We start from the raw sequence: 287,079 nt of genomic DNA, 5'->3' as shown, positions 1-287,079 counted from the left end.
CTGTGAGTCAGATCAATAGCACAAACAAACACAACTATCAAATAGCACATATACAAGCATATACAATACGTGCACACACAAAGGGTCATGGACAGAGTCTCACACATGAACCCCCTAGCACACAGGCAGGTCCATAGCCAAGGGCAGATTTCCAGCTCCTCTCACCTGGGCTCGTCATTGGTGAGTTCAGACACCTTCTGCTCCAAATTGTGGCCCATCTCTTCAGGTTTCCTTCAGGAGACCTAATATCCAGACACACGGAAGAAATATCTGGGGACTTGACACTTCTACAGACTTTCATTTTCCTTATCTGACTCCAGAGAAATGAGTCAACAAATGACGCTTAACTACTAATGAGAGACTACATCCAAGTCCCCAAGCTTGTGGCTAATTTCTGACTGCCCTTTGGGAGCTGTGTGTCCAAGAGTAAGAGAGACTGGAGTCCTAGGGGACAGTGTCCCTGATTCCAGTCATGCCCTGGACTGCTTTGTTCTTGGGCATTGCTCCAGCTGGGAAGAAAGATTTTACAACTTTCTATTTTGAAATTATTTTAAAGATATAGAAAAATTGTAATAACGATATTAAAAATCCCTGGGCAATCTTCAGCCAATTCCCTAATGGTAACATTCTGCTATGTTTACCTTCTCTGTGTTGATATGTATATATGTATGTATGTTTGTATGTATATTACAGGCTGTAGATTTATAGCTGATATACCAGTGCATATTATCAGAAGGCATATGATAATGTTTCTAGTAGCTAGTGTTTTTATCCTTTTTTAACAAATTTTCAAAAATAATTTATTGTTGAAAGCATTATATTTGTCCCCTTTGTTCCACCATTAACGTTTCTAGCCTGCCTCCACTCCCCACCCCAGACCTACACCATACTATTATGTGGATCCATTGATAATGCATACATGAATACAAGCTCTTTGATGAATCTCTTCCTCATTGTCGTTTTCATTTGCATTGCTCTAATGAACAGTAACATTGAGCCTTTTCCACACGTCTCTTGGACATTTGCATATTCTCTTTGGAGAAGTGTTTATTAGGGTCTTCTGCCCATTTTTCAATTGGATTGTTTGTCTTCCTTTTGTTGAGTTGCACGAGTACGTTATATATTTTGGAAATTAACCCCCTATTAGATGTATCATTAGCAAATATGTTCTCCCATACAGTGGGAACCCTTTTCATTTTGATGCTAGTTTCCTTCGTTGTGGAAAAGCTTTTTATTTTGATGTAGTCTCATTTGTTTACTTTTTCCTTATTTCTTTTGCCCTAGGCCAGTGGTCACCAAACTGTGGCTCTCAAGCCACATGCGGCTCTTTGGCCCCTTCAGTGTGGCTCTTTTACAAAATACCGACTTCTGTGCATGGGCCACGAAGTTTCAATCGCACTGTACGTGTGCACCCACACGTGGTATTTTGTGAAAGAGCCACACTCAAGGGGCCAAAGAGCCACATGTGGTTTGCAAGCCGCAGTTTGCCAACCACGGCCCTAGGCTATATACCTGTGAAATTTCTGCTATAAGAAATGTATGAGATTTTGCTGCCTATGTGTTTTTTTAGGATTTTTATGGTTTCATTACTCACATTTAAGTCTTTTATCCAGTTTGAGTTTATTTTTATGTATAGTGTAAGTTGGTGATCTAGTTTCTTTTCTTTCTTTCTTTTTTTTCTTTCATGCATCTCTCCAATTTTGCCAACACTATTTTTTTTAATTTTGTTTTATTGTTTAAAGTATTACAAAGAGTATTAAATATATCTCCTTTCCCCCCCCCCTTGACATTCCCCTGACCTCCCCTACCCCACAGTGTCTTGTGTCCATTGGTTATGCTTATATGCACGCATAAAAATCCTTTGGTTGATCTCTTACCCGCCCCCCAACACTATTTATTGAAGAGATTGTCTTGACTCCATTGAATGCTCTTTTCTCCATTGCCAAATTTTAATTGAGTATAACAACTTGAGTAAGTTTCTGGGGTTTCTGTTCTGTTCTATATCTGTATACCTGTACTTGTGCCAGTACCAGGCTGATTTGATTACAGAGTCTTTGTAATATAACTTGGTATCTGGTATTGTGATCTCTCCAACTTTGTTCTTCTTTCTCAAGTTTGCTGCAGCTATTCATGGTCTTTTTGGAGTGTTTGTTCTAGATCTGCGAAATATGCCGTTGGTGTTTTAATAAGTATTGCATTGAATTTATAGATTGCTTTGGGTAGATTGGACATTTTAATGATGTTAATTCTATGAATCTATGTATACAATATATTCTTCCACTTGTTTATATGTTTTTCTATATCTTTTTGCATTGCTTTGTAGTTTTCCAAGGACAAGTCTTTTACCTCCTTGGTTAAGTTTTATTAATAAATTCTTACCTTTTTTCTTGCAATGGTAATGAGATTGTTTTTTAGTTTCTCTTTCTGATAGATCATTATTGGTGTATAAAAATGCTATGGATTTCTGGGTGTTAATTTTTTATCCTGCTACATTGCCTAATTAATTTATTAAATCTAGTAGTTTTTTTCATGGACTGTTTACAGTTTTCTATGTGCAATACTGTGTTGTCTGTAAATAATGAGAATTATACTTCCTCCCTTTCAATTTGGATGACTTTTATATTTTCCTCTTGTTTGATCACTGTCCTAGCACTTCTAGTACTATGTATAATAATAAAAATGTAATATGCTAATTAGACCAGATGACCTTCCGGACAACCTTCCAGATGAGGGAAGCCCGGGTCCCGGGAGCCAGAGGGAAGCTGGTGTTGGAAGCAGGGGGCCGGAAGGCCTACTCTTGCATGAATTTCATGCATCAGGCCTCTAGTGTTGAATAAGAGTGGTAAAAGTGTAAATCCCCTCTTGATCCTGTTCTTACTGGAAATGGTTTTAGTTTTTGCCCATTGAGTACAATTTTGGCTGTAGGCTGGTCATATATGGCCTTTATTATGTTCAGGTATGATCCCTCTATCCCACTCTGCTGAGAGTTTTTGTCAAAAATGGGTGTTGGACTTGGTCAAGTGCTTTTTCTGCCTCTATTGATATGGTCATGTGATTTTTGTCTTTCAGTTTGTTTATGTGATATATCAGTTTTACTAATTTGTGAATACTGTGCCTGCCTTGCATCCCGGGGATAAATCCTACTTGGTCATGGTGTATGATCTTTCTAACATATTGCTGGATCTGATTTGCTAATATTTTATTGTGATTTTTAGCAGATATGTTCACCAGGAATACTGGCCTATAATTTTTTTTCTTTGTAGTGTCTTTATCTGGTTTTGGAATTGGGATAATGCTGGCCTCATAAAAAGAGGTTGGAAGTGTTCCTTCCTCTTGAATGTTTTGGAGTAGTTCAAAGACAAAATGTTAGTAGTTCTTCTTGGAATGTTTGGTAAAACTCCCCTGTGACGCCATCATTGGTGATTCTTATGTGAGAAAATTATTGCACATGTGAAGGCTAAATGGTGATTTTCAAATTCTATAATTTCTTCTTTATTAGTTGTGGTATCCTAAAAAAGGAAATTATTCTTATCCAACACCTGTTAGTTTTTTATTTATTCATTTATATTATTATGTATTTGTTGATTCATATTCTCTAAGTTATAGTCCATTACTGTTGTTATTCATTTTATAGCGTTGGGTGAGTTCATTGCTTTCAAGGATTCTAAATGGTCACAGAGAAGCCAACTGGGAAATATATATAAAAGAAACACAGGAAGGAAAAACTGGAAACTAAGACCTAAAAGCATGTTTGCCCATAGCAGGTGGGTCAGAGCAGGACAGAAAGTATGAGGATGGGAACAGTATAGACGATGACATATAACATATAAATTGCAATCTATTTATACATTTAAAACCCAGGAGTTTGAATTGATAGCTCCAATTCTAGTTTGACACCATAGAGTCCATTCCAGCCTCTCCTTTTCCATGTACAGAGCTCCTTTCCCAGAGTGAGGGTCACTTCCTTTTCCTCAATGGTTGCTTATGTGCTGAATTGTTGGATACATGGTGACTTGATTCAGAACCTTGAACTGTTAATGCCATGCAATGTACAACTTAAGACATTGTTTTCAGTGTTTTATTTTTAATTGAAAGATAAATATAAATTCTGGACTCAACAATATCTTAGGGTATTTATTTAATTTTCCCTGTTACTCTAATTTTGGAGTTTGAAAAATACTTAAGTACATTTGATTTGTTTTATTCTACTTTGCGTTATTAAACACCTTTAATATTTATGTTTTACTTGCAAAAGTAGCATAGTCCAGACTACACAAATAATTTTACTCATCTCCTCATTTCTTCTGCCACAACTCCTGTCGGTAAACAATTTCATCAGTTTGTAATTCATTCTTCCTGTGCTTCTTTCTGCTCAAATAGGCAGACACATGTATATGTTATTCCCCTTTGTTTTTACATAAGAAGTAGCATGCTATACTCTTTCACACATTGCTTTTTTCATCCAGCAATATATTCTAATATTTCTCCACATTGACTTATAGATATCTTTGTTCTTATTTCCTCACAGTTGAAAAATACTCAGTTGATGTTTTATAGTTTTCTTTAATGGTCATGAAATGAGATATTGTTGATATGTGTCCTAAATGCCACTGTATTGTATACCTCAAATACCTAAGTAGAAAGTAAAAAGTGATGTCTGCATACAGCACAGAAAAGAATTATAAAACAATAATAATAATGTATGATTAATATGTTAATAGAGTGAAAATGGAACTGAATATATGTATTTACTTAAAACAGAGGAAGACAAGAAGAGTATATGTGAAACAGATGAATCAAATAGAAAATATAGTAATAAGGAAAATATAAATTCTAATGTATTATAATTATAGTAGATGTCCATAGACAGTATATCCATAAATATAATAATTTTTGTTTTACATAAAATGAACATTATCCAGCATTACATATTGAACAATGCACACCTCACAGATATAAGGACAAAGAAATGTTCAAATTGATGGAAAAGAAATACCATTTAAACACCAACCAGGAGAAAGCTGCATCCTGACTATACTATACTATACTACATTTACTATACTACACTACACTACGCTATGCTGTGCTATGCTATGCTACAATACACTACACTACACTATACCATGCCATAGCACGCCACGCAACACTACACTACACTATACTATACTACACTCTACTATGCCATGCCATGCCATGCCATACCATACCATACTATGCTATGCTATACTATACTATACTGTACTGTACAATACTATACTATAGTATGCCATGCCATACCATACCTTAACATACCATACCTTAACATACCATACCATACCATACCATACCATATGATACTATACTATACTTTACTATTCTATGCTATAGTAGTATCTATATATCTAGCTGTATGTCTATCTGTATATGTATCGCCCTCTATACAGATATAACATATTTATATTAATATCAGAAGTAGATGAGGTATTAAGGTAGAGAACCCATTGCAACAAACTCTTCCTAATTATAAAACTAGTGGTGTGCTCTTAAATGCATTCCTAAAAAGTCTCTTTTTCTAACAGCCTTGCTTTGTAGCACATACCAATTTTCATAGTGTAATTATTCTTATCATGGCTGATTGCAGTCGGCCAACATTAGGAAGAGATGTGCACAATCAGCCAGAAGCCAACAAAAGACAGCATTTAAAAAATCAGGTAATAAAAAGGGAAGATTACCAGGAGCAGATCATGATGCTTAATAAGTGGCTATTTGATAACATAAAATTTTAAAAAATGCATTAGCAAAAAGTGACATATCTCAAAACAGAATGAGACAAAACCACGTTATAATCGTACAACATGTTTTGCATAAGATTATGTGTGTATATATATATATATATATATATATATATATATATATATATATATATTATAAGAGATGATAGGCATGTGAAAAAATATTTATTTCGAATAAAGAATTATTAAAAATCCAAGTAGCAAACTTAACATAGATGACAGATTAAAAACACTGTACATATGACAGAAAGTATATTCTATAAAAGTTATATGCAGATGTCAACCATACAATAATTTTAGGAGATCTGTCTTACTGTGCTCCTGACTGCAACAGGAGGATCTAGTGATTGCTGCTTAAAGAACTTAACCCTATTGACACACATTTCTAAGGCCTGTTTTATATCTCTGTTCCTCAGGCTGTAGATGAAGGGGTTCAGCATGGGGGTAACTACCATGTACATGACCGAAGCAATTATGTCTTTGGAACCCCATGATGAGGAGGAAAAGTAAACACCAGCAAGTGTCCCGTAGTATAAAGACACCACAGAGAGATGGGAGCCACAGGTAGAAAAGGCTTTAAACAGTCTCTTAGTGGAGGGCACCCTCAGGATGGTGATCCCTATACGAATATAGGAGCACAAAATAACACCAAAACACAAAAACAAAATCGTTGCTCCCTCGGTGAATATGACCAGCTCATTGAGGAAGGTGTCTGAACAGCTCAGCTTCAGGAGTGCAGCGAGGTCACAGAAGTAGTGGATGATGGCATTGTCAGCACAGAAAGACAGTCGGACCAAGAGGAGGGTGTACAACAGGGATTGGCCACAGGAGAGAACCCAGGAGCCAGCCACCAGCATTACACACAGCCCCTCCCTCATGATGGTGGTGTAGTACAGAGGCTGACAGATGGCTACATACCTGTCATATGCCATCACAGCCAGAAGAAAATTGTCAAGAGTACTAAAAAGTATGAAAAAATACAACTGAGAAATGCATCCCACATAGGAGATGGATTGTTGCTGAGTCTGCATGTTCATGAGCATCTTAGGGACAGTGACAGAGGAGAGAGAAATGTCAGAGAAGGCCAAGTGGCTGAGGAAGAAGTACATGGGCGTGTGCAGGCGCGAGTCCAGCCTGATGAGCAGGATGATGAGCAGGTTGCCCAGCACCGTGGTCAGGTATATGCCCAGGAACAGGGTGAAGAACACGCCCTGCTGCCCTGGCGGGATGGGGAGCCCCAAGAGGAGGAACTGGGACACGCTGCTCTGGTTCTCAGGCCTCATGCTGCTCTTCTGTCTGCTGGGGATTAAAAAAGTTTCGGAATCTCAGGAACCTAGAAAGAAGACCAAAACCATCACATCTCATACTGTCATTCTCTGGGAAAACAATTAATTTTAAAATACTTTCATATTAATATCACACACTTGTGGATGTATGCATCTTCCCTCTATTCCAGTCTGGCTCCAGGAAAACATTGAACCCCAAAGTAATCATCAAGACCTCATCACATATAAGTAAGAGGGGTTCACTGTTCATTCAAATACTACTATTAACATTAAGACTGAGTTGAGACCTCTACTAAGGACTGAAAGGCAGCAGTGAACAAGAAAAGCAAGGTGCCCACTTCTATGAGTTTATATCTTGATGAACATGGAGGGATTATTTCTACACCAGCCAGAGCCTAACCATAATGAATCACTGTGGCAGGAATAGAAGGTGAGCCCCTGCAAACCAGTGTCAGTTGTTTCTGCCTGAAAGTAATGTGAGACTCCAGTGCCGAGTGGGTGTTGTTGGAGCATTGTCAGACCTCCTGTGAACCTGCCGGCTCCCAGTGACCCTCAGCTGTAAACTCAGGAACACTCTGGAAATGGGTGGCTATTGAAAGCCACTGGATGCCAGAATATCTCCAAAACCAGAATAGTTCACAAAATATCTATATATATAAAAGGCTGCTATGCTGAGTGTCTTTCTGACCATGTGATTGGTCTCTTTGATGCACACTGACCACCAGAGGGCAGACTCTCAATACAGGAGCTGCTGTGATGTGCACTGGCCATTTCCAAAGAAATGGCTCCAGGGACCTGGCACCAACAAAGCAAAACTTGGCTTTCCCCAAGTGGGATACAGGCCCTGCCACCACCCCAGAGTGACAGCCCACCAAATTGCAGCCAAAGCTGCTGAGACCCAAGGTGCAAATTGCGGCCCACAGCCCAGCCCAGTCCAGATGAGCCCGGAAATGGTGGCTGTGGGCACTGGGTAATGATGTCACATAGCAACACCCGGCTTAATGATATCACGTAGCAACACCCGGCTTCTTCTTCCCAGGGACTAGCCTCCTTGGAGTTTCTTCAGCACAGGAGCACAACTTGCTTTATAGCCAGGTGGAAACATTTTACACTTTAACCAAATGTCTGTGAAGCTTTTTTAGGTGCCTCATCTCATTTGATCAGCACAGAAGTCCTGGAGTAGGTAGATAGGAGACTCGGTAGAATCCTATTTTCTTTTCATTAGCTGGATAATGGGGATTTAGAAAGTTTAGAAACTTGACCCAACTAAAAAGAAGTAAGAAATGGTAGAACTTTAAAATGACTTCAGGTTGGAGGAAAGTTAAGGGAGGGTGGGGATAAGGGGGAGAGATGAACCAAAGTACTTATATGCAAGCATATAGGCCTAACCAATGGACACAGACAACAGGGGGATGAGGGCATGAGTGGGGGGGGATAGGGGGTAATGTGGGGATAAGGACACATATGTAATAACTTAATCAAGAAATAAATAATAAAATAAGTAAATAAATAAAATGACTTTAGGTTTTCTCTCTGCACAGAATATAGTCAAACACTGCAGCAGTTATATATTTTATTCTTTGTTCTCCCTGCGTGATATCTACACTAATAAAAGAGAAAAATGGTAATTGGCGTACGGCGATACTGTTTTCATTGGCTAATCAGGGCTATATGCAAATTAACTGCCAATTAAGATTGGCAGTTAACTGCCAACAAGATGGCGGCTAATTTGCATATGTAGGCACAATGCAGGGAGGCGAAAGGGAAAGCAGGAAGAAGCCCCCTGCCACTGACAGTGATCGGAAACCCAGGGGGGAGCTAAGAGCTGGGGGGCAGGGCAAAGGCGGCCCCAGGGCCGCCTTTGCCCTGCCCCCCAGCCATGATTGGAGAATCAGGTGCCTTTTCCGCCCTGGCCAGTGATAGCAGGAAGTAGGGGTGGAGCCAGCGATGGGAGCTGGGCACGGTCGAAGCTGGCAGTCCCAGGAGCTAGGGGTCCCTTGCCTGGGCCTAAAGCGAAGCCCACGATCACGGGGCCGCTGCAGCTGCGGGTCCCCGCTGCCCGGGCCGGACGCCTAGGCCAGAGGCGTTAGGCCTGGGCAGGGGCAGAGCCTGCAACCGCGGGGAGCTGGGGGTCCCCTGACCAGGCCTGACACCTCTGCCGGAGGCCTCAGGCCTGGTCAAGGGGCCAATCTGGTGATTGGTGATCGGAGGGTGATGAGGGTCAACTCCTCTGGCCGAGGCATCAGGCCTGGGTGGGGGGCGGAGCCGGGGGTTGGGGGGATATGATGGTCCCCTTGCCCAGGCCTGAAGCCTGGGTCAGAGGCGTCAGGCTTGGGGGGGGGGGGGGGGTGGAGCAAGTGATCAGAGGGAGATGGGGGTCCCCTGCCCAGGCATGATTCCTGGGCCAGAGGCCTCAGGCCTGGGCGGGGGCCAGAGCCAGTGATCGGGGGGAGATGGGGGTCCCCTGTCCAAGCCTGACACCTCTGGCGGAGGCGTCAGGCCTGGGCAAGGGGCCGATCAGGCGATCGGAGGGTGATGGGGGTCTACGCCTCTGGCCGAGGCATCAGGCCTGGACAAGGGGCAGAGCCAGCAATCGGAGGGGTCTGGGGGTCCCCTGCCCAGGCCTGACACCTGGGCCAGAGGCATCGGGCCTGGGCTGGGGGCAGAACCAGTGATGGGGGGAAATGAGGGTCCCCTGCCCAGGCCTGACGCCTCTGTCAGAGGCGTCAGGCCTGGGCAAGGGGCCGATCCTGCGATTGGAGGGTGATGGGGGTCAACACCTGAGGGCTCCCAGTATGTGAGAGGGGGCAGGCTGGGCTGAGGGACACTCCCCCCCCACCCCCCCGCACACCCAGTACACAAATTTCGTGCACCGGGCCCCTAGTACAATAATAATCTGCTTCCTGTTGATATTTATTGCTGTGTTGCTTACAATTACCTGAAAGAGAAGTTGAGGTGCTTCACTGGTCTGGAAAAAGTTTAGCTAAATAGAAAGCAGGTCTAATTAAGCAAGTTTATATATAAATATAAAGCTCTCGCTGGCGCCTATAGCACACCTGTGTTTCTATCTGTCATTGCTGATCATGATTTGGGTTGACACATCTATTATAGAGAAAGGGCAAATAGCAATATTAAAATATTTCTTCTAATTAATTTCCTTTCAATGTGCACAAATTCGTGCACCAGGCCTCTAGTCTTTCATAATAATGCTGAACATTTAGATGAATATTTGGGTACCAGGCTAAGGACTTTACCTACATTTCCCAATTAAATTAACACATCAGCCTTACATTCCCAGATTTTAAAACCTCTTAACAGCTGCTCTAAGAATTTGTATTCTTTGACCTATTTTAGTTTTTAAGAAATAGAAACATAAATGACACAAATTCTGTAGGCACACCGTAGTACAGCAGGGACAGAATGGTACACAAATACACATTGTGTATATCAGTATCTATTACATATGTGATATGTGATGTTTATAACTTGATATATATGTATTACCATTTTCTATAAATTAAAAATCGCCAACTGTTTGACACTTCATGGGGTTCAGTCTAATATGTCTGTGTGATCAGAAACCATGCTCTTAACTGTTACACAGGGAAACTTCCCTTTTCTTGCTTAGGAGCGAAGCACAATACATTATTTTAGAGCTGTGAGGACCCAGAGTTGTCCAAAATTTTTTATTCCCTTTACTAGATATTTATAGTCCTTCATATTTATTTACTTTCCAACTGACAAAGAATTCTCAAATACATTAAGGTCTACTTATGCAATAACTATTTACTAAGAGTGTCTGCAAGATTCACAAAACTTGATTCATTCTTTCCATTTTATAGACGTGAAAGTGAGACAGATGTTTTATATAACTTCCCCAAGGTCTCATCACTATTTAATTCTAATTCTACCCAATACCTTCCACATATCATGATGCCTGGATTTTATGCTTACTTTTTTGTTTGTTTGCTTCCCTGGAATGTTTAGTAAAAATAAAGAAAGGTTGGAAAATTCTGAGCAACTCAATCACACTCAGGTACATAAAAATGATAGCAGATCCATTTCAAGGAACAGGGTGTTGCTTAGAATTTGAGTATCTTAGGTAATGGTGCCCCAGAAGGAGGACACTTCAGGAAATTCTTGAGTCATGGATACAGATCACACACACACACACACACACACACACACACACACACACACACACACACACTGCTGATTGCAGAATGTAAGTCACTCCTGACCAAATTTCGATCCTAAAGGAAGAATAGCCAATATGTGGCTCACCTCATAAACACCCATATGCATACATACAAGTCAGAATTAACACAAAGCGGACATACACACATACAATAATATACCTCTCACCCCCAAACACACTCACAATGCACATCAACACACCTGCTTCATGATGCACCTGGTGAACACTCAACTCACCACATATACATAACTCAAACACTACACACACTTCACCAAAAACACACAAGACCACAAACAATTCAAAAATTTTACAAGACAACCACACCACAATACATATGCACACCCAGCCACACTCGCTACAACAAACAGTATACACTCTCCTATTAATGAGAGTGTGTTAATGAGCTTCCCACTTTCTGACTTTCCCCTTGCTGGGGGAGGGCAGTCAGCATGGGGCAGTTAAGTCTATTCAGTCACAGGCACAGTCATTAAACCACCACCAACACCCATGCATATGGTCTCACACACACATGGTCACATACACACAGAGAAAATCCAATAACATAACTTCCAGCTCTCGTACACAAAAGTGTCACCCACAGGCACTGCTCACATGTGCACCTCAACACACTGCTGAGCAGAGGTCTGAGCTCCCTCTGAGCTGACATTGGTTCCTTATGAAGTCGGGCATCTCCTTGTCCAGGAACAGAGACCACAGTCTCACTCCCGGTGTTCAGCTGTGATACCAGTGTTTATGATCACAGACATGAATCAGGAGTCCTTAATCACACACCAGGAGACTGAGAACTTGGTCTGCAAACACTAAAACAAGACTGTGAGTCAGATCCATAACACATACATACAACTATCAAATAGCACATATACAAGCATACACAATACATGCACACACACAGGGTCATGGACACAGAGTCTCACACATGAACCCCCTAGCACACAGGCAGGTCCATAGCCAAGGGCAGATTTCCAGCTCCTCTCACCTGGGCTCCTCATTGGTGAGTTCAGACACCTTCTGCTGCAGATTATCGCCCATCTCCTCAGGTTTTCTTCAGGAGACCTAACATCAGGCACACAGAGGAAATACCTGGGGCCTTTGCACTTCTACAGACTTTCCTTTTCCTTATCCAACTCCAAGGAAATGAGTCAACAAATGGCACTTAACTGCTAATGAGAGACTGCAGCCAAGTCCCCAAGCTTGTGGTTGATTTCTGACTGCCCTTTGGGAGCTGTGTGTCCAAGAGCCAGAGGGACTGGAGTCCTAGGGGACAGTGTCCCTGATTCCAATCATGCCCTGGACTGCTTTGTTCTTGGGCATTGTTCCTGCTGGGAAGAAAGATTTTTCAACTTTCTATTTTGAAATGGTTTTAAAGATATATAAAAGTTGTAATAATGATATTAAGAATTCCTGGTCAATCTTCAGCCAATTCCCCAATGGTTAACATTCTACCTTCTGTGTGTGTATATTTATATATGTATGTATGTATGTTTGTGTGTATATTTCAGGCTTAGATTTATAGCTGATATACCAGTGCATATTATCAGAAGGCATATGATAATGTTTCCAGTAGCTAGTGTTTTTATCCTTTTTTAACAAATTTTCAAAAAAAAATTTATTATTAAAAGTATTACATATGTCCCTTTTTCCCCCATTAACCCTTCTAGCCTGCCCCACTCCCTATCCTAGACCTTCACCAGACTAATATCTGGGTCCATTTCTTATGAATGCATGCATACATGTTCTTTGGTGGATCTCTTTCCACCCACCCACCCATGCCTGTCTTCCCTCTGAGATTGGACAGTATGTTCCATGCTTCTATGTCACTGGGTCTATTTTGTTCATCAGCTTATTTTGTTTTAGATTCCACATTTAAGTGAGATCATGTGATACTTGTCTTTCTCTGACTTGCTTTTTGCTTAGTGTTATACTCTGCAGGTCCCTTCGTGCTGTCTCAAAGGGTAAAAGATCCTCCTTTTTTCAGCTGCATAGTATTCCATGGTGTAAATGTACCACAGCTTTTTTATCCACTCATCTACTGGTGGGCACTTGGGCTATTTCTGGATCTTAGCTATTGTTAATTGCACTGCTATGCATATATTCTTTCTGATTGGTGTTTTGGGTTTCTTAGGATATATTCCTAGAAGTGGAATTGCGGGGTCAAATGGTAGTTCCATATTTAATTTTTAAGGAAACTCCATACTATTTTACATACCGGCTGTGCCGATCTGCATTCCCACTAGCAGTGTATTTGGGTTCCCTATTATCCACATCCTCACCAGCACTTCTCATTTGTTGATATGTTGATGGTAGCCATTCCGATAGGTATAAAGTGATACCTTATTGTATTTTAATTTGCATCTCATCTCTCTGATGATCAGTTACTTTGAGCATTTCTTCATATGTCTCTTGGCTATCTGTGTGTCCTCTTTGGAAAAGTGTCTGTTTAGGTCTTTCACCCATTTTTAATTGAATTTTTTGTCTTCCTTTTGTTTAATTGTATGAGTTCCTTATATTTTTTGGATATTAATCCTTTATCAGATGTATCATTGGCAAATATGTTCTCCCATACAGTAGGCTCCCTTTTCATTATGTTTATGGTTTCTTTTGCTGTTAGAAGCTTTTTATTTTGATGTAGTTCAATTTATTTAGTTTCCCTTTTGTTTCTCTTGCCCTAGGAGATGTATCTACAAACATAATGCTGCAAGAGATACCTGAGAGTTTGCTGCCTATGGTTTCTTCTAATATTTCTATGGTTTCACGACTTATATTTAAGTACTCTATACATTTTGAGTTTACTCTTGTGCATGGTGTAAGTTATTGGTTCTTTCTTTTTTGTGTTTTATTTTGCATGTATCTGTCCAATTTCCCAGCACCATTTATTTAAATTCACCATACCTAAGATTTGGAAACAGCCTAAGTGCCCATCAGCAGATGAGTGGATTAAAAAAAACTGTGGTACATCTACACAATGGAATACTATGCTGTGGTAAAAAGAAGGAATTCTTGCCATTTGCAACAGCTTGGATGGACCTGGAGAGCATTGTGCTAAGTGAAATAAGCCAGTGAGAGAAAGATAAATACCACATGATCTCACTCATTTGTGGAATATAGTGAACAACATAGACTGATGAACATGGACAGATCCAGAGACAGAGAAGCAGCAATCAGACTGTCAAACCTCAGAGGGAAAGTAGGGGAGTTGGGGGTAAGGGGAAGAGATCAACCAAAGGACTTGTATCCATGCATACAAACCCAACCAATAGACACAGACAATAGGGGGATGAGAGCATGAGTGGTGGGGTGAGGTTTGGGAATTAATGGGGAGATGAAGACACATATGTAATACCTTAACCAATAAAGAAATTAAAGATTAACAAAAAGACTATCTTTACTCCATTTTATGCTCTTGCCTCCTTTTATTACTTCCTCCTTTCCAAGTTGGATGCCTTTTATTTTTTCTTCTTGTCTGATTGCTGTGGCTATTAAAACTCCAGTACTATGTTGAATAAGAGTGGTGAAAGCGGACATCCCTGTCTTCTTCCTGTCCTTAGGGGAAATGGTTTTACTTTTTGCCCATGGAGTATAATTTTGGCTATAAGTTGGTCATATGTGGCCTTAATTATGTTGAGGTATGATACCTCTATTCTCACTTTGCTGAGTTTCTTTTAATCTTTATTGGTGAAAGTATTACATATATCCCCATTTTTCCCCTAAGGACCCGTTCTAGTTTGCCCCCCGCCCTCCACTCCAGGCCTTCACCATGCTGAGTTTTTATTAAAAACTGGAGGCCCGGTGCACAAAAATTTGTGCACTCGGGGGTGGGGGGGTGGTCCCTCAGCCTGGCCTGCACCCATTTGCAGTCCAGGACCCCTTGGGGGATGTCCACCTGTTGACTTAGGCCCGATCCCTGGGGGATCAGGCTTGCAGTCAGACATCCTTCTGGCAGCCAGGGAGCCCTCGGGGGATGTCTGACTAAAGGCTTAGGCCCCCAAGGGATCGGGCCTAAACTGTTAGTTGGACATTCTTAGTGCTGCCACAGAGGTGGGAGAGGCTCCTGCCACCACCTCTGCACTGGCCAGCCATGAGCCAGCTTCTGGCTGAGTGGCACTACTCCTCAGTCTGACCTAAACCCTAGAGATTAGTACTTCATTTTATAACTTTTTCTCAGTTTATAGGCAGAAGCAAACTCAGACCACACAGTCGGGTATGCAAGAAATGTTGCTTTCTTTATTGTTTAGTAACCAAACCTAACTTCAACTTCAGCCTCCATTCTGCCAACTGGAAAAACAAAAACAAAATATTATTTAACTTAGGTTCCCCACCCCCTTCTCTGGATTTGTACTTCCATGTCAGACAGTTTATATCTCAGGCAGAGGTGCCAAAGAACCAAGCAGGGTCAAGGACATTTGGACCTCAGTCTTCTGTCTGGTCTGGCCCCCACCCAGCTGCCCTTGACCCTCACCTCAGAGCTCAAGTCCATGTTGATCCCTGGTATATTCTCCTCATCTGGGCCTGGAGGCCTCTTGAGTCCAATTCACTCTCTCCCTCCATCCCTGCCACCTTCTCTCTCTCACACAAAGAGGTATTGGGCTTTCTGGGGTGAGGTCCTCTGACACCTCCTCAGCCCTGTTGCATGGACACCATCTTGGTGCCTGGGTCACGGCCACACGCTGTGTGGCTGCTCTCAGACCCTCTGTCTCCTGCTGCCTTAGGGAGTGACTCAGTGGGAGGGGAGGGTCAGAGTTCTTTTTACATGGCCGCCAACAAACACTCAGTGTTACTTCCCTCTAGCTCTCCTTCTCCTCCTCACCCAAGTCCAGGCACGTCTATGTGCAGGGCAGGAGAGGGTGGGAGGCAGGGGTGTCTTTGACCCAGCACACAGGCTTCCAGATCCACTGCTCCCCCAGGAGATCTTCCACGCTCTGGACCTCGACACCCAGAACCTGTCCCCTCTCAGCTGCAGGTCTTTCCTCGCAGTGGTCAAGTCTACTTAGAGCAGTAGTTCTCAACCTTGGCTGCACATTAGAATCACCTGGGGATCTTTTTAAAATCCTGATTTCTGGACCTCATCCTCCAGAAATTCTGTTCCTTTGTTACTAATGTGGTGGCCTCACCCCATAACAAAGAAACAGAATTTCTGGAGGATGAGGCCCAGAAATCAGGATTTTAAAAAGATTCCCAGGTGATTCTAATGTGCAGCCAAGGTTGATAACCACTAGTTTAGAGGCTTGAAGTCAAGAAGTGCCTCTTTGTTCTCTGCTTTCTGGAGGTGGTCAGCGTGGAACATTCCTGCCCTGGATTGGGGAGGGGTCTCTGGGTGTTAAGAATACCAGGAGGGGGAGCACAGACTCCTCTAAGAGCTCCGAGAGGGAAAAGGCAGCGCCCCCTCACCTCTAAGCCCAGGACGTTTCTTTAGAAGCAGAAGCCTCATCCCATGCAAGGTCCTGTTCTGGCTGCCTCAGTTTCTCAGAGACAACGAATTTGATGAACTTCAAATTTGTTCTTTCTTGCATTTTTCATTTTTCATTAGCTGCTAAATCGCCCCTGTGGCTGCAAACCTGTTGTGCCTGACTCAGCCAGCAGGGGCCTATGGGAGCTGTGCAGGGACAGGGGAAGGAGGAGGGGGGTCAGTGGGAGGGTCAGTGGTGCCCGCCGGGCTGTCTTAGAGGATGTGGCTTAGGTTAGGACCTGTCCTTTGGCGACTTCAGGAGGGGAGGCTGTGTCCTCCGCTCATCACTTTGACTCAGGGGCGGAAGTTCTCCTTGCTCTCTGGCCTTATAACTCAGTGGATCATAGTGGGATGCAGCTGGCAGGTGGCTTCTGCGGGTGCACACAGCCACCGGCCTGCGGCCCGGCCTGATGGAGGCCAGGCGGGTGGTGGATCGTTGCGGTCTGTCACGGGAAGGCCGGACAGAGGCCAGGAGGGCCAGCTCATCGCTGCTACACCTCCCGGCCGCCCCGGTACACCTGCTGCCCCAGGTCGCAGATAGCAGGCCCGGATGGTGGTGGGGCAGGTGGGATGGCACTGTCCTGCCCTGCTTGTGGTATGCATTTTAGCCGCCATCTTTATTGGAGGTTAATTTGCATATCATGCTGATTAGCCAATGGGAGGCATAGAGAATGTACGGTCAATTACCATGTTTGTCTATTATTATAGGATGGGTGTTGGATTTTGTCAAATGCTTTTTCTGCATCTACTGATATGATCATGTGATTTTTGTCTTTCAGTTTGTTTATGTGCTGACATTTACTGATTTGCGAATATTTTACCAGCCTTGCATCCCTGGAATAAATCCCACTTGGTCATGGTGTATGATCTTTTTAATATGTTGCTGGATCCAATTTGCCAGTATTTTTTTGAGGATTTTAGCATCTATGTCACCCGGGATATTTTCCTGTATTTTCTTTTTTTGTTGTGTCTTTATCTGGTTTTGAAATTAGGATAATGCTGGATTCATAAAAAGTTATCCTTGATCAGTTAGCTGAGGTAGTATGTACTTGGTTTTCTATTGTAAACTGGCCATTTTTTTTTTTTTAGTTACTATTTTAACCTTATATTTAACTAGAGGCCTGATGCATGATATTTGTGCACTGGGAGTGGGAGTGTCCCTCAGCCCAGCCTGCACCCTCTCCAATCTGGACTGCTGGCTCCCAACTGCTCGCCTGCCTGCCAGCCTGATCACCCCCTAACCACTCCCATGCCAGCCTGACCAATGCCTAACTGCTCTCCTGCTGGCCCAATTGCCCCCAACTGCCCTCCACTGCTGGCTTGGTCACCCCCAACTGCCCTCCCCTGCCAGCCTGGTTACCCCCAACTGCCCTCCCCTGCTTGCCCAATCGCCCTCAACTGCCCTCCCCTGCTAGTCTGATCGCCCACAACTGCCCTCCCCTGCCAGCCATCTTGTGGCAGACATCTTGGGCTGACATAGGAGTGGCCATCTTGTGTGAGGGTGTGACAGTCAATTTGCATATTACCTCTTTATTATATAGGATAGGTATCAGTTAGGTACATATTTTGATACTATGTAACCATAACTTTTTGCTCATTAAAATTTCACCAACTATATTTAACATCCATTGGTGATTTTCATGAGAAAATGATTACAGATGTGGTGGCCAAATAGTGACTCTTCCAATTCTATCATTTCTTATATATTTATTAGTTGTATTCTCCTATAAGAAGGAATTTGCCCATATTCCACCCTCATTTATTTTAATTAATTAATTTATTTATTTGGAAAATGGTGACCAGCAGGAAGGTAGGGAGGGAGAGAGTGTGAGAGCACAAGGAAGTGATAGAGGAGTGTGTGGACGCGTGTGGTGTGTGTGTATGAGCTAGGGACAGTTAGATTCTGCAGGTCTTCTAAGGGGCTGCTAAACCAGGCAATCTTAGGCGGTGGAGTCCCACTCCCTGCGCGGACACTCCTGGGCTGCCAGCACGGGCACAGCGACCATGCCATCTTGGGAAACAGAGCTGCTTGAGACTACGATCCTGGCCTCAGCACCACCCAGTCTGATCTCAGACACATACCAGGACCCTGCAGCCACTGGGGACAGAGACCTGTGACCACAGCTACAGACCTGCTGACACCAAAAGTTCAGAAATCCCCGCGGCAGATCCGTGAGTAACAGAGCCCATCCCCCCTTCCCGCAGGCTTGCGGGCAGCGCTAGAGTAACTAACTGATAGACCCACCCCTTGCCCGGGCCTCAGCACTCCAGGAACTTTAGTCTGGAAGTGCATGAGCACCTTGGAACTGATCCTACGTGCACTGCCAGCTTCTGAGCCCTGGGCTGGAAGCAAACGCGAGAACCCCAGGAACTGAGCCTAGGCGCACTGCCGGCTTCTGAGCCCTGGGCTGGGAGCAAACGCGCAAACCCCAGGAACTGAGCCTAGGCACACTGCCGGCTTCTGAGCCCTGGGCTGGGAGCAATCGCGCGAACACCGGGAATTTGTCCCACATATCACAGGCCCAGGGACCCTGATTCTCTGGGCAGGTGTCAGCACCAAGCACCAGTGACTTGACTGTGTTTCTTTTCACCTGCGCCTGAGATCCTGATTTCCTGTGCATTCATACTAAGAGCCAGTGACTCCAATTCCTGGTGCAAGGGCACACAGGGACCCTGATTCTCAAGGCAGGGTCGCGGGAAGCAACAGAGACTCTGATACTGGATTCTGGGAAACTCTGACTCCTGGCACACACTAGGGGGCTCTGGTTTTCAACATGCTTCAGGGGAGTCTCTGTTTCAGCACGGTGCAGGTAGGGTCCCTGATTCTAAGGGCGCATACAAGGCCACATTGAGCGCTGACAACACTGACTCTGAGCGAGCCTGGTTCCCACCAACCCACAACAACCACACATCTTAGTGTCAGAGCTCTTCAGTGACACTAGGGTGGTGGGAGGCTCCCACTGCACACGGCCCAGGCCCACGCAACTCGACGTTTGAATCATTGGGAGATAATCAGAATGAAGAGACGAAACAACACCCAGAGAAAAGACAATGAGGAGTCACCAAGAAAGGACATTAATGAAGTTGAAGCATGCAACATGACAGAAAAAGAATTCAGAATAATGGTTGTACAATTCATTCACCGGATGGATGAGAAAATCAACAACCTATGCAAGAATCAGGAAGAAATGGAAAGTGATATAGCTACAATCAAAAACACCATGGAAAGTTTCAACATCAGACTAGAAGAAGCAGAGGACCGAATTAGTGAATTAGAAGATAAGGCAGAGAAACAAGCTCAATCTGAACAGCAACTGGAGAAAAGAATTAAAAAGCAGGAGGAGAGCCTAAGGGAGCTTCGGGACAACATGAAACGAAGTAACATACACATAATAGGGCTGCAAGAAGGACAAGAAGAGCAACAAGGATTAGAAAATCTATTTGAAGAAATAATGTCAGAAAACTTCCCAGATATGGGGAAGAAAAAAGTTACACAAGTACAGAGAGTCCCAGGCAAGATGAACCCCAAAAGACCCACACCAAGACACGTCATAATAACGATGGCAAATGTACAAGACAAAGGCAGAATCTTAAAGGCTGCAAGAGAGAAACAGAGAGTTACCTACAAAGGATCCCCCATCAGATTATCAAATGATTTCTCAACAGAAACACATCAGGCCAGAAGAGAATGGACAGAAATTTACAAAGTGATGCAAAGCAAAGGACTGAATCCAAGAATACTCTATCCAGCAAGGCTATCATTCAAAATTGAAGGGGAAATAAGAAGCTTCACACACAAAAAAAGGCTAAGGGAGTTTATCACCACCAAGCCAGCATTGCAAGAAATGCTAAAGGGACTGGTGTAAAAAGAAGAACTAAAAAGCCCAGAAAGAAAACAGCCACACACAAAAAATAGAAATGGCTACAAACAAGTACCTTTCAATAATAACTTTAAACCTAAATGGACTAAATGGTCCAATCAAAAGACATCGAGTGGCTGAATGGATAAAAAAACATAACCCATATATTTGCTGTCTACAAGAGACCCACCTCATTAGAAGGGACTCACACAGACTGAAAGTGAAGGGATGGAAAAATATCTTTCAGGCAAATGGAAATGAAAAAAAAGCTGGGGTAGCAATACTTATATCAGACAAAATAGACCTCAAAGTGAAGGCCATAACAAGAGGTAAGAAAAGCCACTTCATAATACTAAAGGGATCAATACAACAAGAGGATATAACCCTGATGAACATATATGCACCCAATGCAGGAGCACCCACATACATAAGAAAACTCCTGGAAGATATCAGGGGAGAGATTGACAACAATACAATCATAGTAGGGGACTTTAATACACCACTGACATCACTGGATAAATCCGCTAGACAAAAATTCAGCAAAGAAACAGCAATCCTAAATGACTCACTAGATCAGATGGACTTAATTGACATCTTCAGAACACTTCACCCCAAAGCCACAAAATATACGTTCATCTCAAGTGCTCATGGGACATCTTCAAAAATAGACCACATATTGGGTAACAAACAAAGTCTCCCCAAATTCAAGAAGATTGAAATCATACCAAGCATCTTCTCAGACCACAAGGCCATAATATTAGAAATAAACTACAACAAAAACAACTCAAAATACTCAAACACTTGGAAGCTGAATAGCACGTTATTAAATATTGGTTGGGTTACCAATGAGATCAAAGAAGAAATTAAAAACATCCTGAAAACTAATGACAATGAAAACACAACAATCCAAAACCTTTGGGACGCAATGAAAGCAGTCCTGAGAGGGAAGTTTATAGCTCTACAGGCCTATCTCAACAAACAAGAAAAAATGGTAGTAAATCATCTAAATCTACAGCTCGAAGAATTAGAAAGAGAGCAACAAGAAAAGCCCAGAGTGAGCAGAAGGAAGGAGATAATAATGATTAGAGCAGAAATAAATGACATAGAGACCAAAAAAACAATACAGAAAATCAATGAAACAAAGAGCTGGTACTTTGAAAGGATAAACAAGATTGACAAACCTCTAGCCAGGCTCACCAAGAAGCAAAGAGAAAGGACCCAAATCAACAAAATCAGAAATGATAGAGGCGAAATAACAACAGATCCCACAGAAATACAAATGATTGTTAATAAATACTATGGACAACTCTACTCCAACAAATTAGACAACCTGGAGGAAATGGACATATTCCTAGAAAAATACAAGATTCCAAAACTTAATCAGGAAGAATCTAAAAATCTCAACAGGCCAATAACTATGGAAGAAATTGAAGCAGTCATCAAAAAGCTTCCAGCAAACAAAAGCCCAGGACCAGACAGCTTCACAGGGGAGTTTTACCAAACATTCAAGGAAGAACTAAAACCTATCCTCCTCAGACTACTACAAAAAATCCAAGAAGAAGGAACACTTCCAAGCTCATTCTATGAAGCCAGCATCACCCTAATACCAAAACCAGGTAAAGACAACACAATGAAAGAGAATTACAGGCCAATATCCCTCATGAACATAGATGCCAAAATCCTCAACAAAATCTTAGCAAATCGGATCCAGCAGTACATCAGAAAGATCATACACCACGACCAAGTAGGATTTATCCCAGGGATGCAAGGATGGTACAATATCCGCAAATCAATAAACGTGATACATCACATAAACAAATTGAAAGAAAAAAACCACATAGTCATATCAATTGATGCAAAAAAAGCATTTCACAAAATTCAACACCCATTTTTGATAAAAACTCTCAGCAAGGTGGGAATTGAAGGATCATACCTCACCATAATAAAAGCCATATATGACAAACCCACAGCCAACATCATACTCAATGGACAAAAACTAACACCATTTCCCCTAAGAGCAGGAACAAGACAGGGATGCCCACTCTCACCACTCCTGTTCGACATAGTACTGGAAGTATTAGCCATTGCAATTAGACAAGAAGAAGAAATAAAAGGCATCCAAATTGGAAAAGTAGAAGTAAAACTGTCCTTATTTGCAGATGACATGATATTATACTTAAAAACCCCTAAAGACTCCATCAATAAACTATTAGACTTAATAAAAGAATTCGGCAATGTAGCAGGATACAATATTAACGCAAAGAAATCTATGGCATTTCTATACACCAATAGTGAATGTGCAGAAAGAGAGACTAAAAAAGCAATCCCATTTACCATTGCACCAAAAAAATTAAGCTACCTAGGAATAAACTTAACTAAAGAGGTAAAAGACCTCTTCTCAGAAAACTACAGGACGTTGAAAAAAGAGATAGAGGAAGACATAAAGAGATGGAAGAGCATACCATGTTCTTGGATTGGTAGAATCAACATCATTAAAATGTCCATACTGCCCAAAGCAATCTATAAATTCAACGCACTTCCCATTAAAATACCAATGGCATATTTCACAGACCTAGAACGTACTCTCCAAAAATTCATCTGGAATAAAAAACGACCCCGAATAGCTGCAGCGATCCTGAGAAAGAACAAAGTAGGTGGGATCTCAATACCAGATATTACAAAGCCACTGTTCTCAAAACTGCCTGGTACTGGCACAAGAACAGACATATAGATCAATGGAATAGAATAGAGAGCCCAGAAGTCAGCCCCATCCAATACGCTCAATTAATATTTGACAAAGGAGGCAAGAACATACAATGGAGTCAAGATAGTCTCTTCAATAAATGGTGTTGGGAAAATTGGACAGATACATGCAAGAAAATGAAACTAGACCACCAACTTACACCATACACAAAAATAAACTCAAAATGGATAAAGGACTTAAATATACGACGGGAAACCATACAAATACTAGAAAAATCCAAAGGCAACAAAATCTCAGACATATGCCGAAGCAATTTCTTCACCAATACAGCTCCTAGGGCATTGGAAACTAAAGAGAAAATAAACAAATGGGACTACATCAAAATAAAAAGCTTCTGCACAGCAAAAGAAACCATCAACAAAACAACGAGAAAACCCACTGTGTGGGAAAACATATTTGCCAATGTCATATCTGATAAGGGCCTAATCTCCAAAATTTATAGGGAACTCATACAACTTAACAAAAGGAAGATAAACAATCCAATCAAAAAATAGGCAAAGGATCTAAGTAGACACCTTTCAAAGAGGACATTCAGAAAGCCAAGAGACATATGAAAACATGCTCAAAGTCACTAATCATCCGAGAGATGCAAATCAAAACAACAATGAGGTACCATCTCACACCTGTCAGACTGGCTATCATCAACAAATCAACAAACGACAAGTGCTGGAGAGGATGTGGAGAAAAAGGAACACTTGTGCACTGCTGGTGGGGATGCAGACTGGTGCAGCCACTATGGAAGACAGTATGGAGTTTCCTCAAAAAACTACAAATGGAACTCCCATTTGACCCTGTGATCCCACTTCTAGGAATATATCCCAGGAAACCAGAAACACCAATCAGAAAGGATATATGCACCCCTATGTTCATAGCAGCACAATTCACCATAGCTAAGATCTGGAAACAGCCTAAGTGCCCATCTGTAGATGAATGGATTAGAAAACTGTGGTACATCTACACAATGGAATACTATGCTGCTGTAAAAAAGAAGGAACTCTTACCATTTGCAACAGCATGGATGGAACTGGAGAGCATTATGCTGAGTGAAATAAGCCAGTCAATGAAGGAAAAATACCACATGATGTCACTCATTTCTGGATAATAAAGACCATTATAAACTTATGAATAAAAATAGAATCAGAGGCAGAGCTGCTTCGAACAGACTGTCAAACTACAGCAGGAAGGCCGGGGAGGGTGGGAGGGCAGGAGGGGGGTGGGTAAGAGATCAACCAAAGGACTTGTATGCATGCATATAAGTATAACCAATGGACATAAGACACTGGGGGTAGGGGAGGCCAGGGGATTGTCATGGGCGGGGGGGGGAAAAAAAGGAGACATATGTAATACTTTTTGTAATACTTTAAGCAATAAAAAAAATAAAAAATAAAAAAAAAAGAAATGTGGCAAAGACCGTTTATGAAACTCTAAGGCAGTGGTTCTCAACCCTCCTAATGCCGCGGCCCTTTAATACAGTTCCTCATGTTGTGGTGACCCCCAACCATAAAATTATTTTCGTTGCTACTTCATAACTGTAATTTTGCTACTGTTATGAATTGTAATGTAAATATCTGATATGCAGGATGTATTTTCATTGTTACAAATTGAACATAATTAAAGCATAGTGATTAATCACAAAAAATTTATTTATTTATATCATTATGGACTTGTGTATTCTTATTCTCTAAGTTTAAATCCATTACTGTAGTTATTCATTTTGAAGCCTTAGGTGTGTTTATTGCCTGCAAGGATTCTAAATGATCTCAGAGAAGCCAACTGGAAGTATATATAAAAGAAACATAAGGAATAGAAACTAGAAACTAGGAAACTAAAGGAAAGTTTACTCACAGGAGGTGGGTCTGGATGGGACAGAAAGAATGGGAAATGGGAACAGTATAGATGTTGACATATAAGCTATAAGTTGCAATCCATTTATACATTTTAAATCCATAATTTCGAATTGATGTCTCTAATTCTAGTTTGGCACCATAGAGTTCTTTGCAGCATCTCCTTGGACAGAGCTCCTTTCCCCCAGAGTGAGAGGGACTACTTTTTCCTCAATGTTTATTTATTTGCTGAATCTTTGAATACATGGTGAGTTGTTACAGAATCTTGAACTCACACCACTGTCAGTGACACTAAATACAGCTTAAAACTTTATTTCAAGTGTCGTTGTTTTTTACTTGTTAGAGTATATAGACAAAATTTCGGGTTCTAAAATTAACTTAGTTACTTATTTCATTTCCCCCTTTAGTCTAATTATGGTATTCATTTGAAATACAGATAAGTCCATTTGTTTTGTTTTATTCTTTGTTTTTCTTTTATTTTATTCTTTGTTTTTATTTTGTTAAAACTTATCTGAAGATACTTTCCATTGATTTTTAGAGAAATATAGTTAAGTTCATTTGTTTTGTTTTATTCTGTGTGTGTGAGTGAGTGAGTGTGTGTGTGTGTGTGTGTGTGTGTGTGTGTGTTTATTGACTAAGGTATTACATATGTGTTTTTATCCCCTCATTTACTCCTCTCCCACATTGATGCCCTCACCCCCCTGATGTCTGTGTCCATTGGTTATGCTTATTTGCATGCATAAAAGGCCTTTGGTTGATCTCTCCCCCTTACCTTTACCCTCCTCTACCTTCCCTCTGAGGTTTGAGCATCTGATCGATGTTTTTGTTCTGTTAATCCTCACCCAAAGATATTTTTCTATTGATTTTTAGAGAGAGTGGAAGGGAGAGAGAGAGACAGAGAAAAACATCAATATGACAGTGACTCATCAATATGACAGTGACTCATCAACTCCTGCATGTACCCCAAACAGGGCTGGGGATCAAGCCTGCAACTGAGGTACGTTCCCTTGACTGGAATTGAACCTGAGATCCTTCAGGCTGAAGGCTGACACTCTCTCCACTAAGCCAAACTGACTAGGGCTTTTTTGTTTTCTTCTATTTTGCTTTATTCACCACCTCTTCTGTTTATATTTCAATGGCAAAAGACAGTATAGTCAAAAGTATACAAATAACTGTCCTCATCTTCCCATGTCTTCTGCCTCACCTCCTGTAGGTAAAATGCTCATTAATTTCTGTTGTATTGAATTTATTGGGGTGACATTGGTTAATAAAACAATACAGGTTGTAAATGTACAATTCAGTAAAACATCATCTGCATACTGCATGGTGAGTTCTCCACCCAAAGTCATGTCCTGTTTCATCCCCATTTATCCCCCTTGTTCACTTCCACCGTCTACCACCCCTTTCCCTCTATCACATATTGTTGTTTGTGTCTATCTGTCATATATATAACATATTGTATTACATTTGTAAATATATATATGTCTATATATATATATATGCTTTATCCTTCACCTGTTCATCCAGCCCCAGTAACCACCTCCCCTCTGATAGCTGTCAGTCTATTCTGTGTATCTAAGCTTCTGTTTCTATTTGTTGAAAAATATTATTTGTCCATTAGACTCCACATATAAGTGCGATCATATTGTGTTTGCCTTTCTCTGACTGGCTCATTTCACTTAGCACAATAATTTTCAAATCCACCCATGCTGTTGCAAAAGATAACATTTTCTTCCTTTTTACAGCTGCCTAGTATTCCATTGTATGAATGTGGCACAGTTTTTTTTATTCACTTATCTATTGATGGGCACTTGGGCTGTTCCCAGATCTTAACTACTGTTTTATTCTTCCTTTGTTTCTTTTTACTCAAATAGGCAGACATATGTGTGTTCTCTCTCCCCTTTATTTTCACTTAAAATTGGAATCTTGTAAATGCTCTTTTACACATTACTATTTTCCCAGTTATCCTGATATTTCTTCATACTGATTCATAGACATTTTTGTGCTAATTTTTTTTCATAATTGCCAAACACTCGATTGCATTGATGTTCTATAGAGTTTTTATAGGTGTCCTAGAATGAGATACAGGTGATGAGTTTTCTAAATGCCACTGAACTGTACATATACAAAAACTAACATAATAAATTTCATATTTTGTATTTAAATTATACTTAAAAATTGAAGAGATAGTAAAAATAATCTCTATATACAATACATAAAAGAATTATAAAATAATTATATATGAACAAAATGTAAATAGAGGGGGAATGATATAACAAAAATATTTAATTAATCAAAAAGGAGGAAGACATGAGAGAATAAATGTGAAACAGATATATTAAATAAAAATCATAGAGAAAGATAAATATCCCATGATCTCACTCATTTGTGGATTATAATGAACAACATAAACTGATGAATAAAAACTGATCCAGAGACAGAGAAGCATCGATCAGATGGTCAAACCTCAGAGGAAAGATAGGGGAGAGTCGGGGTAAGGGAGAGAGATCAACCAAAGGACTTGTATGCATGCATATAAGCATAACTAATGGACGAAGACAATAGGGATGAGGGTGAGGGCATGATTTGGGGGGGGGGCTATAAGGGGGATAAGGATACATATGTAATACCTTAATCAATAAAGAAGAAAACAATATAGTAATATGGACCATAGCCGTTTTGGCTCTGTGGATAGAGCGTCGGCCTGTGGACTGAAGGGTCCCAGGTTCCATTCCAGTCAAGGGCACATGCTCAGGTTGCAGGCTCAATCCCCAGTAGGGGGCGTGCAGGAGGCAGCCAATCAATGATTCTCTCATCATTGATGTTTCTATCGCTCTCTCTTTTTCCCTTCCTCTCTGAAATCAATAAAAATATATTTAAAAAATAAACTGCAGAGCTTAAAAAAAACAATAAAAACATAGTAATATGGAAAATATAATTACAAGATAAGAAAATATAAATGTAAATATATTATGATTACATTAAATGTTAATAGATACAATTTTCCTGAAATATAATAATAAACTCAAGGCTGAGGAAAAAGACATGTATTGTGTGAGATGGTGGTTTACACTGAGAGCTATAGAGAAGTGTGCTTGTATTTCCTATAAAAATATTGTGGATGATGTTTACCAGATTACATGATACTCTCTATATGAAATTCAAAATGAAATCTGTCTGGTTTCAGTGCCAGGAATAGTTATTATCCTCATTTTTCAGATGAAGAAACTGAGGCTCATAGAGGTTAAGTAACCTATTAAAAGCAACTAACTGGCGAGGCCAGCATTCTAATAAATATCTCCTTCCCTCAACTCTAACCCTCAAAACACTGCTCTGCGCCTAAACTCTGAAAACATTCATTTTCCAAAGCCCCTTCGCTGTATATGACAGTAGCCTTTGCCTGACTGTGTGCTTTAAACATACATAAATCAGCCTAATCCGACTTAGAAAGGGTCTAATCCACGTGCCTGCCCAGACACTGGGCACACATACGCACCATTGATCCACCCTCACTGAATCCCCTGAACACTGCAACCTCCATGTATTGACCTATGACCTGCCCGATTCCAGAATACACCTCAGTCCTCATCAGAATCCCCAAACATAAAAATATTCCCCCACATAAATGTCTGCACACCCTTGCTAACCAACCCGTAGTTGGGGAAACTGAAGCACGCCCTTGAGATGTTAAGAGGTTAAGAAGCTCTGAGACTAGCCCCAACATCTAAACAGGAAGCCTCCGGGGTCCCCTTTCCCCTTTGGAGTCAGCTCTAACTGTGATTCCCTGTCCGCTTTCTCTGCCCAGAGAGATCACAGAGAAACTCCCCTGAGAGAACTCACAGCACAACTCCCTCCCCTAACAGGAGCCCCCGAGGCCAGCAGAATGGAGCTCAAACTCCTGAGAAGCTGACTGAGTGAAGAGTCCTTGCCATTGAATGAGGGCATCTCTGCCTTCTGAGATGTGGAGCTGGGAAAAGCAGCCACATGCTTCGGACCAGACGTTAGGAAAGAAATGGGGGGTTGAGGCCAGCGAATGGAACTGTTTTATCCCTTTAGAGTAGTCCACCAGCTCCTCCCTCCTTTCCTGTTTCTCTCTGGGTTAATCAGCTCAGGATTTCATGGGAGAAACATAAGGGAGCTGAGCTTCGGCTGAGAACAGATTCGGAGCTGATTGGCAGAGGTGGTGCAGATCAGCTTCTGGACCGGGAAGGAAAGAAAAGCATCTGGATATGGAGGTGAGCTTCAGGAAGCTGGTGATGCAGTATTCACTTTGGTGCTTATTCTTCCCTCCCTGAAAATTTCAAATATTTCATGGATTAAGAAGTCATAGGGTGCAACTAAAGCCTCCATCTGGCTTTAGGTTTTAAGTCCATCCAGTTGGATCTCTAGGCCGTCTACGCTGTACCTTTCGGTGGAAGCAAAACCCCATCAGTATATAAAAAAACAACTAAAAACTATTGTATTCTCAGCCTCATCCACTCACCAGTGCTTTTAGAACTGTTCTTTCTGATTCTCAGATCCAAGACCTTCTTCCCTTTTTCCTAGTCATCAGCATGGGTGATCCTCACATCTATAATCAGAGCACTCAACTTCATTAATTAACCCAAATCTCTGCTCATTTTTTGCATTCCCCAGGCAGCCCTTTCACAATTGACTCATTTGTGAACTGACCTGGGTTTGACAAACTGATTTTCAGACAGGGAGTCTCCCTCACTAGTCATAAAACATCAGGCATCAGCTTGTGGACAGGTGACCCCTCCCCCCCCATTTTATGTAGTGAGTCCAGGACACTGTCCAGTGCACGACCATAACTCCATACACTAGACACACCCCATGCATGGCCAATTTTTTCCACCTGGTTTTGGCCAGTTAATCATGGATATTCAAGTTTTCAAATTCCACCATCTGTACAACACAGAAACATAGGTCACTTCTCTTACAACTACAGACACAGATTCTGAACATGGGAGTAGAAAGCTTGTCAGTCAAGGTGGATGGAAGGGTAGTTCATGGGGAAATGACCACAGTGAGGAAAACAACATAGACACCAAAAAACAAGGAGGTGGATCATCAGGTTTACAAGCATGAGCTTCAGAGTGAGTCCCGCTTTGGGTTCAAGTTTGATTGCTACTCACTTCCTTAGTGATCTTGAGCAAAGCACTTTACCTCTGTAACCTCTGTAAGCCTCTGTCTCCTGATAGCAACACATGCCTCATAATCCCTCATCATGGATTTAGTGAGATGTAATAAATTTTCAATAAATATTGGTCATTATTATTAACTTTAATTACTGATGCACTCAAATCATTCAGTGCACAAACAAATATTCCTTATATAAAATCTGCAAAATCATGAAATTAGTCTGACGATTTGGCAGTGAGGGATATGATATTTTAAGCATGTAATATCATTGATTTTGAGAACATCAGGAATCGTAGAGAAGGAAGGTGATGCTGGGACTGATGAGGATCAACAGTTTCTCCTGAGTGTTTCCAATATGCTTCTCTCTCTCTAAGTGCTTTATTTTTTTATTTTTTTATATATTTTATTGATTTTTTACAGAGAGGAAGGGAGAGAGATAGAGAGTTAGAAATATCGATGAGAGAGAAACATCGATCAGCTGCCTCCTGCACATCTCCTACTGTGGATGTGCCCGCAACCAAGGTACATGCCCTTGACCAGAATCAAACCTGGGACCTTTCAGTCCGCAGGCTGACGCTCTATCCACTGAGCCAAACCGGTTTTGGCATCTCTAAGTGCTTTAAATGCATTATCTCAGTAGGTTCTTGTGAGAATGTGGATATGTGTCCAGTATCACACAGGAAGAAACTGAGGTCTAAAGATGTTTAGTGTCTTACAACTAAACTGTAATCATTTTCTTTTTGCTTTGTTTTACTCTCTCAGCAACTTTCAAATATGTAATTAGTATTATTAACTATCATTTCATTGTTAATAAAATTACAGCCTTTAATTGTTAAATGAGTTAATATATTAATATATCAGTGTTAAATGAATTAATATATTATTATATATTATATGAGGTGTTTTGGGGTTTTTTTATATTTTATTGATTTTTTACAGAGGGTAAGGGAGCAGGATAGAGTTAGAAACATAGATGAGAGAGAAACGTCGATCAGCTGCCTCCTGCACACCCCCTACTGGGGATGTGCCCACACCAAGGTACATGCCCTTAGCCAGAATTGAACCTAGGACCATTCAGTCCACAGGCCGACGCTCTATCCACTCAGCCAAACCGGTTAGGGCTGTAGGAGGTGTTTTTAAATGCATGAAAATTTCAGTGTAATATGCTCCATTCAAAGTGTGTGAAAGAATATGCTATCCCTAAATAAATTATTTTAAACACTTTGGTGATAAGAGTATGTTCCCTGTAGAGATTTTTATGGTAACCAAGAATATATAAATAACTAATGTCTCAAAATATTGGAAATTCCCTATGTAATATGTCCATTCACAAGGTATGGATGAATATGCTGACTCTAAAAAATTGACTTAAAACACTTTGCTGATACCAGATCTCTCATTGCAGAGTTTTTGTGGTAGCAAGAAACAGAGACCATTTTGATGTCCATCCAGGTAGCTAGAAATGACTGGGGAAAAAAACCATATATACTGTAGCTTAAAAATTAACATGTTTCTCATTGATAGTTTTAGATACATATATGAAAGATGAACTTTAAAACATGACTTGAATACTCAACAATTGATGCCCATCCTGTATAAATGTGATTTAGGACAGGAGGTTAAAGAAAGGAAAAACAATTCACAAAAAAGGGGAGACTTACACAGACTGATGATGATAGATTGTCATGAGTTACGGAGGCTGAACCTCTCACTCTATAACCAGAGGAGGAAAAAAAAAATCAACACTTTATTGAACTGGGCTCACCATTCCCCTTAGATTTGCCCTGTAGGTAATTTTGGCAAACCCTTGTTTTTCCCAAGACACACCTAAATTTGCTTTGATAGAGGACCGAGTGTCCTGAGACTTTTCTATCTAAAACACCTCCATCGACATTCCCCATCCATCTCCATTCCTTTAAATACTGCTTTATTTTCTTCACAGATTTTATCCCTACTTTATGTTACATCCTGTATTTTGTTTGTTGATCATCTATCTTTCCAACTAGAACATGAACTACACAAAGGCAAGGACTTGTTTTTACTGCTATGTCCCCACAAGGGAAGAATAGGAATGAATGAACTTGAATCTGAGAGGTCCATCTCTGACGGTTTCTAAAGGAAAACTCTTATTCTTTCCCTCCAGCTTTCTGTATAAAGACTTTGTGATGCTGATGGGCTTGGAAAGGAAGGACCACATCAAGAACTATGAGGTTGACAAGCTGTCCCTGCACAGCAGCTAATTGTGATTAAATAGAGGAAGCAAAGACTTTTCTGGGTTCTCAAGATTTGGGTTATGGAATCGGAGCATGTTAAATAACAAAACGTCTTGTACATAACTAGACCCAAGCCAATGGAAAGAGTCAACCAAACCAGCAGTGTCTCTGAGTTCATCCTCCTGGGACTTTCCTCCAGGCCCGAAGACCAGAAGCCGCTCTTTATTCTGTTCCTCATCATATACCTCATCACTCTAACAGGGAACTTACTCATCATTTTGGCCATCCACTCTGACCCCCAACTCCAGACCCCCATGTATTTCTTTTTGACTTTCCTGTCTTTCACTGACATTTGCTTCGCAACAACCATTGTCCCCAGGATGCTAGTTAACTTCCTATCAGAGAAGACCATCTCTTATGCTGGGTGTCTAACTCAGATGTATTTTATCTATGCTTTGGGCAACACCGACAGCTTCCTCCTAGCAGTCATGGCCTTTGACCGTTATGTGGCCATCTGTGACCCCTTCCACTATGTCACCACCATGAGCCATCACCGCTGTGTTCTGCTGGTGGCCTTTTCCTGCTCATTTACGCACATGCACTCTCTCCTACACACACTTCTGCTGAATCATCTCATCTTCTGTGACTCCAATGTTATCCACCACTTCCTCTGTGACCTTAGTCCCCTGATGAAATTGTCCTGCTCCTCCACATTTATCAATGAAATTGTGATAATGACAGAGGGACCTATTGTTTTGGTGACCCCTTTTCTATTCATTACTTTCTCTTACATGCGAATCCTCATCACAGTGCTCAAAATCCCCTCAGCAGCTGGGAAACACAAAGCCTTCTCCACTTGTGGTTCTCACCTCACCGCAGTAACACTCTTTTATGGAAGCATCTTTTATGTCTACTTACAGCCCCTCTCCACCTACACTGTCCAGGACCACATAGCAACAATTGTCTACACAGTTTTGACCTCCATGCTAAATCCTTTTATCTACAGCCTGAGAAACAAAGACCTGAAACAAGGCCTGAGGAAGGTCCAGGACCACATAGCAACAATTGTCTACACAGTTTTGACCTCCATGCTAAATCCTTTTATCTACAGCCTGAGAAACAAAGACCTGAAACAGGGCCTGAGGAAGCTGATGGGCAAGAGGAAAGCCCAGGCAGCTCCCTCCTGACAAGCCCACTGGAATCTGCTCCCCTTGGATCTGGCTTCTATTGGCTCTTGATGAACAGTCACACTGTTGGAGGTTAGCACCCTTAACCCATGTGAGACGGGGCTAATGTGGGCACTTACATCCATTGATGACAGCCCCACCAATTGGCCCTGCCTCTGCTCATATGATACCCTTCCTCGCTATTCCTCCACTTCCCTACAAAGTAGATTCTTCACTTTCTCATCTTCCAAATACTGTTATATTTCTTTTTCTCCAAATATTTCCTAAACAAATTTCTTTCTTTTCATTAAGTCATCCTCCAAAGCTCTTCACATTTCAATATATTGCTGAAAATCATTAGTTAATGTATAGCTTTGCAAATACTTGTAGAGAGAAAGAAAGGAGAGAGGAAAGAGGAGGAGGTAAAAGGTTTCATTTTAGATAATTTTATCATTTTGAGGATTTTTATAATGCTTTATTGTACTTTTTCTAAAAACGTTTATCTTTCTGTCTAGGGAAACCTCTCACACCATCATTTTTCTGTCTATCCTTACTTTATCATATTGCTATGGCTTTATTTCTTTTAAATTTTCTCTCATATTTTTTACCATACAATTTAAAAATGCTAATGGCCAGGAATGACAAGAATTAAGAGTGATAACATTATCAATTTCACAGTGGGGAGGTTAGAACCATTCTTCCATCTATCCTAAAGCTAATGTTTAAAAATATGTGATTTAATATTTTATTCCAGAAACTCCCACCCTTAGAAATCTAACATATTGAAATATTATCACAAATGTATATTGAATATATGTATCCTATATAATAAAAGGCTAATGTGCAAATAGACCGAATGGTGGAAAGACTGGTCACTATGAAGCACACTGACCACCAGGGGGCAGACGCTCAATGCAGGAGCTGCTCCCGGTGGTCAGTGCGCTCCCACAGGAGGAGCGTCACTCAGCCAGAAGCCAGGCTCATGGCTGGCGAGCACAGTGATGGTGGTCGGAGCCTCTCCCACCTCTGAGCAGTGCGGAGCGGGCCTAAGCCAGCAGTTGGACATCCCCTGAGGGGTCCCGGACTGTGAGAGGGCACAGGCCAGACTGAGGGACCTACCCTTCCCCCACCCAATGCACGACATTCGTGCATTGGGACTCTAGTAGGACAAGAAAAAGAGATGCTCAGTAATTAGAAGTTTGCCCTGCACTATAAATAGGTCAATTTTAAAAGGACTAACCACAAAAGAAAAATTATTCAATTGCCTTTTATAAAAATCTAAAACTTCTGCTAGTCAAAAGACCCCTTAAGAAAGTGAAAAGATAAAAATATTTACAGTACATATATCTGCTAAAGGACATATTCAGAATATATATAAAGAGCTCATGCAAATCAATAAGCAAAAGCATACAACTCATTTTTTTTAAATGGGCAAAAAACGTAAACAGACATTTTACAAAAGAAGAAACTCAAATGGCCAAGATCCAGTTTGAACAGGGACTTGACATCATTACTGATCAGAAAGAGGCAAATTAAAGCCACAATGCCGTACCGCTGAACATTCAATAGCATGGCTACAATTTAAGACAATACAAAATTTTGGTAGGAGTTGGAACAACTCAAAGTCTTCTATATTGGTGGTGGAAATGTAAAATTATAGAATAACTTTGGATAACATTTTGGCAATTCCTAATAAAATGAAACATGCAACTACCTTACTTCTTTTTTTTTTAAGTGTTCAAAAAAATTGTAGCAGCTTTATTCACAATAAGCCAAACTAAAAACAACCCAAGTGTTGAACAGGAAACAGATAAATAAATCATCAGTATAAAGCCATACACTTAATATTTAAATCATCTCACTATATTTAAATTATTATTCAATGTTAAAAGAAGTGGATGACCTTGACATGATGAGCAAAGACTCTGGGGAGTATTCTGCAGTGATGCGCAATATAGATTAATGTCAGGCAAACATGACTTCATCTGAATATAAAGGAATATATTTGAGAATTTGGGGAGATGCAGAGGTGGGCATGAGAGAGTCATAATGCTCTGTATCACCGCACAAAAATTAACTTCACCTCACAGAGTTTCTCCTTGTCTTGTGAATCCTGTTGACTTGAGTCCAGGATAACATTTGCATGTGCAGATTGGAGATATTTCTGCTCAGACTTCTATTTAAATTCCTCTAAATTTGACCGTGCATATTCCTAAAGGGAAAAGGGCTGGATAGTGGCTTTACCTATGGGGCTAAATTAAGACTGACCATACGTGATGCCTCACTCCCTCCTGATAGGGATACCCAAGTCCCATCATTCTTTGCCTTTCTACTCCTTCCTAGAAATGGATAAAAGAACTAGCTCTAGAGAACCTAATCCTGCTGCATGCCTATAGAGGGCAGTATAGCTGTACCAGAAATGTCTAGAGAAGCCCAGTCTATGTTAAGCAGGTAGTAATTGGAAAAAGTGAGAGAACCAGGGCAGTTGAAAAGAGATCACATAATGGGAAATAATGACAAGGAAGGGAGTTGCCATTCTTAAGAAACTACCTCAATGCTAGAGAATAATATTCTGAGCTGTTTCTTTCTTTCATCGCGGTGCTGAGTCATGGCCAATACAGGAAGATGCCCCAGGATCCATTTTCCCCTGAGAAGGAGAACTGGGCCGAAGCCAGACTACAACAATTTCCTGAAAACACATCAGAGTTCCTTGATGACCTGCCTAGATAATATTAGATTAGGATATCATTTCAGTCACATTTTGTTGTTATACTTATCATGCTGATTCTCTGTATCCCTAAGAGGATTCCTGCCTTTGAACCTCACTGGATATACCATGACTGTCAGCTAACACCTGCTACATTATGTTTCTGTAAACCAGGACAACACCTGGTTAAAGCAAGTCTCTGGGTATGAGGGAGGCACATTGCTGTTCTCTGCTCAGTATGTTGGAATCTAAAATTTGCTCTTTTGACTACACCAGATATGGATATGAATGGAAAACTATACTAGCAAGCATTCAAGGAATCATAGTGATGTCCAAGAAGGCAATATTGGCACAATATGGTTGTCACTCTAGAACTTCCCCCAACAAATGATTACGGGAAGCCTTTGAGATAATTGAACGTAACTGCAACTACCAAGTGAATATGCTCACCTGGCAGTATCTTGAAGAACACAATACTTTTTTGTGCATGTAGTTACTTGAATTAGGCGCATGTCATAAATACTCATGGCAACAATACTTGTGGTCACATAACTTTGACCTAGAGAACTAAAAGGAACTAAGAGTGTTGGGAGCTTGAATCAAAAAGAAAGTACTTTCCTAAAGAATTACCATTATATTCTAAATGATCACTAGAGGGAGTCCTCTTCCAGGAAACTGGCAAAACTTAGTGTTTGACACAGAAATAGGATGAAGCTGTTGAATAGAGTGCCAGCGGTTCTCAACCTGTGGGTCGCGAACAATGAAAATACATCCTGCCTATCAGATACTTACATTACGATTCATAACAGTAGCAAAATTACAGTTATGAAGTAGCAACGAAAATAATTTTATGGTTGGGGGTCACCACAACATGAGGAACTGTATTAAAGAGTCGCAGCATTAGGAAGGTTGAGAACTACTGTAATAGACCATGCGTTTACTAAACTGACTCAGCATCTTGCTTGTCATTGAGTCTGAGAGAGAACACACACCCTCACCCAGGAAGAAACAATTGCCATGTTGATAGCAATAGGGTCTAATGTATTTAAACAGTGATGGCCAGTTAGGTTCAAGTAAGAGGAGGCTCATTTGTGGGAATATTATGATCAGCCTAAACTACGTCAAGATGTTACTGGTAAGCATGATATTTACTGATAATCTCTTACAGCCACCGTGCCCAAAAAGTAGAAAGGACTTTTGACTTTCTGTGATATAACTGGTAGAGTTTGAACAGGTTAAGGATCAACCTTAGATCATGCCCCTGGGAGACAAATGGGCAGTGTGCCACAAATGATACCTAAATCTTGAGTTAATGTAAAACTTGTTTCTTGGGGGGTGGAGTAGCGTATGCCCCCAGACCAGATGGAACCTAGAGTTTACTGAGCAATGACCTTCAGTAATTACACCAGTTGTGGGAAATGTGTGGCTGTTGAGAAAATGATATTTTTGCAGGGAAGGTTAGGAAATTGTCAAGGTTATAACTAATGTGGACATGTTATACATTATTTAATCTATCTGCCACAACTATATGGAATAGTAAGAAATTTTTACACTGAGTTATGAAAATAGGTATAAAATGGTTGCCAGAGTTAAAAGATATTTTGGGAAATCAAATTAGAACTTACAATTGATGTAATACTCATGGAGACTTATTGGCCAGCGAGAAAAGTAAATTTAGTTTTAGAAAAGTGATATGTATAACTGAATGCCTTTGTTAAAGCCTATAAAAATTCAAATGATAGTAGAAAAGAAGAGGGAGGGAAACAGTCCAACTGAAAAAGATGTATCAGAAATGTGAGGGAATAAAATCACGGTTCAATGTGATTATCGGGAGGTATTCTAACTCCTAATTGGATGATAGATGTCTTAATGTTGCAGATTTTTTTAAATGTCTATTTTTGTACATCAAATATTGTATATATTACTATATCAAGAATTTTTGCATTGTTTCTTTTTCTTTTTTCTTTTTTTTTTTTAATATATTTTATTGATTTTTTACAGAGAGGAAGGGAGAGAGAGAGAGAGCTAGAAACATCGATGAGAGAGAAACATCGATCAGCTGCCTCCTGCACACCCCCCACCGGGGATATGCCCGCAACCAAGGTACATGCCCTTGACCGGAATCGAACCTGGGACCCTTCAGTCCGCAGGCCGACGCTCTATCCACTGAGCCAAACCGGTTTCGGCTGTTTCTTTTTCTAATTTTATTTTTTGTTTTTCACTTAGAATTGACATACAATATTATGTTAGTTTTATGTGTATAACACAGTAATTTATGTGACTTATGAAGTGATCACTCCAATAAATCTGGTACCCACCTGACACCATACATAGTTATTACAATATTATTAACTATACTAGAGGCCCTGTGCACGAAATTCAGCCCAGCATGCACCCTCTCTAATCTGGGACCCCTCGGGGGATGTCGCAGGGACTGGGCCTAAACCGGCAGTCAGACATCCCTCTCACAATCCGGGACTGCTGGCTCCTAATCACTCACCTGCCTGCCTGTCGGATTGCCCCTAACTACTCTTCCTGCCAGCCTGATAGCCCCCTAACTGCTCCCCTGCTGGCCTGATTGACACCTAACTGCTCCCCTGCCAGCATGATTGTCCCCAACTGCCTTCCCCTGCAGGGCTGAGGGGACTGGGGAACTCTGGCTGGCTGAGGCAGGGCTGAGGGGACTTGGCACCGCCATCTTGTGGCTGTGCACTGCCATCTTGTGAGGGCATGGCAGTCAATTAGCATATTCCCTCTTTATTAGATAGGATATTCCCAGGATTATTCTGTACCTGCCAACTTGTACTTCTTAATCCCTTCACCTTTTTCACCCATCCCCCCAACTCCCTCTCCTATTGGGTAACTGTCAAAGTAATTATTTTTTTAAATGTCTAAGGAATATATGGCAAAGAAATATTGACAACTGTCAGACGTAAACTGAATGGAAAGAATTAACAGATGAACTGTAATCATTTCTTCATTCTCTGGGAAGCCTGAGGATTTGACTCTTGGTTCCACATCTTTTAACAGTAATTCAAAGAACATATCTGTGTATACCTGACCTAAGATATATTAGGATCCTGCTGTTTAGTGAACCAGAGTGTGTGCCTGTTTGTCAAGATTGCCTATTGGGTAACGAGTAATTAACAAAAGTCAGCTGTACATAAATATAGGAGCTAGAAATACATCCCTGAGAAGACTGCATGATCATCAAGACATAAAAGTCAAAGGGACCCCAGGTCTGGTGCAATTCTTGACCTAAGTAAAGATTAACATTAAGGTGAGCCAGGCCAACAGAGCTGGACACCTGCATATATTATGGGCTCCGTTAGGGTCACTTGGACTAAATTGGATCTTGGCAAGATGCCCCTTAGGCTTCCACTAAGGAGAACTTTAGGAGAACTTGCTCTGTTTCTTGTAATGACCTTGCTGAAAAGGCTTTTCTTTGTATTGCACAGTAATCTCTTCATGAAAACCCACAAGAGATATTTTTTCCCTAATCACAGAGCCAGATTTGGTAGTGTGTCTCCTAAATAAGAGAGTTCTCTTATCTCTTGGATACTGAGAACTATATCAATGATCTTCTCACCTTCTTCCCTTGACTATTAGGGAGCTCAGAGTTAAATGAGCTGCTAACCAAGTTATCAGAACTTCCTACTGATTTTGTGCACTTGCCTCACACTTACCATCATCATCTTCCTAACACCTCTTTTTTTGCTTCTTGTTTGTCACCTATTTTTTTTTATATTGTATCTATCTTTCTAAACAACCCCATTATTTTTAGAAGAGAATAAAGTAGAAAAAATAAGAAAGAGAAGGAAGGAGAGAGCAAACATGGAAGGAAGGTGGAGTGAAGTGAAGAAACCCATCCAGCAAAACACTTGACTAGTTGTTTCTGTGTGAATCTGCAGTATCCAGAGGATAAGGTTCAGGAATCTAAAATGTAGATTAATGGAAAGTCTAGTCTCTCTCCCGAGCATGCCCCCTTTCCTTTAATACGTACAGAAATTCTTGAGGACCCTTTTCGGCATTGAATGGGCAAGTCCTACATTTTTCTCCTTGATCTAAGAGCCAGAGATGCTCGCTGGAGGATAAATGACTTCACTTCAGCTAACAGAAGCCAGTAGCTGGAAGGAGCTGCTAGGCCACTATTGCAGCTTGGAACATTTCTAAGAGCTTCCCCAAGAGATAAACCACATAAAGCATTGTTCTCACTCCATACTGAAGATCTAACACTAAGGAGCCCTGACATCAGCATCCCGTGAACCCAAATAACCTGATGCTATCTCATACAGCAACACACAACTCCAATTTACCTTCATGACTGTCCCTGGACAAGTGTGTCCGCGGGCACACACACATAGACACACACCAACCCATACCTTTCCGTTGCCTAAAAACTGTTGTCTCCCCATATTAACCTATCCCATCCACACCAAAAAATAATAACAAGTCGCCACTATTGACATCCCCCTCTTCCAAAATACTCACCATTGTTTCTCAACCCTTAGTCACCTACTAATGGGAAAGCTGAGTCACACCTATTAGATGTGACCACCATTCAGAGGAGGCTCTCGGAATATTCTCAACACCAAGTAGGAAGGACCTCACATTCTCCATTCCCTTTGGCTATGCTTTGCTTTTTAAACTTGGAGAAGGCAAAGAGCAGAGTTTCCTGGGGGGACAGCATGGAGAGAGAATACCCTTTTCCCTCAGAGCACAAGGAACTCCAAGGAGGCCTGATGAACAGAGATTAAGCCATTACAGGATTGGAGAGGTCTTGGGACATGTAAGTCCTGAGCTCAGTGACTCTGGGTAACTCTGTCTTCTGAAATGATGAGTCAGTGTGGGGCTAAGGACCAGAGGTAGGGAATGAGAAAGGAACTTGAAAGTGCTGGGGACCTGTTATCCCTGTCGTCCATACATGCTGCCCTCCTTGTTTGAGGTGAGGGGGAATATAAGGAGGCTGGAGCCTTTAGCTGAAGTGTGGGTTCTGAATAAATTTTGCAGATGTGGCATGGAAAAGGCTTCTGCATCTGGAAAGACTGCAGTGGAGAGAAAACATCTGGATGTCGGAAGCAACCGGGACTAAATAACTCCACCTTCACAGTCCACACCTGCTGGGTGTACCTTCCTCAGGCCTGCCATCTGAGAACAGTGAGTGTTCATGAATCAAACCTTGTCAAAACTCATTTTGAGTGTTTTGATAAGATATCAATGAATCAGGAAAGGGGTATCCATGTATTATTGTCAGAATTCACTGAACAAAATTGAGGGTTATCTGTGTGTACAAAAAGGAATGGGTGGTCACTATGACTCAGCCTCTGGTTCTCACATGTTTGATTAACCTACGTGCAGACTGGGCAGACTTCCAAGGTTTAACCATGACTGGCTACTTACTTTACTCAAATATTTTTCTCTGTTTCACAATACAAATAGCTAACTTTGGGGGGTGAGGGTGCCGACCACCTGCCAGGCATGGTGCTTCTACATCCATTGAGTCCTCCCGATAACTCTATGAGTTGGGTACTCCCATTGTCCCCACTTGACTGATGGAGAAACTGTGTCACAGAGAGGTTAAGTAACTTGCCCTAGACCACTTACGTGATAAGGACAGGGCCCATGCTCTTGGTCTCCATGCAGTGACACCTCTATAACAGCCAAAGCATTTTCCCTCTTCAGGGAGAAGCCAAGAGGCCTGGATTCCAGTCTTCGTTCTAACAATAAAATGTCATGATAATTTAGGTCCTTCCTTCCACCAGTCCTCAAGTTTCCTCTTCTTTAAAATGAAGGGGTTAAACTACATGGTCTCTAAGAATTTCTCCAGCTCAGAGTTTCTATGAGTCATTTTCAAGTTTAAGCAATAAGAAACCAGAGGCACCTTCCGGGAGAGAAGGAAGGATCCTGCCATTCCAGGCTGGTCTCCGCCCCACCCACAGTGAATTAAATGAAATATTGCTCTTTAGATGGCAGCTTGAGGTCCACTGTGTTTCTTCCTTACATCTGCTCAGAATCCTAAGTGACTATCCAGGCATTCTTTCATCCTGCAAATATTTATCAAGGGACTATTCTGTTCCAGGCACCGTTCCAGGGAGGGTGGTGTAACCAAGAACCAGACACAGTCCTCATACTTGGGCAGCTCAGAGTCTAGTGGGGAAGACAATGTTGTCAGTATTAAGATTAAGTTCCATGTTGCGTGTGCAAGAGCATTGCCTAACCCAGAATTGGTGGAAGAATGGTCAGTCGGCTTCTGAAAGGATGTGATAGCTATTCGGAGCCTAAATGATTTGTCACCTAGGCTGACAGGAGAATGGGCATTTCAGGCAAATGCAATATTAAGTCCCTAAGGCAAGAAGAAGCAAGAAATGTCTTACAACTAGAACATGGAATGCAAAAGGGGAGGGAGGCAGACAAGATGAGGCCAGTGGCCCAGCAGAAGCCCATCAGGGCAAGCTCATTGGGCCATAGGAAGGAGCTGGCCTTTAGTCTGTAGGTTATGAGAGGCTTATGCAGCAGAAAAGTGACTGTTAGGGGTTGAATTGTGTCCCCCAAAATAGATATTTTAGAGTCCCATTTCCCAGTATCTCAGAATGTGACCTCATTTGGAGATAGGATCTTCATGGGGGTAATCAAGTTAAAATGAGGTCATTAGGGTGAGTTCTAATCCAACATGACTGGTGTCCTCATAAAAAGGGGACATTTGAACACAGAAACCTACATGAATACTGGAAGAGGTTGTGAAGGGACACAGGGAGCAGACCACCAAGGTGGTCTACAAGGCAAGGAGAGAGGCGTGGATGAGACCCTTACCTCACAGCCCTCAGAAAGAACCAACCCTGACAGTACCTTAATTGTGGACTTCTACCCTTCAGACTTGCGAGATAATAAATTTTTGTTAATGTCCCTCAATTTGTGGTACTTTGTTACCTACCAAACTAATACAGTGACTTCTTCTAATTTGCATTTTTGAACAATTGAGCTGTCTATAGTATAGAGAACACATTGAAAGGGGACAAGAATGGCTACAAGGAGGCTGTTTTGAAGGAGGAGATGATAAAGGTCTTCATGAGGGCAGTGATGGCAAAGAAAGAGAGAACAGCAGGCTGGGAGAGGTTGTAGAGGTAAAATCTCCAGGATATCGTCATAGGTTGAGAAATGGGAGGAAATGAGGAATCAAGGGCAGGGCCTGGTCCATGTCTGTAGTTCAGATAAACATGTGGCCAGAGTAAAGGCTAGTCATCCACTCCATCCCGAACCACAGGCATGAGTTCTATAATACAGGCAACTTAGGGACACACAGAAGAGTAACCACATTCAGCTTGCAACCAGTTCTGACTTTTATCTTGAGGTTCCGCCTAGCTTAATGCATGTGAGTTCGTTTTCTCCACAAATATTTATTGACCACTCACAATGTGCCAGACACTCTGCTGACCTCTGAGGATATAATGGTGAGGTAAAGGAAACAGGATGGCTGCGTAATATGTCAAGAAGACCAATATTGATTACATAAATAAATGACTCATTACAGACTGTGGTCTGAAGGAAGGAAAGAGTTCTAAGACAGCATAAAACAGGGTGACTTGGTCCAGGAAAGTATTGGCTGAGCTGAATGAGATCCAAAGGACAATAGAGAAGAAAAGCATGTAGGGCAAGGACCATCAGGAGCCAGTACAGGGAGGAGACTGACACATTTGAGGACCTGGATGAAGCCCCTGAGGCAAATAAGCCTGAGGGGAGGCTGGAGAGGAGTAGGGATTCAACAAGTACTGAAGAGGGACTTTGTGCTGGCTTAAGCAATGTCCTCCTAAAATTCATACTCACCGGAACCTTAGAATGGGCCCTTACTTGCCAATAGGGTCTTTATAGAAATAATCAAGTTAAGCTGAGGCCATACTGGATTTAAATGGGTTCTAATCCAATGACTGGAAACCTTATAAGAAGAGGGAAATTTGGGCATATGGAGAGGAGAATGCCACATGAAGACACAGACACAGAGGGAAGACAGAGAAAAGGCAGCCATATGAAGACGGAGGCAGAGATTGAAGTGATGCATCTACAAGCTAAGATCAGGAACAGAATTACTCATATTTTTACTCTCAGTGAGTATTTAATACAATGATATTGGATAATCATGAGAGCATAAATCCCCAGTGATTAGGAGTGTTTTAGAAATATGTTCATATATAATATAGCTTTTTGCCGGCTGTTAATGAAAATTTTGGCTGAAAGGATGATCATAAACACCATGTGCCTAAGTCAGCAGGCATCTTATTTACCCGATCCACTTAATTGTTTGTTTCTTTTTGTTTATGTGTTTTGGTTACAAGGGTAGTAGAGAGATGAGCCTCAACCTGACATATCTAAATAAGTATTTATAGGGAACTAGAAGAAAATGCATCCCTGAGGTCCACCTGGTATTCTTTCTGAAAGGAAATCCACTCTGATGAATTTCCACTCTGATGCAGGTTAAACTTTTTTATTATTCAACCTTTTGGGGATTGTGGAAGAGAAGATAGAATCATGGACCGTTTAAAGGAATCCTAGAAGAGAGCAATAATAACTTGTGGAATTGGAAATTCTAGGATTTTCTGTATCCATTGGTGTATGCAGGCTCATGGAGACAGACAACCAAACCAGCAGTGTCTCCAAGTTCACCCTCCTGGGACTCTCCTCCAGCCCGAGGACAAAAAGCTACATTTTTCCCTTTTCTTCATCATGTACATAGTCATCGTGGTGGGGAACTTGCTCATCATCCTGGCCAGCAGCTCCAGACATCCATGTGTTTTTCCTTTAGCATCTTATCTTCATTTACGTTTGCTACACAACCATTGTTCCCAAGATGCTGATGAACTTTCTGTCAAAGAAAAATTCCTATGCTGAGTGTATGATACAGATGTATTTTTCTTATCTTTTGCCAACACAGAATGTATTTTAATAAACATTGCCTTTAAATTATTAGAAGTATGTATATACATTTTTGAGACACCCTATATATTTCCATCTTGTACATATACCCACCAGCCAAGGCCACCTTATTAGGGCCCCAGAATGACCCAAGGTCTTTGCACCATTCCTCATTCCCACCTCCCATTCTCTTTTCCTATTCATTCCTTCCAAGAACAGTGAAAACTAATATTTTTCATTAATTTTTCTTGACCAAATTTCTCCTTTTTCAATAAATTTGAGTTCCCAGTATCCTTACGTATTTTTAAGAAACAGCTGCAATCAAGTTGTTCAATTTGCAGCAATTTCAATGTCTCTGAAATTACATGTGTGTCTGTGTGTGAAAGTGCCTATTGTAATCTCTAGAGCAATCATAAACACAGAGGCGTAGCTAAACAGTCACTAGAAGAAATAAAATAGAATACTAAAAAAATAATCAACCTACCCAAAAAGAGGCTGGAAAGAACAGAGAAGAAAAATCAGATGGGAGAAATGGAAAACAAACACCAAAATGGAATGGTAGCTTTAAACCCCAAACTATCAATAATTATATTAAATGTAATTATTCTAACTGCCTCTTTAGCAGAGATTTTAAAAAGATTGTCAGCCAGATTTTAAAAAGAATTACATGCTTTTTACAAGAAATATGCTTTAAACATAAAGATAGAGGAAGGCATAGGGACGGTAGCCACTGCAAATATGCAGTTCTTCTCTACTTCATCGTGGAACACCACTAGTCTACAGGTGAACATTTGAGAAACAGTGGTGTGGAACACACTGGAACATGGGAGGTAGTTCACAGACTCTGTGATCTGAGGTTGAGATTTTACTTTGGTCCTGGAGCATATTGGGAGGGTGCTACCTCAGCTCACCTTGAAGCGATGTCTAATGGCATTCTTTTCTAGGCACAAGTCCTCATTAGGTCCATTTACTATGCTTAATGTGTTAAATATTTTATGTTTATTATTCCATTTAATTTCCACCAGAATCCTGCAAGATCGGTGCTAACATTATTCCCATTTTACATGAGGACTCTGAGATATAGTTAAATTCTATAGCTTGCTACAAACACAGTTAGTAGAATTATGGAGTTGGGATTTGAAATATCTGTCTGACCCAAAACCTTTCCCTCAATATGTTGATTGCCAACTCAAAATGGAACTCATCTATGTGTAATTAGCAATAAACACCAGCCATAGTTAAAGCACCAACCAGAGAATAATATTGATACTTAATGTTAATAAAGTTTAACTAAAGGAAAACATTATTCAGGGGAAATTGCCCAAAGGACACTCAGAGCCCACCCATACTTTCTCAAACCTCGAAATCCCACATATATCAACCCAGGTCACTGGAGACCTGAGCACCAGACAGCATTATTTTTGCCTACAAACTGTTGTTTATGTGAATTTTTATGCACCAAAGATTGCCAAAAGCCTAACTTGAAGCTGGTTTAAAAGAAATCCAGGCAATATGTCTGTTCTTAGAACACAGATGTTAATATTTCACCTAAGTCACCCATTTGTTTTTTCTTTGTTCACTGTGAACTCAGTGACTGACCAACTCAGATTTGGAGCCACAAGGGCCATTATAGTCTGCACTTTCACAGTCATTTCTGGCTCAATGCTATGTCTCCACCCTTGTTTATTCCCTCTTTTTTTTATTGTCTAACATAATGTTCAGTTTATTTTATCTTGTATTTTGTATTTTATTTCAAGCTTTCTTAAACTCTCCAGAAATAAGACTTAGTTAAATATAAATAATTTTAAATCAGAGAAGGAAATCCATCAAAATTTAGAAACAATGGTTATCCCTAGAGAATGGAAGTATATGATTTTTAAATTTTGCTTCTTCATAAAGGGTCCCCGCTCTCTGACCATAAACATTGTTTCTTTTATAAATACAAAAATATATTTTTTGATTAAAAACTATAAAATTCTATCTAATATTATTTGTTTAGGATATTGGTAAAAGTGCAGTCCATTAGTGGAAGTTGAAGGTGAAGACAGAGACATTTTCAAGGAGGGGGACTGTGGTAGTTAACTTCATGTATCTACTTGGCTGGGCCATGGTGCCCAGATATTCGGTTGAACATTGTTCTGGATTATCTATGAAGGTCTTTTTTGGATGAGATTAACATTTAAATCAGTGAACTTTTTTTTTTATTATTATTATTAGTTAAGGTATTACAAATGTGTCCTCATCCCCCCCATTAACCCCCAACCTCCCCCACACACACAAACTCATGCTCCCATCCCCCTGTTGTCCATGTCCATTGGTTTGGCTTATATACATGTATACAAGTCCTTCGGTTGATCTCTTCCCCTTACCCCCGCCCTCCCCTACTTTCCTTCTGGGGATTGATAGCCTGATTGCTGTTTCTCAGTCTTTGAGTCTGTCCCTTTTCATCAGTCTATGTTGTTCTCTATAATCCACAAATGAGTGAGATCATGTGGTATTTATCTTTCTCTGACTGGCTTATTTCACTTAGCATAATGCTCTCCAGTTCCATCCATGCTGTTGCAAAAGGCAAGAGTTCCTTCTTTTTTACTGCAGCATAATATTCCATTGTGTATATGTACCACAGTTTTCTAATCCAATCATCTGCTGATGGGCACTTAGGCTGTTTCCAAATCTTAGCTATGGTGAATTGTGCTGCTATGAACATAGGGGTGCATATATCCTTTCTGATTGGCGTTTCTGGTTTCTTGGGATATATTCCTAGTAGTGGGATCACTGGGTCAAATGGGAGTTCCATTTTTAGTCTTCTGAGGTAGCTCCATACTGTTCTCCACAGTGGCTGCACCAGTCTGCATTCCCACCAGCAGTGCAGAAGGGTTCCTTTTTCTCCACATCCTCTCCAACACTTGTTGTTTGTTGATTTGTTGATGATAGCCATTCTGACAGGTGTGAGATGATAACGCATTGTCGTTTTGATTTGCATCTCTCGTATAAGTAGTGACTTTGAGCAGGTTTTCATATGTCTTTCGGCCTTCTGTATGTCCTCTTTCGAAAAGTGTCTATCTAGGTCCGTTGCCCATTTTTTTATTGGATTGTTTATCTTCCTTTTGTTAAGTTTCATGAGATCCCTGTAAGTGTTGGAAATTAAACCCTTATCGGTGGTATCATTGGCAAATATGTTCTCCCATGTAGTGGGTCTTCTTGTTGTTTTGTTGATGGTTTCCTTTGCTGTGCAAAAGCTTTTTATTTTGATGTAGTCCCATTTGTTTATTTTCTCTTTAGTTTCCATTGCCCTAGGAGCATTATCAGAGAAGAAATTTCTTCGGCATATGTTTGCGATTTCGCTGCCTGTGGATTCCTCTAGTATTTTTATGGTTTCCCGTCTTACGTTTAAGTCTTTTATCCATTTTGAGTTTTTTTTGTGTATGGTGTGAGTTGGTGATCTAGTTTCATCCTTTTGCATGTATCTGTCCAATTTTCCCAACACCATTTATTGAAAAGACTGTCTTGACTCCATTGTATGCTCTTGCCTCCTTTGTCGAATATTAATTGGGCATAGTGGTTTGGGTCAATTTCTGGGGTCTCTATTCTATTCCATTGATCTATATGTCTGTTCTTGTGCCAGTACCAAGCTGTTTTAAGAACAGTGGCTTTGTAATACAGTTTGATATCTGGTATTGAGATCCCACCTACTTTGTTCTTTCTCAGGATTGCTGCAGCTATTCGGGGTCTTTTTTTATTCCAGATGAATTTTTGGAACGTTCGTTCTAGATCTGTGAAATATGCTGTTGGTAATTTAATGGGGATTGCATTGAATCTATAAATTGCTTTGGGTAGTATGGACATTTTGATGATGTTGATTCTACCAATCCATGAACACGGTATATTCTTCCATCTGTTTATGTCTTCCTCTATCTCTTTTTTCAGTGTCCTGTAGTTTTCAGCATATAAGTCTTTTACCTCCTTAGTTAAGTTTATTCCTAGGTATTTTAATTTTTTTGGTGCAATGGTAAATGGGATTGCTTCTGTAGTTTCACTTTCTATAAGTTCTCAGTGAACTTTTAATAACACAGATTGTCCTCCTTGATGTGAGAGGGCCCCATCCAATCTGTTGAACATCTTAATAGAAAAAAGACTAACCTCCCCAAAGCAAGAAGGAATTGTGTCAGCAGACTACTTTTAGACTGGAACTGACAACCGTTTCCCCAGTCTCCAGCCTGCCAGCCTACCTTGTGGATTTTGGATTTACCAAGCTTCCATAATCATGAGTCAATTCCTTAAAAATTTTTAAAAATCACTCTTAAAGTTGGTTATATAGTTGGTTCAGTTTCTCTGGAGAACTCTGCCTAATACAGAGGTATACCATGTTAGTGGATCAGAAGACTCAATATTGTTGAGATTTCAGTTACCTGTTAGTTGATCCATTGCCAGAGTCAGTAATTTTTTTCTTTAAGTAGATACATATAAATAGTTTAGGCTTTATAGGTCCTATGGTTTCTGTCAAACTAGTCACCTGTGCCACTGTAGTGCAAAGGCAACCATAGACAACACAGAAACAGATGAGCATGACTGTGTCCCAGTAAAACTTTTATGAACACTGAAATTTGAATTTCATATGATTTTTATGTTACAAAATAGTCTCCTTTTGATTTTTTCAACCTTATAAAAAATGTAAAAACCATTATAAGCTTGCAGACTATACAAAAAATAGGGATGGGCAAGATTTGGGCGATGGGTCATAGTTTGCTGACCCCAATATATTGGTTCAATGCAATTTCAATCAAAATCCTATCACACTAGAACTGTAAGAATGTACATCTTAAATGTATGTAATTTTTATTTGTCAAAAATAGATAAATAAAATATCAAAAGCCAAAAATATATATATTTAATTCTACCAACCTTTTTTGTAGAAATTGGAAAACTTATCCTAAAATTTATATGGAAATGCCAAAGAATCTAGAAAAATCAAAATAAATGTGTGAGGGGAAAGAGGACTTACACTACCCAATTTCAAGACATACTAAACTCTAAGAATCAAGAGAGTTTACTATTGATTTTATAGGTCAATGAAACAGAATAGAATATTTCAGAAATATATCCACACATATATGGTCAATTGATTTTTTATGAAACTGCCAAGGCAATTTAATAGAGAAAGCATAGTTTTTTTTCAACAATTGGTGCTAGAACAATTGGCTATCAATATGATTTTAAAAAAGAAAGACTTCAATCCTTAACTCACCCCATTTTAAAAAATTAATTCAAAATAGATCATAGACTTACATTTAAGAGCTAAAGCTATAAAACTTCTAGGAGAAAATATAGAGAAAATGTTTGTAATCTTGGACTAAGCAAATATTTCTTTTTAATAAGAATTAAAAAGCACAAACCATAATAGAAAAAAATGATAAATTCAGCTTTATCAAAATATAAAACTTCTGCTATTTGAAAGACTCTGTTTAGAAAATGCAAAGACAGCTACAGACTGGGAGAACATGTTTGCAAAAATACATATCTGCTAAGGACTTGTATCCAAATAGATTAAAAAAAAATCTCAAATTAATAATAAGACAAACAACCCAATTAAATAATGGGCAAAAGATCTGAACAGACAAAAGTCAGACAGATGGCAAATAAGCATATGAAAAGATGTTCAACATCATTAGTCATTAGAGAAATGCAGATTAAAACCACAATGAGATACCATTCCACATCCACTAAAATACCAAGTGCTAGTGAGGGGAGTGTCTGGAAATCTTACCCATTGCAAAATGGAATAACCACTTTCCATTTTGGCAGTTGTTTAAAATGCTTTGACAGTTTCTTAAAACATTTAACCGTACAACCAAGCAATCCCACTCCTAGGTATTTATCCAAGAGAAATAAAAATATATGTTTACGCAAAGAACTGTGGCGCAATGGTGATAGCAGCTTTATTCATAGTAGCCAAAAAATTGGAGATAGTCTAGCAAGTGATGAATGGATGAGCAAAGGGTGATATATTCATACATGGAATATTACTCAGTAATTAAAAGGAATGAGCTACTGATATGTGCAGCAACTTGGATGACTCTCAAAAGCAGTAGGCAAAGTGAAAGAAGCCAAATAAAATAACACAAAAGACTACATAATATATGATTCTGTTTATATGACATTCAGGAATAGGAAACAGGAAATCAGTGTTTGCCTGGAGCTAAGAGTGGGAAAAAGGTAGTGACTACAAAGGGGCAAGAGCGGAATTTTCAGGGTTATGGAAATATCTTGGCTGTGATTGTTGCATAACAGTATACATTTGTCAAAAGTCATCGAATGGGATATTAAACATGGATCAATTGTATTGTACATAAATTATACTTTAAGAAATAAAATACTTTGTAGAAAACAAAGGTAGTTATATTTTAGACTTTGGGCTAGGGAAATGGTATTTTAAAATAAGATAAAAATGTATTGACAAGAAAATATTGATAAAGGTGGTTCAGCATTAAAGCCATAACCTGCAATGGTCTAAAGGGTTCCACATGAACTGGCCCTCTGACTTCTCTGGCCTCATGTCCTGCCTCTTTCTGCTCATTCAGTTTCATGTTCCTCAAACACACCAGACACACTTTGCCTTAGAGCTTTCACCAACCCCATCTTACACTCATTCACTGACTTCAGCAGAAAGGAAGTCACTAGAGATGACCATTCAAAACCCACCCTCCAACTTGGTGCTTCAATTCTAGGTGTCATTCCAGACCAGACCCATGATGACCCTGCACCTCTCATTGGGAAGTGTTGGGGGGGGAGGTAGCCTGAGAAAGGATCTCTGTTTCTGCAGTACTTGGAGTTTGTGACAGCCAAAGGCTATGGTTCCAATTAAGAGAGTGATCCACTGAGAGACCATGCTTAATTCCTGATCACCGCTCACTAATTAGGAGAAGCCAAACTTTTAACTAGAGATGTCACTTAATTAAACCATAAAGAACTTTCCTGAGTGGCTAATTAGTGCCAAAGCCGTGTAGCCAGAAAATTCTCAAATGGTGTTTCCCTGGGGCCTCGTTAACAAGATCAGAGAATAGACCAGGCCCCACAGAGGCAGCTCCAAGAGCACTGAAACTTTTCTTAAAGTATTTCACATTCAAAGCCTTCTGGCTTCCTCGAGGGGTTTAATCACCAACACTATTATCAAAAGCATCTTCCCAGTCTGTGTCCTGCCTGACTCCCCGGCCTCATTTCTCAGCCTGACATCATTCTTCCATTCCCAGAATAATGAATAGTTTTCATCACTTATGCTACCACTATTTAATTGTCTGGAGTGCTAACTTGGGAGTGATTCAAAACCCAATCCCAGTGAGAATTAGTGCTCTGTGATGGATTAGCCATGTTTGCCGTGGATGCGGAATGGGAGAGATTGTAGCATGCCCGCTAAGGGTTCACCATCCATGCTCTCTCCCAAATCCCAATGCATATGCGTCCCCCACACACTTAACACTTCTCTACACCTCCGTGTTTTCCTATGTGATTGTAATATCCTTACCTCTTCTCCACTTAATTAATGCCTAGCTGTCATCCTTAAAGCCCGACTTCTCCTCTATTGATTTAGCATTTTTCCTTATCTTGGGTCCCAGTGAGATTAACAACTCTCTCCATTGTGCTTTTAACATCAGCTTGTTGTGGCAAGTATTGCATGAGCTGAGCAATTGGGGTGGCATGCAAGAATAACTTCTAAAGAGAAATATTCTTGTCACAAAAAGGACTGGTAGTGTTGCTCTAGTGGGCAAAGGAAAATAGAAAGAATAGAGACATTTTCAGGGGGGAATAGGAAGACAAAAATAGAACCTGTAAGAATGGCCAAAAATTGAGAGGCCCTCCTCCTTACAGATACCGATGAGGGCTCAGCTACATAATAGCCCAGGATGTTGCAAGCAGAGTGAGTAATCAGTGAAGAGAAGAGCATAATCACATATAAGGAGCAGTTCTGCACTAACAGGAACCATAAAAGGAAAAGGGAAATTATCCCAGGTGGAAGCACAAAATGCAGGAAGAAATGACATGCAGTGATGGATAAATCCAAATGAATATTGCCCATTTAAATTAATAGTAAAGATGTCTTGTGAGATTTAAAATGCATGTTGAATTAAATACATTAAAACTATAACTCATAAGGCAAGAGGGAAGGAAAGGAGTTAAAGTGTTCTGGGGTTCTTGCATTTACCAGGATATGGTTTTTTAAAAAAATAACCTAATATAAATTGGACATTAATAAGTAAAGGATGTATGTGTAATATGCACTAAGAGAATAGTTTAAAATCTGTAAATAACAAACTACTAGAAGGGCAAAAATTGAATACTAAAAAATAACTACCCCAAAAGAAGACAGGAAAAGAGAGAACAGCAGGACAAATAGGAAATATGTAGCAAGATGGTAGAATTCTGATTCCAGTAGTGGCAAATCAGCTTGTCTCAGACTGACCCTCCTATGTTAATAATTGTAAATTATTGGGAAGGAAACATGGAGGGAAAATATCTGTTTGAAGGCTTTGGACAGTAAGCAAAGGCAGGTAGAAAATGGAGATAAATTAACTTTACAAGCAGGGACCACACTGAGTGGGATTCCTACTGGATTAGCTTTTCTTCTGCCGGTGTTCTACAGATTGCATAAAGCAGAGGGGCTGACACTCAAGCAAAAGCCAATAAGTCAGTATTGAGAATGATAGAAGAGGGCTACCTCTGCATGTCCTCCAGACATTAAAAGCATAATGAAGGAATAGTATGGACAATTTTATGCTGATAAATACAACAACTTATGAACAAATGCCTTGAAAGTCACAAATGATAAAGACAAACTCAAGATGAAAAGGAAAAGCTAAATAATTTAATGTCTCTTTTAAAAATTAAGTTCATAATTTAAAACCTTTCCCAAGCAAAACCCCCAAGCCTAGATGGCTTCATTGATAAGTTCTATCAAACATTTAAAAATGATTTAATACCAATCTGACATAAACTCTTTCTGAGAATAAAGTCTATAAAGTTTAGAAAAACATGGGAGAGTATCTTTTTTCACTTTGCAGTAAGCAAAATATCCTGGATAAAGAAAACTAAACAAAACACTAACCATAAAGGGGAGATGATAAATTGGATTTTATCAAGATGTTTTAAATTATGTTCTTTAAAAATTACATTTTATAAAATGAAAGAACAAACCACCAATGAGTAGAAAATATTTGCAATATCTATGACTTATAATGATAACAACAAGACAAACAACCTAATTTGTTTGGCAAAAAATTTGGACCCATCATAAAAGGAGATATGCAAATGATCAACAATCCTCAACATCAATCATCGTGAGGAAAATGAAAGTTAAAACTACGGTGCGATTCCACTTAATCTCCACCAGGAGAATGGCTAAAATTAAAAAAATGTATAATAATCAAATGTTGTCCAAGGATGAAGGACAACCAAAACTCTCATACCTTGCTGATGGGAGTGCAACATGGTATTTGGAGAACTATTTAGCAGTTTCTTGTAAAGTTAAGTATACACTTACCATATGATCCAGATATTCTACTCCAAATATTTATCTAAGAGAAATGAAGACATATATCCAGAAATGACTTATATCAAATGTTCATAATAGTTGTATTCATAGTAGCCAAAGCTAGAAATAATCCAAATGTCCATCAGCAAGTAAAAGGATAAACAAATGTCTGTATATTTACAGAATAGAAAGCTACCCAGATTAAAAAGGAACAAACTATTGATAAACACAAAACCATGGGTAATCTGACAAGACATTACATTGAGCAGAGGAAGCCGGAAACAAAATGTACAAATTATGTGATGCCATTCATATGCAGTTCGAGAATAAGATTTTCACAATAAATACAAATATTGAATCATTATGTTGTACACCTGAAACTAATATAATGTTGTACATCAAATTATATCTCAATTTTTAAAAATGGGAATACATGAAGGGGGTGGAGGAACAAGCTAATCTATGGTGTTAGAAGTCAGAATAGTAATTACAGGTGATTCTCTATCCCTGATCTTCCACTAGCAAGGTTATGCCCACAGGTACTCCTATACTTTGCGAACTTTTACACTGCTTACCATCACTTCAATGTTGAGATGCCCTACTTTCTCAGCAATTATAAATGTCCATACCAGCTAATGCATAAGGTACAACTGCCATTCTGAATGGCACATACAGTTCATCTATATTTATAAATCAGGGTATGTAAAAGTATTTCATTGGAGACACTTAATTGAGGAACTTATATCCATATTTTTTCAAACCAGCAGAGAACTCACCTCTGATCTCTTGTCTGGCTGCAATAGAAGGATGGTCAGATTTAGACCAAGGAGAAGAAGGTTCCTCAACAATGATGATAAATGGTCACCCATAGAGGCCACAAAGCCAGGTTATTCAATAAACCCCCAGATACATTGCCTGATGGGTCACTGAGCTTTTCAAAGGCTTTTGGAATTACTTGAGACTTAGAAGAAATAATGTATTGTCTGAAATCCTATATAATAAAAGCCTAGGTAGCATCATGCCCTTGCGCAACACCCTCACGTGACATTGTCACAAGATGGCCTCCACAAGATGGCTGGCAGGGGAGGGCAGTTGGGGGCAATTGGGCCAGCAGGGGAAGGCAGCTGGGGACGATCGGGCCAGCAGGGTAAGGCAGTTGGGGGTGATTGGGCCAGCAGGGGAGCAGTTAGGCGTCAATCAGGCTGGCAGCAGAGCAGTTAGGGGCAATCAGGCAGGCAGGCAGGTGAGCGGTTAGGAGCCAGCAGTCCCATATTGTGAGAGGGATGTCCGACTGCCGGTTTAAGGCCGATCCTGGGATCAGGCCTAAACCGGAAGTTGGACATCCCCTGAGGGGTCCCATTTTGGAGAGGGTGCAAGCCAGGCTGAGGGATACCCCCCATGCACGAATTTCATGCACCAGGCCTCTAGTTCTAAAATAAATTGATAAAATTAAAATTATAAATGTTTAGTGAAATGCCTACAAAATGCAATGTGTTAACTAGTCAACTAATACCCGCCTTGACATATATGTAAATTATATGAAGTGGGGCATGTGGATGCATTTTAATATGTTTGGTATTATATAGGATGAGTTATCCAAAAACAGATTTTCCTTAACCAGATGAAGGCCAGAAAATCATTGCCCTGATTACATGCCATATTGTAACTTTTCTGGTACATCTAATAAATGCCTCTTCCTTTTTTGTGGACAAGGAGATCACTTCTTTCATTTCTGAACCACAAGGAAAGTCAGTCTATGTGGTCCTGGGAACCAGGAGTGCAAGCTCTTAAAGAGAAACCCCTGAATGACCACTAGGCAAGACCTGGGCAGCTGGCACTTGTCAGAGCCTTTCCCTGCATGAGCCCCTGAGCCTGGGGCACACTTGGAGTCACTCCATTTCTTCTTATTCTGCTGCCCTGCATGCCTTCCCAAGATCTGTGGCAGAAACCAACAGTGTCTTGGGTCACACTACCTGGGATTCTTCCATCAAGCTATTTCCCTCAACCCAGCATCCCAGATCCAGGAAAATTCATAGAGCATAAGTCATTTGAACATGTGCCAACTGGAGTTTTTGTGACTGCTGACCTTCAGAATGGAAAGAACATGAGTTGAGGGGGCACCACGACCCAAGCCATGGTCTGCATAGGAAAGACTGCTTAGCACAGGTTGGACACAGCACTTGGCTGTGGGTTCTGACATTTACAAGTTTTATGACCTTACAGAAATCTCTTCTTCCTGAGCTTCCAACATCTCATCTGCAAAATGCAAGAAGAATTCCAATTTAGGTATATTTTACCACAATTTAAAAAGTATGCCAGACTCCTACTCCACCCTATAGGGTAAGTGGGGAGGAGGTGGAAACTAGGCTCTGTCCTGAGTCCCTCTCATTAAGAAAAGAACTGAGGATGAAGACAAGAACAGGCCCTTGGATGTCCCTATGGTGGCAATGGGGGAGCTTGGGGTTGGAGCTTCACTGATGTGGCTAGAGGGGAGCCAGAAAAGGGAAGTCAGAAGCAGATGGGGAGATAAATGGGAACAGCTTTTTCGACTTCAGGGAACCACTTCTCACTGAACATCATCGTGGTTTGCGGAGTGCAGGTCACAGATCAGAGGAAAGACAGCAAGCCTGGAAAAAGTGAGTCATGGAAGAGGAAAGAAGGTGTCACTCACCTAAAGAGGAAAAGAATGACCAGAAGACAGCACATTACAGTGAAGAAGTCTCCCTGCGAAGCTCCCTACAGATTCATCTGGAAGTGTATTAACATCAACCATGCACACCATATCACCACACCCTCCACCCTCCATTCCCCCATCCCTGCTGGGACCCCAGCTTCTGGGGTCTTGAGTGGGGCACATGGTGGAAATTGGCCACATGTTGGACTTTCTCTGCTCTCTCCTACCACTTTGTGTAACCAAAGGACTCTGGGCAAGTCACCTAATTTTTCAGCACCTCCACTTTCTCCTTTGTGAAGCAGCAAAAGCTACTCATAGGGCTGTTCATATGAGTTCATGAAGTAGGCAGATAAAGCACAGCCCACAGAGTAGGCTCTTAATAAATGCATGTCCCCTATCCCTTATTTAATGGTGCATGTCAGTTATGTGAACTCATTTTCTATTTCCATCAGGTCAGAGAGCACGAGAAGACACAGCAGGGGATTTTGAATGGAGAACAGGAACCATTTCCCATAATAAATGTGTATATAAGATGACATGTTAAATAGAGCCCTTGTTATAAGGGTTAAAACCTGCCAAATAGGCAGCTTTATTCATAACTAGGGGCCCAGTCCATGAATTCATGCACCTTGAAAGGAACTGTGGGCCACAAGGCTGCAGTAGGCCCATCTTCCACGCCCCTGCCCAGCACCTCCAACCGCAGCCCAGTCCCCTGTCTGCTGGCAGCCCTGCTCCTGCTGCCGCTGCTCCCACACACTGATGGAGCCGACCCCACTCACACCCACTTTCGGTGTGGAGCAATTGGGGCCGGCGCCAGCAGTGGGTGCGAGCAGCGGCTGTTGCCCCAATCACCCCTCAGGAGCAGGGGGAGGTGGAGAAGCTCTCAGGGGCAATCAGGGCCAGCAGCCGCTGCTCCCACCTATTGATGGCACTGAGTGATCAAGACCGGTGCCAGGCACTGGTAGCGGGTGCAAGTGGCGGCTCTAGCATCTGCAGCGGATGCAAGCGCCAGGCAGGATGGTGGCTCATGGGAGCAAAGAATTTTCAGTAACCACCAGAGGCTCACCCTGATGACAGCGACTGGTACCCTGCCTTGGTCTGGCACCCCTGCTCACCTGCTCCACCATCCCGCTGTGGCCAACACCCACCATGTTCTGCACACCCCCCCTGGTGGTCAGCGCATGTCATAGTGACCAGTTGTTCGGTTGTTCCGGTTGTTCTGCATCTATTTGCATATTATTAGTACTAGAGGCCCGGTGCATGAAATTCATGCACTGGTGGGGGAGGGGGGCGTGCCCCTCAGCCCAGCCTGCACTCTCTCCAATCTGGGACCCCTCGGGGGATGTCTGACTGCTGATTTAGGGATCGGACCGAAACCAGCAGTCAGCCATCCCTCTCACAATCCGGGACTGCTGGTTCCCAACCATTCACCTGCCTGCCTGCCTGCCTGCCTGATTGTCCCTAACTGCTACTGCCTGCCAGCCTAATCACCCTAACTGCCCTCCCCTGCTGGCCTAATCGCCCACAACTGCCCTCCCCTGCTGGTCATCTTGTGGCTGTGGGCGCCTCCATTTTGAGGGCATGGCAGTCAATTAGCATATTCCCTCCTTATTGGCTGTAGGCACCGCCATCTTTGAGGGCGGGACAGTCAATTAGCATATTCCCTCCTTGTTGGCTGTGGGTGCCACCATCTTTGTAACGGCATGGAGGTCAATTAGCACATTCCTCTTTATTAATAGGATATAGGATAGTTAAACAATGGGGGGGAACCGCAAATGCCCATTGACTATTGACTAGATAAGTCAGTTATGGTGTACATGAAATATTTACTCAGCAATGAAGACAAATTGCTCATACACACAGCAATATGTTGAGCAAAAGAAGTCAGACACATAATAGGGTGTACTGTGTTTCTATTCAAATGAAATTCAAAACCAGGTAAAACTAACCAACCATGATAGCAGTCGGGATAATGGTTATATTTTGGAGGTTTTTGACAGGGAAGAGATACAAAAAAAGCCTTCTAGAGTGCTGGAAATGTTCTATGTCTTGATTTCTTTGGTGGTTACTTGAGTTTATACTTATGTAAAAATACATGCACGATGTTGTATGTTGTCCTCCAAGGACATTTACAGGTTTTATGACCTCATAGAAATGTCTTCTTCCTGAGCTTCTGTGGCAGGGGGATCTGCCACAGAAGTCTGCAGCAGTGTCCTGCCACATAGTCCTGAAACTCAAAGTATCACACCTGAAGTTGTACATATGGTTCAAAAGCTCTTTCAGCAAAAGTATAGAGATTGAGAACAAAAAACATATTCGACCTAGGCTGGGAGGAAATCAAACATGATTAACGGGTAAGATAGTGAGAGTGTTTCGCTATAATTCCCTTAATAGTGCCCTATAAAGCCATCTTTGATGTTTTAATATTCCTTACTGTCATTCATGTAAATTTTAGTTTAAAGGCCATTTCTATAGAAAAGCATGTGTACGTAGAAAAGTGGGTTGTAAGAATGCCTAACATGTTGACACTTTTTTCTCAAACATTGTTAGTAGAGTGGTCTGTGTGTCTACAGAGTGGACTACAGTCCTGGCATCCCTGCTGTTCTGTACTTCCACAATTTAACTTCTGAAGTTCTTTGCTTACAATTATTTTGAGCTGTTGCCAGGTTATCTGTGATGCTGCTGTCATGGTGTTCTTTGTGGTTTTAGGGCATGGGCCCACAGAAGCAAAACAGAACTAAAAACCCAGATCTGCTGAATTAGGCTACCCATGTTTCCCAGCCCCATGAACATCCTTCTCACATGCGGAGAATTTCCCCCAAGGAGCAAGCCAGAAAACTCACTTCCCCACCTCTCTTGGGGCTGGAGTGCAGGCATGTGAGCTAGGCTCTGCCAATCAGGCGCAAAATAGAAATGACTTCAATTCCAAGTAGAGAAAAATAGGGAAGCAGGCATCGCGCAGAACCATTTTCTGGCCAGGGTGGCTATAGAGGCAGCCAGCTTTCAGGGGCAGCAAGAACAGCGGAGGTGCCATCATGCCTGTGTGTGGTGGCAGCTGTAGTCATCTCCCTGGAGCAATAGCAGCTGTTCCTGGGCATGAAGTCTCTGCGCATAATCCTCTGGTCCTGCCAGTGTGTCCAGGAGCTATGCAACATCCTATAATAAATTCCTTCCTGCTTCAATGGGCAGAGGGATGTTCTGTTGTTTGTGCTTACAGCCCTAAAGGAGTCATGACATACTGTGTCAGCCAACCTTCTCCAGAGAAACAGAACCAACAGAGCGTGTGTGTGTGTGTGTGTGTGTGTGTGTGTGTGTGTGTGTGTATGTGCATATGCATATGTGACTTTACTTTTAGGATTGGCTCACTTAATCGTCAGGGTTGGCAACTCTGAAATCCATAGGGCAGGTCAGCAGGCTGAACACTCAGGTAGAGTTGGTGCTGTAGTCTTGAAGCAGAATTTCTTCTCTGAAGCCTTCAGTTTTTGTTCTTCAGGGTTTTTCAGCTTATTAGATAAGGCTGACTCGAGTTATAAATGATAATCACCTTTTCCTAAAGTCAACTGATTATAGATGTTAACCATGCATGTCTGAAAAATACATTCATAGCCACAACTAGATTAGGTTTTGATTAAATAACTGTAGCCCAGCCAAGATGAAGCAATGCTAATCATCACACCACCAAATCTAAATTCCAGGAATGGGCATTGATATTACGAGCATGAAGATCTTTCACGCTGAAGAAGCCTTCCTGGTGCATTTGACCTAAGTTTCCACTTGCAAAAAATTCATACACAGTTGTCCATACAAAACGAAGTCCATTCAATCTAGGCAGCTGCATTTAAGAGGAGACTGTTGCTGAAATCCATCCCATCCCACAGCCCTTTGCCTGGCCCCCACTGCTACCATCTCTCAGCTGGACCTTGGCCACAGCCTCCTCACTGTTCTGCTGGCTTCCAGTTCTTCCTGCTCTGCTATGTCGTCCAGCTTTCTAAAACACTGGTCTGATTGTGTCTCTGCTGTTGAAATTTCCGCCCAGAGCCATCGTAGTTCTCTGTCACCTACGCCCAAGGTTTGGCTGTCCAAGTCAGCAGCCATTAAGGTTTGGTTGCAAGCAACAGGCTCCAACTCTGACCCATCTCAGTGCAAGAGGGATTCAAAGAGCAGCCTAGAGGACGGAAGGAAAAGCTGAAGTCTTGAGGTCAGGAATCCAGGCTTCCCTGGTGATCTTGGGAGCAGGAATGAATGGACAGGCTCTTCTGACAGGGGATCAGTCAGAGTCCGTCATCTCAACCTCCATGCAACTCCCTCCACTGAAGGCCAGTGTAGCAGGAGAGGGTGTTTGATTGGCCAGGACTGATTCATAGGCCCACCCTTTGGCCAGGAGAGGGCCACTGATGGAGTCACCAAGACTGAAATTAACAAGAGGGGTGGGTTCTCAGGCAAAGTAAAGGTATTAGCAGAAGAGGGGAAATAGATATGGGCAAGTAAGATGAGACACAAGCACTTCATGCCCATTTTCCAGCACGTAAGGGACCCTTCCAGATCAGAGCAACTGTGGGAGCAGGAAAGGACTGCATTCTCTGCATTCAACAGGGTCAGGGGGAATGGAGGCAGCTCCAGCCAACAAAAGAGAAACAAAGGCTTTCTGGACCCTAGGACAGGAGGCCCAGCCCCAGGGACCCTCAGCTTGGACCCTATTCCTCCCGTTGTTTCAGGGCTATTGTTCTCCTCCAGGATCCCTAAAGCCCAGAGTACACAGCATGAAGGACCTTTCTCAGCCTTTTATTTATGCTTCTGACCTCTCCTCTCTTTGCTGGCTAAGGGGGTCTATGTGGCTGTGGAAAGGGTATATGTGCTCAGGGGTCAAGCAGTGGAGGGCAGAGCCGAGTGAGTTAGAAGGGAAATCGCACTTATTTATCGTCTGCCCAGCTCCCACTGGAATGTGAGCTCCGTGCCGGCAGAAGCCTTGTCTGTCTTCATCGCTCAGTAGCCTGTGACAATAACTGGCATGTAGTAAGCAGTTAAGAAAATAAATATTTGTGATCGAACAAATAGCACGCAAGTAATTGGGAGGCTGCACCCCACCTTCTGCCTTTAACCCTGAGCCAGACAGAGGAGATTACGCCTGGAACTGAGTCAAACCAGGAAGCAAGAAGAAGCTGCATGGCTGTCCCAACCTGGCTCTGGCCCCTGTGGGGGGGCATGTCACGTGACCTCCCTGAGTCCCAGTTTCCTCCGTTTTGAAAGGGGGATTTTTATACCATCTCCTTTATGAGGATTAAGTGTGTACAACTGTAAGCACTCTCCTCCCCAGCTGCCCTTCATCTCTGTTGTACGATCTGTAAGGGAGGAGGCTTTTCATCAGACGGTGGGAGCTGGGGAGTTGAGTGTTTTTAGGAGAACAGCCTGGAGGAGTGATGCCTAACTCATGGGGTAAATGAAGCATCAATGGTGGGAGATCTAGGCAGTGATATGCCCCAGGGATCCCAGGGGGAAGTCCCATGCTGCAACCTCAAGCACATCTGGCTAGTGGCTAGGAGAAAGGTCATTTCAGTGTTGCCTCTGCTTTTGGGGATGGGATCAGAAGAGATGCATAACAGGCAATTGGAAAAAGAATTTTATTCATTTCATGAGGAACAGCTGCCATGAGTCAAGACCTGGATGGAGACAGAGCTCTGGTAGCTTCTGACCAGTGGCCTGGAAAAAGCCTACCTGTTCTTTCTATATCCTCAGACCAGAGTCTAAGTTGGGGCCCCCAAAAGAACACCCACCTCTTTGCCCCCTCCGTACAGGCACAGATTCAGGCAATGCATTCTTGTTAACATTAGATTCTCCTGCTCTGTAGATATCTCCCTGAACAGGAAAATTAACATTCTAGAGTCTAGAATCTAGACATTGAGACCAAGACTGATCTGACATACCAACCAGTATTTTGGATCAGCAACCAGGAACATTTTGAATCGCCAATCAGAAGTCTAGAATGCAAAGTAAGAACCCTCTAACTTTCTGCATTATTTCATCAGGAACTCTGAATTTTAGAATGCCTATATTCCAAATCAACCATAAATCTGGCAACCAGGAACCCAGTTTTCTGGCATGCCAATGAGAACCACTTCTAACATTCTGGATGCTTAACCAGGAATTCGGTATTCTAGAATGACAAACAAGACCACAACATTCAACATAACGGGTGAAAGACACAAAATTCTACATTTCAACCCCGATATTCTCGATGCCAAACTAGAAACCCAATGTTTAAGATGGTCCACCTTGGCCCCAGCACTCTGGAAAGGCGAGCAAAAAGCCCTCTCCTCCAGAATTCTGCTGCCCTCAGAGCTCTGTGGATGGCCGCTCCACACCAGGCTCATCATCCTGGAGAGGATCAGGTACATGGAAGGAAACATAGGGACACGTCTTGGTGTTGAGGCAAACCAGCTTCTTCAGTGTGGCCGTCTTAACAATGTTGAAGCCCATCTCACCACCAAATGTGCTTGACTTCCAGTACTCGGGAGAACAGATGGCATTCCCTAAGAGGCCCTTGAGGGAAAAGGGAGCCCCAATTTCTATCATACTCTCCCCAAAGATGGAGTTTGGATGGCACTTTTCAAGAAGCAGTCCCGGGTAGAACTCCAAGGCATCAATGTCTCCATATAGCTCCTCCAATTCAGCTGCCATCTCCTTCTCTCCTGCAAGGGGAAGAAGCTGGAGTCAGAATCACTGTTCTATCAACTGAGATTAATCTGGGGAGGAAACCTAGGTCCACCTTTCTCTGGGGAAAATAAGGGACTTCAGAAAAACAGCTTGAGCAATTGAGCACATGCCCTAAACTCTGGCATTCTAGGTTGTCGAACAGGAACCCAGGTGTCAGGCATGCCAATGAGAACGACTTTTAACATTCTGGATGGTTAACCAGGAATTCAGTATTCTAGAATGACAAATGGTGACTGACCCTTCTCCAGGACTGCATCTAGGAAAGGAATTTGCTACTTACGGAGTCAAGGTTCTACCACCAAACAGCACGTGACCCTGAGCAACTCATCTCACTTCTCTGTGCCCTAATTTCCTGATCATTACAATAGGGAGAAGCTACCCATCTTGTTTCCTTCACAGGCAGGTTTTAAGGCCTTATCCTGGTCTAAGAGCCTGCATTCTGCTGGAGTTCAGAGACATAATGTAGCTAGTACAACCTCACACAGAGATTGAGTGATAGAGCTATTTCTGCCTCTCTGGACTGTCACAGGAGACAGACATTGAACTTTCCTACCTGTTTCCTCAAATCCACCCTCCCATAAGGCACTAGTACACAGCTATGGGTAGGTCATGTTACACTCTTGTCAAAACCCTTCAGTGGCTTCCCATTGTCTGTGACAAAGGTTTCCAAACCTGGCTGCCCAGCAGCTGGGGATCAGCAATAGCAATAACACACACACACACACACACACACACACACACACACACACGCACACAGTCTTGGGGACCATCCAGGCCTACTGAATCAGAATCTCTGGAATAGATATCCAGAGTTCAGTATTTTTAATCAGTTTTATAAGTGATTCTTAGGTAGCTGGTCTATAAATGGGTATTTAAGATCAACTAGACAGAATAAAACCCAAAATCTTTAGCACAAAATCCAAGATTCTATACAATTTGGCCCTAACCTCCTATCACTACCTCTACCCCACTCCCACATAAGCTCCTTGTCCAGCCACAACTATGACTATTCTCCATAGTAGACTTGTTTTTTATGACCTCTGTGCTTTTGTACTCTCTGTTCCTTTACCTCGAATGCTGTTCCCTCTATTCTTTACCCAGAATATCCCTATTTATCCTTCAAACCCAGCTCAAAAGCTACCTTCTCTCCCCTAGACAGGTATTTACCATCCCACACCCCTGTAATCCCAGTCACAGTCCTGGCCACATGTATTGGCCCATTCTGCTTCCTCAATGTCTCCTACACTTCAGTGCAAGTTAATTGAGGGCATGGACCATATCCAGGAAGCAGCTTCTCACCTGTGAACTCCTGGAAAGAGGTGTAGGGCTTCATGCCAAACCTCTTGCGGTACTCATTGAAAGGCTGCAGCCGCTGCTCTCGAGATTCCTTGATGACATCCATGGCCACATGCAGGATGTGGTGGTCTATGTTCCTACCCCCACCAATCTGCCAAGAGACAAACACAGCCGTGGTCTGAGAGCCTGGCCACATTGCCCTGGAAAAGAACTGCAGGTCAGGAGTGCTTCCTGAGCTGGGACAGAAAGTATGGCTCAACCTAGCCCTCACCATGCCAGGAACCTGATGCTAGGTCTGCCAATGCCATGCTTTCTCAAGGACCCCCGGGGAGTCTACAATAGGGATAAGCTACCCATCCTCCCCATCTCTAACTGTGGAATGAGCCAGGAGGACCATTGTAGTAACTCACCAGCCACACTATTCCCCAACCATCTCAATTTAGGTGGGAAACCCCAACATCCTATTAAGGAAGGTTCTGTTCGGGTAGAACAAGTATAATAGGATGGGAATGAGGAAACACATATTTGGGTGAAATCATACAAGTTGGAGCAAAGCTAGCAGAGGCTGGTGGTGATCTCAGCTTGACCATTTACAAACTGTGGGGCTGTTGTGGTTGAATTGTGCTCCTCCAAAAAGATATGTTGAAGTCCTAACCCCCAGAACTGATGAATGTGACCTTACGTGGAAATAGATGTAATTAGAGGTCATACTCTAGTGGGGTGGGCCCTAATCCAACATTTGATGTCCTGATCAAAAGAAAAACCAGAGGCACCGGTAGAACACCATGTTGAAGCAATGCTTCTACAAACCAAAGAACGCCAAGAATTGCTGGAAACTGCCAGGAGCGGGGAGAAAGGCATGGAACAGGTTCTCCCTTGGAACCTTCAGAGAGAACATGGCTTGGCTGACACCTTGATTTTGGACTTTTAGCCTCCTGAATAGTAAAGAATAAATTTCTGCTGTTTAAAGCCACCTCGTTTGTGGTCCTTTTGCAGCTCCAGGAAACTAACACAGGGACCTTAGGCAAGTCCCCAAGTCTCAGTTCCCTCCTATGCAAAAATGGGAAAGGTAAGAGCATGCACCTGATATGCTTGTGAAATAAGCCAGATAAAGTATGCAAAGCAGTTAGCACAGTGTTGGTCACATGCTGACCCCAAGATGGCAGCCATGTGTGGTGATTATCAGGGGAAGACCTGTTTTATCACTTCTCACACTCTCTTTATATTTTTTATTTTTTTAAATATATTTCTTTATTGATTTCAGAGAGGAAGGAAGAGGGAGAGAGAGACAGAAACATCAGTGATGAGAGAGAATCATTGATCGGCTGCCTCCTGCTTGCCCCCTACTGGGGATTGCGAGCCCGCAATCCAGGTATGTGCCCTTGGCCAGAACCGAACTTGGGACCCTTCAGTCCGCAGGCCGACGCTCTATCCACTGAGCCAAACAGGCTAGGGCTCTCATACTCTCTTTAATATCCTGGGAGTCAACACACTTCATTGCCCTTCTGCCTTGTGCCAGAAAACAACAGGGCTTTCACATGCATTATCATGGTCATGCCTTAAAATTTCTTCAGAAACCATGCAGCCACACACAAAAGCTATTGTCTCTGAAGAGAGGCCATAATGCAGCCAGCAGCTGCCCGCTGATGGCAGCATATGCTAATTTCAGTCAAACTGCCAGGAGGAAACTTAAATCCATACGGTGCCACAACTTCATGATACATCTTAAGGACAAGGATTAGAGACAAACAGGATGAGGGGAGCTAAGATAAATGACCTGGGAGCTTCCAAGTGTGGACACAAGGAGATTGAGGAGGGAGTTGGTTAGGAATTCCAGGGCAAAAGGCTGTATTCATTTGTTAGGGAAGCCATAACAAAGTACCACCAACTGGACAACCTAAACAACAGAAACTTATTTCCTCACAATTCTGGAGGCTACAAGTCCAACATCAAGGTGTCAGCAGGGTTGATTTCATTCTGAGGCTCATAGATGGCCATCATTTCTCTATGTCTTCCCTCTGTGCATGTCTATATCCTAATCTCTTCTTATCAGAATACCGATCAGACCAGGGCCCACCCAATGACCCCCATTTAATCTTAATTTCTTTAATCTTTAAAGACCCTGTCTCCAAATACAATCACTGGGGGTTAGGACAGAGATATTGGGGTGGGGGAGGGGGAAGGACTTTCACCATGTGAATTGGTAGAGAGGACATTCAACCCATAACAGAGGCCTATGATGTAATAAAGACCTGGTAGGTGCAGGCACCTTCACATATATGACCATACCCCGAATGTCCTCCTGGTCCTCAAATTGCCATGCCTTCTGACTTCAGGGCCTTTGCCATGCTGTCCCCTCCATCTGGAATGCAATCATCCCTGCCATTCCCTGGGCAATCCCTGTGCAGCGATCTCTGCTCAAACAACACTTCCTCGTCCACAGTCCCCAAGTCTGGCTCAGGAGCCCCTCTCCAAGGTCCCAATGCACTGTGGGCTTTGTGGAGTTTTGTGGACCATGGTTTCTAACATGCTCTTTTTTAAAAATTCACACCAGAGAAGCATCTGGTACAGGGTCTAACATGCAATAGTGCTGAAATGATGTCAGCCGTCATACGACTACTGTTCCTTTCTAAGGTATAAGCACCAAAAGGACAAGGATCCAACAACCACACTGATCTTGGTCACCACCATGTCCCCAGCAGCTGGAGCAATGCCTGGCATCGCCAAACGGACAAAAGGATAAGAGAATGAATGAAGGCATGCTCACCGCCACTCTGCAGGAGTGGCACTGTCCCCATTCTGCAGAAAAGAAAACTGGGATTTGGACCCAGGTCTGCTGGACCCCAGAGCCCACCCACCCTCACCACGGCTCCTCCAAGGCTTACCCGGCCAGCGCTCTGGCGAGAGAAGGCGTCCACCAGGGCCTCCACCCCATGGTCCACCAGCATGGAGGTGTTGAACAGGAACTGCTCATAGCTGTAGTCCTGGGAGCCCACCGTGAAGGAGTCGGGCATGAGCGGGTGCCAGTGGTAGAGATGGTTGAACTCCAAGGCGATGCGGTTCTGGTACTGGAACTGGACGCTGAACAGCAGCTCCGGGTCGAACTTGAGCTTCAGGAAGTAGCCGCTCAGCTGCTGCACGTACTCCTCGATGACGATCTTGATGGTCTCCCCTGGGAGCAGGGTCAGCAGAGCACACGATATAGTCCCGCTTGGGAAGCAGGCCAGTTCATAAACAGGGTTGCTTAGTGCTTCTTTAATGCTGTTGTTGTTGTTTTGCTTTATTTGGCTACATACACTTGTCTTTGGGGTAGGGGGTGTGAAAATGGAACTGCCTGTCTCGGGCAGCTCCTACCTTCCTAGGGGAAGTTATGGCCCAGCTAACCAGGACATGCAAAGAAAGTGTCTGAGAACTGGTTCTGTGACTCCTAGGTGACCATTTCCCTCCCTCCCCCCCAGCCCATTTAAAGAAGTTGAAGCCTGGCTGTGGTGGCTCAGTGGATTGAGCATTGTCCCATGGACCAAGCAGTCCTGGGTTCAATTCCTAGTCAGGGCACATGCCCAGGTTGAGGGCTCGATCCCCAGTAGGGGGCCTGCAGGAGGCAGCCGACCAGTGATTCTTTCTCATCATTGATGTTTCTAACTCTCTCTCCCTCTCCCTTTCTCTCTGAAATCAATAAAAATATATTTAAAAGAGAAAAAAAGAAGTTGGAGAGGCCACAAAAGATGGGAAAGTGGAGGCCAACTTAGTGAGGGCTCTCAGAGTGTGTAAGGGGAGTGGGGAGGGGGATTGGAAGAAACACCCCTAAAAGCAGCTGTAGCAGTAAGGGTGACACTGAGGACAGAAGGTGAATCTAGTCCCAAATATATTTCTTACATGTTCTTACACATCAGAATTCTGATGCAGAGGTTTTCCTCTGCTCCCTTAGAAACCAGCTACAAAGCAAAGAGCAAGGGAAGAAACAAATTGGACATTCCATACCAAAATGAAAACTGGTCACCTAGCTATGAAAAGAAACAGGTATTTTTGCCCAATCAGCCATTAGACAAATGGGCTTTTAGCAAATTGATTGGACCCTCTGGATTTGCAATCAGCTTACCTGGGTCCAAATCCTGGCCTCCCCATTTCTAGCCACTTGTGCTTGGGCCCTGTTACCTGATCTCTCTGAACTTGACTTTCCTTACCTGTGAAATGTGTATTATAATAATATCAGTACAATAATGGTCATAGGGTTGTTGGGAGGAGTAGAGAATGAAAGCATCTAAACTGCTTGGCACAGGGCCTGGCATCACAGGGAGTGTCAATACATGCAGGTGAGGAGCAGCAGCACCAAGTATAGGTGTGAGGGGAGAATGCCCTCCCCAAACTCGCACATTCACAAAAGATCAGACTAAGGCTTGCTTCCCCTCCCCACTCAGGAACGAGCTGCCCCTGTGAAGTGGTGGAAATAGCATAAACCTTGGTGGCAGCCAGACCTGGTTCAAGTCTTCTGCTGAGTGGTCTTGGAGAATTCACTTGCCCTCTCTGAATCTTAATTTTCATAGGAAGAGTAATCATATCTGGTGCATAAGGCATTTGGGGAGGGTTAAATGAAGCACTGAATATATAGCTTTATCACCTTTGGTCACAGCTCTATCACCAGTGAGATGCTGGGCAGCCTCCAGCCACAGACTTGCCCTCTCTGGTCAAGGTCTCTGCAATGCTAGAACTTCAGAACCAGCCCTTCTTCTTCTTTAGTCTGTATCTATTCCTGTTGCCTGGCTCTTCCAGGCTCCAGTGAATCAGGCACTATAATTGGGACCAGCCCTCCCCAGGAGTGACCAGAGGTGAGGGAAGGGGCTTACTGGTGACTCAGAGTAAATAAGATCTGGATGGGGTGTCAGAGGCCAAACTCCCAGGCAGGAAGCCATCTGACATTTTAGGCTGTAGACTCGTCCCCTTAGGAGACACAAAAATATCCTGTCCCTGAGTCATCTAGAAGCTACCAAACTCCAGGAAGACAGACACATGCAGGGCAGGAAACAAGAGGCTTTCTGAAGGCCAGAGAGTTGGGGTTTGCCCTGCACATGCCAGGGATGTCAATCTGTGCAGTACACTGGGAAACTGAGGCTTGGGATGAGTAATGAAATTGGCTGCGAGTCACCCAGCTAATATCAACCATCACAGCCGTTTTCTGAAGGCCTACTATGTGTTGAGTGCTTTCTCATTCCTCATCTCAACAAGTCCTTACAATCATCATTATCCCGTGTCCACATTTGGAAACTGAGGCTCACGAAGGGGAATGGGCCTGCTCTGAGTCTCATAGATAGTAAGCCCCCCACCCCCTGCTTCTCAGAATGGAGGGCATGACCTTTCAGGACAGGGCTGGTTCGGAGTCCTCACCTATGAGGATGAGGCGGGCCGTCTGGAAGAGCTGTTCATCTCCCCAGGTGGGGTGCTCAGCCTTCAGCAGGTCACACACACGGTTGTGTTCGCGCAGCCAGAGCGTGGCATAAAGCATGAGCCCGGGAAGCAGTCCAAACACCTCCTGGCCCACAGCCATCCGGCTCTTGGGCGGAATGCCCTTTGGGTAGTGCATCAACACAGGCGCCTCTTCCACCGATGGCGGGTACATCTCTCCGCCCAGCATCTGCAGGATGGGGCCACCTGGCAACCTGGGGACGGGGCAGGGCGCCTGCACCTACCACATCTGACTCCCTCCCGCTCCTGCTTACAGCTGCGTATCACACAGGGTACCTTCCCACCCTCCCTAACCAAGGCTTGTTGATTCCACTGCCTAAATCTCTCTTAAAATGGGTCCCTTTCTCCCTATCCCCATTACCACCAGCAGCTTCCAACCCACCCTGGCTCCTCTCAACGTGGCTCCTTACTCTTCCTCCTGCCCCCAAGCAGTCTGTTCTCAGCATTGTAGCCTGAGAACATATCTTGTATCACACCCTGGCTTAAACCCTTTCCAAGTTCTCTCTCTGTTCTTGGGAAAAACATCAGAAATCCTTAACACAGCCCCACAGATGTCTCCATCCCCATCCCCATCCCCATTCCGACCCCCATCATTTAGATGCCCAGGAGTTCCTTCCTTATTTCACTCCCTTCAAGTCACTCAGGCTGCTTCCCTCCCCCGCCACAACCCCCCACTCCTTGGCACATGCTACCCAGGAAGGCCCTTTCCCTTCTTAACCTCCCAAACTCCTCCTCAAACATCATGCAACTCTTGGTTTATGTGTAATTCCCAGGAAAGACTTCCCCATCCTGTGACCTCTCGTGGCTTCTCCCTGGTGGCAGTTATCACAAGTGTAACCGGTTATATGGCAGTTTCTTTATTCGTTCAATAAATATACACCGAGGACCTACTATGTGCCAGGGGCTGTTTTTAGCCCTAAAGATTCAGCCCTGGACATTTATTTTGGGTTTTCATTTGTTTAGACGTTCATGCGTAGCTGTGGAGGACTAGAAACGTGGCTGGTGTGAATGAAGATGTGAATGTGAATTGTTTATTTTGCTTAATTTCTATTTAAATTTTGAAGCAGATACTTCAGCTATTGGAAAATCTTTAAGTGCACTTAGGGCAGCCAAAATCGGTTTGGCTCAGTGGATAGAGCGTTGGCCTGCGGAATGAAGGGTCCCGGGTTCGGTTCCGGTCAAGGGCATGTACCTGGGTTGCGGGCACATCCCCAGTGGGAGATGTGCAGGAGGCAGTTGATCGATGTTTCTCTCTCATCGATGTTTCTAACTCTCTATCCCTCTCCCTTCCTCTCTGTAAAAAATCAATAAAATATATTTTTAAAAAAAAACTGGGGCAAATGAATCTACTGTAAATTTCAACTCTAAGTTTTATGAAATCTAAATACAGATCAGATATCCCCAATGAAAATTTGGCAGCCAAATTAAGATGTGCTATAAGTATAAAATATAGATCAGATTTCTAAGATCTAGCATTAAAAAAAGACTGTGAGATATTTTGTTAATAATTTTGGTATTGATTACATTTAGAAATGATAACATTCTGGATATATATGGGTTAAATGAAATATATTATTACGATCAATTCCATGTTTCTTTTTCTCTCTTTTAATATGGCCACTAGGAAAGTTTTAATTGTATCTGTGGTTCACATCATATTTCTATTGGAAAGTGCTAAAACTTTTCAGACAAAGTGACTTTGTGGAACAAGCATCCTAGTGTTATGTCTGTGACCTCTGATTGGCTGTGAGTTCCCGGAGGGTAGGGCCCCAAATTGTCATGGTCACTGCTCCCTAACCTGTGCCAGGAACCTCATAGAGCCCAATTAATATGGTGGGAAAAGTAAATGAACAAAGGTAAACTGAAAATGCCCATCTCCTATCGAGCCCTAAAATCTATCTCCCAGGAAACACGAGGGGCCATTTCTGTTCTTTGTCTGCATCTTAGGCCTGGCACCTTCTCCAGGGTCTATTGTCTCTCCTCCTCTCACACACCTCCAGCTCCTGAAGCTGGCCCTCTCAGAACACCACCCAAGTCCCCAACAGCCCTTCCCGAAGCTCCATCCCCATGACCATAGCTACCTGGTACTTGAGTTTCCCATCCTTAAAGAGCCGCAGCTGATACTGACGGTCCAGATTGTCCCCATAAATGTGGCCAAGGTCTACCTGAGGACAGAGAGGGGGCCCAATCAGATCCTCAGGTAGTTCTGCCCCACCAGTGACAACAGCACATGCCAAATTAGGCCCAGAGAAGCCCTAAGCCCCTCCTAGGTACTTACCCCATGGCCCAAGGCCTTGGTGAAGCCAGCACCCATCTTGCCAGAAGTTTTGAAGAACTGGTGGGTGAAGTGTTGGGCGAAGAAGGCAAACATGAGGTTGGCACCTTGGGGGTCAGGTATGAACTTCTTCCTGAGCAGGAAGCGACGGCTCAGGAGCTGGGGATCTGGCAGCTGCTGCTTTCCTGGTTGGGGAGGTGGAAAAGAGCAGTCGCTGCCACCTCCCTGCACCTCCCCTAGGGCCTCGGGGCTCACCAGACCAAGTTGGTCCATGCAGGAAGCCCAGAGCAGCCTCTAAGGGCCACCTCCCTCCCACCAGATGGCCCCTTGCACTTTCTCTAACAAAAGGCCCTAGAAGTATATCTGGGTGAAGTGGCAGGATATCTGGAATTTAATAAGATTGGCAAATGGTGCGCAAGTCTTAAAACTGGAAGATGGATACATAGATCATTTTCCTTTCCTCTCAACTTTTATGTGTGTTGGTAACTTTGAAAAAGTTAACCAAGGAGAAAGAAGAAAGAAAAAACACAAAGAAACTAAAGAACTTGGACTCCCCAGCCCTGGAACAGGGTAGCCTGGCTATGACATTCACAAACCGTGTGAACACAGATAAGTCATATCATCCCCCTGAGCTTCAACTTCCTCATCTCTAAAATAGGACAAATGAAACTTTTTTTTATGCAGCGGGTTGGAGAAGTGCGTGAAGTAATGTAAGCATGACAGAGAACTGGTGAGGTGAGATCTTTTAAATCAAGGGTCAGCGAACTTTTTCTGTAAAAGTCAAGATAGCCAATACGTGAGGCTTTGCCAACATATGGTCTCTGTCCCATCTACTCAGCTTCACTATTGTAGCAAGAAACCAGCCATACACTATACTTAATGAGTGTGACTGTGTTCCAGTAAAGCTTTATTTACAAAACGGAGATTGGGCCGGGTTTGGCCTGCAGACTGGAGTTTGCCAACCTATTTTAAACGATGCCAGTCTTTCTATGTCTGGGGTAAAGACAACAGTCGCCTTGAAGCAGGTGTCTGTCATGGTGAGAATAAGTGTTAAGGGACCTTCCATAATTACGTCAATGTCAGATAAGTCAGTACCCAATGCATTTGCAGAAAAGAGTAACTAAATGTTTGTGTTTTGGTAAAGGCATCCTTTCATGTCACCTCATGTGAGGCCCAGGGTTGACAGTTAAAGACCAGTAGACTAGCTCTTTGAATGGAAATGGCTGACTAGTTTCCAGGAAAGGGTATCTAGCACCCCGAAGGGAACTCCCCAAAAGGGAACTTGGACAGGTCCCAGCAAAGTGTTGGCAGGGTCCAGAGCTCTGCGAGACGCAGCTATTCTGGCAGAATGGCTGTGCTCTGGGAAGAGTAGCTACACCTGAGTGTAAGCCATCAGCATAGCGCCCTTGAGGCCCACGTAAGGACACCTGTATGTTTGCCTGTTTGAACCGGGGAAGCACACAGCGCTGGGCCTGCACACCACCCAGGATCGGGGCTCCACAGCGACACCATGTGGTGGGAACTGGAGTGATGGCAGTGGCAGACTGATGCCTCTGCTCCTCTCTGTCCTTGAAGCTGGAGTGATGGCTCTGAACTGGGTAAACTCTCAGGTGTTTAGACAGTCGAGAAAGACCCCTGCCAGTGAGACCGAGTGGGGTTTGGGCAACTAAAGAAAGACAGTCTGAACTTCTATGTACACTGCACTAATGCAGCATGTAAAGCAGTGAGGGCGAACCTTTTGAGCTCGGCGTGTCAACATTTTGAAAAACCCTAACTTAACTCTGGTGCCGTGTCACATATAGACATTTTTTGATATTTGCAACCATAGTAAAACAAAGACTTATATTTTTGATATTTATTTTATATAGTTAAATGCCATTTAACAAAGAAAAATCAACCAAAAGAATGAGTTCGCGTGTCAGAGGTTCGCCATCACTGATGTAAAGCTGTTTACATTAGTGAAGAACCAACTAAAGAGCACACTATTACCTCCCTCCCACACTGTAACTTTTAAGTCACTCCCATCCCAGCAGGATCCCACCCATTCAGTAGACAAGGTTCAGGCAAAGAGGCAACCTGGAAACACGAAACACTGGTCTGACTTTGCCACTGACTCTCTGGTGACCTCAGGCAAGAACCTCTACCACCCTTTCCTGTCCTGGGCCCTAGTTCTGAATATGTCATGTGCCTTGCCTTGGTCCACCTATCTGTGACATCGCTTTTTCCTCGAGAGGAGAACTGAGCATCTCCTGTGATTCCCCAGCCCCCTAGCCCCACCTCCATTACCTTTGGTCCCCATGGGTGTGGGGCAGTCTTGGGGCACGGAGGGCAGAACACGAGTATAATAGGTCAAGTTGGAGAAGGCCTCCCAGCTGATGTAGTCATGTGCTACGTTGTAGGTGGGGGGGCTGGGAATAAGGTTGGAACGCGCTGTAAAGGGCAAAGATGATGGTGACAAGGGAGTTCCCACCCCCAGGCATACACCCCCTTCCCAGCTTTCTCTTGGGTTGGACTTGTTTTATCTGGCATCTCAGAGTCTCCCCACCCACTGCCCTTATCAGATGCCAAGAGTTCCAAGAACTGGCAGGATTTCTTGCTCCTCCAGATTAGGGGGACATTGTCCCCACCCACCTGTGAGTACCAGGCGCATGAGCATGTCACGGATGAAGGTGGCATTGATAAACTCCCAGAACCAGCGCCCGTGTGTCAGCAGGAAGTGGGTGAAAGAGGGGCTGGGCCGCAATGAATTCCGGAGCCAGGTCCACAGATCAGCTGCAAGGGCAGTGGGAGCCATTCAGTCCTGCCCTCCAGGCAGGACCAGAAGTAGCCAGGGTGGGAGATGGGAACTGGGAACCAGGGCCAGGATGGGACAGGGCAGAACATCTGGGGTGGAGGTAAGGATGGGAGTGATGACACATGACAAAGCCAGAACCTGGTGTGAGGACGGGACAGGGCCAGGGAGTGAGGGTGGGGCTGGGCAGTGAGGACTGGCCACAGACACCAGACCAGGGAGTGAAGACTGAGGTCAGGGAGAGTCAGGGATCAAAGCCAGGCAAGGAAAGAGACGGGCCATGGCCAGAGGTGAGGGCAGGAAGTGGAGTCTCAGAGGATAAGCCTAGGGAAGCAGGAAGGGCCCAAGATAGAAGGAGTTGGGGCTGCAGGCCCAGCTCACGGATGGTGCAGTTGGGGCCAGAATAGCCCGTGCGGGTGCAGTCACACTGGTAGCGGTCAAGGCCAAAGCGGACACAGATGCCCTGGTGCTGGCATGGGTAGTAGCAACAGGGGTTCACTGTGGGTGAGAAACAGAGATCAGAGACCACCCTTGGGTGACCTCTCATTGGGGCCAAAGGCATGGACTCAGATGGCAGTTCTGTCCTAACTCACTAGACTTCAATGTTCCCCTAAGGACCTTCTCTGTCCCACAGCTATGAGCAAAACCCGAGCCCTGCTGCCTCTAGGCCCTGCTCTGATCTCCAGTGTGGCCTCATCAGGGTCCCCAGGGGAAGTCCCCCCTTCCCTCCCTGCTGCCACCAATGGGGGGGTAGGGGGGGCGGTGCAGGGGAAGAGTCCAGGCCCCAGGCTGTAGCATCAAAGGCTAGGAAACAGCTGATAAGACCCTGAAGCCTCATGCCTCTAGAACATTCACTTCCTGCCAAGTCAGGGCCCAGCCCTCAGGGCAGGGTTTGCAGCATTGGGGAAAGGGACGAGGATGGGGGTCTCTCTCAAACCAGCTCCCAACCTCTGGGCACCGGGACACTAGGAAGATGAGATTGCCCACCAGCCCCCTATTTTTGCAGAAGGGAAGGAAGAGCAGGTATCCTGATGTCCACTTGCAGATGGGGAAACTGAGGCCCAGATAGAGGGAAACCCAGGAGGGTCACCTAGCAAGTCATACCAGGCCAACTGCCATCCCTTCACTTCCAGCCCACCTCACAGACTCAGCGATCAAGTCCAAGGAAAGAGGTTTCCCAGAACCCTGAAGAGAGTATGGGTTTGAGAGGACTTCAGCTGTCTCAGCTCCCATTCCTGACGGGGGCAGGGAGCAGAGAGAGGAGGTGGGTCTGCCCTCTAGGATCTTGAGGTAGGTCAGGGACCAAGGGAACAGGAGGCAGGTGGCTGGAAAAATCTGCTGAGAGAGTGAGCAGCACTTTGGCATCAGCCCCCTGACTCCTGGAGAAACCCCCATCAGGAAGTCCCTCCTTGAGTCTAACACGGGCCTCGCCGAGCACAGCCCCCTGGCCCAATCTTCACTGGCTCCGTGATTCTACAAGAGCGAAGTCAGAGCTCCTTAGAGCTCACTCAGTGCTCATTCACTGCAGAGCAAGGGAAACCGAGGCTCAGAGAGAGGTAGAGAGGGCCCTCCTACAGACCCAGGGTCCTGCTCCTGGCAGGGGCTCCTTCCCCAGCCTCCCCCAGGAAACACCAGGCTCCCCTCGGCAAAAATGCAGTACTTCCTCATCTGGACCCAGAGCCAATGTTATGGGGAACTTCTCTTCTTTATGAAACTGATTGTAGGGGGTCAAGAGGCAAGAGAAGGCTGGGAAGTCATCTCAGGGTGCTGTGATCAGAGGGCATGACCCCTTCTCACTTCACAGCCTGAGGCCCGGGCAGCAGGGTCTTCCCCCCCCACCTCTGAGAGGGGCCCCAGCACCACCACCAACCCCTTCCATCACACACACACACAAGCAAGCAAGAAGCAAATCATAAAAATCATGCAAATAATTTTGCTTAAACCCTGGCAACTCCCCACCACCCCCACAATGGCATCTTTGTGACCCCTGCAGGGGTGTAGGAAGGAGGGGCCAATGGAAAGGAAAGAAGGCTGGACAAAAGGCCTTATCAGGTTGACACAGGCAGACCGGCAGCAGCCAGGACCCAGGGCAAGGACCTGGCAGGACCCAGCCTCCCCCTCCCACAACCACAGGCCCAGAAATGCCAAGGAGGCTCAGGGATCTGGAACTCTCCTCATTGATCCCTCCCGCTCAGGGCACTGCTCGCCTGCCTAATTCCCCTGCCCCGGAACCCCACTGCCCACCTCCCAACCTGGACACACAAGGCCCTCACACCACCCTGCAGCCCAGTCTCCCCATCCCTCCCACAGCATGGATCTCAAAAGGATCTCAAGAGGTCCTTACAGCCCATTCTATGGGGTCCTGACCCTTAGTCCCAAAGCCGAAAGCTCTTCTTCCTTTGCCAGACTGCTGCTCCTCCCTGAAAATTCCCTCCAAGTCTACCTGACCCTCCCGACTGAGCCCACACCTTGCCCCCAGCAGTCAGCCTCCCGTGAATATCCACACGGAACTCCTCCCGCTGTCCCTCAGCCGGGCTCCAGGCTCCAAGTCAGCCTGCTCTTCTCCACCATAAGCCCACACTCTGCCCCGACTTTCTCCTCCAGGCACACAGCTGGCGCTCAACCCCGGTCCTGGAGAGATCCAGCCACACAAGGGATCCAGATGTGGTGGCCAGAGCGCAACAAGCGTTTGTGGAATTAATAAAATGAAGCTAAGAAACAGGCCACCTCAAGTTCGCCCAAAGAGACCTCTCATCTTCCCAGCCCTGGGCCGCTGGCTCGGAATCTAGCTTGAAAACTTCCTGCATAGCCCCAGAGTCCTGCCCTGGCAGGAGCAGAAATGCCTCTCCTGCCAGGAGAGGCCTCGTGCCGAACCCACGCTCCTCCCCTCAAGGCTGGCTGTCCAACTTTCCCTCCCTCCTCCTCTGCAATCTTTCCACAAACACCAGCTGCCCCAGGGTAGGAAAAGTTCTCCCCAGCCAGGACGGCAGCTGCTGTTGGGGCTCAGGGTGGGCAGAGCCTTGCGTAGTCACCATTCAAGTTTCTCTGCTCAGCACTCCCTGGGAGGGGTCTGTGAGGCCTTTCTATGGCGCAGATGAGGAATGCGAGGCTCCAGAGGCAGGAGCTTGCCCAAGCCCCACTGCTTCAAGGTCACAGAGCCCCTTTCTCTCCCCCCTTCCTTGTCCTCCAGGTTTCCAGGCCTGGATTTGGGGAAGGGTTCGGGAGGGAGAGTCACTTTGATCAGAATGATCCCAGGGGAGGTAGGTTTGTCACCCTTCCTTTGAGGTGGACCTGAAAATCCTAAATGAATGAAACCAGAACTCCTGAGAGCTCACCATCCCCTGCCACAACCAGAGCTAAAGAAGGCGTTCCTTCAGTCTAACTTAAAGCCCACATGCTTTCACGCCAGCCCAGTTCCGGGCTCAGTGGAGGACACCTTGTGTAATAAACCACCAAGAAAGAGAACTGGGGAGATGCAGGCACCGAGTCTTGAGTTCCCACAGCCAGCACAGGGCCAGGCACCAAGTAGGTGCTGGGGAAAGATGTGCCAGACAGTAGATGTTCTTTGCTGGCTCTACGTCCTTGGTCAAGTCCTTTCCATCCTCTGGACCTCATTTTTCTGTGTATCCCAAGAAGGGGATGGAACTGACCAGCTCTGAAGAGACCTCCCTTTACATCCCCCCTTCTTTTCTGGTTTGGGTGGAGAAGTCTCTCCCTCTCCATTGATGTGATTCCTCTCTCTCTGGCCCGGTCCCATCAGCAGACAACCTTGCAACTTGCCCTCCCTGAGTCTTCAAGCCTTCCCAGAGGTGGGCTTGGTCAGCAGGCCCATACGGCACACGTTCCCACGGACAAGGACTGTCCAGGAGAGCCTGGGCTCAGAACCGTCTGAGGATTCAGGCATGGAAGTGTCCCCTTGCCTAGGAATCAGGGCTCTAGACACAGCGGGGAACACCAAGTCCTCCAGGATGCAAGGCGCCAGGCAGCGAGAGGCTGGAATGAAATCCCCTAAGAATAATATTTAGAGAAACTCCAGGGGCTTGGCAGCCACCGAGGGGAAAAAAGGACCTACTAGCCAGACCTGGGCTCCAGCCCCTACAAGGTGGCAGCCAGAGGCAGGCACCACCACATTAGGCTCGACAGCTGCTCCCACAGCTGGAGGAGGACAACTGGAGAGGAAGCCCCATCCCCGCCCACAGACCCGGCTGGTGCTGCAGATAGCAGGCGCCTGCGTGAGCAGCAGGGAGGCCTTGGGATAGGCTGGGTTCCCACGCCATATGTCAGGGTTAGACCTCGGGGCCCTCTGCCTGACACCGAGGCCGTGCCCTCTCCCTAACCAAGGAGAGAGCACTAAGCCAAGTCCAGGAGCTGGAGACAATGAACTTGAGCATTAAGGATCCCCTGGCACTGCCTGCCCCCTCTGTGCTGGACTCCACCTGCTACCACACAAGAGGCAGAAGCAGCATTCTCCCTGACACCTGCCCCCCGGTCCATCTGCAGCCCTCATCTTATGGGCCTTTTGCTGCTCCTCTGGGGGAAAACACAGGCTTTGGATTCCCATGCCAGATGCCCAGGCACCTAGGACCTCAATTCATTCATAGACATGGAAGTACAGCCCAAACCTCTGCCCTCTGCCCAGCTCGTCATCCATTCTCTCCTTGACCCTTGCAGCAGCCTCCTTAATGGTTCCCCACCTCCAGTCTCACCCTCCAACTCATCCATCCAACCCACTCCCCCAATTATGCTCACGGCCAAGGCCTGGTGCTCAAAGGCCTCTGGTAGCCAGGCCTTCCACTGCTCCCTATGCTCCCATCTGCTTCCCACGGTTCAGACCTGTGGCTTAGCTCCTGCACAGCCACCAGAGAGACCCTCACAGAGCTTCACAGTAGAGTCTCACGGTATTTCCCCCCACTCGCCCCCTCCTCAAGGTCTAGGTCACCCATTTCAGCCTCCAAGAAGCCTCCCTCAGTTCCTCACACTTGAGAGGTGACTGCTCCCTCCCCTGAGCCCCTTGGATGCAGTCTGTTAGCATTTCTGTCTCCCCCAACAGACGGTGAGCTTCTCCCAGCTCTGTGTCTCAGGCTCCAGTCACAGACCAGCAGAAAGCAAACCTTCGGGAATATTTGTGGAATGAAAAAAAAAAAAAAAAAACATTCTGTTTAAACATATAATGATATAAAGATAAGTAGAAAAGGCAAAAAAAAAAAAAAAAAAAAAAACACAACGAAACGACGTCGACCATGGCTCACTGGGCCTCAATGAACAGGCGTGGGAAGCCAGGCAGACCAGCCTGGTTACCCCAGGGGTTCTGCATGGAGCAGAGGGGGCCTCAGATGGAGCCCTGGGCTGATCCAGGAGCCGAAAGATTGGGCACTGGGCGGCCTGGTCACCCGGCTCTGCTTCCGGAGACTCAGACAAATGAGCATGCCGCTCTGGGCCTCAGAGCCCCTTCTGTAGACGGGGACTGTCACATCTCCAGGGCCACTGTGAGCACCCACCGCCGGGCTTTGCAAACTATAAAGGGCTGGCCACATGCCTCTTCCTCCTGTTCTTCCCACAAACTAGTCCTTCACTCTTGCCTGGAACCCCCTCCATCCTCTCCCTGGCTTCCCCAGATGCCACCCCCTCAAGGAAACCTGGTCTGATCCCCAGTCCATAAATACCTTTCCTCTCTCCTCTGAGCACCGCGCCCCTGCAGCATCAGGGCAGAGAGCTCAGGCCCCGCGCCCATCCTCTGTTCCCCCCATTTTATAAATGGGAAATGGAGATCCGGAGAGGGCAGATCTCATCGTGGGGGAGGGGAGGAAATGATGCCCGGGCCTTGCACATGTGTGAACACGCACGTGCACAGAAGCAGTAAGTGGGGGAGGGGCGCCGAGGGAGGAGCTGAATTCCTGCGCCTGGACCCGTGCGCTGCAGGGTGGTGGCCAGGGGTGGAGGGTTTTATGGGATCTGACCTTCCCCATCCTCTTTGGGTTGATGACAGGGTAAAGATCTGTGGAAAGACCTTGCAAGGAGCCTAGCAGTCAAACCCTGAGCCCAGGAGCGCTGTGAGCTTGGGGGGGTTGTGGCACCTATCAGAGCCTCGGTTTCCTCCTCTGCCCCGTGGGGACCTCATGGGAGAAGATCTGAACCTCCACGGAGGAACCCAGCTCTGTCCATGCCTTTCCAGCCCCCTCTGCCCAGAAGGAGTGGTGTGGCCAGGTCCTCACGGGGGCTAGCCATCGGATGGATCCCCCGAAAGTTGGAGGCTGGAGAGAGGGAACTAGCCAGCCCGCTCGCCTCTTTCCCCGGGCAGTTGCGCTGCTTCCTCCGAGAGAGTCCCCCACAGGAAGCAGCGGTGTTGTTGGGCAGCTGGGGACCCAGAACACACAGGTGAGGGGGCTGGAGCGGAGCCAGTCCTCCCAAAGCCGGCGCGAGATTCCGCCCCTTCCCCCCAAACGAACCCTGCAGCACCCTCCCCTCCCCGCCCCTCCCCGGCCCTCCCCGCAGCCCAGGCCATACTCCCCGGGGGTGTTCAGAGCCCCATCCCATCCATCAACAGACTGAGCCCCCTCCACACCCTCCTCCTGGCGCCAAGAGCAGAAAGGGGAAGCCGACCGGCTGGCGCGGAAAGGAGGAAGAGGGGCCAGGCCAGGGACACAGAGGGTGGGGGACTGCCTACCCGGAGAGGGCTCCGCGGCGCCCGCGGGCAGCAGCAGCAGGAGCAGTGGGAACCAGGACGAAAGACTCCATCCTGCAGGGAGAGAGAGGTGAAGGGCTGAGCCTGGCATTCAAGGCTCCGCCAGGAGGCAGAGGGGATTCCTGGGGCACCAGGCGGGACTCACGGTTCATGGTGCAGCGGAGCGAGCTACAAGCTGCCGGAACCTCGCGTGCCCCTAATTCCGCGGGAGCTCTGGCCGGCCTGGCCCGCCCCTCCCTACCCATTCCCTTGGCTCCACCCCTCCAGCCGGCTGTCACCTCGGCCACCACCCACTTACTTCCTCTACTCCCGGCCCCAGCCAAAATTATTAATAAATCAATAACTTATTCATTATTCCATGATTGCCATCGAGGCGATTTTTCACCTGATGCGCTTGAGCTTGTCAAAGCCCGGTGGTGCCAGAATTGTGTCCATTTGGTAGCTAGGAAACCGAGGCCCAGCGCCAATGTGAGATGCGGAGGTCACCCAAGGCTTAGGGGCAGAGCTGAGTACCTGAGGCTGGAAGCTGCAGGTCTGGACCTTCTCTGCTGCCCAGAGAAGAAAGGGGGCTGGAAAGGAGGAGTCCAGCCTGGCCTCCTCACACGGATCCAACAAGAAAGTCTGGGCTCTGCCCTCTGAAGCCACATGTCTCTGCCTGCGCCTCTGCCACCAGAAATGAAGAGCAGAGGCCCCGGGTCCAGGAGACCTGGGTTTGCTGGCTGTGTTGCCCTGGACCAGGTACTTACTCTCAATCTCTGGTCCTCAGCGTTCTCCTCTGTAAAATGGGGATAAGAACCATCCCAGAGGGTGGTTGTAAGATTCAATGGGATAATGCACACACATTATCCTGGGGCAGGAGTTTTTTGTGGGGTGTGTGTGTGTGTGCATTATCCACGCACATAGTAGGTGCTCAATTACCAGGAGGCATAGTTTTCAACGATCTAACTCATATTCTAGGGCTGGCCAGGGTCGATGCTCTAGCTCAGTGGTTCTCAACCTTCCTAATGCCGCGACCCTTTAATACAGTTCCTCATGTTATGGTGACCCCCAATTTCATTGTTACAAATTGAACATAATTAAAGCATAGTGATTAATCACAAAAACAATATGTAATTATATATGTGTTTTCCGATGGTCTTAGGCGACCCCTCTGAAAGGGTCATTCGACCCCCAAAGGGGTCGCAACCCACAGGTTGAGAACCGCTGCTCTAGCTAGTCTCACATCTGCCTGCTGACTTTACAGAATCCCAGCATCCAGCTCTCCTTGTAGCCGGAGAAACTGATCGTAGCAGGGGCCAGGGATCACCGAGGTCACTCCGAGTCTCCTGGTCGGGTTTTCTCCCTGCGTTTCCCCAGCACACCCAGCCAGCTGTGGGCCTTGCAATGGGGAAGGCCTGGTGGGAGGGCTCAGAGGCCCTGTGCTTGCTCCCAGGCATCCTCAGGTGTGGGGTGGGAACCATAACAGGTGGAGAAGTGAAAGCTGCTGGGAAGCCCTGTCTCCATCCCCACCCGAGCTGTTCCCATGCTCCACTGGGACACACGCGGGCAGCCCCAGGGAGAAAGGGCAAGTCAGGGCAGAGTGGGGAGGGAGCGGGCCAGGTGGAGGGCCCTGGGGTACTGGGACAGGCTGCAGCCTTCCCTCCAACATCAGATCCAGAGTCCCTGGTAGCGACCCACACGGTGGGCGGGGGGGGGGGGGGGGGGGGGGTAAGGGATGGATTATCCAACCCCCTCACCTGTGTGTTCTGGGCCCCCAACTTCCCAACAGCACCGCTGTTTCCTGTGGGGGCCTCTTTCAGAGGAAACAGTGCAAATACCTGGGGAAAGAGGCAAGCAGGTTGGCTAGTTCCCTCTTCCCTCTTGGGGTGAAGATTCAGTAGTCTAGCTACCCAAAGAAGAGGGAACTTTCTGGTGATGAAGAAAGGAGAGAAGAGCTTGAATGAGGCCCCCTCTTTCACTCCCAGGTCCTTCCTTCCTTCCTTCCTTCAGGCCCCGGGCCCAGCAATTGCCATGCCTGTACCTCCTGCCGACTCCTTCATGCCAAGTCACCCACAAACACGTGTGTGGTCCTGGCACTGGGAGAAAGAGCCTTAGACTGCGAATCAGGAGAATATCAGTTCTCAGGCCTCAGCTCTTCCATGATTTGACCCTGGCGTGGGGTGGGAACAAGAGGCCTCTGGTTCCCCATTTGAACAAAAGAAAGGTCAAATCAGATGGTGTCTAAGAACAGGTCCAGCATGGAGGGACCAAGCCCTCACTGTGGCCAGGCTCTGTGACCAGCCCTGGAAATCTCCCAACAGAGGCAGCGAAGGGGAGGCCAGAGAGAGGTGCAGGCAGGAGGCCAGTGCGGTCCTCCGGGGACAGGACAGACCCAGAGGGTGGAGTGGGGGAGAGGAAGATGAGGGAAATGGTGGCAGAGAAGTACCTGGGCTGGGTGACCGATGGGCCCTAGGGCTTCAGGGGAGAGGTCTTTAGGCAGACACTGGGTCTCTGGCCTGTCCTGGTGACAACCCCAGGGAAGGACCCAGGGAAGGGGCGCAGGCTGGGGTGTGTGGTGTTCCCATGTGGACCTGTGTTTGGTCCATCTCAGCAGCAGGGTCCGGCAGGCAGCTGGATCCAGAGGAGAGGTCTGGACTAGCCCTTGTCCCAGCCCTGGGGAAGGGCACAGCACAGGGTCACCTGTCCTTTAGCATCCGGGGAGTTTTCCTAATCTTCAGGATGGTGAACTTCCACTCCGCTCCACTCCCGTGTTCCAGGGAAACCTCCTCTGCCAGGGCCCCTCCTTTTTCTGGGCTGTCCCTGCTCCAAGCAGGTAGCACACCGGGTCACATGTCCTCCTCTTTCCCTTACGAAGCTGCAGGCATCCCGGTGACTGTTGCACCTCCAGCGCCAAGCACAAGCTGTGGCACATAGAAGACATGCGGCCGGTGCTGGTTGAGTGAAGGAATGAATGGGTGTCTGTATGAGAGACTGAATACGTGGAAACATATAGACCTTCTCTGAGTGAGTGAGGGTCCAGGGCCAGTCTCAGCAAGGTGACCGCCAGCCCATCCATCTGCTGTGACCACCACCAGCAGTGGCAGTGCCCTGCCTCAGTTTCCCTGCCTTCCCCAGCTGGGTCCACTGACCAGCACCCCCAACACTCACAGTTCTACTCTAGACCTTGAGACCCTCCCCCAGCAAAGAGAACAAGGACACCCCCCTCCTTCCCTCTTCCCTAAACCCCATTGGTGACATGGAGTGAAGTTTCTCCCTCCGCAAACTCCCACCTGCAGCTCCACCGCAACGCATGCCCTCCTGGCAACCCTACCAGAGGCTCTGGGGAGAGCCTGAATTTAGTGCCCCTGGAGAGGTCTCCCCCCCTCCTGGGTCCTACCCACTATTTGGAAATCCAGAGCTGACTCTTACCTGAATCACTCAGGGACCAGCCCCACCCAGCCCCACCTCTGGAGGCAGCTTCACAAGCAGGCAAGAAACTGCCTGGAATCAACCCAGCAGCTTCAGCTCCCAGCCCTCCTATTCCTGACCAGCCCTCAGTGCAACCTTAGGCAACCAACTTCCCCTTTGGGGTCTCAGTTTCCCCTCTATAAAATGGAGTTAATTCCATTCTTGCAAGAGTTAGTGTGAGGATGAAAAGGGTGGTCCATGGGAGCACACGCGGGCTCCAGTAGGCGCTCAATGCTCATTTTTCACCTGCTCTCCCTCCATTCCCTACCTGAGCAGGAAAGTTTTGTGCAACATTCTCTTCCTCCTCCTCTTCACCTGCTCTGTGCCAGCCTAGGGTTGGGCATGGGTGGTAAGAATAGTAATTGCTACTATTTCTTGACCACCTACTATGTGCCAGGTAGAATGCTGTGTATTTTACATGCAGTATCACATGACATTACTCAGCAGCCCTAAGGCATATTTTCACCTCCAATTTACAGAGAAAGAACCCGAAGTCCAGAGAGTTTAAGGGACTGGCCCAAGGTGGCACCACTAATCCCTGCTTTCTGAATACTAGGTACCAAGCACCTGAGTCCCAGCACAGCCAGCCAGCATTTGGAGGAGACAGAAATGCACCTTTAAGGCGATTGGTCAGCTGGGTGTGAGGAGTGGGGGTCCAAATAAACAACATAGTTCAGCTGAGAAGCTAAGAACTGAGAGTCACAAAATATTTTTACATCCCTCTCTCATTGAAATCCTCACAGCAGCTCCAAGAGGAAGGTACCGTTATCCCCATTGTGCAAAAAAGGAAACTGAGGCTCAAAGATCACCCTAGAGTCTAGGGAGTAGACGTTGCCTGTGGTGAGGAGGAAGAAGAGGAGGAGTCAGACCCGCGGCTGGAACCCTTGCTGTGTGGTAGGCATTGTGCGAAGAGGCGTGGGTGCATCGTGTCCTCTGTAACTCACAACAGCTCCAGGAGGCAGGCCTTCTTGCCCTCGTTATTGCAAACAGAAAAGCTGACTTGCTAAAGGCCACAGGCTAATAGGAGAGAGATGGGATCTGAGTCCTGGTCTGTTTGATGTCACCCTCCATCCCTGGCTCTGGATCCCAAGCCCTGAATGTTTAAAAAAACAAACACCCGAATCCTGGTGGAGGCTGGCCAAGAAGGCAGATCAACAAGCAGGAGTTTGGTGAGTGGAGAGTCCCCGAGCTCATCTGGGGAGTTTCCACTGCAGGGTCCCCTGTCCTACAGACTTCACCGCTAGGCAGCTGGCGCCATCTGATCAACACAGGATGGCCGCATGCTCACGCCACTGGCTTCCTCCCCAGCCTGCCCCCACAGGCAGCCTAATCTGAAGAGCATCAGTCATCAGCTCCGGGATCCGGGAGACCAACCGCCTGTGACGGATTAACCAGAGGAGCCTGGGAAAGAGCCATTGTCTTGCTAAGGGACAGCAGTTGCTGTGGAGGTTGCTGGGGCTGTAACATGTCAGTCCCCATGTCCCCCTCCTCCTCCACCACAGCTGAAGAAAGAGGAACGGTTTCCCTCCTACCTCTGCTCAGAACCATCAGTAGCTCCCACTGCCTGAGACCTTAGCCCAGCCTTCAAGACTCATCATTCCCTAAGCAGCAGGAGGTCACAGAAGGAGCCCTGTATGGAGACCCAGAAGGCCTGGTTTCTAGTAACGTGACCCCCTGAGCTCATTCTATGACCTTGGGCAAGTCACTCGCCCTCTTGAACCTCAGTTTCCCTGCTTGTTAAATAAGCCCATTTCCTTAGATCGGGAGCAGAGGTTTCAGACTCAGGCGAGCTGGATTTGGAGCCTGGCTTCAGTATTCTAACTGGATGACTTGGAGCCAGCCATATATATGTCATCCCTGAGCCTCCATTCCCTCGTCCAAAAATAAGGACAGTAATAGTGTCTATTTCCTGGGAGCAGTGTTGGGATAAAATCACTTAGCTCAATGCCTGGCACGTAGAAGGCACTCAGTAAATGAGCAGTATTGGTGGAATTATTGTTATTACTACTAATTATATAATTAATCAAATGCTGTCAGTGTGGTCCTAAATGGGAAGGGGGGGTGCTTGTACTAGATATGTAAAAAGAATTTAAGAGAGAGTGGTTGCAGGCAAGGGGTTGCTAGCCTACAGTACCAGGAATGCATCTCACCACACATAACGAAGTCCCAAACATGGAAACTTAAACAAAAGAAAAGGGTGGAGCGATTCTTCTTCTCCGATGACAAGTCCAAGGTGAGCAGCCCAGGCTGCTGCTGCTGCCTGAGAATGTATCAGGAGCCCACGCTCTCTCCACCCCTCTGTTCCATACCCTCAGAGGTGGTCCCAGCAGAGCCCCTCTGACATCCCCTTCACCAGAACTGTGTCATGTGACCTCGCTTGGCTGCAGAGGGGCTTGGGAAATCGAGTTTTTGGATGTGGCAGGAAGGCACAGGATGTTGGAAATGGAGACTGAGCCAGACTCCAGAGTCTCCTGTGTGGTCTGTGTTTCTGATGTGTGGTTTCTCCGGAGAATCCAGGAGCAGGTACGCGCTGCAGACTCCAGAGGTGGGCAGACCTTCTTTGTCCCAGAACGGGGTCTGAGAATTGCAGGACCACAGCGGGTCAGAGCCAGGAGCTCCCTAGAAGGTCCAACCCACCTGCCTCTGGTGGCAGACTTGGAGACTCAGAGCAAGGCAGGGACTTGTCCAAACAGGCCAGGTATCTTTCCTCTGTCCCAAGGCCTCCTGTAAAATGACCAACCTCAGAATAAGTCACATGAGACACAGACGTGCCCCAATGCCAGGAGACATCTCATCCTTTGAAAATTCACACCCAGCAAACTGAACATGTAATGGGCAATAATTCGAGCTTCTAAAGAACTCTTCGGTTCTCAGGCATGAGCCTGAAAAGTCCATTTTCTTGAGCCTTTCAAATACTAGTAGAGCTGGACTGACTCATCGTTCGCCTGGAATGTGTGTTCCTGCTTTAACGCCTCACTAATATCTTACCGTCATTCGGTGCCGCCAGTACAGTTTCCAAAAACATTCTCACTTGTGTTATTATCTTTTGATCCACGTGACAATCTTTTGACGTAGGTGTGTTTAGCCCCTGAGTAAGTCAGGATTATTTCTATTACAAGTGACAGATACCTGTTTCCAACTGATTTTAGCAAAAGAAGGGGAAATGTTGGCTCCCAAGCTGGAAATCTAGAGACAGGTATGGCTGCATCCAGGTGTCAGTCTCTCGCTCTAGCTCTAACTCTAGCTCTTCCTCCTTCACTCCTTCTCTCTCATCTTTTTGTTCCCCCTCTAGTTAGCTTCACTCACAGGGGTGCTCCCCAAGGACTCTTCCCTGGTGCCCCAATCCCAAATGAAAGGAAAATGCCCCTTTACTTGGCACTTCCGATTGCTCTGGCTTAGCTCACGTGCCTCCCTGAACCAAATGCCTGATTCTGACTGGCCAGTCCTAGATTGTGTGCCCACGTGAACTGCAAATGGGAGAGGGATGTTCCCCCAATGAAAACTGGGTGCTATTATCAAAAGAAGAAGGAAGGGACGAGGGACAGCCAGAAGCAACTGATGTCCACCAGTACTCTGTTTCTCCCTGTGACGGACAAGGAAGCCAGGCTCAGCAAGGTGCGGTGGCTTTGCCTGCAGCCCCTGGGCTGGTAGGAAGGGGAGCTGTCTTGCCTTTGGTGAGGAGCCTGGATGGAGAGAAGGACCATGTGGGAGCGAGCCCTCCAGCCTGCCTGGAGCCCAGCAGGCATCAGAACGTCCCCAGAGGGAGGCAGGAGGGTTTGGAGGGATGCTGGACTCCTAGCTGCTTCTCCTCCGCATTTCTGGTATTGCCTCGAGCAGGAAAAGATGTTCAGGTTTGTTGAACAACCAAAGCACGCCAGATACTGCTGGGTACTAGACAGGCATACTCACTCCAACCGTGCTTCTCAGAGATGGATGGAAGCTGAGACTCAGAAAGGTAAAGCCACTTGTCCAAGCCATGCAGTTTCAACTGGCAGGGAGGACTCAAGCACCAGTGCTGTTTCGCTGAATGACTTCTCCGTGGGGCACTACTGACATTTCGTGTAGGGTTGCCCCACACAGGGCAGGAAGTTTAGCTGGCTACGAGTACACTCAGTCATGGCAACAGCCAAGAACTGCCCAGGCTGCCTGGGAATGTATCAGGAGCCCACTCAGTTTTTTTTGTTTAAAAAAAGGGTTTTTTTAACAAAACTTTATTTTTATTAAAGGCAAATTTTTTAGATATTTGCAATGAAAACAGCCAGCAGGTCTCAAGAGAAAGGTTCTACATGTCATAATGGGAAGAAGTACAGCAACACTATTTTAACACCTTTCATAACAGACATTCAATACCTTTATTGTGGAGGAAAAGATGAGCACAATGTAACATTTGCAAAAGCACTCCTCTGAAAAGGCCAGTTTGGTCCTTGGAGGTCAACCTCCCAAGGCAGCCGTGGGCAAACTACGGCCCGCGGGCCGGATCCGACCCGTTTGAAATGAATAAAACTAAAAAAAAAAAAAAAAAAAAAAAAAAAAGACCATACCCTTTTATGTAATGATGTTTATTTTGAATTTATATTAGTTCACACAAACACTCCATCCATGCTTTTGTTCCGGCCCTCCGGTCCGGTTTAAGAACCCACTGTGGCCCTCGAGTCAAAAAGTTTGCCCACCCCTGTTCCAAGGCATTCCCATTACACAGGCAGGAAGCAGAGCAAGCCCTCGAGAAAAAAAGCAAAAATGCCAAATCTTCTCCAACCACAATTACTTTTAATCTACGAAACAGGATTCTCTACAAGGCAGGCCGTTTCAGAGGGCGGCATGTACCAGGGGCATGCTCTGCCGTCCGGGACTGCAATCAGAGGGAAGCGGGCCTGCTATTTTCCCAGAATTGAAGAAGTACCATCATTAAGACAGGGGGGAGAAGGGCTTGTACCCACCCATCAGGGACAGGGCAGGGGGGAGCGCGGTCTCACAGCTGGAGAACCTGGGGACGCTGCTGGGGGAGCCAAGATGCGCTCTAGCAGGCGCGTGATCCCTCTTCCCCGAACACTGCTGTTTGGGCCTGAAAGCTTCACCCCAGAAGGGGAGTCACCAATGGGCGTGTTTGATCTTGGTTCCTGATTAGAATAGTTGAAATGAGAGAATCCTGAGCTCTCAAACCTTAGCTTCTGGTACTGCCCTGCATCTAATATGACCATTTTGGGTGTCACCCTGTTGCTGGCCTCGTCATCCTGCAAGGGCACGTGGGCCCCTGTGAGCTGGATTCCAAAGAGCGTGGCCAGAGAATTGCTGATGCCGTACGCAATTTTCTTGCAAACAGCTAAAGCGCAGAAGAGAATGTCATTTTCCTTGTGCCACTTGCACCTTGTGTTGCTAGAATAATCCCCCATGGCCACGTCGAGGAGGCTCCGAACCCAGGTCTTGGAGGGCTCCTTGAGGAACTTTTGCTGGTAGATCCCCACTACAAGATCCTTGACAGTGAGAAGTTCCAGATTTTGCCTGATTTCCGACCCCTTCTCCATGTGCTTCAGGCACCAGTTGACTCTGGCTCGATCGTCAGACTTGATGTAGATAGGTGGCCACTTCCCTGGGTTCGGATGAATGAGCCTATAAAGGTTTTGTAGCACAGTTGCTTGGTCACATCCAAATTCAAAGTTTGAAATAGGAATCTTGTGACTCGAATCACTTGCAGCCTGACAATGTGATTCCAAACCCCACCCCTGCAGGAGGCCACTTCTGCCTCTGGACAGGGCCCACCACAGCACACTGACCAAGTCTGGTCCCTTTCAGCAGACCCAGGGCGCGACACAGAGACCGCTTAATAAATATGTGACCAAGGAATGGAAGGAGGGAAGGAAGAAAGGGAAGGAGGGAGGGAAGGGAGGAAGGAAGGAAAGAAGGAAGGAAAGAAGGAACTGAAGCCAAACAGGACTGGTTACAAACCCCAACACTACCATTGACTGGCTTTACGGTATTGAGCAAATTGCTTAACACTTCTGTGCCTCAGTTTCCTTGTCTAGAAAATGGGGACAGTATTAGTAACATCTTTAGAGGGTTGTTAAGAGTATTAAATGGGTTAATTCTTGTGAAATGCTTAGGACATTGACTGATATTTCAAGAGCACTGTTTGTTAAATAACTGAGCCAATGAATGAATGACTTTACACACACACACACACTCACACACACACACACACACACACAGTTTTCTGTTTACAAAAACTTTCATATTTGTTATCTTCCTTGACTGTCCCCCTTACCCTGTAAGAGCACATTATGCACACTTTACACTTGAAGAAACTCACTCAAGAGGTGAGGTCACTTGGCTAAGGTTTCCTGGTTGTTCAACTGCAGCCCCAGAATTCTGTCTTCTCTGCGTTTTCCTTCCCCTACAAACACAGATTCTTAAGCCAAGAATGAACGAGGGCTCGGAGCTGCAGGGATTCCTACGTCTCAGAGTTCCTGCACAGGGAGGGGCTTTCCAGTCTCCACTCTGTCCAACCTGAGCTCTCATGGGGCTGCCCAGTGCTGTGGTGTGTGTGTGCGTGTATGTGATTCACCAATGGGTTTGGGAGGGAGGAGGCCCAGCCATGTGGCCAGGACCACAGGACCACAAGAAAGAACTGGGTGGTGAGTGAAGGCTGGTGAGCTGTCTGCCCACAGGTTCCCACTCTTTGCGGAGAGGAGCACGATCTCTGTGGTCACTCCAAAGCCTCCACACCTGTACTCCTCCCCCAAGCCACCCTCAGGACAGGAACTGGGCGTCTCCTTGGGGCACCTAGCACCCAGCGCACAGGAGTTGTGGGGAGCCGCTACAGTGTTTCGGACAGGTTCAAGCCTTGGACTGATGAGAGGGCACAGTCCTCTCATTGCCACGTGCAAGTCCCAGCTTGGAGGGCAGGGCCCTCCCAGCACAATTATAGCCAACAGCTGTACTTGAAAGCGTGAACCTATGGTCCAAACACGTGGCCCCACGTGCCTGAGTGATGTGGGCTTGATAGAGTTCAGGTGCATGTAGTTGAGTAGGATTGAAACCCATGAGGATGTTGTAAACATCTTGATCACGCCCTTACTTTGCCTCGTGGAATCTGCTATAAAATAAAGACACGGCTTGTGGGCACTGGCGCTGTCTCTCAGAGAAGCAGCGTCCCACCGAGACCCAGCTTTCATTCCCTTGTCTGTCTTTTCTAAGCCTTTCAGCCGCCCCCACTCAGGTTCACCCATGGCCGTGCTGGTGCAGCACAAGGAGTGACCGCCCTACTCTGTGATTCCTTTCAATTCCGCTCCATCCATCCTACAAAGATGCATGAGATGGCATCTTGGCCAACCTCTAGCTGGGATGCTGAAGACGTGTGCTCTCAGAGAGCTCTCAGACAAGGGGGTGAGCCTCAGAGGAACAGAGACAGAGGATGGGGAAGGGCAGAGCGCTGGGAGTGCACACGTGAGCATATACATACATGTGATGAAATTCTGGTATTCCCCTCCTCCCATGCCAAGATGCAGATCACAGCTATAGTGAGCTTCCACACCACAGATGTATAGGGTAAAAAGATGGAGAAACACTGAACTAGATAATTTATATCCCAAACCCAGACTCACAGATCTGCCGGGATGTCAGCCTTGGATATCTCCCCTCATCAGCTCTCTCCCCATTGGTATCTCACTCCGCCTTTTTTTCCCCTGGCAGCATAATCTAAATTATGCTGGATCTGGACTCCTCCTTACACCTGTCTACTTGGAATCTTTAAACTTTCTTATACAGGCAAACCCAACCTAATTCAACTCAATTCAGTCCACCTCAATTATCCTAAATTCAACTCAAATCAACCCAGCTCGACTTCTTTCCACTCAATCCACCCAAATCAATGAAACTCCACTCCACTCAACCGAACCTAACCCATTTTGACACAACCCAACTTGGCTTAACTCTACTAAATTCATGGCAAGCCAGCTCAACTCAGCTCCACCCAAATCCAACTCCATTCTATCCAACCAAACCCACCCCAATATGAAATAACACAATTCTATTCCACTCCACCCAAACCAAACCAACGACACTTAACCTAACTCAACTGATCCCATGTCTACCTGGCTCGGCTCTCCTTTTATATCTCCTCCTTCCTTCCAACACTAAATACCTGCCTCTCAACCCTCCCCCCACTACCAGATTCCCCATTATTCCTTAAATAGTGAGACAGGGGGTCAATGCCTGATCTAAAGAAAGATGAGGACTGACATACCTTGATGTGGGGTTGGGAGGATGAAGAGATAAACCAAAGAAATTATATGCATAGTCCATGGACACAGGCAATAAGATAGTGAAGATCTTGGGGGGGGGGGGACGTGGACGTTAGAGGCTAGGACGAGGGGAGTAAATGGTGGTGAATGGGAATATCTGCAATACTATCAACAATAAAAATATATTTTTTTAAGGAAAAAGGACATTTTTCTTTGGGCTTCCCATCTCCTTGCTCTTTTTAATCACATCCCCCTGCAGGCAATAACCTTCATTCCTCTCTGATGCCCCACCATTTACCCCTACACTTTAATGAAACTCCACGGCCATGAAGCCTCAGAGATGCCAAGCCTATGTGGGTTCTCACATCTGTACCCACTACTCCAGGGAGGTGAGGTCTGGAGGACATTTAGGTTAGGGGCAGGGAGGGTATTATATAACGGGCAGAAGAATCACCTTGCAGACAAAAGCAAGATCTGGCTTGACCCAACCCCACCCTCAGGGAACAGAACACTGTTCCTGGCTATTTTTCTACTTTATGGCTCTGCCCTATCCCTACCTTTATCTCTGTCTGGTCTCTGATCTCTGTCTCTGCCATTATCTCTGCCTCAGTCTTGGGGGAGGGCCCTGTCTCTTCATCTCTGGGACGCTCTCTTCCTCTTTCACTGTCTCTGTGTTGCTATCTGTGTCCCTCTTGCTGACTGCGTTCCTCTCCATCTCAGTCTCTACTTCTGGCACAATCTGCTTCATGTTCCACGTTCTGGCTGGGAGTTATTGCTCCCGAACAGAGAGGCCTCCATCCTTCACCCCCTAAACCTCTTCCCTATCAAGGGAGCAATAGCCACCCAGGCCACCTGAGCCCAGGAGCGAAAACTGCTGCCCCCATCGGAAATCAGAATACAATGGAGCTGGAAGGGAATTCAGGCCAATCTTCTCATTTTACGGGTGGGGAAAGAGTCCCAGGGACTGCAGGGGACTCTCCCCGGCCATTCAGAGTTAGTGGCGAGAGAAGGAGGCTGCCTGAGGTGGAGGCCCTGGACTCTGACCCCAGGGAAGGAAGGACTGACTGGGAGGGATGTGGAAGAACCAAGCGTCCACCCCCAAAGGTCACCTCCATGATCAAGGGAGGCCTGCCTTGCACACCATCACAGAGCAGTGCCTCCCCTAACTCCCACTCCCCCTGATAGTAAAATGTATTTTCTGGGGGTCAGGGAAGAAAGGAGACAAGAAGCATCCTGGGTGCCCCTTTGGTGAGGGTCATTCATCTCTCACCCTGACCTTCTCACCGCTTGGAGTCAGGACCCAGTGTGTAGTGATTCTAAGAGCCAAGGGGAAGCCCACCTAGTCCAGGGGGAGGAGGAAGCCAGGGTGGGAATCCTGAAACAGAGCTGGGTGCCTGACGGGCAGGGCTGGCAGTTCAGCCAGACTGAAGCCAGAATCCAGCCCTGGAGCCCTTGGCCTCTGGCTCCCTGCCCAGCCAGGCACAGCCCCCAAGACTCTCCTGGTGTTGGTCAGGCTGAACCCTGATGGGCGAGGGCGGGGCGAGGACTGCATTCCTCCCCGGATCCACCCACCACCAGCTCCAGGTTTATCTGGGCTCCAGCAGAAACCAGTGCCCAAAAGGGCCTGGGCCAGAGCAAGGCCAGGGGAAAGGCCCTTCTCCAGCCAGAAGTGAGGGCCCAGCTCTCTCCTAAGCCAGGACTCCCTGCCGGTCTAACTGGGCTGAAGATGCCTCTCTCAGCAGCTCAGGTTCCTAGGAAGACACTGGCCTGGGCCTGTCTCAGCAGCTCAGGTTCCTGGGAAGACACTGGCCTGGGCCTCTCTCATAACTCTAGGATGTCTGAAAATAGAAAAGGAGAAGAAAAGGCTGGAGGGGAGGGGGGTGGGGGTGGCAGGGGAGAGCAGAGGAGAAGCTGGGAGAGGCGGGGGGGGGGGGGGGGGAGGAGGGGAACTAGATTCTATCTAGACCCATGGACAGGGGCCACCAGGGCCAGTCCTGACCTGACCTCCAGTACCCTCACGCCACTTCTCTAAGCCCCCTGCTTCCTGACTCTCTGCAGAAGGGGCTCACATCACTGGGCCCAAACCTCCACTGAACAGACCAGGAGACTGCAGCCCAGAGAGGGAAGGAGTTTGCCCAAGGACACAAGGCAGAGAAACAGCCTGAATCCGGGGCTCCTGGCCTTTGATGGGCCCTTCCCCAGCAGGCTCTCGGGGCAGAGTGCTCTCCCCTTACGCCCAAGAGGCCAAATTCTCACCCCACGACTCGGGAGTGCCCTGCTCCTCAGAACCAACAGCTCAGCCAGAGTCCCAGCTCCCTCCAGAGGCCCTCCTTCCCTCTTCCTGCTGCTCCCCGCTGACCTCAGCTCTTCCTTCTCCTTTCCCCAGCACCCCTCTCCCCACCCCTACCCTGGGCCCAGCAGAGCTGGGGGTAGACAAGGAGGAGGGATCTGAGCCCTGCTTCCACCCCTCTCAGCGCCTCCCTGGACCTCAAGACAGGCCAGGTCGCTGCCCCTGTGTCATATCTCACAGGACTGGCCTCGTTCACACCCGCCACCAGGCAGTCATTCCTGAAAGGTCCTGACACATGAAACTGAAGTCTGCTTCCCTGGCTTCGCCTCGCTTCCTCTGAGGGATGGCAATGGCCCCTCAGAGGTGGGCCGGCTGCGGTCACCTTCATGACTGCTTCAGGAGGCTAGATTCCTCCAGGAGGCCCGGCCCTGCCTCTGCCCTTCTAGCTGTGGGCCCTAGGAACTCTGCCCTGTAGAGCTCTTCCTTTGGCCGACCTGCGTCTTATCCTTTCCCCCTGCTGACCCATAACCGTCCGTGTAAGAGTTTCGTTGAGTTTTGAGAATCTTTCCAGCAAATTGCCAGACCTGAGGGCCATTTGGGGGCACCTCCTGAACTTTCGGTTGGTGTCAGGAGGGAGGGCAGCTTCACGGGCAGACTGTGCCCTCAAGCTTGTCATGGGCCTAACTTACAGCAGCTGCTTCCCTGATCATTCATTTAATCCTCACAATAGCCCCAGGTTGCCTGGCCTACGTCACACAGTTGGCAAGCCACAGAGGTGCGATTTGAAAGCACGTATCCGTGCACTGGAGTCTGTGCCTGTAGCCACTGCACATACTGCCCACCTGGGGGCGGCAGAGAGGTGGGACTGGCGGCTTTGCCCGGAACATTTCCCAGAGGGATTTCCTTGCAAAGAGGCTGTCCTGAGGTCAATGAGGATCCATTGATGGTTTCAGCGGAGAGTGGCATGCACAGCGGAGGGCTTTAGCAAGGTCCCTCTGGATGCAAATACAGACTGGACTGCAGACAGGCCCAAGTGGGGAGAAGACCAAATGCGAGGCTACTGCAGCGGAGCAGGTGAGGACGATGGCAGCCGGACCTGAGCCGTGGTCTTGGGGATGGAGAGCTCTGGACATGCTCCAGGTCTGCCTAAAAGGTAGACTTGACAGGACTTAGGGACAGACTGGAGTTAGGGCAGAAGGGGGCAGGAGGAGCTGAGGGTAACACCCAGACTTCCAGATTAGACCATTAGAATACTAAGGCAGGGAAGACAGAAGGAAGAACCGATTTGGGGTGGACTATACCATCATTAATGATCCCAGAGTTCCACAGGGTCAACGGCCCAGAACAGGGCCACCCCCACGCCGCAGGCGTAGAACTAGTGTTCTAGTTCCAGAGCAGAGGCGGCATCCTCACCTACCTCACAGTGGCCACCAGGTGGCAGCACAGGCCGCCCTTTTCCAGGAAGGCTGGCTGGAGGAAGGAGAAGGCTCTCAGCTGGGCATGCAGACCCACTAGGAAAGTCTCACCCAGGGACCTGTGACTGAGTTCCTGCAGCTACAGCGTCAAAAGAGCCCTGATCTAGGAGACAGGAGTCCTGGGTTCTAAGTATTGCCTGTGACCGGGAGCCAGCTCCTGCCGCTCTCTCAGGCTCCGGTTTCTCCCGGTAGAGTGCGAGCCTTGCAAGGGAGCCAGAAGCTGACAGAGGAACTTTTAACCCCTTCTCTGGCTTTTCACCCCATCACCCCATGGCTTTCACACACATTTGTAGAAGCAACATTTATTTTTATTATTATTAATTTCAGAGAGAGGAAAAGAGAGAGAAACATCATTGGTAGCCTGATGCATACACACCGGGATGGAACCCAAACATGGGTGTGTGCCCTGACGAGGAATCAAACCCACCACCTTTAGGGATGATGCTCCAACCAAACGAGCCACACCGGCCAGGCCGAGGTAACATCTTCTTTTACAAACAAAATCCTATGTCCCCCACCTCCACCCCATATATAAAACAGACAAAATGTACGTGAATCTGCTCTAGTCTTGGGGGTTGGGGCCCTCCCAAGCCGACACAAAGGATAAAGGCCAGACCCCTCACCCCGGCATTCGAGGCCCTTCACTCTCTGCCTCTCCAGTGCCATCGCCCACCCTCCAACCCCCACTCTCCCATCCACACCACACTCTCCCCTGCTTCTCTGTCTCTGCCTGTGCTGGACTTTCCCTTGGGGCGGCCCTTCCCTCCCCACTCCTGCTTCAAAGCCTCCTCATCCCTTAATCAGGTCTTTTGTCACCTGCCCCAAGAAGCCTTCTCCAAAGCCCCGATGGAGAGAGTCATCCCTCCCCCACACGGTCCCACCCCTCAGTCACCAGCCCCTGCTGTGGTCAGGCACTCCCAACAAGACAACAGCACTTCCTCCGGCTCTGCACACCTCACGTTCTACATGTGCCTCCCACATCTCTCCCTCCTGCTCCTGAGCGTCTCCAGGGGGGCCAGGCCCGACTGCCCCGTGCTGAGTGTGTCCACGCCTCCCCCAGCCGCACGGGCAGATCGCCCACCTTCCCTGGGCCTCGGCTTCCCCTCTGTGGAATGGGGGCTGCTGTCATCTAAGCAGCACTGTGTGCAGGGTCAGGACTCGCTACATAATTCGCGGGCCCGATGAAAATGTGCCATCCCTTGTTGCAAATTATTTTTAAATTTCAGAACAATGACAGGGCATTAGACCAGGCATAGGTTGCACACCCATGGAGCCACCCATGAAGTTCCTGCACACACGAGGGGCCTGAAATCCAGCCAGCCTGCACCTGGGGCTTTGTCCACTGCGGAGAGCGGCTACGGTGTTTGGACAGGTTATGGTCCGAACCTGTGGTCCCACGTGGCTAAGTGATATCAGCCGCGGAGCTGCCGGAGGTGCAGCAAGGAAACAAAGCTTGATCAGGTGCAAGTAATTGAGTAGATTCAAAACCCACGAGAATGAGAACGTTGTAAACATCTTGACCACGCCCTTATTTTGCCTCCTGAAATCTGGCTATAAAATAAAGACTCGGCTTGCAGGCCGTGACGCTGTCTCTCCATCAGAAAGCAGCTAGACCTAGCTTTCATCCTCTTGTCTGTCTTTTCTCAATCCTTCACTGCCCCCTCTCAGGTTCACCCGTGGCTGTGCTGGCGCGGCACAGTCCACCAAGAAGACAGTCACCTTTCTCTTTACTCAAGGGCACTTTCTGCCGGGTCTGCAGGGGTCCAGCGAGCTGCATTTGTCCAGTAGGGAGTGCCTTTTTCTTAAGTCACATGAAGGTGCCGGCTTGGCCAACACCCTGCCCACCTTCTCTGAGATGCCCTGGCACGTGAACTGTGCTCCCAGACTGCTTGTTGCATGAGGAAAGGGAGCCAGAAACTGGACACAAGAAATTGGAGAGAAGGGATCAGGGCACAAGCCTAGAACTCAACTGTGGCCTATTAATGTCCGGTAAACAAATGACTAAAGCGAACGCCTAAGACCAGGCATCTGGGAAATGACATTGGGGAATTACAGAACTAAAAGAGACTGAGAAATCATCAAATCCAGGGTTTTCAAATGATGTTCTTCAAAGCTGTAGGGACCTGCAAAGGTGTGTCAGGGCAACAGGGGGCAACATGGGAAAAGCCAGGCATCCGGATCGGGCCCTCCCCCCCACCCCCCCGCCACCTTCGCTCTCATCTGTCTCATATACTGGGCTTCTCATGTAAGCTTCTGTCTGAAGAACAGTTCTGCTGGCTTAGGAAGAGCGAGAGGTGCCCACAGCCACACAGTACCGGCTGGGGAGACAAGGCAAAGAGGGATCAGGGATGTGAGGCCAGAGTCAGCCTGCGGCTCCTCGATGAGACCCTGAGCCAAAAAAATACAGGAGCATCAGAAGAGTGAGCATCATAAACTGGAATTTTATTCCAGAAATGTGAAATCAAGGCGGAGGAAGCAAGATAAATCAGAGCAGGGGTCCTCAAACTTTTTAAACAGGGGGCCAGTTCACTGTCCCTCAGACCGTTGGAGGGCCGGACTATAGTTTAAAAAAAAAACTATGAACAAATTCCTATGCACACTGCACATATCTTATTTTGAAGTCCAAAAAAAGGGGGGGGAACAAATACAATATTTGTATTTGCATGTGGTCCGCGGGCCGTAGTTTTAGGACCCCTGAACCAGAGGGTGGAGATCAAGGATGGCAAACCTCAGCTCAGAGCAGAGATTCACAGTCAAGTTTCACATTCAGAGGCCAAAGGTGGGGACCCACGCACGGCTTTGTTCACTCGGTCAGTATTTACTGAGCACCTACAGTGTTCCAGACACAGTTCTAGGCTCCACAAATAGAGCAGTGAACAAGACAAAGCCTCACAGGGCTCAGATTCTTGAGGGGAGAGTGGGAATGTCAAGACATAAACACTATTATAAGAAAAAGGAATCAACAGCTGAACCAGCTAGAGATACGTCACGTGAAGAAAATGAAACAGAGGGAGAGGGCGAGACTGCCAGTAGGTGGGCTAGTTCATATAGGGTGGTCAGGGAGGGCCTCCCTGAGGAGGTGACATTTGAGCTGAGCTCTGAATGAGATGGGGCCCGCTGCTGCCCCAGCTGACAGGAGGCTGTGGAGTTGCCTGGCTGGAGAGCCTGCAGATCCACACTGCACAGTTGGGCGGGCTGGGCAGGAAGTCTGGCCCCCTGTAACCGTATCCCCAGGAAAGAGGAAGCCAGGAAGGCGCTTTCAGCAGTCGTATTCATCAAGGCCATTGCGCTAACCCCCAAGCAGCACCAGAGGCTCCTCAGAGCCCCCGTCCACCTTCAGCCGCCTGGGAGAAGGCAGCAAGGGAGGGAGGGCGGCCGAGAGTGGGCCCTGGATTCCCTTCCAGACAATAAATGCTTCCAGGTTCCTGGGGAGCATGCCATGGGTCACAGCCGCATCTGATCTCAATTACCCCCGGTGTAGGGTTCCCGGGCTGGGCGGGGGCAGGGGTGGAGGGAAGGCCATTCTCTATAATCAGAATATCCTGGCCCAGCGAAGGGAAGGCACCCCAGGACAGGTCCCTCACCTTATAGGACTCAATGGAGGGGTTCTCTCTAGGGGGAGAGGTCTGACTGTGGGTGCAGGGCCACTGCTTCATAGCCTTTTGCTGTGTGACTTGGTGCAAGTCACTTAACCTCTCTGGGCCTCTGTAGAAATGGCGAAAATGCTGCCTTTTCCTTCTCAAGGAGTCAAGAGTATCCAAGCCTGGAGAACAAAGCTCAGTGCTGTGGGCAGGGCTGGGCTGGGCTTGCTAATCCCTTACTTTTCCTGCCTTGATTAGATCTTAATCCTCGTGTAAGTACATCCCCACCCAAAGTTAAGGTGCCAGAGTTGTCAGAACTAACATCCCCTAAAGCAGACCCAGGAGAAGACCTTCTTGCCGCACCCCACCCCACTCCCCAACCTGCTTGGGCCGGACACTTTACCTCTCTGGGCCTCAGTTTACCCACGCCCACCTCCAGAGGTAACAGGGTAGAGCTGGTTTGAAAAGATACAGATCAGTAACCATGTTCGTTTGATCTATTTTACAACCAACAACCACAAAAATGGCCGTATTTCTAAGCTCAGGGAGGAAGCCCGGATGTGTAAAGTGTCTGCAGGATACAGTCTGTGCTTGAGGACCTTGGGCAAGTGTTTCCTCTCCAGACCTCAGTGTCCCCATCCCTACGGTGCCTGCAGACCGAGTTCCCCCGCAAAGTGTAGGTCCCCGTCCTGGGCAGCCCGTTCGCACAAAGGGGTGCCAGCTGGAGCGGTTCCTTTGGTCGGTAGGAGGGTTCCCCCTGCAGCCTGGATCTCTGTGCGCTTTTCTCCTGCAGGGACTGAGGGAGGCGCCCAGTGAGGTTTCAGTGGGACAAGCTGGAGTGGGGGGCAGAGGGAGGTGGGGGGGCGGCGGGGGACTCGCTCAGGGGGCTTCCACGCGCTTGTTTCATTTTCACGTGAGGACGCAGCTCGGGCGGCGGCGGGCCAGGACTCGAACCCGGGCCTCGCGGGCCGCAGGGCGGGGCGCGTCCCACCTTCCCGGGCGGGCGGAGCGGATGCCGGGGTCAGCGGAGCGCGGGGCCGCGCTTCCTCGGGCGCCCAGGCCGCGGGAGATCGGCCGCTGCGCGGGCGCTGCTTTCTCCTTTTATGTCCGCGCGGGGCCGGGAACTCCCTGCCCGGGGCCGCGGCCCGCGAACAATGCGCCGCTTCCTGCCGCCCGGCGGGCCGGCCCCGCTCCAGCTCCCGCTCCCCGCCCTGGGCCGCCGGGAAATGGGCCGGAGCCCGGCCGCCCGCGCCGGTACACCGGGTCGCGCCCCGGGAGACCGCAGGGGCGGGGAGGGGCCTCCGTCCGACCCCGGGCCACGGGCAGGGGCGGAGGTGACCCAGCGCTGGCCTGGCGGCAGCTGGTGCACGTCTGTCGCTTACACGTGCACAGAGCGCTCCGTTTAAGTGCGTGTGTACGTGCGCCCAGCCCGCCACCCTGGTGGTCACACTGCCCTGGGGCTCAGCCACCTGGCTGAGCTGTGCGCCTGTCCCAGCGCCTGCCCGCATCGGCCCCTGCAGCTGCATTGCAGGCGCGCAGACGTCCACTTGTCGACGCCACAGATGGTGCGTGGGCATCTCTAAGGTGCCGGGTCCTGTGCTGGGGGATCCCGCCGTGAACAAACCTGAGATAAGTCCTTGGTTCCCTGAACTTACATTCTAGGGAGAAAGCAATGAACATCATAAACAACTGAATGGTATAGTATATTTAAAAGGGATAGTATTTTTCGGGGAGAGAAAATAAAGAAGGGCCTGGCATGGGAAACTGGGTCTGTTCTCAATAGGGTGGTTATGGGTATTTTAACTGAGAAGGCGACATTTAAGCAGAGGCATAGAACATGAATGGCAAAATATATACATCTAAAAGAGACTACAGTCTGCCCTCAAGTGCGTGCATTACACAAACACAGCGTGTCTGTTGGAGTGCCTCTCTTTCTACCTGTGCATAAGCACTTTGCATACATGTGCCCATGCCAGACCACATACAATGCATTGCATACGGGTGGTATGTATATCTGTGCATATACACTCTGTGCATATCTATATCTGTTTGTGTCACCTCTGTGCACACACAAATGTGCACATTTGTGACCACGCCTGCAGCTCAGATATCTATGACCACCTCATTTGCATATGTTCCTCAAGGCATAAGGACAGGGCCGATGTAGGCTTATATATCACACACCTCAAGTATGCATTTTTTCTCATTTCATAAGCTACTTGTCAATTTCATAATCCACTATTTACACATCTTGTGTTCATTGTGTGAAATATATCACGTGCATATACGCAAGTACGTGTATCATAAACCTTGTTTGAATGGGTGGCATATACTATACACATCCACAAATACACCTGCCTATGGACTCTCTTACTCAGATATACTACATGCACATTTCCCACACAGTCTTGCACCTGTTTTACACATCCCATACACACGTGTTGTGTGAATAATAACATTCACAGCACTTACCACATGACAAGAGGCAGCACTAAGTGCGTTACTTGTATGGTCACGGTCAATCCTTAGGACAACCCTATGCAATAGGCACTGTCTGCTATCGTGGCAGTAAAAGCTCACCTTGCAGTCAGGTTGCCCATGTTTGGGCCCTGGCTTCACCGTCTCTAACATCTGAGAGCGTCGGCCTCCCCGCCTGTAAAGTGGGGCAATAGCCATACTTAGTACGGAGGTTATTGTGAAAAGTCAGTAAGACCATCATGCCTGAGAAGCCTAGGGAGTACAGCAATGGCGCATAGTAAGAGCTCAATGAATGCTAGCTGTGAGTCTTATTATAATCCATGTTGCAGCTGAGAAAAGTCAGGCTCAGAGAGGCTAAATGATTTGTCTGAGATCACACAGTCTAAGTGGAGGAGGCAGGCCTCGAGTTCACATAGTTCAGATCCTTGAAGCATTCCACTGCTCATGCCCCCATGTCACACAACGAGGACAAGTAACATGCGCGCGTACACACACACACACACCAGCCCGTTCCATGCCGACTCCATACACTCTTACCTTTAATACATGCGTCACATAGCTCCTATTTCATACAGATATGAATTCTCTCAGCATTTATGCAATCAGCACCTATCCACCAGACAGGTGCTGGGGGGTCAGCAGTCTGCAAGGTGGACTTGATCCCTGCTTTCATGGCACTTACAGATCAGGACACACAACTGCGAGCACACACCACATATAACCTATGTACATGCGCCCTGCTCTGTGCACTTGTCCACACACAGGTACCCTGTACATAGAGCCCATGTGCATGAGTCCCCCACACACTCCATTGCTGGTTCTGCTGCACATAATCCACGTGGACACGTGTCTTGTATCACTGACACATACCCAGAGTATCCATTAACACGTGTACCGTATCCACCTCCTGTGCACGTGTCATTCACACACGGCCTTAACCTGTGTCCACGGATCACACACACTCATGTACCTGTTCCGCTTCCTGTCCCACACAGACACCTTGGGAGGCCCAGCGGAGCCCTCCTGGGTGGGTCTGGCGGGATGGAGGTCAGAGAGGCAGGGGCTAGACCCCCATCGCACAGGAGAGAAGGTGGCCCCTGGCTTCACGGCTGGCGGCCAGGAAATTATAGTCGACACCAAACCAAAGCGGCCCCTCAGTGGACCAGGTAATCAGGCCTGTCCCGGATTCGGCCTGACAGCTTAAATGTTCTAATTCCGCTGCCAGGGGCCCAGCTCCCCCACTCCGGCCCAGTCTGGGCCTCGGCCCTTCGTCGTAATTGGACCCACGTTCTCATTACCCTGAGATTAGACAGGTCCCCTCCAGCCGGGAGGATGCCCACAGCTGCAGGGGAACCATCCCCCACACGAGCGTGTTTACCTGATTATGGAGTTTATTTTATAGCAATTGTCCAGGATTCCAGAGGCCCCCTTCACCCCACCCCCTGCTCCCCAGGCCCCAGAGGCCTCTACTAACCCTGAACAAGTGGTTTCTGCCTAATGTACTCATTCCACCTCCCCCAGGCCCTGTGATCCTGGAGGCCTCACTGGCCCCCTGCATGGACTGGGTCCCTGTTTAAAAATCACTTAAGGAATTTGGAGAGGAAAGAAGGGAAGGAGGGAGGAAGGGGAGGAGGGAGGAAGGGGAGGAGGGAGGAAGGGGAGGAGGGAGGGAGAGAACATTCCAAGAATCTTCTCCTGGGGTGCATAGGGGGGGTGGGATCTTCCTTCCAGACTTGTGTTTCATTCAACAAACACATATTCAGAACCTGAGCTAATGACAATGCCATTGACGGGTGAGGATGCTCATTCATTCAACGCCGACTGTATGCCAGGGACAGATGTGCATGTGGCTACTGCTTTCCCAGAAAGTTGCAGAGGAGACCAGCAACTTTCCCAGCATGTGATTTGTGCTTAGGTGAGAGCTGTGAAACCTACAGGAAGAAACAATTAAGAAAAGGGGGTTGGGCCCTGCTGGCGGGGCCAGTGGTTGAACATCAACCTATGAACCAGGAGGTCACGGTTCGATTGCTAGTCAGGGCACAAGCCCAGGTTTCGGGCTCAATCCCCAGTGGAGGGCGTGCAGGAAGCAGCCAATCAATGATTCCCTCTCATCATTGATGTTTCTATCTCCTCCTCTCTCTTCCTCTCTGAAATCAATAAAAATATATTAAAGAAAGAAAGAAAGAAAGAAAGAAAGAAAGAAAGAAAGAAAGAAAGAAAGAAAGAAAGAAAAGAAAAGAAGGGAGGAAGGGAGGGAAGGAGGGAGAGGCGAGGGAGGGAGGGAGGGAGAGGAGGAAGGAAGGAAGGAAGGAAGGAAGGAAGGAAGGAAGGAAGGAAGGAAGGAAGGAAGGAAAGGGGATCAGGAAGGGGAGCGTTTCAGGCAGAAGACACAGCAAGTGCACCGACCTGCAGAGAGAGCCCAGTGTATCTGAGAAACTGAAAAGAGATAGCGAAGCTAAAGTGTAGGGTGTGCAGGGCAGAGGAAGACCTGAGGCTGGAGACAGGGCTCCAGTCATGAAGGGCCTCATGTGAAATTGACTGCACATTACCCTGAGGACAGGGGAGCCATGGGAGGACCTTGAGCATTGCGCACTCACTCTGTGCCAGGCCTGGCTCTAAGTGCCTTGCGTGTACTAACTCGTTTTATCCACACGCCAGCCCCATCAGACAAATACTCCAGACCCACAAGCCCTTCTCCACAAGACTGAAGTCCTAAAAGCTTAGGTGGCCAGAAAGTTTCACCTAGGTTTGGTGTCAAATTATGTGGTGCTAAAATGACCTGAACTAAGGAGAAGCTATTTTTGGTCTTCATTTCACTCCCTGGTATGAACATTTATATGTTTTGTTGAAAAAAATTGATGAATAAATTTGATTATAAGAAATGCCCCAGAGCCCACAGCTCGGCTGTACAGTAGATGGGATTTGGGCGTTAGACTTCACAGTCAGAAAAGCTCTGAAACCATCTGCCGTCACTGGTTTTAAATAAGGGACCCTGGCTTACACTGTCATCTTTATTGTACAGATGAGGAAACTGTATAGAACTAGGTTAAGTAACATTCAAGCTCTCACAGCAAGAAGGAGTGGGGCAGCCTGGCTTCAGGGTCTGACCACCGCACACGCTCTGAAGTGGGGTTCTGCGCCTGCTCCAGGGGTACGGCGCCCTGGAAGGGAGGGGCCACATTGCTCAGAGCTGGCCCTGAACCTGGCCACGTGCTGCTCTGCTCGCTCTGACCTTCAGCTGCACCCAGCTTGTGAGCACAGCCCCCCTTTCTCAGGTGGACAAGGTCGGTGAGGCCCAAATCCTGCAGCAAGAGGGCGGCAGGGCTGGGAATGGGCCCAGGTCCGGAGTCACTGGAAACCTGTCCATCCCACTTTTCTGGGGCAAAGGAACTGGACCCCAGGAAAAAGCAGGTCCCAGTCAGGAGCCCCAGCCCAGGCTGTGGCACAGCTGAGCCATTGTGCTCCTGTGTCATCCGGGTGACGGGCCACACCCCACTGCCACCCTTACTCAGGGCCATGTCTCTGCCTCTGTGCCCAGCTCCCTCCAGGAAGCCTTCCCTGATGCATTTGTGGCAAGCTGCTCTCTTCTTGATATTTATTTGGACCTTTTCAGCGTGCCCTTCTTCACTCGCCTTCACTAACTGGAAGTCTTTTTAGGCCATTTTATTCTCATGGCATTACCCGCCTAGAAATTGGGGGAGAAGGAGCCGTCCCTTTGGAAGGAGACTGAGGACAAGCTTTGGAGACCAGCGTTCAAGTCCTGGCTGGGGCCCTGGCCAGCGTGGCTCAGTTGGTTGGAGTGTCTCCCCGTGCACCAAAAAGTACTGGGCTCAGTTCCCAGTTAGGGCACATACCCATGTTTGCCGGTTTGATTCCCGGTTGGGGCATATACAAAGGCAACCACTCTTTTTTCTCTCTCTCTTTCCCTTCCTCTCTCTCTCAAATCCAATCCTGGCTGGGGCCGATTTTAGCTGTGTGACCCAGGAAAACCACTTGACTTCTCTAAGTCTCCATTTCCTCCTCTGTCAGTAGGAATAATGGCACCTCCCTCAGAGGGCTGTGGTGAAGGTGAACCGAGATAGTGCTCATGAATGCCTTAGCGTGGGGCCTCTGCTCCCGGTAGCTGCTGCTGCAATCACACGTGGGGCCTCGTGCCTCGCTGGCACTCAGGAGGCCCTTCTGCTCTGCCCAGTCCTGTCCCCACTCCCCGAGACTCCGGGCTCTGCACTGGGACTCCGGGCTCTGCATTCATGCTGAGCACTCACGGCTCCCTGTTCCCTCTCTAAGATTTCTGCCCTCCATGCCCTCGCTTGTGCCATTCTTAACGCCTGGCCTTCCTCCCCCCGTGCCCCATTTATGCATGTCTAAATTCTGCCATTCATTCATCATTTACTCATTCCTGTATTCATAACAGTGCTTTAATGAATGTCTACTCTGTGCCCAACTCTGTACCAGGTATGCTTACGTAACTTTTCTCACGCCATCCTCCTGCCAGTCTTGCCAGGAGAGAAGTGTTACCTGCATTTCCACAGGAGGAAACTGAGCTCGGGGAGGTTACATCTCTCGCCTGAGATGATCCAGCAGCAAGTGGCAGGACTGGGGTTGGCACGGACCTGCCAGCCTCTAGAGCCCAGGCCTGCCAGCCTCTAGAGCCCCGCTCTTTCCTGTCTGCCCTGCAAGTGCCAAGGCCGGGGGTTGGGAAGCAGGGGAATCCTAGGAAAGCAGTCCTCCATGCCTGGGTGAGAGAGAGGTGGGGGGGGGGAGCGGACCAGATTTCCACTGGGCCAGGAGGAGCTGCAGGGAGGGTGGGCAGGAGGGGAGCTCCCATGGGGGGACCCTGCCACCAACAGCAGCAGGTCTGGACCCAACTTGAAGATCAGCTTGGATAGCATGACCCCAGTCAAGTGGAGGAGTCCTTCCTCGCCCCTGCCCACCCCTGCCTCCCACCCCCTCTTGCAGGCCAGAGTGAGGAAAGTCCTGTGATGAAAGAAACAGGATGGCTCTCCTGCGATCCTTGACTGGGAGAGAAATGGATGGCCCAGGGCTGGCCACCACAGGGAGGCTCAGAGAGTTCAGAAACCAATCCCCACCTGCAGCCTCCTCCTTCCAGGGGCCAGAGCCCCCAGGGGGCAGCCCAAGGTCTCAAATCTACCAATCCCATGAGAGGCCAGCTCTGGAAACACAGGCACTAAGAGCAAGGAACAGACACAGAGAGACGGAGAGAGGACCAGGAGCAGAGAGGGAGGGAGGAGAGGAAGGGACACAGAGACGGACAGGCAGGCAGAGTCAAGGATGGAGACCGGGAGGGACAGGGCAGAGAGAGGCACGCAGAGCTGCACAGGAAGGGGGTGTGGGGAAGCGGAGGGCAGCAGAAGACAGACGCACAGGCAGTGCGGGGTGAGTCCCTTCCGCTGGGAAGAAGGTGTCGAGAGACTGTGCACAGAAGGACAGAATGACCAGGGAGTGGTCCTCAGGGGGCCAGAGGAGAGGGAAGCAGCCCCCAGATTGCCGCAGGAGGCTCTGGCTTCGATGCTGTGACTCTATGCCCAACTCTCCTCTCTCCAGACCTCTGGTTGGGATTCTGACCTAGGGAGGCAGTGATAGGGGCCTGGGCCGCGTCCATGGCTGTGGCTCTGGCTCCACCCACTTCAGGGTTCCATTGTGTCCATGATGATGACTGGAGCTGGGTCCCATCGCTCCTGGGTCCCTGACTCCTTGTCTATCGATCGCATGTCTCTCTCTGGGTCGAGATCCTACACTGTGTCATGTCACGGAGCTTTCATAAAGAACCTGCTGAAGGAAGTGAGGTTCGGGATGCACCGACCCCTGACCCGGCAGAACCTCAGGTCCGCAGCTTCCATCTAGGGCTTCCTCCCCTGCACCACAGGGGCACAGCTCTGAGCCCTGGGTGCCCTGACCACACACAGCTCTCCGCATGTGATCTTCCAGCCTCGTGCCTGGTGTTGAGTCCGGGCTTGGATTTTGAACTGTGACAGCCACCAGGAGCCTCTGGAGGACAGACCAGGTGGGAGGCCGCAGCCCCAGAAAAGGTGACTCCTCAGAGCACATCCCCACGGCTGACCTCAGGAGAAGGGGGCTGTGGGCTCAGACAGCACAGGGCCAGGGCTGGGGAGCTCACAGAAGCGCCTTCTCGGCAAGGTGCTGAGTAAGCAGAAGAGGCTGCTCAGGGAGAGAGCTCCCGGCCACAGGGGGGAACAAGCCCCGGCTGCCATAGCTGTGCATGGGATTCAGTCTCCTGGTAAAGGAGGCCTTCTGAGACCATCCTGCTTCTCCATCCACAAAAGGAGAGAAATCAAGAAAGGGGGGTATTTTCCCAGGCTCCTCTTTCCCGTCTGCCTTGGGCTGGTCTTGACTTTGGCTGGTTGTCCTCATTCATGGCCATGGCTTGAGCCCTGAGCCCTACAGGGGAAACCATGATGATGATGATGATGATGATGATGATGATGATGATGATGATGATGATGATGATGATGGTAATGGCGGCAGCATTCACTGGCTTAGAGCTAGCAACCAGCAGGAACGCACTGATAAGGCCCTACCAGTTGTTAAAATGTTGAAACATGTCCATACCAGCTGTTAACTAGCGCCGGCCGGCCCAAGCACCCTGAGCACACGGCTAAGGGCCCTGCTGCCAGGTTCCATCTCCACACTCCTCCGCCCAGAGAGCCGGCCCCACTATGAGCATCTCCGCGCCTCAGTTCGCCAGCAGGTACATCAGCCCCGCACGGGGTGCCCTGGGCCATGGCGGCTGCCCCTGGAGCTGCGCCCCCTCCTCCAAGGGCCTCGCCCAAAGCTGAGCAATCAAGGCTCGCTCGCTCCGGGCTGGCGCAAGAGCCGCCTCCTCCCGCTCCCTCTCCGCGGCTGCAAACGCAGCTCATTTGCATGTGGATCGCGCCTGCCACCATGGGTGCTGGGGTCAATTGAAACTCAAGAAAAGAGAAGAAATTTATGCAAAACTGTTGATTGCATTTGTATGTAATGAAATCATCCAATATTCATCTGACTATAGAATCTAATCTGAGAAGAGAACTGAAGGACATGAGTGTCACTGCGAAACCGTAATGAGCCACTGTAGTGATTAAAAAAGCTCTTGAGCCTTCTGAAAATCCAGGCAGAAATAGCGTCTAATCAACTCTGAATATAGGAGGCGAGATTGGGCTGGCGCGTTGCGCACGGCCCGCCGCGGCGCTGGGGGTGCGCGGTAAACCCGGGCGGCCGCGATCTGTGGGTGCCAATCGCCCGGCCACAATCAGTCCTCCCCGCACAAAGCAATCGCCGCCTCTCGCCGCGCAGAAAGAGCCCAATCACAGCTGCTGTGAAGAGCAGCTTCGGCTTTCGCACTCGCGCCATAGCCTCCCTCCCAAAGGCCTCTTCGGGCTTCCTTGCTCCCACCCTGGGAGGCAGGGAGGATGTGGGGATCTGGGACTGTCACACCTGGACACATCTGGGGCCCAGCCTGCCCAAGAAGGGGGAGGGTCCTGGGTCTCTCAGGACCCTCGCCTCCTCACAGAAGTGCCACTAACACACACACACACACACACACACACACACACACACACACACACACACACCGTTCTTCCCTTACAGCTGCTTTGTTTGCCTTCATAGCACTGAACTATCTGCCATTGTATTATTTCTTTATCTGTTTAATGTCTGCATCCTCCAAGTAGAATGTGATCCCCAGGAGGGCGGGGACTCTGAGGTTAGTTCACTACTGTGGAGTGTAGAGAACCTGACTTGACACTTAGTAGATGCTCAATAAATATTTGTTGAATGAATAAATCCATTTCAATGAACAGCCAAATAGGTGTGTTCAATCACTCAGCAAATACCTGTGGAGTGCACACGGGTGCCAGGCTTCACTCCGGGCACCGAGCTGGTGATGCCGATAAGATAGTCCCTGCCCTCTTGCAGCTCCGCATTGGGGAAGGAGACAGACATGGAAGACATTACCTATAATCAAATGGGCCAGGAAGGGGCTGGGGATAGTCCTAGGCTGTGGGAGCAGCTGACGGGGGGTGGGAACCCAACCTGGGGCGGTCAGGGAAGGCTGCCTGGAAGCAGTGACATTGGGTTGAGACCTAAAGGATGTACAGAAGTGAGCAAGTCAGAGAAAGGTCTGGAGTGACAGGCACTGTGGGGCCTGAGAGAAGTCAGTGTGTCTGGAGCCAGAGCAAGGGGGAGGTTGGAAGACCATCCAGGTCAAACCTTGCAGTCCAGACACTGAGGGAAGAATGTGGGCCTTTTTCCTGGGGGTGATAGAGAGCCTCTGAAGGGAAGGTGGCATGATTCGCATTTTTAAAAAAATGTTTTGTTGATTTTTAGAGAGAAAGGAAAGGAGAGGGATAAAGAAATAGAAACATCCCCCACCCCCTTACTATAGGGATCGAGCCCACAACCTAGGCATGTGCCCTGACCAGGATTTGAACCGGGGACCTCTTGGTTCATGGGTTGACGCTAAACCACTGAGCTACACTGGCCAGGCATGATGTGCATTTTGAAGAGGTCAGTATGTGGAGATAGGCCAGCTATGGAGTAATAGGTTGGTTAGGAGGTATTCAGTTATCTGGGCAACAGGCGCTTCTGAGTAGGACCATTAGATGATTAATCTGAGTGCAAGAGACAGAGCAGAGGAAGGAAAATCAGGTAAGAGGCAGCAATCAGCCTGGTGGCAATTCATTCATTCATTCATTCATTTATCCATGTATTCAGCATTCAACAGATCTTTGTATGGGGAAGCTGCCCTTCTCCACATTCTTACTTACTGTTTCCAATCCGCTCCAGGGTTGGCTATCAAGGTACCTATTATTAAAACGGGATTTAACGCTGGGCTGACTGGGTTCTGAGAATTAAAGGCACTGGGGATCATGAGGCTGCTTTTTTTGGCATGGACTTCCTGACATCAAAGGAGCCTTATGAGTCATTCGACTTCTTGAGGCCTGAAAATCCTCATCGACCAAGATATGGAAACAACCTAAAAGCCCATGACAGATGAGTGGATAAAGAAGATAGAGCCCGCGTGGTGTGGCTCAGTGGTTGAGCATCAACCTATGAACCCAGAGGTCACTGTTTGATTCCCAGTCAGGACACATGCCGGGGTTTCGGTCCCCAGTAGAGGGCGTGCAGGAGGCAGCCGATCCATGATTCTCTCTCATTGATGTTTCTATCTCTCTCTCCCTCTCCTTTTATCTCTCTCTCAAAACATATTTTTTAAAAAGAAAGAAAATGGAGAACTAACTCAGGTCTCAGAGGCCTGGTGGGATTGAAATGGTGGACTGGGTGTAGGGGAAGTAAGTGCATGAGTAAAGACACAGAGGCAGGAACAAGGAGGCAGGTACAAAAGTGAGGAAAGTAGCTGAACAGAAGATGGGACTGTATTCCTGAGGGCTCCCCATTCCAGAAGGCACACTGTGAACTTCAGGAGCCCACTCCCCTCCCCTGCAAAATGATTGTGAGTGTTGGATCCGGGATGTGATCAGAGTCTTCGTAGTTGCTCCTAATGGATGGGGGAGGTAAGTTCAGCCTCACAGACACCACCTCTGTGCCAGCCTCGTGCTGTAAGTCCCTCTCCTCAAGAGGGTCCTGTCCAGTGGGGTAGGCAGTCTATGAACGTCACACAGGGAAATATGAGGGGGAAAGCACTGTGAGCTCTGGGAATTTGAAACCAGGGAAAAGAAGGACCACCCACATCTGCTTGGCAGGTGGATTCCTCGAAGGCTTCCTGCAGGAGGTGGCATTTGAGCTGGGTCTGGAGGATCTCTCTCTTTCTCTGGAACAAATTTTCAAGCATAAAAAAATTAAAAGCAGAAAAGATAATAACCATTCCTATTTTCACAACACAAAATAAATATTGCGTTAAGTTTATGTATTCATATATAGATATATGAAATGACTTTGGGTATACTTTAAACCTCCTACCTATCCCCCAGTGGCAATCACCATTATGAATTTTTAAGTAGCCCTTCAAACCCACCCTTTTAAAAATAATGCAAAATAGAATCAGGAATAATTTTTTTAAAGAATCACTTTTTGATTATGTCATTCTAACTTATGTAAGTGGCATCACACTATATCTATGACCCCACTTGCTTTTCCCATGGCTCCTTATGTTTTGGGGGCTCTATTCTTGTTGAAACATGTGGCCTTGGCTTACCATTGCATCCTATGGATGCACATTTATTTACCCCGGAATGGGTAGGGTTTCCATGGATGGAGATAATCAAGGGATGACATTCCAGGTAGAGGGAGTGGCAGCATAGAGGGCTGGGGATAGGAAAGCCAGGACACACCTAGGGGCTGGTACAGTCCAGGGTGGAGGGAGCACAGGGCATGTGGGGGGGCGGGGGGGGGGGGCTGGGAAGGCCCCGTGCCCCAGGTGAGGAACCTGCAGTTGGCATGCTGGACATCTGGATTGAGGGGACAGCCCCCCTCCCCCTGAACCTCCGCACACCCCCCACAATAATTCCACTTATCACTCTCCAAGGCCTCTCAGGGGAGGACTCTGTTACTCTTTCCATTAATTGTCTCATTAATGACCCGCTGAAGTCAAGTACCTATTGTTCTCTGGGGCCTGGGGCAGCCTCCCTGGCTTTCTCCCCCGGGGATCAGTAAACGTCTTTCCTTCCCCTGCTTTCCTTTGGCAGGCGTCCTTATCTGGTCCCCGCAGCCCTGGCGGCCAGCGCTGGCTCTTCCTCCACCCACACCCTCCACGACCCTGGGCCCAGCACGGCCACAGCCTCCCTCTCTCTCCCCACTGTCGTCTGCCCGCACTTCTCTCCCATCTACATGTGTGTCTTTCCATTTTTCTTTTTTTCTTCCTTTTCCTTCTTCCCCACCCCCACCCCCTTTTTTAAAATACTCTCTGTGTCTCTCTCCCTGGATGTTGGTCCCTTTCTTTGTGTGTATTTCTCTATCTCCCTCTGTGTCTGTCTCTATTTCTAGGTGTCTCTTTCTGGATATGTTAACTGTCGCACTATCACCATCTGTTTCTCTCCGTCTCTGTGACTGTTTGTCGCCATCTCTTTCTGTCTCTACCTGCTGATCCTGATCTCTAGGCTTCTGTGTGTGCCCGGGAGTGTGCATGTGGGTGTGTTTCTGTCTCCCTCCCTCCCTCTGGCCCTGTGTGTGCATCTGTCTCTGTCCCTGCCTCCCTCTCTCCGCTCTCTGACTTAACCTCTCCTCACCCGCCCCTCCTCCCTGTAGGTCTCTGAACCCTCCTGATTGACTATTGTCCTGTTTCGAAACCCTGCCCCTCAGCCACCGCTTGCTCACCCACGGGGTCCCTGACACCCACACAGCTCACATTGCCTCCCTACATCCCTCTGGTTACAGTTCCAGCTGCCCTTGATGGCAGCCTCAGGGACATCAGCTCTAGGAGTAGGCGTGAGGCACCATAGCTGCCAGACTTTGGGATTCATGCATCAGTGAAGTTAAATAAAAAGGAGGGGACTAACTTCTTATATTTCTAAATAATGATTTTTTTTTTTTTTAGAATCACCAGCTTATCATAAGAATATTTTAACACTAAACACACAAGTAGAAAGAGCAAAATGTAAGAATATAGAATAGTCCTTTAAGTTAAATTACCTATTGTATGAAAACATTTGCTACATTGCCTTTATTTATTTTGCCCCAAATGGGTGAAATTGCTGCCAGGGACCAGCCTGGGTTCTCTGATCTTGTCCAAGCCCCTCCCTGGTACCCATGGGGGAATGGAATGACCTTTATTGAGGATAGAAAGGGCAAAACTAAGATAGGACCTATAGGCTCTCGCTTCTGCACTGCTCTGGCCTGAGTTAAAATAATTTACTGAGATTGCCCAGCTGGGGGTCAGACTCCCTGCACCCCATACCGTATATGACGGCCTTTGCACAGTCATTTAACCTCTCTGGGCTTCAATTTCCTCATTGGTAAAATGAGCAAAATAATAACTCGCTTCCAGACTGACTTATACACAGCAAAGGCCCAGGACATGGTAGCCCCTGTCAGTATCAGCAAAGGGGGGTCATTTGGGCTGAGGCTGGAGCCTTGAAGGGAGAGAAGATACATATGCCCGGCCCTCTGGCCAGGCCAGCCCCTGTTGTACATAACAAAATTTGTCCCCCAAATAGGGAATATCCCTTTTTATGCACATCATGACATTGACCATCATTAGGGCAAAGGAAACTGCAAAGTTTCACTCAGTGGGATAAAGGATGTAGACGCACTTTGAAAACTAAAAAGCACCAAGTCAGTATCAGTTACCGATGCTATCAATACTGTTATTGTTGTTAACATTATTCACTGCCGGGTGGTCTTTTGGCTCACTCTCTGGTTCTCTGATATGTGGTAGAGGAGTCTGACACCAGGGCAGGTATCAATATGTAGTCTTCACTGTTTCCATAAGAGCTACCATTCCCTTGGTGTTTACTCTGCTACTTTGCATGGGGTCCTTTATTAGAAGTAGCTTTGTTCTGGGAAAGCAAGCTTTCTGCTTCTCTATCACTCTTGGGCCCAGAACAATGCTAGGTGCTTTTTGAGTAAGTACTCGATGGAGACCTACAAACTGAAGCACACTGATTAAGGACACACTTCAAAGGCAGATAGGAATGTCAAACTTTACTCTGGCACTTACCGCCTGTGTGACCTTGGGCAAGTTAAATACCCTTTCTGAACTTCGGTTTTCTCACAGGTAAACACAGATAGGAGTAATGCCTCCACCAACTAGGATTGTTCGGAAGTTTGAATGTAGTAACACGAGTGTCCAGCCAGGGTACCTGGTCCACAGCAGGCATTCCATAAATGTTAGTCTGAGGTTGAGGAAAAGGTTACCAAACATAAGTTTAGAATAGGGCTTCTTCTTTTTATTTTAAAACAGAACACTTTAAATAGAAATATTCTCCATGCATTTGAAATAATTTTTTTAAATGTTAGAGGTAATAGGGAAATACATTATGGTGCATTCACATTGTGGAATACTATATTGCAATGAAAAAGAAGAAATTGTGTCCACATGTTCACACATGGATGGATGGCCATGCTGTTGAGTAAACAAAGCAAGCTTCAGAATAGGAACAGAATAACTCTCCTCCTCACCTTAAAAAAAATTATGTATGTACAGAGAAAGGTCTGGAAGGATACGCTTCTAATTTTTAAAGGGGCATAAGTGCGTCTGAAGAGTTTCTTCTAATTTTTAACATTCTGGTTTCTTGTCATTTCACACACACACACACACACACACACACACACACACACACACACCACGTGCAAGGAAGAAAGAAAATGACCAGAAAGAGTTCTTGAATTCTCTTTGGCCTATATTTTTCATGAGACTTTGAAAGCTATTGAACTGAATAGAAGAGATGGTTAATTCCTCTGGCAAGTGTGAGAATGTCCATAGCCAGCTTTTCGTCTTTGAAAGAGAAACTGAAGAAGGAAGAGAGGGAGAGTGAATCGCTCCGGCATTACTCATTACTCAGCACATCCAAACAGGTAGTCTTCTTCTCGTCCCTGCCGCCACCGAAGCCCTGACACGCCGAGTAACAGAGAAAGTCTTTGATAAATGTCAACCGAAATAGAGCAATCAGCTGAAAGCCATTTGCCGAGCTGTAACGGCCCTGGGCCTGAGGTTTTCCTTTCTTCATTTATCATGATATTCGGCTTTGGCCAACATACACACAGGAGAGAAATTGTTGACATGTGGAACCCAAGTACAGAAAATCTTTCAATTTCCCCCCCGTCTGTTCACCAAATAAGTTTTTGTTTATTTAAAGACTACAGAGGATTTGGCTGTTAAGAACCAAATGCCTTTGGAGTGGAATTACAACATAATTTATCATTTCCTCTGTTTATTAAAAAATCCTGCATCTTTGAGAAGCACATTTGCAGTGAGTGGGGGATTTCGGCCACTCATGAAAGACTGTTGCAAAGCCCTTGCTATGTGGCTTACCCCAAAAAGGCTCCTCGATGGCTCTTTCCGACCCTGTTCTTCCTTCAGCTGACTTCTAGTTGTGGGATGGCTACTCGGGGCTGGAGAACAGGGTCTGACAGAGGACATGTGTCAGCTTCTTTCACCTTCGACCTGATGCTGACCTTGAGTCTGCACTGGCTGCCATGCAGCCTGCTCCACCAGTGCAAGCAGAGGGCGAAGGGCACCCCGATGCCCCCCAGCGTGGAACAGCGCCCCAGAGGAGTCAGACAGTGGAGAAGCTGATGCTGCTCAGAGTGTGGCTGGGCCCGGCTGCTGCCAAAGTGGGTGCCCTTCTAAAGGCAGACATTTGACAGAACTGGATGAATGTCCTACCTTTCACCCATGACATTACAAATAGCAGGTCAGTCCAGGGCACCACACACCCTCAGAGACGGGTGCCGCATCTTGCTCATTATTGTATCCCCAGCACATGGCACTGTACCTCACACACATGATGGGCATGGTTCAGTGGTTGAGCATCGACCTATGAACCAGGAGATCATGGTTTGATTCCCAGTTGGGGCACATGCCTGGGTTTCACGCTTGAACCCCAATGAGGGGCATGTAGGAGGCAAACAATCAATGATTCTCTCTAATCATTGATGTTTCTCTCTCTCTCTCTCCCTCTCCCTTCCTCTCTGAAATCAATAAAAACATATTTTTAAAATATTGCCTAGAACTGTAGTTAGCTCATCATGACTATATTATGAATAAGTGAGTGAATGAACAAACGAATGAACGATTAAAAGAAAAATTATTGGGGAGGGAAAAACCTAACTTAATCCAGTACCCAAAGATGAGCCACAATAAATCGCTTGTCTGTCACTAAGAAGCAGACGCTGGGGGAAAGGTACCTCATTACCAAGTAAATACTGAGGAAAGAGCAAGAGCAGAAGGTGATGGAATGAAAGTGTTAACAGTGGGAAGAAAGGAAAAGAAGCCAGCATTTATTGTGCAAGTATTATGTGCAATTCATTCACAACACATCTGAGTGCCTATTGGTTCCAGGCATTATGTCAAATCCTGAGGATACAGACTAATTATCAAAAAGAACAGCTAAGGTTCTTCGAGTGAAAGCCAATACTAGGGGTCCTCAGCTGGGGGAAGGAGGCTTCCGAGGAAGTGCCAGCCCCCTGAGAAGTGAAGCAGGCACAGGACTGGCCCGGTTAGGAGTGGGGGAAAGGTCCGGAGAGTAAAGAGCATGTGTGAAATGACTCTGAGGGAAAAGTATTGTTCTGGCTGCTTTCCACACACCAGCTCCTTAGAAATCATTCATCTACACGGACTCTATTATTTCCTTTGAGGTTATTATTCTTTCCAATTTATTTTGATTTTATTGCTTGGTGAAAATAGGCCTCTCACAAAAGTATCCAGTCATAAGTGAGGGCTCACATCAGCCCAAGCAACACTGAAATTTGGGGACAGGGCCCAGCTAATTATTTGGAAAGGGGGCTCCTGAGATGAGGACTAGTCAGTGGTCAGCCTGCCGGTGGCCCTGGTCGTTAGGCAGCAGCAGACATTCTCCAAAGGTCCACCCGTGCCAGAAGGCCCAGAGCAGAATGGGGCGACGGGGCCAGAGGAAGGGACTGAACAAGTCTGGGTCTCCCTCTGGAAGGCTGGGCCTCACAAGGACTAATGAGCACAGGGTGTCGGCCTTCCGTGTGGACGGGGTACAGAGATGCCAATCTGCCACCAGGTGGGTCCCTAGAAACTGGCCCCGTGACTTTCATCCGAGGAGTTCTTTGGTCTTCACTGCCAGATGCTTGTCCAGCTCTGCAACGGTGTCGTCGGCCATTTGGCTGATCTGCAAAAACACCAAATGAGACAGCTTGGTCACCAGGGCTGGAAGATGGCGGGGGAGAAACAGTCCAGAACTCTGACAAGGTTATCTGGGAAATAATAATGGTGACATAAGCTCACGTTCATTGAGTCCCAGCCAGGCACTCTACTAAAACTTGATGTATACACCCTTACTGATTCCTAACAGGTACCCCATTATTATCCCCACTTCACAGGTGAGGAAACTGAGGCAGTTAGATTACCTGCTCGGGATACACAACTAGAAAGTAGCAATGGCAAAAGTTAATCCTGGGTAGTCTGATTCCAAATTCTTAACTATTATCATAGAGTACAGAGAAGCCAGCCATATCTGTCCCTTAAGAAACTTCTAGAATTTCCTGCACTCAGACATTCTACTATATAAAGCCCTCACACTAATTGATAAGAAGAATATTAAGATCCCAACAGTTAAGCAGAAAAAAGTCTTGAAAAAAGATTTAGTACATCTGGTTAACAAACATGGAAAATTCAATAGACACTGAAGAAATGGAAATTCAAACAAGACATAATTCAGTCATCAGAGTTAACAAAATTTGATGTTGTGGTTTTTAATTACAATATTCAATGCCAAGAAGCTATGGTGAAATGGATAAGGTCACATATCATCAATAGGGATTCAAAATGATGCAAATGTTCATACCATTTTTAACCCGAAATTCTCTCAATGGGAAAATTACCACAGGAGTGGAATCTGAAAAAAGTTCTAAAAACAAAGATGTTTATCTAAGCTTTATTTTTAATAATGAAAAATCAGAAAATCAAAAGTGAAAGAATGGGTAAATAGTTGGATACATATAAAAATTAAAAGGGGGTAAGCCCTGGCTGGTTTTGCTCAGCGGTTAGAGTGTCGGCTCCGAGACCATAGGGTCTCCAGTTCCATTCCGATCAAGGCGTGTACCTGGGTTGCAGGTTCCTTACCTGGCCCTGGTCAGGGAATGTGCAGGAGGCAATGAATCAATGTGTCTCTCTCACATGGATGCTTCTCTCTCTCTCTCTCTTCCATCTCCTACCTCCCTTCCACTCTCTAAAAAAATCAATGGGAAAAAATGTCCTCGGGTGAGGATGAACAACAACAAAAACAGGTTAAGAGGATCCATTTCTTAGGAAGAGGGTATAAATAGGAGTAAGATTCCAGTATATGTTTCTGAAACGTTTGAATGTTTAACTATTTTATAACAAGCATGGATTGCTTTTGTAATCATGGAAAAAGAATGCTTAAAGATATTATTTATAATCTCATAGAAACATTCTTATGTTACCCCTGAATTAAAGAAAAAGGATACAAAACTGTGTATATGGCTATAAAGCAGAAACAATCTCAAATGCTCAAAATTATGCATATTTTTAAAATTGGGAGGAACGCTGTCAAAATATTAATAGTGATTATCTTCCAGTGATGGGAAGATAGCTGATATATTATTCATGTGGCATCTGTCACATCCCCAGCACTGGCAAGTGCTCAGGAAGTAGTTACTAAATGAATAATTATTAAAGTTCTCTGTGCTTTTCTATGTTTTCTGCAATAAACCAATACTCCCTCAGAATGAAAAACACAGAACAATTTGGTAGGTATTGCAGTCTCCCTCCCGTGTCTTAAAGGGACCTAAGGCAGGAAGCCTCGGCAGGAAGCTTTGAGGGGTACACAGTGCTGAGGATCTGTGTTCAGCAGCACAGTGGCTGTTTGACATCTTTATTTGCAGACCACAGGCCTTGGCCAGGAACTGCAAAATAAATGCCCTGGAAAGGGTAGAAACTAAAAAGGATTTGGAGCAATTGGCCCCCGGCACAAACAGCCAGGCTCTCACCATAGCAACAACTGCTCATTTTTTAGCTGAAAAGCAAAGCTCCCGGGGCTGCTGGGCACTCTGGGAGAGCGACAGCTCAGAATGGCTGCTCGGTCCCTCCTCACTCGGGTGCTGCAAACCCTAGAAATGCTTCTTTTGCCCCCACCTGCGCAGCCTGCCTTGCATGGGGTATGGCGTGGTGCCCAGCAGCACTCCAGCACGTGTAGGCTGCAAGCCTCCTCTGGAAAAATGGCGTTTGGGGACCGAGACGGAGATTGGGGGGGTGGGGAAGAGTACTTAGGGGAACAATTTGATAACGTGGATTCTGGGTTAAATTCTCAGCACGGTAACAATGCACAAGTCCTTTCCCCTGTTTGAGTTTCAGTTTCCTCATCGATCAAATAGGGTGCTGGTCCCTTCCCTAGAGAGTAGTTGGGAGGGTTAAACAAAGTCATGAATATGCAAGCATGTTTTAAATTGGTTATTTGCTATGCAAATGCTGCTTGTGTTACTCTGATTTGTACTGTCACTTCCTGACATCTTTTCAAATTAATTAATTAATGAAAATATTTACTAACTTTCTACTATATTACAGGCACAGAGTGCCCTTGGGGACGGTCTGCCTGCAAGTTCATCTTTTCCATCTCCATCAGACTTCTTAAAATAATGATGATTAACAACAACGACAAGGATACCAACACCTCCCACTCACTACATGCCTGACAATGGGCTAAAAAGTTGACATGCATTATTTCACATAATCTTCAAAACATATGAAATACCATACTCATCTCCCTTGAATGTATTATGAATGTTAATTATTTCACCTGACGGTTGCATAGTAGTTTATAGTATAGTATGCAAAAGTGTTTTGTTCTCCGTTACTTCATTCAAATCCAACAACCTGACATAACCTCTATAAGGCAGGTGGCACAGGTATTATCCCTGTTTACAGAGGACTAAGCCAAGGCATAAAATGTTAACTAACCCGTGCAGAATCACATAAAGTCAGTAACGAGATTGAGCCAAGAACTCAGCCCCCCGCAGAAACCACTGCACCTGACCTCGTCTGCCTCCTTCCAGGCAGACGTGCTAGGCTCATTAAAACAGTCAATCCCTGTCCCTGGTGAGGAGAGACGTGGGATGGGCACATAGGCAGAGAATTACTGAGGACCAGCAACTGTACTCGCCACTTTTAAGCAGCTGTGGGACTTGGTCCTCTTACCAATCCTGTGAGAGAGGCTTCCTGCTCCCACTTACAGTGAGGAACCAGAGGCTCAGAAAGGTGAAGCCATTTGCTGACCTGGCTGGGAGCTGACAAGCCAAAGAGCTGTACTGACTGCACAGCAAGAGCCCTTTCCATTACCATGTGCTGCCTCGCAAGGACTATACCACCACCAGCATCAGCAGCATCACCATCACCATCACATCTGCTCCCTACAAGTTCAGTTCAGGAAAATGAAAGGTAGAGAGGAAGAGGGAGGCAGGAGCACACAGTACACCCTGGGGCAGGCCTGGGTAGCGAGTCACCCTTCCTGAGGCCTGGCTCAGAACACCCTCGGTGCCACGGGGTGCTGCTCCCACCGCCTCACTCAGTCCCGCCTGCTGCCCGTCTGCTAGGAGCCTTTCCTTCCTTCAGCCCCACTAGCACCCAGCGTCACTTCAGAGCAGTTCCGTTTCTCAGAAAAAGGCAGCAGTGAAAGGATCTTGGCCAGATTTACTGGTGGTTTCTGCCAAGTGCTTTAATGTTCAGCAGGCCCATTTACAGCAAACTGAAGCGAAGGTGAAACAGCAGGCTGACAGATGTCAGAGCCCGGCTGGAAGACCCTGGGCCTTCTTCAGCAGAGCTGGCCTGAGCTGGGGGCAGGGAAGGGAGGGGCAGCGTTTGGGGGATTGGGGGGGGAGGGGGGTTAGACATGACTGCAGGGAAAGAACCCCCCACAGAATAATTTCCTTCTTATAGACCGAAGACAAAACATTTTTATGACAGAATTTTGAAATATATGACCTCAAAAGACACTTGGAAATTTTTTTAAAAATTAAGAAAATCTCAAAGTATAAAATTAAAATTGCCTATAATCCCATTACCTGAAATAACTACCATTAACATTTAAGTGGATAGGCTGCCAATCTTTTTATGTACATGAAACTCTTCATTATAAAAATAAAATCATATGATAATACTGTTATGTAATCTACCTTTAAAAAATAAATTCCAAAAAAAAGTACATCTGTAAAATATTTTTATAGTTGTTGCTATATGTAGATTCCAGTTAAGGAATGTAAAACAACTTATTTTCCCACTGTTAGAAACTTAGACAGTTTCCAGTTTTCTACAATTATACATAATCAACACACACACTTCTATAGATACGATTTTTGACAATTTATTTTAGATAAATTCCCAAGTCAGTGAATCAGAAAAGTATGGATTTTGGTATATACTGCCATACTATCCTCTAGAAAAACTGTATGGATTTATACAAGAAATAACTTAATCTTTCCAATGGAGTGTGGAAGTAAAAGCAACACTCCTAACGTAAGCAACATTTTAAGCTCACATTAAAAGTTCTAGGTTCAAATATTAGGGATTAGAAAAGGCCCCCAAAAAATTAAATACACACATTCTAAAAACCCATGAGTGATTTAGGCACTCTGTACCAAGAACCTTAAAACATGCATTCCCTTTGCGTTGTAATTCCACACTTGGGACTGTATCCTAGGGAAATTATCTCAACAAAGATGTGTGTATAAAAATATTCACTGCAACCTTACTTAAAATAACAAAAACGTTTAAACAAACTAAATGTCCAACAACAGGGCTTACAAAAGTGAATTATGGTATGACGACAGACTGTTTTGCAACCATTAGAAATGTCTGTTTATAAAGAGATTTTTAAGACACAAGAAAATGCTAATGGTTTTAATGCCGAACAGAAAATAAAAATCTGTATACAAATTGCATGTACAGTACATGTTCTCAATCATGTTTAAAATGTCGTTTAAAAAAAAGCGGGGGGGAAGAAAAATTTCAAAATATTACGAGCAGTTGTTCCTGCAATGTGGGATCATGGGGTGAATTTTTCCCCATTTTTTAAAACAGTCTTCTGAACTCTCTGCATTTTCTACAATACTTTGATAATCAGGAACAAAGTAAACAAATATATTTTTAAAAACTGCTTGATAAAGCAACAATCAGCCCCTGCCTGTTTAACTTAAATAAAAACATACACCAAAAACTGCATATCGGTGCCTTCTGTCAGGAAAAAAGAACAAAATGAAGTGTGTACAAAATTGTCTTCTATTTTCTTTCTTTTTTTTTTTTTTTTTTTTAAAATATATTTTATTGATTTTTTACAGAGAGGAAAGGAGAGAGATAGAGAGTTAGAAACATCGATGGGAGAGAAACATCGATCAGCTGCCTCCTGCACATCTCCTACTGGGGATGTGCCCGCAACCCAGGTACATGCCCTTGACCGGAATCGAACCTGGGACCTTTCAGTCCGCAGGCCGACGCTCTATCCACTGAGCCAAACCGGTTTCGGCGTCTTCTATTTTCTTATTGAACTTTGAGCCACATGACAGTAAAAAGTTTTTATCAATAATGGCAGAACTAATATTTAAATGATAATATCTCAATAATAAAGATTGTGGTGAAATAAATATATAGTAGGATCTTTTTTCTTGTAATATTACATAAATGCTTACAGAGATAATTTGAATGTTAGTAATAGTCATCTCTGGGGGTGATGAAATTTCACTTACTTTCTTCTTAATTAAAAAAAAAATATATGAAACATGGATTAGTTTAGTATCAGAAAAAAAGAATAAAGTTACTTTGAAAGATAATGTACAGTAACAAGCACTGAATAAAATATCTAATCTGAAAAGGAAGGTGAGAAGCCAGGTGCCAAGGACAGAAGGCTTCCAGCAAGGTCATTGTCAAGGGGGTTTCCTCAGGAGAGCTGGTTATCCGATCATTCTCTTTTGCAAGGAGCACGGGCTCTGGTCCCTGAGGCAGATGCCCAGATTTGCTGAGTGAGGACTTACCACCAGGAAGCAACCAAGGGGCCAAGTGTCAGCTGAAGAGATGAAAGCCCCGGGGAGATGGACAAGGAGCTGGCTCAGCGGGAGCCAGGTCTGGACTCTCCCAGGACTGATCAGGGCTCAGAGAGGCCAGCTAGCCTCTGAATCTCTGTCAGCTGATGCGGGGAGAGAGGAGAGCACAGGGATGGCAAAAAGGGAGCTTTGAAGGTCTGGGTGTCAGGTAATGGTACTTCTAGCAGCCCCAGGGCAACCCTCAAGGCAGGAATTACACATCCCTTGTTATAGAAGAAACAGGCTGAGGAGTTGTGTAACCTCCCCAATGCCACAGGACACCAACTGCAGAACAATCTCTTTTAAACTCAGGTGCCTTGCCACACCTTGTCTGCTTTTGCAGAATCACCTAGGCCAGTGGTCGGTAAACTGCGGCTCGCGAGCCACATGCGGCTCTTTGGCCCCGAGTGTGGCTCTTCCGCAAAATACCACGTGCGGGCGCGCATGTACAGTGTGATTGAAACTTCCGTGGCCCATGCGCAGAAGTCGGTATTTTTTGGAAGAGCCACACTCAAGGGGCCAAAGAGCCGCATGTGGCTCGCGAGTCGCAGTTTGCCAACCACTGACCTAGGCAACTTTTTAAAAATACACATTCCTGGGCAGACCTGCTGAAACAGAAAATTCAGGAGCTAGCTCCAAGAATCCATCTAAAATTCTCCCCTGGGGGACTGTCTGGCCTGGCCTATGACTAGCTGGCCCAGGAGAAGGGGAGCAGGGAGTCCATGTACGGCCTCCTCCAGGTGTCCTGCCTTCCACTCCTTCCCTCTTGGTCCACATCCTGCTCAAAATCTTACTTAAACTAACGCTTTTATTATGGACAAGGTGGCTTTGGGTGAGCACTTTACAGCACACTCAACATTATAAATTCTATCTCCTAAATACTGTTAAGTTCATCTTCCTACCTTAATTCCACTTGTACCACCCAGGTCAGGCCACTGTCATTTCCTGGTTGGATTTCTTTCTTTTCTTTTTTAAAAAATATATTTTTATTGATTTCAGAGAGGAAGGGAGAGGGAAAGAGAGATAGAATGATCAATGATGAGAGAGAATCATTGATCAGCTGCCCCCTGTACGCCTACTGGGGATTGAGCCAGCAACCTAGGCATGTGCCCTTAGACCAGAATCAAACCTGGGACCCTTCAGTCCGAAGGCCGATGCTCTGTCCACTGACCCAAACCAGCCAGGGAAGATTCCTTCTTCCCTCCCCTCCCCTCCCCTTCCCTCCTCTCCCCTCCCCTTCTTTCACCTTTATGACTGAAAGTATTCTATATGTCCCCTTTTTTTCCAGTGACAGGTGTAAGTGCCCCCACTGGGCACACCAAGAACACTGTTAAGTTCTCACTTCTCAGCACCCAGACCACCAACCTCAGACAGGAGAGCAATAATGTATATAGGCTCTGAAGTCAGTCTACCTGTCTTTGGATCCCATTTCTACCTTTTATCAGCAGTATGACTTTGAGCAAGCCATTCAACTTCCTTGGACCTATTTCCTTGCTGCCTACCCCTCACAGCTTTGTAGTGACGAGGATAAATGAAGTGATGGAAAGTGTTTGGCAGAACCTGGAACACAGTGAAAGGTCAGCAGATCTCCTCCTCCTCCTCCCTAATCCCAGGGCCCAGCACAGGGCGAGGCCCAGGACAGAGACCCAGCCAACAAAAATCACATCAATGAAGGACCAGGGTGCTGTACCTTGTCCTCATTTTCCTCACTTTAGACATGAACAAGTGAGTCCCTGGATCAGACAGAAGCATCACATCTGCTGGGAACAGTACCTGCTTTTCTATGAGTCGAATGGTGTCCTCCGAGGTTTTGTCCTTTGATTTCTTCAGCTTATTCATTGCGTTGGTACGAACCTTCCGTAAGGAGTCTTTGGCCTTGTTGGTGTTCTGTTTGGCCAATTTGGCCAGCATTTCCCTGTGCTCCCTGGTTACTCTGATAAGAGAGAAATTTACCGGTAACATCACACTGTCCATTAGCTCAACAGTTTGTCACCTTACTCTCTGATGGGGGATGAGCGTCACACTCCTGACACACGCCCATGGAGGTGCTCAGGGTCAAGTAAGGTTCCTGGTGAGTTAGCTGAGAAGAGCCAGTAAGAATACTGCTTAACTGCTGGCACATTTTAACTGCTCAATAAAAGGAAGCAACAGTTGGCTGTAACTCCATCCCCTTCTCTCCCACTAAAGAAAGTGATGCAAATGAGTAATGATACTATAGAAACAGCATCATCTTTAAATCTCTAATTCACCCCAAACAAATAAGTAGCAACCTTCAGAATCTTAACTATCATTATAGCAAATGACTTATGAGTCACCTCAAAACTGACCGGGAAACAACGCGAGAAGCAATGCACCAGTTAACTTCCACAAGGACCCAGGGGAGCGTCTGGCATGTGATAAATGCTAATGAATGTTAGTTATGTTTACTACTAACATCTCATCATAATAACAACAATGAGCACATGGAGGGCCTACTATAAACCACCAGGACAGGCACTTTTTTTTTTTTTTTAATATATTTTATTGATTTTTCACAGAGAGGAAGGGAGAGAGATAGAGAGTCAGAAACATCGATGAGAGAGAAACATCGACCAGCCGCCTCCTGCACATCCCCCACCGGGGATGTGCCCGCAACCCAGGCACATGCCCTTGACCGGAATCGAACCTGGGACCCTTCAGTCCGCAGGCCGACGCTCCATCCACTGAGCCAAACTGGTTTCGGCCAGGACAGGCACTTTATATGTTGATCCTTACAACAACTGTATGAGGCAATTATTATTAATCCTGTTTTACATTAATCATCACCACAGCCCAGCAACAGAGTAAGCCATCACGTTCGTCCTGCCTTCATTTCTTTGTCATGTACAGATCAAGGGCCCAATACCTATCAAAACCAGTGCTGGGCACTGATGAACATTTTGTCCTGCCCCTAAGGAGCTTAGCTGGGCAGAGAGGTCAATAGAGAGAAATTGACAACATAGGGTAAGAAGTGCTGTGGACAGGGACATGGGAAAGCATCAGATGTCACAGCACAAAAGAAGCTCAGCTAACTCAAAAGTTTCTGTCCAAGTTAAGGGAAGCATTTCCTAGAAAAATAATGTATGAATGTGGTGGCTGTGAGGTCTTTTCACTAGCATTCTGGTCCCTACTCCTTGCAGTAGGAATGCATTTCCCTAGACACCAAGTGTGGCTGCACAACTTGCTTTGGCCAATGAAATGTGAGAGAAATTATGGTCACTGCCACAAGGCAGAAGCTTCAAGAGCCAGTGTGTGTTCCACTACATTAGCTTCTGCTGGCCACAATATACGTGGCATATGAATATCCATCAGCTTAGTTCCCAGAGTGACTATGACGAACAGCGCCCATCATACAGCATGAGCAAGGCATATGTTTCTATTGTGTAAGCCGTGGAGATCTGGGAGTTGCTTGTTACTACAGCATAGCCCATCCTATTCTGACTAATATACCACACTAGGATCTGAAGGGCGAGAACAAGTTGCCAGCACTGGCGTGGCAAAGGGAGACTTCCAGGAGGAAGAAAGAGCAGGTAGGAAGTCTCTGAGCTGCAGAGACCAAGTTTCATTTGAGGAACTGACTGGAGTGCAGATAACAAAGGAGCATGACAAAAAAAGAGGCCAGAAATTCCTATCATGGAGGGCCTTGTAAGATCATGAACTCCATTTTACAGATTAAAAAATGAGACCCAAAGGAATTTTAAATATCTTACACAAAATCAAACCCAGTCTGTCCTGTCTCAAAAGTCAATGGTCTTAGTATGACAAAATTCCTCTGCCCCCCTGGGTCCTGAAGTGGACATCCTTGGCATATGGTTCCTGGCCCTCAAATCAATGCAGTTCTTGCCCAGTAAGGACAATCCCAAGTTCTGGATACATGCTCCGTGGGAAACAGTGGCAAGCATGTGTTAAAGATTTAGTAGCGTCCACCTGGTATTTTTTCCCTGATGGGATGAGAAGAAAACTGAACATTTTTGAGAAAGATACACTACAGACAAAGTGGACAGCTGTGTTATAAAGAAATCCTTCTGGATTCAGCTAATTGAAGGTATTCTCAAAATAAAAATGATCCCAATTACTACCATTATTAAGCCCCTCTATGCCAGGTGAGTACTTTAGGTATATTTCCTTACAATCCTCACAACAGCTCTTTGAACTAGATTCTCATACCCCCATTCTGCCCAGAGGAAACTGAGGTGCAGAGGTTGAGTGACTTGCCGATAGGCTTGAGTGACAGAACTGGGATTCAAACCCAGATCTTTCTGGCCCGTATTCTTTCCACTACTCCATGCTGCCCCCCTTGTACTCTATTTCACATAAATCCGGCACCGCTGCCACGACTCTGCTCCCAGGCAGAAAGCTTTTCAAAGCCAGTAATATGAAGCTTGGGACTGAAAAGGACAAAACCACCATGTCAGGAGTTTAGGGATTTGGATCAGATCTTGTTACTTTTATGGTTTTTAATTCATTGAACAAAAATCATGCTGACATGTTTAGGTCTCTTTTTTGTTCTGCCAAAGCATATGTCGGTATAAGGAAGGAACAGGAAAATTAAAACTTGATCCACTGATTCAAAAAACTTAATCCTGCTGAAATACTAGGAGGGCAGAAAATAATGAATCTAAGTCTGTAAGAAACCTCTCAAACTTCCCTAACAAGAAGTATTTCAATCTTATATTTCATATATAATTTGAAATAGGTAACCTACTGTTTAGAAAATCTTTAATAAAAATTTTTATCTATCAACTTCCTCTTCACTACATTGTTTTATTTATATTTTACATGAAGGGAAAAATACCATATATTTAAAAAAATATCAATTGGGGCTCAAAAAATCTTAAGAGCAAACGGCAATATAAAGAAAACCACAATACATGTAATTTAGCCTTAATAAGTGCATTTTTTATTTATTAGTGTAAATGTGACATTACCACACTAACACCAGACAGTTTCCACAAATAATAATTTCCAATTATTGACACTGACAAAAATATTTCAGTTTCAGGATGCAGATAAGCAATAATCTAAGGAAATGGAGAAGGGAGCACACTGAGGAAGGGGAAAAGGGAAGGAAGAAGAGGGGCACCAGCATGGGCAGGGCTGAGCTTGGGGTGTTGAGATGGAAAGTATCTAAAATATAAGGTCAGAAGCAGTGAGGGTGATGGAAAGGCAGTGGCTCTGAAGTCAGACTGACCTGTTTCATTCCCGTTATCTATCACCCAGAGCTGACTATGCTTGGGCAAGCTACTCACTTCTCTCTGAGCCTCAGTTTCCTCATTTCTAAGGTGGAAATATTAAAAACACCTAAATATCTTAAGGTGACTGGGAGAGCAATCACATGTATAAAGTACCAATAAAGAAAGCAGCATATAGTAGCCTTGAGTAAATGATAGCATTTATGAATGTTTTAATCAAACACACTTAATTACTTTCTCATGAAACGAGGGCACATCTGTTTTAGAAAAGAAACATACTATATTATGGAAATATTTTAATGCCTTTCCAAACCAGTGATTAATACATCCAATCGTCTCCATCTCACATTCGTGGATTCTGTGAGTACACCCTGGTTTGTATTCCAGGCTGCTGAACGCAGCCAGTTGTCTAGCAGCCTCTCTGTGCCTGGCATGCACTGGTTCAAGCACTGGCAGAGGCCCCTGCGCTCCGCGCCAGACCCTGGGCCAGGCTGAGGAGCTCCAGAGCGGAGGCAGGCCTGGGCCACCTTCTCGGAGGCTCATGCAGTGGTGGGGACAACTGTCAACCACAACTGAGAAAGAGGATGGCTGCTGCTGGGTCAGAGGGACGGACCTTCTGTGGAGGGAGCATGCGTACTGTCTGGAGATTTGGAAAATGCCCAGGAGATTCAGAGTAATTTGTCAGCTGCAGAAGAAAGGAGAGGGCATTTCGGGCAGAAGCACAGGGAGAAATATAATGGCAGGAGGGTATGAGACATAAAATGGTGCAAACCGAGTCAAATTTGTTCTGGAGGCCCAGAGCTTTTAAATTCTTTAGCCATAAAACTCTGGTTTCAAAGAAAATCACAGCATATAGAACAGATAAAAAGAGGGCTATTCCAGTCACTGAGGGAAAAGGCACCAGGGAGGGTGTGGCCTAGGAAGCTTAGCTCCACCTTGACTGCCCTGCACGTCTGGGGCACCACTTACTGGCTGACTAACCTTAAGCAAGCTATTTAAACTCGGAGGTGTTTAAAAATATTTTGATTTTTTTTTTTTTTCCTAGAGAGGAAGGGAGAGGGACAGGGATACATCAATGTGAAAGTGAAACATCAATTGGTTGCCTCCTGCATGCCCCCTACTGGGGATCAAGTCCACAACCTAGGCACGTCCCCTGACTGGGAAACAAACCCGCAATCTTTCCGTGCATGGGACGATACCCAACTAATGGAGCCATACCAGCCAGGGCTAACCTCTCTGAATTTTAATGATCTCATCTGGAAATAGAAATTGAAAACAAATAAACAAAAAACAACATCTACCTTCCAGAGTTATTGTGAGAATTCGATGAGATAATACATGGAAAGTATACACTACAAGGCTTGGTGAAGAATAAACAATCAGAAAATGTAAGCTGCTTTTGTTGCAATTGTTGTTTATGTTTTGGCAACCACTGAGGCATCTTCAAATAATGAAGAGTTTACTCATGAAAGTTTTTATCAACAGAGAAAGGGTAGGGCAAACACAATCTATGCTTCAGTAAGATGACTTTCTGAGATCTGACTAGTAATTTAACATCTCATGCACATTTTAAAATACAAATGCTCCCAGCACATAGCCCTGAAATTTTCTTTCTTCAGTATTCATTCATGCAGTTTACAGTATCATTCTACAGCTATTTACTGGGCACCTATCATGTGCCAGCCACTGTGTCAGACACTAAGGACATAGCATCAAACACATTTGTGTTTAGCCTTAGCCAGTTTGGCTCAGTGGATAGAGCGTGGACTGAAGGATCCCAGATTCTATTTCGGTAAAGGGCATGTACCTGGCATGCAGGCTCCATCCCGGTCTTGGTCGGGGCGCATGTGGGAGGCAACCAACTGATGTGTGTCTCTTACATCGATGTTTTCTCTCTCTGTCTCTCCCCCTCCCTTCCACTCTCTCTAAAAATCAATGGAAAAATACCCTCAGGTGAGGATTAACAACAGCAACAGCAACAACAAAAATAACTGAGTTTACAGTCTGGCAAGGAACACAATCATTAAACAAACACATGCACAGTTAATCAATATGATGCAGTCTTAATAAATACAATAAAGACAAAGAGACTTCAATTAAAATAATTAGCAGGGAAAGGCAGTCTGACCAAGATCTCCTTGTGGCTCCAGGAACTACGTGTGGTGATAACTAAGCTAAGTGATATTTAAGTAGAGTAAAGAGTGGCGGTGCTAAGGGAAGATCATTCCCACCAGACAGAATGGCCTCCGTAAAGCACGGGCACTTTTCCAATAAGAAGGAGGATACTCTCAAGACACTAAGAAAAGGCAGTGCATGCCCTGGCTGGCTTGGCTCAGTGGATAGAATGTCAGCCTGCGGACTGAAGGGTCCCGGGTTCGGTTCCAGTCAAGGGCACAGACCGGGGTTGCGGGCTCAATGCCCAGTAGGGGGCATGCAGGAGGCAGTCAATCAATGATTCTCTTATCATTGATGTTTCTCTCTCTCTCCCCCTCTCCCTTCCTCTCTGAAATCAATAAAAATATATTTTAAAAAATGACTAAAATGGCAAGTTTTTATGTCTATCTTACCACAATTAAAAAAAAGTGGGCAGGGGGGAAGAGTCTTAGCAGACTGTTCCCAAGAACAACACAGAATACCATAGCTGTTTGAGGGAACCTGATGAGATTTGTATTTTGTGTAGATGGCAATGTACAAACCAGTTCTACGCGTGTGGCTCACGCCTGCAGAGGAGCCTCCAGGCAGGCAGCGGGGAGCTCAGGACGCGCCCCCAGGAGCCTGGCTGGGTTGGGTGATGGAGGCAGAAGGCTTTTCCGCTCGGGTCAGAGAGCCTCCCAACACAAGGCAGGGGTTTGGCTGAGCTGGCAAGGTCACACTTTGTTTGTACAAACTCCTCCAGCAGGTCTTCCAGTAACATCCTGGATGGGGGCCTTCCTGCACAATTCCTTGAGCGTGTTCCCACAAACAATGAGCTGAGGGCAGGCCCGCTGGTCACTCACACAAGCAGAGAGGCCCACGGACTGAAAGATGCTTCCTCTGGTTTCAAGGAGAACGGGGCACCCATACAAAGCCATTCGCAGGTGTGTACCAGAGGAAGCTGTGCTCAGCTTGGGCAATTACAGTACAAATCTGTGACAATATGACAGCTCTTGACTTCAAAGGATCTTTGGTCAGGAGAGTTTAAAGGATTAAAAGGACATGCGCTAAAGCCAGGAAGACCTGGAGTCCCAGCTCTGCCACTTGCTAGCTTCAGAACTGTAAGCGTGCTTCCAACTTCTCCAGACTCACTTTCCTCGCATGCCAAATGCGGGTAAGGATGTTTCTAAGAGGGTGGAAGCAAGATTACGAGCAATGACAGTGTATATGTGCTATGGAAACTCAATTCATGGTGGCTGCATTCTTCTTTTGATGCAGAATCTCCAGGACTTGGGGATAGAGGATGTGAGTGGTGAGGGAGAGAATGACCAACGGGTTTAGTCACTTGGAGCGTGGGCTATTGAGTGGGTGGTGAGCACAGAGGAATGAATGGGAACCGAGGAGGCAGCAGGCAGCTGGGGCAGTGGAGGCTCAAGTTCTGCTCCAGCAGCTCAGGGGGACAGGCAGAGGGAGAAGGAAGCATCAAACACATCTTTGACAGCTTGTGGAGAGAAACCCTGTCACCTCCTCCCTGGGCTTCAGGGAGACCCCACCCCCACCCCACCCCCACCAGGAGCATCGGCCTGCAATCAGCAGACACACGCCTTGCCTTGCTTGACTGCTTGTCGGTGGGCGCTGGCCTGAAGGAAATGTTTTTGTTTGCGTAGCCCAGCCAGACTTCCTATGCTTCTAGGTATGCAATTCCCCTCTCCTCGCACCCACCCCCCTTTGACTCACAGGTCTGGCTTACGTGCCCTAATGTCTCAGAAAGACAGTAAGTGTCCTTTTTGCCCAAAGGCAATCATGCATGTACTCTGCAAGGACTTCTCCCACAGCAGAAACTTCTCTTCTCTCTGGGGACACACTGGCCACTTGCTTTCAAAGGACTGTCCTGTGACTGAGGCCTGGCTAAGCCAGACAGACCATCCTGAACAGTCCCTTGTGAGGGAAAGAGAAAGGAGGTTGAGCTCCGAACTCTCAGCTGAGTGGCCTTGATTAAGTCACTCATCTTCTTCCTTGTCACCCCAGAATGATGGAAATCCAAGTCCAGGAATAAGTGTAATCAGCTCGAAAGAACAGGAAAAAGAACACGGGTTTGGGGACTACAGCAGACTTGATTTCCAATCCCAGCTCTGTCACTTACAGAGTAAATTAGTAACTATGGGCAATTACCTTTTCCTCTCTGAACCTCAGAGAAGGATGTCTAGAGAAGCATTCAGGAGAACTGTTTCTGAAGCCAGACTGCTGGGGTGTGAGACCCAGATCTATCATTTCTTAGCTGTATGACCCTGGGTAAGTAATTTCATCTCTTTGCCTTGGTTTTCCCATCTGTCAAATGTGTACAATCCCATGAACTTAGTGGGATTGTTATAAATATTATGTTACTAAATGTGCTAGCATGTGATGATGTGTTCAGTAAACATTACATGTTTTTATTTCCTCTAATTGTCAAATGGGGGGATAGTAAATGCTACTTTTCTCCCACAGTTAGTGTTAGGAGCAAATGAGAAGGGGGATGGTTGGAGAACTCTGCATCTATAGGTACTAACTATTCTACAGCTGCTAATCATATCAGCAATAAAAATACTAGTGATGTGTTCTACTGAGAGAGAGGACAGCATGGTGGCTACGAGCCCGGGCTCTGAGAAAGACTGCCTATTCTTCCACTTATTAACCGTGTGACACTGGGCACAAAGAACTCCATTCCCTGTGGCTCATTTCCTTCACCTGTAATAGGGGTAATAGCACACCTACCTCAAAAGACTCTTGTGAACATATCAGTTAATATACAAATAGCACCTGGAACAGCAGTGGGCACGTAGTGAGTGCTCACATCCATTGACTCCGTCCACACTGGCTGCATACTTTCTATGTGCCAGGACCTGCTCCAGGAGCGAGGGCGACAGCTTATGTATATAAGCAACAGCTTCTGCTTATTTGTACACGAACAAGGTGGCAAAAGTTCCTCCTGTTCACATTTTAGTGAAGGAGGCAGAGAGAGAGAGAAAATAAATATACACAGTGACACATAGTGCTATGAAGAAAAGAAAGCAAGACAGGGAGATAAGGAGGAATCTTGTCATCACAGTAAGCGTCCACTTATATCTGCCTGGACATCTGGCCCAATGTCACCTGCTCCCCTTCAATAATTAACACTCGCAGAGCTCTTTCCACACGCCAGGCTCTGAGCTGAAGTGCTCTGCACGCATTAGCTCAGCGAGTCTTCACAGCACCTCCATGACATCAGCGGTATCATCACCTGGACTTCACAGGTTAGAAGAGGGAGGCTCAGACAGATCAAGTAACCTGCCCAAGGCCACACACGTTCCCAGGAGACCTGGGAGTTGAGCCCAGTGCAGTCTGACTCTTGAATTCCAGACTTGGTGCCAGACCAATCTAAGCACTAACCTTACAAGAATAGCAGTGCTGTAACATTAAGTTCTGCTTAGATATATAGGCTGTTACTACTCTTCCAGCTCCCCTACAAGTCCACGTGCAGTGGGGAGAAAGGGAATCTATAGAAACGGCAATGGACTGGTGACCTGACCTATAGCTGCCAACTGCCAGGTCCTGCGAACAGGTGCAGGACACAAAGGGTGGAGAACAGAGGAGGGGTGGATATGGACGAGCCTTTCTTTTGGGGTGTAGTTTCTGCATAGGTGTTGGTGGCAATTTTCTCCTCAGTCTAAACCAGTGATGGCGAACCTATGACACGCGTGTCAGAGGTGACACATGAACTCATTTTTTTGGTTGATTTTTCTTTGTTAAATGGCATTTAAATATATAAAATAAATATAAAAATATAAGTCTTTGTTTTACTATGGTTGCAAATATCAAAAATTTCTATATGTGACACAGCACCAAACCCTATAAGTTAGGGTTTTTCAAAATGCTGACACGCCGAGCTCAAAAGGTTCACCATCACTGGTCTAAACTCTACTCTTGATTCCTGATGGAATGTTCTTGTGTGTTTAAACCAGAACATCTGTGCTGGGACCTGAAATAACAAGAGGTGCTTCTAAAAAGCCACAGGCCAGGTGGGAAGCAACACTGAAGAGGAGAAGGCAGGCATCCTAAAGCCTGGAAGGCACGGGAACGCACTGAGCAGAATGAATGGCCCTGAGAAAGCAGGGGTGGCAAGCAGGCGGTGGAAATGAATGGGCTGGAAAGGCAGCTGCAGTTGCTCAAATGCAGTTTGTGGCTGCCCGGCCCAAATTAAATTATTAGGTATTCTTCTCTGATTTCTCTTTTCTTTCAAGATGGATAAAGGTCTATGTGTCAGGGGGTGTTGCAAGAAAAGGGAATATTTCCTGGAATGTGCACATTATACATAAGACCCCAGCACAAGATCCACTAGGCGATACGGCAGGTAGACAAGGAGGCCACAGAGCTGGAAGGAGGTAGGTTCCTGGTCAATATTCCAAGGAGCAATGTGATAACGTGGCAAGCACGGGGGCTTCAGAAACAGACAGATCTGATTTGAATAATCACTCCTCCAATTACTAATCTGTGACCCTGAGCAATTACTTAAACTAATCCCCAGTTTCCTCATCTGTATTATACCCATCTCAAAGGGAATTTCTCTGCAGCCACACACAATGAAAGTACCATGAAAATGTGCACACTAGCCGTGTTATGCAAAAAAGCAAATTGTGCCAAAACCGGTTTGGCTCAGTGGATGGAGCGTCGGCCTGTGGACTGAGGGGTCCCGGGTTCGATTCCGGTCAGGGGCGTGTGCCTGGGTTGCGGGCACATCCCCAGTGGGGGATGTGCAGGAGGCAGCTGATCGATGTTTCTCTCTCATCGATGTTTCTAAGTCTCTATCCCTCTCCCTTCCTCTCTGTAAAAAATCAATAAAATATATTTAAAAAAATCAAATTTTGGTACTGAAATATTTAATGCTATTTATGTAAATTATATGTTGTATATGCATTTTTTGTTTTGTTTTAATCTGGAAGAATATATACTAAACTTACCAATAGTTACTTCTGGGAAGAATACTTGAGGAACAGTAAACAGTTTTATTTTTCTGTAGGATTTGAATTTTTGCAGGTCTGATCAGTCAAGTGGGCATATGAACAGTCTCCTGACATCACAGTAGTGCTGTGAGAATTTGGGGAGAAACTGTAAAGCTCTCAGCACAGCATCTCCAGGCAATAAAACTTTAGTGTAGCTGATTAATAAATAGCACCCAAAATTTGATTAGTAGATTTCAGTGAATCTTGATTAAAGGGAATGTTCAAATAATCTATCTAGTTGACTGACTTCTCTAAATGAAAGAACACTAGCCAGGGAAGAATACAAAAGCTATACACATTGTCAGTGGGTACGGACATAACCCGAGCTTGAGGCTCGCTGGTCTTTGCCCGACAGCCAGGAGAAAACCCTGCGCACAGCCACACAGAGCTGCATCCCCAGGGCTGTGAAGAGGACTGAGTGACAAGGACCACTTTGGGCCCCAAGTCTGACCTCTTATTGATTCAGGATTATCTTCCACATACTTCCCCAAAGGATCAGAGGCAGATTACAGTAAGAGGCACACACTCAGTCAACTAATTTTAAATGAGAAGATAAGAATTGAAGGAGTATAATGAGGGTGAAGCACTAACTGAGATCTGCTGCAACTAAAAATAAAACAGCTCTGGGCATCCAGAATTAAGGCAAAAAAAAGCAAACTTGCAGGCTGTCATTAAGCAGAGGAAGAATCATGATCAATCAGGAAAGGCAAATTTTCCTAGAACTAAACTCAACATGTTATAATCAGAAACTGAGCCTAGGAAGTTATGTTTCTGATTCCCTCCCACCTCCCAAACTCCTGACATCAGCTTTGGTGTGTTAGTTTCCTCTGTATAGCTTTGCCAATTTCCAGCTTTGTGACCCAGCTTCAATGCTTCACCTCTCTGAATTTTAAGTTCCCTCATCCGTAAAAGGGAATGATGATCCTACTTATATATGAAAGGGAATGAAAGAACATTTGCTACCATTAACTGGGTGCTTGCTACGCATTAAAATCATTATCTCAAAAAACAACGTATCATCTCACTGAAATCTCCCAATAACCATATAAGGCAAGACCTGTAAGTATTTTACAGATGAATCCTCTGAGAGTCAGAGAGGTGGAGACGGTTGCCATTATCACACAGTTAAAAAGCAGACAAGCCAGAACTCAATTTCATGCTTGTGTGCTACCAACACAGAAATGTAACTGTACTTTTCCACTTTCCCTGTATATGTGAAGCACAGTTCCTAGCACACAGTAGGTACTCAACATATTAGTTCCCTTCCTCACTCCTTCCTTTCCTCCCAAAGTGTGTGTATATACAAGCTGGGGCAAAAGTAGGTTTACAGTTTTTCCTATGGAAAATAACACAATAATTAATAAATAGTAATATAAAAATAAACTCTGTTTTGTGTACTCACAACTGTAAACCTACTTTTGTTCCACCCTGTGTGTACTGTATATGTGTGTGTATATATCTAAAATTCAAAGTATACTAAAATAATAAAATTATATTTATATAGCTCCTTTCCTCTAAGGAGATCATACTACTTAATCTATTTTCTCTACTAATCCTACCAAATCTCTACCTATCATTATTACTTTACTTATTTTACAAATAAGGCACTCGAAAGCAGCAAGCTGCTAAGGTGACATGCCCAGAATCAAATGGAAGTCACTGCCAAAACCAAATATAAACCTTGGTCCTTTTTTCATCTAAATCAACCTTTATCCTCTCATATGACGCAGCCTCCATAATAAAGAACAGATCATTCATTTTTTATCTGGAAAACTACCAAGCGTACAATTCAGTAAGGGGCCTCATGACCTCACCACCTTGTCAAAGGGGAGAAAGTATATAAAAAATGAGGTTTGCAGGAGCAGACGGTTTTGGTCCGTCAACTTTCTCTTGGATTACGCCCATTAGCTAACAAAAAATAATGTAAAATATAATGTAACAGAGCCCCATGTCTTTGGAAATTCAAGTTAAACTCACTGATCCTTCAAACTAATATACACGGCACCAAGAGTGATCGTTAAGTCCTGCTAAGTCCTGTGGGGCTGCAGAGGTGCGCATTATGTGAGCTAGATCTTTGAAAGGCAAACATGATACACAGTCAGGCCACTCGAAGGGGAACTGAAGCCAGCAATGAGCATTCGGCAGCATAAGTTCATAGCTTGGCAGAATTTTGGAGCCCCGAGAGGGATCTGGCAGACCACTGAGAGCAGCCCCTTCATCTAATGTAGGAGCAAACCAAGGCTCAGGGAGGTTAAGTGGCTTTTCTAAGATTTCAGACAGGAGAGCAAGAACTAAAAAATAAACCTGCTGACTACTATCCATTCCACTTGCAAATCTCGCTTCTAATGTCCATGAGTCCACTTAGCAGGTTCCAGAATTACACATTTGTTCCGAGAGTACAGGAGAAAGAGCCTGCATGCTGATAACAGAAAAACTTGGGGTTCAAACCCTGACTGCCACTTACTGACCATGTGATCTTGGGCAAGTCCCTTTCCCTTAATTTAAGTGTTTTCATCTATAAACGGTGGGTAATAGTACGCTTCACAAGTAAGCTGCAGGTAATATAAACAAAGGGCCTAGCATAGTCCGTGAGCTCCATGAAGGCAAACATTAGGTCTGCCCATTCCCAGCATTCAGCACCAAGCCTGGCACATGACACATTTGCAGAAAATTGGCTGAGCAAATCAATGAATTAACCAAGCAAATAGGTCCTGGACTTGAACCCAGGTCTACCTGATACTTAAATACTAGGCTATATCGCTTCCAATTCATATGATTTCAAGGCAGAGTGTTAATTGTTACAGAGTACCGAGAACACAATGAAGTAAGATTGCCATTTTCTGGCCAGAAAGCAGGAAAAATTTCAGTGGGGAAAGTTCCTGGACTCTCAGTTTGGGGATTAATTCTTGTTGCTAACCTGGGTGCATCTTGGGGCTTTGGAACTAACTAAACGCGGTTTAGGTCTCAGCTACATCATTAGCAGTGTGAACTTGGGAGATGTTACTTTACCTCTCTGAGCTTAACTTTCCATACCTGGGGAAAAACCTACCTGGAGGGGATGGTATGACAATGAGGCAACATGTGTAAAAGAATACAGGGTAGCCCTGGCCGGCTTGGCTCAGTGGATAGAGCGTTAGCCTGCGGACTGAAGAGTCCCAGGTTCAATTCCGGCCAAGGGCACATGCCTGGGTTTCGTACTCGATCCCCAGTGGGGGGCGTGCAGGAGGCAGCTGATCAGTGATTCTCTCTCATCATTGATGTTTCTATCTCTCTCTCATTCTCCCTTCCTCTCTGAAATCAATAAAGACATATATTTTTAAAAAAATACAGGGTAATATGTGGCACAGAAAGACACTCGACTAGTGTTACACTCCTTTCCCCTTCCAGTTATTTGAAAGCTTCATTCATTCATTTCACTTAGGTCTCCACTCAAATGCCACTTCCTTCCTGAACCTCTCGATCCACAATAAAACCCCCAACTCCCTCTAACCCCTTATCCTGCTTGTTTTTCTTCAAAGTCCTTACCATCACTTGGCATTACATTATGTATTTCTTTGTTTTCTGTTTACTATGCCTATTCACCTATAAGGTAAACCCAGGACAGGGGCTTTTTGTTGTTTGTTGTCTTTACTGCTATATCTCGACAGCGAGGAAAGTACCTGGCATGTAGTTAGTGCTTAATAAATATTTGCTGAATGATGGAATGAATTACTTTAATGCACTTTGTAGGAATAGGGACTTAAAGATAATTAAGAAATTGTGCCCTGTTCTCAATGGTTAGAGTGCCAGCCTGTGCACTGGATGGTTGTAGGTTCATTTCTGGTCAAGGGCACGTATCTGGGTTGCAAGTCCCCCGCGCCCCAGTTGGGGTGCTTATGAGAGGCAACCAATAGATGTGTCTCTGTCACATTGATGTTTCTCTCTCTCTCTCTCTCTCTCTCTCTCTCTCTCTCTCTCTCTCTCTCTCTCTCTCCTGCTCCTTCCTTCTACTCTCTCTAGGATCAATGGAAAATATATCTTCACTCCTCAGGTGAGGACTAAAAAAAAAAGGCTAATTAAGAAATGAGATTACGGAGGAGAAACTAATTCTGTCTGCTACGGAATCTGAGCAGGCGGAAGATCCATATCTCACCTGGACTACAGCAGCTGCCTCCCCACTGTTCTCCTTGTGTCTATGTTCCCCTACATTCCATTTGTTGATCAACAGCCAGAGAGACCCCCAAAAGTCAACATCAGATTGATCAGGTCCCTCCCCTGTTTAAATCTCTCCAATGTCTTCCCATTACAATGAGAATAAAACCCAAACTCCTACCGTGGCCTGACCATCAGCCTCTACTCACTAGTCTAACCCCCTTTCCTAACACTCTCTCCTCCCTCCCTGAGTTCTGGGCACAATGGCTTTCTCTTTCTTAAACATGTAAAAATCTTATCATTTTTTTCTTTTTTAATTTAAAAATAAACATACAGTAGCCCCCCCTCCCCCTTACCTGCAGGGGATATATTCCAAAACCCCCAGTGGATGCCTGTGCATCGTACTGAACCTTACACATACTATGTTTTTTCATAAACTTACATACTGATGATAGAATTTAATTTATAAATCAGGCACCGTAAGAGATTAACAACAGTAACTAATATAAAATAGAACTATTATACTATAATAAAAGTTACGTAAATATGGTCTCTCAAAATATTTTATCATACTGTACTCACCCGTCTTTAGTTTCATGGGTAGATGATTTGTGCTTACTACCGTAGATCTTAGCAACCTCAGCATCAGATTTTTTTCTTTCTTTATGAAGTTGAGAACTTTCACCTTTTCAGTTAAAGAAAATGTTACAGCTTCTCTTTGGCATGTCCAAATTGCCAGCATCACTACTCCTGCACTTTGGGGCCATTATTAAATGAAATAAAGGTGACTTGAACACAAGACTTCAATACCATAAGTGGTCGATCTGATAACCCAGACAGCCACTAAGTAACTAATGGGCGGTTAGCATACAAAGCATTGATACGCTGGGCAAAGGAATGATTCACATCCCAGGTGGGATGGAGCAGGATGGCTTAAGATTTCATCACACTACTCAGAATGGCACACAATTTAAAACTTACGAATTCTTTATTTATGGTATTTTCCATGTAATACTTTTGGGCTACAGCTAACCACAGGTAAAAACTGCTGAAAGCAAAACCACAGATAAGGGGGACTGCTGTATATTTTTTTCATTTAATACTCTAAGTTCTATATGTTTATATAATTAACAATATCCTATTCTTATGCCTAAAATTCTTCAACAAGCAACGACTAAGGTAAAAATAACTCTTCAAGGAACATGGATTCGAGAGTACAAGTATCGAGGTCTTTTCTGACGTGGGCCTTTGTGCTGGCAGGTCCCACTCCCCGAGGCTGACCCTTCCTCCTCATTCAGCTCTCAGCAAAGGTATTTCCTTAAAGAGGCCTCTCAGGCTAAAACTGTCCCTGCCACCATCGCCTTCAGCAAGTCTCGTAGCATCTCATTATCTGCAATGCCTTTATCTGCTTATGTGTCCCATCTTCCCCACCAGAGCATAAAGTACATGAGGTCAAGGACTTTATCAGGTTGACTGCTGCATCTCCAGCCCTCATATACAGTAGATACTCAATAAATGTTTCTGAATCAGTAAAAGTGGACCTTAAAAGATGTTGGAATTTGCCAGGAGGAGAAGTACAGGTAAAGTATGCTATCAGCCTAACAGTGTCATGGGTGTTGGCTTCCCCAAGGAAACCAACATCAAAATATGTAAATTTCAGCCAAACTTACTTGGGAATGGGTACCCGAATTAGCGTCCCTTCCACTTCTGGGTTCAGATTCATTCCACTTTCTCTTATAGCCTTGATAGCTGCAGCTGTACACTGAAAACCAGATCAAAAGGTAAACAGAATTAGTAAATAATTATTACCAGATGCAAGCCCTCTGTCGATAACTGGCAACCCATCTTGGCAGAACATGGAAACATTTAGTTCTGTTACCAGTAAGATCAGGAAGTTACATTGGTGTAGAGTGCTTTGATCAAGCAGAATAGCAAACTATGTCCACTCCTGGTACCAGTGTACTGCGGGAGGAAAAAAAGCAAAGAGAAGGAAAAAATAAAAAGAAAACAGCTCTGCTTCTTTGAAAAGATTTCAATGGTTTGAGGCAAGACAGATCAAAACCACAATAAATCCTCAAGGGAGGGGGGCTGGTCTGTACAAAGATTGGTGTAAAGACAGATGAAAGATTTTATACATTAAAAATTCCAGTTGACATTTTACACTCAAAATATACCCGTGCCGACTTGGAATGAGTAAATAAATTTAACTCATTCGTATCTACACACACAGCGACCTCACTCATGCTTTGGAATGAGCAATGGCTCCCTGTGGGTGTGTGCTCCAGGAAAGAGAGAATGGATTACTGGCTGCAAGCATGGACTTTGGAGTCATAAAGAGCTCAGTTCAAATCCCAGCTCTGCTTACCATGTGACCCTGGGCAACAAGCCTGACCTCTTGGGCCTCCATTCCGTAACCTGAGACCACATGGTACATACACCTCAGAGAGGACTGAATGAGGTCGCATGAGCAATGCATCTTGCTCTGTAACTGGCCCACAGTAACACCCAGGGGAGTTATTACATACATTAAGCATATAGAGGTAAGAATGCACAAAACCCCCAAACAAGGCTGAGCGTATGTCATCACGTAGCTTATGCACTGCTGTCCTGCCTGTCTCCCTCCCTGTCATCCTCCAGGGTCTTCTCTGACACAGTCCGGCTAACGGGCCAGGTGGCGCACTGGTACTCTGATTTCCCAAAGCGCCTCACCTCAAGCAACAATATAGCCACACCTGGCATGCAATCCTAAAAGGTAAAAGACAGCAGTGTGGAAGAGAGATGCTTTCATTGGCATGACAGTGTGAAATTCATGAAAATGAGGCCTCTGATATTTTCCAAAGAATTTTAGGTTTGACCAGAGCCAATCCACATCACTTGGATTCACAGGACCAATTCTCGACCTAGAGTTCCTCCCTCGACTTCTGGTTCAAAAGAATGGGGTTTGTGTCACACCTATTTGATTTTTCCAGGGTTTGCTTTGGTTTTGAAAACTTACCTATTTTATTTTTAAATGGCTTTAATTCTACAGAGACATGAGGGGTAATCATAGGTGAAAAGATAAACCAGAACTTTCACATCAGATGAATCATTTCCATGGGAGGCTGTACACAGAATCTAACAGTGTGGCTACTGCTTAAAACAGTACATTTTCTTTTTTAAAGAATACATTTTTATTGAAACATCAATAAAGGAAGGTAGAGAGAGAGACAGAAACATCAATGATGAGAGAGAATCACTGATTGGCTGACTCCTGCACTCCCCCAATAGGATCGAGCCTGCAACCCGGGCCTGTGCCCTGACCAGGAATTGAACTGTGACCTTCTGGTTCATAGGTAGATTCTCATCCACTGAGCCATGCCAACCGGGCTAAAACAGTAAATTCTTAAAATGGTACCTGTGGCCACAGACTACTGGAGCTGGAAGGGACTGTGACAGCCAAGTACAGTCCCTTCCTCTTGTATATAGGACCTGTTGGATAAAGTCACATCCCTAAGCACATATGGTCTTCCGGAGAGCCGAGAGTTGTACAGTGAGGACCTTACCCATCACACTTCCGCTTACTGGCAGAGTTAAGAGGAGACAGTAGGCTCCTCAACTCTCAGTCCAGTGATGCTATTCTGTCCATATTTTCTTCCAGATCCCCTAGCTTAAGTATTTAGTAGCACAGGGGATTTGACTTTTTTTTAAGTAGCCCAAAAATAATTTGCTGGTGTTTTAAGGGTATCTAGCTCCTTTAAGGGTATCTTAAGATAAAGGTAAATAAAAGAGCTAGATAAAGAAATAAAATATCCCTCTGCAACAGAACAGCCATTTTCTTTTTCTTTTTTAATCTTTAATTTCTTTATTGGTTAAGGTATTACAAATGTGTCCTCATCCCCCCCCCCCCCATTAACCCCCAACCTTCCCCCCCACCACCACCACCACTCATGTTCTCATCCCCCTGTTGTCCATGTCCATTGGTTTGGCTTATATGCATGCATACAAGTCCTTTGGTTGATGTCTTCCCCTTACCCCCACCCTCCCCTACTTTCCCTCTGGGGATTGGTAGTCTGATCACTGTTTCTCTGTAATAAAATGACACAGATTTTCTACAGTTAACAATAAAGGGAGAATCTCCACTTTGAAGAAGTAGCCTGATCTCAAGTCTCCCAATCCTCCTTTTCTGATGCTTCTCACTGAATGACTGACAAATCACTGTGGTAACATCCTACCACCAGCCCCTCCCTTTCACAGTAGGACCCCAGTGTTTCCACACAACCTTCCCCAGTGGACACCAGAGCACCTACAGCTGATACCCAGATGGACAGTCATTATGTCTCAATAGCTACATCTTCCCAGTACAAGGCTCAGTGCCAGGCACATGGCAAGTGCTCAGTAAAAGCTTGTTGCATGACTATATTAATAAACTGACTCAGATCTATTAGACAAACTCATCTCCTTACTTTTACTTCTTATATATAACCCCCCCAAATCCTTATTTTGTACTTTACTTGTTCTGTGTCCTTTCATATGCAGAAAAAATGCAAATCAGATTTCATTTTGAAAAGAAACCTACTAGAAGAGGTAGTTCTAAAACATTCTAAATATGTATATTTTGGTTTGATGTGGTAGGATGCAGAAACTCAGGGAATTACAGTCATTTTCCCAACATGACTTCTGAACTACTCAGGGCTCAGATGAAAAGGAATATATTTCTATCGCATTTCCATCTTTTATCTTAGCCTTTGTCCCCTCACTGGAGGGATGCTCACCAGTACCCCAAGGCAAACAGAAAGTTCTCAAATGGCAACACTGACCAAATGATTGTGGCTGCTTAGAGAACTCTGGAGAGAGAGATCACAGATCCCATCTGGGCCCAGGCAGGAAGGAGTGCTGTCATCAATTAGCAAAGACTGCTATTGCCATTCTTAAGTTCATCTATGCTAAAGGACAAGAGATGATAAAACTTTTTTGGACAGGTCAAGTCCTTAACCCTTTGGGTTCAAGTCAACTTTGTTAGTGCCATTTCAGTGACTGGCCTTCCATTTCCTTTATATCCCAAAGAGTCCTTAGAATGTAAGGTCTATGAAAGCAGGAACCTTGTCTGTTTTTATCATCAAGGAATTAATTCCAGCACCTCAACTAAAACTTAATATCTTACAGGAACTCAAAAAGTATTTGTTGAATTAATGAATGAATGGTTAAAGGAGCACAGGCTTTAGTGTCAAACAGATCTATGTTCAAATCTTGGTTCTGTCACAACGGTGTGAACCTCAGGGAGATATTGTACTTCTCGGAGCCTCAGTTTTCTCATCTATAAAATGGAACATACAATGCTTAATTTTAGAGAGTACCTAGAAACAAAACATGATCACGTAAAAACAAAACATGAGAAAGTAGTGCCCGGCAACACAGTAGACACTCAATACACATTGGCTTTCTTCCTTCCACAAGGGAAATAATGGCACCTACAGACTTTTATTTTTTTCCATTTGCTTTTTCAAATCATGCTTTGGTTTTTTACTCCCTTCTTTTCTTTCCCATCATTAACTCTAGCTGCAGGCAAGTTTATGGAAAGCAGCAACTATGTGTATCATTTATCAAGCAGGACACATGTTAAACAAATGCAACACAGTTTTCTGTCTTCAATGCATTTGAAAGGATTATGCATGTAAATCTGCATCGTGTCATTACAGCATGACACAGAAAAGCGCAGGTTTGGAAAGAAAACCAACCGCATGTGAAACAGAAAGGAATTACATAAACACAGAGAGGATTAGCTCAGCATTTTGAAGCTATGAACCTGGGTACTCAATGGACAGCTTCTAAAGTGAAGGAAGGAAATGTTTAGTTAAGACTATTTGTTTAATATATACACCAGATGAGATAAAGGAATTCAAAAGACAATGTAACTCACACTTCCTCATTCTGTCCTTGTAACGAACCTCTTGACTGAGATGCTTGTAAAAGTTTTTTGTGGGTTTTTTTTCTCCTTTAAAACCCACAGAATTTCAACTTGGAAGGCAGAGATGCTTTGGTTGAAAAATGAAGATATACTCTAACTTCCTAAGAAAAAAATTAAGCTGTTAATACCTCCTCCTACCTCATAAGATGCACTGGTGGCCAATCACACTTCTTCTGTGAATGCCATTCGCCATTTAATAACAGAAGTGGCTGGCTCTGAAAAGCAATCTGCCTGATGAGGTCTTCAAGCTGTGTAATTAGGAGGCTATTCCCTAAATTGGCCTGCAGTGCCAATCGGATTAGGTGAACCAGGCGGGGAGGCCTCAGCAGTTCAGAGGGGGCCACGAAGGGTAAGAGTTGACTGTTCCCTTTTAGTCCATTTCTCAGCTCCTCAGTAACAGCAGGATTGAGAGCCTCCCTTCCATCAACCTAATAACAAGTATTCATCCATTTGTGGAAAATTTACTGAGTGCTTCCATGTATGTGCCAGGCACCGTTTTAGGTGCTCAACACAATGAGTAAGTTAGATATGATTCCTGCATTCCAAGCTTACAATCTAGTGAAAGTGAGGTGGAAAATAAAGATATATATAATTATTAATAATGATAAGTGCAATAAAGAAAAAGAACCGTGGTCTATAAGAGAGCTTAGTGTGGAGGAGTGGTTTAGATTGGGTAGATTAGGGAAGGCTTCCCTGAGAAAGTGACATTTAATCTGTGACCCAACCAATGTCATCCCAATAAATAAAATGGATATATATATAAGTATATATAGCGATAGATATAGATATAGATATAGATATAGATATAGAGATATAGCAATTAGCCAATCAACAGTGTTCCAAGCAAAGGGCAGAGCCCTTGCAAAGCCCTGAGGATGCAAAGGGTGTGGTGTGTTTGAGGAACTGAAAGGTCAATTTAGCTAGAGAGGTGTGTAAGGATGTCAGTAGCACAAGACTGGAGACACTGGGAGACACAGGCAGGGGCACATCATGCAAAGCATTCTAAGCCACAGTAATCTTTTTCTTTGATACTACTTGAAGCCATTAATAAATGTAAAGCATGGGAATAACATAATCCAATGTATATTTTTAAAAGTTCGCTCTGGCTGCAGTATGGAGAAGGGAATGGGGGAGTAAGGAATTCAAAAGACACATGGTCTGAACATGTTCACAGCAAGGGCTTTTTTCTTACTCATATCTCTAATCCAGTCTGCCAAATCTAGCATGTTCACCTTTGGTCTATGTCTTTGGGACAGACACACTGAAACAGACCATTGGAACAGGAAGGGACTTGAGCGTCCTTCACCTCACATTAACAACAAATGAGGAAATGGCAGCCCAGAGAGTGGAGCAAGGTCAAACAGCCAGCTAGCAACGGAGATGGGACCGGGTTCCAGGTCCTCGAGGACTTCAAATCCAGGTCCATTCCCACGGGACCACTAAGAAGCCCCTTCTCTACCTCAAATTGACCTCCTATCACAGCCCCCAAGGTGGCAACAATAATGCAGCCCACCTTCCAGGCTGGGAAGCACTGTGCTCTGTGCCATACTCTGCAATGGTCAGTCCGGTGTGAACGGAATGTGACCTCCTGGAGGATCTGCTCAAACACTAATGCAGAGGTCACAAACTAGTGGCTCGTTGAAGTGGTTTTTTTCTCACAATCTTAAAAAAAAAAGTGAATCAGTTATCAATATTTAACAAGAATCTTATATAAAAATGTGGATTTTTGGCTTCTTCTGGAAATAAAAAATCGTAATACCTGGTAATGCTGATTGCCAGGCCTACGTTTCTGGGCAAAGGCTGCTCGCAGGGCATAGGCTCCCCAGTTTACCACAGTCCCCTCCAAGTTGGCCAAGCGCCAACCACTGCATCGCCACCATTGTTTTTCTTAGATGGGGCCTGCTGCAGTAGTCAAATTATTTGCCTGGCTTCTATAGTGTTTAGCAGAAAAGGAACTTAGAAACAGGAAAGAGCTTTTCCTTCTCCCTCCATTATGCCTTCTCTCTTGTTTCATCCCAAGCTGGAGGGAATACTTCTGCTGCCTTGACCCAGCTTCCTCCTTCCAAAAGACAGCATGAATAAGGACCCTGTGAGCCAGGCCACCTTACCTCTGGGAAGCTGGCCATATTCACCAAGATCAGCTGTGGCGACTTCATGGAGATCTCACCAATCTGGTTTAAAGCAAGCTTCCCATCAGCAGTTACCACAGTGATATGATCAAGGGATCCTAAAAAAAAATAAATAAAAAATTATAGGGTCTTAGAAGTCAGAAAGACCTTAGAAGCCCCACACCTAAGTCCCTATCTACTTCAGATTTAACTAATGTTCTAGGTCCCTTATCAATGTGGCAAGACCATTCCAGGGGCTTTCACAGGAACAGCAGTGGCCCGTGATGGGAACAGCTTCGACATACTGAGAAAACGCGGCTGGAATTCCTACCAGCAACTAGGGTGGCCAGCCATCCCGGTGTGCCTGGGCCTAACAGGTTTCCCGTGACACAGGACTTTCAGAACTAAAACTGGAAAGAGTTGGTCACTGCTCCAGCAGCTTTGCCATTTACTAACCATGAAACCTCAGGCAAGTTACTTATCTTCTCTATACCTTGGTGTCCACCTCAGTGAAACAATAACTTACAGGATCAAAGTGAGGTTTATAGCTAAATACAAACCATCAAGTGTGTAAGCACCACAAAATAAGCACATAGAGAGGATATCTCTTATTAACCCTTAGTTCTTAGAACTACTCTGTAGCAATGTATTACGATCTCCACTTTACACAGAGAAAAATGAGACTTGGGAGCTAACAAAAAATACTCAAGAGCCAAGCTTCTGAAGGCTTGGGGTGGAGTGGGGTGGGGGCTGGGTGGAAGGGAAGAGGGGAGAAAATAGGGGAGGTCTGTAATATGTCAACACAACAAGAACAACAAAAAAACCTTAAAAAAAAAAAGCCAAGCCTCAAACTCAGGTATGCTAAATTCTGATTCCAGTCAGGGTTGTTCCCCTTTTACCAGTAGAACTCAAATGCATCAGAATCACCAGGGAGTTTTTTCATTTAGATTCCTGGGCCGCAGCCCAGAGATCCCAATTCTATAAGGGATTGGGAGTCTGTGATTTAGGGGAAGCCTATAATTTTTTTAAGATCACCACATGATTCTGACATGCAGCCATGTTTGAAACCCTTTTCTTATACCACCCACCTTGATTTTGGTACGTAGATCCTCTTTAGAAAAAAAACAAACATACACCAACTATTAACACTTAACTGTTACCCTGGATCTGATCTTCTTCCACATCTGAATTCTAGAAAACCCTGGGCAAAATTTTCAGAAACCCAATAGGCAAGCATATAAAGCCACGGTTACAGATAGAAAAGGGGCATTATTTAAAATCCCTAGTTTCTGCCGAAACCGGTTTGGCTCAGTGGATAGAGCGTCGGCCTGCGGACTGAAAGGTCCCAGGTTCGATTCCGGTCAAGGACATGTACCTGGGTTGCGGGCACATCCCCAGTAGGAGATGTGCAGGAGGCAGCTGATCGATGTTTCTCTCTCATCGATGTTTCTAACTCTCTATCTCTCTCCCTTCCTCTCTGTAAAAAATCAATAAAAAATATATTAAAAAAATAATAATAATAAAAAATAAAATCCCTAGTTTCCCATTCAAATGAGAACTGAGGTGGGGGGGGGGGGAACCATACTATTAACAGTAAGAACCACTCATGTAGACACAAAGAGAAAGGGGTGGGTAGGAAGGGGTCTTTTAAACAATGGGGAATTGTTAGAATAATGTAGTACCACACTATGGCCCAAAGATCTAAGTAGAAGTACTCAACCATATTGAATATCACCACAAAAAGAAGGTGGTTGATACCATTGGCTTTAATCCAGAAAAGCTCAAGAGGTATAATAGCAAAAGTTTCCTTGATTCTGAAGACAAATGTCCTGGGTTCAAATACTAACTCTGCCACCTCGTGATTGTGTGACCCTGGGAAGATCCTTCAACGTTTTTTGCGTCTGTGTCCTGATCTCTAAATGGGGCATAAAAATTGTACTTATCTCAGAGGGTTGCTTGAGGATTAAATGAAAGAGTTTACAGAAAGCACTTATAACTGTGTCCTGGCATATATAAGTGCCCCATAAATGATAACTATTATTATTACTTCTTGACTTTCCTATATTTTACCCAAACTAATCTATTTATAATTTCTCTAGTAGAGTCTGTTCTTTCTTGCCTCAAGACATTTAGCATATATTTTTCCTTGTCTGTTCAGATAACTCCTGATCATTCTTTAACACTCAGTTATAATAGCTTCTTTTAAAATATATATATATACATATATATATATTTAATTTTTTTATTTCAGAGAGGAAGGGAGAGAGAGAGAGAAACATCAATGATTAGAGAGAATCATTAATTGGCTGCCTCCTGCACATCCCCCACTGGGGACTGAGCCCGCAACCCAGGCATGTGCCCTGACCAGGAATCGAACTGTGACCTCTAGCAGTTTCTAACCTCAGAAGTCTTATCTGACCTCCTAAACTGTATTACAAACCCCCTCGTGAGTTCCCAAACATCTTATGCATCTATAATAATGATAGCCAATATTTGTTGAACACTTCCTATGAGCAAGAAATTGTGCTAAAAGTGTCTATAATTGATTTGTTTTTATTATCACAATAACCCTGAGATAGTTCCACCATTTCACAGATGAGGAAATGGAGGCACAGAGAGTAACTCGCTCAAAGTCACAAGAGCTCTTAACAACGGAGCTTGAATTCAAACCCAGGACTGACCAACTCCTAGCTAAGGTCTTCACTCTGCTTTACTATAATTTTACACATTTTGGATTAAGTGTGTTCCTTCGAATTAGGGCTCTGGGAAGGTGGGGAGAATGTCTTTTCTCTATCTACAGCACCTATTAATCAGCACAAAACAAGTGCTCAGTAATGCTTTGATGAATAAATGAATGTATACATGCATGGATGAACGAGAGAGAGCAAGAATGGACAAATGAATAAACCCATATCTTAGACAACTATTAAAAACAATCAACTACCTTGAAGATAGAAACTGTTGGTAGACAGATGAAGGTGTAAGAAGAAAAGTGCCTGCTGGTTCAGATAGTAATGAAAGATGATATAGAAGAATCTAGCCAAAAAAAAAAAAAAAAGACTGGCTACGTTCAGCCTGTTTCATCCAGTCTCTTCATGGCCCCAAGTTCTACGTAGAGCGTTACACAAACATAACCCTAAAGAGAAAGAAGCAAAGAGGAAATACCAACGGGAGGCCTTTTGAAAATGGAACTTAATTCAGCCTTCCTGGTTTGCCTGAGATCCTCTGCCACAGGAGTCCCAACATGGGCTTTCCCAGTATGCAGCATGGTGTTCCCATTCCCTAAATCCATATCGACTTAATGTATCAAATCCTTTTCCCTCAATCTGTCCCCAGCGAGAATCTCTCTTAGCCTCATTCCTGCCCCTCATTTTCTCAGAGGTTAACTTTTAACAAATTACACTCCCAACCTCTTTCCAGGCCATCATCTTTTTAAGTTGAACAAGAGTGGAGCTTGCTAACTAATTTTAAGTATCACGTTTCTCCCTGAGCTCCTCTCAAACTACTCTCTGGTTTCGGCTGCAGAATGTTAACAGGCCAGAAAGCACAGGGGAAACAAAGCACTTTATCAGTTTCATACCTAAAATAATAAGCAAGTTTAAAATAAACAGTTGGGAGAGATTGAATGGCACGCTCTACTGTCAGCAAAAGCAGAATGCCCCAGTCTAAAGGTTGACAAATGACGGAATGGTCTTCTGGTTTCACACTGGATCTTGTCGCTGAACTCAGGATGTTTCTGCTGGTGTTTATAAATGGAGCTGTGTATTTTTCACTTGGTTTTATTAAGAACAAGCTCGTGAAATATTTTCTAGTTTCCTTACAAACTGTCCAAACCAAGATGTGAGTGGGAACCGCCCAAGCTCCCACAGATATCTTCAGAGGGGGTCCCAGGCTTGACTCTAGATGATGACAATTTCCAAAAGGCCAATTTTACAGCAATTGGATTTTTCCTGCCTGCCTGCCTGCACCATTAGCTGACAACTCACTTCTTCCATCACATCTGCAAACAGTTCGCCTAGACAGTTCTGACATTTCCCACTTAGAAAAGCCACTTTCAGGAAGTTATTAACCCAAACGTAATCTTCCTGGTCAAACACGGGGGTACAGAAATGCCTCAGGTGGGCAGGTTTGCCGCCAGTTGGTTCCCAGTAAGGGATAAGAACGGCCAAACAGGACAAATTGGAAAAAGTCAGACCAAAGATGTCAGCTACTATGAGACTAAATACCTAGAAGCATATATAGTTGTTTATTATTATCATAATAAAACTCCCAATTTTTTAAGAGTACCATGAGAGCCAACAGCATGCCTGTTTTATTCACCACTGTGTACCAGTACAATGCCTGGTTCATAGTAGACAAATATTTGCTGAATGGATAAATAAATGTTAACTATGTGCCAGTCACTGTGTCAGAACGATTACATATGTTACCTCACTATTTTAAAATGCACCCCAAAGCTATAAGGTAGGAATTAGACAAGGAAACAGAGGAACAGAAAAGTACAGTAACTGCCCATGGTCGCCAATTAGTAAATCTCAAAGCTGGAACGAAAACGCAGCTCTGCCAAAACCATGATCTTTCCCCCACGCCCTTCTCCAAAATACTGGTCCAGTCACTAACCTGGTGAGGTCCTTATATTGACAGTCTTATTGAAATTATCCTTGAGTGCTTCCATCACAGACTTCATTTCTTCTTCCACCTCTTCCAAGCTGATTATATCCTCCACCAAGGCAGTGTTAAGATTCACTCTGGTTTGGGACTGTCCTTTTCCTTTGGCTAAAAGGTCAACATTCAATGATTAAAAGAACAGCAGACAATAAACAGAGACAATAAACAATCAGTGAAGAAGTGCCTACTATGTGCAGGGCAAAATTCCAAGTGCTAGAAAATTACAGAACATTATCACTGCCCTATAAAAAAAATGTCTACATTTACTGAGAGTCTACTAGAGAGCACGGTGCTAAAAGCACTTTCTCAGACACTACTGAAGGCACAGACTTATACAGAGATACCCCAGGTGAAAATCCTGGCTATAATGCAAGCTAGCCTTATGGCCTTGGGCATGTTCCTCTACTTTTCTCAGCATCAGGTTCCTTATCTGTAAAACGGATAATATCTATATTGCTAGGTTGCTACATGGATATAAATTAAGTAATTCAATACCTAAAAGAGCACTATCCACATGGCAGACACTCCATAAGTGAATTAATTCCTTGTTTTTTCAGAAAAATAAACAGAAGATGAGAAAGTTAAATGACTTGCCTAATATTATAAGGTCATGAAAGAGTAAAACCAAGATTTGGTCCCAGATCTTCCTAATTTTAAACCCATGAACTTTTCACTAAGCTGCCTCCATAAAGTCTAATTGGAGATACAGAAATATATTAATTAATTATAAAATACTAAGACAAGGATATGCAAAGTATCTGATAGCTGGTACAGACAAACAGGACAACAATAGTTCAGAAACATTTACCACCACCAATGGTAGTGACAATGGCTTATATTTTAGAAAATTGACAGCATTGGAAGCTAACTAAAGTTCTGTTTTATGTCTAAGCCATCATGGCAATTTTTCATACACATTCTGACCACTATGGTGAGTAATACAAATATTTTTGAAGGGTGAGGGAAGGAGAAAAATATTTAAATAATATCCTACAGTTATTTCTTAAATAATCAATAAACATTTATTGAAATTTATTTACAACAAAGACTACTGAACATCTACGTGAGCTAGATCCTGTGCTATTTGTATAGTGCATATCTCATTTATGTACCTCACGTTTCCTCATTTGCAAAATGGTGAGACCTGTGCTTCACTGGATAATTATAATTCCTTCAAAGGATAATTGAAAGGATTAAATTATTAAATGTAGGTGAATTTTTAAAAAATTTAATATAACATACAAATCAAAAGTTAATACTGTTGTCACTATTAAGAGGACATGAGTCTTCTATGCATTAATAATCTTTCAGTGACTTGTTAATTTTCCTATTAACAGAAAAGGGAAGGTTTGCATGAAACCATATAAGGAAAGTCAATGGAAAAAAATATTTAGCAGCATATTTCTAGCACCATCCTTGGGAGTGGACTCCCTGACCCACCACTTCAAATAGCAGATCTGTTTGACAATTTTCTGTCACTCATTTATTCAACAAAATTTTTTGAAGCATTCTATATGTCAAGCTCTGTTAGATGCTAACCAAAAAAAACATAGGCCCTCCCCTCATTGGGTCCAGCATGGAAGACATATAACAAACAATAATCAAACCTACAATGAATTAACTAATTAATGAGTACTGTGCTAAGTACATCAAAGGTAAAATAACAGTGCGCACGAGTGCACGTAACAAGGGACCTGACCCAGTGTAAGAGGTCAGGGAAGGCTTCCCTGAGGAAGTGACATTTAAGCTGAGATCTGGGGTATATCAAAGTCTCATTCTTGGATGACACAAACCATTAAGATCATCCATCTAAATCCATAGCTCTAATACTCCTTACCCAACAACCTTCTGGTTTTAATTTTACTTCCAACATAGATCTTACTATAAGGAGAAAAATGGGTTGATCCCTGCCTCAAGCATTATACCTTTAATTCTAAATTTAAAGAAAGAAATTAGGCATTTCTGAGCTATAGTAACATATGAGCAACATGATAATGAGAAAACAGGCCGTAGGTTCTCTATCACTGTGACCTTTTAAGCGAATCAATTGTATTATGTGAGAAACCATTTCCTCATGTGGCAAGGGGAGAAATTCAGTACATCTCTGATGTCCTTCCAGCTATGATAATTCAAGGGCTAAATATAAGAAAGGGGTGGCCAAAACCGGTTTGGCTCAGTGGATAGAGCGTCGGCCTGCGGACTGAAAGGTCCCAGGTTCGATTCCGGTCAAGGGCATGTACCTGGGTTGCGGGCACATCCCCAGTGGGAGATGTGCAGGAGGCAGCTGATCGATGTTTCTCTCTCATCGATGTTTCTGGCTCTCTATCTCTCTCCCTTCTTCTCTGTAAAAAATCAATAAAATATCAAGATGGGAACCAAGATGGCGGCATAGGTTAACGCCGGAGTTTGCTGCTTTGAACAACTACTTCAAAAGTGAAACCAAAAAACGGAAGGGACATCACCCAGAACCACAGGAACGCTGGCTGAGTGGAAGTCCTACAACTAGGAGGAAAGAGAAAGGCATACGGACACTCAGAGGAGGCGCAGTGCTGAAGTCAAATTCTGAGGTGTGGAGTGCGCTGAGCGGGCTGGCGGCGGAGGGCACGGTTGGCGTTTTCAATCGGGAGGGAGTCGCAGACTCTGAGCTCCAGATACGGGCGAGTCTTTAGGAACCCAGACTCAAACGGGAGAAGCGGGACTGTCTGGCTTCGGTCAGAGCGAGTGCAGCTTTCTCTCTGAGCTTTGCAGCGGGTGCTGGGACTCAGAGAGGCAGAGCCCCTGGGGACAGGACTGAGAGCCGCCATAACTGCTCTCTCCAGCCCACCCTGTTGATCCTGTGCGACCCGCCCCGCCCAAGCCCTGCACAGAGGCTTTTGCCGGATAGCCTCAGGCAAAGGCTAGATTAGCACCTCCCTAGAGGACAGAAGTTCTCTCACTGCTGACACAGCTGATTCTCATAGCCACTTGGCCTGGAGGTCAAACCCTCCCTGGAATTAGCTACAACAATCAAGATTTAACTATAAGACTGCGAACAAAGACCACTAGGGGGTGCACCAAGGAAGCATAACAAAATGCGGAGACAAAGAAACAGGACAAAATTGTCAATGGAAGATATAGAGTTCAGAACCACACTTTTAAGGTCTCTCAAGAACTGTTTAGAAGCCGCCGATAAACTTAATGAGATCTACAAGAAAACTAATAAGACCCTCGATCTTATATTGGGGAACCAACTAGAAATTAAGCATACACGGACTGAAATAACGAATATTATACAGACTCCCAACAGCAGACCAGAGGAGCGCAAGAATCAAGTCAATGATTTGAAATGCGAGGAAGCAAAAAACACCCAACCGGAAAAGCAAAATGAACAAAGAATCCAAAAATGCGAGCATAGTGTAAGGAGCCTCTGGGACAGCTTCAAGCGTACCAACATCAGAATTATAGGGGTGCCAGAATATGAGAGAGAGCAAGATATTGAAAACCTATTTGAAGAAATAATGACAGAAAACTTCCCCCACCTGGTGAAAGAAATGGACTTACAGGTCCAAGAAGCGCGGAGAACCCCAAACAAAAGGAATCCAAAGAGGACCACACCAAGACACATCATAATTAAAATGCCAAGAGCAAAAGATAAAGAGAGAATCTTAAAAACAGCAAGAGAAAGAAACTCAGTTACCTACAAGGGAATACCCATACGACTGTCAGCTGATTTCTCAACAGAAACTTTGCAGGCCAGAAGGGAGTGGCAAGAAATATTCAAAGTGATGAATACCAAGAACCTACAACCAAGATTACTTTATCCAGCAAAGCTATCATTCAGAATTGAAGGTCAGATAAAGAGCTTCACAGATAAGGAAAAGCTAAAGGAGTTCATCACCACCAAACCAGGATTATATGAAATGCTGAAAGGTATCCTTTAAGAAGAGGAAGAGGAAGAAAAAGGTAAAGATACAAATTATGAACAACAAACATGCATCTATCAACAAGTGAATCTAAGAATCAAGTGAATAAATAATCTGATGAACAGAATGAACTGTTGATTATAATAGAATCAGGGACATAGAAAGGGAATGGACTGACTATTCTTGGGGGGGAAAGGGGTGTGGGAGATGCGGGAAGAGACTGGACAAAAATCGTGCACCTATGGATGAGGACAGTGGGTGGGGAGTGAGGGCGGAGGGTAGGGCGGGAACTGGGAGGAGGGGAGTTATGGGGGGGAAATAAGAGGAACAAATGTAATAATCTGAACAATAAAGATTTAATTAAAAAAAAAATAAAAAAAAAATAAAAAAAAATTAAAAAAAAAAAAAAATCAATAAAATATATTTTTAAAAAAAAAGAAAAGAAAGGGGTGAGGAGGTCAGCTGTCTCTACCTTTGGCTTTCTTGGTAGCAAAATGACGGGTTGGTATAGCTGCATAGGCCACGTACTGCCCGTGGTCAGTTTGTCTTCCATTCACTGTCTTCAGCACAACTTCCGAAACAGGTCTGGTCCAGGCTGCAAGAGAATTGCAAAAGGCAGGATGGACCAAGCGGAAGCACCTTAAACCCAAGGCCATGACTGAAGACAGTCTGTGTGAACATCTAAAAAGAATAAGACAAAAACAGACTCTATTACAACTTCAGAAAATAATCTGAATCAATTATCAAGCAACTCCTATAAACTGAGCTATGTGTTAGGCAATTTAAGTACATTATCTCTAATCCTCCTCCCTACAGCCTCCAAGAAATATGATTAGCCCCATTTTACAGGACAAAGAAACTGAGGCTCACAGAGATTTAAGTAACTGGCCCAGTCTGTAAGACTCCAAATCCCCATGCACCAAATGCTTCTTAGTACACAAGAAACACAGAACTAAGCAAACGATGCTAATTAAATCCTTATAAGAGGAAAGGCACTACTATAAAAAGGGAGGGCAGAGCGCTGGAAGAAAACTTTAAATAAGAAAACAATTTCAACAGGCATAAAATGACTGGAAAATTCACACGACAGCATTTAATTAAAATTTTCTTTGGTTCCTTATGCACTGATTACCAATTAGAATGCACTTTAATGTGAGTCTGAAGCATGGTTGAGGTTTGAGGTCTTCCATGTTATAGAATTAAAGCTCTGGAAAATGCCACCCTTTTCTGTGCTAACACAAGTTACACATTATACTTCTGAGGTCTTTGACTATGGAAAGATGCTAGAGTCTACAGCTACCTCTAGGATAAAACACAGTCCTAGCAAACTGACAAATGTGCTTCTGCCAAGAATCGGGCTATTATTCATCTAAAAATTAAGAACAATTAGCCTCAAATACCTGGAAGCTACTGTCTTTGAAAATCAGTCTCATACTGCACTAAAACGAAACAAAATTTCATCCTCAAATTTTGATGTAGTACAACAGCCTGAATAAGAACATGGGTTTTGCAACCAGGAAGGCTTGGAACCCACTGCCAGCTCCATCACTCACTAAATGTCCCTGAACATCACTGCACCTTGATTTCCTCAGCTGTCAAATGGGGATATATTTATTTCTTAGGGTTGAGAAGAATAAATGAGCTTGTACAGATAAAACACTTGGCCCAGTGGTTAACAGACAGCTGGAGCCCCCAAAAGGGATATCTACTGATCGCTTTGACACTTTTCCTTTCAAAAACTTCCACAAAACAGTCAGACACAATAAAGAAATTTTGCATGTCACTACTGATGTACTGGTAGCCCAGAGTCAGTCAGATCTGGATGTAAATTTCAACTTTGGGCAATTCACTCCATTTTTCTGGGTATAACTTTCCTCATCTGCAAAATGAGAAAAATATCCTGATCTTAAAATGAGACGGTGAATACATGTAAAACCCCTAAAACAGTGCCAGGAACACAGCACCTGCTTAATAAAAGCTATCATTATCATTATTTTTTAAAAGAGCAAATGAATAGCACAAAGGCAAATAACTTCTCCTGATGGAATTTTTAATAGCAAGAGATGCTAGGTGTCAGTGATCAGTGTGTGAAATCAGTAAAAACAGATCTGGACAAAAAAACAACAACAAATGAATAGCATTTCCTCTTCTTTAATTATTATCAATAGTTACTATTAATTGAGGTCAGGCCTGGGTTGCTTGCTTTATCCATATTACGAGTATTTCACTTAATCCTTTTACTAATACCACAAAGAAAGTATAATAATCTCCATTTTACAGATGTAGAAACTGAGGCTCAAAGACATTGTCACTGTTTAAGGGCATGGAGCTAATAGCTCTGCCCTATTTCAGCCAAACTGTCCACAAAAGTTTGGCTCTAAGTGAGGTTTCTATATCTAGGTTTTTGCCTAATATAGCCAATGCCTAACCCACACTTACATCCAAATATGGCTGTATAATAATGTGTGTTTCTTGTTTTTTTAATCGACAAGGTCTCAATCTGGCTACTCCATTTAAGACAGGTTTCCTGGTGTTCCTGTTGCAGGTCATAATACCAATCCAGAAAGCAACAGGAAATCAAAATGGGTTAGAAATAAACAACCTTTGCCAGAAAACACAACACCCAAAAGCAGACCCAGTACACGTGAACCGGAAGCCAACTCTATAAATAAACCACATTGCTGAAATGCTTAAGGCGTAGGTTTTAATTGCACAGAAGTCAGGAAATTTCAAAGTGGAAGTTCAATAAAGGCAGTCCCTTGGACCCTTTACCTTAAGGATATGCATATTAACACTCAGTTCAGCACAGATGAAGTCAAGAAAAGCAACTATTATGGGAGCCCAAGTATTATCCAACAAAATTAACCTATACTCAGAAAAACTGTGGCAGGAAGCACGCTGTCTTGAACTAGAATCTCAGCCCCCCCAACACCACTTACTAGCTGTATGACCTTGGGTAGACCATTTATCCTTTTTGAGCTACAGTCTATGGTACACCGCATCTTTATCGTGGTGGTATTAATGAGCCTTTATAAAGATAATTGTTAACACTAATAATGAAACAATAGCTACTACTTATATAGTGATAACTGTGTGCCAGAAACAGTTCTAAGTGCTCTACTGCATACATTAACTCATGTGAGCCTTTCTATAGAACCTACTTTAACGATATCAGTTAATATTTGTGTCTTTATTTGATCACTGTCTAATTCCTTCCATGCTCCTATAAGCACTATAAGGACTGGCCTATGGCTGTCTCGATCACCGCTGTATCCCCAGTGTCTAGCACAGTTCCCGGACACAGAAGACACTGAATAAATGAGATGGATACATGAATGCAAGTCTAGAAAAATTAAGTCCTTGCCCAAGGTAACAATGCTGGCACCAGAATGAGAATCTAAACCTCAGACAGTAGCTCCTGAGCTCTACTTCCCAGCACTGCTTCAATTACCTTCTCGTTTGCCAGATTTTCACCTTAGATAGCAAGGCATGTTTTCCTCTAAATTCGGGGCCATGTGAAGTTATGTATAGTACCTCACTAAATACAGAAGCAAGCCCCTGGCACAGCCACAGGAGGGATAAGACACTTCCATAGGTGGAGGAGGAGCTTTTGCCTAAGAGGTAGGAAGTCTGGATTACAATATTCCTCTCTCAGCATTCTCTGCCAACCGTCCTCTTTAGATTCATAAAGCACTTGTGGAGGCTCCACGACTGACTTGTGGCTTGTAGCAGGTCACTTCTTCTACCTAGGTTTTGTTTTCCTCAACTACCTTTCCAAGGATAAGACTCTCCCAGATTCTGAGAAATGCAATAGGATGTGGCGAAAGGAAAAAGGCACCAAACTTAGAGAAGACCCGGAAGCGAGTCTTGGTTCCAGCACTTACTAAGATGTGACCTTAGATAGGTCAGACCCTCGGGACCTTCGTCTCATCTGTACCGTGTAGGTGATAATACCATTCGTGGAGCAAATGAGATAAGGGCTGCAGACGCACTTTGTAAACAAAGGAGGGCTGCTGAGATGACAACCGTCTTGCCACGGGACGGGACGGCACAGGGTAAGGGTTGAAAGTTGAGGCTTTGGGATTTAAGCTCCATTAATTACTAGCCACGTGACACGGGTCAAGTTTTTCTTTTTTTCCTCTGCGCTTCCGTTTCTTCATCATGGGAATAATGATATCTATACCCGTGGTATTGTTCTGGAAACTAGTATTCCTGCTAGGTGATGGGCTAGTAAATAGCGGCTACAATTTGGTAAGCGCCCCCCCCCCCCCCCCAACACACACACACACACATCAAACGCTCGAAGTTCCTAGCTGATGACACGTGTTCCGCCCCCAGCCCGTGACACCGGCTCTGATGCTACAGGTCCCGCCCCCAGCCGTAAGGTCAAGCCGGACCGGATGGGACTTGTCGGGGTACCACGATCAGGCCCCCTACGGTCCCTAAGAAGTCCTGGGGTAGAGATCTCTGGCACCGGGAGCCCGCGCGCGCCTCCAGGCCGCGCCGAGACCACTCACCAGCTATCACCCAGGCTATTAGGAAAAGACGCCGGCGACCTCGGCGACGGCGGCGGCGCTGGCGTCGTGACGTCACGGGGCGGGGCGGGGCGGCGGCGCAGGCGTAGTGCGTCACCCGCGGCCTGGCGGCTGGTAACGTCGAGACGGAGGCGTCTGGAGCGCGGTGGGCCGCGGGGTGGGGACCTGCTCTAGGGGCATGAGCCGAGGGGAAGACGCCGAGGCCAGGAGGTGAGTCCGGGCCCCTGCACCACAGCCCCGGCCCCGGCGGGCCTCCCTGGGGAGGCGGCCGGAGAAGACGCTTCTCAGGCCCCGCCCCGGATTGTCCCGCCGCTGGCCCGGAAATAACAACCCGAGTGGTGACCCGCCGCCTCTGGGAATTCGAGGCCTGGGTCGGGAAGCCGGGGTTCCACGTGGGACTCCGCCGTTAACAGCCCTTAGGAACGAGTGCCTCTGCTTCTCTGCACTTCATTTCCCCCAAGTGACTATTCCTGGCTTCCAGCGCTGTTGCAGCTCCGCTGGGAGGAGAGGTGAAAAAGCGTGCTTGTCAGCCCTGTTAACAATCTAAGTGTTGTCGCTGTTGCAAAGTCAAAGGGTTTTGAAAGCCTCGGGCCATCTTGATTTCTCGTTACACTTCATCATTTCTCAAAAAGCGCTGTGCTGAGCTGTCACCGACACTGTCTTGTTTTAGCCTCCTAACGACCCAGAGAGAGGGATAATGGTGCCCATTCTAGGAAGAAGGGAGGAACTGAGGCTGCGTGTGGAAAAGTGGCCTGCTTCGTTCATTCATGCAGTAAATATTGAGCCCTGGCCTCGAGCCGCTGGGGATGGAACCATGATCAAAATAGGCAAAGCCCTGCCCTCTAGTAGCTTCCATTCTAGTGAGGGAAACGGGCGGTAAAACAGTAAATCACAGAAAATGAATCAGTATTGTGTGGAAAGGAAAAGGTGGCTGTGATAGAGACCAACAGGGAGCTCCCTCCATTAGAAAGAGCTTTTCTGAGGCGAGGACACGTAAGGGGGAGAAGGGATCATGACTCACTAAAGTCATACAGTCATGGGGTGCAAAAAAACAGGAGTTGAATGCAGATTTTGGGGGGCCCATTTCCTGTGCTCTTCCTGCTAAAGATGGTACCCTCCTGTGATACTAAGAAGCTATTGGTACCATTTCTGTTTTTAGACATGAGACAATCAGAAGGTCCTGTTATTCAAGTTCCATCTCAAATATCTCCTTTAGAGGCCTTTTCGATAGTTCCAAAGAAGTCCAACCTCAGTATTCTTTCCAGTCACCTTGCTTCGTTGTGTTTGCAGCACTTATCACGAATTACATCTTATTTATTTTGCTTTTTTTGTGTCCTGCCCCTCTTCCAAATATTAGTACCCTGGGGGTACTTACTTATTCACTGCCCTGTCCCCAGGACCTAAACCAGTGATGGCGAACCTTTTGAGCTCGGTGTGTCAGCATTTTGAAAAACCCTAACTTAACTCTGGTGCTGTGTCACATATAGAAATTTTTTGATACTTGCAACCATAGTAAAACAAAGACTTATATTTTTGATATTAATTTTATATATTCAAATGCCATTTAACAAAGAAAAATCAACCAAAAAAATGAGTTCGCATGTCACCTCTGACACACGTGTCATAGGTTCGCCATCACTGATCTAAACAATACCTGGAAAATAGAACCTCAGTAAATTTTCTTTGAATGAATGATCTTTAAGAAAGTAGGAGGAAAGGAAGGAAAGTAGGGAGAAGACAAAATGTTTCTCTTCCTATTTTTACTCCTGGGATTCTGTTTATGTCTGTCTCACCTTCCTCACAGGAGGTAAGAGCAAGAGCTATGGGTTATTCATGTCTTTATTTTCTGCACATATCCCGGGGTTAGCAGTTAGTGGTTGCTTGTCGCACATTGCCAAACAGATTGAACATGTGAGTGGGAAAAGCAGAAGGATACCCTTTTGTGGGAATAGATAAACACAGCCAACAAACAATTATCTAGGGCAGTGATGGCAAACCTATGACACGCGTGTCAGAGGTGACATGCGAACTCATTTTTTTTGGTTGATTTTTCTTTGTTAAATGGCATTTAAATATATAAAATAAATATCAAAAATATAAATCTTGCCCTAACCAGTTTGGCTCAGTGGATAGAGCGTCGGCCTGCAGACTGAAGGGTCCCAGGTTCGATTCCGGTCAAGGGCATGTACCTTGGTTGCAGGCACATCCCCAGTAGGAGGTGTACAGGAGGCAGCTGATCGATGTTTCTCTCCCATCGATGGTTCTAACTTTCTATCCCTCTCTCTCTCTGTAAAAAAAAAATCAATAAAATATATTTTAAAAAAATAAATCTTTGTTTTACTATGGTTGCAAATATCAAAAAATTTCTATATGTGACACGGCACCAGAGTTAAGTTAGGGTTTTTCAAAATGCTGACACGCCGAGCTCAAAAGGTTCACCATCACTGATCTAGGGGCTACTGTGTGCTAGACTTTATAGGCTGTACTGAGATGGTAAGAGGTAATGGCAATGTTGTTATTAAACAGTTCCTGCCGCACCAACCTCTTGAGGCCCTTCTGGTTATATAGGACACGTTTCTGTAGCAGGGAGTTCTGAAGTCTGGCACAGCCTGCCAACTTCCCAGCCCTTTTATCTCTTCGCTGCATTATATTTTCATGAATGCTGTATTTTATATCTGGCATCTCATCTTTGTCCTCACAACAACCTTAAGGTATAAGCAGGGCAAGGTTTATTATGTAGAAATGAGGAAACTGAAACTTAGGGAGAAGTGACTTCCAGTCGAAATGCCAAAATTTGAAACCTAGTCTCCTGACACCGGGTTTTTGCTCTATATACTACTGTAGCCATCATAATCCTCACTTTCCTTTTTTGTCTATGAGATGAGACATTTCAGGAACTAAGACTAGTAATAATTTAAGCTAACATTAATTGAAAGCTTGTTAGGTGCTTTAAGAGTATTAACTCAGTAAGTCTTCACAACTCTTATGGGGTATTCCCATTTTACAGATGGGGAAACTGAGGCACAGGGTGGTTAAATAATTTGCCCAACGTTACAAAACTAGTAAATAGTAGAAATGGACTAACTAAGGAGGAAGTTCATCTCATCTTCCCAGCCTCTCAAAATATTAAACATGATAATAGCTAATATTTATTGATTATTTACTGTTGTCAGATGTAGCATTTAATGATTTTTTTCATGCACTGCCTTTAATCTTCCCAATGGCTCTGTAAGATAAGAACTGTTCTTTCCATTTATATAAATGAGGAAAAGGAGGCCTATAATGTTTAGGTAATTTATCAAGTCACATAACCTGCTTGCAAACTCAGTTCTAACTCCAAAATCTGTGGCCTTTAATTTCCTGTATTGCCTCTTTCACGAGGAAGAGGTATACTGTTGCTCCGCCTTACCCATCTTCTTCAGTGTCATTAACTTTCTTTCTGGTGGTTTCCAAGGCTTACTTTGGGTGATAATTGTTAAACTGGAGTATCGTGTAGTAAGAGAGACTTTGGCCTCCTGCCCAGTCAGCCTCTGGCTTCAGAAGAGGAAAACTTGAGTTTCTACACACAGAACCACACCCCTTTCACCTTAAATGGGAGCTTTTACTTTCTGGCTGCCAGAGGAGCTGTCCCAAGGGAACTGGTGCTGGGGCCCTGGTTGTGGAAGAACTGAGGCCTTTGAAGGATTGCCCAGGGCATTCCCTCCTTGAATAAATGTTTGTTGAACTGAATTTGAAGTCTCATGTTCACACAGTGTTGCTCTTCTGCTGTCTGAATGTTCGCATTTCCTTTAGTATTTAATAGAGATTGATGGAAGCAGAAACCAAAACTCTTCCCCTGGAGAACGCATCCATCCTGTCAGAGGGTTCCCTACAGGAAGGGCATCGGTTATGGATTGGCAACCTGGACCCCAAAATCACAGAGTAAGTCAAAGTCATCTTGATTCATTGCCTAGAAACGGGGATGTCTGCAGTGGTATTCAGAAGAATTTTTTAGGATGTAGGATATATTTTGGCCCTTTTACTTACGTTTCAGTTGTCTTTAAAGGAGATGTGATGTTATTATTAGCCTGTTATTTTGGTATTTTTCTTACATTTGGACTCTTCTACTGCAAAGACATAGACTTGGATAGCCTTTAAACTATATTCTTTTTTCTACTTGCCAGAGATCAACTATTTGAATCCTTGTACCCATGATCAGGAAATTATTTTCTAGAATCAGCTTTGGGCATGATTTCCTCAAAATGAAGGAACAAGCAGAAGTCTCAGTATATTCATAGGCAGGTAGAGGGGCAGCATTTGACTTTAATTCATGTTAAACAGCCATGGGAGGTCAGAGCTGGAAGGGATCTTAGAGATCACCTCAGTCCCTTTGGTTTTCATTCATTAAATGATTTGAGTGCCTACTGTGTGCCAAGTGCCCTATGCTAAGCCATTTTCCAACTCTTAAAATCTGAGGAACCTTGTCTTAAAGTAATGAGAACATATATATAAAGTAAAAGCTCAGAGCTGCTCTGATTAAAGGAGGGGAAGAGGCGCACTCACAGCCTTTGGTAACTCCCACCCTGTCTTTAGCAATCACTTATTGGACTCCATGAGGACCATTTGAAAATCTCTGATATGTCCAGTTCTCTTAACCCACAGTAGAGGCCCCAAGAGATGGAAGTGCCTTGCCCACCACAGTCAGAAAAGTAATTGAATTGTCCTGACTCCCCACTCTTCCCGCTGTGGACATTATAGTGGAAAGGAATTTCTGAGCAAAGAGAATGGAGATGTTTTTCCTTCTCCCAGTTGTTCAGGGTGGTGGTTGGTAGCGGGTGAGTGGATTGAGCCAGATGGGGTCAGTGCTTAAAGTAAACGTGGAAGATTTCATCAGTCCTAGTAGTTACTCCCTTTGTAATAATGTTAAAAGGAAGGGGAGAAGAGACAGCGGAACCTTCAGAGTCTGGAAAGAGAGGAGGTACATTTAAGGGTTGAGATTAAGAGACAGGAAAAGGGATGTAAACTAACATATCATGACAGAAAATTTAGTTCCTTAAACCTGCTCAAGCTCAAATCAGCTAAATGTAGATACTGTTCGGTCCCTCTGGAAATTATGATGGTATTTAAGGTTGTGTTGCCCCATATTATGTGACCATGGTCATGGGGGCCCTGAAATATAGACTGTGCTTTGATTTTGGTTCTCTTTATGGCTCATGGCTTTGAGGATGAATGTGTGAATCTGCCCAGCCTCTCAGTTAATGTGTGTTGATCAGAAAAACTTTCCCTCATCTAAAACCCAAGCTTGTGAGGGGACACTCCCAAGAATGGTTTCCATTCCTACCCCTGCTTGTCTGAGTGGAAATCTGGAGTGTGGAAACTGTTCATTGTTTTGGCTGCAATTCCCTGTAATGAGACCCTTGTTCTAAGTGTGTCCTGCTGCTTGTCAGGAAGGTTCAAGTGGGCACCTGCCACCTCGGTTTATGTCGTAAGTTGGAGTCTATGAATGTTTTCTTCAGTTACAGCGTTAACAACACTGAATCAAAACTTTCCCTCTGGTGCCTCTGCTCTTTTACGTCAGGCCAGAAGTGGGGGGCAAGTCCTAACCTGCAGGTCGGGCCTTCTACCTGTGGCTTCCCGCTTCTGTATCACCAGAGATCATTTTCACTCTTCTTCCTCTATGGACTCCTCATTTTAAAGCATTTTCTCTGTTAAGCCAATTGATTAAATAGTAATCAATTTTTTTAAAGACATAGCTACCAATCATAGCCTATGATTAGCTTGAAATACTTAATATTACCTATTTAATTAAATTAATTATAACAAAGAAAACTAACATTTTAGTATGATAGGTCTAATCTTGTAGGAATATGTGATTTCCTTCCAAGTGTTTGAAGCAGAGAAACTTCTGGATCCTGTTCCTCTCAATGTAGGTAATAGCCTAGACTAGTTATTAAAATACAGTCATTCCCAAACATTGGAAGGATTACATGATAAAACTTATGTGACCTGTGGTGCCTGGCTTATACTTCAATCTCAGAGGGTATTGTTTGAATCCAAATCTCTAAACTTCTAATGACTTGCCAGAAGTTTGCAGAGCACCTCCGGTTTTCGTAATGAAATTGACACCCACCAACAGATTGGTACTAGTTCTTGCCTGTTTTCCATTCAACAAAACCATTCTTATCTCTCTTGATTCTGTATATTCATACTCTTTACCATCCCTCCTCCTGATCTCTTCTATAAACTATCTGAATACCCCTCCTATAGAAATGCTTTTTACCTCTTATTAGGAGACAAATTATAGTATTTGCTGTCATGAATAGTTACAGAAATATGTAAATCAGCAACAGTTAAAAACTTTACCGCACAATTATTAGTAGTAATTGTATGTGCATGTGCTTGTTAGTTATTAATCGGAGTCAGGCTCTCCTCTCAACAGTATATGCATTCCTAATGAACTGTCCAGCACTCTAATATTCTGCTGCTCGTTATTTGTGTTCACTTTGTGGTTGCAAAACTGCCCATTTTAGGGCCATGCTAGAGGCCAGGAATATCCAAATGACTAAACAGATCTTAGGGATTTGGATTTAGAGGAATGATGACATACTCTTATTTATGGAGGTAGCAGATTCCAAACTCATGTTCTTTCTACTATATTCTGATTCCTTTCAATTACATTATACTTAAAATTTCTTACCTATAAAGAGAATATTCAACTAAATGATCTGAACATTTTTCTAGCTCTAATATTGCATTAGTTCATCTTATTTAAGAGTGTGACAACCTTGTGAAGCCAGTGGAACAGATATTTTCCCTCTTTTATAGGAAGAGTTAAGTGAGTTGACTCAGTTTCCCACAGCCTGATTTAGTGCTCTTTGCACAAATAGGTAATAGTTCACATAATTGAATAGTTATAACCTAAAGTATCCTAGTCTAAATTTTAAAATGTAAGGACTTCTTTTAAATTATGGGACTCAAATCTAACTATAAAACAACACCTCTAAATATCATTAAGGGGGTGAGGGGGAGGAAGGACATATGTAATACTTTCAACAACAAAGATTTTAAAAATAAATAAATACTAGATGTGTGTGTGTGCGTGTGTGTGTGTGTGTGTGTGTATTACTAGTATCTTCAACAGAAAAACTGAAAAGTTCATGTCTTTAGATATTGTCTATTTTCCACACTGTGGTTTCCTCTGAAGGGTTAATACTGCTTTCTTTTTCAAATATTAAATGTGCTGTGTAGAAGGCCAAATTAATAGCCACAGCATTGTGCATAAGAAGTATGAACAGGAATAAAGCCAGGAGAAATTCTCTAAGAAGGAGCATTCTAAATGAATAATGAATCATAAATAAAGGCAGGAATAAGATTGTTGTGTGAGCAGAATATCCGGAAGACCTTTTTTTATTTAAACAAAAAAATGTTCTTATTGATTTCAGAGAGAGGAAAGGAGAGGGAGAGATGGAAATATAAATGATGAGAGAGAATCAGTTGGCTTCCTCCTGCATGCCCCCTACTGGGGATGGAGCCAGCAACCCAGGCATCAAATGGAACCTCCTGGTTCGTAGGTCGATGCGCAACCACTGAGCCATACTGGCTGGGCTCATGAAGACCTTTTTACTAAAGGAGAGGTTGAATACTAAATGATAGTGAAAATATTTGTCTTTAAAAGTTAATTCACACCCGATTGAATTTCATGTAGAAGAGACGCATTGTGGGTGTTTAGCAAGAGACTGATATCATGAAAATGATCTATAATAATAAAAGCATAATATGCTAATTAGACCAGACGTCCTTCCATCCTTCCGGATGAAGCCAGGGCTGCGAGGGAAGCCTGAGTCCCAGGTGCCAGAGGGAAGCCGGTGCCAGCAGCCGGGGAAGGAAGGCCTACTCTTGCACGAATATCGTGCATCGGGCCTCTAGTGTTTTAATAGGAAAATTAGTATGAAGGATGAATTGGAGGGGCAAGGCTAATGATGAAGTTTAGCTACAGGTCTGCCATTAATATCCCCTAGATAGAGACAGTGAACTTGGAGGCCAGTGGTGAATCAGATGAAGAAAAAGTGATTGAAGAGGAGTGGAGAGTTGAAGATGATCCTAATGTTTCTTGCCTGAGAAATGTAAAAGAATCTTGTCCACACTGACCCCTGGGATAGCTGGGAAGAGGCAAAAGTTTGTGGAGGGGAAGAGGTCAGTTTGGGGTAGAGTAAGTAAACTTGAAAGCAGTGGAGAGTCATCCAGGTGGAAATGTCGTTCTGATACAGACTTTCACAGATAAACTAGAATGCAAGGAAAAATAAATGCATTATGAAGCAGTCTTTACTGTTTGCTTACTTAAATTTGGAACACAGTAAGACCAGTCTATTACATACAAAGCATAGAACATGAAGACCTGCCACATAACAGTTTCTATAAGTTTAGAAAGAAATTTTCCTTTGAAACAAATTGTGCACTAAATATCATCTTAAATGTCATTTTGTTGCTTCCCATTGCCTTCAGCATCAAATTAAAATTCCCTCACTAAGCACACAACATGTTTCATGACCTGTTCCTTCCTGCCTTGCAGCCTCATCTCTTAGTGCCTCCCCAACTCTCTTTCAATCGATCAGACATTTTGTCACCTATCTATCTGTGTACTTAGCATTCACTGACCACTACTTTCCCTGCACAATGGTCCTCTTCATCTTTATGCTTACCTGTATGTGCAAGCATGACACTGTAATTGATTACATATCTCCCTCTTCTAACCAGAATGTGAAGTCCTTGCAGGCAAGGACCTAGTTGTACTCATCGGGATAGTCCAAGAGCCCAATACAGTTTTTGACACATAGTAGTTGTTTGCTTTAACATTTGTATAGATTAATTACTTATTTGCCATTAGGCAGGAATGCCATTTAAAGACCCATTACAAAAAACAACAACACACTGATTTAAGTTGCTGGTGTAGTAATTCTCTAGCTCCAGAAGCCTGCAGGGCCCACATTTCCTGCAGCGGGGAAGCAAGGCTCTGGTGAGTAGTGAGATCTCCCATTCTTTAGCAGCAGATGAAAGTGCTTGCAGATGTGAAAGCAAGAGTCTTCAGGCTTTTTTCACTATCAGAGCTTGCAGTCCCCATCTCCAGGAAGCAAAATAGTAAACATTTCATTCCTTTTGTTTCGGTGTTCCGATAATTTCAAGAAATTATCAAACAAGAAAAGAAATCCTGGAGAAGTTGAAAGACACAGACCTAAGCAGATGTTCCTGGAATCTTAAGGTCGGGCTTCTCGGGCAAAACGTATTTGTTAGCTTTTCAAAGAATAATCTGCCGGCTTTTTTTTTTTTCCTGAGTAAATTAAAATTCATTTCCTAGGAAATGCCGATCGTCTTACCTTCCGGCTATTAAGCAGAATAGAGCTAATGAAAAGATGACCAGCCCACAGAGTCCTTTAGATTGTTTAAAAAAAACAAAACAGGTTTGACCCGCCATTCATAGCAACTGGTGCAGTGTTATGGTTTGAATGGATATACTAAGTGGGAAATGCAGCTGTGAATTAGAGAGAGACGTTGAGGGAGACTCTTGTAGCCTATCTGTCTGCTCAGAGGGTCACTCTTGCTGTTACAAAAATCAAGTAAACCAGACATGTGTGCTGAGGTGTCTCCCTTTCCCCTGATGAATCACCTCCTAAATTCTCACTCACAGTTGAGGTCTCCTGATGGGAGTTGAGAGTTTAGAAACGAGAAGGTTGTTTTTTCTTTCAAAATAGGTCTAAAGACCAGATGAATATCCACAGGATACCTTGGGATCCTTGCATCCTGCCCCAGTAAAAGACCTGTATTGTGTCTTCCTTTCTCTACTTTGTCAGGCACCTGATCCAGGATAATGGGCTTGCTTGTCAATGTGTGTTAGTGTCAAATTCAGTAGAGCTTATGATCCAGTTCCTATCTTTCTGCCTCCCAAAGGAGATTCTTAGTCAAGAATAAAATCTTGATGAGTTTCTCCTAGAAAACAATGTGAATATAAATGTGGCTGTAAGGACAGCTTTACTGACTCCCTGTGGGGTCGAATTCCCAGTAATAACAGATTTAGCATGTGGGCTGATACCTTTTTAGTATCACAGGGACAGCATTGTTTAGAGAAAGCCTTGACTCCATTTGAATAGTGTGGAGGATGCCAGGAGGAAGGCCAAAGGAAAAGGAAACGGGAGAGCTGTTGGTTTGTCTCACCCTTGCATCAGATGACAGGAAGTCGGAATTGAGATTGGCCACAGCAACCTGTTAAGGCCACATCTGTTTGAATAACTTAAAAGCTCTATAGAAACCAAATAAGTTTTAGAGAAAGGAATCCAAGAAGAGGGTGAAGGGCAGAGTGGCAAGCAAAAGCTTGGAATAAATTTCTTCCCTGGCCAGCTATATGTTTTATTCAACCATGCTCCAGAGTCTAAACTGTGTTAAGAAACAGGCTTGTTAGTTACCCACAGCTGGATGGAACTGGCCAGGTTCCCTGTCCTGTGTGAGACCAGCTTCAGTCACATTGTGGTTCCACATTGTCCTGGCGTTCAGTCACATCAGAGATTGAAACTCAAGCACTTAATAATGGAAGTGCCACTAGCTGTGGCTTGGTTTGGGGCAGTTTCTCACAAGCGCAGTGTGGGGTTAATGCTACAATCTAATAGGGAAGTCTTTCTGGATTACTTATTTGTGTGATTGTGTATGTGTTACTTTATTTTTGACTTTTGGAGTGTGTGTGTGTGTTTTGGAGTGTGTGTGTTTCTGATGGAGTTGTGGTTATTCACAAATATTATTTCATTGCCAAGAAGTTAAAAATAAATAAATTGACACTATTTTTGAGCTTTTCTCCAAAAGAAAAACAAATGGTGCTTGTGGGCCAGACAGCTGTTTGTTAGGTGTGGTTTTTTGTTTGGTAGTTTTGTGCTGGGCAGATGCATAGCCATGACAATTCTCGTTCCCATTCCAAATAGAGGCAAACAACTCTGTTTGCCAAATAGACTAACAGAGCAGTTTGGAGGAAGGCAGGGGGCGGGGGCGTGAGATGTTATCCCTGGAGTAAATTATCTCTTGCTTTTATCTCATACTCAGGCTCATTGGCCAACAGATTTCCCTGAGAGTACTCATGGACTGTGCTTTCCCCACAGATACCACCTCCTGAAGCTCCTCCAGAAGTTTGGCACGGTAAAGCAGTTCGACTTCCTTTTCCACAAGTCAGGTGCTTTGGAGGGACAGCCCAGAGGGTACTGTTTCGTTAACTTTGAAACCAAGCAGGTAATTGGACTGCTTCCCCTTTCACGGTACTTAGACTCTCCCATAAGTATTTGTGCATGTCTTTTAACTGCTAGAATAGCAGTTCCTTGCGGGCAGGAGCCAAGTCTGATTAATGCCTGTGTGCCTTGCTCTGAGTCTTAAAGGAGGTCCTTGGTAAACGAAAGAATTAGTGAATAGCTTCCAAAATTTACCCTCCCTAGGCTTTCGGACAAAGGTGGCTGGCTGACCTACTTTTCTGACCAAATGCTTTGGGATGCCCACATGAAGCAAATGGACATCCTCTTCCCTCGTCTGCTTTGTTTTTGCCTTTAGTGGCTGACCAACAAAGCCGCCTCCTCTTTCAGTAGTTTTGTCCTGTGGTACAAAAGCCCTCCCTGTCTGTGGTGAGCCACCCACAAATGCTTTTTTCTTTCAATTTCTTAAAAATTTACCCTTCTTCTGAATGTCTCCAAATAAATGCATACAAATTTGAATATATATCTAAAGGAAGAAAACATCCAGCCTCAATCATGATATATACATGTATCTTGTATTAAAATTTTGTCCTTGGGATGGATACGCATTGATAAAGAACTTGAATTTGAATGTTATTAAATATAGAGACACTGCTCAGTACTCTCTGTAACTTTATTAGTTTTATGTGAGAACATTGTCTAGTTATTGTTTTATTAATAATTGTATTTGGATGTTTTTCTTATTATAAAAGTAAAGCATGCTTATTATAGATGAAAATATACCCAGTAGGTACGTGGCTTAATTTATCAGCCAGATATCCAGAAATAATCAGTTAATTTTTAGTTGTGTGTCTCTTAGTTTCTTCTTCTTTCTTCACATTCCCACAAACAAAACAACAACCCTGGAAGACTTTATACATACACGCATATATGGCTTATAATACATGAATAGGATCATATGATCCTCTTTGGCACTCAAAGTATACTAAATTTTTTTTCTGTCACCTAATACACAGCAAGAAAACATTCTGTATCATAATGTGGTTTCACTGGTATAGATTTAAATATGTAAAAATTCATTGATCTGTATCTTTAATATTTATACATTTTATTACATGTAGCAGACCTCAGTTTAAAAGCTAATCAACAGGATGTTTGATGACTGCATAATATTTCATTATATGAACATATGGTATTTGACTAACTGTTAGCTATTTAGGTTCTCCCTAGTTATTCACAAGTGTAAACAGTGCAGTAGTGAATACGTTTGCAACTCTAACCATGCATATCTACTGCACTCAGGAAAATGGAGTGGCCTCAACAAAGGCCATGCATATTTTTCATAATACAACTGCCAGATTGTTGTCAAGAAACGATGTGTCAGTATGTGTTGAGATGTCATTGTCCTGCCCCGTACTGGGGATTTTTTTTTTTTTTGCAGCTCTGATAGGCAATAAGTGATACATTGCTGCTCTAATTGTTCAAGTTTTGGGGAAACTGAAAGAATGCCTGATATGGTTAGCATTTGTAAATACTTTATTTTTCCCCAATGATAGAGCGTGATGACAATTCTTAACAGACAACTAAAATCTGTGGTCTTGCTGGACTAGAAGTCACAAAGCCTATCTTCTATTCTGGCTCTTTTATTTATTAACTTTGGACAAGTCTCTTAACCTCTTTGGCCTCAGTTTTCATCTAAAAATGGGGATTAAAAACCTACACCCTTCTTACCTTATAGGAAGTTGAGAGACTAGATGAAGGTGCATAGGAAAACATAGTTGACATTTAACAGTAATGTTGACTGCAAGAACTTTGAAACAAGGTATAGAGATAGGAAATTATTTCTTGAAGCATTTGTCACTGCTGGCATCTTATTAGTGTTGATGCTACAGAATTAATAGAGAGTGCCATGTAAATTCTAATTGACTAAATGAAACTTAAAAGGAGAATAAAATGTCCCTCTTATTCATCCCTTTAACTTTACGTGCTGTAGTGAGGCAAGGAAGCCAGTGACTATTTAATATCTGACACATAGTGAGTACTCAATAAGTATTTGTTGAAGGTCATACTGGTAAGCTCCAGAGGAATAAAGCAACCACCAGTAAAACCAGACTGGAATGCCTGAGGTCACAAATAGATTGTCCCTGTTTCTTTTCTTTGTTCCTTAAGGGCTTCTTCACCCTCAGTGAACATGGTTCCTCTTGGCCGAATGCCTTGTGGATACACACAGAGCAGAGAAGGCTCAGCAGGATGGAAAAGTACAGCCAGGCTTCCTGGGAATGTCCTAGAGTGCCTGTTATCCAGCTTCAGGAATTCCTTTCAGCCTGGTTGCTCCTGTGTCTGATAGGGAAAAGGTCAAGGGACTTCTGGTTTGGAAAGCCAGGTGCATAGATTGGCTCACAGATACCTTGCTCACAGTCTCTTTGACTTACTCTTGCTTTTTCCGGCTTAGTTTTCTTCACTCCCATATCCTTTGAGGCCATTACTGTTTCTCACTTAGGATCCAGGGAGTATGAGCCCTAGTCCAGGATACAGTTCCAGGGTTCCTGGGGGGAATACTAGTTCTTGACACAGTAAGTGCTACCCTGACTAACAGAAGTAGGTAGGAAGGTATCACCTAATAACAATACTGTCAGCTAATGTTGGTTGAGTGCTTCCCACATGCTCCATGCTTTCCATGTACTCTTTTACTCCTCACAAACCATCGAGGAGTATGTATCCTCCATATTTTACAGGTGAAAAAGCTAATATTCAGAGAGATGATTTATAAGTGACCTGCCAAACACTAAACTGCCAGTAAGTGACAGAGCCACTTAAATTTTTGTTTGACTAAAAAGCTCATACCCTTTTTATTATTTTGCTTTTTTTCTTTGTAAACTTTTTGCCAATTGTTTACCAAAAGTGGTGTGGTTAGAAATTCAGCCATCAAAGCTAACGAGGCCCTTGTGAATACATGTAGCTTGTCGGCCATTTGACTTGTTGACTAACTGTAGGCCCTTTCCTGGACAGGAAGCAGAACAAGCCATCCAGTGTCTCAATGGCAAGCTGGCTCTGTCTAAGAAGCTGGTGGTGCGATGGGCCCATGCTCAAGTCAAGGTAAGTGTGAGACGCTGGAAAGGCAGCTTCAGCTCATCCTAATGAGTCTTCCGAAAGACAATTGTCCACTTACCCATTTGCGTCCCAGTCTCTTCACATCTGGAACAGCCATACTCTGATCTCCTACTTGTATTTACCATGTGTGTTGCCAGATTTTTCTTTTGAGAAGCATCTCAAGAGGGATTAAGTTCCTTCATTGTTTCTCTCCACATACCCACAGATTCTGTTTTTGATTGATTTTTCCATGTGGCTGATGTGTATACTCAGACCTCTATCATTTTTTTTGGTGGGGTGGTTCTTTGGAAGAAAAAAAATGTATTTATTTTTAAAATTAGTTGCTTTAGGCATTATTAGACTCTCCCCAGCCTCTCAAGTCTGTGAAGAGTTTGAATATGTTTATTCTAAATGCTTGAGAAGTGGGTAGTTTGCATGAGTGCTTAAAACACTGGCATCTCATTACACCAGATATTTTGAGAGTTATTTTTGGTACTTTGCAGGGTCTGTATTGTCTTCAAGGCCTGAGAAGTGGCACACTGCCTTATTCGTCTTGTAGGAGGTCTCTTGGGAGAGCGCACTGGAAAAGCTATGACCATTTTTAAAAATGAATGGCTTTCTGTCCTGGCTGGGGAAACTGAAAGAGGTGGTGAAGTACAGGGACTGGAGTAACCCCAGGAGTTGATTCCCTTCCTTCTGCAGTGAGATTGGGAGACCTACAAAAAGATTTGTGGCCGTTAAAACTGAAGCTTCAGTCTTTAGCTATATGAGCATGGGTTTTTGATCAGAGACTCCACCCAACAGGCTTCCTGGAAGAGTCAGAAATTAAACATTTGAGCTCAGTGTCCAAGCTGGAAAACAGAGCTCAGACACTTTGGATCCTGTGTTTCAGGTGGTCAGCCACAGAGTCTTCTCAGCTTCCAGGGCTCACTACCTGGAAAATAGAAATGAGGAAAATTACCAAAGACTTTTTTACTCAAAAGAAAATCCAGTCTCATTTGCCAGACTGGCTGTCATTTTCTCATTCTGCATCTCACTGAAAAGGCACGCAAGAGAAACCATTCTTCATTCCTTCTTTCATTTGAGACTCTCTGTGCCTCGTACTTCCCTTCTCCTACAGGTCTTTTGACCAGAGGATCCTGATTGCTCTGTCATATTATTTTTACTTTTTACAAGAAGTATATAATTTCTCACATCAAATTAAACTGTTCTTTTCCTGGAGAATCTGGAGAATGTTTTCTGTATCAGTGGCTGAAAGCTATTACTATTTTTCTTCTCCACTCAGGCCTGTTAAGAGTTGAATGTTATGCTTGGTACTTGGCAAAAATCTAGCAAAATTTTTAAGTGTTTTGGATGAAGTAAAATAAATATGGTAAAAGGTGATATGTGACCATTAAAATAAGAATGTAAGGGCAATCCTGCCGTGTACCTGTGCCACCCGTGAATTTGAAACTAGAAATTCTTTCCCTACCAGATAAGGAGAACTAATGGTTGGTGGGAGGCTTCTTCTAAACTTCTTTTTTCTAAATGTATAGCTTTAAGCCAAAATTGTGTGGAGTTTTGCATTAATTCTAAATGTAAAGCTGTCCTAAAATTGTCTAGAAATGTGCTGATGAAATCCTGGTAGGGTTGAAGTATATAGACCCATGCTCTGCAGTTAAAGGGCTGGTTTTTGCACAGGAAGTAATTTCTGTTTTTCTTACTTCTAGAGGTATGATCATAACAAGAATGATAAGATCCTTCCAATCAGCCTTGAGCCATCCTCTAGCACTGAGCCCACTCAATCTAACCTAAGGTAAGATGGTGTACTATAGAAAAACACAGTTACTCAAGAGCTTGAGCCATTTCTTCATTCCAAACCTTTATCCATGCTCTAGTAACTCTTCAGACTTTAAATCTAGAATAGAATCTACTAATGTTTGACATGTTCAGAGAATGTGTTCAGTTAAACTCCAGAATGTATACATTTCCTCTCTTCCATCCCCCTATAAATAGAATTCATTCACAAAAAGCTGGGTATACCTACCACATACCAGCCATTGTGCTTGGCACTGGGAATACAGAGATAAATCAGACACAGTTTTTACCTTAAAAATAAGCATTTTAATAAGGCCTGTGTCTCTTTGGCCTTTGTCATTACACACTAATTCCTCCCTAACTGTGAGTTCGTTATACAATATTTTACTTTGCAGCACTTTAATTCTGTATACCATCTCAGCCACTATAACAGTTTTGGTACTAGTATGTATAAATTGTCAGTTACATCTTTGGATTTAATTCAGAACAAAAGGAACTAAGGGCTGGGTTGAGAAAGGGGAAGTTAAATGGATAGCTGAGCAGAAGTAGAGTTTTGGGGGTATGTTTGGTTTTTTGCATTGTAGCCTAGGGCCGTGGTCAGCAAACTGCAGCTCGTGAGCCACATGCGGCTCTTTGGCCCCTTGAGTGTGGCTCTTCCTAAGCCTTCCGAGTACCCTAATTAAGTTAATAACAATGTACCTACCTATATAGTTTAAGTTTAAAAAATTTGGCTCTCAAAATAAATTTCAATCGTCGTACTGTTGATATTTGGCTCTGTTGACTAATGAGTTTGCCAACCACTGGCCTAGGGAGATATATTAACAATAGCAATAGCCAAGATTTATTGAGCTTACTATGAAGCAGGTGCTATGCTAAACACTTTACATGCCATATGTCATGTAATTATAAAATTCTGGTAAAAGTACTCTTATGCACATTTTACGTAAGAGGAAAGTGAAGCTTAAAAAGGTAAAATATCTTGGCCAAGATCAGCCGGTAGCAAATAGCAGGGTCACATTTAATGCCAGTTTTACTGGACTTCAAAATTCAGTATTTTAGTTACTTCAGAGAAACTCCAGCTGTAACTGCAGGAATACAGTTCTCAAGCCTGTTCCAGGGGAAGAGAAGAAGATATGTGAAGAAGTGTCAGCATTTTACAAGGATTAGAAACCAGTATTCAGTCATAAAGTCAGGAGAGCAATGCCTATTTGGATAGAGAGCCAAAGAGAAAACAGACACAAAAAGCCTGTCTTTTGTGTCATCTACACCAAACAAAGCAGATTTGCAAGCATCTCATTAAAGTGAAGGTGATCCTGAAATGTTTTCAGGAGGAATAAAATTGGTAAATTAACTTTTTGTGTTACTAATACAAGTTTAATATTATTGGTATTTCTTAATTTTGTGCTGCTTTATTGTTTTGTACTTTCAGAAATTTAAAAAAGTATAATGAAATCAATAGGTTCACTAGGAACTTATATCCACTATGCTATATTCCCACTAAGATTGAGCCTCTTTAATTACAGATCGGTGTCTGTGGAGGTTTTCATAAATCTAACCCTGTAGGAAAAGGATTTCTCCTTTTTTGCTGGGTGATCTTCATATTACAGTGAACATGTCTTTAGTTTCTTTTTTTCAGTGTTTTCACTTTTTAATAGATAACCTAGTGTTTTCCATTCATTTTTTTAACCCAGAGAACCTCAGCTTACATCTTTCTGTTAACAAAGTGATTCTCAACCTTCTGGCCCTTTAAATACAGTTCCTCATGTTGTGACCCAACCATAAAATTATTTTCGTTGCTACTTCATAACTGTAATGTTGCTACTGTTATGAATCATAATGTAAATATCTGATATGCAGGATGGTCTTAGGCGACCCCTGTGAAAGGGTCATTGGACTGCCAAAGGGGTCGCGGCCCACAGGTTGAGAACCACTGTATTAACATCTTTACCTAATCAGAGAAGGTTGTTTCCGTGTGACTCATACAACATCAATGTCCCACTGTCCCACTCATGACAGCGGAGGCAGAATGCATCTTGGTAATATAACATTTTCATTCACATTGCTCATGTGAGGTGTGAGCGTGTGCAGCAGTGCACACCTTTGAGGACATCTAAAAGGCCATGTGTACATTTCCTTCTACGCTTCTCTCCCTGACTGTTACCATGAACAGCAGCAAGAATGGAAAATAAAGGGAGCCAGAGCTAAAACACATCCACTGCCTGAGTGCATTCTGATCCAAGGATTGCCATGACCTTGATCAGAATGGACTTCCTTACAACTTCCACAATGTCCCCTCACCTCTTCTCTCTAATATGGGGCTGCTCAGCTCCCAGCCTGATGCAGGGGAAAAGCAAGGACTTTGATAAACAAATTGGGCTTGAATCTCAACTCTGTAATTTGTTAGCTGTGTGAACCTGGGCAAATCACTACCTTTCTGCACTTGATTCTTTATCTATAAAATGTGGGCACAATGCCTGGCTCATTATAAGCACTCTGTAAATGATAGCCTTTATAAACAAACATTTGTCATTAAAAAGAAACTTCATAGAATTTCCAGGATTTTTTTTTTTTTTTTTGCCATTATTATTCAGTGATTCAAAAGGTGATTCAAAAGGTGATACAATGTAATAGTTACTAGAATGGACTTTGAAGTCAAATCTCAACCAATACCACTTACTGGCTATGTCTAACATTGAGTAAGTTAACCTTTCTGTACAAAAATAAGGCTGTAACCTACCTTACAATGTTGCTTTCAATTATACATGAATTATTTTTTTCAAATTTTAAGTGTACAGTTTAGTAGTGTTTAAATACATTTATATTACTGTGCAACCATCACTACCATCCACCTCCATAATTCTTTTCATCTTGTAAAATTGAAACTCTATACAACAACCCCTGGCAACCACCATTCTACTTTCTGTCTCTAAATGTATTAAAGTATCTCATATTAACTAGAATCATACAGCATTTATCTTGTTGTGTCTGGCTTATTTCATTTAGCATAAGTCCTCAAGATTCATCCATGTTTTAGCATATGTCAGAATTTCCTTTTTAAGGCTGAACAATATTTTAAAATGTATTATGAATCATATTTTGCTTATCCGTTCATCCATCAATGGATGGATACTTGGGTTACTTTTGTATCCTAACTATTTTGAATAATGCTGTTATAAACATGGGTACTCAAGTATCTCTTCCAGACCCTGCTTTCAATTCCAATATGAATTATTTCTGAGTGCCTAGTAGCTGCCAAGACACAGTGTTTGTACCTTTGGACTAAATGTGACAATATGCAAAGTACTCCTAACAGTGTCTGGGTTTAAAGTAAAAACTTAACAGGTGGTTCAGATCTCGTCCCTGAAATGAGAGCATTGGTTATTCTTTGTGTGTTTGAATGTTCCTATTTGAGTATTGTTGCTTCTAAAACATGAATGAGAAGTACAAGGAAGAAGAAATACACAGTATTTTCTGAATGTACCCAAGTCCATTCTGATCCTCTGCTGTCCTTTTTCCAGCGTCACTGCAAAGATAAAAGCCATTGAAGCAAAGCTGAAAATGATGGCAGAAAATCCCGATGCCGAGTACCCAGCAGCGCCTGTTTATTCCTACTTTAAGCCACCAGATAAAAAAAGGACTACTCCTTATTCTAGAACAGCATGGAAATCTCGAAGATGATGGTTATGAATCACTGTAGCAGCAAAAGCAAATTGGTCTCCACACCTGAAACCCTCTGCCTTTGTACTTTGTAGATGTGACTGGTACTCCCCAGCAGAGCATAATCCCATGTTAGAGTTTGGTAAAATAACATTTTTGGCTGTTCCTATGGATGTTTCTACCCTGAAGTATGTGTGGAATTGAGCATCATCCAGAATAAATAGGATTCTTTCCAAAATTGTGATTTGAACACTGGGATGCTCTAGTTGGCTGGTTTGTTTGGATTTGTAACTCCAGAAACACTATATAGTGTGCCAGAGAGAAAGGCAAACAAAAAATGTTATTATTTAAATCAGGAAACTAAATTTATTATCGTCTGTCTTAAAAAAAAAATAGGGCATTTTTCTGGGCTCAAGTGTCTTTACAACATAAAAGAGACAGGGAGGAAAGTGGGAGATTTTGAATCATGTTGAGAATTGTTGTTCTAGAATTTACTATGGAAATCCCTCCAAGTGGACTAAAAAGGAAAAGTTCTTGGCAAAAGGGAGCTGGTTCTTTGAGCAAATGTTGTGGTAATCTGCTTAACAATTATGCTTTTTGTTTCAAAATCCCAATTAGCAAAATATGCCGTATATCTTAAAATTGTTTGCATCAACAAAACTATAGAATCAAATTTAGCATATTGTACCACAACAGAAGTTCTCTTTGAAAATCCAGCTTTTATTCTATAGTGATCATCGATCGTTTTTTTAATCTAAATAATCCTGCCTTCTATAATACAAATCTGGTTATTAACATGGGGCTTTTAAAATGCACTTATTGCATGAGATTGTTTTTATGGCATGAGAATGTTCTATTTGGAATTGTATCATGATCAATCTAAATAGAAAACAAAATTTATTTGAAAACCTGAATGTTTCTATATTGATCTCTATCAAACATTATTTATTAATAATTGCCTAGGGGTCTAGTAGAAGAAATTGGATTGCCTGTGTGGGGTGAGGTGGGGACAAGCAGTGGACACAGTGGAGCAGGCACTACTCTGGCACCAAGATGGTAATGACCTCATGTTTTATGTGGTTTTTAAAGGCTTGAAAGACTGCATGACTTATAACAATAGGGAGAGAAAAATAAATCGTGTTTATTTGGTAGTGTGGTTAGGTAGTGTGTTTTTCTCAGTGATATGGTCATCCTGGTGCCAGGTGGACAGACTGTGTCATTGGGCAGCACCGTTGTCTCTTCACCAGATAAATCATTATTTCACCTTAGGGTGCCATTCTTAGTGATTACAGACTTTTTACCATTGTCATTCATAGCGAGAGGAAACTTTCACTATAGGAACTTAAGTCTTCCTATGAGCATAAGTGAATTTAAGACACTTAAACCAAAACGTCAGCATAGTGGGGTTTCAGAATTCACAGAGCTGGTTCAGGGAAGTTGTTACCACCTTTCCCAAGGTAAATCTTTCTAGATATCTTTAGGTATTAAATACTTTCTGCATTCATTAGCTCTGTCTATGATGCACGTAACTCTCCTTCCATTTGGGGGATAGTTTACAGAGGTGGGAGAATCATCTCCCAGTTTTCTGGTGACTTCTTAGAGTATAGAATTCACTATTTTATCCTTAAGTCCTCAAAGGGTTGTGGTGATGTAGAACTCACTTAATGCAAAATAGTCTTCTATTTTTAATAGGAACTTAGAAAATACTTAACTTTGAATTATCTAGAGCTGTTTCCTTTAGAAACCAGAATTATTTATTTGTATTTAAAGCAATGTTTATTATTTGTACCAATTCTTACTCCTCTGAATAAATGGAAGACAGTGTCTGTGCAGTTGTGTCATCTCTCATCTGTTTTCTGGAATAAAGACTGCACCTCTCTGGTAGGCTTGTTTTGCCTCAGAACTTGGGCCAATGTGTCAGGGAGAGGTAGGGGTTGGGTGGGGGTTGCTGTATCTAAGAGCCTTCTCTGCAGAAGGCTGGCTAGCGGCGACCTCAGAGACAGTTCTCTCCACCTTTACACCTGCCTAATTCTGTTGTTAGACATGAGAAAAAAGACTAGCTGTTCTCACTGCAAATGTATTTAAAAAGAAATCGTTATTGGAAGTCCCTGAAAGCATCATACTGTGGCTAATCCCTTTTTCAAAGTAGAAGTTTCAAAAGAAGAAATGTGTGTGTCATAAATGTGCTGGAAGCAGTTTAGTGAAAGGTTTGTAAAATACAAGTGCTATCTGTACTTCAAAATTATTTGTTGGCTTACTGTTTTGCTAAAATCGCATCACTTATAATTTTGATTTATATAAGAGTGAATAATTGAGGGAAATATTCAGACGAAATGTGAACTATCTTAATCTCGGCTCCTATTTTATCAAATGTAAAATGTAACCCTAACCAGTTGATTTTCTGTAATTGGCATGTCCATTTTGGGGCAGAGGACCACATAATGAAAGATTTTTCAAATCATGTAAAAAATCAACAGCTAAAGTTTTTTAAAACCAAATATCTTAAGAGCCCTGTTGTTTACTATTAAGGTAGGTACAGTCAATTTTTGAGTCAGCAAATATATCTCGTATGTAATATTGCTATGTAAAAGAACAGGATCAGTTCTTGCTCATAAATTAACTGTCAACTACTGGTATGTAATCATGTTCCTAAAATAGGACTTCTCCCATCATTTTTATTCTTGATTTTTCTTTTTCTCTCCTGCTTCTATCTAGTCCTGTAAACTCTACCTTCAAAATATGTCTTGAATCCAACCACTTCTCCCCATCTCCAACGCTACCATTCTCCATCAAGCCATTGTCATCTCTCATCTGGATCATTGCAGTACCATCCTATTATCCTGCCTCCACCAGTGCCACCTCTGAGTCAGTTTTCTACACATTAGCCAAAGCAATCCTTGAAAATCTGAGCATGTCATTCCCTTCTCAATGGCTTTCCATCACACCTGGAATAAACGCCAAAGACCTACAAGGCCTAAATGGCCTGTCTGACCATGGAGCCCTCTGCTATTCCCCTTGTGCACTGTGCTCCAGTCCCATTGGCCTTGTTGGAATTCCTATCACAAGGCCTTCACATTAGCTGTTCCTCAGAGCCCACTGCTCATTTGTTAATGTGTCTGTGCAAATATCAATGATGAAGAGGCCACCTGACCTCCCTTTCTTAACTCTCAGTCCTGTTACTCCCCAATCCTTTTTCCCTTCTTTATTTTCTGAATAATACTTATCATTACCCAATTTTTTTAATTGCAGTTGACATTTAATATTATTTTTATTAATTTCAGGTATATAGCATAGTAGACATTTATATAATTTAAGAAGTGATCCCCCTAAAGTAAGTACCCACATGGCACCATACGTAGTCATTACAGTATTACTGACTATATTTCCTAGGCTGTGTTTTACATCCTCCTGGCTACTTTGTAACTACCAGTTGTGCTTCTTACTCCCTTCACCTTTTTCACCCAAGCTCCCACCCTAAATATTTTTCATTAAAATGTAAATTCCATGTTAGCAGGAACTTTTATTCACTGTTACTAGTATATCCCTAACATTTTAAAAAATATTTTTATATGTTTTTATTTATTTCAGAGAGAGGGAGAGATAAAAACATCAATGATGAAAATCATCAATTGGCAGCCTCCTCCACGCCCCACATTGGGGATGGAGCCTGCAACCCGGGCCTGTGCCCTGACCAGAATTCAAACCATGACCTGGTTCATGGGCCGATGCTCGACCACTGAGCAACACCAGCCAGGCATATATCCCCAACATTTAAAACAATTCCTGGTATGTAATAGCTGCTCAAATATTTGTTGATGAAAAATCAGAATCATGCTACGTGAGAGCTGAAGGGCCTTGAAAGGCCAACCCATGTAATCTCATCGTCCAGATGGAAAAAAGAAACCCAGAGAGACAAAGTGAGTTGGCCAGGATCACATAGTTCATGGGCAAGCATTAGAACCCAGGCCTGCAAACACCTACCTAGTCTTGGGGTCATTGGGTCAGCAAACGCCTGCGCCCTCTTTCTATAACCCACAAGGTTATGACTTTTACATTAAATGATTGAGGAAAGAGTCAAGAATACTATTTTATGACACATGTGAATTACATGAACTTCAAATTTCAGTGTCCATAAATAAATTGTTTTGGAGCACAGCCATGTCCATCATTTGTGTATTTTCTATGGCAATTTTCCCACTGCAGTAAGAGTTGAGTGGCGCAACAAAGGCTATGGCTCACAAAGCCTAAAATATGTGCCATCTGGCCCTTTACAGAAAAAGTTTGCCGAGCCCTTCCCTGAACTATGTTTTATTAGTGGAAATGTCTTTCTAAATTTTTGTGGTATTGAAGGTTCTGGTGTTAATGGCACAGAATCAAATCAACACAGGTGAAGGAATGGTGTGCAGTTAGCACTGTCAGTTCCTCATCACCTCTCTGATCCCTTATACATCTTTTGAAATAGAGAGCTGGCTATCCAAGCCTAGAAGCATCACTGTACTAGAAAACACTATGCAAGTTTGACTAAATCCCATCATCTGTATAAGGAACTAAGACCCAAAGAGCTTTGGTGTCAGAGGTGCCTGAATTTGATTTCTAGCCCCAGCTGTGTGAACAGATTAGTCAAGACTTAGTTAAGTGACAAAAACCCTACTCCAACTTCCTTATGGTAAGAAACTTATTGGCTCATGTAACTGAAAAGTCCAGGTGTTCAAATGATATGGTCAGGAATCTGTCTATCTCTTGATTGTGTTTTCCTCTGGGTCGGTTTCATTCTCAGACAGTGGTCTCTGGAGAGAGACTTGAATTCTAGGTTTAAAAAACCAAAAAAAAAGTAACCAAAACAGGTCTGTCAGAATTTATCCCAGAACATGGTGCTGTACCTTCGTTCCTGTGCATTCAGTCTTACTTGGCTAGGATTACTGATTATATAGAATGCCATTTTATTTTTGCTATGTCCTATGACCTTTCTAAGCTAGAAATAGAATTGAAAATTTAGCCTTAAAAATAAAACCAAGTAAGTTTTCCTCTTCTGGCCTCTCCCCATGGACAAGCTTTCTGATAGGTACCTCATCCAAAGGAAAGTGACTGAATCCTCAAACATGTACTGAGCATCTGCCATGTGCCGGAGGTGCAGGGTGCAGGGTGGAGGATGCTGAGGTGTGGTCCCTGTGCCAGGGACCAGGATAAAGGGAAGACTCAGGAGCTGCAAGAGCACAGAAGATGGGCACCTAACCAAGCCGGAAACGGAGGTGAGGCCATATATACATGATTTCCCAGAGGCAACAACACCTGAGCTGAGCGCCGAAGGATGTTGAAGCACAAGCCAGGCAAAAGGGTTAAGAGAAGTGCTGGAGGAAGAACAAAGCCCAGGGAAGAAAGTGAACCAATCAGGAGAGGAGCGAAGACACTTCTGAGTACTTAGACACAGGATAAGCCAGGGGGCTGAGGACTTCTATAATCTGCCCAAATATGTATTCTCCCCTAACCACAGGAAAGTGCTTGTCTACCCAAACACGATGCAATCTCCCAGCTCCCTACGTCCCTGTGCAAGACTTTCCTTCTACCTGGAAAGTCCCTTCTGCACACCTCCGTGTATCTAACACACATCTTCCCATCATCCTCGTCCCCCCATGCAGTTAATAACCTTTCTGCGTCTTAAATACCTGATTCTGATTTAGTGCTTATCACTACATATATGCTTTGTCATTTAAAAATGTTTTCTACTGAAAATGAGATGAGCCTCAGGGACAAGTTGCTTTCCCGTGAAATCAGAAAGCAAATGAATCAACCCTCTTCTGTGCGCGGAGTTAGTCCTGCATGCTGTCAAATCCCAGCTCCTATGGCTTCACCAGCCAACCCTCCACTGAGGTCTCTGCAGTTCCTGTCTCAGCTCCAGCCTCTCTTCTTTAAAATATATATTTTTTATTGATTCCAGAGGGGAAGGGACAGGGAGAGAGAGAAACATCAATGATGAGAGAGAATCATTGATCAGCTGTCTCCTGCACGCCCCCTATTGGGGATCGAGCCTGCAACCCAGGCATGTACCCTTGACCAGAATTGAACCTGGGACTCTTCAGTCTGCAGGCCAACGCTCTATTCATTGAGCCAAGTCAGCTAGGGCTCCAGCCTCTCTTCTGAGCTACAGACCTGTATATCCAGTTCACCCCTGGGCACCTCCACCTGAGTATTACCCTTGAACCCAAACTGAGCTCATTATTCCCCCTTGAGCCCCTCCCCAACTGCTACTGTGTTCTGTGTCTTTGGGGACAACATATGGAGAAAAATAAATTAGAAACCTGGAGTTATCTTTGACATTTTCTGCTCCCCCACGCCCACACCCAGTCTCCTAAATGATGAACTTTATATATTAACATTATAGGTGTTGGTATACAGAATCATATATTACATATATTGTACATACTATATGTATTAGTGTTATATACCATATATGATTCTATATTAAGTAGAACTTTATTTAATATGCAAAGATTATTTAGAAGGCTGTTGTATTATAGAATATATATATATATATCGCACTTTAAATGTATATAATATATGACCATATATAACAATAAAGTAACATACAATAATTACATTTTCATTATATTCCTTTTTCTATTCTTGTCTCTGTAGCTGCCTCATCCGCTCTCTCCAAGGTTAGTGCAATATCTTCAGGGCTCAATGAAGGACTGGTCGACTGCTTAGGCCATCTTTCCAAACCCCCAATTTGACCATATCATCTTCATGCTTAAGAGCCTTGGATGGCCCCTCATCGTTTATATTTTGAAGTTGAAATTCCTTATCATGCTATGCAAGGTTATTCCAATCTAGCCTATTTTTAAGCCTTTCATACACTCTGCTGGAAAAAGATTAGTATCAGGGACTTACTTCAAATAGCGTGGTCAGGGCAGAATTCTCTAAGAAGGAAAATTTAGCCCCGTAAAGGACTCCCCCCTTAGTTACTGTCTCCTGTGCCTTCTTTATACTCTCTTCTTACAGATGACAATGGCACTAAGTGATTGAGTGCTTACTGGATGCCAGGCCGGTACCAAGGTTTTAGCTTAGAGATGTGCCTTGGTCTCTTAGAATCATCACAGCATTTGTGAATGGGTTCTCTGTTGATGACTACTTATGGTTGAGGAAACTAAGGCTCATAGAGTTTGTCACTCACCTTAGGTCCCACAAGCAGTGTGTAATAAAGTCAGGCATCAACTCAGGCAGGCACCTGCCTCCAGACCAGGATCCCTAAGCACCATCATGCCATGCTGCCTCTGCAGAGAGAAGGCTGCTTCCTTGAACTGTTGGCTCATACACCCAGAGCTTTGAAGATGGCTCCAGACTCTTCAACTCAGCACTCAGCCCTCCACAGCCTGGCTCCTACCTACCTCTGAGTCTCATCTCCCGACATTGCCCCAGACAGAACACCACTAACTGTGCACCCACTCGCCATTCTGAGCCAACTCTCCTCAGGCATGGCCTGCCTCACACTTACTCATCCCTGAGGACTTCACTGAAAGGTCACCTGCTCTAGGACGCCTTTCCTGATACCTACCTGTGTCACTGCGCTGCAAATGCTGGCTCTCTTCCCTCCCGGTAGACTGCGCTCCTCATGGACAGGGACCAGGATGACACCCTCCGCATTTCCTCTGCCCAGCCTGGAGCCTGGTTCAGAGTAAGTCCTTCATAAATGCCCGCTGACCTGAATTTCCACAGTGAATGTCAGAATGGGAAGGGGACTTTGGGTGACCATAGCTGCTCCTATTTGCAATATACTTTCAAGTCCAAAAAGCCCTTTCACACGGATGATCTCATTTACTCCTTCGTGGTGCTTGATATTATCCCCAAAGTTTAGGAAACTTGGGTTCAGATAAGTGACTTTTCCAAGTTCACCCAGCCAGGATGTGGTTGAGCTGGGGTTTGACCTCAGGTCTCTCTGACTCCAAGGCTAGAGCTCCCTCCATCACTTCCCCACTCATCGAATTCAAGCAACACACACATTTTAGCCAAGAGGACACAGAGGCCAGAAGAGGTAAATTTCTTGCCCAGGGTCATGCAGTGCTAAGCCCATTCCATGCTCTTTCCTCTAGTCAAACAGGAAATGCCCAGGAAGGTGGCAAGGTGAAGATAGGGTCCTGCGTGGGGAGGGCTGTCCGCTTATATCCCACTGCCCCCTTTCCCATTTGTCACAACCTGAATGTTTAAATTTTGTATTTAGTATTTACTCTGAAAATGGCTTTCATCTGATTTCCCCCTTGCTCACCAATTTAGCTGTCAGAGTAAATAAATGTGAAGCAGGGTCTCCAGCCTCCCCCAGCTCACATTACCTTCCTAGAATTACTCCCTGGCAGGGCCAGGGCGGAACCGCTGCTGGGGGCAATCCTACAGAATTACCCAGTTACTAATGAAGCCTCTTTTCAAACCCAAACCAAGGACCTGGACTCAGGTGAAGGAGGGTAGCAAAATCCACCCCGTCCTGTTTAGGGACCAGGAGAAGGATTGAGGTGAGAATTAGGTGACATTGTTCACAGAGGATGCTGATGACATTGCCTATGTAGACTACTTATAACAGTTTACAACAGAAGGTGCTTTTGCAGTAATAGAGGCAACACTTTAAAGATATTAGTTTCTAATAGATGGTTCATTGTCACCAGAATCCAGAGAGGTAAGTGTTGTTATCCCCAGTTGCGAGTAGGGAAACTGAAGCTCAGAGAAGCGAAAAGACTTGCTCAGTCTCCTGTAGGAAGAAGTCAAATGTCCTGATGGGAGGAATTACATTTGCTAATTCTGATTTTGCCAAGGGCACTCCTGTCTGGACTCTCTTTCCTGCTACAGCCAGGCGTTGTTGGAAGAGAGTTTTCTCTTCCAAAGTAATTTCATTTTTATCTTCTTTGAAGTCAGGCAAGCCCTGGGTTGCAATAATGGTTCTGCAGCTTCCTCAGGCAAGTTATTCAGGATAATATTTGATCATTGGTTGATTTATGCCTTGCCTTCCTCCATAAAATATTTGAAGTGGCATCCAGTAGAGTAACAACTGGACAACACAGCTAGTCCATACTGTAATGATAACTAATATTTATTTGTTGCTTTCGGCATGCCAGGGATGATTCTAAGCCTTTAAAAAAAAACAAAAAACATGCAGTATTTGCTTCATTTTCACAAACATAAGAAGTGAAATCTGTTATCATTCCCCACTTTACAGACGAGAAAACTGAGACTGAAGGGTGGCTGAATCACTTATCCAGGGTTACCCCAGTAATAAGGGGCAGTGCCAAGATGGGCACCCTGGCAGTCCGGCTCCAGAGTCCTTGTGCTTCACTGCTGAGTTTAATGCCTCTTATTCCAGTTTTGATTTTCTGAACATCTAATCAGAATTCAGGGGCAAAACTGAATAGTAAGTAAGGTTCTGGAGTCTGAGTGCTAGAGCTTGAAATGAAGCTCCTGTAAGCTTGTTTTCTCAACTATCAAATAGGTATAATATTATAACATTCTTTGGGGTTCCCGAAAGAGAAATGCGGGTAAAACAGTACTTGGCACATAAATGCTCAACAGCCTGACCGGCGTGGCTCAGAGCTTGAGCATTGACCTATGAACCAGGAGGTCACGATTCGATTCCTGGTCAGGGCACATGCCTGGGTTGCGGGCTCTATCCCCAGTGTGGGGCATGCTGGAGGCATCCGATCAATGATTCTCTCTCACCATTGATGTTTCTATCTCTTTCTCTCTCTCCCTGCCTCTCTGAAATCAATTAAAATATATTTAAAAATAAATAAATAAATGATCCACAAACGGTAGTTATTACTATTACCATTCAGAGGGTGCATGCTTCCCATTCCTTCTCATAGAAGTGCCACAGCTTGTTGTCCAGCCCCTGGGTCTTTGCAGTCATCTCTCTTTTCATACTTCTTTTTCTCCCCCGAATCCACCCATAGTTCATCTGCCTCTAGTTTTAGCTCAAGCTTCCTCCACACCTGTTGCCTGAGGAGTTTTGCAAAGCCAGTACCATCCTCGTGGTCTTCTCCTTTCCTGGAGTCCTTCTGCACTCACACATCTGGCAGACGTGCAGGTCTGTATAATGTTCAGTGACCTCCCGCTTTCCCCAGCCACCCAGAAAGGGAGGAAGAGAAGGAGATAAAGGTCATCCTATCATTATTCTCATTTTGCAGATGAGAAAAGAAGCTTAGCCCATAAGCGGTGAGGCCAGGAGTCATATCCAGGTCTTCTGACAAATACTGTTGTTGTTTTTTTAATGTGATAGTGCACACCCGAGTATGTGTGTGTATGCAGAGAGTGGACATGGTCATGTATACAGCCTGGAATTCTAGTATAAGCTCTGATGTCAGACGAATCTGCTGTTGAGTTCTTAGTTCTGGCCATTAGCTATGTGACACCATTTTGGACCTATCACGTGCTCTCTCTGAGCCTCAGTTTCTGCATCAGTAAAATCAGTACAATAAGATACACTATCTCATAAGGTTATTGTTAAAAGAAAATGAAACCATGATTATAAAATGCCAAGCCTGTCGAAGATTAAAGTATCCAGGAGCAGTAACTGGGCTTATTATGTGCAAAATAGATTATCTGAGGGGGGCTAGGTTGTTTGTGATTATTTGGATGTTTGAGGGTGCATGTGTATGTGTGTGCACACAGGTGTGCAAATGCACACACCTCACCAGCTTTCACGTTGCAATTGTGCTCTTCGTGTAAAAGATTAGGGTTTAGAGAGAAACTTTTAACTCTGAATTCCTGTCTGAGAGCAATAAATGACTGGAATGCAGGGGTACAGAGGGTGGGGGACGCCATTGGGGCTGTTTCTGTATACCTTGGTGCCTGGAAAGGAACAGATATTTGTCTCTTTCGGAGTTGTTGCTGTGCAGATACCCTTGTCTGCCCTTGTCCATTAGGAAGTGCCTGTGTGTGTACATGACTGAGACTGACTACCGGGAATCCTGTGTCTGCGGAGGTGTGGCGCTGTTTCTGTCTGTAAGTGGTTATTTCGCCACCTGTAGGGATGTGTGTGCGTGTCTGTGGGTGTCTGAGTAGAGGACAGGAGGTTTTACATGTGTTTGAAGCACTGTGGGTCTGTGCTCTCCTGAGTATGAATGTGTGTACAAGTGTAAGGACACTTGTGTGGGGTGTTTACATCTGTAAATGAGGGTAACTAAGGAGGTAATGGTATGAGTGGTGGCACGGAGGTGCGGCGTCCTCGCGTCCATAGGGCTGGGTCCAAGTCTGAGTGTGCACGTTTGTTTTTAGAAGAGTCTGTATATTTACACGTGTCTCTCTGGGGTCAGTTTGTGTGTGGAGAAGGGGGCTGAGGCTGTGAGTGTTCACCTGTGTGTGTATATGTTGTAGGGTGTTCGTTGTGTGAGGTTCTGTCTTTGAGAGTCGGTGTCTGTGTGTCCTCTCTCAAAGCCCGGGTCCCCCTGCCTTTCCCTCCTCTCCATCAGCAGAACCATGGAGAAGGCGAGAGGGGCATTAGGCTGGATGGCTCAGCACCTCCCGAAGGGAAGGGACACGTCCCAAGCAATCCCTCCCAGGAGAATTCAGGGGAACACCTCCCCTCCAAGAACCCTTTCCCGACCCGGCCAAATCCCGTTCAGTAGTGAGGAGCGAGTGCACTCTCTGGCCGTTATGGAGCCGAGGTGTCTGTGCAGGTGTGTGAGGGCAGTGGATGCCTGTACTCCTGTAAATGAGGTGAAGGGCAGTCACTTGCCTCCGCATGCACACAGAGGTACCAGGCGTGGGACTGCCCCAACAGAGCATCGGGTGTGACTTTACATGGTGTGTCCCTGGGAGGGGGGCTGTGCCTGAGGGCGGCGGGTGCCCTGTGAGGGCGGGGCAGTGTGAGGGCTGTGTGGCTGTGGGCCTGCCAGTGCCTTTGTATGTCCGCGTGTTTCAGACTCTCTCAGCAGCTCTGAGTTTCTGTGTGTCTATATGACTGTGTGTGTGTGTCTCTGGGTCGCTGCCTCGCTGTGTGTGTCTCGCTCTCCCTCGGCGGGGAGGGGATTGGTCACGCATGACTCATCCTGAACCGAGCGGGGCTCCAGCGGCAGGGCGGCCGACGCCGCAGCTGGAGGAGGTGGAGGAGGAGGAGGAGGAGGAGGAGGAGGAGGAGGAGGAGGAGGAGGAGGAGGAGGAGGAGGAGGAGGAGGAGGAGGAGGAGGAGGAGGAGAAGGAGGAGGAGGAGGAAGAGGAGGAGGACTACCGGGAGGAGGAGGAAGAGGAGGAGGAGGAGGAGGAGGAGGAGGAGGAGGAGGAGGAGGGGGCGGGGGCCTCTCTAAGTTTGTCCGGACCTTCTTCCGAGGCAGCGGCGGCGGCAGCCAAGGAGGCCGGGGCTGCGCGCGGGCCGGGGGCGGGGGCTGGGGCCGGGCCCGGAGCGGCAGAGCGGACGCCTCGGCTCTCCTCCTGCTCCTGCTGCAGCCTCTGCTCGCTCTGTGGCCGGGGCCCCTCTCCGCGCGGCTCCCTCTGCTGCGCGCCCGCGGGGCCCGCGGCTCCCCGGCCCATGTACTGGAAGCATGAGAACGCCGCCCCGGCGCTGCCCGAGGGCTGCCGGCTGCCGGCCGAGGGCGGCCCCGCCGCCGACCAGGTGAGCCAGCCAGCGAGTGGCGGGGCGGCCCGGCTGGGGTCAGGCAGGGGCCAGGCGGGGCGGGCCGGGTGGCGGGCGGCCGCTGTGGCGGGGGTGCGGGGTGCGCCCGAGAGCGTGTGTCTGTGAGTGTGTGAGCGCACGCGAGCGCGGGCTGGATGGGTGCGCGGAAAGCGGGAACACATTATTCAAATGTTGGAGGAATTTCTCAAGAAGCGATCTAGCCAAGACACAGGAGAATCTGGAGGAGGCGAGGCGGGTATTGTCCATCTGAATAGGCGCCGATAGCGCCCCTGCGCCGGGCTTGTGCGGGCTCCACGCCGAGGATCCGGACGCGGAGTCGTCCCGGGCGCGCCGAGGGGCTGGAGGGTGTCTTTTCCTGCTCTCGGACTCCTCTGTATTCTCTTTTTGGTTCCGTTTCGCCCCGATCTTGCCCCCATTTTGCTCCGGGTTTCCTCCCGAGTGGCCCTCGAAGGGCACCTGAATCCGTGTCAATATCGCCGCGTCAGTTTAGCTGCGCGCGGGCCGGTGGGCTGATGCTCCCGCGCTCCGCGTTTGATTTTCCGCGAACACTCCCCTCCAATCTCCTTTTTATTTTCTTTCTCTCTTTTCTCCTTTTTGCATTTCGTGTCGAGAGGAGGAGAAGGGAGCGGGGAAGGGGGGGTGGGTAGAGGGAGAAAAAATTCGATTTTTAATTACTACCATTAAAAAATCAAATTTGCAATTCTTTGGGCGGCCTGATGGATCTCACTGATTGACAGTTGGAATTGACACTCTGGCTACCTCTTATCTTGGGCATTCACGACAATTTCTAATTGCAGGTAGTTTGTGTATGTGCGCGTGGTTTTTTTCCCCCTCGGAGGCTTGGATTGCAAGGGAACTAAGCGATTACTTCAAGAGCCACGGGTTAAGTGCAGGGAGAGGGGGAGCGAGAGGGAAAAAATCCAATCCAAATTCAAATTGCTTCATTAGAGAGACACCGCTTTTGTGGGGAAGGGCTTTAAATGCCCACTACAAAGTTAGGACTCATTGTTCCGCGCTGGTTTATATAACAGGCGCGGGGAGGCGCCGGGTTTAGGCGGAGCGGAGCCAGCTCGGCAGCCGCCACCGCCTGCGTTCCCTCTCCTCCTCCCCCAGGTGATGGCCCAGCCCGGGTCCGGCTGCAAAGCGACCGCCCGCTGCCTGGAAGGGACCGCGCCGCCCGCCATGGTGAGTGAGCTCGGCTCTGCCTTCGGTCCGCGGTCCTGCCCTCGAGACCTGGCCCGGCTTTCCGGCCGCAAACCGCTGCTCTTGTGCCGGGGGGAATCCCTGAGGGCGCCGCCCCCTCTCTGAGCCTCAGTTTCCCGACCGAGAATGTGGGCTCTGACCGCTCCCGACCCCCAGGACGCGCGTGTGAATAGCCGAACCCGTCCCTTCCTCTCCAATAGGCTCCTCCATCCCAGTTCTCTAGCCCGGGGCCGGCGTCTGGAGGGGAATTTCGTTGTCGCCTGGTGCACTGGGGGCCCAGGTGTGTCCTGGAAGCAACTGCAGCGTTGGGCCCCTGGCTCAGCGATCGGCTCTCTCTCCCCCCACCGCAGGCTCAGTCGGACGCCGACGCTCTGGCAGGCGCTCTGGACAAGGACGAGGGTCGGGCCTCCCCCTGTACACCCAGCACGCCGTCGGTCTGCTCACCGCCCTCTGCCGCCTCTTCCGTGCCGTCCGCCGGCAAGAACATCTGCTCCAGCTGCGGCCTGGAGATCCTGGACCGGTATCTGCTCAAGGTGAAACCAGGGCGGGGTGTTGCGGGTGTGCGGCGGGGTGTGGGGTGCAGTCCAGAAGCTGCGCTTGATCACGAGTACTGGCCCAGCCGCTGCCGGACCCTGGGGCTTTGAGCTGGTCTTCGTGTCTCTCTGCGCCCCCGGGGTCCCGTCTGAAACGCGGGAAGAGTCTGTTTCTACCTCCCTGAGCCTCTGGGTTACAGAAGGAAAGTGGGGGAGGTTACGGGCACGGTCAGAGCCCCAGCGTCTCTGTCTGCAGGGTGGCTGGGGGTTGGCGTGCAAAGAGGCCCGCGCTGAGCCGCCCCCACTCTACCCCCTCCCCAGGTCAACAACCTCATCTGGCACGTGCGGTGCCTCGAGTGCTCCGTGTGCCGCACGTCGCTGCGACAGCAGAACAGCTGCTACATCAAGAACAAGGAGATCTTCTGCAAGATGGACTACTTCAGGTAGGCTGCGGCCGCTGGGCTGACAGTGTCCCCGCAGGCAGGCCCGGCGCACAGGGAAGCCTTCTATGCGGCGCGTGGTGTCTGGCTCCGGAGCCCCTGAGCCCGGAGTGCACTCCCGGGGCGCCGGGCAAACCCCGCCGGCTGTCAGCGCCACGAACTGGGAGCTCCAGGCTTCGCGCCGGTGCCAGCACCGGTCTGGCCCGAGATCCGCCTCCTGTTCCTGCGGCCCACTCGGTTTCCGTCGCGTGTCTGGCTCTGTCTCCGGTCCTGCCTGAATCTCAGGCTCCAGTTCCCATCTCCAGCGCCTCGGTTGAGTTCTGATGTCCCGGCTCTGGCCTCAACCCGCTCGGATCCTAGCCTTGATCTGGCTGCCTCTCCAGTGCGCTCTGGCCCTACTCCGACTCCAGCCACGCCGGCGTCGCTCCCAGAGCGGGACCCTGAGCTGGGCTCCAGGCTTGCCTGTCTCTGAGCCCGGCTCCGCGCTGGGTTCCGGTCTCAGATCGAACCCATATTCAAGCACCTCTTCCTAAGACCCAACCTCGGTCTCCAGTTCCGCCGCACCTTAGACCCTGGCGTCGCTCTAATGTCTGGGGTCCTGATTGGGTCCCAGGCGGCTGTTCCAGTCCCAGCTTCGTCATCGCTTCAGCCAGTCCCGGGTCTACGCCGACTTTGGGTTGCCCGGACTGGAAGGGGGAATGTAGGGCGCTGTAGCCCAGCAGCATTACCCCGGGGTGTGCTCTCCTGGAGGCAGGCCGAGTCCGGGGGACTGGCGACTCCAGCGGAGCTCGTCCTTCTGTCCCCGGCTGCTGGCGCGCGCGCCTCGCTCCAAACCTAGAAGCTCCTGCCTGACCCGGCCATGGGGTCAAGTTCACTGCGAGGTCAGGGCTCAGCAGCCACCCGCAGGATCTCCGCGGGAAGCGTGAACCTGGCCTGATGCCGGACCACCGGGCCTAGAGAGTCCTGAGACAGTGGAGTGTGATTAGTTTCAAGGAGGGGATGTCTGTTCCCAGGGGCTTTCTCAGGAAGGAGAGAAAACTACCCTCCTATAAACCCCACCACCACCTCCAGTGACCTCCCTTCGGTCCTCTCTTCGGGGAGAGGCCATGATTTCAGTCTTCTTGGGAGTCAGGGAATGTGGTAGAAGTCAATGCAACCCCCCTCACCCCCACTTTGAGTCTTCTGGGACTTGGAAAGAGAGGACCTTGAATCTAGGGGGAAGTTTGCAGCATTTTGGACTGGGATACTCTGGAAAAACCATCGGAAGCATGGCTCAAGAACTGGACTCTTTTTTTTAAGTATGGGTGTGAAAGGGTGTACAGCCAGAGTGTGCAGGTGGCCTAGGGGTCAGCTTGCAAAACTGTGTGTGTGTGTGTGTGTGTGTGTGTGTGTGTGTGTGTGTGTGTGTCTTGTTTGGATCTGTGTCGTGGCACTGAGGGAATGTGTCATTAAGCAAGGTGAGGGATATGTGGACAGCATATGTGTTCCTTTATGACATGCATTTGTCTTTTGGTTCACGTGTAAGAGTGCGTGTCTATGTGTGAGTGTCTATGTGTGAATGCCAGTGCACAAGAAGGTCAGGTCAAGGTTACATATGGACAGGGATCCGGAGGTGAGAGGGTGAGGCTTCAGAAATCTGTGATGCCTTCACCCAGGCACTGAGGACTCAAGGGATATGAATGTGGATTTGTGGGTGTGGACTGCTGTGTATGTGTATGGCAGAGCAGGGTTATTGTGTGGTACGCAACCAGAGTGTGATGCTTCCCTGCACTATCCCATCTGCTATTGGCTGGCCAAGGCAGGGAATGAATGTTAGAGTCCTTGTCTAGATACCTCCTTGTTCTAGGCCTGACTCCAGTTCAGCTGCCATTTTGGGGTTGGGGGGTGCTCCTTGGGCTCATCAGCTAACCAGGGACAGAGCTCCAGCTTGGGAAATCCAACAGGATGATATCTCAGCCTCCTCCTGTAGAGCAAGGCAGGGCTGGACCCTAATCCTGGCTCTCCTGATGATAACAGACCTGGAAGCCCTATGAGCCACCTGCCCACATTTCCTTGCTGCTTCTCCAGCCCCAGCTCATGCCCAGGCTGGACCAAGCCTCCTTAAATGCTATGCTTACTAGACCTTCTAGGGCTGGTCAAAACTTAGATCCTGACCCCACCATTCAGAGCCTCCACTGGCTCTGGAATCCCCCTTCCTACTTTGGTGACTTAGAGTATGAAATGTGCAGCTATTTTGGGGTGAACCAGAGACTGAGCTCCATCAGGACAACATTGAATCACTGTGTGACCTTGGAGAAATCACTGCATCTCTCTGCCCTCAGTGTCCTACTTCCAGGGCTGTCTCTGAAAGCTGCCAAAGAGGGAGTAAAAGGAGGAAGGCTCAGTAGAGGCTCCGTAGATGGCAAGTGCTGTAGGTGTCTTGATGATTACCATTGCCACTCTGGCTGGCTGGATGCTGGGCACAATCCCCTAATGTCGTTTCCTCAGGCAGTTTGAGGAGCAAGGCCTGCCTGGAGGGATGGGGCTGGGCCATTTCTGGGCTGAAGGTTCTGAGCGATAATCCTTTTCCAGTGACAAGAGTCCCCAAAGCAAAACTAAAACAGATTTTGGTTAAGAAAATGGAGTGAATAAAAGCTCACATTCCCTGGGAGGAGGGGAGAATTGTGGCTCTTCTGATCATTTCTCCCCCAGCCAGGTCTCCCTGCAGGCATAACCCTTCCCTGGCAGCCCCACCTGTAAGAAAAATAATGAAACCCACAAAAAGGGAAAGGAAAAGCCGGCAGTGTGCCAGGAGGGGACTATTGCCTGCTCTGAGCAGCAGCCCAGACGCTGGGTGGCTGCTGCAAGGGAGGTCTTCCTGGAGAGAGCATGAATGATGGCATGGGAGGCAGAGAGCTCCTCTCAAGAGCTGGGGCTCAGGAAGAGACCATGCTCTGTGATTCTCTAGCCCTCTGTTTCCTGAAGCCCAAGGTGGACTGGAGCACTCTGCCCAAGAGAGGTCAATATCCTCATCAGAATGGAGGGGGAGAGAGCACTGGGGTCTTATCCCCCACTGAAGGGTCTTCTAGGTTCCATCCCCCATCTCGCCCCTCCTTGTAGACCCTCCTTCAGTCTCCTTAAGCAGAACTGGAAGTTAGAAGTTAGAAGGGCACTCCAAAGTCACCAAGAGAAGCTGCAGAGGGAGGTGGGAAGTGGTGGAGGGAGGTTGGAGGTCTAGTGCTGTCCCTGGCTCATTTGCGTTGTTGGGAGGGGTTGGTTTTCCACTGGCTGTTTGCCCTTGATAACAGGTTGCTGGACCTCTCTGTCCCAGCTTCTCCAACCCCCTCTTTAACAGGGACCTCAACAGCCCTTGGGGGTTCTAGCAGATTCCCAGCTCCCCACCCTCCCTGAGTCCTAGCAGAAAAAAGTTACCACCAGGGAAATATGATATTGCTTTTAATTTCTTCAAATTTTTGTTGTTATTGTTAAGGACATTTGTTTCCTTCCATTTTCTTTGAAGAAGTAAAGGAAAAAAACAGTGTTCCTCTCTGGGGCATTCGTATCAACCACAAGCCCAGGCAGCTTCCTCCGATCCACCTACCTGTAGCTGCTGCCCCCCACATGGGTCATGGGCTGATCTACAGTGCTCTCCTGGCTCCCTCAGCCTCCTGAGGCATCATGCCCATTGCATAGTTGGCGAGACAGATATCCTGAGAGAGTGGCAGGTGAAGAACCCAGGGTCATACAGTGAGACAGAGTGGAAAAGGGGCTGGGCATGGGTGGGGACACTGGTCATCGGAGGAAGGTATGGAGCTCATCACGAAGCCAGGAACTGTGCTAACTCTTTACATGCGTTATCCCATTGGATCCTCAGGTCCACCCTGTGATTATGATACTTTCGTATTACTCACATTATAGGAGGGGAAACTGAGGCCCTTCAGTGGCGGACCCTTGAGAAGACCCAGGGCTGCCTGACTCCACCATCCCTGTGTCTAAACATTCAATACACTTCGCTTCTTCTATTGGTCAGATATGTCAGCAGCCTCTCTCTAGGAGGAGGTGGGGCCTGTGGAATAGCAAAGACCCTTCTCTGCTGACCCTAAGAGTCCTTGTCCAGTTCATTTGCCTTCACACAGGGAGCACCTGCTGGGTGCTGTGATGTGAGACTCCCTGGGTGGGCTCTGGGAGCACTGGGGCAGGAGTGGCCTCCTTCAGAGGCCCCAAATGGATTGACTTTGCCAGGATCCGGTCCCCATGGTCCCTGGCCCACTTGCCTCCTGACCATGGGAGTGGGGAGTAAAGAGTTAAGTGTGCTCCCGGAGTTTGTGGGCAAACTTCAGAGAGTGCCCTGGGCTGGGCCACTGAGGCTTCCCCCTGAAGTTCCTGTCCCCTGGCCCAGTTGACTTAGGGCAAGACCCCAGCCTTCGCCTGCCTTCTGCCTAGAACCCAAGCTCCGACTGGAGAACCCTGCCCCCTCCTTCAGGGCGAGGGTGCCTGGGAGGCTCAGAGCTGGGAAGCGACCCCCCACCCTCGCAGAGAGCAGCCCAGCTGTTGGGGGACAGATGTTGAGGGAGCAGAGAAGTTAGGTGGGGGAGGTGCCTCGGGCCGGGGACCTCCGGGGTGCGGAGTGTTTTAACCTCTTAATTGCTGGTTCTGTTTTTCTCTGGCTTCTTCTAAGACTTTGCCTAGAAGAAAAGGAGCAGAGGGGATAGGCAGGGCTCCTCCTGCAATCTCCCTTGTTTGCCTTGTAGAATCTAAGGCCATCGAGGAAGCACCCTTAACGTAAATAAGTGAACTCTGGTTTGAGTTTCGGCACCCTGGCTCACCAGCTTCGGAATTAACATTGGCCTTCCCACTCTGAGCGTCCGGTTTCCTCCTGCAGAAAACGGGTGGCTTCATGATGGGGACCGGGTCCTAGTGAAACTCCGATGGGCTCTTTCGTTGAGGCTCATTCATCCAGCTAGTAATTTCTGAGCGCCTGCTGAGCATCCAGGGGAAGTAGGCCGGAGAGTGAGCTTCACTTGGTCCAGGGAGCATAGCTCCCTCCGCACAACCCGCGGCTACCAGCTGTCGGAGGAGAGAGGGCCAGGAGGTGCGTGATGCCCACTCTAACTCTTCTCAGCAGTTCAGATACGCAGCATGTTTCCTGCAACTCTCCACCCTCAGGGCGCCTCTGTCCTTTGCGCCTTTGCCCGGAGGCGCACGGAGGAACACAGAGAGGGGTGCGCTGGGGGCTGGGGCGGAGGGGCGGGGGCGGTAGCCGCGCCCCCTAATCCCGTTGGCGCTCCGTTCGCAGCTCCCAAACATCCTTTTCTTGAAGTTTCGTTTTCTCCGCCGCGCATTTCGCTGCTTCCGGAATCCGGTGGCTCAGGCCTCACAGCCCGCCTGGGAAGGAGTCTGTCAATTTGTCAGAGCCTCAATCCGTAGGTCCTCGTTCCCCTTCTTTGTGCCGCTGATCCCTGCCCGGATGGAGGACGCGCTTCCGGAGCGGCCTGCAACGCACCCCAAACTGCGTAATGATCCCATCCTCACCTCCATCCAAGGATCCAACTCGAGGATGATTTCGTTGACTGGGTCGAGCCGCAGAGAGCGCGGGGAGATCCCAGGGCTGGGGACAGCTCCTGGCATTTGGGGTGACACGTGTGGGGGGTGTTGAGGAAATTGCTAAGGGGTCACCCGCGGCACCCACCTGGAATGAAGGGGATGGGTACACTGTGAGCAGCACTGTAGGCGCAGAACCGCGCGGGCGTTTCGGATTCGTGGAGTGGGAGGATCAGGGGTGTGCGGCGTGTCTGGGACCCGCGCCCCTGGCAGAGGACGAGGAATCCCGCACAGCCAAGCACGAGGACCCGGGATGCTACACCCGCGTGGAGCACCGGCGGTGGTGCACGGAGACCACAGAGGGGAGGCGAAGTCGCCTGGCTCTTCCCATTCACTGGGAACGCACTCTCTGCCTTCCCAAACCCCCTGGGCCCCAAGCCCTGCGTGCCAGAGTTTCCAAGATCCAGGGCCTGGAGTGGGGACACCGCGGAGTCAGACCAATCCCCTTTCCTGTTCATCACCCAGGATCCAGATCTTCTCATCTCCAGTCTGGCTGCTTCTGCAGATTCCAGGTACTTTTTGCACCTTGAAGAGGACCTCAACCCGGGCCCTACTCGCTGTGGTCTTGAGCTAGTCACTCACCTGCTCTGAACCTCCGATGCCACCAGTGCAAAGTGGGTGCCAGAGCTCCCACCTCACTTGGTTACGGTGAAGCCAAGGTGTGCACTGAAGGCTTTGCACCCCAGGACCCGGGACTGCAGCAAGCCCTCTACCAGACTGTCAGCAGAACCGGGCTGGCCTGTGGCAGGAATAGGCTGGGGTGGGCAAAGCGGGTTCTTCTCCCCTCTACCGAGGGATGGTGAACAGAGACCCAGGATGTGCTGAGCTGTCCCCTGGGGAAGCCGAATTTCCGAGCCAGGGAATCGCCTCTGTTTGGGGGGCATTTGACCAGGCAAAGTCTTGCAGTGGGATCTGAGCTAACCGTTTCTGGTTTCTAGTCCGAGACAGTAGCTTTGGGCTTCCTGGGGTGGGGATGTTGTAACCAGAGCCCATTTGCTGGGCTGGTTCTCTCGCACACTCACAGCGTTTCTGAAGGCTCCTCCGGATGGAAGTGTGCTGGCCCTGGGGACACAGAGGCACATCTTCTTGGTCCTCTCCCAGGAAGGCCTGGGGTGGGAGATCCAAAGAACCAGACATCTACAAACTGGTGTGACCAATGCGGAGAGGGTGGTGCTGGGGGAGCTGTGGCACTTTTCCTGGAGGGTGAGGGAGTGTGGGAAAAGGGATCAGCTCTCACAAAGGCCGGGGTGGGAAAATACTTGAGGGGGCCCGTGAAGACCTGGGAATGACCTTCCATTGCGGCTGCGGCTCATACTTGGGTTTGGGGTGGGAGATCTTGAGGAAGGTTAGGGAGGAGGAGATGAGCCTGACAGGATGTGGTTTGTTGGGCTTTGTAAACTCCAAGGGTCTTGGACCAGATCCCAAGGGTAGATTGGAGCCACCAAAAGGTTTTAAGCAGGGCAGGCCAGGATTCGGTATGCATGCTGGAAACTTTACTGTGGCCACTCTGTGGAGGATGGGTTGGCAGGAGTGGGCCTGGGGAAAGGGAGATGAGAGCTAAGACTGGCAGAGAGGGGTGCATGGTGGTAGCCTGACTTAGGAGGCCACAGGACAATGGAGAGGAGGAGATGGGTCGCAGAGATACTTAGGAAAGGAACCAACAGTGTCTCATGGTTGGTTGGAGGTGGGGTTAAGGAGAGGGAGGAGTGTATGAGTTAGGTTACCAAGCCTGAGCGGCTGGAGGAGTGGTGGCTCCAGTCCCTGAAATGGACTGTGCACCAGAGAAAACTGAGGCTCAGAGAGTTCAGAAGGCTCACATCCACTTAAGGAGCAAGCATTCCCTGGTTCTCAGGGACCAGGCCTTGGGGTGACTTCTGGCACAGGGCGAAACAGACTGCTGCTTTCTGAGGGCTCCCAGTTTGGGGTGGAGGCAGCTGTACCCAAAATGCACTATAAGGGGGAGGGAGAAAGGAAAGAGACAGACTCAAGAAAGCCTTAAGGCGGGAAGAAGGCATTTGATCTTGGCTTTCTGTGTTTGTGACTAGCTGGTTACCTAATAGACTGCCATGCACTGAACAGATAGTAGCAGGCATTGCTGTTGTCATCTAGTTCAGCTCGGGGCAAGGGAAATGAGAACTCAGAGGGGTTAAACAATTCTCTCAGAGTCATCAAGCCAGTGATGCACATCTATGCTTCTGAGAAACTGCGCTTCTCTACTGCTGGGGTACAGTTTATTCATCTCGGGCTCTTATCCTTGCGTGCTATGTGACCTGTGCAAGTGACTTAACTCCCTGCTCCCCATTTTCCTCATCTGAAAAATGAAGATTAACAGGGATGCTCAATATAAAACACTTAGAATCTTGCCGGGCACGTGGTAAGTGCTCAAAGATTTGCCTACTCATTATTACTATTATTCTATTTTCCCTAACACGTGATATATTTGTATTGAGTAGATTGATGTTATATGCAAATGTAAGTGATCACTGTAGAAAATTTGGAAAATTCAGAAAAACACCAAGAAGGAAATAAAAACACCCACCAGCTCACTTTCTAGGTAGATCTTGTCTACGGGAGGGGGGAGAGTGGTGGATGCAGGCGTAGGGATATTTGTTCGCCAGTGACAGCTCCGAGGCTAGAAGCTTGGGTACAGGCTGGCTGCTGGGTTTGGAGGGAGGAAGGGTGGCCTGTCTGAGCCTCGCCCTCCCCTTCCCTGCCCCGGTGTCCCACAGCCGATTTGGGACCAAGTGCGCACGCTGTGGCCGGCAGATCTACGCCAGCGACTGGGTGCGGCGGGCCCGCGGCAACGCCTACCATCTGGCCTGCTTCGCCTGCTTCTCGTGCAAGCGCCAGCTGTCCACGGGCGAGGAATTTGGTCTGGTTGAGGAGAAGGTGCTGTGCCGAATCCACTACGACACCATGATCGAGAATCTCAAGAGGGCCGCAGAGAACGGTACCCAACCCGCCCCGCCCAGCACCTGGCCACACCTCTGCCCTCAGCCCTACCTCACCCCAGCACCCCAGGTACTGCCCACACTCCTCTAGGGACAGGTGCTCACCTTATCACCTGGGGGCTGTGCCCGGAGCCCAGACTTCTGGCCCCACCATTGGCTTGAGAGTCCGAGGTCACTGCCTGTCCCTGCAACTGTGTTTTCTCATCTGTAAAATGGGGCTTATGATAAGACCTTCCAAAGAGAGATGAGCTGATGTGTTACAAAGCCAGGAGGCAGTCAATGAACTCTAGAGAGGATTCTCATCATGGGACAGCCGACTCCACTTTTGGATAGTGCTGGTTGGCCTGAGGGCTCATCCCCTCCAGCTGTCCTGGAGAAATGACCCACCCTATTCTCCCAACTCCCAAGCCATCAGCTCCAAGCCAGAGGTTTGAAGGTGGGGGTTTCATGCTGGATTGTGAAGAGTCTGGAGAGGGGAGCGCCAGTTTTGCTTCTGAAGGAAACTTGTGAAAGGAAACTTGTGAAGTTTCCTTTCCTCTCTGGGCTTCAGTCTCCACATCTGTGCAAGATAGCTGGTGGACTAGAAAGATAGCCCTAAATCTCTTCTGGTTCTTATATTATGATTCCCCAAGGCACATGGGTCCCAGGGACAGGGTCCAGGTCTTTCAGGGGTTGTGGTGGCTGGATTAGAGGTAGGTTGGGGGCTGGAAAGGGTGAGCAGAGGCTGGGCTGTGGGGGGAGGCAGGAACCCTTTCCAAAATTCCCTTATCTGGGTTTGTGAAAGCTGCTCACTTCTCTGTGATTATTCTATGTTATCCTTACAGCCCTAGGAAGTAGCTGGGGTATCCCCATTTTACAGGCGAGGAAGCAGGCAGAGGTTATCTGCAGTATGTGACTGGCCAAAGGTTATAGACTAGCATGTCTGCCTGACTCCAAAGCCCAAGTTCTTAACCACCATACCATACCACCCCATTCCCAAGCTCCGAGGCCCCTTAATCAGACTTCTCCAAGCAAGGGAGACTGTTGGGATGTGGTTCCCTCTATGAGTTTAATTTTTCCATGGAAACAACAGGCACACCAATAGTTGTCCTGCTTGCTCTCCTAGGAGACATTAATACCACAAAATGTCTGTCCCACCCACAGTGCCTCTGGGGAGGGGTGTGGGTTACTCTGCCTCAATTTCCATTCTGGGGATGAGTTAGGGATCCCCAGAGTGTTCCTGGCCAGGGCCACACCAGGCCATCAATGTATCCTGCCAGGATTCAGACTAAGTGAACCTGGGTGCTATGTCCACCTGTAGTGAAGCTAGGATAGAACCCCAGGAGTCACAGGTCTCCCCACACCATGGTCCATCAGTGACCTCAGGCTCCTTCCACACTTGGACCCAGTAGGACCATCCCTAGTCAGCCTTGCCAGTTAAATTCCTGCGCTCCCAGGCAGGCACTGCTTTAGACTCCTACCATGCAGAGGAGCGTGAAAGCTTGGGACCTTGGATCTTCTTTACTGACTAGCCAGCAGTTTTGGCCACTGTTTTACTTTTTAAACACACACACACACACACACACACACACACACACACACATACACACCCCATAGAAAATTTAGAAAAAGTGGTTAAGCAAAAAGAAAATAAAAATCATTCCAAATGCTACCACCCCTTATATTTTAGTGTATATCTTTCCAGATTTTTTTTCTATGACTGTATATTTTTCCTACGAACAGTAGTGGAACTGCTAGTGATTTTAATTTTCTTTTTTGTGCTTGACTGAATTTTCTGATTTTTAAAAAAATTTTCTGAGTTTTTGAGAAGGAGCAGGCATTACCTTTGTATTCAGAAAATTGAGATATTAGAAATAAAATGGGAGTATATTTAGTGTGATTGTAAAAGTAATATAAGTGGAAAGAGAATAGTTAAATATAGTCCAGTTAAAATTGAACTTTAGAGAAGTAAAGTGACATATAATTGTAAAAACCTCCAAAGTTACAGAAATATTGAAAGTAGAATCTCCATAATTGCACTCCCTGGAGGAACCACTGCAACACCTTCCAACCTTTTTGCTTCCATACGTTTTAAAATTTTATGTCCTTCCAACCTGTTTGCTTTTATCAGTTTTTACAAAATGAGGACCACAGGTTTGTAGCCTGCTTGCTTACTATTTTCATCAGCCTTAGATTTCTCCAGTTTAGCTTGGGGCGCTGGAGTCAGCCAGCTGCCAGGATACTAGTGTGAGGTCGGGACAGGGGCTTTCTTCTCTCTGAGCCTCAGTTTCCTCCGCTTTGCAGCAAGGATAATGTCACCCATCCTCAGGGCCGTGGGACGGAAATGGCACACCGTCTGATACCAAGCGGACGCTCAGAAATGAAAGCCCTTTGCCCAAGGACTGAGTTCTGAGACTAGGACCCTGGGGTCCCCGCCCCCAGCCAACTCCGCTCCTGCCCCTTCCTGGGACCAGCTCCCCCCACCCCCGTCCTTTTCAGGCTGCCGCTAGAAGAGACGCGGACGCGAGGTCAGCCACTTCTGTCGCCCCCAGGGAACGGCCTCACGCTGGAGGGGGCAGTGCCCTCGGAGCAGGACAGCCAGCCCAAGCCGGCCAAGAGAGCGCGGACATCCTTCACCGCGGAGCAGCTGCAGGTACCCGGGGAGGCCGCGAGCGGCCGGCCGGCTGTAGGCGGGGAGTCGGTGTGGGCGGGGCTGCGAGGGTCTCCCGGCTGCGCCTCTCCCGGACCCCGCCCCCCCGGGCGGAGAGGCGGGGCTGTAGATGTCTGGGGCGTGGCCTCCAGGCCGGAGCCTCTGATTGGGCCAGGGCCCTGGAGACCTCCGAGTGCCGGTTCCTAACCCACCCCCGCCCCTTCCCGCGCTGGGCAGGTTATGCAGGCGCAGTTCGCGCAGGACAACAACCCCGACGCACAGACGCTGCAGAAGCTGGCGGACCTCACCGGCCTCAGCCGGAGGGTTATCCAGGTGGGGCCGGGGGAGGGCGGGGCCTTCGGGTCTGGGGCGGGGCCTAGGGGGTCTGGGAGTGGGCCCTGCAGCGTCTAGTAGGGCGGCCGTCCTGGGCGCACAAGGCCGCTTTCTTCTGGAAGCGACGAGGCAGTCCCGACTGGGTCCCCCGGCGGCGCGTCCGACCCTGGTCCGTGAGGTTGAGGCTGCTGAGGCTGTCGTTCCAGGTGTGGTTTCAAAACTGCCGGGCGCGTCATAAAAAACACACGCCGCAGCATCCTGTGCCGCCCTCCGGGGCGCCGCCGTCCCGCCTCCCTTCCGCCCTATCCGATGACATCCACTACTCCCCCTTCAGCAGCCCGGAGCGGGCGCGCATGGTCACCCTGCACGGCTACATCGAGAGTAAGTGATTGCGGCACCCAGGCCGCCAGGTCTGCGGGAGAGGAGCGCGCGGGGGCGGCGGAGCCGTGGGGAGGCCTGGCGGAGCTGCATTGGGTGAAGATGCGGGCTTCGCAGTAACTAGGAGATGGGAAGAGGGGTTGTTACCCGGCTCTGCCTCAGTAGACGCAAACATTCGACCATTCAAGTACCTTCCAAGCACTGGTTCTGTACCGAGGCCGGGGGACTAGGGAAAGAGCTGGATGGGTCAAGTCCTTGTTCTGGTGGAGCTTGCATTCTGGTGGGAGAGACGACGTGGGACAATAACCAGATAGCTGAGCGTGTGTTTTAATTGCCTTGATTCCTATAGGAAAGGTGCTGCTGGGTGGGAGTGTGGAGATGGCGCTCTCAAACACGCTGAGATGGGAATGATGGGTAGGATGAGTGAGACACAAGGAGTGGGAACTAGGAGTGCCCCGTGTCAGAGGAACTGACTGTAGGCAGGTCTGCAGCCTGACCCAGGGAGCATGTGGCGTTGGGTGCCTCTGGGGTTGCAGAAGGCCAGTGTGGAGGGAATGCTCAGGGCTTCGAGGCCATGGGAAAATCACCTAACCACCTTAAACCTCAGTTTCCCCATCTGTAAGCTGGGACATTAATAATGCCTAACTCACAGGGTTGTGGAAATCCACTGGTGTATTCGGTAGTTATTTTTGGAGTGCCTTTTGTATCCTGAGCACTAGGATACAAGATAGAACACAGTAGACCAAGGCCTGTGTGTTTCTGGGGCTCACATTCCAGGGCGGGACATGGGTGGAAAGACAGTTAATAAACTGATATAGGAGGGAGGGCAGGCATGGCAGTGGGCACTGAGCACTGTGGGGAGATGGAGGGCAGTCATGGTGGAGTGAACTTTGAGCAGGAACCTGGAGGAGAGAGGGTGTAGTGGCGTGCGTTTCTGGGGGGTAAACATCAATGAATCTGCTATTGAGCAGGTACTTACCACACATTTTCTTTCCCTTCAAGGGTGTTTCCATTGTTTGCTTCCTCAAAGCTGGGCACCACTGGAAAAATAAAAGTGGCTACAATATACTCACAAACTCAAACCCTCTTTTCTGGGGCTCTAGTAAGAGGAAGAGGTCAGAGAGACACTGCTGTTTACTGAGCCCCTGCCATGTGCCAGGTGCTAATTATGTTTCTAAACATTAGCGATCACTATCCCATTATACAGATGAGGAAACCAAGGGTTCTCAGTAAGTTAGTGGGAACCAGTTTCTTTAATGGTTGAGTGTGGGCTTTGATGTTAGGCTGAAGAGCCCACCCCTGCCACTTCCTGGCTGTGTGACACTGGGCAGGCTTCTTAGCTTCCCTGAATACCAGTTTCCTCATCTGTAAAAGTGAAGATAGTAAGGATACCTATCTCAACGCAGTGTGGTGAGCATTCAGTGAGATCATCGACTTAGGTCTTCAGCATTTGGTAATTGCTGGATAAGTATTAGCTGCTCTGTGATGGCGGCGGTGGTTCTGGTTGGCAGAGCTGAGGGTGCAGAGTCCTGCCTACTGCCCTAGGCTGCCAGTTGGAAACTGTCTCTTTGTACTGTTTCGGTTCTGAACCATCCGCTCAGTAGGAGGGACTTTCTCTCCCTTTCTGTTTTAAACAATGACTTACGTTCAGGCTGCACAGAGCCGGTAGAAGATGTAGTTCTTCTGTTAAAGGCACCAAGAACCAGGGGCTCTCTGGGTGCCCAGAATTGCCCCTACCAGCTAGCATTGGCTGTCGAGTTAGTAATGGATCTAAGTGACTCCCTTGGGAGGGGGCCATGGCCTCCAGAGTCATGCCAGGACGCTGCCCTCACACTTTGTAGACCAAAGATCTGTGTTTGTTGCCCAGAGAAGGGGCTGAGGTGCCCTTCCCTCTCCACCTTGAGGTGGAACCCAGCTTGGGGCAGGAGCTGTCAAGGGTATGTGGACCTGCTGCCTCTTGCTGCATGGCTGAAGGTCACCTCGGCACTTTGCTTTGCAGTTAACTAAATTCATAGGACCCGAGTTTCCTGGAGCCTTAGAGCTTAGAATCTGATTAAAAAAAAAAGAAACTTTGGAACCGGACCCCAGAAAAATGCACATACACACATAGTTTTGCAGGTCATCCCCGGCTGTTTATGGACTCCTAGAACACCCCAGGTTAAGAATTCCCAATCGTATACAACAGATGAGGGGACTTTGCCTCAGAAAGGCACAGGGACTTGTCCCAAGTTACATACCAATTGTGAATCTCTGGTTAGGGCTCTTTATTTGTTACCAAAGTAGATGCAGTGCAGGGAGGAGGAAGCCATGGACTTTTCTACTGAAGTGGTAAAGAGGCTGACACATGAGAAGTTTGGGTCAGACATTAGGATGGACTTTCCCTCACAGTTTTAGATGTTAGAATAGGGTATGGAGACTTACTCAACAAATATTTAAAGAGTACCTACTGGATGCCATGCCTCTAGGTAATGGAAATCCACAAAAATCTAGAAACTAGAAAACAGACAGAAATTCCTGTCCTTACTAGAGCTTGCATTCTAGTTGGCAGAGATAGGGAGTGTGGGTGTGTGTTGGTGTTGGGTTGCAATTATTAACAGGGCGGCCAGGGAGAGCATCATGAAGAAGGTGCCATATGAGTGCAGAGTCCTCTCAGAGGTGTGTTTGGAAAGCTTAGGTGATACCTGGGAGGGAGGTAGGGCACCAAGGGAGGATCCTAATAGATGGGGTACAGCCTTGCATGTAGGAGTTGTTCAATACATATTCATTTATGAGTATTTGTTTATCAGTCAGCTGGACAATTATATAGAACTTTATAGGTTATAAAGTCTTTCACATAGAGCATTGCAACCAACCCTATTGAAATTTTCCCCAGGGTCAATCAGCTGGTAAGTAGCAGAGATGAAAGTGGTCCAGGTGGGATCCTGCATGGAGGCTGGGTGTGGGCTCCAAGGCATCCTCTCATCCACAGGTCAGGTACAGTGCGGGCAGGTGCACTGCCGGCTGCCTTACACCGCGCCCCCCGTCCACCTCAAAGCCGATATGGATGGGCCGCTCTCCAACCGGGGTGAGAAGGTAAATGGAGCCAGGTTGGGTCTGGTGGGTCAGAGCCATCCTGCGGGGAATGGGTTTCTGGCAGCATTCCTCATCACTGAGCAGGCACCATGCCTCTCTGCCCAGCACACTCTGTGCCACCCAGGCAGTCGCTCCAGCAGGTGCCAGTGTGTTCAATGTGCACGGCCCTCCTTGCAGGTCTGCACTGACAGCTGGCCTCCTCTTTTCCAGATTTCTGAATTTAGTTACTTTGCTCAAACTTTGTGGTTCCAGAGGGGGCTCATATCACACACCACCCTGCCTCCCACCATCTCTCTGGTTCCTCCTCCTTTCTCCTTTTTATTCCTGTCTGTTGGGAGTGAATATCCCCAGCTTGTGAGGCCCAGGGATAGCAGGTCAACAAGTGACCTTGGTCAACTGGCAAGGTCTCCTTTGTGGTATCCTGGTTTCTGGTGGTCTCCAGCATTAGGACTAAATATCCAGAGGGGAGCTTAGACAGCACTCAGTCCAGTGGCTTGAAAGTTTTGTTCTTAAGCCCTCGAAACCTGTGTTAAATCTTTTCCATGTCCCATAATGGAGATGCAAGTGGATGGAGCTGCTTGGGGTGAAACTGCAGAGGGAGTCCCTGTCCCCCCCCGCCCCCCCAAGCTCTAAGACACCTCGCGCTTAGCCTGAAAGCCACTGCTCTAAGACACCTCCCCCATTCTAGAAAGGGGAAAATTGAGGCTCAGGTAGCTCAAGGTCACAGAGCTTGAATGAAAACCTGTGCATTTACTCATTCACTTACTCATTTATTCAGCTGACATTTGCTATATGCTGACCGTGCCCAGGAGCCCCGCGTCAGCTGCCAAGAGCACAGAGATGAGGAACGCATGGTCCCTGCCCTTGAGGAGGCCACAGTCCAAAGTTATAACACTGTGATCAACCTGATGGGGGCGCCACGGGAGCTGGGCAGTGGAGGGTGGGGTGCAGCTCAGGAAAGACACAAGGAAGACTTCCTGGAGGAAGGCAATGTCTGAGGCCAGGCCTGAAGGCTGAATCCGAGTTCCTGGGGAAGGCATGAGAAGCTCTCTCGGGGAACACCGAGCAACTCAGTATTGCTGGCACACAGGCTTGGGAGGAAGAACAGTGAGGGTGAGGGCCTCGGCCTGCCAGGTGGAGGAATGTGGACTTTGTCTTGGGGCAGGAGTGGTCCCTGGAGGCCTGTCAGAAATATCACTGTAGTGGCCCTCAGAGAGAGGGAGTGCTGGGAGTCAGGGTGGTGGGCCAAGGAGAGAGAGCCAGGGCCTTCAGGCTGGAAGGGCCCCCAGGGACCCTTGAGTCCAGCAGAGCGTAGTTGCTGTTGCTGTGATTTTCAGCATCAGCTGGGGAGTTTGTAAAGATACAGATTTCCCAGCCTAGCCCCTGGAAAGCTGATGGTGAGGTCTGGGGCAGAGACCAGGGATCTGCTGGTGTGATAAATACCCAGCCCCTGTGATTCTGGCAGGCAGCCAGAGGTGAGGAGCACTCCTCCAGGACAGTCCCTCTTACTCTGCCTCCTGACTGAGCACCTACTGTGTGCTGGGCTCGCTGCTGGGCACCATGGGGGAAGGTAAATGGTATGGAGGTATAGACAACCTAGTTGAACAGATAGGTTTATAAGTAACCGGTAGTGTTCAAGACAAAATCCCATAGTACTTGGTGATGGGTGAGCGCGTCCCAGGAAGGTTTCCTCTGGGACTGCCATACTCACAGTAGGAGCTGCTCCTCTCTTCATGACAGAAACTTACACACATTGTCTGATGCCTCCCAACCCCTCTGTGGGTGTGAGGATGGCATCTGCATGGTAAAGATAAGAAAACAGAGGCTCAGAGAGGTGACGACTTGTCCAGGGATGCAACGAGTCTGTCGGACTCCGAAGTCCATCTAGATCAGTAACCATGTCCTTTCACGGGGCACTTTACAGTTTACACAGTGCTCTGTCTGACCTTGGCCTCCACAGCCCCCCTGGGAGGATAGTTACATTGACTCTGTTGACTCCGTTTCACACCTGCAGACACTGGGGCTCAGACAGCAGTTCTGGCCCAGGGCCACAGAGAGTGTGGATAGGGCTGGCATCCATCCTAGGACTGCCTGCCTCAGAGCTGCCCCTCCTGTAGGAGAGCATTCATCTCATCAGACCTGGTACAGGACTGCAGAGGCCAGCTGGCACGGCCCCTGTCCTCTGGGAATGTGTGGCTTAGAGTCGGCGGCGGGTAGTGCAGTGCAGGTGACAGGGCACTTGAGGTGAGGGACGAACATGGCCTTCAAGGTCCCAGAAGAGGGAGTGAAAGTTCTAGGGGAGAAGCAGGGGATGAGGAGAAGGGCGTTCCACGTTGGGAGCAGAGAACATGCTAGGAACAGAGGCAGGCATGGGGGAGTCTGGGTTTGAGGGACTAAGGGGTGTTTAGTGTGACTGAGACCCAGGGAAGTGGGGCGGGGTGGTGACAGGGGTCACATAATAATGGGCAGGGACCATTGGGTGAGGGGCTTGGGCGTTATCTGGAGGGGATTAGCCTTGGGAGTATTTAGGGCTGTGCTCAGAGCTTGGAGAGGAGTCCTGGCCTTCTGGTTGCTCAGCTAAGCTTGTGGTTATGTCTGGTTCAGCTTGAAGGATGAGCCAGCCTGGGCTCTGGCAGCTTTGGCTGTAGAAGGTTTCTGGCCCCTAGGTTTGGCTGCTGAGCCAGAGCTCTCTTGCTGGGATGCATCCCCAACTTCACATCCAGCTGCTCTGCAGAAAAATGCGCCCCCCCTCCCTTCATGATCTTTCTCCCTCTCACTGTCAAGCCTTCCTGCCAGCTCCTGGGGGCCTTTTCTGTCCACATCTTGACAAATCCCTGGGGGCTGGTGGGCTGTGTGTGGTCAGTCGGTGCAGAACTGTATGGGCTTTCTCCCAAGTCACTCCAGGCCTGAGCCAGCCTAGCTCTAAGGAGACTCAGTGCCCCACTGGGGCAGGCCCCTGAACCCACTGATCGAGAGCATCACTGGCCTGGCCAGGAGAACGGTCCCTGAGCATTCAGGAGTAGCACCCTCTGCACTCCACCACAACTTCATTTGGCCACAAAAACCTGTGAGTTTCCAGAACCACACTTCTTCCAAATCATGGCCCCCAGTCCCACAATTTCAGAACTTAGAAGGTGCTTAGAAATCAGGGCCGAGCAGTCACTGATAAGATGGAGAGACCGAGGTCCACAGAGGGGAGGGGTCTTACCAGAGAGTTTCCTTTAATAAGAGCCCAGAGCCAGGTGTCCCAGAGGCCAGAGGAGAGCACTGCCCGAGGCTGGGTGAGTGGGTGAGGCAATGTGGTGTGAGCTAAGTCAGGCAGACTCAGAATCCCAGCTCTGCCACTTCTCACTCTGAGACCTGGGGACACAGTTAGCTTCTCTGAGCCTCAGTTCCTGTAGCCGCAAAATGGAGAAGATAATAGGTGCCACAGCCAAGCTTGTTGCTGAAAGCAAATGCAGTAATGCATGTAAAGAACCTAGCACAGCCCAGCCGGTGTGGCTAAGTGGTTGAGCATCGACCCAGGGACTAAAAGGTCTTCAGTTCAATTCCCGGTCAGGGCACATGGCCAGGTTTTGGGCTGGATCCTCAGTGTGGGATGTGCAGTGGCAGCTGATAGATGATATTCTCTCCTATCAATGTTTCTAAGTCTCTATCCTTCTTGCTTCCTCTCTCTAAAAATCAGTAAAAGCATTTTAAAAAAAGAATGTAGCACAGTGCCTGGTACACAGAAAGTAGCCATAGATGGTGGTTATTGCTATGCTTTCCTCCATCTCCTCCTCATGGTAACCGATCTGGGCAAGTAACCTTCCTGATCAGAAAACGAACAGCCACATGGCTGTACCCACTTGATGTCCCGGGAACAATGAACTGTGGTCCACCCTTTACTGAGACATCACATTGACCAGACCTTCAGGGAGCTGGCTGTGTCAGCAGCGTGAGAAGTCAGCCAGGTGCTTTAGGTGGAAGAGAAGAGGGACAGGGGCAGACAGTCCCTGATCACTCACTGTGTGCCAGGTACCTGGCCTCTCTCAGCCACCTGCCTCTCGGCTCTGTGAAGACTAAGTTTGCAGGAGGTGCTTGGCCCGTTGCATGGTGTGTCATAAGCATGATGACAGCTGCCGTGGTGATCGTGGAGAGGTAGAGGCGGTGTGATATAATGAAGAGAGCTGGCTCTGGAGCCAGGCCTGGGCTGCAGTGCTGGGTCCGCCTCCTCCTAGCTGTGCGACCTATCCGTGGGCTCACTGATTTTCACCTCCCTGAGCCTCAGTGCCCTCCCCTAGAAAATGGAGATAACGGTGGGACACCTTCGAGGGATTGTGATGAGGCTCCACAATGCCGGTCAGGCACTTTCCATAGCACCGGGTGCCGGGTGCAGTGCCCAGCAGACCTTTGCTGCTGTTCTTGTATCTCACTGAATCCTCCCCATTCTGAGAGAGAGAGGTCTTGTCATCCCCATCTTACAGATGAGGAAACAGGCTCAGAGAGGTGAAGTGAGTTGCCCGAGGTCCACAGCAAGTAAGTACCAGAGCCAGGATTTGAACCCAGATCTGGGCCCCGGGCCATCCGCATTCTCTGTGCCTTCAAGGACCTCTGGGGAGCTACTGGAGGGGCAGGCCCCCACCTCAGCCACCTCCCACACCCTCCTTCCACAGGTCATCCTTTTCCAGTACTGACGCTCCCTGCACTTGCGCATCTGTCCATGGGCACCCCACAGCTGTCCCTCAGTCGCTGAAATGCAGTGTCCGAGCGCTGCCAGGAATCCACCCACCTCTGCATCCACCCCTCATCTGCCGTCCCGCCTGCCACCAGCTGGGCCTGTGGGCCTGGCTGCCCCCTCTCCTACTGAGAACCAGAACCGCCAGGAGCACCGCGGAGTCCTCCTCTTGGAAGGCAGAGCTCCCTGAGAGTTGGAACCAGGGCGAGAACAACAGCCCAGTTTTTCCATTTAGACAGGACTCATCTTCAACTGAAGCTGATTAAAACAGCAAAAGGCCGGATTGAATTGTGCAACGCCAACAGCCTTCTAATTTACAGGTTTTCTTTCCTCCCATGTTGGCCTTTACTCACTACTTCCTTGGAACCGTCTCTGAATTCTGAAAGCCGAAAACCCCCAGTGTTATCCACTCTGTTGCTTTTGTCTGGAAAACTCTACAGTGTCTGTGGGATGTCCCCAAAGGAAAGCTTATGTTCTAATTTTATCATTTCCATCTGTCTGCTTATGTCAAGTTAAAGGGAGAAAAGAGAACACTGACCAACCCTGAGAGGCCCAGAAGGGCAGAGATGGAGGCCTGCCCAGACCAGGAGGTGGGGGATAGGCAGGGGCCGGGAGGCACAAAGACACCCATTGGTTTGGAGTTTGAGGAGAAGGATGTGGCACGCTGGGCTGGGAGAGGAGAGAGAAAACTCGGGATATAAGTGGGAGACCCTCTTCCTACCTAGTTATCCAGCACATATGTATTCAGATGACATAGCAGACATGGTGTTTGAACTATGTGATGACATTTCCAAATGTTTGGGGGCCTTTTTTGGCCACTCATGGACTCCTAGTAGGGGTGCTTGGGTCCTGTCATTTTTGGGGAGACCTCTCATGGAGGGCTGGGGAACAGAGCCCAGGGAAATGGCAGTCAGAATGTTAACTCTGGGCCCATATCTGAATAGAGAGAGGGTGCCCTATGCCTAGGTGAGCGTGCCAAGCCCAAGCTTCCAGCTGGCCCCTCTGGGCTCCCCCACCCACTCCTGAGAACAGAGGCCAGACACAGCTGTGCTCACACCCACCCTGTCCTGCTGCAACTCTTCAACCCCAAACAAAAGGGCTTGGGCTACACAAGACTATAATTTATGTTTTCAGGGGGACACCCATTTGTCCCAAGTTTATCCTGTGATTTTACAAGTACTTGGAGTCCTGATGCATTTCCCCTAGAGGCTGCTAGCAATCCTGGCTTAGTCCAAGTCCTCCTTCCGGCTCTGGTGAACCTGGTATGTTGCCTTTGGAAGGAGACTGTAGGACGAGGAAAGCAAGCCCCTGGCACATATGCATCGACTGTCCCTGCTTTTACCCAGGGCAGACATTGCTAGTCAATTACAGTATCCTGTGTTACTGAGTCTGGAAACGGTTTTCAGAATTCAGATGTTTGAAGTTGGCACTTACCATGAAAGCCTACACAATATGTCATCCTTGCTCTGGGATCTGGAGAAAGGTGAGGCCTGGGTGCAGCCCGAGAAGGGGACCTGCTTCCTTTCCCTTCTGAAGATGGTTCCAGCTGGCTCAGGGCAAAGAGAAGGCACCACTGGGAATGCGGTCAGCACCGCTCAGTTCAGAACTCATCCGGTGAATAATGTGTACCTGGCCCTGTTCTGGGGGCTGACGCTAACAGGAGCGGTGTGGGCCTGATCCCTGGTCTTGGGGAACTTTGATTTTTGCTCCTGAGGCCCCAAGAGCAACCATGTAGTCAATGGCCAGTTGCACCCGACCCAGGGTCACCCAGTACCCACTCTGCCTTGGGGCTCCCCCAGGGTCTGTTCCTTGCGTGGATCACGTGGTCGTAGCATGTTGCAGTTCAGACATGTCTCCACTAGCCTGTTAGAGCAGCCTGGGAATGTACAGGCATCGAGACTATTTATTTAAATACAAAAGGGGAAAACACACACACACATACATGGAAAAATATTGTAAGCACTTTTTTGTAAAACCAATGTTTGTTTTGTTACATACCTTTCATGTTGTGCTTTGTAAATGTCTTATTTGTGTAATAAATAAAGTTAATGCAAGTAGAAGTGCTGGCACTTAAATCCAGAACGCGATGGGATTCCATTTCTTTCCTGCTCTCTTCAAGGCTCGGGTTCCAGGACCTCTGTGCAGTCCCCTTCCTGGAAAATGAGTCCCGTTTCCCAGTTAGTAAACTGAGTGTTATAAAGGCATGATGGTGGTTTCTTCTCTAATGAGCTTTGTAGGAGATCTGGCTGCTGCCCTCTGTCCCACTCCTGTGCCGGCTCGCTCATGGGACCCTGAGAATCCGAGCCGACTCTGCCCTGGAGGAACTCTCCATCTGGCAAATGCTGGGAAGGGACGGATCCCACCAACATGGTGTGAGAGCCAAGGGGATCTAATTGGCTGAGGAGTTCACAGAATAGCTGCAAAAGAGGAGGTGTTGGGGGGGCCAGGGAAGGAGGCACAGAGGAACCTGTTTGGAAGATGGGGGAGAATTTGATACATTGATGAGAAGGGAGCTAGGGCTTGAACTTGGGCACAAGTCCGGGTCTCATGCTGGCCTCTCTGGGTTCCAAAGCCACCACGTAATCTGTAATCTGGGAGTGAGAAAGTACCTTTCTGCTGGCTGCCATCACTAATTATTATTATTATTAGCAGAACAGTTTATTCAAGCCAAAGCTCTGCAGGAGAGGAGAGGCATGGCCTGCCTGGTGCGGAGGGTTCCCCAGCACCCTCCCACATGCTGGGCGCCATGGCCCTGCGCAGTTGCCTGTAAACCTCAGCTCAGGGTGTACAAGGCCATCGCCCCCTGCACGCCCCCCCCCCCGCCTTTATTTTATTAGTTGTTGCACCTCCCATCCCTGACCCTATCTCTGCCTCTTCCCCCTCCTCCAACCTATTTGTCAAATGTTGACTTAGTTATATATCTTTGAAAATAGTTTAGTTTTGTGTGTGTGTTTGCATGAATGGATATAATTTCTGTTTTCAAAACCCAGCTTGGAACTCCCCAGTAGAGCTCCACCCTATCACTCTACTGAGGTGTTGTTGCACCAGAAGAGAAAGGTGACCTCCCAAGACCCCTCCGTGATGTAGCTGCGTGGGCCCAGGCTGCCCTCTGACTTCTGACTCTGCCCCAGCACGCCACCTCTGGCTTCCTAGTTTGAGGACCAGTTTCCTGGCTCCACTGAGTCCTCCCAGGCCTGACTCCCTCTTGGGCAGCTCCTGGTGAGCCATGGGACAAGGCACAGGAACCTGCAAGACCCAGCAGCCTGTGAGGAGGGACAGTTATACAAAGATCCAGGATGCTTGTGGCCCTAGAACATGTCCCTGCTTCCTCTTCTGGCTGTCAGCTGGCATGTGGTCTCTGGGGGGGTGATTTGAGGAATAATTACTCTGTGCACAGCTAACAAATTTTTCTTTAAAGCAAGCACATATTGAACACCTGCTAAGTGACAGCTCCTTGGATTATCTCATTCAATCCACACAGCTACCCTATTGTTTTTAGCATCATTATACCCATTTTACAGATGATGAAACAGGCTCAGAGAAGTGAAGTGACTGGCCCAAAATTACATGATACCTATGGTTGAGTTGGGATTGAAATATAGGTGTGTATGATGCCAAAGCTGCATTTGTTCTATAGCACCACACTGATTCTGGGCTTAGGCATGAGGCTCAAATGGAGCAGCTGCCAGAGGGAGAGACAGCCCTTGGATAATCATTCCTGGGCCTACCCAAAGGTACCAGCTGAGAGTCTGGGCACAGTCATCCTGTTCTATTCCCTGTGAGACCAAGACTGGTAAGTCAGGCAACTCAGTATAGTAAATAGATTCTGGACTTTGTCTTCAGAAGGACTTGGATTCAAATGCTGTGTGACCTGGGGTAAGTCACTCAATCTCTCTGAACCTCAGATTCCCTCTCTTAAAGGCGGTTGTGAGGAGCAGAGATAATACACACACACATCACCTGCACACATTAGTTGCTCTTTCAATTACATGTATCTATTATTGTAAGGTGATGGTTCTCAAACTCCCATGTGCATAGGAAATACGCGGAAGTGCAAATTGCCTTTATTCCCGAGTCAAGTTCAGGTTCTTGAACTACAGTCTGCCACCAGGGCCAGCCGATGCCAGTAGAGCAGAAGGAAACCTCTGGCCGAGGTGGCTACAGAGCTCACAGCGTGGGCCTGTGACCCACAAACTCGTCCCAGCCCTTCCGACACGTCCGGATAATCCACTCATGCTCATCGTCATCTGCAAGGGAAGAGGAAGAGCTGGTCATTGTTGGGGCTCACGGGGCCTTATCTACCCCAGGAGACCCCCAGGTGGGGTCTTGGGATGTGGGTGAATTCCATCCAGCACCCCGGGGTGGCCTTGGTGGCCAGTCTCTTTAGCCAGCTCTGTGTTGGGAAGGAACAGACCTTTCACTAACAATGGATCCTTCAGTTGCCTGTGAGTGCCTGGTCTTGGGGGAATTGAACACAAAAGGGTTATAGCTGGTGGATGCTGCTGATGGAGGTAGGAGTGACACTGGCCACTCCAGGCTGGGCGGCTTACCAGGTACTCACAGGGCAGCTCGCTCCGGCATCTGCCCAGTCTGACACCCATAAACAGCACCCCAGGATGGTCCAGGCCCTGCTGGCAGTATTGGGAGTCAGAGCCTTTGGATCTTAGTTTCTGTTCTGGACCCTTCCAAGTACCTGTGGTTCCAGGGGGCTGACACCCTCTGTTTAATCAGATCCTTTCAGTGGGGAATGGAGAGCATCTGATGTGCGTGAAGGCCCGACATGTTTATCTCCCTTAACTTAATCCTTGTGACCAAATGACCGCAATGATCCCACTGTTCTGCAGATGGACAAACAGGCTCAGAAAAGTCAAGCCACGTGTCCACAGCCAGCATTAGTGTGTGGAAAGCCCGAATTTCCACCTCGGGCTCTTTGACTACAAGGCCTGACCTGTTTTCTAAACCTGCGAGAGCGCTGAGCGGAACACATTCTTCAGCCCACAGTCCACCACCGTCATCTCTCTATTCCAGGCCCCTCTGCAGACTGACTTGATTTTTATTTTTCCCCATATCCCCCTGCCCCCAACCAGACCTAGCCCCTCCCCAACCGCGACAGAGACTCGAATGGTGGGATACGTACCCGTAAACATGCATGCAGCTCTGTAAAATATGTATGGTGGTTTTGTGTGCGTATGTGGTTTTAATTTACACGAGTGGCATTGTGCTGTGAATTTCATTGTCTTAGTTTTTTTCACTCAGCGGTACATTTTCAAGATCTATTCTTGTAGCTACACATACATCTAGTTCGTTGCTTCTTGTGTTTATGCTGCTGAGTTGGCTCTGACTCCTGGCGACCCTGTGAATGAGTGAGGGCCACAGCCTCGTCCTTAGTAGCCCTGCTCAGCTCCTGTAGACTCACGCCCGTGGCTTCTTTCATGGAGCCAATCCATCTCGTATTTGGTCTTCCTCTTTTCCTGCTGCCTTCTGTTTTTCCCAGGATTATTGTCTTTTCCAAAGAACCCTGCCTGCTCACGATGTGCCTGACACAGGACAGCTTCAGGTTGGCCATTTTTGCCTCCAGTGATGTTTTAGGCTTAATTTGCCTTAGAACCCGCTGCTCCCCAGCGCTCCCCTACAATACTGTATTTCAAATGAATCCTTTTTTTTCCTGTCAGTCTTCTTCACTGTCCATCTTTTGCTTCTGAACATAGTAATTGGGAATGTGAGGGGGTGGATGATCCTAGCCTTTGTCTCTAATGACACATCTTTGCTCTTGGTGATCTTTCTTAATTCTTCCATTGCATGGCTGCTTTTTATTTTTTTAAAACTTCTGCCTAATATTCCACAGTGGGCTTCCATCACGTTTTACTATCCATCCTCCCAGTGTTGGACATGCAAGTTGCCCCCAGATTCCGTTACCAGGAATAATGTTGGGATAAATGTTCTTGGGCACATCCCTTCATGGACATGTGGGAGAACTTCTCTGGGTTACAGTCCATGAGAAGTATCGTCGAATCGTACACATGCTTCATTCATCAGACTCCCAACTAAGCCCTGGTAGCACCAAGCTGTCTGCCTGCTGTCCCTCCCTCATCCCTAGTTCCCCCTGTGCCTGGCCCTGGGGACAAAGAGAACTACCCAAACCCCTGCCCTCAAGCAGTTGTCAGGGCTACAGCTTTTGCCTAAGAGAAGGGAGGATAGGACGACCTATCCTCCTTGAGTGACAAATGGCGGTAGCTGGAGAACCAGGGGACTCCCCGAGAGCTAAAACAAAAATCCTGCCCTCTGAATCAGATCCCCCTGCCCACCGTCCTCTGCTGTGGAAGCACCATGTCCAAGATCAGGGAGAAGGAGGCATACTGACAGCCTTCTGTGTGCTTTGTGCTTTACAAACACCAGATCTCACTGATTCTGTGATCGCCCAATAGGGCAGGGGAGATCCCCCCCCCCCCCCCCGTTTTATAGAGGGGATGAGCCTTGTTCCAGGTCTGTATCCACTGGAATTCAGACCAAGGCTCATCAGACCCCAAAGCCTGACTTCCACTCCAAGGCAGAAGTGATGGTGCTGGAGGGTGAGGCTGCCTCCCCACCCCCACTATTTCTTCATAGGTGGGCTAACGAAAAGGCTGGCTGTCCGGCATGCTTGGAAGACTGCCCTAAGCAGCTAGTGGGCCTCGGTTTCCCCTGGGGAGGCTGCCTGGGAATCTGAGTGTGGCTGCCAACCGCGGGGTGGGGGTGGGGGGAGAGTGGCGGCACACAAGGAGTTAAGCGCTGGTGAAGCCCACTTTTGCCACCACACGGAGCAGCCTGGTTGGTAATTACAGTTCTGAAGTCTCCAGGCTATTCGAATCAGTGCAGCTGCAACCTCTTCAGTGGTAACCCCTGAAACCAGACAAACCCGGAGTATTGTGCGAACCGGTCCTCGGCCCCTCCCTGATCGTTACAAATTGACAGCAATGGACTTAACAGCCCTCTTCACTACCCCTTTCACTCTCTACCTGGCTGTACAGCCACCAATTTGAATCGCAGATGCCGCCCCTCCCGGCAGCTGCTCACCAACCCTCCCTCCACCTCCCTGGCCTGCAGAGGCTCCAGGCCCTGCCACGCCAGGGTGAGGCATACCAAGCACATTTCATCAATATTTAAAATGGAATTAAACCTGCCGCTTTGATTAACGCCTCCCAGATCCCGGGAGTTGTGATTACTATTTTGCAAATTGCAATTGTTGGAATATGTTAATATGATTGTCTGAGAACATCTTCACCTTCTCAGATAATTTCTCCCCTTTTGGGCAGGAGGGGGGAGAAGAGGGGGAAAATGATGGGGGAAAACACCCCACAAACTCTTTAATCAATTGTAAATTATTACCCTTGGTACAATTGCTGGTGGTTCAGAGGGAGGAGGAGGGAGATTTCTGGTTCGGTGCATTTATTTTGAAAAGTTTTGTGCCGCCCCCCCCCCCCCATTGGCCCAGTAATTCCACTATGGGATGCTATCCTGAGGGAATAATCTATTTAGAACCAAGAAAACTGAAATAAGCTACATTTCTAAAAACAGCCGAGTGATTACTTTGTTATATATTCACTCATTTAACAAATTATTTCCAAACACTATGTGCTAGGCATTGAGTTAAATTGGGGAGCAGGGTTGAGGAGGGGGACACTGAGTCACGTGAGGGGATATTTAGCAGCAATTGAAAATATATGGCTATTCAGATAGCCTCAGGCAAAGGCTAGATTAGCACCTCTCTACAGGACAGAAGTTTTCCCACTGCAGACACAGCTGACTCTCACAGCCAGTTGGCCTGGAGGTCAAATCCCCCCAGTATTAACTACAACAATCAAGGCTTAACTACAAGACTGCACACAAAGACCACTAGGGGGTGCACCAAGAAAGCATAAAAAATGCGGAGACAAAGAAACAGGACAAAATTGTCAATGGAAGATATAGAGTTCAGAACCACACTTTTAAGGTCTCTCAAGAACTGTCTAGAAGCTGCCGATAAACTTAATGAGATCCTCAAGAAATCTAATGAGACCCTCGATGTTATGATAAAGAACCAACTAGAAATTAAGCATACACGTACTGAAATAACGAATACTATACAGACTCCCAACAGCAGACCAGAGGAGCGCAAGAATCAAGTCAAAGATTTGAAATGCGAAGAAGCAAAAAACACCCAACTGGAAAAGCAAAATGAAAAAAGAATCCGAAAATATGAAGATAGTGTAAGGAGCCTCTGGGACAGCTTCAAGCGTACCAACATCAGAATTATAGGGGTGCCAGAAGATGAGAGAGAGAAAGATATTGAAAACATATTTGAAGAAATAATGACAGAAAACTTCCCCCACCTGGTGAAAGAAATAGACTTACAGGTCCAGGAAGCGCAGAGAACCCCAAACAAAAGGAATCCAAAGAGGACCACACCAAGACACATCATAATTAAAATGCCAAGAGCAAAAGACAAAGAGAAAATCCTAAAAGCAGCAAGAGAAAGAAACTCAGTTACCTACAAGGGAATACCCATACGACTGTCAGCTGATTTCTCAACAGAAACTTTGCAGGCCAGAAGGGAATGGCAAGAAATATTCAAAGTGATGAATACCAAGAACCTACAACCAAGATTACTTTATCCAGCAAAGCTATCATTCAGAACTGAAGGTCAGATAAAGAGCTTCACAGATAAGGAAAAGCTAAAGGAGTTCATCACCACCAAACCAGTATTATATGAAATGCTGAAAGGTATCCTTTAAGAAGAGGAAGAAGAAAAAGGTAAAGATACAAATTATGAACAACAAATATGCATCTATCAATAAGTGAATCTAAGAATCAAGTGAACAAATAATCTGGTGATCATAATAGAATCAGGGACATAGAAAGGGAATGGACTGACTATTCTTGGGGGGGAAAGGGGTGTGGGAGATGCGGGAAGAGACTGGACAAAAATCGTGCACCTATGGATGAGGACAGTGGGTGGGGAGTGAGGGTGGAGGGTGGGGTGGGAACTGGGAGGAGGGGAGTTATGGGGGGAAAAAAGAGGAACAAATGTAATAATCTGAACAATAAAGATTTAATTAAAAAAATAAAATGCTAAAGACATGGAAAAAAAAAAGAAAATATATGGCTATGAAGTCTGTATTGCAACATAGGAGAATTTTTTTTTATATGATAAGTGAAAAAGTAAGGTGGGAAGAGGCAAGACACAAAATTACATAGTATAATCTGTGTACTAGTAAAAACTGTGCACAGGAGAAAAATTAAAAATAATAAGCTGAGTGTGAATAAGTGTAAGCTTTGAGCAGTAGGACTAGAAAGGTTCTTCTATTTTTGGTATTTCCAAGTCTCTTATTAAAGTGTTTCGACAATAGGAAAAAATAAAAGTAATTATTGGCTTTTTTCCTACCCTCCAATTTAATGCCTTGGTAATTTCGTGCATTTTTAGTAATTGAAATAAAATATTTGTAGGTTCCTCAAAATGCCAATAGGGTGCTTGAACCTCTAAACAGTAAAAAGACCCAGCATAAAGATGTTGATAACAATGCATAAAATCGGAGACTAGGCAAATCTCCTGTAGAAGAAGTCCAAGTAACTTATGGGAATATGCTACCTTCAAGGAGATGGAACATAACCCCACTTCTTAAGTGTGGGCTGCATAGCGACTTCCTCCCAAAGAGGACAATCTAGAAAGGGAGTAAAAAAAAAATTACAGTGGAGAAACCTGACAAGCACACCTCAGCCAGGTGGTCAAGGTCAACACCAACAGTGATCAGCCCTATGGACAGTGTGTAGCCTTGATATGATGTGATGCAAACGGCACATTATCGCTCTTGTCCTAGGCTTGACTCAGGCATTCTTCAAGTTTGGATCTGACTGCTTTGGGGGCAGAACTATTTCTCTGTCTCCTTCTGCAGCTTTAGAAGTGACCTTGCTGCCACCTGCATATACCCACCTCCTATCTCCCACCCAATGGGCCTCACCAGTCATTAGGAGAATTGGGCTTCTTATAGAGAAGAAAAGGAACCTGCTGCAAGAGAGACCCCAGATCTGACCACGGGCTCCCCTCTGAGAAGCCTTCCCTGAAAAGGCTCTCTGCTCCTTCGCCTGGACTTCAAGGCCCTCCAGATCATCTTGCTTCCGAGCCTGCCACCCTCCCCCACTCGCCTCTCACTGTGAAATGCAGCCACCCTAAGGTCCTGTAGTCCCCCTGGGTACATGCTCACCAGCGCCTCTGGGCCTTTGTACATGCTGTTCCTCACTGGGGAACACCCTTCCTTTCAGGACCTGGTTCAGGTGCAAGGCCTCCCTTTTCTGGGTCTTAGTGTATATGTAAGTAAAGAAAAATCTAAGCGAGAGTATAGCAATTGCAGTATGTTTTACACATGTACAAATTAATGCTTTTAACATAAGCAACCAAATGTAATATAAGAGTGTTATTTCAGTATTTCTTTCAAAGAAGTATAAATCCACAGTGCCCTAGAGGCCGTGTGACCAGGAAAGGGGGTGTGAATTTAGAGTTGCCTGATGAACAGGTTTTTCTTTCAGTCCTGTCACAATCCAAACTGAAGGACCCTCATGAATGTGTGTGGCTGGGGCCCTGCCCTCCTGGCTGTTCTCCGCCCCCATGGGCCCTGCTTGGATGTCACCCTCCCTGACCCAATCACAGCCACCGCCACCAGCCCGGGGCAGCCACATCTGATTCACTTCAGGTCCTCAGGCCCCAGCACAGGTCCGGTACTTAAAATGTATCCAATAAACATATGATGAATGAATGGATAAAGTAATGTACATCTGGGGACATAAAAGTAATAGGTTTATTACCCTGTGGGATTTGGACAAATGGGGAAGAATTTCTTCCCCTCCCTCAGCAAATGGAGCTTCTGAGGGCAGAGCACATGCCAGGGCCGACAGCTGCTGTTTCCTTTTTTGACTTGAGGCCACGGATTGAGCAGCCCAACCGCACCAAGAGGATGGGTTGTCTGGGCTCATACCTGGGCGCCAACCACACTCAGAAAGCTCAAAGCCCTGGCGGGCCTGGGGCCTGCCTCACAGTGAGGGTGGGAGGGGCAGGCCTGCACAGGCCCCTGCGTGGGGCCCAGGTCACCCAGGGTGTCATTAGTGCAGTCTGCAGGTCAGCGGGCCGGTGGGGGAGGAAAGAGTCTGAAAATCTCACAACAGATGCAAGGCAATATCAGCCCCTATCTGGTTGGCAGGGAGGCAGTGTGGCATGATGGATAAGAGCCCAGGCTTGGGGCATGAGCTTGGAGCACCTCTCTGGGTCTCTTCCTCATCTCTGAAGGAGCCTGCCTGGAAGGTTTCTTGGGAGAAGCAAGTGAGATCATTCCTCAAAAGTGCCCAGCACAGTGCTTGGTGTACAGGAAATGCTCCAGACCAGAAGGAAAGGCAACAGTTGTCTCTGCAACGTGGATGTCAGGGCCCGCGTGACAGCACAGCACGGTCTGGGAGTTCTGGGTCCTACCGAGCCCTGTCGCCAATTTTCTTGGCGACCTTGGACAAATCCCTCCCCTCACTGAGCCGGGCTCCCTGTCTCTACAGCGGCTTTAACCAGCCCACCCGCAGAGGGCAGGGTGAGGACTGGTCAGGATGAATAGCACGAGGGGGGCACTCAGAAAGTGGGAGCTAGGGTCATCACTTTGACGGGTCTTTGATTCCCACACTGGATGCCTTCAAGGGCGAGATCTTGAGGGACTCATCAGAGCACCCCTGGGACTTCTGGTTCCCTGTGGGGAAGGAGGAGGCCTTTACACAAGGATCATCATCCTAAGGATGAAGAGCGGCAGCTCGGCTAATGGTTTTTGTTCAAAGCGAGGTGGGCAGGCCGGGGCAGGCAAGCCCAGAGAGGGCAAACGGGCAGATTCAAGTGCCTGGGACCCACAAGCTGATTCTGCTACCTCTTGGCACACCTTTGAGCCAAGCACACCTGCGGTCACCAGGGCCATGCAGCTCCCACCCTGGGGGTGTGGGGTAGGGCGGGAAAGGGAGGACACCTGCATGAAACAAGGCATCTAGCTTTGGGGGAAGGGCAGGGCTCACTCCGGCCAAGCACCTAGGAGGTGCCCAGCTCTGTGGGCAGAGGGTCATGTCTGTCCTCTCAGCGAGTGAGATGGGGTTGTCCCCATTTAAGATGAGGAAACTGAGGCTTAGAGGGTGGATCAATTCACCCACCTCATTCCACCAGGGCAGAAAGTGTGCTGGCGCACAATTCACACTCAGTGACTCTGTGCATGGGCACAAACGAGCATGTTTCCAAATGGGTGAACGCGTGTGAGAACCTAAGGGTGGTGTGTGTGCAAGCTCAAATAGGTGTGTCCTGTGAGTGTGCAAGCGGTGGTTCTGAGGTGAAGCGGAGAAAGTGCGCGCATGGGAATGGTCAGCGTGTGTGACACGAGGCGTGTGGCTGGCCGGGCAGTGTGTGAGTGCCTGAAGTCTGAGTGTGTGTGTGATCAGAGGCCGAGAGAGGAGGCACATCCAACCCTCAGAGATAGCTCAGTGCTCATCCAAACTGCCAGGCGGGACAGGCTCTGGGGAAGGAGGCTCTGGCGTGGGGGCTGCACTCCTGTCCTGGGGTCAAGACCTCTGTGTGAACCGTGGCTCCAAGCCAGCATGGGAGGTACACAAATCCAGCGCCCGGGCCTGTGGACAGGCGCCCGTCCCAAAAGCGCAGCCACACCCTCTGTGCAAATGCAGGGCTAGGTGAGCTGGTGGGGCGAGGTCAGGCCCTGAGCGGGGACCAGGGCCTGAAGTGAGGGTGGCCACACCCTCGTCACGACTCCTGACAAGAAAGAAGCTTTGAACTTTGATGGCAGTGGTGGTGGCCAGAGGCCAAGACCACAGCATCACCAATATTGACTGGGTTTGCTGTCTGGGCACAGCCTGCCCCCCAAAAGCTGGGGGCGGGGGGGCACTTAGGACTGCTCTTGCCTTCCCCTGCAAAGGAGCATTGTCTGGGTGTGGTGGGCAAAAGGTGGATTAGCCCCGGCTGCTTCGCCCACTGGGAACCAGAGGTGCAGGGTGCAGCGCCCACAAGTTTTTCAAGGCCTGGGAAAATATAAGAGGCTTGGAAAATGATTGGCTCTAAAATAAAAAGGGAATCTGTAAAGCTGAACTTACTAAATGTTATAATTAATGCATTCAGGCTTAATTAATTATTAAAGTTAGAAATCAAAACAATTTTATCACACTTGAAACCAATTTGGAGGCTTGGTTTCCTCGTTTTTCAAGAATTCTCCAGTGTGCACATGGCTCTTCAGAAATTGCAGCCGGTTGTTAAAGTCTGGTGGTCACACCATTTGCCAAGCAAAGTTTAAAAAATCCTTTCGAAGTATGAAAGCAGAAAATCACATTGAATGTGGTAGTGCGGATATGTTTGGTTTAAAAATGCTGACACGATTGGGGTGTGGCCTCCAAGGTCAGACCCAGGGCTGGATTAGGGCTGTGGCTGGGGAGGGCTGAGTCTGGGCAAGGATTATGGCTACCAGGTAGTAGGAAGCACTTCCAGGTCCAGGTGCCATGCCCTGCACTCGGCAGGTCTGACCTCATGCAATCCTCATAAACACCTCCCTCACAGGCACAGCTCGGGTTGTCCCAGACGAGAGTTTAGGTCCTTTAGTTGGTGGGTAAAGGGAAAAGTGTGCATCGTCATGACGACCCTTGGGAGTCTCTTAGGAAGTGTGCAGTCATCTCATTGAATCCGCAGTCAGTATTCTGACATTGTTGGAACAGTTATTTCTGCGATTGAGGTCCAGATGCAGACCACGTTGGTAAAACATACATATCCTCAAATTCTAGAGTCATCTTGAGTGTGGCAAGGTGCTCACGTGACAGGAGGCATAGCGGGCCCAAGACCAATGGAACCACGTCTCCCCACACTCACTCCAGAGCGAGTGTGTGCTGAGCGAGGGAGGCGGGGGCGGGGGGTGGGGGAAGAGATCAAGTCACCAACATCAGCACCGCTGTTGCTATTCTGCTTGCTTCCCCAGTCACCACTGTTATTTTTCAAGCACTCATAACGGAGTTTTCAGGCCGTAAATACACTCATGATGGCACTGCACACAGGCAGCTCTGGGAGCAATGTGCCGAGGCCAAGGTCACTCGCTTGGCCTGACTCTGACCTCTGCTCCCTTCTGCCCCTGCTTTCCAGCTGGGTGTGGATGATGGCCCGAAGGGCAGAGGCCTGGCTGTTGGGACCTCTGTCTTCCTGCTGGCAGAAGCTGCAGGCTGAAATAAGGCTGGGGCAGTGAGACATGGGGGCTCAGTGAAGGTCTGTGTCTGGGGAGATCCAGAACAATGCTGAGGGTTGGAGAGAGAGTGGCCTACAGGCCTCCAGTCCAGTCTTTGAATCAAAAGCAGGTGGGTGGAGGTCAGGGGGCAGTTTGTCAAGGTGACACTGGTTCCTCCCTTTGGAGCACGGAGTTCAGGAAGCCCCTTCTCAACCAGCACCCCCACACCAGGTGTAAATGATGGCAACTGTGATCGCTGGTGTGCATTAAGCTCCTCATGGACCAGGCATAGCTCTCACTGTGCCCCCTGCATCATCTCAATGGTGCTTACCACAACTAGGAAGGTCCTAGTTCCACCCCCATTTTTCAGATGAGGAAACTGAGGCTCAGAGAAGTTAAGAGACTCGCTCAAGGTCACACAGCTGGCAAATGGCAGAGCTGGGATCTGGTGGCAGATCTGGCTGTCTCTAAAGCCGGCCTCTGACCACGCCTGCCTCTCTTTCCCCGAGGTCTAGCAGGGCTCTCAGCCAACTGCCTTGACTCCCAGAGCTTTGGCTGAGGAGGCTGAGGAAGAGAGGTGTGACTTCTGCCCCTGCACTCTGGCCTGGCATTCACTTCTGTGAAAGGAGACAAAACACCACTGCAGTGCTGGCCTGGGTTGACTTCAGCCACGGAAGGGGAAGCTGTGTCCTCTGGATGCCTCGAGGAGGCTGCCGTAGGGGGCGGGGCACGGGCTGTTACCAGAATCGGATGGGCACAGGCTGGAAGGGGAATTTCCAGGAGGGCAAGGGGCAATTCCCGCAGGTCAGGCAGAGAGAAGCAGCAAGTGGGGGCGGGCGGTTATTCCTGGAGCAAAGATCCTGGACAGGCTGATGCCACCCTCTGTGGGCAAAATTCTCTCCCTGGGGTCAAGTGCACTTCTCTGGGGAGGGCCATAGCTCTGCCTGGATTCTCAAAGAGGTTCATGACCCAGAAAAGGCCACAGCACACCTTGTTGGTTCAGAGCGTGGCCTCTGGTGTCAGAGAGACCTGGTTCAAATGCCAATTCCTCCTTTCAGTAGCTGCGCCCGCCCGTCAGTAAATAACTTACTTTCCGATCTTCAGTTTCCCCTCAGTTTGAGGGATAGTGATAGATTCCTGAGAGGACTGGGAAGGGATGGAGTCCCTGGCACTGTGGAGGTGCTCATCCTCTTCCTTTGTACCCCCTTTGCTTGTCTCCGATGCCCAAGTGTGCTGGCGGGAGGTGTGATCTGTGCGGGCATTTTACTTGGCAGTTACAAGTGGGATATTATCTCTCATAAAGCCTTCATTATGGCGCTGCTAACAATACCACAGATAAGGCAGGGACGCTCCAGCCTGCCAGCCTCCAGGTGATTATACATTTAGGTAAATTGCCTTTTGTCTTGCTGAGAGAGGACAGCGGGAGGGGCTGTGCGGGAGACTCGCTGGGCCTTTTTTCCGGAACCCACCAGGGAAGCCCGGAGACAGACAGGTTTGCAGGAGGAGGCCTGGCTGGCAGTGGGAAAGCGGGGCCCAGCCCGGCTGTCCCGCAGGCAGGCTGTGTAAGGTCAGGCAGGTTTTGTCCTCTCTGGGTCTCCAGTGTCTCACCTACCGGGTGAAGGCAGTGGCTTCAAGATGAAAGGAGTCTGGGTTTGTCGGTGGCATGGAGAGACCTTTTTCTTGGGTCAGTTCGAGCAATAAAGTAGGCAGAGAACTCTGGAGAGAAAGAGTGCCCTGAGGCCATCTTCCAGTCCTGGGCTCTTGTTGTATGTCTGGCTGTAAGGAAGGCGCTCGCTCTGGTCTGTCTTTCATTAGTAAGCTCCAGCTTCTCATTCAGAACCAGCTAAACGTCATCTTCAGCTTTGAGTCAACTGGACCTGGGTTCCAAGTCCAGCTCTGCCGCCTATAACCTGTGTGACCCTGGGTGATGCATTTCACCCCACCTCCATTTTGTCGTCTGGACAGTGGAAACGCTGTAATCAAGACCACTATTTCACAGCATTGCTGTGAGGACTAGGTGAGACAAAATACAATACAATATGGGAAGTGCTCAAGCCAGGGCCTGGGACATAGTAAGTACTCAGTAATGCTGGTGGTTAAACTGCCCTGCTTTGTCACTGGCCATAAACTATGGGTGCCTTTGAGTATCAGTAGATCCATGTCTTCACTCCCATGCTAATGGCTGCATTGCATTTGATGCTAAGAACATACCATCTATTATTCAATCAGTTCCCTCCTATTGGGCATTTGGGATGTTTTTGGTTTTCAACTGTTTAAATAATCTCAGAGAAACTTCAGAGGACCACATGCTCTTTCATTTCTGGGGGTTCACTCTGCAGTTTCTCTCCAGCTGGGTGGGAGTAGAGAGACGCCACTGGGAGCACCATGCCCTGCCTCTGTAGACAGGCGATCCTGGAGCTAGCCTGGCCAAGTGGAAAGAGGAAAACCTCTCAGAGCAGGGGAGCCTGAGTGGGGATCCCGCTTCCTGCCAAATTTCCTGGGGAAATTCTTTAACCCCACAGAGCCTGTTTCCTCCTTGGTCAGACAGGGATCATGCCAATATCCCCCTCCCCCTCAGCTGAGTGTCCTGTGCATGGCAAATGCTCAGTGTCGACTCTCACCACATCATGATCTTCATCCTCCTCCGTCTGTCCTCACCTGGTGAAGCTGGAGTTACCTCCCAAAGACAGCAAACCCCACAGGCCATGGGGGTCACTCTTGGGACCCCAATTCACACCCTTTCTTCCCATTGTCCATTTAACTGAGCCCACATTCAAAGGAGGCTTGCGATTTGATTTTAAATTCTGTCTGGAACCCACAGGTTCAAGCGCAGAGGGGCCCTCTCTTCAAATAATCACTCGTATGTGATATTTTTAAGAAGCCAAATCCATTGTTTCTGATTGAAGGAAAGTTGGTGCTTTTTTTGAAGAGCAGCACGATTAAGATTAAGCGGTGGCGTTATCTCTTTAACCATCGAATTACACGCTGTTTGAAAGATTTGTGAGCTCTAGGACATTTGCCAGATGTGCTTGATTCGACATTTCAGACAACAAAGGGGATAATGTTGGCGGGAATCTTAACGGCATTTCTGATGATCAGGATATTCTTTGAGGCTGGTACTGAGACCTTTCGGGAAAGAATTTCAGCTTTTACATAAACTAATTTGGGATGCTCACTCTCTGTCTTCCACAAAGCAAATTTAGTTCATTGTTAGTTGTATATGTTAAAATGGTTATGAGGGTTTTTTCCTTTGAATATTAATAATGTGCCTTTCAGCTGAGACACTCGCCTGGGGTGTCATTAATTGCGGGGAGGGAGTAAGGATTAGTGGTGCAGTTATTCTGTAAGTGATTTCTGCTAGTAGCATTGAGGCAAGCAACAGCTACACGAAGAGATGTGTGTGCAAGCTGCCAACAGCTCTGGCTTAGCCTTCCCGGGAGGAATAAAGGTGGTGGTGCAGGGGGGGGGGGGGAGAGGGGTAAAGAGGAAAGGGGCAGAGTCCATCTCTCAATTTCCCACCATATTAAAAGTAATTATCCCAAATACCCTAAGCTCTTCCTTATTGGCCTGCAGCGTGTAAAGGACCCTTTATAAAATAAGGTAGCCTTCCGGTTTGGGAACTGTTTTTATCTTATGACTCTAAAATGGCCCGTTGCATTCATTTAGGAACATTGCTGTGGTCCCACTGGGTGCCAGGATCTGTGTTTGTTGAAGGACCAACTGTGAATGAGTCATGTTTAGGAGCGGAGGTAGCTGAGGAAAAAATAAATTACAGAACACAGCTGACAAGGAGAATGCTAAGAACAGAGTTGGGACCAAGTTGGGTTTGACTCTGACTGTCACCAGCCATGTGACGAGGAGCAGGTTATTAACCTCTCTGAGACCAGGTGTCCAGTGCAAACGACCCACTGGTATGGTAGAAAAAGCAGAGATAAGCAGGTAAGGCCATGCAAGGATCCCCCACAAGGACCATTCCTTTCCCTGCTTCATTTCCCTGAGCTGTGGATGAGAGCCGCTGGTTTGAGAACTCTGATGCTTAAGCTTTCAAGCTTTTTGATGTGCAGAGAAATATACAGTCATGTTCTGCATAACAATGTTTCGGTCAACCATGGACTGTTGTCCTATCCTATATAATAAAGAGCTAATATGCTAATTAGACCGGACAGCAGAACAACCAGTGGGCAGGGCCACAGGGCTGCGAGGCCTGAGCCACTTGCACAAATTTCATGCATCGGGCCTCTAGTAAGATTATAATGGGGCTGAAAAATTCCCATCATTTAGTGACATCATCGCCCGTGTAAAAGGTCACCACGCAACACATTGCTCATGTGTTTGTGGTGATGCTGGTGGAAACAAACCCACTGCGCTGATTGTATAAAAGTATAGCAGATGCAATTATGTATGGTATGTAATTCTTGATAATGATAATAATGACTGTGTTACTGGCTTATGTATTTACTGTACTTTTTATCTTTATTTTAGAGTGTATTCATACACCTCATGCTTACCATGTCTCTTGATTGCATTATTTTCTCCTGTGACTGATTCAGTCTGCATTGTTTTGTACAGTAATATGCTGTGCAGGCTTGTAGCCTGGGAGCAGTAGGTTATACTCTACAGCGTAGGTGTGTGGTGGGCTAGACCATCTCCGTATACGTTAAGTGCACTCTGCAATGTTGGCACAACGATGAAATCACCTAACAATGCATTTCTCGGAATGTATTCCCTATTGTTAAATGGCACATGACGATAATGGGTTGTTTTTATTACTCAAAATAATGCGTTGCTTATTATGTGCCAGGGGCTGAATTTTATATAATTTGTTGAAAAATATGAGGGACTTGTGGGCAGGTCCTCTGCCCGCCTGCCTGCTTTCATAATCAGCTCTGAGTCATGGGACCTGTGTGAGGTGCCAGGGACCCAGTGATGAATCAGACATAGTCATATAATCCCTGCCCTCAGGAAGCTCCCACTCAAGTGGGGAGATTGGCAAATAAAGCTACTTCTGTCACAGACTAAGTGCCATTAGTGAGGCTTGTGGGGCACAAAGAAGACACACTTAACCCAGACAGAAAGGTGGAGGGGGCGAGGGAGGGAGGGACAGATTGGTTAGGGAAGGCTGCCTAGAACAATGGCCTATCAATGGCTGGCCCTGGCCCTTAGGGGGCTGTGAAATCAATTTTGCAGATAGCAACCAGCACTTTAAAAAATAAAAAAAAAAAATAGAAAATATCATAGTATATCACATGTAGAAAGAATACATACATATGTGTGCATGTGTTTGTGTGTGTACTGAGCCATGATATAAATCTTTCCCCACTGCCAGCCAGGGTCTAAAAGTTTGAGAGTCCCAGTCCCAGAGAATTCTTGCCTGCACGATCGCCAAAGTCTGGCACATTGTAGGCACTCACAGACGCTTTGATGAGTGGAGGGATGGATTTAAATCCTCGCAGCAATCCAGCAAGCAGGAACCATCTTCCCCAGTAAGAAAGGCATTCTTGAGAACCCAGACCTAGCAAACCCAGACTGGTCAGGCGTGCTTGCAGTTTGCAGCTTAGCAGTCCTGGGCTTTCCAGTCAGGCCTAAAACCAGCTTCTCTGCCTGGGGAAGAAGCTGAGGCAGTTCCGAGAGGCTCCACAGGCAAGCAACCCTTCTTGGTGCCCCATCCAGGTGGCATGTGCTTCAGGCCCCTGTGTTTACTCTGGGGTGGCCTCAGTCACCCACCTCAGGCCTGCAGGGCCCGCACCCCCTGTGCCTCCAGGATGCCAAGAGGAAGAACTGTTTATGGGGACAGACCGGAATGCAGGGGAGAAAGGCCCTGGGGGAAATAGAAGATGGACAGAAGCCCGAATCAGTCCCTGGCAGGGTGAGTCAAGGGTAATGACTAGGTGGCCACTCACAGAGACTTCCTTTTAGTGGTTTTTCAGGACACTCCAACCTTGATTTGTCCTATAATATCAGGACCAAAATACCTCTTGGCTGCCTTTCTCCTCCATCATAGACTCTTCAGGTTGGGAGGACCCTAGAAATTACCCCAATGCTCTCATTTTACAGAAAGAGGGAAGGCATTGGCCCAGGGTCAGCCAGCAGGCAGCTTGAGAGCGAGGTGGGGGAGGAGGGGCAGGACCTCAAACCCAGGTCTCTATGCCACCACCAGGGTCATGGGGTCCTTTAGATGTCCCTCTCTTGACATCTTGCCAGAAGGATCTCCTCTCTGATTTTATCCCCTTTGATCCCTTCTCTATATGTAACCACAGAAATCTTTCTAAAAGATAAATCAGTTACTTCCTACCTGCCTGAAACCTCCCCTTGCTCCCCACTGCCCTTCAAATGCAAAGACACCCACGATCCTTCCTACTGCCCTTACCCTTCCCACGTCTCAGGCTCCCTCCCTTGCTCCTCTTCCTGGCATATTGCTGTCTCACCTCCAGGTGAGATGTGCCCCTAGATGAGCAGGGTTCTCCCCCATCTCTAATCCTTTCATGTGCTGTTCCCTCTGCCTTGAACACTCTTCCCAACCCTGCTGCACTTGTCTGCTCTTATTTAGGTTGCACATTAGATCTTGCTTTTCCCAGGAAACCTCCCTAGCCTGCTGACACCCTGGGTTAAGTATCCTTGCTAGGTTCTCTTGCAGCAACTTGGTGTTATGATCCATTTGACTGTCAGTTTCTCCTGCTCCCTGACAGAAGAGGCCATGATGCTGCTATCACCTTCATGCAGAATACAAAGCCAGGTCCATAGCAACTGTTCAGTAAGTATTTGTTGACCAGACAATCATCAATGTCTGTCCTTCTCCAAACGTCCTAAGAATGGCCTTCCCTTCCCATGATGTATTTTTAAGACTTAATTTTTTTAGAGCAATTTTAGGTTCACAATAAAATTGAGACGAAGGTGCAGAGATTTTCCATATACCTCCTGCCTCACACATGCATAGTCTCCCCATGACCAACATCCCCCACCAGAGCTGTACATTTGTTACAACTGATGGGCCTATGTTGGCAGATCACAACTACCCAAAGTCCATAGTTTATATTAGGGTTCACTCTTGGTGTTGTACAGTCTATGGGTACAAATATACAATGGCATGCACCCATCATTGTAGCATATAGAGTATTTTCAGTGTCCTAAAAATCCCTGTGCTCTGCCTATTCATCCCCCTAAATGCTTTTTGAAGTTTATCATTGAGCATAGCTTTTGCCCACAGGATTCTGGGAACACAATTTCTGATTCCCCAACCACACCACATTTTTACATGACTCTGTGTCTTTTTACATGCTGTTCCCTTTGCCCGAAATATCCTTCCACAACATTCTTATTTATGAACTCCTTACTCATCTTTAAGACCCATCACTTCTGGCACCATTTTTTCTGACTGACACCCTCCATCACCTCAGCCAGGTGATTAGTTCTCCCTCCTCAACACCCTTTCATCCTCTAGGGCTTCCCCTGACCAGGGCCCATATCTCATTCTATTGTGATTGTGTGTTTCTGTGTCTATCTGCCCCACTGGACTGTGAGTCTCCTTGGGACCAGGATGTCACTCAGTGAGATAAGACTAGGATATAGTTCAAACCTAAAAACCTGAAAATGAGTCAGTCGCACTGTACCACAACTGAAGAACGATTATACCAACACACAGTTCCCAAAATATGTCTATGGAACCCTAGTTCTATAAAAATGCTCCCAGCTAATTTATACAGTGTAGTAGAGGGGACACTGTGCAAATTTCCCTATGGGAGAGGCTGCTCGCAGCAACCAGGACAGGCCTTCTGGTCTACCTAGCAGTTTCTTTCTCAATATAGAGCCGAGTTTCTTGATCTGGATCTTGTAACCCCTTAAGGTTACAGACAAAATACGTGTATGTGTGTGTGTGTGTGTACACATGTATGCGTGTGTGTGCATGTCTATACATTTTTCTAGGAGGAGGTCCATAGTTGTTATTCCTAGTGAGTCTGACTCTAGACGAGAGAAAGGTTAGGAATCACTGTGTTAAAGGAAAATGCTCATGCTCTTACTTGTACAGGGTGTCCCAAAAACATATACATACTTTAACAGCTGATGATTTCCATTACCTTTTGAAAACAAATGTATTTTAATAAATACTGCCTTTATAATTACTCAAAGTGTGTGTACATTTTATTTTGGGTTACACTGTGTATTAGCTTCCTGCTAGTCTGGTCACTGTCAGTCAGTCCTTCTCAGTCTGATCAGCTAGTGTTCACTTACCAAATTGAGGTTCTGGAACCTCCAAGGTACGTCCCTGGCTGAGGGGCCACCGGTCCTCTTTGACCACATGGTATCACTCACATCTGGGCCTTTAGCTGTGATGTCTCCTTTGGCTGGAAAACCTCTCCCTGTGCCTTGTGATCAGCTCTCAATTATTCTTTGGGTCTCAGCTTAGCTGTCATTTCCTTCTTGAGACCCTCTTCAAATTTCCAATTCTGGATTAGGTGCCCCTTCTTTGTGTTCCCACAGAAGCATTTCCACCTCTCCGGCCCCACCCCTTTCTAGGGCCATGTTTTCCCCTTTTGTCATGCTTATTCCATGATGTAGTCAACTGTTTATAGGAATTGTCTGCTCTCTGTCCAACTGTAAACTCCATGAAGGAAGGGGGTTTGTGTCTAGCTTTTCCATGTTTTGCTGCCCACACCAAGCATAGTGTTTAGCATACAGTAGGTGTCCATTAAATACTAGTTGAAGGGGACCATGCAAAAATAAGTACCTTAGCCTGGCTGGTGTGGCTAAGTGATTGAGCACTGGACGTGTGAACTGGGAGGTGGCTGTTCGATTCCCAGGCCGGGGACATGCCCAGGTTATGGGCTTGATCCCCAGTGTGGGGCATGCAGGAGGCAGCCAATCAATGATTCTCTTTCATCACTGACTTTTCTTTCTTTCCCTCCCCTTTCCTCTCTGAATCAATAAAAAATATTTTTTAAAAAAGTACCTTAAGCCTTTCAGTGATAGCACATGTGCTGTCACAGTCAGACCACTAATGTCCTTTCCCTCACTCTGTGACTGTGTATAGAGTTGATAGTTTAAGATTTTCAATTAGTGAAACATTCAGCTCATCAGTTTTTGTCTTTTATCGGCAAAATTTTCTTTCTCATCCAATGCATGTGTGTGCACACACATGCACAAACCTGCGTGTGGATGAGAGAAGAGAAAACATGTGCCACAGGGTGTCAGAATAAACATACCGGCATTTCGCAGAAAGTGATTCGTATAGTCCCTGACGACCCTCGTTTTCGGGTTGTAGAAGCCATCTCCACAGTCATAATAGCCTGGAGGGATTTTTCTAGGTGGGTCCATATTGGAGAGTTGAGAGATACCTTGAAAGGATAAATAATGGATAATTAACTCACCACCAAGGCCAAATTCAAACCTAGCCTCTGCCAAAGTCCACTTTGGCATGTGAATGTTGGTTCCGCTGTTGGACTAAACACTCCCCATTGAGGGCCAGGAGCAAAAGCAGCAGGAGCAGTGCCCCAGAGCAGTGTCCCAGAAATGGCTCAGTGAGGGGGCGTCTTAGGAACTGACCCCCATCTCTTTTCTTTGACCCCATCTTCCATTTCTAGGGACACCATGATAAGGACACATTTCTGGAGTCAGTGAGACCCTGAGGATGCCTCCGAGTTGGCCATGTGGATCGAAGGCATGTAAGGAGAGGAATGGCATTCAAGGTGCTGGCAGAGGCCAGAGCAGGTGCTTACACCTCACTCAGAAGCCCGTGGAGTCAGGCACGTATAAGGAAGAACAGAAGGAAAGAAATGGGCCAGGTGGACAGGGATCAGGTAATAGAGAACCTTGACTCTCACCCAAATTAGCATCATAGCCGCCATTTATCGCTTATTATGTGCCAGGTATTTGGCTAAGCGCATGACTCCTACTATTTCACTTAATTCTCACAGCAATCCTGTGGCCCTGTTTTGCAGATAAGAAAACTGAGGCTCCAAGAGGTCAAGTGACTTGCTAGGAAAGTTATCCAGCTAGGAAGCGGGTAGATATCCAGTTTGTAACCTGTATATGAAGTTTCTGCTATCAGGGGAGGAGAGGGCCTAGGTACCATGCCCACGACTGGGGACATGGCAACCACCACGAGGGCAAGAGGAGCTGGTGCATCTTTTAGGTCATGTTGTATATCTTGGAATACGGAGGCCTGAGCAGAGGGGACAGGGTTGGGATGAATAACTTCCTGGGTTTCATAGAATTTGTGGTTCTTGTAATTCCCTGTCCTCTGGACTGAGGCCTGGAAGCTCAGTGAACATGGCCCCATGCTCATAGCTCAGGGTCCTGCACACTGTAGGCTCTCCTATGTTGGTTAATGATGACCACTAGGTACACCATTGACTAACAATTACTGAGCGCATTCTCCATGCCAAGCACTTTCTAGCATTCTCTCCTGAAGCCTGTTGCACATGACCATCTCCCAGATGCTCAGAGAGGTGAAGGGGCAGCCCGAACCCTCTCCCTGCCCTAACAATGTCTGCCCTGGCACTGAAGGGGGCTGTTGGAGAGGTCTGCAGAGTGCTGAGTGACTTGGGAAGGAAGTAGGTGCTTAGGATCAAGCTGCTCTGCTGGGAGTCACAGGAGGAGAGGGCAGGGTGCAGGGAAGGTCATCGCACTGCCTTCAGGTCTGAAGAGGCCCAGCTTTGGCCAAACCAGCCGCTGAGTGAGAGGTGGGGGCCTGTGGCCGGGGAGCTCTTTGCCTCTAGACCTCTGTTCAGGTGAAGAGCGCATGACAAAGTCCAGGCCCCGTCATCACTAATCCAGGAGGAGCCATTTATAAGTTTCTCAAGTGGCTCCAGAACCTGGCTCTTTCGTGTTCTGTGTCCTCTGCTCATTTCCTCTTCTCCTTCGGGTTACTTCAATAGGCCACGGCCCACTTATTAAAAACTGCCTTTTGTCTCCCTCTCAGTTTGGGAGTGAAGGAGCCTGGGTACCTGTAGGCTTCAGGCCGTGGCAGATCTCGGTGTAAAACCTCCGGTCGTAGCCGTCACAGTAATGCCAGTTCTTTGCGTCATACTGCAGTCCGTCGGAGAAGGTGTAGGTGCCCTGGACGACAAGGAGCACACAGGGGATCTGAGGAAGCCCTTCTTTAACCAAGAAGGACAGACGCCAAGGAAAGAGGTGACTGCCCGAACTGCCACAGAAAAGAAGTGGTAACGTTCACAGATGATGAGAAGAAATGGATGTTCAATGCTGAGCTGTGCCTGGCACTCAAAATATGACGAAATGTGACCTTGGGCAGATGACCTACCCTCTCTAGCCCTTGGTGTCTTCCTTTGTACAATTAGGATAACAATAGTACATATTTAATAGGGTTGATTCAGTGAAATTCAAGGAAACAGTAGATGCAAAGCATTTAGCACAGTGCCTAGCCTGTAGTAAGCACTCAATAGATGTTTAAAGTTATTACCACTCTTTTATTGTTATCAAAGCTCAAAAGGTCAGAGCCATCTGTCACGGTCCTTTGTGCAAACACGTCCATTCTGCTTTTGCTGCCTTAGTGCTAAAGGGAGCCCCAGGATGCAGGCATCGCATTGGCCTGAGCATCAGGAAACACGGGTGGAAATTCCAATACTATTAACTCACTGTGTGACCTTGGGTAAGTCACATCCCCTTCCTGGGGCTTAGAGTCTTTAAGCTCTAAGACAAGGAGTGTTTCTAAATCTTTTTCAGGTCATGAGCCAGCCCCATACACACCCTTGGTGAGACTGATGAAAGTTATAGATCCTTTACCCAGAGAAAAATATAGTCCCATACACACAAAACTTTTCTATATAGATCAGGAGCTTTTTGCTGGCTCCCTGAATTCTGTTTGTGACCCACAAATTCCAGGTTAAGAATCCTTGGATTAGATGGCTTAACACGATAGCATCAGTGGCAGTAACGGCTAATACTTATTGAGTGCCGACTGTGTGCCAGACTGAGCTAAGTGCTCACATATACTGCTTCATTTACTCTCACAGCCATCCCAGGAAGTGCCTGATACTATTGTGGCAGGCTGAATAATGGTCCCCGAAGATACTCACATCTAATCTCTGGAACCTGTGAATATGCGGAGCATACGTGGGAAGGGGACTTTGCAGATGTCCTTAAATTAAGGATCTTGAAGTGTCAAGATTATCCTGGGTTATCTGGGTGGGGGGCCCAATGTAATCACCAGGGTCCTTATAAGAGGGAGGCAAGAGAGTCAGAGTGATAGAAGATGAGGTGATGACAAAAGCAGAGGGAGAGGAGATGGAATGATGGAAGCAGAGGTCAGAGTGATGGGTGGCCATGAGCCAAGGGATGCAGGCAGCTTTTAGAAGCTGGAGAAGGTAAGAAAATGAATCCTCCCACAGAACCTTCAGGAGGAATGCTGGGCTGCTCACCTTTTTCAGACTTGTGACTTCCAGAACTGTAAGATACATGTTTCTGTTGTTTTAGGCAGTGACTTTGTAATGATTTATAACAGCAGCAATAGAAAATTAAAAGAACTCATCCCCAATTTATTGGATAAGGAACATGGGTCTCAAAGGGGAAGTCATGGGCTCAAGGTCACACAGTCAGTAGCTTAACAGGATTCAAACTCATCATGGCCTACCATCAGGGCCTCTCCAGGGGCCCTTCTGGATCCAGAGGGAGAAGACCCCAGATCCCTGGATGTCAAGAGGAGGCACCGGATAGGGAAGGCAGGGTGGTGTGTGTGCATGTGTATGCGTGCATGTGTGTGTGTGTGTGTGTGGTGGGAGTCCTCCTGTCTGAGGCTTTCTCCTCTGCAGTCGCCCTCCCAGGCTAATCACCTGAACAGCCAATCCCTTTTCCCAAAGGGCATCGTATCGGCTCCCATTGGGGAAGTACAGGGTTCCTTCGCCGTGAAACATGCCGTCCTTCATATACCCAACGTATCTTGTTTCAGTAGGGAGGATGTATTCGGCTTCACCCTCCATCCTGTAACGACAAAGGGAAATCGTTGAGCCCTGCGTGTCAGCGGGAGGATCTGAGCCAGCAGGCACAGGAGACAAGGAGGAACCTAACCCCGGTCCTCAGATGTTATCGTCCCAGCAATATTCTGCTTAAAACCAAAAGTTTTGTTTTGTTTCCTTCAAAAGCTCAAAAATAAGAGGAGCTGATGAAGGGAGGAGAGTGTGAGCTGTTCCTCCTCTTCCTCACAGGGAGGCTGTCCTGAAATATCCCTCATTCCTGGGAACATCCCTGGGTAGGCCCAGAGAGGGGAGGGGTGTGCCCAAGCCACACAGTAAGCACTGTGAAGGAGAGACTAGGGCCAGGTTTCCTGGCAGCTGGCTCTGTGTCTTTCCTGCTAAGACCAGCCCAACCCTACCCATTGCACCACAAGTGGGATATTTGGAAAAGTATACAATTTGGACGGGTTACATGGGTCTGCTTAAGGAATGCTTTCATTCATTCATTCCTTTACTCATTCTCCATTCTTCTTCACTAGCTGGAAGTCACTGCTCCTAACTCTGAACTTCTTTAGGCTTTTGTTTAGTACTTCTGTTGGACTCTTGTCTAGTAATTGTATATTTCATCTCCCCTATTTAATCAAAGCATCTAGGACAGCGGTTCTCAACCTGTGGGTCGCGACCCCTTTGGTGGTTGAACGACCCTTTCACAGGGGTCACCTAAGACCATCCTGCATATCAGATATTTACATTACGATTCATAACAGTAGCAACATTACAGTTATGAAGTAGCAACGAAAATAATTTCATGGTTGGGTCACAACATGAGGAACTGTATTTAAAGGGCCAGAAGGTTGAGAACCACTGATCTAGGAGGAAGGCCTTGGTATCCTCAACTCTTAGAATCATGTTTCTTCTTCTTCTTCTTCTTTTTTTTAAAATATATTTCATTGATTTTTTACAGAGAGGAAGGGAGAGGGATAGAGAGTTAGAAACATCGATGAGAGGGAAACATCGATCAGCTGCCTCCTGCACATCTCCCACTGGTGATGTGCCCGCAACCCAGGTACATGCCCTTGACTGGAATCGAACCTGGGACCTTTCAGTCTGCAGGCCTACGCTCTATCCACTGAACCAAACCGGTTTCGGCCATGTTTCTTCTTAAACAGATGCTCTACAAACATCTACTGAGTAAGAAATGAAGGAAACAGAAAGGTCAGTGAGATGACTGAATGGATGACAGATGCCACTGAGACCCAGGCCCAAATCGCGAAAGCACTGTGGTTAAAGCACAGTTTCTGAGCCATGCAGACCTGGAGTCCAAGCCTGGCTTCACCTCTCTGTGCCTGTGTGACCTTACACAAGCTTCTTCACCTCTCTGAGCCAGTTTCTCATCTGCAAAATGGGGATAATGACTACAACCCCCTAAAGGTGTTGCGGTAATTAAATGATGGCTACAAAACTGTAGCAGAATGCCCAGCATATACTAAGAGCTCAAAAACTGTTTTGCCTTTATTCTATTGCAAGAAGTAAAAAGAGAAAGAAATCTTTCTTCTTCTACTACCACTTTGCTTGAGATCATATAATTTCTTTTTTTTTTTAGGTTTATATTTCCTTTAATTCTTGCTCTTATACTTGGCTTGTGATCAGGAAAAATTAATAGACATGGATCCTTTTCTCTTCTTTGCTTAGTCCCATCACATCATTTCTAAGCATAGTTTCCATCTAATCCTTCTCTGAGATTAGCTCCCCTTTTTATTACTGCAAATTGGACATCATTGTCCTTCTATAAACCTTCTACAGACATCTCCAGCTCATCCAAAATGGAACTCACCCTCTTCTTTTTCAAAGCAGCCCCTCCTCAGAGTTCTCAATTTTCATCAAATGGTATCAGAATTCTCCAGTTCAAAGTTTGGAGCTGGGCACTGGGCTGGGACTGGAAGCAGTCTGTGAGTAGGACTAGGAGCCAATCAACTGCCAAGTCCTGGCAATGAAATCCCCAAACTGTTACATGTTTCTATTTCCTGCAGACCCACTGCCTCTGCCTCAGCCCAAATATATATGGAATGAATGTATCTCAGCTTTGACGCTTGAGCAAGTTACTTCACTTCTCTGGGTCGCATTTTACGGAACTGTAAAATGGGAATAAACAATCCTACCTGAAATTGTTGTTCTGAAGGTTAAAAGAGATAAAGTTTGTGAAAGTGTCTACTACAAGGTCCCTTTAAAAGGCACAGATGTTCAAGACATAATGAAATGAGGCCCTTACCTCCCATCTACAAATTCTCCAATATATTGGCTCCCCGTGTACTGCATGGCGCCCGCCAGCTTAGCTTCGTTTCCAGGCCTTGGGACCCCGGAGCCTCAGTGTATACCGCCTCACTATGACAACCAGGAGGGGTGGGCGGAGCCAACGCGGTCGCTCAACTTCCTGCTTTGCGCACGCTCCCTGGCTCGCAGGAGCGCAGAGCAGTGCGCCTGCGTGCCGCCGGCTGCGCATGCGCAGGCTGTAGGCGGCCTTCCGCGGTCGGAAGGGGAGTTCAAGGAGACGGGGGCGACGCGGCTGCGGCTGCCTCGTCCGGGTCGGGGTTACCGACATCATGCCGGGGATAGTGGAGCTCCCTACTCTGGAGGATCTGAAAGTGGAGGAGGTGAGACTTGTCCGGGAGGCAGGCAAGCGGGGCATGTGGCTGAAGTTTCCCGGTCCTGGGCCCAGCCCTGCTTTAATTCAGCGGACCCTGGGCCCAGGCCCCTTTACCCCCAGCCCCCCAACACAAACAGGTCAACCCCCCGGACGCCCCTTCCTCAGCTCCGGGAGTCGCCACTCCAGCCCGCTGTGGCTGGTGAACTCGCCCCCCTCCCCCACAGCGACCTGCTTCTTACTGTGAGTTACAGTGGGTACTTTTTATTAAGCACCGACCAGGGGCACTTTACTTACTTCATGTCACTTAATACTCAGACCTCCCTGCGAAGTAAGTATGCAGCCCCAGCTGCTCACAGTAGCGTCGTCGGTGCAGAGTGCATTAGAATGGAGGTGGAAACCCGCAGGAAAAGGAGATGGTATTGGAGAGTGAAGTTGCTAACAGCCCTGGGGAGGTGTTCGGCAATAGGCCATTTAAAGCACTCAGTTATTCAAGAGGTACAGTTTGAATAATTGCCGTATGAGCATACACTGGAAAACAACAGGCAATGTCCCTGCCCTCATAGAGCTTATAATCTAATAAGGAGGCGTTCGAGGAGCAATGACAGCACAGTGTAGCTAGCGCTGGAAGTGAAGACCGTATAATACCAGGATAGCAAACCCGAGAAGCCTTTCCCAGACGCCAGGTGGGATTTCCGAGCATCCTTCCAGCGACACCCAGGAGGGATATGGTTGGTCTCGCCATGTTGTAAGTTAGGAACAGGTCATGAGGGAGGACGTGCTTTGCCCAAGGTCACCTGGCTAGTTAGTGGACGAGCTGGAATAGGAACCCGGCTCTGATTGTAAAAGCCATGCTTTTAAGTGACTCTCTGGGGCAGACCCTTTTCTATTTAGGGAGACAAGTGCTATTTGACGCGTCTCTAGTGTTGGTGGGAAGCAGCAGCCGCTGAGCCGGAAGAGGTCGCTGGGCTGAGGCAGGACTGGGAAGCAACCTGCACAAGGCCAGACTAAGAATTTTGGACCTTATCCTGTAAGTGAGGCGATGGGGGGGAGGTGGAAGGTTTTAAGGCAGAGGAGTGACAGGATCAGGCAGAAGAAAAGATCAGGCCACAATGAAGGAGAGAACAGCAAGACTAAAATTAATGTGCCAGAAATTATATCCCAGGCACTGTATTAAGTGTTTTTACCCCATTTAATCTTCTATGGCTGTGACAATGGCAACTGTTTTTTTTCTCAGATGAAGAAATTTTTAGTTGTGTTCAGGGACGTTATCATAAAGTGAAATTTGCTAAAAGGTGGAGGAGGGGGTTGGGTGGGGGTGAGTGCTGCCAACAGTCAATCTTTTGTTTCTTGCCCCACTGTGAAGCTGGCTTGCTCTCAACTTGGTGTATTTTTCATTGGAACTTTAATTTGGTACCACAAACATCTGAGGTTTCACTTTCTGCAAGTATTCTATATCTAGAATACATTTGCCTTTAGGCTTCACACAGTTAAATTGAGAAACAGGTAATCACATAAATAACTAAAATAAAAGACAGTGTAATTAAATGCTATGGAAGAGGGGCAGACGTGGTTTAAGAGAGTATGATTTGCAGTTGTCGCTAAATTCTAGTCCTAACTGCTCAGTTACCTTGATTAGTCACTTTTAGCATTTGCAGACACCGTTATTTTATTTGTACGATGAAGTGATTCCAGCTGTAGAATTAATTTCCTGAGGCTATAAAGGGAGCAGAGCAAACACTTCTTGGGCATAATGTAAGAATTATAAGCAGAGATGGAGTGAAGAGCTTTCTAAGTGAGGGTAGGATCTGAGCAAAGGTAAGGAGATGGGAAAAGGCAGGGGACCAAAAATGGGTTCTGGGACCAGGGAGTTCCGTGTTCTGAGAGAACAGCAAGAAGTTCCCGTTTGAAGTGTCATGGGTGATTTGGATCCAGAGGCTTGAGTACCCATAGGAAGTTTAGGCTTTATGCTTCTGTTAAACCCGAATCCTTCCAGGGTTTTGTTAATTTGTTTCAGTAGCAGAGTAAACTAAGAATTGTCTTTTAGGAAGATCACCGCAACAGCTCTGTGAGGAGTGGATTGGAGAGAGGACAAGAAAAAGAGGGAGACTAGTCTTGGTGGCTGTTGACCCCAACATAATTGGTGACTGTGCACAGAGAGGAAAGAACAGATTTGTTTAGAATTGATCAGACTTAGCCAAAACTTAGGTATCAGAGCAGGAAAGGTTGAGGAATCAATGTCAGATTTGCAGCCTGACATTGGGACCGAGGAAGCCAGAAGGAGGATGAGGTTGAGAGGCAAGTTAAACACATTTTGGACCTCACTGACTTGAGTGATGGTACACCCTATGGAGAAGGTAGTCAGCAGCTTGGGCTGGAAGATCCTTGTACACATTGGCAATTTTCCGTAAAAAACACAAACTAATACTTATAATGTGCTTTCTGTGTGCTAGGCACTGTTCTCAATATATTAATCATAACAGTTCTATCAAATAGGTACTATTATCCTTCATTTTACAGAAATTAAGTAAAATATAAGTCATAGTATAAATTAAGTACTATAAAAAGAGGCGCTGACGTGATTTAAGGAAGAGAGAACAGGACTAGATGATTGGTTGTAGATTGTAAGACTTTTTCTGCCTCTTTTCCACACCTGCAGAGAACATAAACCTGTGCAGTGAGGCTGTGGTGAGGATAAATGAGGAAGGGGGTTGAAGTTCTGTGTTCTTTGAGACAAAGGGAGCTGAATGAATTTGAGAGGGTATTCACAGTGAGCAGCTGTGAAAGGATGTTGTTTCTGTTGGAATTCCTCAGTCTCAGTGAAGAAGCAGGTGAGGGGAGATGATGACATTCTGAAGTTCTGTGCCACCTCAGTGATAGTGATGTCATGGGAAGAGGCCTGGTTGGAGGTCATTCTCTGGATTCCAGTTCTGTGGTTTCCACTGACCTGCTATGTCAGCTTGAGCACATCTCTTTTTCCTCAGGATAGAGTCAGTGTGTGGCTCTCATTCTTTATTTCCCTGTGATAGCATATGTTACATGCTCAGCAACATGGGTGTATCTAGATTTTGGTAGGACCTCGACTTTTATAGGAAAGTAAAGCAAAGAATTCCGTTGTCTTTTGGGGCATGATAGCTATGAAGGCATTTGAGTTATTAAATCAGCCATTTAAAGATATTTTAAGGCATTTGACAAAGAAATAAATATAGCTAGCTTAATTTTTAAAATATATTAAGTTTTTAAAAAAAGTTTGTGTCTTGATTTTTATTTTTCCAGTTCTTTATAGGTGATATAGCAAAACAAGTGTGTACCACTTAATTAACCTAAATAAACACTTATTAATACAAAATTTTACAGATTTTTAAACAAATTTACTAGCATTGCCATGGCAAATTTCACTTATATCATAAGTAAGTAATTGCTTTGATAATTGTAACAATTGTAATATTAATAGACATAGTCATAACTTTATTTTCCTCTTTCTGTAGTATATAGATGAATTACTCTCTTCATCTTTCTTTGCCTTTTAGTTTAGTAATAATTTAAGCTAAGCTGGGTGAAATTCATAAAATAAATTATATAATTTTTATTATAGAAATAATAATTATAAAATTTTCACATAAAACTCCTTAATAAAATATTTGCAAATAAAATCCAGTGGTATCATAAAACATAATATACTGTGACAGGCTAGATTTTATTCTAGATACAATGGGTCAGTTTTAGAAAATCTATTAATGCTCTGCCTTACATTTATAGATTAATGAAAAGGAAACCTGAACATTTCAGTCTTTCCTCATGGAGAAAACATCAGTAAAACAAAACCAATTAGGATCAGAAAGAAACGTTATTAATGAGGAAAATCTAAACAACAATATCGCAGACACTAGCAGCAAATGTCATTCCAAACTTTGAAGTTAAGAAAAAGGCATGGGTGCTGCCACCATCACTGTTCATCTGTGCTATCCTGGAGGTCTGGGTCCGAGCAATAAGATGGGAAAGAGAACAAGAAAGGAAGGGTAAATATCAGAAAAGAGAGGAAGCAGTTTCTATTTGTAAGTAGAATTTTTTTCATTAATTCTCTTGAGTTTTGCATCAGAATTGACAAGAGTCCAGTAAGGTATAGCTAGAGAGAAGATGCAGTGTACACATAAGCAGTAACCAATTTGAAAATCTAATAGAAAAAAGATCCTTGTTAAAGTACTGAGGAATGAACAAGAAATGTGCGGGGTTCCTATGTGAAGGAAACTAACCAAGGGACACAAGAATGACCTGAATAAGCGTAGTGGCATACTGCATTCTGGATAAGAAGGCATGATTCATGTATTCTTACCTTATTTGTAGCTATTGTATCCCCAATACCTGGCCCAGAAGTGAATATTCAACAGTTACTTCTGCTAGACACTATTTTGGGTGCTTGGTGAACCAAAGTAAATGTTAAAATTTCACTATAGTTTGACATCTTTATTGGATCTGTGTTGAAAAATCCATATCCTCTTGGACCTTACATTTCTAGCAGTCACACATAGGGTGACCACTGATGCAAGCTTACATGAGATGATTAGAGAAAGACTCTGAGGTGGAAAATTTGAACAGAGACTCAATAATGTAAAAATGCTCTTTTAATTTAATATATAACTAAATTTAATGCAGTTCCATTGCAATTTTTTTTTTTTTTTTTTTTTTTTTTTTTTTTGTGGAGGGCGGTGTTTGTCTGGAAGAATAGCCAAGACAATTTTGAGAAGAAAGAATAATGGGAAGGATGGTCCTCCCAGACAACAAAGTGTTCTGATAAGTTATAGTAATTAAAACATTGTGGTACTGGCCCAAGAAAAGGTACAAAAAGGCCAGCAGGGCCGTGCCTGCAGCAGCTGGTAGATAGCCAGGTGCGGCTCAGTTCCTGTGAGCCACTGTAAGCTGCCCTGGTGCCTCAAAAAAGTACTGGAATCAAGTGAGACTGACAGTTGTAGGGATGCTACCTGGGATATACTCAATAATTTTTAAAAATTCACATTTTTTAGTACTTTATTATTAGTAATAACTTGGTGGATGACATGATCGTACTCATGCTTTCTAGTCTCTCATCTTCTGTGATTGTGCAATCTTCTGGGGGTTTTAGATATCTTTCTACTATTAGATATACTCTACTATTCTGGCACCTGTATTAGTTAGGTATTAGCTAATATTCTTGTACACTCTGATATTCTATCACTTCTGATCCTGGAGAGGAGACTCATAAAAGCTCTCCAGGGTTGATTTCTCCCATTACACCCAGAAGCCTCCATCTTTCTTCAGAGCTCCCTTCTTTGTTATACAGACTAAGGGTTCTGTTAGGGCTGCCATTTCCATGTCTAAATGGGGATATGAGAGGGTCCTGACGGTGTATAAAGCCATGGATGTGAAAGAGCTTTGTGATCTCCAAAGCAGTGTAGATAAGATCATCGAGGGTCATTAGGGCAGTCCCCTTGTCTTTACTTTTTTGGGCAAAGTCATAACAGCTATCTTTGTGTCCCCTCTGTTTTGAAGCCTGAGGTGAAGTTGAGGAATCCATGTCCTAGTCACAAATCTGTGCTCTTTCTCCCATTGCTCCTTTCCCCAGGTGAAAGTCAGTTCAGCTGTGCTTAAAGCTGCGGCCCATCACTATGGAGCTCAGTGCGACAAACCCAACAAGGAGTTCATGCTGTGCCGCTGGGAAGAGAAAGACCCGCGGCGGTGTTTAGAGGAAGGCAAGCTTGTCAACCAGTGTGCTCTGAAGTTCTTCAGGTAAAAATCTTTGCACATCAGTGCCTAGTTGATTGAACCATCCAGGTACATGTATCTCGGTGAACATCAGCTAATTAAAGGAAAGGATCATTTTAGTGACTAATGTTAGTAGGCAGAGCGAGTCTTCGAAATCAGAGAGACCAAAGTAAGCACACAATAACTGATAGTTATTTTTGTTATTTGTTTTTATTATTTGGCAAGTTTTTAATCTTCATGAATCTCAATTTCCAAATTATAGAATACTACCTATCTTATACAGAATTGTTAGGAAAAATTTGAAAAGGCACAGAAGAACAACTCAGCTCAGTGCTCGCTAGCTGGTATCCCTAGATTGTTATCATGGCCATTACTACAGAGCACACAGGATGGAAAGAAAAGTGTGTTCAGAGTCAAGTTTTGGGTAGGCCACTGTGCTTGATACTATAAGTAAAAAAATCCAAATTGTAGTTGTAGAAAAATGGTTTAACAGCCATATTAATCAGATTTCTGTTAAAAGGGATTGGAATTTAACTCCAAGGGATTTGGCTCATGCAACTGTTAAGTCCAGAAATAGGACTGGCATTGGGCAGGGCTGGATTCAAGGCCTTAAATAATTTCACAACAACGTGATGTTTTTTCCTCTCCTCCCCCGATCTCTTAGTTCTGCTTTTCTCTGTCAAACTTATTTTCAAAGAGACCCTTTCCTTGCTATAGCAAAAATGGGCACCAGCTTCTCCAAGCTGCTATGCCTCTTGCTTAGCAGATGTAGACACAGAGTGCCAATTTTTCAGTAATATGAGCAGAGGTCCCTGGACTGACTCTGATTGGCCTGGCTGGTTGACTTCATATGCTTATCTTTGAATTAGTTGTGTTGCAGGAGATAAATGCTATGGTTGGTCTGGCCTGAAGTGGGAGTAGACTTAGCTTCATCTAAACCACATTGCTGGGAGATAGGAAGGGTTGTTTCCCAAAGGAAAATTAGAAGGATGTTACAGAAGAATGGGGAATGACTGCTGGCTAGGCAAAACCCACAGATGTCTGCTAAATGACGTTAGAGGAAAAAATCAAATTTTGTCACATAATGGCTGGTTTTCTTTTTTTGTTTCTGCTGTCTTTGTCCACATGCAAAGATATTTTTGTGGTTAAAATAGTGTGTCTACATTTTAAAATTGATTTTTCACTTGAAACTGTTGGGAACGTTCTTTCAGGTTGTTATATTCTCTTCATGGTCATCATTTTTACTGACTATATAATATTCTATTGGTGGATAAACCAACCATAATGTACTTGACCAAATCCTATTATTAAACATCATTGTTGATTCCAGCTTTGATTGTTTTGGACAAATCTGCAGTGATTACCTTTGTGTGTAGATCTTTTTCATTTTTAAATTAATTCCTTGACATAAATTTCCCAACAGTGAGATTATTTTATAAAAGGCTTTAAACATTTTTACATCCTCAGCACTGAATCTTGGTATACCTCACCAGCATTACATATTTAAATATTTGGTAGGTACAAAATGGTATTCTTTTTTTTTTTTAATATATTTTATTGATTTTTACAGAGAGGAAGGGAGAGGGATAGAGAGTTAGAAACATCAATGAGAGAGAAACATCGACCAGCTGCCTCCTTCACACCCCCTACTGGGAATGTGCCCGCAACCAAGGTACATGCCCTTGACCAGAATCTAACCTGGGACCTTTCAGTCCGCAGGCCAACGCTCTATCCACTGAGCCAGACTGGTCAGGGCCAAAATGGTATTCTTGCTTGAATTTGCATTGATTTGATTTCTAACATTGCTTATTTTTTAATCTTTCTTTAATTTTTTTTAATTAAGAGTTTATTTGAGCCAAAATTGACAACATTGCCAGGAAGCAAGATCTTAAATACTTCCAGATTTTTTTATTTTCTGAGAGAACTTTGGCAAAGCAAATATTTGTGTGTGTTTTTTTCTTTTTTAAGTGGGAAATATTTGAATTTCACGAGTTCCTGAGGTGTCTAATTGCCTCCAGGAGAGGAATTTCTCACTGCTGAACTTGCTTGTTGTAGGTATTGGTAGATGACTGTTGGATACGGGTGCCAGGGTGCCAGAGCCCAGAGCAGAGACTAAGTACTAGAGTAGTGGTTTGCAGACCTTCTTCTACAAAACTCCCATTGGAAACAGTAGCTCACTGACAGTGATTTGCAGTATCACTTGCGAATCACTTTTGTGCACCATGGAAATCCAGCCAGGTGTGGCTAGAGGTAAATCAGAATAGTTCCCTAGGGCTTTCATAGTCCTTCTTCCTTCCTGTTGCACACCCCATCACCCCCAAGGTTATACTTGTTATACTCAGAATACCTGCAAAGGGTACATAAGAAACGGATACCAATGGAACCAAGCAGAAATACAAAGCAGATTTTTCTGTTTCCGTAGACCATCTCTGAGGTTGTTTCTGAGCCATGATAAATAAGATTCCTATGTTGAATGTAGCTAGAGTCTTGGAATATGACAAGCAAGTAGTTCAAAATTATTCTTTTGGGACAAGAGATGTTCTGCATTTCTTCCATGGCCTCAAATACAGCTTTTACATAAAATAACGGTATTTTATTTATGCTTTAGTTTGCATTTACTTGATTACTAGGAAAGTTGAACGGTAAGAGAAGGAGAATTCTGCAAAATAATTAATATGCTACTTTGCTTCTTCGTAAAGAGCACCAAATATAATTTAACTTTATTACTGACAACAGTAATCTCTGTTTTTTGTTCTGTGCATTAATAGAATGAGGACCTTGAGCTTTTGAGGAGTGTAGGGCATTTTGCCTCTAACCTGAATGCTCCCAGGATCTTCTGCTTGGTAGTTTGTGTATTTGCTTTTTATAATCTGTCTCCTTTGCCATTATCTGTCCCCTCTGACTTCTATCCGCATGCCCATCTCTGCTTATGCCTCTGTCTCTTCTAAACTTGCTAAGTTGATAATCTTTAGAATTGGATCTAAAGAATAAATAGGCTCCAAGTGAGGAGATTTGTTCCTATTTCCCCCCACATTTCTGTTTTTCATTGTTTTGCAAAGAGCCCCCCTAACCTACCCTTCTTTTCCAGGCAGATAAAGCGTCACTGTGCAGAACCTTTTACAGAATACTGGACCTGCATTGATTATAGTGGCCTGCAGCTATTCCGTCGCTGTCGCAAACAGCAGGCAAAGTTTGACGAGTGTGTGCTAGACAAGCTGGGCTGGGTGCGCCCTGACCTGGGAGAGCTGTCCAAGGTAAAAAGAGTGTCCTGCTGGCGTCTCACTCTGCTCACTTTCCCACTAAGGGGAGGTTAAGGCTGGAGGTGGTCAGAATAGGGTTCTCTGCGAGTACAGGTATGATGTGAGAAATCCAAATTTACCTAACAGGTTAATTAGGGAGTGATTATGCACAGTCCCGAAGGGAGTTTAACAGAGATGCTCCTTTAAATAGATCTTCCAGCATGTGCAGATTTGTTTGTGAGTAATTAACTAATTGAAGAACAGAAGGGAGTAGATGAGGATAAACAAAGTGTTAGGGGACAGACACATTGTTGGTTGAAAACATTGAGGTTATGGTGGAATTCGGTAGGGAAATAGGATCGGGGTTATGCCAGATTTTTCAGGAACATAACTAAGGTAAACAGAGTACATGCCTGTAGTTAAGTTTTCCTACCCTTTCTCCTGTATTTCCTACCTCAGTTGTGATACCACCACATGTTGAAACATCAGAGCTGGAAACCTGAATGTCTTTTTTCTTCACTTCCCACTCTTTCTCCCTTCTTCTACAGTCATCATTCCTATAGATCAGCAGGAAGAATTGTTGAATCCTCTCAGTGTCCCCGCTTCTTGGACAGGAGTTTCTAACCTGGGCTATGTGTATTTCTGGGAAGGGAGGTAGATCAATTCGGATTTTAGAAGACAGTGCATCCTCTGACATTGAAGAATTTAGGAAATAATTATATCTTCATGATAGGCATGATCTGTGTGGAAAATAAGTGTCACTTTCTTTTAAAAAACTTTTTAGGGGCTCCCTGTGCCTGCCAGATAAAGTGTCCTCTCTATATCCTGGCATAAAAAGCCCTTCGTGACCCATCCCTGCTTCTTGAGCCTCATCACCCTGCATTACCTCTGGGACAGCATACGTACCAAGGCATGGAGGGAAAACTCAGGTTTTAGTGGAGACAGATAGTAGATTTGAATCTTGGTTCCACTTCTTAATTGCTATGGGATCCCAAGCAGATTGCTTAAAATTTGTTATCATATCAGGTCTGGCACCTGTGTTAATCCCAGTTTTCTGTGAAGATTAAGCTAGAGAGCCCACGTGAATCTCCAGCCTCGTGCTGGGCACACAGACCACCAGTTACTGTCCATTTCCTTCTGTGGGTGTATATTGTCTGTGGTCTTAAGCTCAGTGTCACAAGAAGATGGATGGCTTAGCAGTTTGTTTTTAGTATCTGGCTTGATTATTTTACTTCAGATACCTTCTTTTGCTGCACTGAACAAATTTTTAATAGTTGATAATTCTAAGTTGGAAAGAAGTGGAACTTGCATATTTAATAATGAAAACTACCTTTTCTCATTTCTGTCTTTCATGAAGAGAGAATTAACAACTCATGCTGTTAAGAAAGCATATTTATTTAGGAGTCTGTGTGTTAACACTTTTAAAACCCTAAAAAAAAAAATTTTGTTTCCTTTTTTCAAAAGTTATTTCTTTAAGGGGATTATCAGTTTTAGTTATGCTGAAATCAGTATCCAGTCTCCTTCTGTCAGTTGGACAAAACCTGACTTTTAGCTTCATCCACTTTTCTTTTTAATCCTTACCTGAGGATATTTTTCCAGAGAGAGGGCAAGAGAGAGGGAAAGACAGAGAGAAATATCGATGTGAGAGAAACACATTGGTTGCTTGCCTCCTGCACGCACCCTGACCAGGGCCCAGGCAAGGGAGGAGCCTGCAACCTAGGCACATGCCTTTGACCGGAATCGAACCTGTTCCCCTAGTGATTCCTACCCACTTGTCTAGTCTCAGCTCTCATGTCATGTCCTTTGAAGTTTCTGACTCTCCTAGTCAGAATTGCTCTTTCACCCGTGATTCTATCATCCTGGCAATAGTAATACTGAAAAGGAATTATGGAGCACCTGCTGTTTATACATCAGGCACTTTTTGTATATGATCCTAATAACCTTGGGAGCTCGTGGCCCCATTTTAGAGATAAGAAATTGAAGGTTAAGTAGGCTGCTCAAGGTCATTTACCTAGGAATTCATTTAACCACATACTTCTGCACCTTTTTTCTTTTGAGTGTGGTGCAGAAGAGAAAGTTGTTATTGTTCTTTCCACAATCATTTGTCTTTTAAAGAGTTCCTTTATTGCCTTCAGTTTGAGAAAGATTTTTCTCAATTTATTTCAGAGATATCTTGAATTTCCTTAAAGGAGCTTCAAATGCCAGCTGGGCATTTGGAATTACTCTGTCCAGCAGTAAAGAACCATTATTGATCTCTAATTACAGCACAGAGATGAGAACACTGTTTTAAAAACAAACAAAAGACTACTCTGGACTTGTAGTCAGAAGATTTGGGTTCTGGCACCAGCTCTGACATTTACCGTGTACCTTTATCTTAGGCAAGTCAGCCTCCCTGTCCTCATCTGTGAACTAGAGAGAATAATGCTTTGTAGGGTGGTTATGGTAATAATTACTAATTGTGTACATGAAAGCTCTGTTCATGATATAGGAAGACTAATCTGGTCATGTTACCTGGAGTGACTTAAGAGTTCAGACCTCTAGATAACCGGACAGTTATCTGTCTTCTCTGGGCCTATTTCCTCATCTTTAAAATGAGAGCAGTTTCTGCTGGGTTTCCAATAGAGATTTTTGTGGCCATCTGAGGGGATAATGTGGGTGTAAACACTTTCCATCTCTCTCCCTATTCTACAGTTAAGTGCTCCACCCTCTTGCCTGGCCTGTGAGCTCAGCTCTCCGCTTCTGTCCAGTTTAGCTTCTACACCTTTCAGCCTTAAGATGTGATTGAGTTACTTCCCTGCTTCGGGTTTCCGTCAGGTTAAAATTCAAACACCTTGGCATATCCTACCCTTCATCCGCTGGCCCCTGCCTACCAGTGTAGCGTGCTATGGAAAAGCACAGGCTTTGGACACAGACCTGGCTTTGAGAATTAGCTAGGTAGCCACAGTGAACTCTGCAAAATACCCCAGGGCAGGGGTCCTCAAGCTTTTTAAACGGGGGGCCAGTTCACTGTCCCTCAGACCGTTGGAGGGCCGGACTATAGTTTAAAAAAAAACTATGAACAAATTCAGCAACAGGCAGCGGCGGCAAAAACACCCGGCGGGCCGGATAAACGTTTTCGGCGGGCTGCGTGTGGCCCGTGGGCTGTAGTTTGAGGACCCCTGCCCCCAGGGTGGTGGAACAATGTGCCCAGCATCTCTTCTGACAGCACTGGGTAGTGGTGAGGTGGGTGCACCGTTTTCCTCCACTCTCCATGCAGCCTTTGCTTTGGCCATTCTAAAGACATGCCTCTCTGCCTACATATGGACTGTTCACTGGGAATCTTCCTAATCTTCCTGTTGGCTCCTGGTCATCCTTCAAGATTAAGCTAAGTGTTGCTCCCCACCCCACTTCCCCCCGAAATAGTCCAGGCCCCTAACCCTCAGGACAGGTTAGGTGTGTGGAGTCCTTGCTCTCCTAGCACTCGGTTTGTGTCACGGTTACCGTAATTCGGTGAGGAAGTCGCAGTTGATTTTCTTGTCTGGCTCCCTCACTAGACTGCGCCCCTTGATAACAGGGTATATCTTGTTCCCTTCTGTGTCCCAAACTTCTGCCATGTGGAGTGACACAAAGTGAACTGTCTTAAATGTTTACTCAAGGGTTGAATGAGTCTAAATGTGATTTGCTGGCGCTCAGAGAAGAGGAATAGTTGGGGCAGAGAAGCAGAGAGGAAACAATGGGAGGCGTCTGGGGTCACAGACCACTCCACCTGACTTTCACCTTTGCGTCTTTCCTCTTCACCCCTCGCAGGTCACCAAAGTGAAAACAGATCGACCTTTACCGGAGAATCCCTATCACTCAAGAACGAGACCAGAGCCCAACCCTCCAGTAGAAGGAGATCTGAAGCCTGCCAAACACGGCAGCCGCTTTTATTTCTGGACCATGTAAAGATGGGTCCATGGCCCACACTCAGCCACACACCCAGACAGTGGATGAAAACTCACATGCAGTTAGCGTCGACTGATAGAGTTCTTTCCGGGATCACAAACATTAACAAAAAGTTAATTTATGTGACTTGGCAGTTATTCTATACCATTTCCTGGCCATTAAAAAATTTAAAGGAAACAGTTGTATTTTATTATGTTTTATATAACCTTTTGGCCTTTAAAGATGACTTCCCCTTGTGTTTTCTTCTTGTGGTCCTGCCTGTTCCTCTCTTGGCTTTAAGTAGGCATTTGCCAATGTGGCAGTTTGTTGGTAGAGAAATGATGATGGAAAGGCTTTGTTACCTGAGACAGCTGCTTGGGGAAGGGAGGAGAAGATGTTCACACATTTTGGAGCCGACTCTCTTTCCCATCTGACCTCTGAAATAGATTTTCTTAAAGGCCATACAAGGGGAGCGTCCAGCATAGGAGAAGCAAGGAAATGTTTGAGCCTGTGACTCAGGCCACGGGAGGGGCCTCCGGGCTGAGTCCTAGGCAGTTTTGCTCAGGGTTTCTTAAAGAACCAAACTCCCACCACTTCCCCTTGATATCCCATCCTCAAGCATTATAACCCAGATGTTTTTCCTGATAGGCCAGGGAGGTGGACGCTGAGCTCTCAGCTCCAAAGCCAGGAAGTCGGGAGGTCTGAGTGTCAATTCCAACCTTGGGTGTGTTCCTTAACCTCTTGTGAGAGGTTGAATTTGAGGACAAACTAAAGGGAACATGCTTATCTACCTCCTGAGCAGGTTAAAGCCACAAGTATTTATAAAGCTCTGGTTCAAAGCCCTATTATGTCTTTATTTTCCCCTTTCATTCAGTTTCTTTTTCACTAGTAGGCTATTTCCTCTCCATCTGACTGGGTCACTTTACACCTGGTTGAGGCTTGAAATTGCATATGACCCTGCGTGTCATTTCAACTCCCAGGGCGTGGGTTTCCAATGTGCTGAGTTCAAAAATGTGAAGTCATCGCATAAGAGTCTTTCTGAAGACCTTTCCAACTCCCCTTCTAGATGGTCTAAGTGGGAAGATTGCTGGGAGGCCTTGGGCGGATGAGGTGCAGGACCTGTTGCCCCAAGTGTTCGGACACTAAAGAGAGAGAGCACTGCATGGTCTGCTTTCCTCCATCCTCACCCTGTTTGACCTCACAGTTGGGATCATTTTAGGTGACCCTTCTCCCTCCTATTCTGAAAACATTCCTTGCCAGCTGCCTTTGCCTCATTCTCCAATTTAATGAAGAAAAATAATAGGTTCTTACATTTATAAAACAGCTACGGCAACATCCATTAACCTCTTGGTGGCCAAGTAATTGGAAGTCACCTCTGATGTGAAAGTTTGAGGATGGCTCCAAGTTGGCATTTACATGATACCTTAAGCTATGTGTTGCTTCCTAGGACTTGCATTGTGTGCCTTGTGCCAAGTGCTTTACATATGTCACCTTCAATGCTTCGAGCCCTTTGAAAACGATTCTGTTATATGTCATGCCCATTTCACAGATCAAGGCACTAAAGCTTAGGGAGAGGGTAAGCCCCAGTCTTACATGGGATGCAAATGAAGATTGTCTGGTTCCAGTGGCCACACTCGTGTCCTTCAGAGTCATCAGTGGCTTTCAGCCTTGGATGTGGGCTACAATCACCTGGAGACCTTTAATTACTGATAATCTGGATCCCACCCCTAGAGATCCGGATTTAATTTGTCTGCCTTGTGGTCCGGGCATGGAGTTTTTGAAAGCTCCCCAGGTTATTGTAAGGTGAAACCAAGGTATAGGGCCACTGAATGATGTTATACATGAAGCAGGTCCAGGAGGCAAAGTGGCTATGCTGAGATAGAAACTCAGATTCATCTGATTCCAAAGCCCATACTTCAAATATATGCCTCTGCTTATGAATCACCTGGGGCTCTTAGGAACAGGAAGATGCTGATTCAGAGGGGATAAGCCATACTGTTTCTGAGAACAGAATCTATGAGTGTCCTGCTTCAGTGTCCAGCCCTGGGCACTCCCCGAGTGTTGGTTCACCTCTTCAGAATCAGAGCAGCAGGTCCTGAACTGTTAATGTCTTTAAATTCAATTCTAGGATGTTTTAACTTTTGCCCAAGTTGGACAGCAGTTCTTGCCTCCGCCCCCCCCCCCCCGCCCCGCCCTCCCCTCTCCCCACCTTGCTTTGAATTCCTTGAACAAAGAAACTAACTTTTGGCTTTCCTGTATTCTTGATAGAATTATACCACATCATAGCCTTCTAGGACCGAAGAGTCTAAGTAAAGATAAAATTCCTAAAATCTCTCAGAACAAATGCATCTTGCAATTTCAGTAGGCAAAAGGTCACAGGACAATTTGGAAGTAAAGGATCCCTGAGCAGGGCTCCAGATAATAGAAAAATCTTCCTGCTTGAGAATAATGAGACTGATTCCTTACATTCCCAAAGGAATTTTATCTGCCCCTTTTCCTCAGCCAAGCCTGTTCCTGTCTTCCCTGAGTTAATGGTGTCTCCATCCTTCCAGTGTCAAAACATGAGATGCACCTTTGACTCCTGCTCACTCCAGTACCAGGCCCTGGTGAGTTCCTACGATTATCTCTCACATTGGGACTTCCTCTTTTATCTCATGGTCACTGTCCTAGCCTGTTTTTGTCCCCTTGCCGGGATTTCTGACACTATTTCTGATGTAGTCTCCTGCCTTCATCTCACCCTCTAGTTCCTCCTCCACTTGCTGCGTGTTGCCTCTGCTGCTCAGAAACCTTTAGAAAGGCTATTAACTACAGCCAAATCCTTACTGGCACGTGGACGTCCCACAATCTGGCCTTTGCCTAGTTCATTTTCCCCACTGTTATCTTCCTTCTCCTTATCATGTCCACTAGTCTCCCAAATGTCGTTTTTCAAGAGTGTTTTCCAAACTCCAAGTCTTCAATAAAGCTGCCATCCACTTGCCAGGAAGCAATTCTTTTCCCATCTCTGCCTCTTGAAAGTCTACCCATCTCTCAAGGCAAACACGAGTGCTGTCTTCCCCAGGAAGCATCCCCTTCCTACAGCCAGAGTGGTCTTTCCTGCTCCTTTGTTCCCTTGACACAGTATAGCCTGAGGGTTGAGCACAAGGGCTCTGGAGTGGGCTGTCTGGATCTGAATGCAGGCTCTGTCATTTAATAGCTGTGTGATCCTAGGCAAGTTACTTAACCTTTCTGTACTTTATTCTCTTCATCTGTAAAATGGGGAACAATAATAGTACCTACCTCCTGGGATGCCTTTGAGGATTTAATGAGTTATATACATGAAATGCATAGTATAGTGTTGATAAATGACAGTGATTATTATAACAGCCTATTTGAGTAGCACTGGTCATGGCACTGGGTCTCAGTCCAGGTCTTATTTATATGTCTACATTTTAGTGCCCAGCACATGCCAGGCATGCAGGATATGATCAACTATACACCAGATTTATCTTTTTCCTCCAATATGTTTTTATTTATTTCAGAGAGGAAAGGAGAGGGAACGAGAAATAGAAACATCAATGATGAGAGAGAATCATTGACCGATTGCCTCCTGCATGTCCCCCACTGGGGACTGAGCTTGCAACCGAGGCATGTGCCCTTGACCGGAATTGAACCCGGGAGCCTTCAGTCCACAGGCCGATGCTCTATACACTGAGCCAAACCAGCAAGGGCTATCTTTCCATAGAACATCCAAACCCTCTCCTTGCCATGAAACAACAAACTAATTATGTAGAAATAGGAGTAATTCTTTGAGATTAAACTGCCATTTTGTAAGTATCAAATCCTAACTGAAATGCTTTGGGTATAATAACATACATTCTTACGCCCTGAAATGGATCATGATATACTTGAGTTTTAAAAAGTACCAGCTGCCTCAGTTTGGGGGTTGTGATGTCTTTGTGTGTCATTTGTAATGTGTGTCCCGTGCTATTTGTTTTAATAAGATACTGACATTTACAAATCTATTTACTTTGCAAAAATAAATTAGAACAGATTCAAGAGATTAGGGAGAGGGCCAGGAAGAAGCCCCAGGTGTCACATCTGAGAAGTGGTCTGTCTGAGAAGCAAATGGAGGTTGTCTACTTCCAATGGCCTTCACAGTCATTGGATCTCAGCCTTCAGTGCACACTGGGATCACCTGGAAACCTTCAAATACTGATGTCTGGTTCCCACCCCCAGGTTTCCTGGTTTAATTGGTCTGTGGTGTGGCCTGGACATACAGATTTTGTAATAACGAATATGACTCTTGCTCATTTATACTCAAATAGTCTTTCTTCAGTGGGAGAAAAGGAGATATAGTTGCAGCTAGAACCCTGGAAATCCATTGATTAATTCACTGAGCAAATATTTTACAGCCTGCATGGTGCTAGTTAGTGTGTCAGACATGGGTGATGAGCAAGACAGGCAGGGCCCTGCTCTTGTGGGCATCCAGCCAGTGGTGGAGGCAATGACTAGGTAAATACAGAAACACGGTGGTTTCAGATGTGATAGTCCTGCGAAGGAACCAAACAGGTTCATATAAAAGCCAGGAGCTCAGGGATGCAGGAGGGGGTGTATAGGAAGAGAGGCCATGGTAGCTCTCAGAGGAAGCACTGTTTGCCTTCCTCCCGAAGGGTGAAAAGGAGCCAGCCAGCTCAAGGAAGAGTGTCCCAGTCTGAGGGGACAGCAGAAGCAAAATCCTGAGGCAGCATAGGACTCGGTGCTTCAGAAAGTCTGGCTGCAGTGTGGTTTGGTGGGTTTAAGCCCAGTGCAGTTGTGGCTTACTTCCCCTTGTCTTTAATCTGACAGGGACATTTCCTGACAGGTGTCGCCACAACGTTCTGGATAATGCCCACACTGCTCAGTGCGACAGTCAGTCTCGCCAGAGTCTGACTCAGAGCCCTGCAGCTTCATCTCCTGCGTGTCTCCCCCATACTCGATCCAAATGAGCTCTCCTCTGTGCCATTTCACACAACTCCCCTTTCCTTGTGCTGTGTCCTCGGCCCAAAGAGTCTTCCTTCCCACTGCTTCTTGGTGAACCCTTCTCTCAAGATGCAGCTCAAAGTCCCTCAACACCCCCCAAGGTAAATGGCGCCTTCCTCCGTGTTCACGCGCATTGTGCATTCTGGCCATTTGGATGCATTATGAGCAAGAACCGCATTTTGTTTTCCGTGGCATCTACCTCTTCACACAACAGTGGCTAGGAGATAGTGGGCACTTGGTCACCACTTGTTGAGTGAATGTCACCCAGCCATTGGCCTTCCCAAAGGGAGTAGCCTAGTTAAGCATTAAATGTGTATCCCTCTGTGCAGAATAAACACGAGGGTGTTTTCTATTCAAAGAGAGGCTCAGATTTCCCCTAAAATCTGCAGGGGGGCGAGTGGGGGGGGGGAACCTCTCAGGGTTTTTAAAATGTTTGTTTCCATTTTTTCCGAAAGAGCCTCCCAAATCCCCACCACGGTTTCAGTAAAAATGGTGTCTGTGAACTGAAGGGAGGAGCAGAAAAGGTCAGGTTCAGCTATGGTAATAGGAAATATAATTGCATGCTGGTATTCCTTTAATTTGAGGATTGAATGCAAATTAGGCAGATATGCCCTTTCTGGAAGCCTCGTTTTAATCAATTCTGCTCCTCTGTTGGAGGAGTTGGAGCTGAAAAGAAAATGATAGGAATGTTTCTTTCACCTGCAAACTAAGGTGTCACGTGATGTGACCGTGGTTTGATGTACAGGCTTTATTTATTTATTTGTTTGTTTGTTTGTTTGGATTGTGGGACGTGTAGCACCTTTGTGTTGCTGGGGTCGTTCCCAGGGATCTGAGGTTCCCAATGGTGAACTCAAACCAAAGAACTTGCAAGAAAATTCTTGAGCAGCCTTTCTTCCGTGTCAGTGTGACGGGCAGCAGGAACTGCTGGAGGAGAAAGATGGGTTCCTGTTTCTGGCTCCATCTCTGACCTTGTTATATGACCTTGGCCAAGCACTTTCACCTCTGAGCCACTTTCTTTAGCAGTAAAACCAAGTATTGAGCCAAGATGGTATCTAGGCTCTTTTCCATGCCAAGGGTTACACAAACACAGTTTCTCTACTGGCCAACTCATTGCGGGAGATGGTAGAGTTTTGATGATCTTCTTGAGATAGATCTAATCACTTGGGCAGTTCATTTTGGAAATTTTATTAAAATGAGAAGAGCATTTTGGGCCCTTGTTGTTGTTTTTTAAAAGTCTCCCACGCTGATATTTAAAGGCATGACATGGAAGAGGTTCAGGGATTTTGTCATCCATCTCCCTCATTAGGAATCATTTCGTGTAACTTTCTTGTTATTTGAGCCTAAGTTTGTTCAGAGGATTATTATGAAGGCTTTGATCTTAAAAGTCAAAGGACAGAAGCCCTTTGGAGATCATAGCTAATTGAACCACCTTCTGATTGGGCCAAGTCCGGTCTGAAGCCCTCAGCCCTTGTAGGTTCCGCTGGCTGAGACCGCAGGGTGGTGCTGGAATGGGAAGGTCCTCCCCGCCCCGCCTCCCCCATGGAATCAGACAGCAAGCACTGGGAATAACAGAGGGGAGGTGAACCAAGGAGGCTGGAGTGAGGTAAACTGAGTCAGGGAGTGGTTGGGAGACAAGGATCTTAATGGAAACATCTGCAAAGGCTGTGTACTGGCAGTTTTCGGAAGAGAAAATCAGAATGGCCAATAAACATATGAAAAGATGTTTAACCTCATGAGTAGAACAATGCAAACTAAAGCCACAACGAGGTGCCATTTTATTAGTTCAGGAAAACCATAAAAAGTTCATAATATCAAGTATTGATCCAGATATGGGGAAATGGGTATTCTCTTACCTTGCTGGGAGGAGTATAAACGGATACATTATGTTTGGAGGCCAATTCCACACCTGTAAAAATTTATACTACAGAAGTGGTGATTCAAGTATTTTAAGATGTGTACAAGGATATTCATTGCACATTGCTTGTAAAAACGGACACATAGGAGGAAACAACCTAAAGGTCATTTGGTCGTAGCAGAGCAGTTGAATGAGTTGCAACAGTCAGACAATGCGATGCAGTCCTGAGCAGCCAGTGAAAAAACAGGAGTGACTTTTTTTTTTTTAAATATATTTTATTGATTTTTCACAGAGAGGAAGGGAGAGAGATAGAGAGAGTTAGAAACATCGATGAGAGAGAAACATCGATCAGCTGCCTCTTGCACATCCCCCACCGGGGATGTGCCCGCAATCCAGGTACATGCCCTTGACCGGAATCGAACCCGGGACCTCTCAGTCCGCAGGCTGACGCTCTATCCACTGAGCCAAACCGGTTTCGGCTGGAGTGACTTTCTATTCCCGTGAGAGATGTCTATGAGATATGGCTCTCTTGTTATCCAATTACACAGTGATCATTTGTCCACAGGTCTAACTCTCTTTCTTGACTTGAGTGTCTCAAACACAGGAACTGTGTGTATATAAATTCTGGCAGAAGCAGAATTTAAACTGAGACCTGATTACCTCCAAAACTTGGGGTCATTGCTTTACTCCAGGCTGAGCTGTTGGCTTGAGTTGGTGAATGGGAGAGCTTGGAAATGGGGGTAGGAGGAGAGACTGGAGAGAAGTGGCTTGCCCAAGGCCACACAGCTCTCTTCACTCACTTGGCAAGCAGGATCCAAATGGCTGCTCTGTCTGGTGACTAATGAGATGGTTCAGTCCTCTGCTGGACTGGAGACGACTTCACTTCTCTGAAGTTTGGCTTCCTCCTCTGAGAAATGAGGGTAACAAGTGTGTCTCTGTTGATTTGGTAACAAGATGATTGTACAGTGCCTGGCACCACATCGATGCACAGTAAATGTGACCCCCTCAAGCTGACAGGTGCACCCAGCAGTGCGGTTGATTGACAAGCTGGACAGGCAGGGGAGTCCAGGTTTTCTAGAGAAAGGGGAGGAAGGCTGATGGAACACAATGCCCCCGAAAGGCATCCCCCCCACCACCACCCCAGCGTTCCCTGTGAGTCAGCTTTGGGCTAATTGGCCGACAATGATGCTAATGAAAAGGCCATGTTCCCCAACAAAAGCACCCACCCAGCCCCCAAGCCTGGAGACAGCTTGACTCAGTGGATAGCTCTCATCTTTGGGGAGGATTCCAGCCTGTGGATGAACATGCAGAGGCCCTCTTGTGCTGCGTCTGGCCTCCCACTTGTTGGCAAACCCAGGGCCAGGAATCTCGTGGGAGACTGGACTACCTCACAGGGCATCAGAAGGGGGAGGACCTTAGAGACCAATAAATTCCTTTTACTTCACATATAGGGAAAGTAAAGCCGACACATGGGACAGGGTCGGATAGCAGCAATACTAGGACTGAGCTTTGACTTCATCTTCCTACTTTGGACTGCCTGTGGGGCTGCAATCAGAATTAGAAAGTTGTGCTGAGCTGGATGTGTGGACAATAGACAGGAAGGACTTGCCTGCAGGGGGAACAGCATGAGCCTACGTCGGAAAGTGGGAGGCCCATCATGGAAACAGTAAGAAGCACAGCTAACATTTGGGGCCTACTCTTTGCTGAGCCCTGTGCTAAATGTTTGACATTTATTGGCCCATTTATTCTTCAAAATAGGTATTCTTGTTGTTCCTATTTTGCTCTGTTTCAAAAGAAACTGGAGCTCAGAAAGTTATGGCTTTGTCCCAGGTCACACAGCTCGAAAATGGCAGAACTGGGATTTAAACCCAATTTCGTCTGACTCCAAAATTATAAGTCTTTCTAAAAATTTTTATTAAATTTGCTGAGGTAACATTGGCTAATAACATTGTATAATTTTCAAGTATACAATATTGGAATTTGATATCTGTAAACACTATGGCGTGCTCACCACCAAAAATCTAGTTTCCACCAGTCTCCATACATTTGACCTCCTTTACCCAGTGTTTCCCCGTGCCCTCTGGTAACCACCGTTCCGCTGCCTGTATTTATGAGTTTGTTTTGTTAGCTTGTTCCTTTTTTTGTTTTCTATTCCACACACGAGTGATATCATGGCTTTAGTTCTTCTTCCGTCTGACTTATCTCACTTAGCATTACACTATTAAGATCTATCCATGTTGTAGTAATGACAATATTTCATCTTTTTTATGGCTGAGTAGTATTACCTTGTGTATATACCACATCTTCTTTATCCATTCATCTGTCGACGGACACTTAGGTTGTTTCCATGTCTTGGCTATTGTAAATAGTGCTGCAATGAACATAGGTGTGCATATATCTTGACCAATAGTGTTTTCATACATTTCAGGTAAATATCCAGAAGAAGAATTGCTGGATCATATGGTAGTTCTATTCTTAATTTTTTTTAAAGACCTTCCATACTGGCTGCACTATAAACTCTTAACCAGTCTTAACACCCCAGATATAGATCATGCATGTGGAAATGCTGGGCACTTAGTAGGCTTGAAAAAAGGTGAGTTGACAATTTCCATGATTCAGTCAAACTCACGTTTTCCAAATGACTACTCAGTGCCCAGCACTCCCACATGCATTATCTATGTCTGGGGTGTCAATTACTGTTTCTGCTACTACTATTGTGATTACCCACTTGGCTCAGTGTGCCAGTTCCTCTAGGTAAGGATAAATTCCCAGGTTTTAGCGGGGGAGCTGAGGCCCAGAGAAGTTAGGTGGGCTGCTCCCAGAAACACAGCCGGCTGGGGACAGAGTGAGGCATCAGACGCAAAGAGATAAGCAAAAAGGATGGCCTGGCCAGGTCTCAGGAGGTGGGAGGGATGGGGCAGGCCCAGGCCCAGGGCAGCAGCCCCTTCCTGGCTTCCTGACAGCGCTATTGTTTGAAGCCTGTTCTTGGACATCCAGGAAATAGGCGACATCACTCCCAACAAAGGAGAGGAAGCTGCTTGAATGTTTCAGCTCCACCTCACGCGCTTGTCCTGGGGCTAGAGATGGGAGACCAGCCAAGGCCGCCTGACCCCTCAGCTCAGCCAGGCCAGCCATCCCCCACCCTTGTGTCTCCTCTGCCGGTCCAAATCCAAACCCTTCAAGCCCTGACCAGCAGACCTGTCTGCCCTAGGAGCCATCACCAGAGCCCCGTTGGCGCCCCTCTTGGTGAAGGCCTATAGCCCCTCAAGTCCTGTTCCGTGGAACTCCCCTTTCACCATGCTCCCTGGCTGCACCTTTCATTCTGGCTCCAGCTCTGGCTCTTCCTCACAGGGCCTCAGTTTCCCCATCTGTGCGGAAGCAGAACCGAGCAGGTAGGGCTGGTCTGGATCAACTCAAAGGGCTCTTTCACCTCTGATGCTCTGGAATTCTGAGTCTAAGAGCTTTCCTGCCTGGATGAGGAGGAGGAAGTGTCATGGGCAGCATCTAGGACCCAAGAAAGAGGAGTTCCAGGGAGCAGAGCTGTCATTGCGGGTGGGATGAGGCAACTGCATAAAGCAGAAATTGGGAATGGTCTTTCTCCTGGGCTCTGGAATCAGATAGGCTCTGGGTTCAAATTCCAGTTCTACCATTTACTGACTGTGTGACCTTGAGCAAGTTACACCACCTCTCTGAACCTTTGTGTCCTCACTCATAAAATGCAAACAGTAAGACCTAGTTGGCAGAGTGGTTGTGGGAATTAAATGGGGCCATCCCTGGGCATAAACGGGGCATGAGGCATGTGGCAAGAACATGGTGCCCTTTTCCTCACTTCAGTGACTTTTCTGGCAGGAACTGGACTGAGATGGAGAAATAGACACTGCAATATCCGAATTAAGAAACTCAAAGCTCGGGGGGCACAGGGAGAACAGACACTGTTCTGTTTCCTGACTCTCTAAGAGTGTGTGTGAAGCATGGCCCATCAGTCAATGGGAGAGGTCTGCGTCTGGCATTTCCCAAGATCACAGCTCACTGTTGCCCAGGGTTGCGATGTCCCCTGAGCTTGTCTTGCTATAGAACAGAAAACATAGCCTGTAGGATTGGGACATGCCCTTGAGGGTCATCTGGTTCATCTTCTAATCTAGAACACAGTTAAGTGAGGCTGAGAGATGGCAAAAACTCCCTCCCCCGAGGTCACAGAGCCAGTCAGGACTGGAACCCAGGCCTCTAGCCTCCCAGTCCCAGGCTCTTAGCACTGCGGAGGGCCCGGGGGTCTAAGAGGTTCCCTTAACTCCTCGGCTCTAGAACAGACTCTTGGCTGGAAATGGAAGGGAGGCAGGCTCGGCTGTGCTGGTAGAGGAAGGATGCTCCTGAGCCCCATCCTTCCCAGTCAGCCTTTTTTCTGGGGCTCCCCTGTGTCCCTGACCTGGCCCATCCAGCTGGGGTAGGTGATTTTGGCCCTTCTCTCCACCTCTCTGACCTCAAGCTCCTCTTCTGTTAAACAGACACCTTGAAACCCTGTAAAGATGAGGGGTTGTTTTAGACCTTTAATTTTGGTTACGGCTTATTTGAGACCAGAACTCCGTCTCTACTTCCAGGGGAGCCCCCTCCCCAACACTACACCGTCCCAGCCTGGCAATGGTGCCATCCTGAGGGTGGGGGAGGGGGTACAGGAGAAGAGAGGAGGGTTGGAGGTTAGGACCCCTCTACCCCCAAGCCTCCCATCATAGGGAACAAATCTCCAGGAAGCCCAGCGGGGTGGCCAGGTCCCAGCGATGATTACAGCAGATGTCAGGAAGGCCCAGCGGTTGCCATGGCGACTTCCTGAATTGCAGTGCCTGCTCCCGCTGAGGCTCTGGGAAGTCGAGACAACCTGGGCAGCCCTTGCGCCTGGCTGGGCCTCTGTGAGGGGGCGGGCACATGGGAACGTGGCATGCCTACTCATATAGAGTCCGTGCACATGTGCGTGAGCTGGGGCAGCAGCGGGCGTGGGGCTGAAGCACACGCTCATGCCTAGGATACAGGGATCCATGCATGACCTGCGTAAACCCTGACAGTGAGCGGAGACTCTAGGGATGACAACAAGCGAAGGAACAGAGGAATCCAGGAAGGGTGTTCATGGCAGAGGGGGCGGCAGGCGGCGCTAGAGAGCAGTACAGGGAGCGGCTGGCTGGAGGATGAAGTTGGCAGGGCCAGATCATGCGGGGCTTTGCATGCCAGTCTAAGGAGCTTGGACCTTCACCTGGAGGCACTGGGGAGCCCGAGAGGCTTCCAGGCAGGGCAGTAGCATGGTTAGACCCAAGATCCCACAAGCCCCCTAAGGAGGGTGAATGAAAGGGGAGAGAATGAAGGCAGGTAGACTAGTGTGGGCACTGATCCTTCTTATCTGGCTCTATTTTGTTTTTAATTAGCATCTATCTAACACATACCATTTCCTTATTTATAGTGCAGCGGTTCTCAACCTGTGGGTCGCGACCCCTTTGGCGGTCGAACGACCCTTTCACAGGGGTCGCCTGAGACCATCCTACATATCAGATATTTACATTACGATTCATAACAGTAGCAACATTACAGTTATGAAGTAGCAACGAAAATAATTTTATGGTTGGGTCACAACATGAGGAACTGTATTTAAAGGGCCAGAAGGTTGAGAACCACTGATAGTGTATGTTGTTTATTTTCTATCTTCCCCACTTGGATGCCAGCTCACAAGAGCAGAGGGGTCTGCTTCATTCATTGATGCATATCAAGCACCAAGAAGAGTGTCTGGCACATAGGTACTCAATAAATATTTGCCAAATGAATGAATGAATGAATGAGGCCTGGACAAGAGGTGTGCAGAAGGGATCGAGAGAAGTATAAGGACAGAGAGAGAGAGAGAGAGAGAGAGAGAGAGAGAGAGAGAGAGAGAGAGAGAGAGATGTACCAGGTAAAATGGTTGGTTGGGTGAAGGTTGAGTTGGTTATTAGTAGATGTGTGCCTAAGGCACTTCTGAGTTGGTGGGGGTGGCCCTACCAGGTGCTCTTTTGATTCAGGTTGAGGTTGTGGGATGCAGGATACTGGGGCCACAATGAACTGGAAGGCCAGATAGGGAAACTGAGGTAGGCTCCATGTGCTGTGTGCTGGGCCTGAGGGCACTGGGAAAGAGCCTTAGGGTCACCGTCACTAAACATCCAGAGTTTTCCCCTGAGTCCTCTGGGGTTTGCAGTCTTTAGCCTCTTCTAGATGCTGTCCAACAGAAACAACACTGGGCACAAATGAGAGTCATACATGTCATTTTAAATGTTCTAGTAACACAATACAAAACTAAAAAGAGACAGGTGAAGTTAGTTGAAGAGCACATTTTACTTAACCCAATATGTCCACAATATTATCATTTCAATAGGTTATCAATATATCTATTGATATATTGAACAGGTATCTCTTCCACATTTAGAGCACACCTCATTTTGGACTAGTCACATGACAAGTGCTCAATAGCCACATGTGACTACTGCATTAGACATATCAGTAATGAGGTCCTGGGTGGGGCTGAGTCGGTAGAGGTGGCTTGGGGACACCAGCTGATTCGGGATAAGGTTGGGGAAGGGGAACAACATGGGTCTATGCCCAGACTTTTTCTGCTGCTTTCTTTTGGTTCCGCCCTTCTCACTCCATCAGTCAATCATGCAACACACTTTTAACGAGCAATTACTATGTGTGAGGCATTGGGCTAGGTGCTAGAATAGTGCATTGGGCATGGAATAGCAATTCTTATTACAAAGCTCTTCCTATCACCTAGATGAGGAAGCAATGCCCAGAGAAGTTGAGTGTCTTTCTGGAGGTCACACAGCTAGTAAACCCTCTGAACTCTTTCCCCTGCCCCATATTTCATGGATCACCTAGAAAGTAAAGCCCCCAGGAAGGAGGAGGCTGGGATACAGGTGGTCTACAGAGATCTTTCCCAATGAAATGCATGCCTCTAGGCTCTACACCTCCCTGCAGACATGCTTCCTCTCCTCCCTCCTCAACATTCCTCCACCCTACTGCCTGGCTTTCATGCCCAGGCCTCAGAACTAGTATTTCCTGATTAACCTGGGTTTAAGCCATCTCCATCCTGGATCACACTCAGTCCAGCAACCCCCAGAAGAGACAGTGATTGGTGACTTTTGCTGACCTGGTGACAGGGGCTGGACTGGCACCAGCCTGGATGTCCCCAACCTGAGAGCACTGTTCTTAGTGTTCAAAGGTGAGGGTTCAAGTCCTGATGCCTTCTTTACCTGTTGGTGACCTTGGGGAAGAGACTTTGACCCTCAGGTGTTGGGTTCTGCTTCCACATGAGCAGAGTAGCCTGCCCCTCAGGATGAGGCCACGTGATGGCCCCCAAATCACAGTGTTCATATGAGGGGTCCCACAGGGCTTGGAACGAGACCATTAGATACCCTGACTCAGTGACCTTCGGCAGCTGGAGGCCTGGAGGGAGAGTTCCTTAGGAGAAAAAGCTCTGAAACATGTGCCTGGCCTCTGGGCTCTGGGGATAAATCTGGCTCAAGGGGTCCCTTCCTTTGAGCTCTCCTTCATCCTATCATTTACTAAGAACCTGGTGCCAAGCGGACACCAAATGAATTAAATAACTCTTCTTTACAGATGAGGAAACTGAGGCACCGGAAAGTTTGGCAAATTGCCCAAGGACACCCAGCCAGGAAGTAGTGGAGCTGGGCTTTAAGCCTTGGCCTCCTGGTCCAAAGCCATTGCCTCTGGCCTCTGTCCAGCACACCAAGGTGCCAAGGACTGTCCCCCAGGAGTCGCTCCCAGCAGCTGCCTCACAGATAGCCTGGGTCCCTTGAGGGCTGGGGTTAGCCATGCAGCAAGACACTCGTGTGGGGCCAAGCGTGGCCGGATTCACAGGTTGAAGACTGTTCCTCTGGGCTTCCGGTCTCCGTGCCTTCCCCCACAGCCCCTTCCCTGACCGCCTCCCTTCCTGGCCCGGTGCTGGGGGTGACCAGCGGGTGGAGTGGCATCCGGGCTGGGGCTCGAGCTGTGAAGAGGGTGTCTGGGCAGAGACTGATGGCCTGTCAGTTGGCTGCCAGCACATCCTCAAATTCTTTGTCTCTGCAGAGCAGGGACTATGCAGGGGGGTTGAGGGTGGGACACTGCAGAAGAGGGGGGGTGTCAAGTGGAAGGAAGTGGGATATCTCCATAGCCTGCAGTCTCTGCTCTCGGCTAGTCCTTAGGCTTGGTCTGTGTTGTGTGTATGTGTACGTACATGCATGTGTGTGTGTGTGCACACATGTGTGTTTGTGTCTGAGGAAGTCAGGCCCCAGACCCCTGTTTGGGGGCCAGACAGACAGGAGCTCAAATTCTGGCTCTGCTCCACGCTTGCTGGGGAACCTCAGGCAGCTCTCTTTCCCATTTGCTGTTCCCTATGTAAAGCTGGGCTGGTTAGAACACTTGGCCCTGAAATTCTTGGGGTTCTCTCAATGAAGGGAGCAGCAGGGCTGGGTCTCACAGCTGGGGAGGTGAATCCCCCGGCCGCACAGGGCCTGTCAGTAGGGCCAAAGCTCCTCTATCCAGCCTGGGCATCCTGGCTGACTGCAGGGCAGTGGGGCTGAGGGAGGGGCGGCCAGGGAGGAGGTGGGGAGGGCAGAAGCTGTCATCTGTCCTGAAAGAAACTACCCCCCAGCAGCGCTGAGCCAACCTCAGACATGGTCCTGCCAGGTCACCTGGCTCTAAAGGACACCCCCCCCCACACACACACACACAGTCACCTAACCTGTCTCACACAGCCTTCCCTCACACACACAGCCACACTCAGTCCTGCTACTCAGCTCCATGGTCTCCCAGAGAGGGAGCCAAGCAACCACACACACTATCACACACACACACACACACACACACACACACACACACACACACAGAGTTACAGGACACATGGTCACAACCACACAGGCACAAAGCCCTTTGTATAGTCACACGATGACTTGCAGAATCCTAGGTGCCCTGGGGCACACAGACCCTGCTGCCAGCAAGCATGAAGCCCACACAGGCATGTGTGCCCCCTTTGGGGGCAGCCACCCTGTGCCCAGGTCTTTGGAGAACCAGGGTGAAACCTCATAGACATTCAGTGTCACCGGGCCTGCTCTGGGTGGGCCTGGGCCATGAGGAGCCTTCTGTGGGACCCTGATCCCCTCTTTAATAAAAGGGGCTAGATGCCTCTCCCCCTCCCCCATCAGAATCCAGAGCACTAGGTATCCTTTCTCTCAGCGGATGCTTCCTCTAGTTCTTGGGGGGAAATGCAGCGAGCGCGCCTCACCGAGGGGCCAACAGGCTAGGGAGGAGGCGGCGGGAGTGCCCAAGGACATAGGCAGGAGATGGCAGAGGCAGGATTCCAACGTGGGGTGGTGAGCCCGCCAACCCGCGCTCGCCCCCCACCCCTTCTTCCCAAATGCTGGGCTGGGGGCCCCGCCGCGTGCTCCGTGCCCCTCCTCCCCAGCACCCAAGGGCCTCAGGCACAAAGCCACTTGGCGGCGCTCGAGGGGGCGCGCGTGGGAGCGCGCGCGGGGGCCCGCGCCTCCGGCCAAGATGTTCCCTCTCGGCGTGATTGACAGGCTCGAGTGCCGAGAAACAAAATTGTTTATGCGCTAATGAATAAGGCCCTGATTGCAAGATCCTGTTTGGAAAATTATAGTGCGGCGGCGGCGGCGCGGCCGCGGCGGCCCAATTACAGCCCGCGCTGCATATTCATTTCGTCTCTCCTTTGCATCGAGATGAACGGGCGGCCCCGCGCCCTGCAAAGGCAACGCCAGATTTACTCCCAGGTTCCGCAGTCCTCCGCGCCATTGTCTGTCCCGCCACCTGCCTCCTGCCAGCCTGATTGCGGGCACCGGCGCGGCCCGGAGGCGCAAGGAGGGCGGCCCCGAAAGTTCGCCCTCCCCCTTCTCCTTGCGCCCCTTCTCGCCGTCCTCTCTCTGCCTTCCTCAGTCGCCTGACTCTGACTCTCCCCCTTTCTCTCTTCCCGGCTCTATTTCTCGCCCGCGTCTCTCCCTCTTTTCTCTCCCGTTTCTCCGTGTGTCTGACACACGCTCTCGGACTCTCTCTAGATCTCTATCGCCCTGCGTTCCCCTCTCAGGTCTGGGGCCTCAAGCACAGGGACTTTCAGCTCCTTCTCCCCTCCCGGCTCCAGCTGCAGAAATTCTCCAGGCTTCTGGGTCCCTGGGGAGCGGGGATGGGGGCCTGTCTGTTCTGTGGAGGCCGTGGAGATAGGAGGTGGGTGCCACCACCACCTTGGCCTTGAGGGTGAGGTGGCTGGGCCAGTCCCCCAAGCCAGACTGCTTGGGAGAAAGGTTCTTCCCTGTGGCTGTATCTCCTGTCTCCCCCAGGCATCCCCCAGCACATCCTGCAGCCCAGGCATCTGGCCTGGCCAGGCTATGCTCTCTCCCACCTGGTGCCTTTGCACAGGGCTGTCTTTCTCTTGCAGGCAACCCTCCTGCCCTCCAAGACCCTTCTAAGCAGCAGCAGGACAGCTCCCTCCCCTGAGCACCCTTGTTTCCAGGCGAGTCCTTCCGTTAAAACAATGGGCAGGGGCACACACACATCTTTCTCCAGGGGCTTGACCTGTGACGCCTGGGGACTGGGGCCAAGTCAACCTGGTACCCAAACTAATACCTCCTCTGTGATATGGGGACACAGTCATCCCATCCTTGTTGCAGGGTGTTGGTGGGCAGGAGCAGATGAGAGGCTGGGAGGTGGGCCTGATGGCTCCCAGCCCACATGGGCCCCACAGGTCGGGATCAGCTGTGCCTCCAAGCCTTGGGCCTCAAGCCTCAACAAACATGTCTGCCTCTTCTCATTGGAGTCGTTGCCCTAGTCGACAGGTGCCTGCGGCCCAGGTGTGACCAACAGATCTCCTGGTGGCGCTGATGGTAATGGGGGCTTTTCAGAGGGTGAGGTTGTGCTCCTCCCTGGGGCCTCCTGGAATGACCGAGATACTTCTTCTTGGGGTGGAATTGAGGAACTCAGATGTGCACAAAAGTGGACTGCCATGTACACCAACTGTTCTAGACAAACGTCCATATCAGAGACACACAAAATAACACACACACACACACACACACACACACACACACACACACCTCCCTGAAAGACCCACACCATCTGAGGCTGGTCCCAGGGGCTGCGTATGGGACAGCACTGCCATCTGGTGGCTGTTCTGGTACTCTCTTTGTCAGGCCCGGACTGGCTTCCTAGAGTCACAGCTAAGCCATAATGGGGGCACCCAGACCCAGAGAACTGGGACTCCCAGGGAGGAAAGGGCATGCAGGTGTCCCTGAAGATGAGTTTCAGTTCCCTGCCCCTATTTCCATGTACCCCAGGAGCAGATCTCACTAACAGGAGGACCATCCAGGGATGGTGAGAGGGAGGGATCTCCCCATCCTGGGAGGTATACAAGCTGAGCTGGAGCCACCTGCAGACTGTTGGCCTTTAGTGGCAGAGCTGACAACCTTGAAAGCCATCACCAGCGTGGATGATATATCCAGCCTCATCATACCCCACCCAGTCCAGATACCCTCCGGTTCAGTTTGTTCATTAACCATCAAATTTGAGAGCTTCTCAGCACCTGGAGCATCAGTGTGGGATGGGTGGTGGGCGATGCGGTCACCAAGGGTGGCAAAGCCATATCTCAGGGACTTTCAAGGCCAGTCTTAGAAGCATAGACTTTATTTGGGGGTAACAGGGACCTGGGGACAGGCTCAGCCAGGGAAGTGACATGGTCAGATGGGCATGTAAAAGCCCGCTAATGAGACGAGGATGAGGGCAGGAGGGCCAGCTGGGTGACAGCAGTGGCCTGGCCAGGGCAGGGGTTTGGCGTGGGTGGTGAAAAGGATGCAGATTCCAGAGCTATTAAGGAGATTGACTCACAGGCTTTGGTGAGGGATTGGCCTGTGGTGGGAGGGAGTGGGAGGAGGGGAGCATGACAGTGAAGTGACCTCCGGGGATATCAGTGCTGGATGGGTGTTAGGGGAGAGATGATGGGAACGATTTGAATCTGTTGTGCCTGAGAGCCAAGGGCACATCATGAGGGGAGGAGGGGGCAGTAGGCGGGTGAAGTCAGGTCTGGTGGCATTCCCATGGGAGTTGGAAGGTTATTGGTTGATAGCAATGAATAGGTGAGGTTATACAGGCAGGGCCCTTAGAAGCCCTAAGCACTGAAAAGTTGATGGTGTTCACCCTACCTTCACTAGTCAAGAAGAAGGATGCTAAATTGTAGACTATAACATTTCATGGATTATAAAAATGCCATTATCACCAAATGGTGGGTTCATAGAAACTGACATTTTCCTCCCCCTCTTCCTGGTCTGATGGCGCTCTGAGGCTAGCTGCCTGCCTGCTAGGTGATCCAGCTGCCAATCCAGGCAAGAGCAGCAAGGTCAGAGGCCCCAGAAACATCAACTGCCAGGGTCAGAGGGGAGCAAGTGTCACAGTCTGACAGGGAACAGTTGGGGAGTGTCACTTTGTTGGGGCCAAGGAAAGAGAGAATGTTAAGAAAAAGAGTGTGATCAGTCACAGAAAAGCCAGAGAGGATAAAGAGGTGAGGTCTGAGGATGTGGCAGTGGGGCGGCCAGGGGGCCCTGATACAGACACTAGCTCAGTAACACAAAGCTGGTCCCCCCTCCGGTAGGTGTCCCTGCCTAACGGGACCAGGCTTAGGTGGGGAAACCTGGGTGCTTTGACCTTGAGGTCCTCCAGACTGAGAAACTGGAGGGGATCGGACCCCAGGGCAGGGGTTGAGGGAAGCTGGCCTGGGACGGAGAAAAGCAGACCAACCAGAACATCTATGGACCTACAGTAGTACTTCAGGGGAGCAGCTGGGCAGTCCTTTCTTTACCACAAGAGGGCAGCATAAGAACAGGTCATGTCTTGGCCCAGCATTCTTCCATCTATATTCTAAGGACTATATTTCCAGGTCCTGCTGTGTGATCTTGGGCTCCCTGGGTATCAATTTCTTTCCCTGTAAAGTGTGGCAATTGGGCATCATCATGTCCTGGAACATGTTGGGGATCCCCTTCATTTCATAGGGAGAAACACAGGCTTGCAAATGTGCATAGGTCCTGTGTCATTAGCATGCATATGCATATATGCACATGTACACACAAGCTGAGGCACACACTGACACATGCTCATGGGCACATTTACAGAAACAAGCAGACAAACAGGGAGATGTGCCTTCCTTAGAGCACACCTCCAGGCCTCCCTGCATCCAGAGCAGACATGCCCCACCCCTTGGCAGATGGGGGAGGGAACTTCAACTTCTTCTTGGAATGGAAGACATGGAAGGTGTCTTGGGCCCCGTCTTGGGTAATGTTGGGAATGTCTTTGGGTCCAGGAAGTCGTGGAGATTCTGGCGGAGGGTGAGGTGCCAGGCATGACCTACAGCTGAAGCCACCAGGCCCCATGCGTTTCCAGCACCCAGGGGCTGAGGCTGAGCTGAGGGGCCCCCAGACCTATGGACCCAGTCCTGTAGCATTAAGGACAAGTGCCCATCCTTTGGTGGCTTTGGCCTTGGCAGAGAGATGACAGAAGCCACATCATGCCCTGGGGTAAGGGTTACAGGGCCCCAGCCACCCATACAGGCAACAAACAGACCCAGGCCAGGCACAGTGGGGACAGGAACAATTAAGGATGACTGAGCTTGCCATGGACCTGGAGTCTTCTGGGGACACCCGGGCAGCTGTGCCCTGTAGGGAAGCTACCCAGCCCTGCCCTGCAGATAGTCCTTGGACGAGCCAGGACTGGCTGTGGCATTGGCCTCTGAGGTATAAGGGTACCAGGCAGATCCTGGCCACAGAGGGGGCTAAGAGGGGAGGAACGCAGGCAGGCCAGAAGCTTCCCCAGCTCTTAGAAGAGAGCCAAGCTAGCTGTTGCTGGGTTCCAGAGAGTTCTGGACCCCCACTTGGGGCCTGGTGCTTTGCTCATTCAATCCTTATCAAACCTCATACCAAGTCACATTGATAATTCCTTTGGAATTTTAAAAAATTGAGATATAATTCACCTACCATAAATGCACCATTTTAAAGTACACTAGTCAGTATTTTTGTATATTCACAGGAGGGGCTAGAGGGTCTGGTGGGCTCATCTGTCAGGCACTGAGCCCCTCTGTGCAGCCCCAGAAACTAGGAACTCATGGGAGACAGGCCAGGAAATAAGCCAGAGGGATTGGGATTGTGCAGCAGGCCAGCTGGGGGAGCCACCATGGAGAGAGGCAGAGGATTGGCTGCTGTCGGGTCACTACCCCAGCTGAGATGTGAATCACACCCAGGATGTGAACCCTGGCAAGGACAAGTCTCGGGGCCTTTGCATCTCAGTACTTAGGGGCGGGGGGAGGTGGTGTTGGAGGCTGCCCTCTCCTCTCTGTGTAGCGCTGATGCCACTTCCTCATTAGGACTCTCTGCTCTAGGACAGCACTCCTGAAATTTGAAGATGGAGAGAGCCATCGAGTTCCTCAAGTCTCCTCCATCGCAATTTACTGAGCACCTACTCTTTGCCAACCACTGTGCCAGCATTTCCTCCTAAAACCCTCTCCACAAACATTACGAGGAACCTGAGGCGCAGAGAGGTTAGGCTGCTGGCCCGAGGTCACACAGTAAGTATGTACTGAGATACAATTCAGACTCAGGCCTGTGTGTCTGGTGATCCAAGGACTTTTTTCCATTGCCCCATTCATCCTCCAATCCCATGGTTTTTAAGTGCCTCTGCTTCGGAATGTGTTTCAGTTTGTCTCAGTATTTTTAGGAGTCCCCCCCCCCCCCCACCTCCCAGGTTTGGTTGCAAAAGGAGGGAGCATGGAGAGGGCTGAGGTTGCTGTCAGAGAGGTCTCTTCTGCCTCCCAAATTGCCTCTGGATTCTTCCACGGAAGCCTGGCAGCTTCTCCAGGCACACCTCCCTCTCTCCCTCCCTGCAATCCCCTGGCCTCTTAAGAAGCTGGAGGAACAATCGCTAATCAGCTTCCAAGAGAGAGACTTGGAATGAATGGAGGAGCCAACAACAGGCCTCAATTGCTGGCAGCTGGTCCCCTTCCCCAGCCGCAGCCCCAGCGCTGGATCCTAGCTCTCCTTCTCAATTCCAGTTTTCCTCCTCCTGCCCGATTTCCTCAGGTCTCTTCAGGTTTCTTCCTTAACTCAATGAAGCCACAGAGGTTAAGGGACACCTCCCCCTGCCTGAAACACCCATTCCTTCACTTACCTCCCCATGGTGAGGCCCCCAAAGCACTGATCATATTTTCATCTCTAAGCCTTTGCACACCCCACTCCTTCTGCATGGACAGCCCTCCTCCAGCTGATAAACTCCTGCTCATCTGCTAAGGTCCAGCTTACATGTCCCCTCCCAAGGGACACCTGTTACTATAGGCAATAGAGGGGGGTACTGCTTCCTGCCAAGATTGAGAGCAGCAGGGGGTCCCCTGGGTGGTGGGGCTTTGGCTTGGAGGCTGCAGGCAAGAAGAATCTTTTCTGCACTTCCCCATTCACCCTCCCTCTCTCGTTTCCCTTTCTCTGTTCTCATTTCTGACACAGGGACTCCGGCTAAATGACCTTCAAGATCCCTTCCAACATCCCATGTTGATACTCTGCCATCATCCTTTGAGGGCCAGGTGACTCTGTATTTATTGAGTGCCGGCCATGTTCCAGGCATGTTCTGAGCATTTTACCTGCCCTCACCCTGGAAGCTGCCAGAAGCCACTAAGCTCCCTGAGGGCCACACTACTCTCCTTCCTTTAAGGTGTGGTTCCGAGACTGGGGCCCATTACCCTGGTCCCTATTTGAGATGCATTGTGGTTGTTACGAGGGAGTTCACTAACCACTTCTGGCTTCCTCCTTCTGCACGTGGTGGAACTGCCTAGCCCTAGCTTCTCTAACTCAGAGGTTATACTACTTGCTCTGATCAATGCTAAGTAAACAGAACTGTCATGCATCACTTCCGAGTCAAGCTTTAAAAACAAAAAATATATGTTTGCATATAAAACCAGGTGGGAACTGTTCCATTTTATTCAGATGCTTGATGGGAATTTCTCTGCACCTCATCCTTCTTCAGCCTCTTACAAAACCGGACCGAAGGCGCCACCTGGTGGCAGCCTTTGGTTCTAACATGGCAGAAAAACCCAGCTGGAGTAAAAGCGGCCCACACCCCTCTCCCCTGAACTGTTTGTTTCCCTGGATATGGACTTGCTGTAAACGTGATAGAACAACAATTGATTAACATTTTTTCAATATTTTTATTGATTTCAGAGAGTAATGGAGAGGTAGAGAGAGATAGAACCATCAATGATGAGAGAGAATCATTGATTGGCTGCCTCCTGCGCGCTCCACACTAGGGTATGGAGCCTGCAACCCAGGCATATACCGTGATTTCCTGGTTCATAGATCAATGTTCAACCACTGATCCATGCCAGCCGGACTGTACGTTGGCATATTAGAATCCAAGCCTTTTTTCTGTATGTACTTTTCACATAGCTGAGGATTAGTGTATACATATGTTTATGTATAAATACACATTCATATATATGGACTCAATTATATTTAAACATATGTTGTATGTTTTTGTAAACAAAGTCTTGGTGTGGGAGTTAGTGTGGGTGTTGGGAGCCAGGTGCTAGTGTCAGACCACCCTGAGTTTGAATCCTGTCTTTGCCCTTACTAGCTGTGTGACTTGGGCAAGTGACTTCCCTGAGTAGCAATTTCCTTCACCATCTGTAAAATGTGGTTAATAATGGGACTTATCCCAGGCTGTTGGGAAGGTAATGACACAATATATGCAAAATGCTTTATACAGTTCCCCAGGACAGAGAGATTTCTCACTGATAATAAATGACTATGTAAAGCTTAGTCTGCCTTTCTGATTCGTAGCAGAAATCTCTAGAAATAGGATGAGTTTCTGGGTTCAAGGGCCTCAACGATGATACAGTTTGTCAAAATTGAGAGGAAGATTTCACCAAGATCCCCAGCACCACAGCTGTTCTCATGTGGCTCTATATTCTTCCAGGCCCTGTTTACGCAGAACAATTTTTAAGCATTGTAATTATAATGCTTGCACAGTTTGCTTAATATTACATTGTCAACATTTTCCTGGGGGCTAAAGCTGTCATTGGCATTTGCCATAATTTGCTTAACTATTTCCTTACTGCTGAATATCTGAGCAGTTTAATTTTTCATTCATTCATTCACTCATTCATTCATACATTTGCTATATTGAATGCCTACTCTCTGCCAGGCACTGAACTAGGCACTGGAAAATGGGATCACTAAGAAGAGTACACGCCTTGCTTTTGGCATTTGGATTCTGGCCAGTGAGACAAACCATTATAAGTAAACTAGAGGCTCAGTGCATGAATTTGTGCACAGGTGGGGTCCTTCGGCCTGGCTGGCAATCAGGGCCAATTGGGCCACTGAAGGTTGGCTGGTGGAGGGAGGAACCACGGGAAGTTGGCCTGCCGCTGGAGGTTGGCTGTGGGAGTGGACTGACCACCAGGGGGAAGCTCCTGCATTGAGAGTCTGCCCCCTGGTGATCAGTGGGTGTCATAGCGACTGGTCAACTGGTCGTTTGGTCGTTCGGTCACTTAGGCCTGTATTTATATAGATAGACTAGTAAAACTCTATCAGCAGTGGTGTGTGCTGTGAATGAAAAGGAGACACCTACTGGTGAGACCTATTTTTAAAACATTTGTATATATTTCGGAAGTAGTCCTAGTCCCTAACTCTAATCTGCTCTTGCTCCTCAGCAGCCATAACTGAGGCTTCTCTTTGGGGAATCCCATATGGGGTTGAATTTTCCACTAACATATATTAGAGCTTCCTGATAAGCCAGAGCTTTCAAACCCCTGACACTGAGCTCAAATAGGCCTTGTTTCCTGTTCTTCCTTCCTCCAAGGCTTGTGTTTCAAACAGTCCAGCCTGCTCCCCATCCCCCATCCCCCCCCCCCAAGGCTTATGATTATCATCATCTTAAATCTATGTGCACTGAGCCTTTTCCTCACCTTCCCTCAACACAGGGCCACCACTAGCCCTAGGATCCTTTGAGCCAATCAGCAAAGGTGCCCACTTTGGGCAGACAACGCCTTGATGGGTGAGCCTTGTAGGGCAGAGCACAAGTTGGATATCCGCTCTTGTGAGGCCTTGTGGTTCACTTGCATGACTCTATAGGGCAGCCCTGCCCACAGCCTCCGGAATGACCTCCTCGCCTACCTTCTGTCTTCCTGAGTCTTACTCCATCAGTTTATGTTCTATCTCTTATGTGAAGTCTTATCTAGCATTCTAATTCACAGTAAATCCTTCATTCCTTGAAGCCCTGATTTTTTGACTCTTTGCTTTATTTGGCACTTAATTGTGTACTGCCTTCTGATTCCTCTTGTATCATTATTTCATCTGAAAAGGTCTGATTTAGATTGAGAAATCAGAGGTATTCTCTATAGATATGTTATTTACACGGAATGCTGAAGAAGTGGGTAGAGATCTATCGAAAGAGTGTCCCAGGCAGAGGAAGGGCGAGTGCAAAGACCTCGATGCAGAAGATGTATTAGATATAAGGCCAAAATGAATATCTTTACCTGAAATGGCCTATGAAGGTTTGACAAATGAAGTGGAAGACAACTTACTAAGTTATGAATTCATACTACTTTATGAGGCAACCTTTGATCTAGCCCCTGGAAATGAGGCTACAGAGATTAATCGAACCAGACATATTCCTTTCCAGACTAATGGAGGAGGCTAAGACGATTTCAGTAGACAGACCCTGGTGGGAGGTTATGATGCATGTCAGTAGAAGGGTAGAGAGAGTAACTATTTCTGCCTTTGGGGACTGAGGGAAGCTTGATCAAGGAGACATCCAAGTGGAGTCTGACATAGGAGTTTCCCAGGCAGAGACACAAAGGGAGAGGAAGTCCAGGGAGTGCTCAAAGGGATGGAGGCAGGAGAGTGATTTCAGAGCGTGCCAACCAGGAAGGGTTCGGAAAATGAACATGCTCAGACTTCATCTGTAGATAGTGGAATAGGGGAGGTTCCTAAGCAGGAGAGTGGCTGGTCTGGCTGCAGTGTGGAGAATGCATAGGAGTGTGGAGTCAGGGAGACCCATGAGGAGTCTGGTACAATGACCCAGGGTAAACGCTTGAATTGGGACAATGATGATAAGAATGCATAAGAGAGGACAGATGCAAAAGACATTTTCATGTAAAATCTATAAGGCTTGGAAATGGACTGGTTTTTGGAAGGGGAGAGGGTGAGTTAAAACTTTGCAACTTTCAAACATGGATGACTGAATGAAGGTGGTGCCCCTTTGCTGAGACCAGAAATACTAGGAGGAGAGATAGGATTTTGGGGGGTAGGTTGGTGGAGAGAGACTGGGGGACTGTGAGAGCTCCTCTTTGGTACCATGGACAGCGCCAAGGTTCTCCAGAAGCCTTGAGTACAGCATGCAGGGCAGTGGTTTTGGACTCTGGCTGCCTTAAAATCAGCAGAGGAGCTAATTTAACATGCAGGCGTCCCGGCCCACACAGATGTTCTTCCTCAGCGTCTCTGGTGCTCCTGGCGTGCAGGGGCCTGCATTCTAAATAAGCACTCTCAGTAACCCAGGTGCAGGTAGGTGATGAGCTGACTGTACTTAAACACTGAGATAAAGCCCTCCCTTTGGATTGGCTTTAAAAACACCTGACAACCTAAAAGAATTGAAAGCAGGGGCCTGGGAAGATACTTGTGCGCCCGTGTTTATAGCAGCATTAGTCACAATAGCCAACAGGTGGAAACAAACCAAATATCTTTTGACGATGGACGGAGACAATGTGGTGG

General features: G+C 46.3%; 9 protein-coding genes across 26 annotated transcripts in view; 4 read left to right on the top strand and 5 right to left on the bottom strand.

Moving 5' to 3' along the window:
* The window catches only part of LOC118667147 (olfactory receptor 1J4-like), a 10,855-nt gene extending 3,801 nt beyond the window's left edge, over window positions 1-7,054 (bottom strand). The window contains exon 1 of the mRNA XM_036329937.1: window positions 6,286-7,054. Coding sequence (XP_036185830.1) covers window positions 6,286-7,054 — 769 coding nt within the window. The remainder of the gene's footprint in view (window positions 1-6,285) is intronic.
* A 25,625-nt stretch (window positions 7,055-32,679) lies between these two features.
* On the top strand, window positions 32,680-33,729 carry LOC118667152 (olfactory receptor 1L8-like). Its single transcript, XM_036329943.1, has 2 exons — window positions 32,680-33,480; window positions 33,586-33,729. Exons 1-2 carry the CDS (start codon window positions 32,680-32,682, stop codon window positions 33,727-33,729), a joined length of 945 nt encoding a protein of 314 aa, XP_036185836.1.
* A 29,388-nt stretch (window positions 33,730-63,117) lies between these two features.
* Window positions 63,118-82,997, bottom strand: PTGS1 (prostaglandin-endoperoxide synthase 1). 4 transcript variants are annotated; one of them, XM_036329924.1, is made up of 11 exons: window positions 82,877-82,997; window positions 82,714-82,785; window positions 76,431-76,547; window positions 75,890-76,030; window positions 75,545-75,688; window positions 73,262-73,443; window positions 73,065-73,148; window positions 70,906-71,152; window positions 68,409-68,695; window positions 65,527-65,674; window positions 63,118-64,202 (listed from the first exon to the last, which is right to left on the bottom strand). In XM_036329924.1, exons 1-11 carry the CDS (start codon window positions 82,974-82,976, stop codon window positions 63,847-63,849), a joined length of 1,878 nt encoding a protein of 625 aa, XP_036185817.1. In that variant the 5' UTR covers window positions 82,977-82,997; the 3' UTR covers window positions 63,118-63,846. The 4 variants fall into 4 exon arrangements, with proteins under 4 accessions (XP_036185817.1, XP_036185818.1, XP_036185820.1 ...); XM_036329925.1 differs by lacking the exon at window positions 73,065-73,148; XM_036329927.1 differs by lacking the exon at window positions 75,545-75,688.
* An 8,086-nt stretch (window positions 82,998-91,083) lies between these two features.
* On the bottom strand, window positions 91,084-107,757 carry LOC118667681 (protein maelstrom homolog). The gene is given in 7 exon segments (XM_036331469.1): window positions 91,084-91,187; window positions 91,190-91,920; window positions 92,839-92,955; window positions 98,123-98,175; window positions 104,342-104,414; window positions 105,210-105,272; window positions 107,309-107,757. Coding segments are annotated over 7 exon segments (1,590 nt in total).
* Window positions 107,758-119,134: 11,377 nt separating this feature from the next.
* MRRF (mitochondrial ribosome recycling factor) lies at window positions 119,135-163,696 on the bottom strand. Of its 10 annotated transcripts, none has more exons than XM_036329913.1 (7): window positions 163,561-163,696; window positions 159,516-159,724; window positions 155,094-155,249; window positions 150,474-150,592; window positions 144,092-144,183; window positions 127,703-127,862; window positions 119,135-120,012 (listed from the first exon to the last, which is right to left on the bottom strand). In XM_036329913.1, exons 2-7 carry the CDS (start codon window positions 159,697-159,699, stop codon window positions 119,935-119,937), a joined length of 789 nt encoding a protein of 262 aa, XP_036185806.1. In that variant the 5' UTR covers window positions 159,700-159,724; window positions 163,561-163,696; the 3' UTR covers window positions 119,135-119,934. The 10 variants fall into 10 exon arrangements, 7 of the variants coding, with proteins under 7 accessions (XP_036185806.1, XP_036185811.1, XP_036185807.1 ...); XM_036329918.1 differs by having other exon boundaries at window positions 159,516-159,638; window positions 163,561-163,684; XR_004971168.1 differs by lacking the exon at window positions 119,135-120,012 and adding an exon at window positions 143,004-143,106 and having other exon boundaries at window positions 127,724-127,862.
* Window positions 163,656-185,149, top strand: RBM18 (RNA binding motif protein 18). 3 transcript variants are annotated; one of them, XM_036329921.1, is made up of 6 exons: window positions 163,656-163,788; window positions 167,371-167,499; window positions 174,693-174,819; window positions 177,783-177,869; window positions 179,573-179,658; window positions 183,179-185,149. In XM_036329921.1, the coding sequence occupies exons 2-6, from the start codon at window positions 167,387-167,389 to the stop codon at window positions 183,336-183,338; spliced, it is 573 nt and encodes a 190-aa protein (XP_036185814.1). In that variant the 5' UTR covers window positions 163,656-163,788; window positions 167,371-167,386; the 3' UTR covers window positions 183,339-185,149. The 3 variants fall into 3 exon arrangements, with proteins under 3 accessions (XP_036185814.1, XP_036185816.1, XP_036185815.1); XM_036329922.1 differs by lacking the exon at window positions 163,656-163,788 and adding an exon at window positions 163,952-164,087; XM_036329923.1 differs by lacking the exon at window positions 177,783-177,869.
* A 10,467-nt stretch (window positions 185,150-195,616) lies between these two features.
* On the top strand, window positions 195,617-219,857 carry LHX6 (LIM homeobox 6). 2 transcript variants are annotated; one of them, XM_036329911.1, is made up of 10 exons: window positions 195,617-195,903; window positions 197,038-197,109; window positions 197,478-197,660; window positions 197,982-198,103; window positions 206,410-206,630; window positions 209,163-209,263; window positions 209,498-209,593; window positions 209,800-209,974; window positions 212,940-213,043; window positions 217,699-219,857. In XM_036329911.1, exons 1-10 carry the CDS (start codon window positions 195,820-195,822, stop codon window positions 217,717-217,719), a joined length of 1,179 nt encoding a protein of 392 aa, XP_036185804.1. In that variant the 5' UTR covers window positions 195,617-195,819; the 3' UTR covers window positions 217,720-219,857. The 2 variants fall into 2 exon arrangements, with proteins under 2 accessions (XP_036185804.1, XP_036185805.1); XM_036329912.1 differs by lacking the exon at window positions 212,940-213,043.
* A 1,945-nt stretch (window positions 219,858-221,802) lies between these two features.
* Window positions 221,803-247,344, bottom strand: MORN5 (MORN repeat containing 5). Of its 2 annotated transcripts, XM_036329909.1 has the most exons (5): window positions 247,169-247,333; window positions 244,780-244,927; window positions 242,935-243,046; window positions 241,192-241,323; window positions 221,803-222,007 (listed from the first exon to the last, which is right to left on the bottom strand). In XM_036329909.1, the coding sequence occupies exons 1-5, from the start codon at window positions 247,213-247,215 to the stop codon at window positions 221,928-221,930; spliced, it is 519 nt and encodes a 172-aa protein (XP_036185802.1). In that variant the 5' UTR covers window positions 247,216-247,333; the 3' UTR covers window positions 221,803-221,927. The 2 variants fall into 2 exon arrangements, with proteins under 2 accessions (XP_036185802.1, XP_036185803.1); XM_036329910.1 differs by lacking the exon at window positions 242,935-243,046 and having other exon boundaries at window positions 247,169-247,344.
* Window positions 247,345-247,387: 43 nt separating this feature from the next.
* On the top strand, window positions 247,388-260,619 carry NDUFA8 (NADH:ubiquinone oxidoreductase subunit A8). Of its 2 annotated transcripts, none has more exons than XM_036329907.1 (4): window positions 247,388-247,550; window positions 253,140-253,303; window positions 256,368-256,533; window positions 259,775-260,257. In XM_036329907.1, exons 1-4 carry the CDS (start codon window positions 247,500-247,502, stop codon window positions 259,793-259,795), a joined length of 402 nt encoding a protein of 133 aa, XP_036185800.1. In that variant the 5' UTR covers window positions 247,388-247,499; the 3' UTR covers window positions 259,796-260,257. The 2 variants fall into 2 exon arrangements, with proteins under 2 accessions (XP_036185800.1, XP_036185799.1); XM_036329906.1 differs by lacking the exon at window positions 259,775-260,257 and adding an exon at window positions 260,305-260,619 and having other exon boundaries at window positions 247,390-247,550.
* Window positions 260,620-287,079: the final 26,460 nt, after the last annotated feature.

Source organism: Myotis myotis, unplaced genomic scaffold (genome assembly GCF_014108235.1).
Source record: "Myotis myotis isolate mMyoMyo1 unplaced genomic scaffold, mMyoMyo1.p scaffold_m19_p_12, whole genome shotgun sequence".
NCBI classification, from domain to species: domain Eukaryota; kingdom Metazoa; phylum Chordata; class Mammalia; order Chiroptera; family Vespertilionidae; genus Myotis; species Myotis myotis.
Note: the sequence above shows the minus strand (reverse complement) of the source record. Positions and strands in the feature narration are given on the sequence as shown.

Coding starts and splice junctions, on each gene's coding strand:
- MORN5 (XM_036329909.1), bottom strand. CDS start 247,215: ATGCAGTACACGGGGAGCCAATATATTGGAGAATTTGTAGATGGGAG. Junction 241,324..242,934: donor CCACGGCCTGAAGCCTACAG/GTACCCAGGCTC, acceptor TATCCTTTCAAG/GTATCTCTCAACTCTCCAAT. Junction 222,008..241,191: donor TCACTTTCTGCGAAATGCCG/GTATGTTTATTC, acceptor CTTCCCTTGCAG/ATGACGATGAGCATGAGTGG.
- LHX6 (XM_036329911.1), top strand. CDS start 195,820: ATGTACTGGAAGCATGAGAACGCCGCCCCGGCGCTGCCCGAGGGCTGC. Junction 209,264..209,497: donor TCACCGCGGAGCAGCTGCAG/GTACCCGGGGAG, acceptor CGCGCTGGGCAG/GTTATGCAGGCGCAGTTCGC. Junction 209,594..209,799: donor TCAGCCGGAGGGTTATCCAG/GTGGGGCCGGGG, acceptor CTGTCGTTCCAG/GTGTGGTTTCAAAACTGCCG.
- LOC118667152 (XM_036329943.1), top strand. CDS start 32,680: ATGGAAAGAGTCAACCAAACCAGCAGTGTCTCTGAGTTCATCCTCCTG. Junction 33,481..33,585: donor AGCCCCTCTCCACCTACACT/GTCCAGGACCAC, acceptor GGCCTGAGGAAG/GTCCAGGACCACATAGCAAC.
- NDUFA8 (XM_036329906.1), top strand. CDS start 247,500: ATGCCGGGGATAGTGGAGCTCCCTACTCTGGAGGATCTGAAAGTGGAG. Junction 247,551..253,139: donor AGGATCTGAAAGTGGAGGAG/GTGAGACTTGTC, acceptor TCCTTTCCCCAG/GTGAAAGTCAGTTCAGCTGT. Junction 256,534..260,304: donor ACCTGGGAGAGCTGTCCAAG/GTAAAAAGAGTG, acceptor CACCCCTCGCAG/GTCACCAAAGTGAAAACAGA.
- PTGS1 (XM_036329924.1), bottom strand. CDS start 82,976: ATGGGTAGGGAGGGGCGGGCCAGGCCGGCCAGAGCTCCCGCGGAATTA. Junction 82,786..82,876: donor GCTCCGCTGCACCATGAACC/GTGAGTCCCGCC, acceptor CTCTCCCTGCAG/GATGGAGTCTTTCGTCCTGG. Junction 73,149..73,261: donor CCAAGGCCTTGGGCCATGGG/GTAAGTACCTAG, acceptor CTCTGTCCTCAG/GTAGACCTTGGCCACATTTA.
- MRRF (XM_036329913.1), bottom strand. CDS start 159,699: ATGGCCTTGGGTTTAAGGTGCTTCCGCTTGGTCCATCCTGCCTTTTGC. Junction 155,250..159,515: donor TGCTACCAAGAAAGCCAAAG/GTAGAGACAGCT, acceptor TTGACCTTTTAG/CCAAAGGAAAAGGACAGTCC. Junction 127,863..144,091: donor ATTCGGGTACCCATTCCCAA/GTAAGTTTGGCT, acceptor CTCTCTTATCAG/AGTAACCAGGGAGCACAGGG.
- RBM18 (XM_036329921.1), top strand. CDS start 167,387: ATGGAAGCAGAAACCAAAACTCTTCCCCTGGAGAACGCATCCATCCTG. Junction 167,500..174,692: donor CTGGACCCCAAAATCACAGA/GTAAGTCAAAGT, acceptor CTTTCCCCACAG/ATACCACCTCCTGAAGCTCC. Junction 177,870..179,572: donor GGGCCCATGCTCAAGTCAAG/GTAAGTGTGAGA, acceptor TCTTACTTCTAG/AGGTATGATCATAACAAGAA.